Source organism: Telopea speciosissima, chromosome 9 (assembly GCF_018873765.1).
Source record: "Telopea speciosissima isolate NSW1024214 ecotype Mountain lineage chromosome 9, Tspe_v1, whole genome shotgun sequence".
NCBI classification, from domain to species: Eukaryota; Viridiplantae; Streptophyta; class Magnoliopsida; order Proteales; family Proteaceae; genus Telopea; species Telopea speciosissima.
Window position 1 is genome coordinate 30,678,633 of NC_057924.1, and position 288,358 is coordinate 30,966,990.

Here is a 288,358-nt window from a genome sequence, read left to right on the forward strand (position 1 = left end):
CTTCTTCAATGGAGACCCCCAAATTCTAGGATTCTTCACTTGAATTCACACTCAATACTTAGAATCTCTTCAATCTTTCATTGTTCTAAGACCAAAACAGTCTAAATAAGTCTTTCAAACATTTAATTAGCTAAACCCTCTCTTGAATGTAAAACCAAAACAAGAACAAGCTCTCTTACCATGGAAACCTTCCCATAAACCTTCCAACTCAAGCTAAACCTCTTCAAAATAGATCCTACCTATTATATATCATCAAAACCCATAATAAGAATTTATTCTAACCATCAATCCAAGAGTTGAGACATACTTCAAACACCTAGGGAGAAGACAAACGAAAATTCATGCTCTCTTACCTCCAAAACCCTTGTAGGAAAGCACTTCTTCAATCCATAGTTCTAAACCTTCACTCTATTGATTAAATCTTCAATCCCAAGCCTTTCATCCCTTTGTTTCAATTTGTTTCCTCCTCTTCAAGCCATTTTCCTCTCCTTTCACTCTCTTTCTCTATTTTGGTAAAATTGAGAAGAAACCTAGCTATGAGAAATAACCTCTCCATAAAGATAATTTATACCCAATGGCAAACTTATAAATACTAGGACTTTTCAAAAGAATACCTATAAAACCAAACTAGTAATCTTTACCCTAAACCCTCCAACCAATAGTGAAACACTATAGGATATCTAACTAGGGTCTTTCCTATTATGCCCCTAGTTCTTAAGTCTAATAAGAAACTAGACCAAGAATCACTTAAAACGAACCAAAGTATGAACTATTAATGAACCAACATTGAACCAATCTCATAAGTGAACCCAAAATGACTCATATACACCTAGGTCACATAAATACATAATACACCATAAACTATAGTTTATAAAAATAAGGTCATAGTGTATAATTTCACAACCATAGTTTATAAAATTACATAATAGTTTATAAAATAGAATCATGGGCCATAAAATAACATAAATATCCATTTAGGACCATCAATCACACATATGCCTAAAAATCATTACAAATCAAATAAAATCATAAATACAAGGGAAATCTTACATAAATAACATAACACCTATGGATCGGCCCCCACCCGTCTAGTCCAGCCATTCTGTGAAATCAACAATAATCAAAGATTAAATTGGCAGTTCTAGGATCGGGGTATTTCATTTGGGAACCTTAGCTATATAGACTCTAAGGCCCTTTTAATTATAAAAAGGGTGAGCTCTTTGGCTCCTATTCATTTCTCATCCAAACCAAATCGTGGAAAAGGAAAGAATAGAAAAGAAGAAGAAGGGAAGGAGAAGGGAAGAGGAGAGGCAGCATCAGCTCCATTCACTCTTACCTGGTGAGTATTCTTTTCCCACCTCTCTCTCTTTTTTCCATTTTTGTTTGAATTAGGAATGGATTGGTTGAGCATGTATTGATTGCTCCAGCTACCTATGTTGGGCCAATTAATGGTTGACCTTGATACCTCGCTAATGAGAATACATAGCCTCTCATCACACCTCATCTGTCCCTCTCCATTTTCTTACTTTGTTTTGTTTTTGAGGATTTCTACCTGCGATCATAATGTTCCCTCAACCTAGGTAAGAGACCATGGTTTAATGGCTTAAATGCTACCATTTAGAGGTAGTTGAAGCATGTGGTAACTCCATTTAATTCCTCATTCATGACCCAACCCAATTGATGAGACCTTGACTTTGGAACCTAGGAGTAATGTTACATCCACGCCTGAATTTACTATTAATTATAATTTCTCTCTCTTGTGACGTGTAGATTCTGCTGCCGTGTACGCTGGTAAGCTATTTTCACTTATGGTCAAACCTAGCCACAAGATAGTTGACCAGTTCACGGGCCTACTTGTGGAGGAGAGGTTCCTTAACCGGCAGTGGGGAAGATTTATCGATGGTGACTTCATCGACCATCCTCCTAGCTCAAGTCCACGAAGTAAAGAGTACCAGAAGGCATTCCCTGTGTCCCTACACCTCGATACCTCTTTTGGCGATGAGCTAGCATCACGATTGGGAAACTATTTGGGATCACAAAGGACACGTAGTGACGGTCGAGGGTAAGATACTGCCCTTATGAATGTTAGTATGCTTTCCCCTTATTGACCTTGATCTGTGGGTCGAAGCTTGACCGATTTCCTTAGGGTTCTGCCCTTTACAACAGCAACGGACGCATGAGCGGACTCACCAAGACTGCATCCACCCGTTAGTCCGCCTGTGCTATTTATGGCTTTTATGTGTTTTCTCGGATGGGACCCACACCCAGTGCCCCGGACATCCTATTTAGGCACCTAGACAAGGATTGGCTTCACCCTTAATCTCCTTGGCTTGTGGATTTGCCATTTGGGTGGACCCATCGGCCTAGTGGGCTATTAAATGAGTTTTAACTATTAAAGCCCAAACCAAACAGGCCCTAAGTGGGAGATTAGTCATAAGACCAAGACTTGGCTTTCAAGTCTCATTTACTCCTTTCACCTACCCAAAATGTTGAAGCTGTGGAAGCATTGAAGGCTTGGAGAAGAAGGGTTTTGGAGGGGCTGTAGAGGTGGAAAGCATCCACAAATCCATCCTTAAGGCAAATGTCCTCATCCTCCCCTCTCTCTTTTCCATTTTCGGGTTGGAGATCCCCTTGGGATTGATTCCAAGCTTGGGGTTTCTCTTGGGACCCCAATAAACCCTATTTAATGCTTCCTTTGAGACATATTCTCCCTTTCCCTTAATGCCTCCATGGATTTCATAACCTAGATGTTGTTCACAGCATTGAAAACCTAGTTTAGGTTTGGGAAGAACCTTGGCGATTGGTCCAATCTCTTGAATCCCCTAAATTATTAATGGACTATATGTATTGGACCTCCAACGAAGGTTTGGACTCACCTCCCCAACCTTAGGACCCCCATGGTTCCATGGATGAAGGGCTAGAGGTGAGGATCTTCACAAAACTCGAAAGATTGGCGACGGATCTACGAGCGGATCCACTATTGTGCATCCACCCGTTAGTCCGTCCAGTATATCCTGACTATCTAAGCTAGGGCGGAGCCACGGGCGGACCCACTTGGTAAATTCGCCCGTAGCTCAGGTCGCTCTCGGGAAAATCTCAGGGTTTGGATGGATGCACAAGCGGATTCATGTTCCATATTCCCCCATGAGTCCGTTCCGTATATTTTCTGGGTATGGCCTGGACGGATCCATGACTGGACTCACCTAGTTGCCTCCATTCCTGCACCCGCCCCTGCTGTCTTGGCCCAAACTTCTAATAAACTATTGGGACTCTTTGTGGGACCCACCTATACCCTTCTAACACTATTCTCACGCATCCTCAAACTTCAGAATCTGTATGGGAGTGCATGTACTAGGCAAACCTTACCAAACACACCGAACGGCAAGCAAACGAACGGTGAGTGGGCTTTGGGTGATGTTTGGGCTTGATATATATATATATATATATATATATATATATATATATATATATATATATATATATATATATATATATATATATATTTATAACTATATACATCACATGATGGTTGCTATGCTTGTATTCATTCTTACCATGATTGCATCCTTGCATATAAACCATATTGGATACGAATTGATGATATGTGGATATGTTGACTTTATTTCATTATAACTAAGGATTGAAGCCCCCCTTAGCTCTGCCAGGCACTGGATACGGGTTAGCTCTGTAAATGTGTAGAGCCAAGTGTAGTGTGGTGTAGTGGTAGGCACTTCTCATTTTAACTTTATTAAGAATCCCTGTTGGATCGGATTGTAACGAATCCTTCAGGAAGTCATAAGAAGCTCTTTCTTTATTCTTTATTAGAAGATAAGGATAAGAAAACAAGCTCATGGAGCATGTAATGAGAGTATATGCATTTGATGGGTTGTGTATCTTAGAAATCCCCTCCTCTCCTATGGGTTTTGGGAAAGACCTTACTCCGACCATCATCTTTCCCAAGATATGTGCCACCTCAGCGATGAGATAACAACAAGGGAACCTTAAGTTCGAGACCTAACTTGATAGAGTCAAGTTCTTTCAAGAGATCCCATCATCTTGAACAACTCCATCCAAAACCGCCCCATGAAGCGAGGATCCCGATCACTGATGATAGAACGTAGTACACCCCAATACTTGCCCATTAGCCATGAAGTTACCAGACCAAGCACGGAAAGAGAATTAGGCTCGGTCAACTGGAATGTGTATTCTCCATACAGGAGATGTTCCAATTGAGAAGATCCATCGACTTGAGATGTACGGTGCCTGGTATGCCGGTGCCAAAACCCCAGGAATTCTTATTATATCATTGCTTGCCATCCTGGTCTGTATGTGCCGTGCCATGCTGGTACCCAGGTACTAGATGGAATGGGACGTTGATGCACCCGAAATACCTCTCGGGATGATAGGAATTTCACGTAGTATATCTGTGGCTAGGATTTATGCTCCCTTATGCTACGACCCTTGCCAATAGGGGTTTATGTGTTGGATAGTCTGAGTACCTGTTTCCTGTGGAGGTGGGAGAGGCCAGGTTAGGGGTAGTGATGGCTATCGAGGTCTGCTAGTGGGTGGTCTATGGCTTCTATCGGCGTAGGCTCACACATGACAATTGAGGTTTCACTGGGGCGATAGGATAACTGATCCTCAGTGTCTCTTGAGTTATCACAGTAGTATATACCATGACTTAGACTGTTTGTTATGTGAAAAATATATTTGACATTACATGCATCAGGGACTATGTGAGATTGTGTGTTTGTGCACTCCCCTTTCCCCTCACTGGCTCAGTGGAGCTAACCCCTTGTGTACACATCTTTTTAGATTTTGATGCAGATGGTGGCTACTTGGCTGGCTTAGAAGTTCAGTCGGTAGAGTATGACAGTATTGGCGTAGAGGAGTCCTAGTTTGTGTCTGATGAACATGGCGACGGTTGCCCCTATGATGATTGTGCTTACAGGCATTGATGTTGATTGGGGATTGTCCCCACCTTTTGATTCTTTTGGGGCTTTGTGCCCATTTTAAACACTTTTTGTAATAACTTACTAATATTTTGAGTAGTTATGTCATGGTCAGTTGGTGGTTAACTCTAACTATTATTGTATCACTTAGCCAGCTGAACATATTGTAACTGATGTATTTAAATATTGCTTCCGCTCTTATTAACTCTGACATGTAATGGAATATTTATTTCCTTTTACGCAAATGTAATCATTTGGGTGGGTCCTTGGTTGTTGACTATGCTTTGGGACACTATGTCGTTGATCTTGGTAGGAATTGGGGTGACGTGTGTCATCCTAATCATCCTCTTGACTGTGCTTATGGCATAAGCTTGGGATAGGGGCGTGACAGTGTGGTATCAGAGCGTGATGCTCTGCACCAAACATGGTTCACCGAGGACTCTTGATTTATTCTACATAATAGGGTCTAAAATTAAAAGCTTTTAACTGGCATAATTTGAATGTGTGTAGAGTATAGGAAGAAGACTAGCTAGGGAGAAATTCGAGAACCATAATAAATAATAGGGACAATATGGTAATTAAAGAATAAATACATATATACCTATATAAGTTCCACCTACATCCAGCTGTTATACTACTCAACCTCCTGTGGAAGCAAGCAATCCCACACAAACCATAAAGAAAGTTCCCAAAATTCCAGCCAGAAGAACCATAGTTACATGTTCAAAAAAAAAGGGGGAGAAAAGAAAAGAATCAAAAAAAATATTGTTCACAAACTCCCAACCAAACCACAAAAAGAAACTAAAACTAGAGAAAGTCAAATAAAAACTCTAACAAACTTGGGGCCTAGTCCCCCATCTCCTCGTCACTGCCCTCGTCCTCATCATTGCCCTCATAGTACATGTATGCATTAATGTCATGAATGTCCTTCCCCATCCTTTCGAAATGATGTTTTTAGGAGACAAACTACCCATGGACACCTGCAAAACCCTCTAACATATCTAAGTTGAGCCTAGCCATGTTGATGTTCATTTGGCCTAGGGCATCTAAAACAGCACCCATCTCTGAAGTCCCAGAACTAGAGGCACCAGCAGCAGCCTGCATTGGAATCCCTCCCTCATCCTCATTACTGGCCTCTACACCCACATCTCCACCACCTGCTGGCACCACTAGCTCCCCATCACTATATGCGTTGGCTATGATCTGTATGCGGGCCAGGGAGTTTCTCCCAAATGGTTCTTTGTAGCTCTCACAGGGTGGCTCATCTTCCAAATTAACTTGGAAATGCTGGAAGATGCAGGTAAGAAGTCTTCCATAGGGTAGGGTCTTCTCTATTTTGGACTTGAATTGAACTTGTTCCATATGCTTGACTATGACAAAGGGCAAACTTACTTGGATACCTTAGTGCAGACATACCCCAAAGTAACAGACATGAGGGAAGGCTCAGTGTTGTGCCCCTTGACTGGCACCAGATTGGACTTGGCTATCATAGTCAAAATCCGCTGAGAATTGCCAAAAGCAATCATGTTAACCTGATATTCAAACTTGTCATTGGTCATGGTGTTGTACAAACACTGGTACTCTGCCTTGGACATGCAAGTCAAAGGGTCCCTCCCAAGTGGATGATACACCCGGTTCCCCACAGAGCTAATCCCTAGAATGACTCCTAACTCGATCTCATTAAATAAGATTCTGAATCCCTTCACAAAAGAATTGATTCGAAGTCTCCCTGCATCCTCTTGGATCACTGTCATGTTGGAGTAGAAATGCCCGATAAGCTTGGGATAGGGGCATGACAAGTAATGGGGAAAAACTCAAGTTTGGGTTGGGTGATCGAGTATGGACTATAGTTGCCTTAATTCATTTTGCCATTAGGGTTAATAGGACCCTAATGAATCTTAGAAACCCTCCCTACAAGCCCTTGGAGCCATTAATGGCCTTAGGGATCGATTTGGATGAATTCTAAGCTGGAAACCCCTGTTCAGTCAATGAACGGACCCACTTAAGTGGATCCGTTCGTAGATCCGTTTGTTACTGACTGCTTGACCTCTATTCACTATTTTGACCATTACTTGGTCTATACACATCGTATCGATGCGATTAAAGTTGCGTTGTAAACTAGACTTATAGGGCTACATTTCATATGCATAAAGCCCTGACCAACTTAGAGTGGAAGGTCTTCCAAAATGGGCCCAAACCTGGCTGATGTGCTTTGACAACAAAAATTAGAATTGAATCTATTTACTTTGGTGACTTCAAACCTAGGGTTCCACTTGAAACCTAAGGTATGACCTTAGTAGGATGTTTGTCATGCCCCTATCCCAAGCTTATGCCATAAGCACAGTCAAGAGGGTGATTAGGATGACACACGTCACCCCAATACCTACCAGGATCAACGACACAGTGGCCCAGTGCATAGTCACCACCCAAGGGCCCACCCAAATAAATACATTTGAGCAAAAAGGAATAAATATTTCAATCATTGTCAGAGTTATAAAGAGCGGAAGCAATATTTACATAAATAGTTACAGTATGTTCAGCTATCTGAGTGATAAAGTAATAGTTAGTATTGACATTAACTGACCATAACATAACTACTCAAAAGTATAATAAGTTATTACAGAAAATGTTTATAACGGGCACAACGCCCCAAAAGAATCAAAAGGTGGGGAAAGACCCCAAGTAACATCAGTGCCCATAAGCACAATCATCACAGGGGCAGCCATCACTGTGTTCCTCTGACACGTACCCAGGCTCCTCTGTGCCAATACAACCATACTTCGCCGACTGTACATCTAGGCCAGCCAAGTATCCATCACCTGCATCAAAATCTAAAAGTTGTGTACACAAGGGGTTAGCTCCACTGAGCCAGTGAGAGGAAAGGGGAGTGCACATACACACAATCACATATAGTCCATGATGCATGAAATATTAAATATATATTTTTTCACCTAACAAACAGTCTAAGTCATGGCATATGCTACTGTGATAACTCGGGAGACACTGAGGGTCACTTATCCTATCGTCCCAGTAAAACCTCAATTATCACAAGGGACCTACGCCGATAGAAGCCATAGACCACCCAGTGGCAGACCCCATATAGCCATTACTACCCCTGACCTAGCCTCTCCCACCTCCATAGACATTAGGTGCTCCGATTATCCAACACGTAAACCCCTGTTGGTAAGGGTCGTAGCATAAGGGAGTATAGCTTCTAACCACAGATATACTACATGCAATACTATCGTCCTGAGAGATATTCTGGGTGTATCAACGTTCCATTCCATCTAGCACTCGGGTACCAGCATGGCATGGCGCATACAGATTAGGATGGCAAGCAATGAATACAGTAATAAGAACTTCGGGGTTCTGACACCGGCATACTTGGCACCGTGATCCAATATAGCAATGTAAAGCATCCTATCAACATTCCATCAAATCATATCCGGCATGGTTTTATATGCAATTGCAATATGGCAAGAATTAATGCAAGCACATAAACCATTATGTATTCTATATGATTATATCTATTTATGTATATGTCAAACCCAAACATCACCCAAAACCCACTCACAATTTGTTTATTTGCCGTTTGGAGAGGTTTGCTCTAGTGCACGCACTCCCGTATAGATTCTGAAGTCTGAGGATGCATGAAAGTTGTGTTAGAAGTATATAGGTGGGTCCCATAAAGGGTCCCAACAGTTTAAATGAAGTTTGGGCCAAGACAGCAGAAGCGGATGAAGGAACGGAGTTAGCCAGGTGAGTCCGATCGTGGATCCATCTAGGCCATACCCCAAAAATATATGGAACAGACTCACAGGCGGACACGAAACATGGATCCGCTCGTGCATCCGTCCAAAACCTGAGACACACCCGAGAGCAACCTGAGCTATGGGTAGATTCACCTAGGTGGGTCCGCTCGTGGCTCCACCCAGATCAAACAGCCAGGTTAGGCTGAATGGACTAACGGGCGGATACACGACAGTGAGTCCTGTCGTTCATCCGCTGCCATTCCTTTGGAAGCTGCGAAGTTTATCTCCCCCAGCCCTTCATTCATGGATCCATAGAGGTCCTAGGGTTGGGGAGGTAAGCCTAGACCTTCGTTGGAGGTCCAATACACATGGTCCTTCAAGGAGGTAAGGGGATTCAAGATATTTGGGTCCATCCCCAAGGTGTTTCCCAAACCAAAGCTAGGTTTCAAATGCTTGAACAGCATTTGGGTCATCCAAACCATGAAGGCATTACGGAAAGGGAATGTGAGTCTTAAGGGAGCATTAACTAGGTATTATTGGGTTTCCAAGAGAAACCCCAAACTTGGAATCGATCCCAAGGGGATTCCCAAGTTTTAAAATGGAAAAGAGAGGGAGGAAGGTGAAGATGCCTACCTCAAAGATGGATTAATCAATTCTTCCCACCTCCACAGCCTCTCAAAACCCTTCTTCTCCAAGCCTTCAATGCTCCCACAGCTCCAACGTTTTAGAGTAGGTGAATGGAGTAATGAGACTTGAGGGCTAAGTCTTAGTTTTAAGACTAATCTCCCACTTAGGGTCTATTTGGATTGGGCTTTAAGAGCCAGAACTCATTTAAGAGGTCTACCAAACCATTGGGTCCACCAAATGGTAAACCCACAAGTCAAGGGGATCAAGGATGAGGCCAACCTCATCCAAAAGACTAAAATAGGGTGTCCAAGGCACGGGGTGTGGGTCCCACACAAGGAAAACACACAGGGTCCAAAAATAGCATGGGCGGACTAATGGGTGGATTCAGTCTTGGTGAGTCCGCTCGTGCCTCTGTTGCTGCTGTAAAGGCAGAAACTTAAGGAAATTGATCGGGCTTTGGTCCACACTTCAAGGTCAACTAGAGGAGGGTACAGTAACATTCACAAGGTCAGTGTCTTACCCCTCGACTGTCACGATGTGTCCTTCGTGATCCCAAATAGTTTCCCAATCACGATGCTAAGCTCATCACTAAAGGAGGCATCTAGCTATGGGGACACAGGGAACGCCTTTCGATACTCCTCGCTTTGTGGACTCGTGCTAGGAGGATGATCGACGAAGTCACCATCGATAAATCTTCCCCATTGCTGGTTAAGGAACCTCTCCTCCACAGGCAAGCCCATGAACTGGTCAATGATCTTGTGGCTAGGTTTGACCACAAGTGAAAACAACTCGCCAGCATACACGGTAGTAGAATCTACACGTCACACGAGAGAGAAATAATAATTAATAGTAAATCCGGGCGCGGATGTAACAATGTTGGACCCCATTTTATAGTTGTGCTTTCTAATTACAACCTCAAGAAACCCCCTTGCAATCTCATTGTTGTCCTAGGGTTCATTATCCAAAAAAACCTAGAGTTTTGATCATAGGAGATTCAATCCCTTAAGCCCCCTAAGACCAATGAGTTGATGTTAATAATGCGACGCCGCAGCCTACGCAGTCCTACAGGTGCCCAGATCCGATTTTCCCATTTTTTGCTCTACCGCGGCCTCGCCATGCGGTCCTACACATTTTCTACGGCGCCATCGAACCCAAAATTTGCCCACAAGAAGGGGGTCACCCCCCTCATTTGCATAATCCAAGTTTGTGGGCGAGGAGGCACACCTAGAGCTCCAATTTTGCAGTTTTTTTTTTTTTTTTTTGCTTGTTTCCTTGTTTCGGGACTCTTCCCCAATCCAATTTCAAGCTTTCGAGCCTCGTCCCTCCGTCTGAAGTTTGGGCTATCCGAGTCCGGCTTCCCCGACCCCTTTTTGCCCAAATCTGGGAAACCTCCCGTGGCATAGCCACTCTGTCCAGCCTTTGAGCCCCTAGTTTCCAAAGCCTTGGAACGCCGTTATTCTGCCCGAGATCTTGAGATTCGACACTAGCAAGCCGTTACTCTGTCCGACGAAGGGACAAAGCCAATCTTTTGCCTGCACCTGAGCTGGGGACGCTGTCTGTCTTGCATAATTGCATTTACTTAAAGCGTACAGGTATATGTTTCTTCAATTATCTTTTTAATTCTAGTATGATGTAGTCCTTTCAAGTATTCTCGTGTAGTATACAGTAGTTAGTGCAACATAGTTTAATTTAATTAATAATTTATGCATCATTATTTAGTCATATATGTGAGAATTAGACATTCATAAATGAGAGAGTATTTGAAAACAAGCATCTATTAAAAAGACCGGTTTATCCGGGCGAGGTGGGTGCCTAACATCTTCTCACTCTTGTAACCTAACCACTTACCCCAAATCTCTCACCAGACTAACCGAAGTCTCGTAGCCCTTCTAGGGGTACACCAATGGGTTCTAGACCCTAAACCTAGGTGGCGACTCCATTTCATTTTATTGTATGACTGCCATCCCCTGATAAATTGAACCATACCCCTGAGAAGACACATTCCTTCGCTCCCTCCAACTGAGGAGTAACATAAAACCCTCTGCTCGCCATTCAAGCACCCCAGGAAAATAATGGATCCTCACACCTATACACTTTTCTGTGCGTTGGGGGCACGCCTTGACACCTCTAACATACTACAACATTGACTTTGTATACCTATATGGTAGTAGTCTGAATACCTTGTTCTAGCCTTGCTACATGTCAACTTGCCATAAGTGGGCTGATTTTATGTATATCAGCCTCTTTTATGGAAGAGTGGAAGAAGATATCTAGCAGCTCCAAGTTCCAAGAACAATTGTCATGATCAATGATATCTGACACGAGCTGAAGAGGGCAATACAAGGGCTTCGGGTGCTGGAGATTGAAGACCTTCAATGTAGGAATCTGATTGTTTTCGCAGATTTGTACTTTATCCCCTGTTTCAATGTGCCACAGCAGCTTGGTGAGAAGAACTTTTCTTCCTTCCATGATACTATGCCATCCCCATGATGGAGCATTACCCAACTTGGCTTGAAGAAAAGTAGAGTGAGGGAAATAAATACTATTCAAAAACTTGGATCATACAGATTATGGTGTGACTTTGAAATTATTTTGAAAAAATCTTTTTTACTCTTAACTAATGAACTTAAAAAATAGGGTTAAATACGCGTATCTCCTTAAAATACATCCAATATTCCTCGTATCGCCCTAAGGTTTTGACAATTCCACATAGCACCCTTACTTTACCCCCTAAAGCCATTTAAGTCTACATCAGGCATTAAATGCTATAAAATGATCAAACTACCCTTTCTATTATCTTTTCTAAAATTTGAAAAGACCTAATTGTCCTGACCTATTTGCTAAAATTTGAAAAAACCAAAATGCCCTCATCTTCCTCAAATCATCATCTTCTTTTACAATGTGGATACCCAATACCACCACCAACACCACCACCACCACCATCACCACCACCACCCACCATTAACACCATCACCACCGTACCGAACTACAAGAGATACAGGGAGATTGTTCCCAAACTTCCCACAACAGAACGTGGGAAGAAAAGTGTATTCTTCACTTTTCTTCCTTTTGTTTGCTTCTTCTTTCGCATTAGCAGAACAAGATGTGTTCGTTTCTAGCAATGGCGGCCTTACGAATGCTGAAGCTATGTATATCAGGCAGAGGCAGCTTTTGTACTACAGGGACGAGTTCGGTGACAGAGGAGAGAATGTCACCGTCGATCCTTCTCTAGTCTTTGAGAATCCCAGACTCAAGAACGCTTACTATGCCTTGCAAGCTTGGAAGCAAGCTATACAGTGATGTATGGTTATTATATGCTACGTTCACTTGGGAGACGACCAAGATGGAAGAGATTGGTAACAGATTTTCAGATCTTTCAATTCGTGTTCAGTTTTGGGGTTTCAATGGTGATGCTTTGGTTCCATTTTAATGGGTTTGGGTGTTCTGGGATTTGGGGCTGGTATTTTCATGATGTGTTTAATGCTTCTTTGTTAGCTCTGTTTATTGATTTTCATTCTAGGAATTATGCCGGAAGAAGAAGAAAGGTTGAGAAGATGCACAAAACGCCCTGATTCTTTGAGATTTTTCTTTTTTTTGGGGGGGTGGGGTTTGAAATGGGTCAATAAATTCCGAAATATATATAAAAAAACTTTTGTTTGTTTTACATTCCCATTCTCAGATCTAGGAATAGATCCAAGAACGATTTCCATTCTAGGTTCTCGTTTTCTTGCGTCCTGCAGCCCTCACTTGTTTTCGATTTCGAAGAAGAATCACAGGTAGACGTCTTAAAGGAACACACAGAAAACCTAGCAGATGAGTGGAGATTTACCCTTATTGGCCAAGTTATTGCCCAGAACCCCTCATCCTGACGCCATCCTCTAGGTCACATTAGGTTGCGTGGTGCGCATTTGTGGCCATGGAAGTTCTTCCCACGTTCTGTTGTGGGAAGTTTGGAAACAATCTCCCTGTATTTCTTGATTCTCTTGTAGTTCGGCATGGTGGTGGTGGTATTGGGTATCTACATTGTAAAAGAAGATGATGATTTGGGGAAGATAAGGGCATTTTGATCTTTTTAAATTTTAGCAAATAGGTTAGGGAAATTAAGTCTTTTCAAATTAGTTTGGTCATTTTTTAGCATTTAATGTCTGATGTGGACTTAAATGGCTTTAGGGGGTAAAGTAGGGGTGGTATGTGGAATTTTCAGGGGTGGTACATGGACTTGTCAGAACCTTAGGGGGGTACGAGGAATATTGAGTGCATTTTAGGGGGGTACGTGTATTTAACCCTAAAAAATAAGTGATGATATTGCTATGGAACATTATTTTTGCATTTAGGGAAAAAGAATGCTACCTGGTTGTGTGGCCAAAATGGCTCCTGCAGTTAGACACAATACCGCCCTGCCCTCATTGGCCTTCACACACGTGTAGGTTCTAGAGGCCCATGTCGCTATCTCTTGTCCATGTATTTATTATATTTCAAATGCATTTAGTCACATATATTGACATTAATACCTACTGTTTTGCTCGTTAACATGCAAAGACATCATCAGACGGATGCGAGACCTGTAGAGTTGAAATCCATTATCTCAAATTAATGTGAATAAGGATCTTTGTGGTTTCATTTTTCATTTTGTTTTTGGCCTATTTTAAAAACAAAACTTAATTTAACGGCTCTTTCCTAAAGGTTTGAATGCAAATAAAAAACATCTCTTGGATAACCTCCGTGACCGGGCGGGCGGTCTTTGTAATAGAAGAGACATTTGGCGATAAACTTGTGGTTGTTTGGAGGGATCATCATAAATGATTGAAGCATGTTGTTCACGATACATAAAATATTCGGCCAGAGCGGCTTCTGTATAAGAAGCTAGGTATTGTATTGTAGCAGGTGAGTTTGCCGTTTCAGCTACCACAATAGTGTATTCCATCGCCCCCCTTTCCTAGAAAGTAGTCACTACCTGAGCCACAGAAGATGCTTTTTGACCAATAGCTACATAAACACATATCACATTTCACCTTTTTTGATTGAGAATAGTATCTGTCTCTACTGCCGTTTTACTCGTTCATTACTGAAAACCATTTTGATCAAAAAATAAAAATTGTTTGGTAACTACTAAACACAATGGATTGTAGAATGAAAAATATGTTTGGTAACTACCTGTGTAAATAATTTCTAGGAAAAGGTCCAAACCATGGAAAGTTACTCAGCCCAAAGACCATATATAGTCCAAAAAGTAGGTGTCCCCCTTCGCCCATCTTCCATCTCAATTCTTTCATGTAAGGTCAGTCTACAGGTAGCTAACCAGAATTCCATATTTTCAAAATTTTAATTCCCCAAATAACAAGTAACAACAGAAGCAAAATCAATCAACGAAGATCTAATAAATGAGAATGAGAATAAGAAAGAAAGAACAAACATCAAACATTGGATTGGAAGAAGGAATTAGGAATTAATATGTTACCAAGTTGTTGTTGTTCTTGCTAGATTTCCATTCTGAATTCTAATTCCCTCGATTAATCGATCTTTTCATCACATATTTTAATTTATATGTTGAGGATACGTGTTAAAAAGAAAAGACAACATGTGACGTTGTTTGTTGTTTCCTCTTCTGGTCTGCTTTAACTTCTTCGAATGATTCAAATACACAATTAAAATCAAATGGACCCCTATTTCCAAAACCCCTCCTGAAATCCCTATTGCCAAAGCCCCTCACACCCTCCGCTGCAAACCCTTGCGCTCCTAGAACGCGTCCCCTCCTCTATCGTTGATGGCAATAATGAGAGAGACTGACTTACCTGCATATCAAAGTGAGAGATAGAGAACCGCGATATGAGGGAACAAGAGAGGGAGAGAAATACGGGATGATGGAATAAGAGAGAAAACACCGCGATGAGGGTAGGTTTTATAAAAACAATAAATTTTACCATTTTAGCCTCAGAAAAGAGTTGTTAAGAGCACGTGCTAATTAAAGATGACTGAAAAACCCTAAACATGGGTAACATATCACTCATGATGGTTGATGACTTCCAGATGGTTCTCACTGTCTTTGGCTAGATAAGAAGTCAAAGACAAAAAATGTTAATCACTTCATCTTGGTGATTAATCTCTTTTAAGAAGACCTTTTGTTTACTTAGATTATTATCAGCTCCTAATACATCATTCATGTGCAAGTTTGAGCATCATATTCTACAATTGATCCATAAACGAAATTGCAAAGTGTTAGCTTTCCTGAATACATAAAATGATGCAAAAAGATGCATTTATAGATGGATTACATCAATTAGGATTTTAATTGTAGAGTGTGAAGTCAGATAACTTAGGTGAAGGGATAGCAACAAGGGGTGTTGCCTTCTTTAATTCCAAACCAAACTTATCAAGCTCCACTACCTTTGGCAATTCCCTCTGGAATGAGTGCAAAATTGATGCCAGAGAGGATTGTTGCGTCAGGAAATCATCCGGTGGTCCCTCGATTGCCGTAACCTGCAAAGGAACCAGAATGACAAAGGAGAACCGCTGTGGTTCCGGCCTAGGACTCTCCGATGCCTAAGTTAGATCTCTCTGAGCAAACAAATGAGTGAATAGAATTCAAGATGCCTGATGGAGTAACATACCTTCCTTTTTATAAAGGAGTAAGGCGGTGCGGAGAGTCCTAGTTGATGGCGAATAATCCCCGTAGCAGATAGAGTCCAGGAGTGTCAGGGGTCTTCCATGGTTGGTTGCTTCTCTACAGGGAGGTAGTGTCCTGATAGGAATGGTGTTTCCATTGGATAAATGTAAAGTGTTTGTATCCGTCTTGGATTGTGTGATTGATAGAGGATGGTGTAGAGTCCTGGTGGTGGTAGAAGTCTTGTTTATGACGGTGGTACAGAGTCCAGGTGGTGGTGTACCTCTTATTGGGGACGATGGTTGTATCCTAGTCCAAGTCCCTGGAGGGTTGTTGTTTGGTCTGGGCTCATAGCAGATCGTGTGGGGCGAACCTGCTGTTGGTTCGCCGTTGGCTCGGTTTTGGTCCACCTCCTTGGACCGGGGGCACGTGGAGACCACCGATTGGTGGGTATGAATTTGGGTTCATCATTTGCTCCCCACTCTCTTGGGCCAGGTTGTCCAAGAGAGTAAATTTTGTCTTTTTACCCTCTCAGGGGGTTTGTTGCAGATTCTTCCTGTTGGAGGATGTGTCTGCAGATTTCTTGGTGTAGGGAGAGGTTGTGGGTTCAAACCTCTCCTCTCACTTCTTTTTTCCTTCCTTTTTTTTTTTTTGTAAATATATCTCCTCTTCTTCTCCATTTCCTTTTTCACTTTTCCTTCTTAAGGTCTTCTTCCCTCCTTGCATTGGATAGTTGCTTTTTGGTGCCCCCCAAGTGTTTGATTTTGGGCCACATGGAACAGTAAGGCTTGGCTTGGCTTGGCCTTTGGTCTTGGGTTTGGCGGCCCATCTTTGTGCTTGCAGTTGTGCCTTTCACACGCGTTGCTTGTGCCTTGGTTCGGCTTCTGGACCCCTGTCGTGGCCACCCCCTTGCGTGGGTAGCGCTCGTGCATGCGATCTACGTTGGGGGTCACCGCTTGTTTGATCGACGCCTGCGGTGGTTCGTGCCTAGTGTCACGCATTCGGCGATGATGCCCTTTGATTGGCGGTCTTGGTCATTCCTTCGACGATCAATGCTCATTCGATTCGCACCCGTAGGCTACTTATTCGGCTCGATCCACGTCCGACGATGCTCATTCGATTTGATCTACGCCTATCTCCGTTGGTCCATGCCTGTCTTCTCTGGTATATAAAATATTTGCTCTCCCTTGGTCTTTGGCCATAGACACATCTTTCCTCGAACCTTGACCTCAACTTCTCACGAATTTCAACCTCGGACCTCGCCCTCGGACCTCGAACCTTGCCCATGTCCATGGCTTGTAGCCTACGGCCCTTGGCTGTGGCCTTTTTATTTTTTATTTTTATGGGTACCTTATTGGTTCACTTGGTGGTCGTTGCAGTTCGCTTTCCATTCTCCTGGGTTAGAGGCTTGACGTTGGGGAAGTACCGCCCAAGTAAGTAGTCTCCCTTCTGGGTGTTGTTGTTCCTCATCCCTCGTATGTGACAGATAGGCCTTGGTAGTCGTTCAACTTTGGTGGCCTTGAGCCTTGATAGTTCTCGAACTTTGTTACCCCGGGTGGTTTGCGGACCTTGGTGGTCGACGGACCTTGGTGGTCAACGAACCTTGGTGGTCAACGAACCTTGGTGGTCTACGGACCTTGGTGGTCGACGGACCTTGGTGGCATTGTGCCTTGGTGGTCTACGGACCTTGGTGGCCTTGCACCTTAGTGGTCTACGGACCTTGGTGGCATTGCGCCTTGGTGGTCTAGGGACCTTGGTGGTCTACTGACCTTGGTGGTCAGCGGACCTTGGTGGTCTACGGACCTTGGTGGCATTGAGCCTTGGTGGTCTATGGACCTTGGTGGCATTGTGCCTTGGTGGTCTACGAACCCTTGTGGCATTGCACCTTGGTGGTCAGCGGACCTTGGTGGCATTGAGCCTCAGGGGTCTACGAACCTTGGTGGATTTGAGCCTTGGTGGTGTACGGACCTTGGTGGCATTGTGCCTTGGTAGTCTGGGGACCTCGATGGCCATATGTCTTGGTGGTCTACGAACCTTGGTGTCTTGGAGGTGATCCGATCGGTGGGTAGAGTAGGCGAATGTATCCTAATATAAAATTTCAAATTATCCTTGAACATTGTAATTGTAATGTGACTTACTGTGTACCGTGGCTGACAGCCAACTACGCTATTGCTGCTGTGCTCCTCTTACTGGTAGTACTTCTTTAAGTGTTCTGAGTTCCAGGTACGGTCTACCTTCTTGTCCCCTGGAGTTTTCAAGCAATAGGTCCCTGGACGTATCTGCTTGAAAACTATGTATGGCCCTTCCCTATTGGCTGATAACTTTCCTTCTTTCCGTGGTTGTGATGCACTTGCTCTCCTCAGGACTAGGTCTCCCTGGTGGAACAACCTTTCTCTTACTTTGGCGTTATAGTACTCGACCATTCGCTGCTCATATGCCACATTCCTTAGGAGTGCCTTCTCACGGGCCTCATCTATGAAGTCCAGGTTTGCTCGCAGTCCGTCGTCGTAGGTGTGCTCGTTGAAGTGCAGTACTCTGTGGGACATGACGAGGACCTCTACTGGTGCCAGTGCCTCTGTGCCAAATGCCAAGCGGAATGGGCTTTCTCTTGTGGGTGTTGTTACTGTGGTTCGGTATGCCCACAGGATACTTAGTAATTCTTCGACCCACTTCCCTTTGGCTCCTTCTAGCCTTTTCTTTGTTCCATCTAGCAACGTTCTGTTCATCACCTCCACCTAACCATTGTCCTGTGGGTAGGCTACTGATACAGGCCGATAGTCAATGTTGTAATTCTGACAAAAGGCTCTGAACTTGGGGTTATTGAACTGCTTCCCGTTGTTGGACACTAGTACTCTTGGTACCCTGAACCTGTAGATGACATCATCTCGAACAAATTTCTCCATTTCATTCTCTATTATTTTGGCCAATGGCTTTGCCTCGACCCATTTGATGAAGTAGTCTATGGCGACCACCAAGTACTTGCGGTTCCCTGATACTGCTGTGAAATCGCCTAGGATGTCCACCCCCCACATAGCAAAGGGAATGGGATTGAGGATCGATGTCAATTTGGTGGCAGGTAGATGGGGTACTGGGGCGAACAATTGACATTGCTCGCAAGCCTTGACATACTGTATGGCCTCCTCTTGCATCTTCGGCCAATAGAATCTCTGACGGAGTATTTTGTAGGCTAAAGCTCGTCCTCCCATGTGGTTTCCGCATATCCCTTCATGGACCTCTGCCAGGGTATATTGGGCTCCTTTGGGTCCTAGGCACCGGAGTAGTGGTGTTGTGACCCCCCCCCTCTTGTATAGTACGCCGTCCAGGACGGTGTACTTTGCAGCTCTCATTCTTACCTTCCTCGCCTCGACCTTGTTGTCCAGTAGGACGTCGTTCTGTAGGTAGTTGAGTATAGGGTCCATCCAACTAGGCCCTTCCTCAATCTCATTGACCTGATTTTCCTGATATGTTGGCTCATGTAGTATTTCAACATAGATGGCACTGGCCAAGTTACGGAGCTCGTCGTTGGCTAACCTGGACAAGGCGTCGGCCGTGGCATTCTCGATCCTGGGAAGCCGAACCATCTCAAACTTCTTAAACTCCCCAATCAATGCTCGAGCGCGTGCTAGGTATGACGCCATTCGCTCGACCTTCGCCTCATACTCTCCATTCACCTGGTTCACTACAAGCTGGGAGTCACTCTAGGTAGATAGATGTGTGACTTAAATCGCTTTGGCTACCCAGCTAATCTCTTCCTCAGTCGCCTAATGTAGAGCATGTTGTTGGGGTCTCCAAACCCGAACAACACAGTCAGATCCTTCCATAGAGAAGTTCTAGGTATTAGGTTTCTATGGTCACTCATCTCATAACCATGCTTAACACTATAGGTAATTAAAACAACATAGTCAGGAAGTTAAATGGATCAGCTCGAGGTTGCACACAATGCCACAGTGTCCTATTGGGTCCATCACACCACTCAGGTAGGGACATATGCATTGAATAAATTTCTTATTTTGCCCTATAACCTATTGTGTTTAACCTTGATTCAGTTAGGCTATGGGTAAGGTATGACCTATATGCAAGCATAGTGTCATAGGAAATGTCTAAATTTTCTTTGAAATACTGCAATCTACACACTGCCATATACCCTATGTATCTATGTTTGGATTTCCACACATATCATCCACATAAGATTTGTACAACCAAGGTTATATGCATTACTTTATGCATAATATTTACGCCCGAAACAGGCTGTAAAATTTTTTTTCCATCTACCCTGCAATTCCTTATTTGTTTATCATACTTTGTATGCATTTTTACATATATTATTCATGGTTATTATTTATATTATATTATATATATATATATATATTTATTTATTTACTTTTTTTTTATATATATTTTTAAGTTTAACCTCATTATCCAATAAATGCTTCAATGGACTTAATTATACCATTACAATATAGGAAACATAAGCCCATTCATAAAAAATCCATTCCTGCTGTTCTTTTCCATTCTCTAGGCGTTTGGCTCAATCACCTAGTGCATCACCCACAGAATCGGGTCTCAGATATAAACAATCCGAGAGCTCTCATTTTCAATCCAAACTTCATTTTAAGAGCTCCAAACCACCAGGGTTGTGCTCCAAAGGGTTTCTAGGCTATTCCTCCACCAATGCCAAGCATTCAATTAAGTTCCCCGCGCATCTACGTGAGCCCAAAGTAAGTTTCTTTACATTTTTACTACTATTTGTACTGTTGTCCCCATTTTTCTTTCCCTGTTGCTAGATTTTTACTGTATATGCCCTAATTTCCTCTTCTCCTTCATCTTGCCTTGCTGCAGCCATGTCTACAAGTGGCAAACACAACATGACAAGGAAGGCAATGACCCGCAAGCACCTGCAGTCAGACCCACTACCATCTTCACCATCGGTAGTACCTTCTCCATCGCCCAAAGAGGATTCCTCATCCAAGGAACCAGAGTTTGACCGATTCTGGTTCTCCCGATACGAGCATACCCAAGATTGGGCGAAGTTCTCTTCCAAGAACATTTTGAATGGTGGGGTGGTGCAAGTCGATGACTTCCACCAGTACGAGCTCTATGTCAAGTTCAATGCCATAGGTTGGGCACTGATGCTATTTCCTGCGCTGCCGCGCTACCTGAACTTGGTTCGGTATTTCTACTGTAACCTTGTACTGGCCTCTGGGGTGCAAGGGTTTGGGTTAGAGACCAGGGTCAAAGGGGTAGACATGAGATTTACAATAGCCACTTTGGCAGAGATCTTGGGGTTACCAGATATAGGTGACATGTGCTATTATAAGCCTAGGGTGGATATTTGGGACATGTTTTCTTTGGAGACTAGGAGGATGGTCTTCAAAGCTTTGACTGTGGTTGAAAGAATTCCAAAATTTGAGGGAGATTACATGCCCACTGCTAGGATTCTGAGTAGGTGTATTTCCTATAACATTTACCCTAAGGGTGGGAACCGGGGCAACATTTCTATGCTTCGGGCATACATTACCTATTGTTTGCTGAGGGCCAGCAAGGGGGGTCCAGTGATCAACCTCCCATAATTACTGATGCAGGTCATGCTCTATCATGCCCAGAACCCATCTGATGGGAACCTGCCCTATGGGAGATTCTTGACCTAGGTGTTCCTAAATTTTGGGGTTCCTCTTGCTGAGTACGAGGGAGGTGATAGGTCAAAGCATATCAGCAAAACCTCCATCCAGAAGATGAAGATGTAGGGAGAGCCAGAGAGCGACTCAAAGTTTGAGGAGGAGGAGATGGAGGACGGACACGAGGTAGAAGAGGGAGTTGGGTTAGGTGAGCAGGAGGGTGACCCAGTGGATCTTGGTACACAGTTTGGGGATTTGCCTTCCTATGAGGCAATAGGAGCTTCTAGTTCACAGGTGCCACCTCAGGTGCTTGAGTCCTATGGTTGGGCTGACATGATGGCACAGTTTTGAGGTCTCCACACTCAGCTTGCCCAGATGTCATCACGAATGGACCAGGGGTTCACTTCCCTAGAGGGGAGAATAGGTTACGTTGAGCAGCACCTTAATTTCTTGGATTCCTACTACCAGGTTAACTCTCAACAGGCTCGGCCTCCACAGAGCGATGATCCTCTGCAGGAGTAGTCCCTCTGGCTTCAGTATCACACCTAGGATTTGGTCTTTTTTACTTCAGCCTTACTTTATTTAGTTTTTTTTTATTTTTTATCATGGCTTATGTAGTTCCTTGTTTTCAGTTTTTATCTTTTGTTTGTTTCCCTGCTGGCTGTATCTGGAAGTAGTACTTCCAATTTAAGCATCTATGTAATGGCTTCTGCCATGTTCTAAACTTTTATTAAAGCTTATTGTTAGTGTTCTGTCTTTCTTTATTGTCTATTATTTGCATTTGCCCCCTTGTTAATTTAATTGTTATATTTTAACTTCTTATAAGTTGTTAATCCCATTCCGTTGTCCGTGAATGTAGAAAGAGCTTCTCGCTCTGATACCAAGCTCTGTCACACCCCAAACCACCCCCTGGGAGGATTAGGTAGGTGACCCAAATTGCATTATAGCAATCTGCCAAACCCTAAGGATCTAGAAACTGTTAATCCATTCACAGACACACACAACCACAATATTACAAGATGCAAAACACAGAGTGTTGCGGAAAGCTATATTTACATTAAACTTGAAAGGAAAGACAAATATATACATCAGAATTGTTCTAGTTCACTCTCCCTCTCTCTCAGAACTTTTGTAGTCCCAACTCTATTCGACGCAGCTCTACAAAAGAATGTAAACAGGGCAAGGCATCCCGAGCCCCAAAACAAAGTTGTATAAAAGAGGAAAACTCCAACAAAAAAATAAAGGAGTCCCACAATCAAAACGAGTTAGCTGCACCCCTCATGGGTCTTCCTCAGCTACCACCAAAAATACTCATACCAGCCGTATGACCTCCGTCCGGGTCCATACCAATATCGTCATAACAACCATAGCTCGTCTCTGGGAGATAAGCCTCCCCGCCACAGTGACATCCACCTGCAAGATCATCTAACAAAAACATATACAACAGAGTGTGAGCTCCACCGAGCCCATGAATGAAATATCACCATGCATGCACATGCAAGCACAACCATATTAGTCCTACATGAGGTGCAATTCATTTTAGTTATTAGCCACCTAACATCACAACTAAGGCAGGTAAGTACTACTACAATCCTCAATACATGTATCCCTAGTGCGAGCTTTTAACCCCTTCCCGTGATACACCCATTGAGTTGTTGAAGAGGACCGATCAGCTCCCGCATCAGTCACCAAGGTTAGCCCGACCAGCCCTCTAGGATTAACTTGTGAGGCATCCATCCTCTTTTCACATATCATATTTCTTTTTCTGGCTTATAGCCCCATAACCACCTATTCGGTGCATCACAATTCCTTTTTTTTTTTTTTCTTTTTCTTTTTCTCTTTCACATGGTCACTCTCACAGGCATCCAACACCTTAACCCCTGTTAGCAAGGGTGCGTAGCATAGGTGATGATACTCTAGCCCAATACATCTATATGGCATAGTATGAGTCGGGTGGTGTCAATTGCATCCTATTCTATGGGCTACCACATGCCTCATTTCCAAGCCGACTACGACATCTAGTCTAGCAATTCACATATAGCATTCATTGTCCATTCACAGTATTCACCAATCAAGCATTCCTTTCTTAACAGAATTTATAGCATTTGAAATAAATAAACAAAGTAAGTAGTATCATTGTAATTTCCTTGACTTGTTAGCCGTTTCGCATTTACACACACGATGTAATTTCACTCACCTTGTTCCGGTCCTACTGATTCAGCTGTCGGTTTTGTCCCGGTGGGTGTCTGACTATGAACCTCGGGCACGAAATCAAAACCTAATTTATTGGATCATAAAAGTGTGTCAATTATGTTTAAAGTTACATTAATGTCCTAGAGTTGGTCTAGGCCTAATTGGACTGACTTTGTATTTACACTGGTGTTACTTGGAATTCTCTGGGTCTTGCACTGGGCTTTCAAGTCTATCTCCCGATGCATCAACTAGAGATGTGGGATTTACCTGACTTGGTATTTTATAGCATAGCCTGCCTATACATGGCCCAAACAACCACTTAACCCAATATCAAGGTCAGCAGCCCAGCTGAAAACCAATCCTGGGTATGGTTATCTGGCCCTATGGGGCCCACTTGAGCATTCAGGGTATGGATGATAGCAAGGCCAAGTGGAGAGGGGTATTTTGGTCATTTACCACCCCATCACACTGTCCTAGGTTCACTGATGAAGGTCCAAAAAGGCAGAACACAATCTGAGCCCAAATGATATCTCTGGGCGTTTCACTAGGCGATTGGGCAATTGCCCAGTGCATCGCCCAGAGCTTGTTTAACACAGGTTTGAGCTCATTCTCATGGATTTTGCAGTAGAGGCTACCATGATCTCAAGCAAGGATGCTAAGGGAATGATCATAGACCATAGTTAAGGTAGATTTCATTGGTCTAATTCGATTTGGGTTTGGTTTTCCCATTTGGAAGCAAGGGGTGCTTTGACAACACAGAGAACAACTGTCCAGGCTGAGCTCAGGCTCATGGATCCAACTTTGGCTGCATGCAGGGCTTGTTTTACATGTATTTACATGATATAACACTGATCCTGTGCTAAGGTATGCAAGGATCACATTGCATGCAAAGATCCATGCCCAGACTGCTTGTTCTGGGTGCAACTATGCAGTGAAGTCAAGCACAAAGATTGACTTCAGTCTTAGCTGCAAAAACAACAGAATATCTTGATATTTTATGACCAAATCATGCATGCAATGGTTATGCATGTTAGATCTGATGCTTCCCAAGACATCCCAGTGATGTTCTGGGCATTACAGGCCAAAGACACATCAATTAGAGTAGAGACCAGGGATCAAACATAGGGAACAACAGCATACAGTAGTTGAGCTTATTATCTGAAGCTTGTATGCAAATTGAATCGGTGCCCAAATGCAACATAGGTCTCCTTCCTTCTCTCTTCCCTTTCCTTCTCTTCTTCTTCCTTCTCCTTCTCTTTTTCTCTTCCTATTTCAGCTACAGCAGCAAGGACGAAAATAGGAGCTGGACCCCTCTATTTATAGTGCTAGGCTGACTAAGGCCTGTATGGCCTTAGGTTTCATTTCTCAAGAATGCATTTTTAACTGCATTCTGGGCCATTCTGGCTACACCGGTGGGGTCCACATAGTTTTAGGGGTGGGTAATGGTTTCTAAAATTCCCATATACCCCTAGAGGGTGTTCATGGTCTGTATGGGTGGTCAGTGTCTGGAGTCCAATGAACAATTTCAGCCACTCTGGGCCTTTGGGCAATTGCCTAGTGCATCACCCAGAGAACACAACCTTGTTGTTTTGGCCTTGGGCTTACACAGGTGCTTGGCGTATGGCTTGGGCATTGCACCAACACCTCTTCCAAGGTCTGATACACATCTGAATAGGTGTGGGCCCCACATATTTGGGTAGGAGAGAGAGTACTTGGAGTTTAAGCTGTATATCAGGCTGTGAGTAGTGCATCTACGTGGGTCTGCAACCCATCACCTAACAGGCATGTAGGATGACATCCTTAGGGGTTCTCCACTGAATTCAACCACTGAAGTGATGCTCCACAGGGTGCTTGGGTGAGTAGCCATAGGTTCCTATCCTTCACCCAAAATCCCAGTCAATCAGGGGCAGGTTTGACATACTTGTTCTTGGACTCCATTGCTTTAGGACTGGGAAGGCCGAGTAATAGGTGGACCTCGTTATAGTGCACGAAATCTGCGATGAGGACAATCTCTAGACATGTGATCGGGTGGTTTGCACGTATAGCAGTGGCTAGGTCCAACAGGCGGATAGGCAGGTGCAGGAAGATAGGTTGAGAAGAAACCTGGCTTACTTATCTCGATACCAGGCGAGGTGGTAGAGTAGACTGGCTCAAGGTATGGTGATAATACTGTGTAGGCTGGTCGAATGTTGGGCAAATGGATTGAGAAGTTTGGCCCATTTCTGGTCTATGGTACTGTGTCAGGTTGGGGCTGTATCTAGATCCCTCGAATGTCTTGTTGGGCCAATTGTAACTTTAGAAAGTATTAGGCATCTTGCCCGACCCTAGTGACACCGGAGTCTTCTCTTTCAACCGATCTTCCACGATTTTAGCCTTATCAACCATCTGGGCATAGGTCTGAATGTTCAAGAGTGATAGAATGGAACCAATCTCAGGCTTAAACCCCTTCTCAAACTTCTTCGTCTTACTAACCTCTCCCTTTAAATGTTCCGGTGTGAAATGAAACAGGTCCTCAAACTGCTGTTGATAGTTAAGCACTGACTTCGATCCTTCCACGAGGGCGGAGAACTCAGCTTCCTTTCTATCCCTGAAACTTTCTGGAAAGTAATTCTTAAAGAAGACTTCTTTGAATTGATCCCAAGTAGGGTTGGGATGAACCGCCTCTAGATTTGGTCGCGTTGCTTTCCACAATGCTTCAGCCTCGTTCTGTAACTGGTACCCGCTGCATATCAGCTTCTGGGTGTCGGTATAGTCCCATACGGCGAAGGCTTTTTCCAAAGCGCTAATCCATCTCTCCGGTTCCATTGCCTCTGAGCCGATTTTGGAAAAAGTGGGTGGCTGAAGTTTCTTGAACCTCTCCATTACCCTAGCGGTGGAGTTATCTGTTGCTTACTGAGGCACAGGTGGTGGAAATTGTGGGGGCCAATTTGGTGGTGGCACCGCTTGCTGTTGCATCATCATCGTGAAGTGAGTAGTCATATGAGCCAGTAATTCTTGCTATTTCTACATGGTCCTCATCATGTTTGCCATGATGGCGCTCATTCCGCCAGTGACCATAGCCTGAGGTGGTGTGGTTACGGGATCCGGTGGAGCCACAAGCATGGCATTTGGATGGTCCTCGGACATTCTTGCCTAAGTGGCTGAAACTTCAAAGTTTTGAGCTTCAGCCCCGTTAGGCAGTCCAACTTCTGGAACAAATCGAGGGCCTCCTCTACAGCAAGCACCTCGGTTTGATCTTGTGTTAACCATGGTTGATTTTTTGTAGCCAGAAGGCAAACTATTCGAGTCTTTTCCTGGTGATATACAAGTCCATGTCGAGGTGATATATGTCACTCCTAACCTTGACAGCTAGAGGGAGAAAGTAGATACGATCTTCAATCCTACAGGTGTCAGCATGGGCTAGGTATACTTTCAAATATTCCCTTGCTCTATTTTTTTTTTTTTCTGGATTCGATCTAATCTTCTCCTTAGTTGCTAAAGTAACGCATGTCGTTGGGGATTTTCATGTCGAACAGTACAACCATTTCCTATCATGTAAAGACTTGGTCATTAGTCTACTAAGGGTATTTTAAACCTAGGGCAGGTATACTTAAGGTTGCATGCAGACGGACAATATGTATAGAGAGAAGCATGGAATGAGATGGTTTGAGGATGCATGCATGCAACATTTCCATTCAAGATTCAAACTACCAACTAGGTATGTAGATGAAAACTTAAAGATAAGGTCAACTAATACCCATACCTGTACTCCCTATACTAGGCATTGTGTTAGGTTACTCTCAACACGAGTAGTGTGGTACTGGAGGTAACCAACTCTTCTTTCGATGACATAGAAATCCCTAGCCATTAGGTCTCTATTATGGTGCAGCTGGTCCTGTAGATTCCTACGGTCATCTATCAAAATTTAAAGTTTCTGGTTCAGCTTGTGTATGTTGCTATCATCATAGCGATATTCTGAAATTGGCCTTAGGAAGTACTCCATTATGATTTCAATTTCCCGGGTTTGTGTGTCGGTACATCACTCCCGACACCTAAGAAGCATTTTGGTTAGATTCATATGTGGTTTTCCTCATTCTTACATATCTATGTGTAGATTCTCATTCACTTTTCACACACACATGTTCATACACACATATTTATGTATATACACCTATTAGTATTCATATTGCACACACACCTATATCATACTATTATATAAGTGCATGAATGCATGTTTCGTGGCTACTTTTTCACTTGACTATTTTGTCCTTCTTTCTTCTTTAAATACCCTTTCTCTCCTATTATATTTTTCGTCATTTCTTTTTTTTTTTCACAAATTAATGGTACCCTTACCTTACCGTCAACTTTTTATAATAATTTTTTTTGGTAACTCTAAAGTGACTCATCCTAGTCCACAAGAGATATCTCCACTTACCATCTCTCTCTCTCTCTCTCTCTCTCTCTCTCTCTCTTCAACGTGTCTCACAAGTAAACCCTCAAAATCCAACTAAAGCTCCCTAATTTCTAACTTTTCCTTCTCAATTTCTCAACTCCCCAACCCGCAACCTTGACTCACTTATGGACTCGGCTATTCAAGCCATACTTGCAGCCTCTGCGAGCTTCTTCATTGTAACCCTAACTTTTGCCTTAATTTTTTTCCTTTGCAGATTAACCACAAAGCCAAAGACCCAAACTCGAAGCCGAACCATACCAAAACCCAGTAACCTTTCTTCTTCCATCAACATCGATGAGAACGCAACATTCGATCCTTCTGACAAACACTCTTCTTCTTTGCGTGATCTCTCTCTCTCTCAACTTTCTATCAAAAAAAAAGATCTTTCTCAACCAATGATTGAACATCATCAAAAGCAACGCCATAACCCTCTCCCTCTCTGGGCGATCTTTTTCTCCACCGACGACTACACATCATCAAAGAGTAATGCCATAACTCTGTCTCTCTCTCTCTCTCTCTCTCTCTCTCTCGTATATCATGGTATGATTTATGGTTCTGGCTAGGGAATCGGTCTTTTCTTAATGGTCTCTTGGTGAAACCCAAATTTGTTCAAAATCCCAGCACTCATTTGGAAGGTCAGAAGTCACAGCTGCTCACATCATCAATGACCTACAAATCCTTAGAGGAGTTAGAGCCCTAGCATTCATCCGCAAGGCCACGAGTGCTCCAACAACTTCCCTATTCACATCCTCAAAGACCTGCGATTCAGGGGTAAACTCAATACCTTTGTTCACTCCCATGATTTGTTATACGATTGGAAAATATTTTCTCTTTTTTTAGTTATCTGGATATCCTATATTAAATATCATTTGTTTGTTTTTCTATTTTACTGAAGAATTCCCTATGCTGATTTTCAGAACTTACGTTAAGAACAAAACATATTACTTCTTTGAAACCAATTCTCTCTCACCACAAGTCCACAAGTCACCACTGCTCAATTCATCGGCCTATAAATCCTCAAATGGCAATAGACACGCAATTTTATCTTTTATTTTTTTTAATACTAATCCATTTTTAATTAATTTCCATTCTAATGCATTTGTAGGTTTTAATTGCTTTCTTGGTGATCAATGAAATTGGTAGGTTTTAATTTCTTCTCCCTCTGTTTGAATTTCAATTTCTGTATTTGATGGAATTCTTCTTGATGCTTACCCCCTTAGATGTGATCATCTTTAATATTGATGAACCATAGTTGTTTTATTATTGATTTGCTGCTGTGGGTACTATTTTATGTGTTTAAGCTTCCATTGATCAGACATTCTTATTAACGAGGGAGTAGACTCAAAGGTACTGATTAAGAGAGTAACAATTCCATGAAATGATGATAGTAGAAGGGAAGTTCAAAGTAGCACTTATTTTTTCTTTGGCAGTTTAGGATATGATTGAAGAGGAGAGAGTTGATTGTAATGCAGGAGAGGAGGAGGAGTCAGATACTTGTTAAAAGTGTGGTCCGGAGTTTTAAGAAACTTGCATATTTGGTGCAACATATGCAGAGTCAATTCACTTGAGGTATTTGACCTTACAATTGCCTTGCTTTAATGTTCCCCCTCCCCCAACCACAAATTTTAATTTTTTTTTTGTAACAAGGCTGACAACTTTTTTCTTTCTAAAATTGCTTCAGGCTGATGCACTCAGTTTTAAAGGATTAAACCTTTCAAACTCCAAATGACTTATTACGGACTTTGTTATGATCGACCCTTTGCAGGTTTCAATTTCTGGCACTGGGTAGTGGCAGATCAATGCGAGGATGAGTTTACAATTTCTATGGTGTTAGATTTTTTGAAACTTGTAATATTCTTCTGATTGTTGAGGATCTATTGTCACGCCCCCATCCCGATGTAATATGTATACTGTCACATAGGGGGTGACTAGGACAACCCGTGTCATCCCAATACCTACAAGGATCACAGATACAGTGTCCCAAGCCACAGTCCACCCTGTTGTCATATTTTGATAACAAAAAAGGGACGTACCAAAATGGAATAAATCATCCCAATTACAGAGTTAGCGGAAGCAAAATTAAATTAAAATCATGTGAAATTATAGAGCATCGATTCTCTAATGATAACACATAGTACAATATCGATGTTTGTAACCATTCAATCTCTCCTATAATTAAACATACAATTTATACATGATTGAGGAGTGAATACAGAAATTTAATAATAAATAATTGCCCCAAGGGCACCATTCTTGGGTGTATATCTACATCCAAGTCCCAACCATTGGCTCCACTTGATTTGCATCCATCGTTGCTCATCAAAGTAGTACCTCTTGCATAACAACTAAAAAGGGGTTGCGCAACGGGGTTAGCTACACTAGCTAGTGAGGGAGCAAAGGAGAATGCACATACACCACACAAACAGTTTCATATCAGAATGATGCATGCTAATGTTAAATTCATTTTCCATCTAGCACACAAATTGTTACGGTTTGGAAAAAAAAATTGATCTGAATCCTAACCCGAATCCGAATGTAGATCCGGAACCCGAAGTCATGGCATCGTGTGCGTTATGAAGTATTGATTTATGTTCAAACAAGTAGAAGATGATGAAGGAATTCTGGTGGTAACTCGTCGCTCATCGGCAAAATGACAGATACCTCCCCCGTGCCGTTGTGGGATCCACACGCGGATGTACAACTTGTGGTAAGGGACCCTAACCTCGTATTAGGTGTTTTTTGTACTATAAATATGTCCATGTGGGTTCGTTTGAGGAACGCATCGACTTTTGGATGTTCCGACACGGAGAAAAACAAAAACTGAATTCTCAGGTTGATGTACTAGTTGATTGCTGCATCAACCAAAGAATCGTACCATCGCGGATTTTTGCTCTAGAGGTGCGAGGCCCAATGTTTTGGGTCAGGTATCTCGTCGCCGCATCCCAATTAATGGCTTGAAATGTTTTCCCCAACATTCTAGGATCCACGGGGCCCATAGAATCCAATTACCCTCGCAAGGGTCGGCTTTTTGTTTAAACAAACCAAATCTTACAAAAAAGACAAATTTGGAATTAGAATTAAAATTTTGGATTATGTGAGTACTAGGTTAATGACACCTATCAAAAACAAATTTGACACCTATCAATTTATAAACCAATTTAGGTTAGCTTAATAAAAAAAACACTTAAACTTATCCACTTCCACCATCTACACTAATCTAATTAATTAAGGAAGAACACTACGTTTCATTAAACCGACTAAAAGATGGATGAGAAGAAGAGAATTTAATAATAAAAAATCTCTTTTAAACTCTAAATGACACATGTTAGGATTGATAAAAAGAAAAACTTGAAACTTATCTAACACGCTCCTCCTTCTAATCTAACCGCCTCATGTTGTATCTAATAAAAAAAAGAGAGATTAATTAAAACCAATCTAATTCACTACTCCACTTTATTCAAACCATTTGAAAAACAAAGAGAACAGAGAAGTAGAGAAAAGAAGAAAAAGAAGAAGAAGAAGAAGAAAAGCTGTCGGATTAGATTTGCTAACTTAAGGTAAAATCCTCACTTCCTCATCTTTATCTAATTAAATCATTGTGGATCCTGCTAAATCCATGATGATTTGGAATAAACCATGTCCTTTCAATTCTTGTAGTTTATGAAATTGATTTTTGATTTATGGAATTAAAAGCTTAAACCCATGTATATATAAACCCTAACTCCATGCTAACCATAGCACTAACCAGTTCACAGCTCTAGGAACTGAATTAAAATAATCAATACATTTTCAGCCACATAAAACTGTTTTATCCAAAGACCGAATCATGAAATTATCTTCATGGTTGTACCCACCTTCAAACCCTGATTTTTCTATGCAAATAGACCATAACATGGTCCCGTTCATAGTAATGACCACGCAACAACATCCATGATCAATTGAATGTGGATTCAACCCAAAAGCCCCATTAGAAATTCTATTTTCTGCATTTTTGGGACTGTTGCGCATCTCTGGTCGGTGTCCCAGTTGACTGGGTCATCAACCAGAGAATGCAACTTCAGTTTTTAAAAATTCTGCCGTCTCAGGTTGGTGTCCCAGTTGACTGGTTCATCAATCAGAGAATAATTATTTCAATTTTTAGAACACTGCAATCTTAGGTTGATGTCCCGATTGACTGCCTCATCAACCTGAGATGCTGTTTCACTTATGAACACGCCCTAGACCTTGTCCAACTTTACCACAGGGTAACCCTAGGACTCCTTACCGGTTTTTGACCTTCTTTTTTTAACATCGGATATGGTTAAACATTCGTAGGACCTTACCATTCACTCGTCAAGTCGCGTCGACCACTGACACCAAACGAAACCCAACATCACTATCTCGATCATAACAAGGTCAGTAGGGATAGGCTTTGATTTATTTTGAGAATGTTTATTTCATTTAGAATGTTGTTAGAAATCATGCATATGAATGAATGTTGTCTTTATTCAGGAATTATCTTTTGGCTGGTGGTTATGATTTATGGATATGGAAATATGGAGTGATGTTGATATGATGGTTTGAAATATGAATCTTTGTGTTAGAATAGATGTCATAGTCGACTTAGAAACGAGAGGTATGGTGTGCTGTAGTATGGGATGCGGGAGCACTGTACACCTTGTCCTATGTCATTTAGATTGCACATGGCTAGGAATGTCACTCCTTAGTGCTACAACCCTTACCAACAGGGGTCTATGTGTTGGATAGTCCTCCCTAGAAAAATCAACCGTTACCAACGGAGGTACTGGGAATGGCGATTTCTGACTGAGGACCGGAACTATGGTAGATGACTAAATCTCGGGGGATTTGCTGAGTAAACCAGCCGTTACCAATGGAGGTACTGAAACCGACGATGTCCGATTGAGGACCGGGAAACCAGCCGTTACCAACAAAGGTATTAGGACCGGCGATGTCCGATTGAGGACCGGGACCGGTAGGCTTCCAACACAACTCGGGTTGGACATCGCCAACGTAGGGGATGCTACCTAAGGTATTGCTGTAGCACAATCTTAGAGACTTAGGCATTTGTTTGTTAGGTGGATTTAATATTAAAATTAAACCCATGCATTTAGGATGCATGCTTGTGTGTATGTGGTCTATCCTTTACTTGCTGGGCTCAGTGGAGCTTACCCTTGTGGAATTTTCTCTTTTTAGATGATCCTGTAGGTGAATGCGTTTGTGGCAGAAAGGATTACTTGGAGAACAGGAACTGATGACATGGCGTTACCTTTTTATTTTCTTTTGTTTAATACTATCCTTTTTTGTGGATGAATTTTCACTGTTTATATTTTAAAATAGTTGTGTGTTGGCTCGATGGTCGTAAACTTAGGAATATCTAGCTGTTGGAACTTTCAATGTAAATAATATGTATAAAACTTATAACACTTTACTTTTCCTGCACTCTGATCAATGTAACACCCGTGTTATCTTGAAATTGTGTTGTGCTTGTGACGTGTATTTACTGCATCTGGATCCGGGAGGTCTTCGAATACTTCTGGTATTCGGGTCAGCCATCGATTCCTCCCAAGGGGAGTTCGGGGTGTGACAAAGTGGTATCAGAGCGAGATGTTCTATTTATACTCACAAGCGGGAAATGAAAGTAATATGGTCTAGAGTTTTTAAAAAAAAAATTTACTAAATAACGTAAATATAAATGGGGGTAGAAGAACACCATAGGAGACTAGCTAGGTGCAAAAGCCAACAATATATTATAATCTAAGATCATAAACTTTTACATTTAGTTTTTCTTGTAAATAATAAAAGAAAAAGAAATTACAAATAAAAGGCAAAAGAGGATAAAACATTAAAAATAAAAAAATGAGAAGTCCAAAAAAAAAAACAGCAAGAGACTCAAGTGTTTGGCTTTCTGAGATTAGAAAGAACAGTCCTGAACCAGATAAATAGAATATTTCAGGCCAAATTCAGGTAAGTTTAAAGTGTACCAAGTAGTTAGCGGTAAATAACAAAATCTAGAAATTAAATAACGGATGTCAGGTATAGCCAAGAACAGCCGAGAGCGAAAAGAGACCAAAATCGAAGGACTTTTGAAGAGACCTTACTCAATAATAGGTATGAGTGGAGTAATGGGTCACCGAATGTCCCCTCCGTTATTTGGAGTGAACAGTAGTGACCCCATCAATACCCTATTCATTCTAAAGTTGAGTTAGGTATTGAAGAACTTGAAGTGAAAGTCTTCATTAGGAAAGAGCCAATAAGCAAGATAGTATAAACTAATACCATATAATCCAAACCCGTAAGAAACATAGATTAGTGGGTGGAATATACGGGAATAGTTTGATTAGTTGTTTCTTAAAATATACGGCTGGGATTTATTTTTCCTTTAGACCTTTATATTAAGCAGAGCTTTAGGTCAACCAAACTCGGATATGGTTTAGATCACTTGAGAATTGAACCTTGGCAACCCAATCAAAACAAAAGAGTCATACCAATATGAGATTATAGGGTACTATAAAGTAATCGCATCAAATCAAGGAAAGTTTGGGTGACAAAAAGATAAAAGGAGGTCAAGGTATCCTCACCTATACGGATTCCTGGATACGTCAAATTTTGAGGATGAAATTTTTGTAAGGTGGGGAGAATGCTTCGGCCTGGAAAAAAAAATTGACCCGAACCCTAACCCGAATCCGAATGTAGATCTGGAACCCGAAGTCATGGCATTGTGTGCATTATGGAGTATTGATTTATGTTCAAACAAGTAGAAGACGAAGAAGGAATTTCGATGGTAACCCGCCAGTCGTCGGCAAAATGACAGATACCTCCCCCGTGTGGTTGTGGGATCCACACGCGGATGTACAACTCATGGTAAGGGACCCTAACCTCATATTAGGTGTTTTTGGTACTATAAATATGTCCATGTGGGTTCGCTTGAGGAACGCATCGACTTTTGGATGTTCCGACACGGAGAAAAACAAAAATTGAATTCTCAGGTTGATGTACTAGTTGATTGCTGCATCAACCAAAGAATCGTACCATTGCGGATTTTTGCTCTAGAGGTGCGGAGCCCAATGTTTTGGGTCGGGGATCTCGTCGTCGCATCCCGATTAATGGCTTGAAATATTTTTCCCAACATTCTAGGATCCACGGGGCCCACAAAATCCAATTACCTACGCAAGGGTCGATTTTTTGTTTAAACAAACCAAATCTTACAAAAAAGACAAATTTGGAATTAGAATTAAAATTTTGGATTATGTGAGTACTAGGTTAAAGACACCTATCAAAAACAAATTTGACACCTATCAATTTATAAATCAATTTTGGTTAGCTTGATAAAGAAAACACTTAAACTTATCCACTACCACCATCTAAACTAATCTAATTAATTAAAGAAGAACACTACATTCCATTAAACCGACTAAAAGATGGATAAGAAGAAGAGAATTTAATAATAAAAAATCTCTTTTAAACTCTAAATGACACATGTTAGGATTGATAAAAAGAAAAACTTGAAACTTATCTAACACGTTCGTCCTTCTAATCTAACCGCTTTATGTTTTGTCTAATAAAAAAAAGAAAGATTAATTAAAACCAATCTAATTCACTACTCCACTTTATTCAAACCATTTGGAAAACAAAGAGAATAGAGAAGTAGAGAAAAGAAGAAAAAGAAGAAGAAAGGGTGCCGGATTAGATTTGCTAACTTAAGGTAAAATCCTCACTTCCTCATCTTTCTCTAATTAAACCATAAAGGATCCTGCTAAACCCATGATGATTTGGAATAAACCATGTCCTTTCAATTCTTGTAGTTTATGAAATTAATTTTTTATTTATAGAATTAGAAGCTTAAACCCATGTATGTATAAACCCTAACTTCATGCTAACCATAGCACTAACCTGTTCACAGCTCTAGGGACTGAATTAAAATAATCAATACATATTCGGCCACATAGAACTGTTTTATCCAAAGACCGAATCATAAAATTATCTTTATGGCTGTACCCACCTTCAAACCCCGTTCATAGTAATGATCATGCAACAACATCCATGATCAATTGAATGTGGATGCAGCCCAAAACCCCCATTAGAAATTCTATTTTCTGCATTTTTGGGACTGTTGTGCATCTCTGGTCGGTGTCCCAGTTGACTGCGTCATCAACCAGAGAATGCAACTTCAGTTTTTAAAAATACTGCCATCTCAAGTTGGTGTCCCAGTTGACTGGTTCATCAACCAGAGAATAATTATTTTAATTTTTAGAACACTGCCATCTCAGGTTGATGTCCCGATTGACTGCCTCATCAATCTGAGATGCTGTTTCACTTGTGAACACGCCCTACACCCTGTCCAACTTTACCACGGGATATCCTTAGGACTCTTCACGGGTTTTTAATGTTCTTTTTAACATTGGATATGGTTAAACATTCGTAGGACCTTACCATTCGCTCGTCAAGTCGCGTCGACCATCGACACTGAACGAAACCCAACATCACTATCTCGATCATAACAAGGTAAGTAGGGATAGGTTTTGATTTATTTTGGGAATGTTTATTTCATTTAGAATGTTGTTAGAAATCATGCATATGAATGAATATTGTCTTTATTCGGAAATTATCTTTTGGTTGATGGTTATGATTTATGGATATGGAAATATGGAGTGATGTTGATATGATGGTTTGAAATATGAATCTTTATGTTAGAATAGTTGTCGTAGTCGGTTTGGAAATGAGAGGTATGGTGTGTCGTAGTATGGGATGCGGGAGCACTGTACACCTTGTACTATGCCATTTAGATTGCACATGGCTAGGAATGTTACTCCCTGGTGCTACAACCCTTACCAACAAGGGTCTACGTGTTGGATAGTCCTCCCTGGGGAAACCAGCCGTTACCAATGGAGGTACTGGGAACGGCAATTTTCAATTGAGGACTGGAACTATGGTAGACGACTAAATCTCGGGGGCTTGCTGAGTAAACCAGCCGTTACCAATGGAGGTACTGGAACCGGCGATGTCTGATTGAGGACCAGGAAATCAACCATTACCAATGGAGGTATTAGGACCGACGATGTTCGATTGAGGACCGGGACCGGCACGCTTCCAGCGTAACTCGGGTTTGACATCGCCAACGTAGGGGATGCTACCGAAGGTGTTGTTGTAGCACAATCTTAGAGACTTATGCATTTGTTTGTTAGGTGGATTTAATATTAAAATTGAACCCATGCATTTAGGATGCATACTTGTGTGTGTGTGGTCTATCCTTTACTTGCTGGGCTCAGTGGAGCTCACCCTTGTGAAATTTTCTCTTTTTAGATGATTCTGTAGTTGAATGCGTTCGTGGCAGAAAGGATTAATTGGAGAACAAGAACTGATAACGTGGCGTTCCCTTTTTATTTTCTTTTGTTTAATACTATCATTTATTGTGGATGAATTTCCACTGTTTATATTTTAGAATAGTTGTGTGTTGCCTCGATGGTCGTGAACTTGGGAATATCTAGTTGTTGGAACTTTCAATGTAAATAATATGTATAAAACTTATAACACTTTACTTTCCCTGCGCTCTGATCAATGTAACACGTATTATCTTGAAATTGTGTTGTGCTTGTGACGTGTATTTACTGCATCTGGATCCTAGAGGTCTTCGAATACTTTGAGTATTCGGGTCAGCCATCGATTCCTCCCAGGGGGTTCGAGGTGTGACAACAAATTCTATCGATCAAGTGTATGCTACTGTGATAAATCGGGAGACACTAAGGGTCACTTATCCTATCGCCCCAGTGAAACCTCAATTATCATGAGGGGACCTACGCCGATAGAAGCCATCATGACCACCCAGTAGTAGACCCCGATAGCCATCACTACCCCTGACCTAGCCTCTCCCGCCTTTATAGCCATTAGGTGTTCAGACTATCTAACACATAAACCCCTATTGGCAAGGGTCATAGCATAAGGGAACGAGCATCTTAGCCACAAATATACTACATGCAGGTCCTATCGTCCCGAGAGGTATTCCGGATGCATCAATGTCCCATTCCATCTAGTACCCGGGTACCAGCACGGCACGACATATACAAATCAGGATGATATATAACAGTTTTCATAATTAAACAAATTGGGATTCCGATACCGGCGCACCCGGCACCGTAGCCCAATACAATGGTGAGAATACTATCACATTCATAACAGTTCACATTTGAATAATAATGCAATGCGCATAATGCTTATAACTATATAGCATGCTTAAGATTGTCAATATATATATATATTCAAACCCAACAAAGTCACCTAGAACCCACTCACTTAACACGGGTGTCTCCGTGTGTGGTTGACATGAATCTCACCTGAGCTTCCCGCTATCCATCGAGTTGGGTAGCCTGGGAATACAAAACAATCATTAAAGCATGCCTAGGGTGGTCCCATGCTAGGTCCCCCAAGGTTAAAATCAAGTTTTAACCAAGACAACACGAGCGGACTCACGGACGGAACTTCTTACTTGGATCCGACGGTGCATCCGTTCGACACCTGAGACACACCTAAAAGGGAGCGGATCAATGGGCGGATGTGCTTCTTGGGTCCGCCCCTGCATCCAATCGATCCCTGAGACATACCCGAGAGCAACTGGCCTCGGGCGGATTTAACAAACTTGAGTCCGTTCCTTCATCTGGTCAGTTCAATACGTAGGGGTTATACTGGGAGGATTGACGGACGGTACCACGATTCGTGAATCCGATCGTGCGTCCGTTCGCATTCTCTTCCGAGATTTCAAAGGGCTTTTTCTCCAGCTTGAAGCTTGGAGCATCCCAGCACTTCAGGGTCATGGAGGGGGTGTCTTAGCCTCCCTAGGGTCACTAGAACCTAGGTTCACCTCTTGGATCCAAGATCCTACAAGGATTTGATCTTAATTTGGTCCAAAGGTTGGGTTTCAAAGTTCCAACCCAAAGCTTCACCAACTATGGCTGCAATGCAGCACATTTAGGTCTCAAATAGGGTTTGGTCTGCATTATTAGGACTCCCAAATTAGGACCAAGCATCACCTTGAGTCCCAAATGGAACCCTAGGTTAGCCCTAGCTCAAGAAACCATCAAAATACAAAATGGAAATGGAGAGGGAGATACCATGCTTGGAGTCTTACCTTGGTGAGATTCTCCTTCCAACCATCCTCTCCATCTCTTCTCCTTCACCTTCTTCTTCCCCCTTAGTCCGATCATCAAGAGAAGGAGATGTGGGGCAGCCAGCCATTTTGGCATAGCTCCCATCCTCTTCCCTTCTCCTCCTATTCCTCTCCTACTTCCACTTCTTCTTCTTCCTTCCTCCTTCTCCTTCTTCTTTTGTCTCTTCTCCTCCAGGGTTTACTTGGGAGGGGGAGAGATAAGGGAATAAGGATTCTCTTATCCTTTTAAGGGTAGAAGGGGTCTTAGGTTGTGTTTGGTTAGGGGCCTTAGAATGTAGTTAAACCCTTAGGCTTAAATGGGTTTTGGGTTAGGTCTTAGGCCATGTTTGGTCCAAGTCATAGACCATTAGGTCCAATTTGTTAGTTAGGGTCTGTTTGGGTTGGGTCAAAGTCCATAGGACTTAATTGTCCTCTAAGGCTTGTTTGGTTTAGGTTAGGGTGTATAAAACCCATTAATTCTTTAAATTAGGTCTTGGGGGCCCACTTCCATGGTCCACTTAACCAATTAATGGTAAGGGTAGGGGTCCATATGATCCAAAGGTCAAATTACAGTGTCCGGGACACAAGGGTGTGAGTCCCACAGGAAGAATTACCAAAAGGGCAAATAACAGCACGGGCAGATCCTCGAGCGCATTCGGTACGGGTGAGTCCGTTCGTGGCTCCGGTGCTGCTGTCAAGGCCCAAACTTCAAGAAAAGTTACGGGGCTTTGACCCACACTTCCGGGGCTTCAAGGGGGTACTTAATATAATATTTTAAGTCTGAGGTTACAGGTGTTGGCCAGTGCCACCGTGGCATTGCCCCCTTAGGTAAAGGTCTAAACTATCCCGGGGTATTTGGGTATATTTTGGGTGCGGGTGTAACATCTATAGAAGAGTGATTTTAGTTCCTTTGAAATAAAAGGAAATAGGTTTTGTTTTTGTGGGAGATTGTTTAGTTCAAGTGATGCCTGAAAGCCATCCATATCTTTATTGTTGTGGAGCAATGTATTTGAACAAAGATTGATGGGGACACAGCCTTTTTGCATTCGTAATAATGCAAAATTACTTACTCATGCATTCTAGGTGATATACTCAAGCATCTTGCAGAGATAATTTAAAAAAGAATTTATATATGACCAATTCATTGAGAAAGTAACGTCACAATTGCTTAACAATATATTAGTTATTTGCATAATGGTTTAGGTCTGGCCACGAGGTTTGAACTTGTTCAGTTAAATTGATTACTGAGTTGATGAAGTTTGTATTTGTATTTCAGTATTTCAGTATTTCATGCTTCGAATAATAGCAAAACTGTTTTGAATAGGACTTTTGGCAACTGGATTTCTTATTTATTTATTTGTTTTGGTTTTTTGCTTTATCAAAATATTGAGCTGGTATTTTGGTGTGTTTTAGACATAGTTTACTAAAATTTCTAATGATTAGGATATGTGAAAAGCATTGAATGTTATAGCGTGAAGATTAGATCCCATTTGATGAACTCAAAAATGCGAGAGGCTTTGTAATCTTGAATGGACCAGTATCAGGTGGGGGACCTCTTGTGAAGCTCCATCAAGCAAGCCTCAGTCATGCACTTCTCTTGTAAGGATTTTACTTGTCCTAAAGAGAACTGTAATCATAGATTTGCATTTCAAAGTAATATGAAGTGGCATATGAAGGAGATACATGAAGAACAAGAATCTTCCTCTTGTGACATTGATGGTCAAAATCAGCATTTATGCAAGGAGGTGGAAAGGTGTTTGAATTTGCTTCACAGCTGAGGAAACATGAGGATTCCCATGTCAATAAGAGAAAGATAGTTTGCAATGACGCATTGCTTCTGGTGTTTAAAATAGATTTTACTGATATGTTGAAGATGAATAACTGCTAGCCAAGCATATTATCCCTCTTGTTTAATTATTCGACATATTTGGCATCTGTAAAAACATGGATGATAGTTTACATGGTTACCTACTTGCAGAAGAGTCAGGTCAAGATTTTAAGAGTAACTCATTCCAGTGACTTGTTTTCCATAATGGCTTCGAAACCCAACTTAATTCTGTTAGTCGTTCTTCAAACTGGAGTATGCATGAATGGTGACACTGCATCTGGGTGTAAACCACGAGAAAGGTGGAAGGGTAGGTAAATATGCCACCAATCATTGTCTTTGATCGGTGACTGTCACTATACCATTGAAGTCATTGAGCTGGTGTAGGATCCAGGATAAAGCTTCCAGTTTTTAAATCATGACCCTTGAAGAATTAATGAAAATTGCAAAGAGGAAGTTGCGAGTACACCAATTTCAGGTTTAACTTGAATCTTACTTCTACATTTTAGAAGTTGAATGGCTTGAAGAGGGGAATTTTTTTTGAATAAAGAATCATTTTTGCTTATACTTTTTATCTCTCTATATATTATACATCTGATGATTTATCCCCCTATATTTTTTTCATATAATAGCAATGTATTAAAATCTAGCAGCCCACCCTTTGGTTCCAAGACCTCCCATGAACTTGGAGGATATGGAAAGAAAATCTTGGGGTCAAGCTCTGAATATGTGCAAAGTAATATAGGTAGCGTCTTGAGGTATGGTTCCACAGTTACTTAATTTGAAGTTTAAAATAAAAACAAAATCTTAGACACTTATCATTCCCTGGATCTTTATACTCTGTTTATTAGAATGAAATTGCTTCATTTCTAACTCTATTAACACTTGTATACATGACCTGATGGTTAGTGATAGACTCATCTGCTGATGCAGGAACTTAAACAACTCGCTGATGAGCTACATCCTGATGTCATCTTTAACATCTCTACTACCGGAGTTCACCTGGGTTCAAGCCTTGGAGTAGTTGAGCTTACTATGTCTCTCCAGTACGTCTTCAATGCACCTCAGGATAAGATACTCTGGGATGTGGGTCACCAGGTACCTCTCAATGCGCTTCTCAACTCCACCCCAACTTATTGCTTTCTCTTCTTGTTTTCGATAATACATGTCTCTGCTAGAGTTCTGGAGTTACTACTGCCATTTTGATTCCACATTCTTTCTACACAAAATCCTGATGGGGTGAAGAGATGAAATGTATACTATGCGTTAGACGAATGGGTTGTCAGGATTCACTAAATGCTCTGAGAGCGAATATGATTGCTTTGGCACTAATCACCGTTCAACCATTGTCTCAGCCGCCTTGGGTATATCTCTCCATACCTTCCTCTGTCTATATACACAACTCCTAAAATATTGGAGATTTGATTAAGAAACATTTTCTCATTCCATTAGGGAGGAGAGGTTTGAGGAAAGGATGTGTTATGAATGTGGATTAAGAGATAGATTAGGATTATTAGTTAGTCTTGGTGGTTAGTTAGTTAGTTAGCTTAGTTGTTACTAAGGGTTGGGTTGGATTGTGTTATCCTATAAATAGGGATTGTACCATATGCATTGGATATGGAATATGAAATAAGAAATAAAATAGTTCAGTCTCTCCTCCTCTGTATTTTCCCAGGAGTTCCCTCACTTAGTCGAGATGGTGAGAAAATCCCCCTTTTATGGTTCTTGAATCTCATCTCAGATTCTGGAATCATAACATTGGTGTTTTCATTGAACCTTTCCCTTCAAATGGGTTTGTTCACCCAATACAATAGGCTGGTCTTCCTTTTCCAGTCACTGGAACGACAAGATTCAAACCATGCGTGCCTACCCTATCTTGAAGATGCAATCTGCAAAGAGCAAGAAAAGATTTATAGTATTGATCTTGCAACAGTTGAAGATTTTGGTTTAATGGCTGATCTTGAACCTTATTTTGCATTGAATGGAGTATCCATGGCGCAAGACTCAGGGAGTAATGAGAGGAGTGCCTCCAAGGGCAGCCCTGAAACCGTGCCGCTTCTTTCTTTGGTTCCATTTGACGAAATCTCCAGCGAGCAAGAAGGAGATTCCAGCACCGCCATGGTTGAATTTGACGGCTCCACGGCTTCGATCCTTGTTGTCATGGGAATTCAGTTGCTTCAGCAATCGTGGCAGCAAAGCTCATTCCTGCCTTCGACGATCAAAATCCAATTGCTTCAGAGATCGTTGCAGCCTTCATGGCCCGGATTGTGGTTGCATCAACGATCGCTGTAGGAGTTGAGAACATTGCAGTGACTGCTCGCCTCACCATTCCACCTCCAACGCCATTAGTTGCAGGTTTCTTGATTTTTTCTTCACTTCCGCCATGGCCTCTACCGACCAAACTGGGAATTCCGTGCTGTGCCTCCACACCGACGTTTCCACATTCAACATATGTTCATGGACCCTTCGGCCGCCGATTGTGCGCGACAAGGACAGCAAAGACTTGGACCTCTCGTCCACCACCGGAACCACCACCACCGATCTGCTGTGATTGTATCCACCGCCGCCATAGCCCTAACGACGTCCATAACCACAACCGAGCCACCGCTGCGATAACCACCACCGCCAAGCCGCCAACGACGCATCGGACATTAACATCTGCTGACGCCATTGTTGAAGAAGAGAACCAGAAACAACGACCAAGAAAAAAAAATAAAAAAAAAAATCCCAAATCCATCTTTGCGAATACCCAATCCGACCTGATCTCCGCTCTTCTGCAAGTTTCTCCACCACCGGCCTGTCCTCTGTTCCGGTTTACAGAAGCGGAGATTGCAACAATCCAAAAACAAAAAAAAAAAAATCCCTAAAGTTTGGTTCCATCCTTGCTTCTTGTCCTTACGATGGAAGAGTGATTTTGGTTCTTCTCAGGCGACGGTCTTGACCCAATCGAACTTTCATCCACTGAATTAGCAGTTGCGACAATCTCTTGAACGATTTAATTGTTTAAGCTGCAACTGAGAATGGAAAAGAAAGTGTTTTCACCACAACCGACGGAGGAATCTCTCAGGGTGAACATTGCCACCGGCGCATCCTAGTGCTGTACCATGTGTCTACCACTTCTCTCTCTTTTTTGTTTGAGGGCCGTTGGATAAGTTTTATGACAGGTGGCTCAATCGTCACGTTCTTTCTAACATCAATTTTTTGTACCTGGAGTTGGGAAAATTATTCATGGCATTATGGAGGGTAGTAGTAAGGGCATATTATGCATGGGCCCAAAGTAGAGCCCAAAGCACCCGCAAGCTCAGTGGGCTCACTTTCCATTGTATTGTTGGGTTCTTTCTCAGTTTAGTGATTTTTTGTTGGGCTGTTTCCTATGGGATGTATGGGTTTCTGTTGGCCTAATTTGTGGGCTAGATGGTTTGATGTAGTCTTCCATTAGCTCCAACCTTGAGAACAAGGTTGTTTTGATGGGCTGTGGAATGTTATGAATGTGGATTAAGAGATAGAGTAGGATTATTAGTTAGTCTTGGTGGTTAGTTAGTTAGTTAGCTTAGTTGTTACTAAGGGTTGGGTTGGATTGTATTACCCGATTGTACCATATGCATTGGTTATGGAATATGAAATAAGAAATAAAATAGTTCAGTCTCTCCTCCTCTGTATTTTCCCAGGAGTTCCCTCATTTACTCGAAATAGTGAGAAAATCCCCCTTTTATGGTTCTTGAATCTCATCTCAGATTCTGGAATCATAACAGGATGAGTCTCTCTTTGTCTTTATTTAATTTTTGTGTGTGTGTGTGGGGGGGGGGGGGGTCACCAAGCTATCAAGGAGAGGAAAAGAATGATTTAACAACTATTACTACATAAGAAGAGTATTAGCGGGGTTTTCTTAGTCCCTAACAAACATTTGGTGGTAGGGTGTTATTGTTCAAAGACTGCTTATGAAGGTTCTTTCACCAAATTGTTGCTCCTTTTTTCTCGATGCAATAATGTGGTCGTGAGTGTGAGAGACTACTTATGAAGGTTCTTTTCTTTGTTTCCCCCCTCAAATATTTTGACACGAAGGGGAGGGGGTTGTCGATCAGTCCTGAATTAAGACCTGAGTTATATCACTAAGTAAATCATTATTTTGCAAATTAATATTGTTATTTAATTTCTCAAACTCTTTCCTTTTGATCTCTTTCTCATATCACATTCCTCTATTTCTCAGTCTCTTTCGTTTTTCTCTCTGTCACATAACATTCCCCTCTCCCATTGTTGATTGTTTGAGCAGTTTTCTCCCCCCCCCCCCCCTTTTGGTTTTTTTAGAGTGACCCTAGGAAACCCAATTATTATGGATCGATTCTGTACTTATAAATGCTATTTAGAGTCTGGAGTCTGGACTTCTCATTTGTTCCATTTTTCTCATGTGAGATACATACATGTTCCGACTTGAGTTCTTCACATTTTCGCTTGCCATTTTGTTAAATGATTGTCAACATTATGACTATTTCACTCTTTTTCCCTTTTCTCAATCCATGATTGATGTTTACTGGATCATGGGATACAGTGTCTAACAGATTTTTTGAGCAAGACTTTGAAAACCTTATGTTTTTTCTTTTTAATTCCTTTGAACAAAACTCTATTATTGGATACTTTATATTCTTTTTCTTTTCTTCCCATTTTAGATTGAAATAAATTGAACATTTGAACCTTATAGAAGTTTTGGATTAATTTATTTTTTACCATAAAGGATAATTCTTATGATGCATTTAGATCGTTGTAGACATTTACTCTCTCCGCCACCTAACAAATGCTCAAATGCACGTGCACTTTTACACTAAAATATTAATTTCCTTATTCCTCTCAATCAATCATGTTTCCTTCGTCATCTCTCATTCTTTCTATACTCTCTCCCACTGTCCTTTCTACTTCCGAAGCCCTTACCCCACTCTCTTTCGCGCGAGATCCATCAGCGCCTTCACCTCTGTTCCATCTCCCACACCCTTCTCTCTGTCTCCCTCTCCACGTTACCTGATACTGGTTCCCCTCCCCATTCCCATTACCGTTTGGTGGGGGGAGTCACATGATTTCTAATGCCAGAAAGGTTTCTCCATTGGGCAACCATGTGGTTTAAAAAAAAATAACTAGAGAGGATAGGGGAAGTTATCTCTTTGATAGTGCTTGGTTAACTGTTAGGTATTTTTTTTGGATTTTAGGTAAACCTACAATTTGCTCCTCTATTCAGTCCTTTGTTGTTCTTGTTAATTTCCCCTTATTATTCTATATAATCTCATCGTTCTCACCCTCTTTTGCAAGTAACTTAACGAAGGGTAGGGGAAATTGCTTTAGTAACAACGAAATTAACTAATAGGAGAACTGGGACCCCATTCTTCCGATTTCTTATCCTTTTGGTGTTCTGGAGTTGCTATGGTCCTAATATAATGGTGAGTATTTGATGCTTTGTTTTGATTCTCCTCATTTTCTACCAAAGTTTATGTAAATTCTCTAATCCCTTGTTTTTCTGTCTCTTTTACTTGTTTTTGGTTTTGGGTATATATAGTTCAACTTCAACTAGATACCCAGTTTTTCGTTTTGATTCCTTCAGTTTATTCTAGAATATTGTTGGAAATTGACTTTGATTTTTCTTTATATGCTTTTATAATGTCAATAATTCTCTTTGGAGATTAAAAAATTTGATTATATAGAAGAAGAGCCTTCTCCTTCATCTAAAGGGACCTCTATGATTTGCATATATGAGTTTGTTAGAGGAAACGACATCACACCATTGCCTTGCTCACATTTTCCATAGTGAATGCATCGTCAAGTAGTTGGAACACAAGAATTTATGCCCCTTATGTTGCTTTGCAATGCCTACAGAGGAGCATTAATAGCTTAAATTAAAATTTATGTAGTGACGTGCACTTTGTGATTACTGTTGGAACTTTATAAATAATTCTTGGGCTATGTGAATAATTGAAATTCCTTAATTTTTCAACTCAGAATCAAATCTTCTTTATTACTTCCTACGGGAAAATTTGGGTTAACATGGATTGAGGCATCAGTATGGGCATCAGTATCGGATTGGTTGGCTTGTATCGGCATCGATTGAGGCCGATAGCGATACCTGGTAAATCCTGGATCGGGTATCGGTATCAGACCAAGTGTAAGATCGTAAAAAATCTTAATTTTAAATGAAATGAGGTATAAAATTGACCAATCCAGGCCGATACCGGCTGATCCAGATTTGTATCAGATCGATATTGGCAGAGACCGATGCGATATTGATACTAGGTCTAAATCCTTGATCGGATATATCACTATCCCTAATTGCATCAGATTAGCTTCTAAATGGATTCTGATAGTTTTTTGGATATCCATTTTTTGAATATTCAACAACAAAATCAACCTTATCCAAACTTAATAGGGTCGGCTACATGGATCCAATCAAACAGAAAAAGGTAAAACCTGAAAAGTGAAAGTGAGGAATGGGAAATGAGAGAGAAGAGAGAGAGAGAGAGAGAGAGAGAGAGAGAGGGGCATAACCCTGCAAAATCAGAAGAACCTCAGCTAAATCATTTTTTTGAATATTGCTTCCCCTTAATACTATGATATGTGAATAGGATTTATGTTGAAGGACTGCAGCCACCCACTAAGGTTCATGTTGAATGGGACCGTATTTGGCTTTTATCATTTATTTTTTGGGATTTTATCCCTTCTTAATTGGTCGCAGGGGTTAACTTCGGCCTAAAACCAAAGCCTTTGCTTGGTCCGTCCATATTTTCCAAGATTTTGTTGGAATATAAGTCCGGGATTTGAATACCACGTTTGAGTTGCTATTTCATACGTGGAAAGCTCTTACTATGCTTACATATTATTTCCTTAACTCCCTTTCTTCACAAGCGAACCTCCCCTCTCTAATATCTCTTCTCTACACCCACATATAGTCACACATGCATTTGCACGTGCATATTTACTAGTGTATATATATATATCATATCATACTATCATATTATTTTATTATATAAAAGCACATTGTGGCAAATTTTTCAGTTACCTATTCTACCATTCATTCTTATCTAAAATTTCATTTTTCAATTCTTAATCTTTATGTCATTCTTTCTTATAATTTTATAATTTTAAAATTTTAAGTACCCTTAGTATTAATTATTGTTTTTAAGTACTCTAGATTTGCTCCTCCCATTCGACGTCTCTCCTTAGTTAGTAAGTTTGGGAACGGCAATTGAACGGGAACGGATACGTACGGCAATTAAACGAACTAAACGGTAATAATATTTTTCAAAAATCCGACTTCATAAAACGCATACGGTAATAATACGGTACACGTTTAATACGGGTATAATACGGCAATAATATTTTTAAAAAAAGGGACATATATTCATTATATAATATGCATTCATCATCTAATAAACAAAATAATATCATGATTTTATGAACTAAAATAAACACAATAATATAATATGCTATATAACATCTCTAAGATTATCATTTAACATACCAAAATATCAATAGTCTACAAGAAATGAATGTAGATTGTCTGAAAATGAGATGAGCAAGTTGATTACCTTATCATTAAATCATTCTTCCAACATTACATTTCTTTCTATCTACAATGAGATAACCATATATTTTTAACCAGATGTGTTCTTGTGAAGGGGGATGAGTTCCCACTAATTAACCAACACAAGACAAGAGGGAGAGTTCCAGATATGAATCTCCATTGTACACATTAGCTACAAGAGACAGAAAAACAAGAATAAAATAGAATAGAGATTGAGCCGTTTTCGCCAATATCACACCAGATTCATTTGCTTCACTACCACCATCAAAGTTCAAAGACTAGAGAAACAAGAGGAGAGTACAAGACTTAAGTGCCGCTTTGTTGAACGGAGGTGGGGAGGATGATTGGAGGTGGGGAGGATGATTGGAGATGGAGGGCGGCTACTGTTGCGGCAACAGTGTTGCCTGCTACGGTTGAATGTTCAACGCAAATCGAAAGGGACGAAAGGGAAAGTGAAATCGTTTCCCTAAATTCTAATCTTTTGGGTATTTTTTAAAATAAAAAAACATATAATACACGTATTATATGAATATAATACTCAAGCGATAAAAATATGGGAAAATACAAAGATGGATATATTATATATTTAAAAATTCGGATACGTGTATAATACGCATATTATACGTGTATTTACTAACTAAGCGTCTCTCTCATAGAGATCACTCCTCTTCCTACATCTCTATCCTTTTTCCCAGTCTTCTTTACCTTAATTATAGTTAGAAATCTGCCAAATTTACGGTAAAAGGAAAAAAGAATCCCTTTGAGGAGTATATTTCTTCCCATTCTCATTCTCTCGAGAAAGCCAAAACAAATCTCTCTGTTTCCTCTCGTTTCGCCGCCGGAACATCATCGGAGACCAGTCGAAGAATCGGTAAATCGGTGGCGGCACTACAGAAGACAGCGAAACCACTGGGCGTGGCCAAACCGAAGAAGCAGAACGAAACGTTCGACGCTACGTGGAAGATCATCACCGATGGGAGAGGAAAGCCATTGACACGGCACCTGAAGAAGAGCGAGACATGGGACGTTCCATCTCGTTTGATTGTTCCTGACTCGAATCTGGAATCGGCACCGGCGGTGACCAATCGAAAGGAGCTGAGAAAGTCAGAGACCTTCAATGATGCTTCGTCTTCAGCTTAGTCTGCGTCATCGGCATCATCGAGAGGTGGTGATGGTGGACTGAAGAGAGAGAAATCGCTTAGCCATGATGAGTTGAATCGGCGAGTTGAAGCCTTCATTAAGATATTCAACGATGATATCAGGTTGCAGAGGCAAGATTCGTATAAGCGTTACATGGATATGGTCAATCGTGGAGTCCATTAATGAGAGATAAATGCTTCATTAAGTTGCTTCTGTTACATTTTCTATTTTTCTCTCTCCCTCAGAGGGAGATGCTGATCCACATTTGCAGGTAAGGTTGTCTGAACTCGATTAATGGTAGAAATCATGCTCTTCAATTTTGACAATCTGATTGGACTAATGGACTCATTGGATGATCTAAGTTCATGAGATTTGCTGTTATATTGTGCCGTTTGTCCTCATATCGTTAATTTTCTTACATTACAGGTCCTTCGATGTTGTTTAAGAGTGGGTGAAGATGGTGGAAACTACACTTGTGTTTCTGAATCAGAGAGGTAGGTTGTTCTAATGGAAATACACTCCGGTTTTAGTTACTGTGTTTAATAGAGAACTTGATTCTGTTTTGGGTTTTTGTAAAGAAAAATGGAAATCAGAAATGATAGGTTGTTCTAAAGCTACCACGTTTAAAAGTTTAAGTACAACCCCAAGGGGTTAGCGCAGCTGGCTTGGAGGGGACATGAGACTCCGCCTCAGGAAGCGAGGTCTCATGATCAAACCTTCGCCGAAGCATAATTTCTTGGGGCGACCCGCCTGAGGCTCACTAGGGCCCAGAAACTCCCGGTTCGTGCGTGGCACGGGGGTCATGTACAAGCCCAGGAGGGGATTTAGTCGGCCTAAAGTCGGATACCCCTCCTGTCTCCAAAAAAAAAAAAAGAAAAAAAGAAAAAAAGAAAAAAAGAAGGTTTTAAGTACCCTTTAAATTTAGCTTTTAGCTATTAGATGTAATGCTATAACGAATACTTTGTCATATTTGTAAGATCTAATGCTTCTGTCTGATGAAAATTATGCTTTCTTCTTCTTTGTGGATCGATCATCACATCACAAATTGTGGGTCACAAAACCAGCATAGCTATACCAATTGGAAAGGAAATTCTACTGGAATCTATTTCTGGCTGTATTATGTGACAAACCAAATGGATCATTTAGAAGTTCCAAATTCACCATTAAGTAGGACAGGCCTCTTACGCTCTTCACTATTTTCTCTTGCTCTGTTCACTGTTATATCTATATTAAAAGAAGGGATGTTGGAGAGCCATCCTTAAGATGCATTCCAGATATTATGATCTTGGGAGCAAAATGAAGAAAAATCTATATTTTGTACTCACTGATTCAGGGGGAATCTTGGCAAGAATATTCTGATTTGTAACTGCAGAAATCAGAATCGATCCCAGTCAATTCCGATCCGATTCACTGCTTTTTGAAACCTTGCTCCCTACACTTCAATATGTCTTTCTAATAGCTCTTTATTATTCACTTCTGGCACTTCAATACCTAATAAAATTCAGTTCAATTTTTTTCTAATAAAATTCAGAATCTGAGCCTTTGGATCAATTTTCTTTTACTCTTTATCATACACCGCTGTCATGCCTAATCTGCAACTCAATTGTACAATCTCATTTCTTCATTCTTGTGTACAGTTCAACGTGATACTTATATGTGCTAAAATTATACTTATAAAATAACAGAAAAAAGTAAATTCTATTTGAAGAACATAAAAGGTTGAGAAAACAAGGAGGAAAACTTGGACTGGCGGTCGATTTTCTTAGGATATGGAACTAAAATGATGTGTGACCTACCAATGGAATTGTGAATACAACTTGAGACATCCTACAAGGAAATCAGAAGTACAATGGGTTGGTCTTATTCCTAGCCTTCCGGTTACATTCTCAAAGCCCTACTCGATCCGGAATGCCACATGTAGGAGATAGAAGGATTTTGTTTTCTGTAAACCACGTTAACGTAATCGAAATTACACGCAGGGTTGACTTTGTGGAGAGACAGCAAGAGGGAGGACAAATATGTAGAGCTCCTAATATCGGTCAGGTAGTTCTCAAATCTCTTCTTGATTTAATTTTTGATGCTGTGTTTCATCTGGGCTTGATGCTATTATCCTCCCTTCTTCCCTGTTTTGGATTCTGAGGTATTAATTTTTTGATGCTCTGTTTCATTTGGGCTTGATGCTATTATCCTCCTTTCTTCCCTGTCATGGATTCTAATGTGTTGATGGTGTTATTCCCCTTATTTTTTTGGTTGAATTTTATTATTTATGTTGTTCTAGGTGATTCTACGATTGTTTCAACTGGGCTTGATGCTATGATCCTTCGTTCTTCCCCGTTATGGATTTTGATGTGTGAATGGTGGTATTCTTTTTTTTTTAGTTGTAATATAGACACTGGAGTTTGGGCTGCAACTGCGTTCTTTGATCTAGGTTCAGCCAATCAGTTAGTTGTGAGGTTTGCAGATGATTATGTATAAAACCCTTATCAAATTCAGGTTAGTTCAAGATCCGACTCTAGTTCTAGTATAATCTGCTTGGGTTGATTATTATCATATTGCAATTATGTTCTAATTGAATCCAGTTTTGATTTTATGATTTAGGTTGTTCTAGGCATAGACACCACTCACTGGACTTGTAGAACTATGTCTAGAATGACTCAAGAACCATTTTGTCACGGTAGATCCTTTTTGTTTCAATTCGGATCCAAAACCAATTGAATTTTATTGGGTCTTATGGAATTCTAAACATTTGTCCTTGCCCGGGATTCCCGATTTAATAACTGATCTTGAATTTGACTTTGTACAAGAGGCTATAATCCAAGCAAAGATTTGGACCTATTTGGATTTACCTATGTTTTTTTTAATCCAAATTAGTCTCAAATTCTGGTTTTAGATTTACCTTATTCCAATTTCCTTTTATCTTTAAACACCAGAGGTTAGGTGGGGGGTGGGGGTAGTAAGAGGATACTAACGGCAGTTTTTCTTTTGGAGAAGACCTTATATTAAGCATGTGCAGTTGCTTAATAATTTTTAGGACTTATATATTCATTGCTATCGATCTATCTTCAATAAATAATTTTTATTCTCATGCTTCTTTTAAACATTTCAGCAGCAGATGTTTTTTTAATTTATTATTCCAGCCCAACTAGAAAGAAGGGTGGTGGGGATACCGGCATGAAGCCAATCAGTTCTTTGATCTAGGTTGAGCCAATCAGTTAATTGTGAGGTTTGTAGATGATTATGTATAAAACCCTAGTCAAATTCAGGTTAGTTCAAGATACTACTCTGGTTCTGGTATAATCTGCTTGGGTTGATTATTATCATATGAAGCTACTGTACAAACTGGTGAACACTCTCTCTCTCTCTGTCTCTCTGCATTCATATTTGATATATAGATAGATAGATAGATATTGATAGAGGCTCCTTTTTTTTTCTCCTTTGAAAGTTGTTCTCTGATAATTGTGAATTTTTTTTTGTGCATTGTTTTTAGGTTCCGTCAATATACGAATTGCTATATTTCTTAAACTGAAGTTTACCATTAAGGCACAACATTCCAGCCCCCAAACTAAGGTTCTATGAGACTCCCTAAAACCTATGTGAGTGTATTCCTTGGTAATTTCTTGGCAAAACCTACTAGCTGGGATCGTCTCAAGTTTTTCAGTTGATGCCAGCAGGCTGCAGCCATAGTAACCAGAAAAACCATTTTCTACATAACAAACTTCTCCAAGGGGATATTTTTGGAAAAGGCTCATGGATAGGGTTTGGTAGGTAAATCAAATACCATATTCTGAACTGAATTATCTTGTAGGTTGGCTATCAAATATCTGCTGAACATTTCATGCATATTGCGTTGAATGAAACAGATGAAATATCATACCCTCAACTTATAACTACATAGAAAATGGATATGTTGATGCCATGCTCCACAGGTAATAATTAAAACAGAAATAAGAGATAACCAAAACAGAGGGGTTCAGTCACTGCAGTTTCTACGGTCTAGAGATTTGCCACTACAGCCGCAGCATTACAAACCCTTTTGGCTTGGAATTCAAAGCATTTTATGATTTCTCCATCAAGGACGACTACAAGGTGGACATTGCCCCAAGGCAGAAATTCTTTGAAGAATTCATAGATATGATAGGAAATGGCCCTCTACAAATTTGCTTGGTAACCTTCTCCAAACAACTCCTCACATGTACCAGAGGAATTCAAGAAGGTTCCCATAGAGCAGTTTGTCTTGTATTTTTAATATTTGATCTCTGAATACAGGAAGCTCTATTGTTCATAAAATTTGCCTCACATGTAATTTTTTTTAAACATCTTGTAAAGATTTTTTCCCTTCTGTTTCGAAAGTAGTAAGGATGCTTAATCCATATTGATTTCTCTTATATCCTCCTCTTTCACGATTTTTGGAGTTACTAAAAAAATAACTCAACTTCCTTTACAACCTTAATAAGTAAAGCACACTCATTAGGAAATGAATAAACCAAAAGCCGTGTAGAGAGAGAGAGAGAGTTTTAAGGAAATAATTCTAACTCTAATTTTTATATACCAATTATAAGAATTTTAAGGTAGGGGCTAGGCTACTTCGAGAGAGTGATATATCACAAATAATAATGGATTTTGGACCTTTGGTTTGTGCATTTACGGATCACCACAAGCTGATTCTCATCAGATTTACGCCAAAAAAAAAATAAAATTAACCTTGTTAGTATTATTAACCTTCATATCAGTTTCCCAAATGCTTATCAAACTGCATGAAAAGCGCTCTCTCTCTTTGTGCGCCACATAACAAAAGTCCACACATGCAAACCCACGTGCACGTTTACTAGTCTGTGTATCCTATAAAAGTACATACTCCACATTCTTTGTCAAATTTTTTAGATCTCCAAAATGCCCCTGAAATCTTCTCACAGACTCTTTTTCCCGCGCGAACAGACGCATGCACACCTCACTGCCTTTCTCCCACTTTTTCGACTTACCCACAACCTCTGCAAACAAATTACCCTTCCCTGACTGTCACAGTTTCTTCCTGACAAAAATACCGATCTCCTGAACCATCATGGTGTCTCCCCAATAGTCCCTCTGCAAACAAAAATACCCCTCCCCCTAACCGTCATGGCCTCTCCCCGATCGTCCCTCTGCAAAATGACACCCTCCCTCGCCGAATTTTTATGTCTCTCCCAAGTCTTACCATCTACCTTTCATTTAAAAGAAGGAACTCTTAACGTGACTCAAGCCACCATCAATTCCATCTCTGTCACCTAAGTCTCTTCCCTGATAGCAGGACAAACCGTCCTAAACGTTGTGACCCTGCTTCCCTCATACAATAAGATTTCAACCTCCGTCTGTTATCTGTTATGAACCATAAGCACATGCAAAAAAGCAGATTCGTCAAAGCCCTAGCTCTCCCTGATCACAAAAAGCGGATTGGTGAATTGGCATCGTCGATCACTGTCGTTTCCTGGCAAACAGATTGTAGGATCAATAGAGAGCCGGCTATTGACGGAACCAGTGGCGATGCCATCAACGTCAACCATAACCAGAACCGTGAATTTTCCCATTTCACAAGTGTGTAGGAGATGATAGCCTCATCGGTAGAAACATTATCAAACGGTTGCTCAAGATCTCCTCTTGAAAAGGTTGATTCCCAATTGCTGTTATGTAAGTAGACTCCTCTCTCTCTCTCTCTCTAGATATTTATCTGTCTACAACTTCTCAGTCATCTGAACCAATCAACCAACTATGTGGGGGTTTTCTTCAGTGACGACAATAGATAGTGGAAAGAGAGTTTTGCAATTTCTTGGATTTGATGGGGAGAAGAGGTCTGCAGGATTTAATGTAAGAGAAGAATATCCATCTCTCTCTCTCTCTTTCTCTCCCTGACGAAGAATATTAGTGCTTACAGCCATCTTCTGGTAAGCGTTCGCTCTCACAAAAGCCGTGAGAGGGCAGAAGGTTTGTTCCTTCTCTTTGTTTATTGGGTTTTTTTTTTGGACCTGATCTGATTTTCCTATTATTTGTGGCTTTTGTTTTTCCTTCCATTTTCTTTTTCATTCTATGGAATTTGTGTTTTGGATTGATTCACAATTTGCTTTTTGTACCACAAGATTGATGAAAATGTGCAAAGGTTGATCATGAATCACAGATCCTGAAGCTCCCCAATATAGTTGGATTCAAGGAGGTGACCATTTTAATTTACTTCCTTGACGGAATACACTATTTTCCTCTTCTAAAATGAAAGGGCAGAAGGTATGAATGAATTCCATTGTTACTCATCTATAGACCGGGTATTAAGGGATCGCAGGCTTGCAGCATCTACCCTGAATCCCTGATCTATCCCAGTCCAGATCTGTCTGGATTCCCAGATCCAGTAGGGGACAGATCAACTTGCAATAGACTATCTCCAATGCATTTATCCTGATGTGCAGGATCTTTTGATCATCCAACAGGGTTGACTTGGTTGGGCCTGCAAGGTGGGACCCACTGAATGTGTTTTCTGACTCTTAACTGCATTTATCCCTTGTTTGCTGTAATTTTGTTTGTGGAACCCTTTTTGACTGTTTGGAAGAAAGCGTTGTAGTTTCTCCTTGAAATATTACTATCTTAGTATAAAATCACTTCATAATTCTACAATTTCTTCCAAATTGGATGATGATATTTTCTGTTATTTGTATGCAGTTACTGGATGAAAGACAAAGTTCAAATGTCATGCGCTTTCTTCAAGCTATTAACAAGTAAATTCTTCCACCTTCCCTCTTATTTGCATTGTAGTTCTGCATTACGGCTTTAGCTGATCTCCTATAGAGCTGTCAAGTCCCATCCAATGAAGGCTCTCATTTATTACTGTCCTCAAGACTTGTTTAAATGTTAAAAGTATCTGAAATGTCAGGGTATAGGGAGTGTTTGATTCTCTGATGAACCTCTTATGCAGTTAAATAAAACTTTTCACCCTCCCTTGGTGTCAAAAGGCAAATTTGTATATAGAAGATTAAAATTTTGAGGGAAGCAGTGTTACTCCATTGTGATATAAAATTTCAAGTAAAGAACCTCCCTTCTACATGGAGGATCTCATTTTCGACCCGGACCAGCGAGACATCAACCATAATACTCAACATGCACTTCCCTTTTAGCAAGAGATGTTAGAACTTAATGCCCTGTAAAAGGTTGTGTTTTTCCTTGTGGAGGGAACTATCAAATGGATAAATCATCCAAATGGACAGAACTTACCTTTTTCTTGGAGAATTTGGATTTCAGAATATTGATATTGAATTTTGGATCAATAATCTGCACAGCTCTTCTAATTCGCGCATTGATAAATAAACATATTTGGAGATGGTGCAGATAAACATGATTTCCATTATCTAATTTTAAAAAACAAACTTTGTTTAGGTAGATTTTTGTGTTTAAAACAGACAAGAAACGAGAATACAGTCTAGATCTTTTTCTGTTTATAAACAGAAACAGGTGGAAATGTCTTGTACTCTTGAATTTTATCAATAAGTGGGGAGCTCTTAAATGTTTCTTAGATTCTATTCAATGGAAGATCTCCCTTTGTTATAGAGAAAGCAACCAAATTGCGGATGTATTGGCAAAGAAAGAAGCATCATTGAGATGGACCAACTGGTGGGATATATTTGCCCTCAGTTTGTTCATAGGGATGTTATGTGGGACATGCAGGCTCGAACCACATTCAGATCTGTCTGTCATTAAATTACCTCTCCTTGCTGATGGCCATTCCAAAGGTGAGGGGTTGAAAGGTAATGGGTGGAGTGGGGTTTTCTGCTGATGGCAACGCCGAAGGTGGAACCTCATTTCCGTGTTTTTTTTTTGTTCTGGGTCTTCCTAGATTCTTCCCTGTACATTCTTTTCTTTATTGGGTTTTTTTTTTGGACCTGATCTGATTTTCCTATTATTTGTGGCTTTTGTTTTTCCTTCCATTTACTTTTTCATTCTATGGAATTTGTGTTTTGGATTGATTAACAATTTGCTTTTTGTACCACAAGATTGATGAAAATGTGCAAAGGTTAGTCATGAATCACAGATCTTGAAGCACCCCAATATAGTTGGATTCAAGGAGGTGACCATTTTAATTTACTTCCTTTTATTATTCATTTTTAAGGTGTTCTTTTGTCACTCATGGGTGATTATTTGTTTGATTGAGACAAAATCGAGCAGAGGATTCATGCTTGTACTTCCATTTCATTTTCTGTTGCTTCTTCCTTTACTTCTCTTCCAGTTTGTACTGAACTTTGCTCACTCTGAAGATATATATCCACTTCAAACAATGCGAAAATGGATTCATCTAATAGTTTCATCTTGCCTTCAACAAGCCTTACTTGAATCATTTAAAGGCATGTGTATTGAATAGTCTTGATGAAAAAAAAAAACGAATTATAAATTATTCAAAACCCCTCTCTTTCTTTGTAATTTCTCTTTCTGCAGGGTAAATTGTGGAAGAATAATTTTAACCTTTTCATCGCACATGAGAGGATCTTTATTTTATTTCTTGGTTTTTTCTAATGAATTCTTTTTTGATGTCAAAGGTGATATGGATTAATTCGACATGGCAGCTTCATTCTTGCACATTCTGTAAAGTTCATTGAATTACAGGCGGAAGCCTAAATGGTTTGATTATTGTAATTGAGACTTCTGGTTCATGCTTTAGTGAATCATATCATATATTGACAAGATTATGTTCTTGTTTATCACGCTTTGCGCCTCCTCTCTCCCCTAACCTTGAAGTTTCCTATTTATTCAAAACATAGGAAAAGCTGTTGTCTTCATTAAAACTTAAGTTTCTTAACATTAGTGAACGACCAGCTATCATTCCTTAATACAAATGATACTTCAGTTTCATTTCTTTCCTCAGTTCCAATAGCAAAACTAAGAAGAAAACAGAGACTTTGAGAGGGAAGAAGGGTAAAAGGTGGAGAGCCAGATACAGAGAAGGGGAGCAAGTCTGTGAGAGGACAGGAAAGTGTGACCTTTTTTTTTCCCCCTATGGAAACATATTTAAAAAAAAAAAAAAGGAGAGACTGAAGCTGATCCATATCGAGATCAAAGGATTCTTTTGCTTATCAGATGTATGAATAAGAAGTCAGTGAGTTCTTTTCAATGTCTGGCAAGATGCGAGGAGCCTCAAGGGAAGACGTTTCGAGGGCTGTCTATGAATTCTTTGGCACTGTTTAAACCCCTCTCCTAAAAAATTGTTTATTGAATTTTATGGAGCAATGTTGGTTATGCTTTTAGAGGCTATAAAGCTCTGGTTCAGTCCAATATAATTGAAGATGGAGAAGCAAGTAGGGTTATTGGACAATATTCAAGAGGATTTGGAAGGTATTATATTGGTAATATGCATCAAAACCTTACAGAATATCAAGTTCATCAAGTTGCTCAAAAATGTTTGCTTTGAGGCTTTCAATAATCAAGTTTGAACCAATCAGGTTTTTTAAATTGAGTCGTGCATTTGTTCACTTCTTGCTTATATTCGACCCTCCTGCCTATTGATGTGGGTATAGGTTGAATGCAGCAATTATGAAATACCAATTTCTTCTGCAAGCTGCAAGACACAAACGCACGGGCAGATATTGCTGCTTCTTTCCAGGACTAATAGTAGTTTTAGTTTAATGAAATAACCTATATGTTTCTTATGAATTCTTGATGCACATTGATCCCTGTAGAATTATGTTGTGCAGCTAGTTGTAGTACTGCATCTAAAAGAACGGTGTGATCGAGGGAGCAATTGAATGGGCATTGAATCTCAAGCCTTCTATTAAATTTTTGGTGAAGTTTATTAAAATTTTTCATTACACTTTTCAGCCAATTTAAATGCTTCTCTTCGTTCTGTCCGCTTCAGTTTATGTGTCATACAACCTGCTATATTTCTATGTCCATTCTCAAGTTTAAATAGCGAGGTTGGAATTAAGACTGCATCGACTATTTAACATCTCGCATTGCACACCATCTCGGCCGGTGACGAGAGTGATTTGGTCTAGCTCTGAAGAGATCAAAAGATGTTCTATATATTTCTTTTAATGAGATGCTTGTCTATTTGAGCTTCAATCTGTGAGTTCTCTCTTTTCCTCTTTCATTTTTCCTTTTCCCTTTGTTTATTTCTCATGAACTAAGTGTTTTCAGTTACATGAAAACTTGGCGTCAATTTATCACTGTTTCCTTTTGAATGAACAAAATCAATATTTTAGGTCTCAGAGGAAAGGAAATCAGGAAATTCATAATTGAAGTAAATGAAGCCAAGGTTGCTTTGAGTCAATTTGTTCCTTTTCCCAATTCTGATCTGCCGTTTCTTTAACTAATTTAAGATGGGTCTCCAAAGCAATGATTTGTCCTAGGAAAAATAGCTACTAATACTCAAATTATTGTTCATTTTCCCTACTTATGGCCGGGGTCCAATTAAGGGTCCCTACATCTTTTAACTTTCAGGCTATCTTCATCTCTGTGTGAGCTGTTATTGGGTGTTCTGCAGATCCGAATAACCAAAAAATGCCTTGCTTTTCATGTAAGAACCGGAATCACAATGGTTCTTGCTATACCCACCTTCAAAGGTGATGGCAAGGCCACAATCAAGCTACCATCACCTTTGTTGTTTCTTAGGTTCCACGACATCAACGTCAAAATCTCAATCACTGATTCATCATCAACATCTGTCGCAGAGAACAATGCAACTAGCCATTTTGAGAGCAGCATTGCACCACCTTTCATAGACTTTATTGGAGTTGGAGCCATGGCAGGGGGAGCAGTTTCTAAAGCTAAAAGCAGAGATGGTTTCAAGCTGAAGATTGTCAAGTGAAACTCAATTTTCATTACTTGGAGAGGTAAAAATAGAAAGAAATATTCTAGCCAGTTTGCATTGGTCATTAGATACAAGTTTTGGCTTTTTAATATTTTTCCCTTTGCCATTACATTATAGTCTCTGATCCCATGCTATTTCTTAAGGTTTTATCGATCAGAGATTCAAAGGCTTGGAGAACTAGGTTTTTGGCCCTTTGCTCTTGTAAAGCTGTCTATTAGCATTTGAATCTATTATTAGTCGATTGATTTGAGTATTTGTGTTTTAGTTTTGGAGTAAAACTTTTTATTGGTTTCCTACTTTCATGCTCATCTTTTCAAGTACTCTTTATTTTCATGCACATCTTTTCAAGTACTCTTTATTTTCATGCACATCATTTCCATGGAATGTGGGAAGGGAAGTGAAGTTAGTTTTGAAAAGAAAATGAAAACTTTTGTAAATAGATGACACTATTATAGAACACAATTTTTTTAATGTTCACACGGTTAGATCATTGGGAAATATGATGAATTCATAAGTGTGAAGACCTTGACAAAATGACTCCGAGTGATGTATTGCTTTCCAACTCATGTAGGTAAGAACATTTATCTACAATAAGAAACACTATGATATCTAATGCCTCTCTTTTCCTTCCATTTAAACAATCTGTTCAATTTGTAAAGTAGTTATCTTTTATTTCCCATTTTATCTACAATAAGAAACACTATACGTTTTCATGACATGGATGTTGATTGCTACACATGTATCTATGTCATCTATTTAACAGCTTCTATGTCATCTATTTATCAGCTTTTGTTGGCTGGACAAATATGATATCAACTGCCTCTCTTTTCCTTCGATTTAAACAATCTGTTCAATCTATTCTTTGTGCCCCTTCAAACCCTTGAATATCTATGTATCCTATAAAAGTAAGTACTCTTTTTTTTTTTTTCGTCCAATTTTTCAACTACCCAAAATACCCCTGACACCCGTATTCATCCCCTATGTCCCTCTCTCACAAGCTCTCTTTCTCGCGCGGGTTAACAGACGCATCTCCTCACAAAATCAGACTTATTAGAAACTTCTTCCCACAAGTCTCAAGACTGAAACCTTATCAAACACGATACCCCTCCCGGACGTCTCCCTCCAGTCCCTCAAACACTCACGCCTCTCCCCCAAAAGACTCTTCCTCTCTTTCTTACTACCGATCGCAAGTCGACACGCTACCCTCTTCACCCCATCTCTGCCGAAGACACCGCGCCTGTGAAATCCAGAAACATACCCTTTTCAAAGCTCTGTTGCCAGAAGCCCGAGTCGCTGTCGGATCTGCAACCCACCACCCACCCCTTTTGAACTTGTAAACCCCACCCACTGTAATTGCCATCGTCGAGCCCAGCAACGACCATCTCCTTGCCCAGAGAATCAATTCTCTGAGCTCTGTTTTGTTGCTACTGCCGCTCTTGTTTTCCTGAAGGAACAGCCCCATGGCCTCTGTTTCTCTGCCGGCACAATCCAGTCTCAACTCTAGCATCAGCGCACCAGTGCACCAGCACCTGTGCCTCTACTCTAGGGTAATGAGTGTTTGATCTGAATATTTTAAACTATTTATTACTCCTTTCGTTCCATCTTGTGTACATTTTTAATATTATAACAGCTTCAATTTGAAGAGGAAATCACAGTTTTATGTGGTTTCTAGAGCAGGTCTTTATAGCAACATGCAACATTGCTGAATAGTGGAAATCATGTTTAGTTGTTTTTATTTTTTATGCTATTCCATATTCTCTCTCTCTCTCTCTCTTTCTTCATTTTTTATTTTATAGTCACTTAGGACACTTAGTACTAATATTCTTCACACACGACTTTCTACTTTCTTTCTCATCTCACTAATCTCTCTCAGTATCATTATCTCTCTCTTTCTCTCTCTCTCGCTCTCTCTCTCATTAATTGCTCCCATGTTTACGAATATTTCTCACACAAGTATCTCTCTCTCTCTCCAACGTAATGCTACACGTGCATTTGCACGTGTGAGTTTACTAGTATCCTATAAAAGTACGAACTCCATATTTTTTGTCAAATTTTTAAAATGACAAAAATGCCCTGACCGATCTCAAAAGTCTCTTGTCTAGACAATGGCATCCCGCTAAACAGACCCCAGCTCGCCAGAACGTTACAACCTTTCTCCGCTCCCTCTTTCTCTCATTTAAAACTCCCTTGCTTACATTCTCTCTCAAAGATAATTGTGGCGGGCGCCGTGAATGTTGTTCTACTGTTAGGAGCGATTTGTTACACTCTGTTGCAATCATCAAATGCAACATATGCAACATTCGACAGATTCGCCAACGGTTGTTTAACTGCTCGCTGGTCACTGCTAGCCTCCTGAGTCTTGCCTCAGTCAGGCCTCCTCTTGGAAGCCTCTGCGACAGCCATTTTTAAGGTTCTTGTTCTCACTGCTGCAACATCCAAAATGATTGGTCTCTTGAGAAATCTACAAGGCAGAAGGCAGGCTTGATTTGTTTTAGGCATTCGATTGAAACACAAAACCATCATCCAAACTCCTGAAGTGATGCTCACTCCCACAAGCTATTCCAAACGCCCACCTCTCTCTCTTTCAATTGTGATCCTATCTCTAACAGATTCAGAGAAATTGTGTTTTATGCAGGAGATAGAGAGAGGGTTCATTTTTTTACAAGGTCCGCTCCATTTCTCACTTCTTACTCATTTTCTACGGTTGTTTTACTGCTAGGAGTGATGTGAAACAGTGCTGCAACATTCGCTAAGATCAAGGATATAAATTTTTGGATGATGCAATTCGGTAAGATGTATCTCCATTGTTTTTCTTTTTTGGGGTACATGTACGAAAAATAGGGCTTTCTTTTAGCTTTCTCCTTCATTGCAATGATTTTTTGTTTACTTTTATTTTTAATAATGATTTATTTGATTTGATTTTAGTTTCAACAAAGATGATAGTTCATTTTATTAGGCTAATGTCTCAATTCTTAAGTAACAACAATTCCATTTTCTTTTTCTTTTAGGTAAGTAGAGAATTTGATGGATGGATGCAGAAAGTAGATGAAGAAAATGTCCATATTAGACCGAAAATGGAGGGCTTGTCAGTAATTACTGGAAGCAATTATTGTTGCCGGAAGTCCATGTGCAAGGCCCATATATCTGCATAAAAAGAACATATGTCAATGAAAAAATATGACCTTATTGTGTTTGGATTTTGCAAAAAAATTTCAAACCAGGGGATCATGTGAAAGTTGTTCAGGCCATCTATCAGAGATATAGGGGGTATGTTACTTTTAGAATATAATACTTTCCTTCATTTTAGAAATTTGTGGATCTTCATTCTATTAGTAATGTTGGTTGGTATTTAACTATATCTTTGTAACATTGAATGATTTCTTCAACTACACTGATGCATGATTACATGAGAACGCTTATAATAAATTGAGCTTTTAAATCTTATGCACCAATGAGTCCAACAAGCTCTATCTTTGAACCATTTCTATTGTTAGGCTTGCTAAGTTCTCCACCACTCTGTTTTGATGATCCAAAAACCATCTGAAAATGTTAACCCTCCAATTAAGAGTCATCATCGTTGATTCATTCCAAGTATATAAGCTATGGAAATGTGAATTTCACATGAGTAGTTCATTGGAACTGAATGTCTAATCATCTTGATTAGTTCGAAGGATTGAGCAATGAAAAATGAGTTTGACCTTCTTCAAAATTTTATTCTACTGGTGTTGATTTAGGAAGGGGTTGACCTTCTTTGCTGTTTTATTCAATTTTTGTTAATGGTTTCATGGATTTTCACAGATTATGCTTACAAGACATTAGAAATCAATTTAATGAAAGAAAGCACCAATGAGGATTAAATGGATGCTTACAATTACCAAAAATTTGTGGGTATCTTCTATTGGCATGTGTGTGTGTGTGTTATTTATTTGATGTCAGTTTTGTAAGGGATTGACAAAAATTGTGGTCATTAAAGCCTATAAATGGCAGTGTATGTCCAGAGTTCAAACCACCTCTTGTATCATTTCTCCTCCCATGATTTAGAGCTTCAGAATTGGGGATGTTGGACACCTTTCATTCATTCTTGAATTGAAATTATTATCTGGGAGAGGTTGTAACTGGATATATTATTTGAGAACAACAGAAGAATGATAAAAAGTTGGGCAATAATCTTGTGCAAAGTTTACAGTTGAAGAATCCATTATAGGACTCTTTGAATCTTGTCTCCCGGTCTCATGTCAACTGATGGTTGCATATGTGACCTGAATCATGGGTTCCCATAGTACAAAAGCCACCAGACTCAATTGGAGCAGCTGAAGTGAGCCAAGAATTAACATCCTTGTAGTATAGTTTCTTTGCATTCACTATATTATTTTTTTTTCCTACATATAATTGTCATTCTTAGTTTATCCTCCTTCAAGTTGACTCACAAGTATGCTACAGTTGATTCGAAGTACAGCATGGCTTGGTTGGTAAGTTGTTCTAATAAAAAAGTGAAGCAATGAAGAATGTTAAATAAATTATAGGTATGAAGCTTTAAACATAATAATCCAGCCTGGAAAATACAGGAGACCCAAGTCTTTCATTTCTTCATTTTGGGAGTTTGATTTGACTTTTTGAGTTTATGTTATAGAGATTAGAGAACATTATATTCAAACACAAAGATAACGAACTATACTTAAATTGTGGTTTAGATAATCGAGACAAAACTAAGAAAGTAATATTTCAGGAAATTCATTAAATGAGTCTGAAGAATTGTGTTTGAGATTCTGTTTGATCAAATGTTTCTCGAAAATAAAACCACCCCTGTACAGTGATTAATAAGTCTAAAACTACGCAAAAACATATAAAATAAGTCCCATATATAGGTGGTGCTTCATCCATAACCTAGTTATCTATTATCAAACCTTGCCCCTGACTGACTGGAATCTTGACTGAAGGATAGGAACCCTTGACATTGCATCCAAGCACATTGTGGAGTATCACTCCAGTGATTGAATTTGATGAGGAAACCCTGTGCATGTCTTCCTACATACCTGTCAGAAGATGGACAGTTGACCCTTGTAACTGCATAGCTCACAACATAATGTACTGCTTGGACTCCAGGTATTCGCTCTCCTCTCCATGACTGTGGGTCCCACCCCTGGAAATGTGTGCAAAAGACCCTAAGTGACATGTGGGTACAAGGCTTTGACCCTGGGTCAAACCCCAGTGCAAGCCCACTGAGTTTCAGCCTTGCTGGAATCTCTGGGCGATGCACTGGGCGATGCAGACATCATCCAGAGTGCAAAATAACATTATTTAAAGGAATTAATTTGTGGGGACCACCTATATTGGACATGGGCATCCTACATAGGTTGAGGGGAGTCTGAGGGACCACCTCATACCCTTGAATCACTGTGGACCCCACCTGAGTGCCCAGAATGGCTGAGAATGCAGTAAAAAATGCATTTTCAAAAGAGGCCTTATTAGCCAAACAAGCCCTAGTCAAGGTTGGGCTATGTATATCAGTGCCTTGGGTTCATTTTAGACCCTTGGCCACTGTTCAAATTGTGGGGGAAGTGAGAAGAAAGAAAGGAGAGAAAGGAGAGGAAGAAGAAGAAGAAAGAGAAGAAGGAAGAAGAGGAGAGGCAGCCCTACACCCTTGGCCTGAATTTCGTGCCTCCTCAGCTCAGCTTAAGTATAAACAACCCTGCACATACCTATTGCCTTCTTTGAATCTCTGTGTTTTGCTTGGTATCTCACCACTAGCAGCCCAGATCAGCTGGGGACTGCCAAGTACTATCTCAGATCTGCCATGCAAGCATGAGGCATGGAAGATCTGAGGTTCTTATAAGGATTTATACATCTGTTTTACAAATCTGGAACCGAAACCAGGCTGTGCATGGCTGCACTGCTTAGTTACACTGAAAACAGGCTGATTGGAGTCCTGATTTATTGTCCTGGCTGCATGGGACCTAGCCCTAGGTGGTAGCAGACTTGGATCATTGTAATAAACCTGAAATCAGCTTGCATGCAGTGAAAACAGTGATTTGTAACTAAAGAAATAGTGGGTTACTATTCACTAGGCTGTCTGGGCAGCCTCTGGCAGCCAAGTGGTGGGCCCAGGTAAAAATCCAAGGTGTCCGGTGTAAAGAACACCCCTGGGGGTACATGATGCCCTAACATCCATGGGGGAATGATGTGGCCACTACCCATGGCTAGCAACCTTGGAATCTCAGGCTGTTCACGTTTTTGCAATCTCTGGGTGATGCATTGGGCGATGCAGACATCACCCAGAGACATCGCCCGGTGAATGGAATTTGGTAGTTTTGCTGATCTGACTTGGGGATCCTCACCCTGGGGCCATGAATCAGGTTGGGAAGATGGAAAATGACCAGGAAGCCCCTTCCCATATCTGTCCATATGTGGGAATGCTTTGGGAACCCAAGTGGGCCCTGTAAGACTTAGAAACCCTTCCTGTGTTGGTCCTGCAGCACTGTCAAGTTGGGGACAACACTGTAAGTCTAATGTGACTTAGGATCATGTACTAAAGTAGCAAATGACCATTTTGCCCCTAGGCTACCATCTCTGGATGATGCACCAGGGCATAGGCCTAAGGCCCAGTGCAAGGCCCAGAGAATTCCAAGTGAAGACCAACTGTACATTGGGTCAATCCAGTGAGCTTAGATCAACCCTAGGACCTCCAAAAACAGTTTGGAATATTAAAATGATAATTTTTGATTTATATCTAGGATTTGATCCCACACTCGAGGCCTACAGTCAGACTGCACCCGGAACTGAATTTACAACTGAGTTCTTAGAACCAGACCCAGGTGAGTGAAATATTATCGTGTATGTATGTGTAACTGTATTAACATGCCGGCAATTAAATTCTTAAATTATAAATGCTGTGTTATTTAATTCTGTTCAATTACTCAAAATTATTACACATTGATTGTTTGTTGATCAACACTGTGATTCTTACCTGATGATTGTGAATGTTAGACTAGATATCGTAGTCGGCTTGGAAATGAGGCCGGTGGTAGGCCGTAGTATGGGATAGTGTTGACACTGTCTGACTCATACGATGCCATATAGACATGGGGCTAGAGTTTCATCACCCGTGCTACGCACCCTTGCCAACAGGGGTTAAGGTGTTGGATAACTGTGAGGACTACCGTAAATCCCTAGAGGCGTTTACGTCGGGAAGCCTCAGCACAGCTGGGATGCCCCAGGGTAAATTTGTCGGGAAGCCTCGGGCTATAAGCTTGGGAAGCACTGAAAGGTGAATTTTTGGCTACATGCCACATGTAAAGATTAAACACCGGTTTGGTGAATTTATATTGAGTCGGTTACCTCACAAGAGTTAATCCAGAGGGCCGGTCGGACTGACCTGGGTAGGGAGATGCTGGAGCTGGCTGGTCCTCTCCGACAACTCAATGGGTGTATCGCGGGAAAGGGTAACCAAGCCCACACCAGGGATACATGTATTGGGGGTTGTAGTAGCACTAACTTGACTTAGTTGTATTGTTAGGTGGCTAATGGATAATCTGGACTTGCATATCATGTAGGATCATGTGGATTGTGGTTGCATAAGCATGCATGATGATATGTTTTGCTCACGAGCTTGATGGGGCTCACACTCTGTTATATATGTTTTTCTTCTAGATGATTTTGCAAGTGGATGCCGCTGTGGCATGGAGGCTCATTACGAGGAGGAGAGCCCTGGTTATTATGATGATATTGGTGTGGACCCCGACAGAGGTCATGTCGATGATGCGTGCATTCTCTGTGGTCATTGATGAAGACCAGTGAGGAGTGTACTTGATGCTTTTTGTCTTGGGGACTCTTTTTTGTTTTTGTTAGGAGTGTATCCCCGTCTTGCTTGTGATGCAGTTTTAGATTTCTTTTCTTTTTGGGGTTGAGTTATCTCACCCTATATATATATTTCCTTTTAGCTTTTGTTCCTGTCAGTTTTACTTTCCAGTTTGTGGGTGTAATGGGGAATGTAATAGAACAAACTTATGTATGTATATATTATCATCATTCTCATATCGCTACGCTTTCTCTTTTGTTATTATAATTGTAGTTTATCTGCGACACTCTGATCTTGCTTATGGTAAAGTGATGAATGTAGGACCGTGAATATAATAACAACTTCTAGATCCATGGGGTTTGGCGGATTGTCGTTATGCAATTTGGGTCACCTACCTAATCCTCTCAGGGGGTGGTTTAGGGTGTGACAGAGCTTGGTATCAGAGCGTGAGGTTTTTCTTACAATCACGGGATGCAGATTAGGTCTGATAAGTTACTAATATTAAAACATGGAATAATTAAAAGCTACAGGGGAGGTAGATGTAAATAAACAAAAGATGCATAATTTCATTAACATAAAGGCAACTGTGGCTGAGCCACTACATAAGCTTTGATTGAAAGTGCTACTTTCAAATATTTACATAAGTTAAAAAAAAAAACTACATACATCTCGAACAAAAAAAAAATACATAAGCTAAAAAAAAAAAAGATGTGATAAGTCAGGACCACGTAACAGGAAAGCCAAGTGCTGGTTGGAAGAACTACTCCGGCGGAGGTAAGTCGCTCGGCGGAGGATGAGATTGGCGAGAGTTAACACGGTAGAACCTGTCCCAAAAGTCCAAGCGCTGCTCTACAGATACCACTCTGCTCTTCAAAGATGAGAAGCCCTGATCCATCCTGGTCAATATGTCTGTAAGCTGAGTACTGAGACCCTGGAACTATGACATCATCTGTGCCCACTCAGATGGCTCTGGCACATGTAAGCTAGTGGCCCCTGCCACCTCATAAGCAGGCAAATCCATGAACTGTGTGCCAATTCCCCCGATGTCGCCCTGCTCCTCACCCTGAATGTCTCCCTCAATGTCATCATGCTCCTCACCATGCTCATCATCACCCTGCATTTCTCCTAGCTCCTCATCTCCCTGCTGCTCATCTCCTGGCATCTCCATCTGCTCCTCCTCCTGTAGATCACCCCCTGGCACTTTCATCTTCAGAATTGATGTCTTGTGGATGGGCCTAGACCTATCTCTCTCCATATACTCGCCCTCCAAAGGAACCTCAAAGTGCTGGAAGACTAAAGTAAGGAACTTCCCATATAGAAGGTTCCCATCAGAGGGGTTTTGTGCGTGATATAGCATGACTTGAAGTAGTGAGTATGGGAGGTTTATCACTGAACTTCCTCTGCCCGCTCTCAATAGGTAGTAAGTAATATAGGCCCTTAGCATAGAAATGCTACCCCTGTTTTCGCCCTTGGGGTAGATGTTGTAGGTCACACTCCTATTGATAATGCGAACACTAGGCTTGTAGGAAGCCTCTGACTTGGGTGTGCTCTCAGACCCAGTCAATGCCTTGAAGATCCTCCTCCTGGTCTCCACAGAAAACATCTCAAAAATATCAATCCGGGGCTTGTAATAGCACCTCTCCTCAGTGTTGGGCAGTCCCAGAAACCCTGCTAGTGAGGCAGTGGTCAACCTAATATCCATTCCCTTCACTCTGCTCGCTAGTCCAAACTCTTGTGCTGGGATGGCACCAAATTACAATAGAAATATCGAACCAAGTTGGGATAACAAGGTTCTGTTGGTGTCAACATAGAGGCCCAACCCAAGGTGTTGAACCTAGTAAACAAACTATACTGATGGAAGCCATCCACCTGGACCACCCTGCCATTCACAATCTTTAGGGACCTAAACTTGTCCCAATCCTTGAAATGTTCATACCTAGAGAAGAGAAATCGGTCAAACTCGGGTTCCTCCGATGAAGAATCGTCCCTAGGTGAAGGAGGTGGCACCGTAGAGGAAGAAGAATGTTCTCTCTCGGATCGTAACCTCTTGCGGGCTATGGATTTCCTGGCCGTATGATGACTTGTAGACATTAGGCTACAAAGAGAGAAAAAAAATGGTTAGGGCTAAGGAAAAAATTGATAAAACCCTAGCTAAAACAAGGAGAAACCAAGAAAAGACCTAATGTAGAAAAAGGACCAAAGAACCTTACCAAAGCTTGCGTGGATTCGAGAAAGACCCGAAGAAATGCGAGGATTGAGTGTGGAAAAGGTCACACTACCCTCCAAAGGACTACCCTAGGTGTTTAGAGGAGTTTGGGAAAAGAATGGAATGAAATGGGCCCCTCTCGGACTAATATAACTGAGTCTTGATTCTAGCACTGGGCGATGCATCTAACGCCCAAAGACATCGCCCAGAGATTACAGTTTTGCTGTTTTTGTGTAACAGCTTATGGAAACCTCGAATTTGACTCAAATAACCTCAATAAACGTGAAAATATAAATTTTTATAAGATAATCATAATATGTATAAAAAAAATTTATTTTAATTGATAAATTAAAGAATTCACTTATTACCTAATAACCTATTTAGGGAAATATGGCTATTACTTGGGAGATTCTAATGTGCAACACATAGGAAGTTGGGAAAATTTTCTTTTGTGAATGAATACCTAAGAAAATAGATAAAGGTGTATATACTTATAAGAAACAGTGTGTGTGTAAATAATTAATATTATATGCCTAATATGGTGTATGTATGAACCGAGTGGTGTGATGCTATGCAAATCTAAACATAGATATGTAGGTATGTTGTAATATGTATTTACGACGTGCAGTGAGCGTAGATCTTACCATACCCATAGCCTAGGTCAACCAAGATTAGGACCTAATAAGTTGTCTAGTCAATCTGAGCTCTTTAAATGCTAAAGTATCTCGAGCCAACCCAATTATATTTTTATTGTTTATAGTCTCTTAAAATCCTGTAGACATGTAGTTAATTCTTTTAATTAAGTATAACCTGATGCTTAGAACCTCTTTATGACAGGACCTACTACCTTAGCTAAGACTGGAGACCCCAGCATCATGATCTATATTAGACAGCTACGAGAGAGACTGAGACGGATACGTCTAGTACTACCCCGAGCCGAGAACCGGTTGGACTTTTATCTAGCCCTTGCTGCTATTAGTGGACCAGGGGAACGAGATTTCTATCTGTCCTTAGCCGAGGAAGTTAGAGCCGACATAGAGTACCTGCTTGCGATGGAATTTGTGACCGGAAGGAAATTGGAATTACTTGCCTGTTAGATCAGGTAAGTAACTAAAAGACTTTTACTTAAAAATTTGAAGTCCCTCATATAGTGTCATGCATAGCTTATCATTATATAAAATGTTTAAGAACAGAACATAAAAATGAAAGAAACACCTCATAATAAACAAAGAAGACATATATAACAATATACCTTACTGGTGCGACTTATGAAATTCACTGAAACTATGGACTAGGTATGTTCATGCACTAACTAGGAATTAATTGTTGACCTCGATAAACAATATTGGAATATTGAACATGCTCCTCTTTTCAGACAAGCAACAATGGTCAACACAAGACGAAGTTCACGAGGTGGTCGTAAAGGAAAACAACCTCGTGTTATACCGGAGGTTGAATTGCCAAATGGGACTGAGGCCCAAAATTCTGAAGCATCGGCTGCTTCATTAGAGGCACCAGTGGCTGCGCAAGCCACTGCTGCGGCACCTCAGCCGAATTTGGCAGTTGGCGATGTAACTGCATTCATGACCACTATGATGCGAACCATGCAACAACAACAAGAATTGCTTGGTCAGATGTCTACGCAGTTTGCAACCTTAATGCATAAGCGTGCAGCACCACCTCCACCACCCAACCGGCCCGTACTATTTCCACCACCTGTGCCTCAACACTTAGCGGAAAACTCTATCGCCAAGGTTATGGAGAGATTCAAGAAACTCCAACCGCCTGTGTTTTCCAAGACAACTTCTGAGGCAATGCAGTCGGAATGGTGGATTAGTGCCCTAGAGAAGGCGTTTGAAATGCTTGAGTGCACGGATGCACATAAGTTGATATGTGCGGGTTATCAGTTACAGAATGAGGCTGAAGCTTGGTGGAAGGCTACTAAGCCCAATTTGGAAGCCGCTCACCCGAATCCCATGTGGGAGCAATTTAAAGAAGTTTTCTTTAAGAACTACTTCCCGAAGATTTTCAGAGACAGGAAAGAAGCTGAGTTCACCGCACTGGTGCAAGGGACCAAGTCAGTGTTGGATTTCCAACAGCGGTTTGAAGACCTATTCCATTTCGTTCCAGAGCACCTGAGAGGGGAAGTTAGTAAGGCAAAGAAGTTCGAGAAAGGACTCAAAACTGAGATTGGATCAGTATTGTCAATTATGGACATCCGGGACTACGCTCAGATGGTTGACAAGGCGAAGACAATAGAAGATAGGTTTAAAGAGAAAAAGAAAGAGAAGGCTACAACGTCGCCTGGGTTGAACAAAAGGCCAAATAATTTTCAAACTTTTAGGTGGCCGAATAAAGCTTATCGAGGAACAAGTTCAAGCCCTAATCCGACTCCGTATCGTAGGCCAAACGTGGGTCAGAACCCTTTTCGCCCCACTTTCAATCGACCTGCTCAACCGACTACGAGTCAAGCAACAACAGCAGCTTCGCTAGCCCGACCAACTACAAGTCAAGTGAGCCAAGCCTCGACACCTGATGTTCCACCCTATAAGTGCTATGTGTGCAATAAGGAAGGGCACATGGCTAAGGAATGTAGATATCGTGGGTATAGCAACAATTCGCCAAATCAGCCTTACGCTAGACCTTTTCAGCCACAGGATAATCGGACGCGAGGAAAGGTGTTCGCAATGACGAATGAAGAAGCTGAGGCAAACCCCGATGAATTGACAGGTAAGTTGCTGAACACTACTAAATTATAGGGAATAATTGGCTTACTTCAAGTAACCTAAATTATGCACAAACCCTAGGTACCCTGAGTGTCTCAACCATACCTACACGAGTATTATTCGACTCGGGCACATCCCACTCTTTCGTTTCCACCACTTTTGCGAGTAGGATGAAAGATTAATCGAGAGACAGCGGGCACAAGTTAGTAGTCAGCACACCGACGGGTAGTGTCATGAGTTTGAAAGAGGTATATGACCCCTGTCAGATTGAGATTTGTGGGAAGAATCTATCCGCACGGTTGATACAGTTTGTTATGAAGGACTTTGACGTGATACTAGGCATGGATTAGTTATCCGCCTACGGTGCAAACGTCAAGTGTGCGGAGAAGAAGATAGTGTTTAAGTTGGAAGATGTGTCAGTTCTCACCTATCAAAGTGAGCCAGTAAGGAAACCCAGAAGGATAACCTTATCTGCCCTCCAGGCGCGAAAGTTATTAGACGAAGGATGCTAAGGCCTTTTGGCCACTGTGATAGACACGAAGGCAAAGATAAAACCCTTGGAGGAACTCGACGTCGTCAGAGAATTTTTTGATGTTTTTCCAGAAAATCTGACCCAGCTACCGCCTGACCGCGACATAGAGTTCGCGATTGATCTAATCCCTGGTGCAGCACTGGTATCCAATGCACCATATCGAATGGCACCTATTGAATTAAAGGAATTGCAGGTCCAACTTCAAGACCTCCTGAAGAAGAGATTTATACGACCCAGCGTATCACCCTGGGGAGCACCCGTGCTGTTCGTTAAGAAGAAGGATGGTAGTATGCGGCTGTGTATTGACTATCGCGAGTTGAATAAACTAACTATTAAGAATTGATACCCGTTGCCGCGCATTGATGACCTATTTGACCAGCTACAAGGAGCAAGAGTTTTCTCCAAAATTGATCTTAGGTCGGGATACCATCAATTGAAGATCAAGAGCAGTGATATTCACAAAACGGCGTTCCGAACTCTATACGGACATTATGAATTCCTGGTCTTATCATTCGGGTTAACCAATGCCCCGTCAGCGTTCATGGATATGATGAATAGAGTATTCCATGACGTGTTGGATAAGTTTGTCATTGTGTTTATTGACGACATTTTGATGTACTCCAAGAATGAAGAAGAACACGCTCGACACCTTACCTTTGTGTTGCAGAGGTTGCGGGAACACCAACTTTACACCCAGTTCAGTAATGTGAATTTTGGCTTCACCAGATTGGATTCCTGGGACACATCGTCACCAAGGATGGCATTAAAGTGGACCCAGGTAAGGTGAAAGCGGTTCTCGAGTGGGAGACTCTGAAGAGTGCCACTGAGATCCGAAGTTTCTTAGGTTTGGCCAGGTATTACCGCCGATTTATTGAAAATTTCTCGTGCATCTCGGCACCCATGACAAAACTTACAAAGAAGGGCGTCAAATTTGAATGGAATGAAGCATGCGAGAAAAGTTTTCAAGAATTGAGAAATTGATTGGTAACAGCTCTAGTCGTGACCATTCCAGACGGCACCGGAGGAATGGTGGTATATACTGACGCATCTAGGATAGGATTGGGTGGCGTCCCAATGCAGAAAGGTAAAGTGGTCGTCTACGCCTCCAGATAATTGAAGGAACACGAAAAGAACTACCCCACTCATGACTTAGAGTTGGAAATGGTGGTCTTCGCATTAAAGATATGGTGGCATTACCTATACGGTGAGAAGAGTGAAATCTTCAGCGATCACAAGAGTCTGAAGTATTTCTTCACCAAGAATGAGATGAACATGAGACAGAGGTGGTGGTTAGAACTGGTGAAGGATTATCACTGTGAAATCCAGTACCACCCTGGTAAGGCCAACGTTGTTGCTGATGTGTTAAGTAGAAAATCTCAGACTGCATCTTTCGCTTCTTTGGTTGTAAGCGAGTAGTTGGTAGAAGGAGCTCGAAAGTTTGATCTGGAACTCGTGATCGAAGGAACGGCTATACAATTAGCAGCTATGGATCTACAGCCGTCGATACGGGAAGAGGTAATTGCGAAGCAACCATTGGACCCCGAGGTAGCCAAGATTATTTGGGTAGTACAACAAGGAGTCCATAAGGACCCATATTTTTCATTGGCTCAAGATGGCGCACTGAAGTTTCGAGACAGATTGTGCGTGCCTGATGATTATGATGTCCAAGATCGAATCCTTAATGAGGTGCACAACTCACCCTATACAATTCACCCCGGAAGCACGAAGATGTACACGGACTTGAAGAAGTATTACTGGCGGATGGGGATGAAAGAGACCATAGCAATATACGTGTCCAAGTGCCTCACTTGTCAACAAATAAAAGCAGAGAGACACCGACCGTATGGATTATTAAAGCCACTTCCTATACCTGAATGGAAGTGGGAAAGGATTACTATGGATTTCGTGACAAATCTGCCTAACACCAGGAAGGGCATAAACACGATTTGGGTGATTGTAGACGGACTGACAAAGGCAGCTCACTTGGTACCAATCAAGATAAGTTATTCAATGGAGAAGCTTGCCCAATTATATATAGAAAATATAGTCCGCTTACATGGCGTGCCTGTCAGTATTGTGTCTGACAAAGATCCTCGATTTACCTCAAGGTTTTGGAGGAGTTTACAAAAGGCTTTGGGATCTCAACTGAATCTTAGTACTGCTTTCCATTCGCACACGGATGGACAATCAGAAAGAACTATCCAGACTCTGGAGGATATGCTCCGAGCCTGTGTTTTGGAAATGAACAACAGTTGGGATGTTCACATACCCTTGGTGGAATTTGCATACAATAATAGTTATCACTCCACCATTGGCATGGCACCATTCGAAGCTCCCTATGGTCGGAAATGCCGAACTCCGCTATATTGGGATGAAGTTGGTGAACAAAATATCTCGGGCCAGAGATGATACAAGCAACCTGTGACAAGGTGGACATCATAAGAGAGAAAATCAAGGCAGCCCAATCAAGACAGAAAATTTATGCGGATAATCGAAGGAAAGACATTGAACTTAAAGTCGGGGAAAAAGTGTTCCTCCAAGTGTCTCCAACAGAGGGATTGCTACGTTTCCACAAGAGGGGCAAGTTGAGCCCAAGATTCATCGGTCCTTATGAAATTCTTAACAAGGTGGGACCCGTAGCATACCGACTGGCATTACCACCATCTTTGTTGGGCGTCCACGATGTTTTCCATATGTCGATGCTAAGAAAGTACATCAACAACCTGACACATGTATTATCAACTGAACCTGAACAGTTGGATGTGGATATGACTTACGAAGAACAGCCTACAGAAATATTGGACAGAAAGGAGCACAATCTTCATAACCGCACGGTTGCCTTCATAAAAGTTTGATGGGGAAACAATCCCATTGAAGAAGTTTCATGGGAACGTGAAGAAGAAATGAAGGAAAAGTATCCCCAACTCTTCGAACTACAAAGTAAGGAAATTTTGAGGACAAAATTTTTATAAGGTGGGGAGAAATTTCAAACCCTGCCCCTGACTGACTGGAATCTTGATTGAAGGACAGGAACCCCTGACATGGCATCCAAGCACACTGTGGAATATCACTCCAGTGATTGAATTTGATGAGGAAACCTTGTGCATGTCTTCCTACATACCTGTCAGAAGATGGACAGCTGACCCTTGCAACTGCATAGCTCACAACATAATGTACTGCTTGGACTCCAGGTATTCTCTCTCCTCTCCATAATTGTGGGTCCCACCCCTGAAAATATGTGTAAAAGACCCTAAGTGACATGTGGGTATAAGGCTTTGACCCTGGATCAAACCCCTGTGCAAGCCCACTGAGTTTCAGCCTTGCTGGAATCTCTGGGCGATGCACTGGGTGATGCAGACATCACCCAGAGTGCAAAACAACATTATTTAAAGGATTTAATTTGTGGGGACCACCCATATTGGACATGGGCACCCTACATAGGTTGAGGGGAGTCTGAGGGACCACCTCATACCCTTGAATCACTGTGGACCCCACCTGAGTGCCCAGAATGGCTGAGAATGCAGTAAAAAATGCATTTTCAAAAGAGGCCTTATTAGCCAAACAAGCCCTAGTCAAGGTTGGGCTATGTATATCAGTGCCTTGGGTACATTTTAGACCCTTGGCTACTGTTCAAATCGTGGGGGAAGGGAGAAGAAAGAAAGGAGAGAAAGGAGAGAAAGGAGAGGAAGAAGAAGAAGGAAGAAGAGGAGAGGCAGCCCTACACCCTTGGCCTGAATTTCGTGCCTCCTCAGCTCAGCTCAAGTATAAACAACCTTGCACATACCTACTACCTTCTTTGAATCTCTGTGTTTTGCTTGGTATCTGACCACTGGTAGCCCAGATCAGCTGGGGACTGCCAAGTACTATCTTTGATCTGCCATGCAAGCATGAAGAATGGAAGATCTGAGGTTCTTATAAGGATTTATACATCTGTTTTACAAATCTGGAACCGAAACTAGGCTGTGCATGGCTGCACTGCTCAGTTACACTGAAAATAGGCTGATTGGAGTCCTGATTTCTTGTCCTGGTTGCATGGGACCTAGCCCTAGGTGGTAGCAGACTTGGATCATTGTAATAAACCTGAAATCAGCTTTGCATGCAGTGAAAATAGTGATTTATAACTGAAGAAATCATGGGTTACTATTCACTAGGCTGTCTGGGCAGCCTCTGGCAGCCAAGTGGTGGGCCTAGGTGAAAATCCAAGGTATCCGATGTAAAGAACACCCCTGGGGGTACATGATGCCCTAACATGCATGGGGGAATGATGTGGCCACTACCCATGGCCAGCAACCTTGGAATCTTAGCCTGTTCACGTTTTTGCAATCTCTGGGCGATGCAGACATCACCCAAAGACATCGCCCAGTGAATGGAATTTGGCAGTTTTGCTGATCTGACTCGGGGATCCTCACCCTGGGGCCATGAATCAGGTTGGGAAGATGGAAAATGACCAGGAAGCTCCTTCCCATATCTGTCCATATGTGGGAATGTTGGGAACCCAAGTGGGCCCCGTAAGACTTGGAAACCCTTCCTATGTTGGTCCTGCAGCACTGTTAAGTTGGGGACAACACTGTAAGTCTAATGTGACTTAGGATCATGTACTAAAGTAGCAAATGACCATTTTGCCCCTAGGCCACCATCTCTGGATGATGCACCGGGACATAGGCCTAAGGCCTAGTGCAAGGCCCAGAGAATTCCAAGTGAAGACCAACTGTACATTGGGTCAATTCAGTGAGCTTAGATCAACCCTAGGACCTCCAAAAATAGTTTGGAATATTAAAATGATAATTTCTGATTTATATCTAGGATTTGATCCCCCGCTTGAGGCCTGCAGCCAGACGGCAGCCAGAACTGAGTTTACAACTGAGTTCTAAGAACCAGACCCAGGTGAGTGAAATATTATCGTGTATGTATGTGTAACTGTATTAACATGTCGGCAATTAAATTCTTAAATTATAAATGCTGTGCTATTTAATTCTGTTCAATTACTCAAAATTATTACACATTGTTTGTCTGTTGATCAACACCGTGATTCTTACCTGATGATTGTGAATGTTAGACTAGATGTCGTAGTCGGCTTAGAAATGAGGTCGGTGGTAGCTTGTAGTATGGGATACGATTGACACCGCCCGACTCATACGATGCCATATAGACATGGGGCTAGAGTTTCATCACCCATGCTACGCACCCTTGTCAACAGGGGTTAAGGTGTTGGATAACTGTGATGAGTACCATAAAACCCTAGAGGCGTTACACCGGGAAGCCTCAGCACAGCTGGGATGCCCCAGGGCAAATTTGCCGGGAAGCCTCGGGCTACAAGCTTGGGAAGCACCGAAAGGTGAATTTTTGGCTACATGCCACATGTAAAGATAGCACCAGTTTGGTGAATTTATATTGAGTCGGTTACCTCACAGGAGTTAATCCAGAGGGCCGGTCGGGCTGACCTGGGTAGGGAGATGCTGGAGCCGGCTGGTCCTCTCCGACAAATCAATGGGTGTATTGTGGGAAAGGGTAACCAAACCCACACCAGGGATACATGTATTGGGAATTGTAGTAGCACTAACCTGACTTAGTTGTATTGTTAGGTGGCTAATGAATAATGTGGACTTGCATATCATGTAGAATCATGTGGACTGTGGTTGCATATGCATGCATGATGATATGTTTTCCTCATGAGTTTGGTGGGGCTCACACTTTGTTATATATGTTTTTCTTCTAGATGATTCTGCAGGTGGATGCCACTGTGGCATGGAGGCTCATTACGAGGAGGAGAGCCCTGGTTATTATGATTGTATTAGTGTGGACCCCGACGGAGGTCGTGCTGATGATGCGTGCATTCTCGGTGGTCATTGATGAAGACCAGTGAGGAGTATACTTGATGCCTTTTGTGTTGGGGACTCCTTTTTGTTTTGGTAGGAGTTTATCTCCGTTCTTTTTGTGGTGCAGTTTTAGTTTTCTTTTCTTTTTGGGGTTGAGTTATCTCACCTGAAAGAATAGGCTCGTGATATTGTGACTTAACTCAACTTAAAATTGCAAGTTTCTCTTCTGAGTGCACTAAGTCTGATAGTACCTGAAAATGAACCGGTGAAAGCGGCAGAGGGACTGTAAGTCCGGGAGAAGCCGGTATAACACCAGGTAGTGCCTTCAACCATTTCAAAAGGGTTAAATGCACTTTTAAAGGGGGGAGAGTACCCATATCATGGACCATTTGGACAGATCAATGTCTTTAAGTACTTTTGGAGATTGGAATCAAGACTGTAGCGTAATAAGTAATGAAGAACAAAAAAGAGACAGAAGTCTCCAAAACTGGACTATCCCCAAGGTTCCAACCAAAGAAGTCTACAAACAAGACCTAACCAACTTCACTGAAGCCATAAGCACAGTGGAACAAACAATAGACTACAGCCCAAATATGCAGGAAATCTGCCTGCTTAACCCCAAAAGTCTCCAAGACCTAAAACAAAAGTACAACTACGTCCACATCGGACTTGTCCAAGTTGCTATCAAACCCCTTCACCGGGAAGGTCTCAATACCTCTGTCCTCTTAGCCCTAAGAGATACTAGGTTCCTCAAATTTGACGACTCCCTGATCGGAGCAATAGAGACCAGTATGTGCTACGGACCCGTACACTTCAACTGCTACCCAGACATAAGTTTAGGTCTCAAAGACGAGAACATCTTAGATGCTCTCAAAATCAATCTTAAGACCCATGGCTACAACATGAAGCCTGGATCCATCCCAATTGCTGTGGTTCATCGAATCCAGTACAAAGCCATGAAGAAGATCTCCAGCCCTAGGGCCCTTAGAAGATCTGAGAAAGGTCGAACAAGATACATCGAGACTGACTTTGCACATGCAAGGACCATTCTCCCAAGAACCTGTAAATGGGACAAGATCTCATTCCCTGAAGAATGGAAACTGCAGTGCCAGATTCCAATACCCCAAATAGACAACCGTGAGGTCGAGTACATAACTCAGACCATCAACGGAGAAGTTTCCATTAAGTTTAATAGGACCCAAGGTACCCCTAAAGGGAAAGAACACGTTGAGTCCTCCAAGATCAAAATCCAACCTGCCAGAGCATCATACTCTGGCACACCTTCCAACTTTAGTTATCAAACTACAAGTAGCCGCCTAACTGGCCTTAGGCCACATGGGAACATCCTACATGGGATGTATCAAGAGTACAAAACGGAAACTCAAACTGAGGCCCAGGAGTTCAACTCAACTCCGACCCCTCCCAAATCACCAACATACTCTCAAATGGAAACCCCAACACCTGATGCAAGAGTTGGAGTCATCTGTGCAGAAGAAGACTTCCAAATCAACAAACCATTGTTAAGGGAAGATTTTGAATCTCCCAAAACCAAAGAAAAGAAGGATTGGTTCTTTGCAACCGTCCCTGAAGAACTAAGAACAAAAATCAGAGTTCACTGGTACGACTTCATGACCAGTAAAAAATTTAACATCAAATTTTTTACTTACTTAGAAATCCATGCAAAACTACACCAAATTGACTATCCATTTGGAAGTCTAAACACAAACCAAAAAATAACAAAGTCATGGAAAACAGACACAAATGAAAACATAGAGTCTGTTCATCCTCCATTAGCAAATTTAAAATTAACAGTCAATGAAACAGAAGTTCCTGCAACACCATTTAGGTTAACTTATGGAGCCTCTGAGACTGAGAAAAAATTGATAGGACTATCAAATTATACAAACCAACATCTTCTAACCCTAGGAAAACAGTTAACTAGAGTAGAAGACTTTGTCCAAAGAAGGTCTGAACCTCCAGACCCAGACCCAGGAATTAAAACAAATTCCTTGAAACAAGACCTCCCAAGTTCTTCATCAAGACCCATGTTCAACCCCTACAACAAAAACCAAAAGAACTCCAAGGCCCTGAACAAAGCAGATGCCCTTAAGGAAATTGAACAAAGACTAAGATCACTAGTCATCCCTGAGACACCTCAGAAGGAGTCTCAAAACCAATCACAAGTTTCTGATAACACCAAATCTGTTGGAGTCATAAATAAAGACTCTGATGAAGAACTAAACACAATTAATGCTATCATCGAAGATAGTTTCCAAAGGTCTTACCCAAAACCTACCTTCCCTGACCTTCAAATGGAGAATAGAGGGATTTATCCTCAGGCCTCCTACCAAAGTGGCGTTATCTATGAGTGGAACATAGATGGCATGTCTGAGTACAACGTCATAAACAAGTTACAAGAAATGACCATGGTAGCCAATGCCTACAGCATCAAAGAAACCTCAGGCCAGGCCGTCGCTGATCTCCTAGCTTTAGGATTCACCGGCCAACTCAAAGGATGGTGGGACTACGTCCTAACCGCTAACCAAAAACATGACATCCTGACTGCCGTCCAAACAACGGAAGACGGGATCATAATAATTGAAAATGGAAAACCTGTTGAGGATGCTGTCAACACCTTAATTTTCAACATAACCAAATATTTTTTAGGAGACCCATCTAGGTTAAAAGATAGGTCCTCTGAACAATTAACAAATTTAAGATGCAGGAAACTGCATGACTTGAAATGGTACAAAGATATTTTCATAACAAAAGTATTGACCAGAGAGGATGCAAACTCCCCTTTCTGGAAAGAAAAGTTCATAACTGGTTTACCAAATGTCTTCTCTGAGAAGATCAAACAAAGACTTAGAAAAGAAAATAATGGTGAAATACCATATCCAAACTTAACCTATGGTGATCTAATAAGCACCATTCATGAAGAAGGCATTGCCCTTTGCACAGACCTCAAATTAGCAAAGCAAATGAAAAAAGAGACTACGTCTTACAAAGAACTGGGCGGTTTCTGCGAACAATACGGATTCCCGGTTCCCAAACCTCCTTCAAACAAGAAGGATAAAAAACATAAAAAACATTTTAGAAAAAAACACTTTAAGGAACCAGCAAAATAATTTTATACCAAACCCAGGTATTCAAAGAAGAAGAAGTTCCAATCCAAAAAACCCCAAGAAGAAACAAAAGGTAAACCCTCAACAAGTTTCGAGAAAAGAAAATGTTTCAACTGTGGCAAACTAGGCCATATTGCGAAGTACTGCAAGGCAGCCAAGAAGGTTAGCCTGCTAAACCTGGACCAAGAAACCCAAAACAAAATATTCAAAATATTTGCCGAGTCTGACTCAGACTCAGACGACTCAGAAGACGAAGTCTTCTATGACGTCAACCAAATCAATCAAGACACTGAGTCCAGCAGTGACTCTGAACCTGATGCAGTTCCATGCAACTGTATCACAAACGCCATTAATGAGTATTCTTCTTCTGAAGAATCCTTTGAACCCAAAAGCATCGGAATGATTAGACAATCATTCTTTGATGCAATTGAGCAAATTTCTGATGTTCAGATCAGAAAACAATGTCTAGAAGAAGCCAGACCGGCCCTAGAAGACAACAAAGAAAGGCAAAAGCCTTATGATATCAACCAAGTATTCAGGAGATTCGATAAACAAAAATCTGTTGAAAAATCAGACAAAACAAGAATAACAAACCTTGAATTGTCTACTCAAGAATTAAAAAGAGAGATCGAAGAAGTCAAAGAGGAACTAATTAAACTCAAAGGAAAAGCTAAACAAACCCCAGAGAACCTGGAAACAGAAACAAGTTATGTGGAGAGTATCTCTCCTCAAAAATGGTTTGTCAAAGTCAACATGACTATTGACTCATCATACAAATTGACTTCTGTGGCCCTGATTGATTCAGGAGCACAATTAAACTGTATTCAAGAGGGACTTGTCCCTACCCAATATTACCAAAGGACCAAATAGAAGTTAACCACGGCCAGTGGGGCCTACCTCGATGTCCAATACAAGTTACCAGAAGTCCACATATGTAACCAAGGGGTATGTTTTAAACAACCCTTCATTTTGGTCAAAGATCTTGATACTCAAGTAATCCTAGGACAGCCCTTCATAGAGCTGATCAAACCCTTCAAAGTTACAAATCTAGGATTGACCACCAAGATAGGAGGACAAAAGATCAGCTTCAAGTTCTTAGAACCCTCTGATATGGAACAAATTAAAAATCTAAAAACCTTAGCTATTTCAAAAGACCCCTCCATCAATAGAATCAAATCTAAAGAAAAGCATTTAAAACTCCTGAAACAGGAAATAATGCACATAAAAACTGTAGAAACCCGACAGAAAAAGGAAACTCAAAATCAAATAGACAAGTTAAGACTTCAGATTGAAAATAACCTATGTTCTGACTTCCCTGATGCCTTCTGGCACAGAAAGAGACACATAGTCAAACTACCCTATGAAAAGGAGTTCTCTGAGAAGAACATCCCAACCAAAGCAAGACCCATACAAATGAGCCAAGAGCTCCAGGAAACCTGTAAAAAAGAGATCCAAGAACTCTTAGATAAGAAACTAATCAGGAAGAGCCGATCACCTTGGAGCTGTGCGGCCTTCTACGTGAACAAAAACTCAGAAATAGAAAGAGAAACCCCTAGGCTAGTAATTAATTACAAGCCCCTGAATGAGGTCCTCCAATGGATCAGGTACCCAATACCAAACAAGAAAGACCTACTCCAAAGAATACACCAAGCAAAAGTGTTTTCAAAGTTTGATATGAAATCCGGATTTTGGCAAGTTCAGGTTCATGAACAAGACCGATACAAGACTGCCTTCACAACTCCCTTTGGCCATTACGAATGGAACGTAATGCCATTTGGATTAAAAAATACTCCTAGTGAGTTTCAAAACATCATGAACGATATCTTCAACCCCTATGGCCATTATGCCATAGTATACATTGATGACGTTCTGATTTTTTCAGAATCTATTGATCAACACTTCAAACACCTTAGGAGCTTTTATCAAGTTTTTAAAACAAGTGGGCTAGTCCTCTCAAAGAAGAAAATGGACTTATTCCAAACCAAAATTAGATTCCTAGGACACTATATTCACAAAGGAACAATCATCCCCATAGAAAGAACCATAGTGTTCACAGATAAATTCCCAGATCAAATTTTAGAAAAGAAACAACTACAAAGATTTCTAGGAAGCCTGAACTACGCTAGGGATTTCCTTCCATCGATAAGCAAGATCTGTGAACCTCTTTACCAAAGGCTCAAGAAGAAAGCCCCTGCTTGGGGAGAGCCACAAACAAAAGCCGTTCAAGAAATCAAAAGATTGGTTAAGGAAAATCCTTGCCTAACCCTAGCAAATCCTGACCTTCCCAAGGTCGTTGAAACTAATGCCTCAGACCTAGGTTATGGAGGTATTCTCAAACAAATCGACTAAGGAAAAGAACATTTAGTTCAGTTCACCTCTGGACTATGGAACAATGCTAAAAAAAACTATAGCACAATTAAAAAAGAAATTCTTTCCGTTGTGTTATGCATCCAAAAATTTCAAGGTGATTTATTAAACAAAAAATTTCTAGTAAGACTAGATTGCAGTGCAGCAAAACAAGTTTTAAAAAATGATGTTCAAAACATTGCATCAAAACAAATTTTTGCAAGATGGCAAGCTTTGCTTTCAAGTTTTGATTTTGACATTGAATACATCAAAGGAGAGTTAAATTCAATCCCTAACTTTCTCACCCGGGAATTCCTACAGGGCCCAAAAGTCATAAGCTGCATTTTCACCATGCCGCCCAAAGAAGACAACCCCCTCTCCAGAGTCAAATCAAAAGCCACCTATGCCAAGGCCTCCCCGCCTAAGCAAATAATAAGTTCCTCCCAAGATACCTCTCTTGTTCCTTTCTCCCATGTGGTTGTAGGGACATCCCAAACAATTTCTAAACCAAGTTCCTCCAAAATAGTGGCCGCCTTCCCCACTCAAAGGTCAGTCCACCAACCATCAAAGCCAACTCCAAAAGCCCAATATATTAACAAGGGCATCTTCCAAGACCTCTTCATCCTAGAAGACCACTATGTCCAAAAGTGCACCTCCGCTGCAGACATTACAAGGAGACTTTTCTACCAAGACTGGCATTTCTACTCTCCAAACCACACAAAAACCCAAGAATTCTACGAGTTTATTCTTATAGATACTGATTCGATACAAATCAAACAAAACTTTGACAAGACTGACAAAGCACTGGTCACCCATTCCTCAGTTACCATCCTCAAGATCATCAGTGCGGAAGAATGGGGTGCAGGCCCCCTTTCTCAAAGAAATTTCTCTCAAAATTTCACCCCCAAAAGTTTTCACTATTTTGACTACGTGGATGCCTGGCAACATGCATTCCTGTGGCAAAACCAGAAGGGAAGACATTCCTGGTTCTTTTGCTTCGACTACAAGTTCAACAGCCAAATCCCAAATTGGTTCTCAAGATGGTGGCATACCTATGGACCAATCGAAGAGATCCTACCTGCATCTCTCATGGAGGTATACAACAAGTTTTGTGAAATCACTCAAAAAGTCCCCAGGCAAGCAGACCTCCTAAGGTTCTCCCTACAGTGCCACCTTACGTGGATTATGTATTGGGAGTACTAGGTCCAAGAAATGGAGACCCAAGAAGCAACCCTGCCAACCTTGGCCAGGATTTTTTATGTCAAATGGTGGGACGGGTGCAATATCACCCACTGCACCACAGACAAAATCATCAAGGTAATTACTGGGCTCAAGCCCATTCCAAAAGTGACTCAGTCCCAAGTTTCCAATGAAGAGGTTCATCTCAGAAGGAAGCAGTTGGAGCAAGAACTGGCCCAACTCGGCCCAACAAGTGATGAAGAGGAAGAAGAAAGGTTCAGTATGGCCTCTTTCTCCTCTCAGCATCTTCATGAAGGGCAATTTGCCCAAGACCCAAATGAGCAAGACGACCTGCTCACTCAACAAGGAGAATCAGTCTCCTCTGCTCACTCCACGACAAGAGGACGTGGCAGCATTACCAGCCAGCCACGTAGATCAAATAGGACCCGATAAGGGCCCCAATTAAAAAAAAAAAAAAAAAAAGACTATTCAAAACCCGTGGACCCGGGTCATGGATCCACGACAACCCAAAAGGGAAAAGGATGACTACGTTAGTATGACGTAAGGCTGATGCGTATCATACTATTGCCATGACTCAGCAATTCAAACTATTGAGTCCAAACAGTGCATACACAAAGTGGAAAACAGTCTGTCCCTCAGACATAGAATGCCACGTGTCCCCACTATTCCTTTCACTCCAAGACAAGAGAACTTTCGGTGGCTTTGCCCCTGAAGTCAAACGATTCCTTCTGCTTTCTGTGGGTAGGCCCCAGTCGCCTCCGAAGTCCAAAAGCAGCTGACAGATCACAACAAATCCAGTCGACAAGCCCTCGTGCCTCCAGAAGATTCCTTCCGGATAAGGCTGAAGCAAAGGCACCCATTCTCCTTTAAGAAGACCATTCGTCTCAGAGAGAAGGAGGAGGAAGTTTAGGAGAAAGAAGCAGCTCTGCAACTCTTCTCCAACTTTCGATCAAACATCAAAAGTCCTAAGTAGGACTTCCAAAATTTTTAATTTTATTTCAAAATTGTAAGGGGTCTTCAACTAAGATCTCAACAGTCCAAGTCTGTATCAAGTTCAAAGTTCGTCAAGTCCTGTAACAGAAGATCTCCATTAAAGGATCTTCATCAAGAGTTCAAGTCTAAGCCTTTATCTCAGGCTTCAAGTTTTTTCTTCAACGTACACCAGTAAGTTACCCTGTAACCTTACCAGTACACCCAAGCTTCTCCTACCTCAAGCTCATCTGTAACTAAGATTCTCTCCAAGTAATAAATCAATTTTATTTTCAAATATTTCATATCTCAAATTGGCCGGCTCAGCCGCCTTCAAAGCACAGCAAAAGGCTACCTGCAAAATGGTAGACCAACTAGGGTTACCCCCTTCGAGTATAGTGACCGGTCCGTAAGGACTGCAGTACCTGCTAAGCACACACAAAATTTAATTTTTGCAAAATTTATTTTTGCAATTTTCCGCTTCGTTTCTCTACATGTTCATCATAAAAGTCACAATATAGTCAAGATCCTCTAATTTCTACTGGTATATATATATATATGTATGTATTTCCTTTTAGCTTTTGTTCCTATCAGTTTTACTTTCCAGTTTGTGGGTGTAATGGGGAATGTAATAGAACAAACTTATGTATGTATATATTATCATCATTCCCGTATCGTTACGCTTTCTCTTTTGTTATTATAATTGTAGTTTATCTGCGACACTCTGATTTTGCTTATGGTAAAGTGATGAATGTGGGACCGTGAATGTAATAACTGCTTCTAAATCCGTGGGGTTTGGTGGATTGCCGTTATGCAATTCGGGTCACCTATATAATCCTCCTAGGGGGTGGTTTAGGGTGTGACATCTATGATAGAGCGAGATAATGGGGGGCAGTTCTTCCGTTGTTTTTATGGGTTTTGAACCAATGTTGTGGCAGAAATAAGTATAATTATTGATGGTATCAGCTATGACAGAGGAAAATGATCCCTCTGGTGCAATCCTTTAGGGAGACTTTAGAAAATTCTTGTTGAATGAAGATTTCCATACCTATCTAGAGAGTAGTGTAGCCGCCAATTTCTTATGTTAAAATAAACTATACAGATCATTTGCCAGAATGGCCTCAAAGATTTGTTTCTCTTAATAAGATTAGTTTTTTAAATACTTGGTCTAGATAAGAGTGTTTACGTGCATACTACAAGTAAGATTTGTCTCCCCCATCCTTTTTTTGTAATTAGGGATAATTTTTTTATAGAGTGCATAGGGCAAGGTTTATGTACCCCATTTTGGATGTACCTTTTATTTTATATATGAGTAGAGATGAGAAGGAAACTTCCTTCATCCCTTGACTGCTCTTGAGCAGCTTGTACTCTGAATTAGAGTTGCCTTAGGGCTTTCTTAGGCATGGCTAACTAATTCTGAATGTAATATGGTCCATGTATAAGGGCAACCTCCTTTGCATTGCTAATTGAAAGAATAACCAGAAGGGATGACCAAGGCTCTAGAGAATATTCCAGGTTAAAAGTTGTCACCACTATATACAATTCACTACACTGCACTGCACCTTTTAACCCAATCAAATTGGTACCAGGATGGAGTGTTCGAAGCAAAAGCTGGAGCATTTTAATAGCCTCAACCATAAAAAAAAAGCTGTATGAAATAGATGAAAAATACCAATTAGTAGTTTTGGTAAACATACACAAATGGTAAATTCACCACAATTTGAGCCAAGAAGCTGCAATTGAACAAATGTATAATACAATGCTTTAGGTTAAGGCCTCAAAGATAGTCTCACAAACAACACTCAGGAAGGCGAGAGAGAAAATTAAGGGGAAGGAAGCTTAAAGTATTTAGTAGAGTGAAAATTAGAAACATGTGAGGGGGGAACAGGATCACAGAGGACAAATTCTATATATTGGGGAAGGTGTGTGGTACCTTGAAATTCTGTTTTGGTGCAAGGAGATCTCTGTAAATTTCTTCCAACTTTTGCTTCCGTAACATCTTGACTGTTTTCCAATTTCTAAAGTATTTTGAACTTCAACCTTCTTTAATTTCCCCCCCCCAATTCTCCATTCTTACAAGAAGAAAAGAAAAATAACTTTCATATTCTGTTACAAGTCATTCTTTGAATTAGACGAACTGCATTGTCTAATCCCTGCATCATCTTCTGATGCAGGAACTTAAACAACTCAACGATGAGCTATGTTACAATGTCATCTTCAACGTCTCTACTATCAAAGGTCATCTGAGTTCAAGCCTTGGAGTGGTTGTCCTTTCTGTGATTCTCCATTATGTCTTCAATGCACCATAGGATAAGATACTCTGGGATGTGGGTCATCAGGTACCTCTCAATGCTCTTCTCAACTCCACCCTCACATTGCTTTCTCCTCTTGTTTTCAATTTTGCTAGGAGCTCTGATCTTATAAACCTGTGACATTAGAGCTTGGAGGGAAGTCGACGTTGACCAGGCTGCTGAGCTTGCACACTTTGCTCTGTTCTTTAATCAGGTTTGTTCGATCGAGAGTTTTTGTAGAAAAAATTTAGATCCATATGATTATGGGATCGTAAATTGATGTTGTGTTGTCTTTAGGGTCATATGTTGTGCTGGGTTTGTGATTGGTTTCTTAAATTTGTACAGGAATGTGTATATGATTAGTTCATAGATAAAGCAAAGTCAAGTGCTATAAAATGTATTGTTGGTGATCCCTTTAAAACAAGTGTTGAACAAGGTCCTTAGGAAACTACTCTGTCTCTCTCTCTCTCTCTCTCTCTCTCTCTCTCACTCACACACACACACACACACACACACACACATATACACACACAAATAAACCTGTTGAAAAGCTTGTTCCTCTGTGATAACTTATTTCTTCATCCATCCAGGTCAATTCACAACAAAGCCCTGTTCTAACTATTACTGATCAGCATTCTGCATCTTTTTCTTATAATTACTGCATATAATTGTTAAGCCCATATATCTTTTAGTATTGCTACTTTGATCAACATTTTCAAATGGATTCAGAGCACTTTGAGAAGATCTACATAAGATCTGGCTTTGAAAGTAGGGCAAACACTTGAAGATGATGGTCAAAGACTAGGTAGCAAAGGCTACCTGATAGTTTAGACTGGGGAGACCACTGGGAACTACGGGTTGGTAAGACTGCTTATACACAAGGAAACACATTTCGTTTGAAAAACCAAGTTCTTCAGTTTGAGATCAATGTGGGGTGGAGAAATTTCAAGCACACATATGTAACGAACTCCAAGTAATTATTTTCAATGTTTCAGCAGACAATAACTGGCATTTGTTTCATTTAATTTCTTGTACTCCATTGAATTGGGCATGGAGCTTTCTAAATTCTTGGCATTTGTTTCATTTAATTTGTTCTAAACATTAAGTGTTAGAAGCGTGTTCAAATGATTCACAATAGATGAACCTAGAAAAGGGGGTTGAGGGTTGGAACATACATATGGCAAGAACTCTTGGAATTCTGACATTTTTCCTTGATTTAAGTAACTAATTTCCTATCTATTTCAATAAACATTCAGTTATCTGTGTACTTTTTTAAACAAGTTCTTATGAAGAAGAAAAGTAGAAAGAGTAGCATGGAGATTTTTAGGAGGAAAACCTCTATATTTTATTGATATATTTTGATTGTTTTTTCCAAAAAAAAAAAAAAAAAAAACACTTCACAATCTCATTTTTATACTCACATTGTTTCTTTTTTTAACTTTTATTTTGTCACTTGCAATTGCATACAAACACATGTGCATTTGCACGTGTGAGTTTACTAGTATATATATATAATATGTTATTTATTATATATATTTTTTTGGAACATGGACTAGTGTGTCATCATGCTCAATCTAGTGTTTTGGGGTGTAGATGTCATTCCATTATGTACGTTGGTCCAAGCTACAACAAAGATAAATTTATATTTTGATGTCCCGCCATTCTGGATGTCTCTAGTTTAGGAATCTTTTGTTTCTTCTTAAGTTATGCTTTATGTATCTTCCTTAGTATCAGTTGTACTTTCCTTTCTAAGTTGTGATCGGAAGTAGTACTTCTAGTCTCAAAGAAGATGTAATGGCTTATGCTATTTTTGGTTTATGAAATCTTATTATCTTTACCTTATGTTAGTTCCTACGGTGTTTTATCCACAAGTTTATCCCATGTTTGCTTTTTTATTTGTTCTCTTAGTTATATATTACAAGTTATCCTATCTCCGCTGTTTGTGAGTATAGAAAGAACTTCTTGCTCTGATACCACTTTGTTACACCCCGTACAACCTCCTAGAAGGATTTGGGCAAGTGACCCGGATATCCTACGATATCCGCCAAATCCCCAGAATCCAGAAGCAGTTAATATAACTCACAAACACACACACCCATAACAATGGGTAATAATTGAATACAGAGTGTTGTGGAAGCTAAAGCTTTACATTAAACATTTAAATATATATATGACATTGTTTTTGTTCCATAACACCACTTGTTAAAACAGTTAATACATTTCTAACCAATAGCTTTATGAAAATACAAAAGAGCGCTACAACATCAAGAACCCAAGTAAGTCATACCAAAGAAAGGCGTTAATAGATCCTATCTACCCAAAAAGAATCCCTAAAAGGTTACATTAGTATGCTGCCCATCCCTCAAGGATCATCCTCAAGGGTCACCCTGATCACCCGCACAAGAGGGATAACCTCCCTCGGGGTCCACACCCAGATAGTCATAATCACAATGATCCTCCGTTGCGAAAAGAGCCTCCCAACCATCGAGATGTCTACCTGCAGTATTATCTAAAAGAAAATATGTATGAGTGTGAGCTCCACCGAGCCCGTGAATGAAATATAAACCATGCATGCACATGCAAGCACAACCATGAGTCTATATGCATGAAATTCATTGATATTTATTAAGCCACCTAACAACACAACTAAGGTAGGCAGAAGTGCTACTACAATCCCCAATATATGTATCCCTGGTGCGGGCTTTTAACCTCTTCCCGCGATACACCCATTGAGTTATCAGAGAAAACTAGTCGGCTCCAGCATCCCTTCCCAAGGTCGGCCCAATCAGGCCTCTATGATTAGCTTGTGATACCATCTTTCTTGAAGATGGGTACCCAACCAAAAAATACCTTTGGTATTAGTTCTCTCACAGACATCCAACACCTTATCCCCTGTTGGCAAGGGTTCGTAGCACAGGTGACGATACCCTAATCATATGCATTCTATATGACATAGTACGAGCCAGGTGGTACCTCGCATCCCATTCTAAAGGCCACCACCAGTCTCGTATCCAAGCCGACTACGGCATCTAAACTAGTAATTTTATATACAGGCAATAGCATCAATTTCCAATATCCATCAAATAAGAATAAGAATAAGTAAAGACAGTGAAGTAAATTAAATAAGATAGTAAAGTAAATTATTGTTTTTTTTTATGAACAAAGTAAATACTTAATTAAACATAATAGCTATAGTAGTATCTATGTCATCTGAGGAGGTCTTATGCATCCTGGCATATCTAGCTAGTTTATCCACAGGGAGTATGTAAGTTCTAGTTTGCTTAGTGATTAATACAGACCAAAGGGAGGAAATGGATTGGGAAACATCAAACAAAATACAAAAAAGTTCCCAAGGCCAAGGAGACGCATTGGGGTCAGTAAGCCAATCCCATAGCTGGAGTGAGTCCGTCCAGACGATTACCTTTGGCAGTCCAGTGAAAGTGTTCTTTCGATCCTTGCTTGGAGTCCTCTGATTTCCACTTCTTGTGGTGACCCTACAAAGCCACAATCCATAGCCGAAGCAAACACTTTATGGTTATGTATTAGCAAATATCCCCATCCACCGAATGAGGAGGAAGTACAAAAGCTACCATCCGTTACCAGTACACATGTGTCAAAAGATCCCTGTTGCAAATAAAAAGACAAAGGTAGGTTTTGGGTTAGGGGGCTGATGATTGGATGACTTGGGAAGATGGTAGGGTGTCTAAAGCCGTGAGGTTCAGGTCGTGGATCCACCTATTGATGTTGAACATAATCGAATGAGGGTTAAGAGGCTGATTATGACAGGTAACCTGATTTCGGTGCCACCAAAGAAAATACAAGGTAATACATATAATGCTTAAAATGCGCTCCTGATCCCTTTTACCAATCCCATTGGCTAATGAGATCAATTTAGTAAACGCATCCAACAGAGAAGGTCCCTCCATATGTTCGGTATGAATACCAAGTGGACCCGCTGCCCAGATTCTTTTGGTGAAGTTGTAAGAAAGAAATAGATGCCATGGAGTCTCAGGTGCTTCAAGGCAGAAGGAATGGTATCTGGGGCCTAAATCCTTCCAAACCAATTTCGATTTAGTAGGCACCCCATCATTGAAACTTTTCCAAAGAAAGATCTGAAATTTTGGTGGGATTTTTAAGTGCCAAAGAAGCTTCCAAAAGGATGAATGGGATGGATTAGATGGGTTTGGTTGGGAGGAAAGAAGAGCAGTAAATTTTTGTGTGGAAAGTTGTCCTGTTTTCGATGTAGGGGAGAAGAGGTGGTCAATATGAGGGTGTGATGAAAGAGGAATAGAAAGGATAGCTTTACTTATATGAGATGGAAAAAGAGAGGTAATAAGGGACGTATTCCATGATCTGCCGGTGATGAGATCAGAAACAGAATTGTAGAGTTGAATAGGTTGTAAAACTTAATTGAGTGATATAAAGGAATCTATCAGAATCCAAGGTTCGTTCCAAAGGTGAATGCTTGAACCATTCCCAACATGCCAACGTACCAAAGGCCTAAATAGGGGGAGGACTGAACGAATATTGTTCCAGGTCCAAGATTATGTTCTCAGCCTAGTCTGTGGGTTAAGAAGTGATGCCTGAGGGAAATACTTGGCCTTTAGGACTTTTGCCCACAATGAATGGGGTTGAGTTACCAGCCGCCAGGTGAGCTTAAGAATGAGAGCCCGATTGTGGTCCCAAAATGTACGCAACCCAAGCCCTCCAAGTCTTATATGCTTACAAATGGCATGCCAAGAAATAAGAGTAGGGGCCTTATGTGTCTCAGAATTACCATTCCAAAAAGCCGAACATATATAGAGTCAAGCTTCGAACAAATGGATTTGGGAAAAAGGAAGCAAGACATTTGATACGTGGGAATGGAATGAAGAATTGATTTAATTAGCGTTAATCTGCCAGCCTGAGACAAAAGGTTACAATTCCACCCAGATAATTTAGCTTTGACATGATGGAGAATAGGTGTACGAGTTTTGACCTTGGAATGACAAGGAAACAAGGGGGTACCCAAATACTTTGAGTTCGGGTGCATATCACCAATTTCCAATAAATTGCAAATATCTTTCCGTAGTTGGGTAGGGGTATTGTGACTGAACCAGATGCCACTTTTAAGAGGATTAAGTTGCTGTCCAGATAGAGATTCAAATAGACTGAGGACAGCCTTAAGTGTGTGAACATCCTCCATGGTCGCCCGACAGAACAAGAGAGTATCATCAGCAAAAAACAGATGGGTGATTTCTGGTGCCATCCTAGAAATTTTAATGCCTTTAAAGAGATTGAGCTCCCTGAAGGTGTGAAGGAGATAGGAAAGACATTTCATGGTAAGTAGCAAGAGATAGGGACTAAGTGGACATCCTTGACGAAGACCACGAGAGGGTTGGAAGTAATCGAAAGAGCTACCTTGTAATTTGATCGAAAGGAGCAATGCAGTAACGTAGAAAGGAACTGAGTCCACACTGGGGGAAACCCGAGAAATCGAAAGAGGTTGAGCAGGAAACTCCACTCAACCCCATCATAAGCCTTTGACATATCCAGCTTAAGAGCTAAAAAACCAGTACTCCCCCTTTTTTTCCTTTTTAAGTAATGAAAGATCTCATGGGCAACTATAATATTGTTAGAAATTTGATGACCTTTAATAAAAGCAGATTGGGTAGTGGATATGAAGAGCGGGAGAAGGTGTTTGAGTCTGTTGGCCAATATTTTGGTTATGATTTTGTAGGAGACGTTGGAAAGGCTGATCGGTCGGTAATCCTCCACTCTATTTGCAGAGTTTGATTTGGGGATTAACGTAAGGAGGGTATGATTAACACCCACAGGGAGAAAAACATCTCTAAAGAAATTAAGGACAAAGCGATGGATATCATATTGAATAGTCTCCCAGTAACTATGATAAAAACCCGCAGACAAACCATCAAACCCTGGAGCTTTAAAAGCCCCAATGTGGAATGTCGCTCTTTTAACTTCTTCCAAATCAGGTGGGGATGTGAGATTTTGAAGTGCCCAAGAGTCTTGTAAAGCTGTGAAAAGACACTCGATAAATGAAGGGTCAAGGGGGTTGGTGGATGTCATGATAGTGTTGAAATGAGATGCAAACAGATGAGCTAATTCAGGAGGGTTAGAGATCACTCTACCCATGTGGTCCTTCAAGGAAACAATGCGGTGAGATTTAAGATGTTGGTTTGCCACGGTGTGGAAAAATTTGGTATTATGATCTCCCTCATGGTTATAGAGAAGTCTGGATTTTTTACGCCAAAAAATTTCTTCAGCATCCAAGAGTTTAGCCAGGGATGAGTAGGCATCCCTAAGGAGGTTGACTGTGTCCTCCGAGGGGTTACAGGCTTCCAAGGAGGTAATTTGTGAAAGTAAACCAGATTTTAGGTGATCTATGCGGCCAAAAGTACAGGTGTTCCATTTCTTGAGCTTGTGAGAAATGCTATTAAGCTTGATCATAATATTGGGTGAAACACAGGTGTCCCATTCACGAGTCACAAAGCTCAGAAAATCAGGGTGTGTTAGCCAAGCCTGTTGGAAGTGAAAAAGCTTCTTATATGACTTGAAAGGCGGGGTGGTGTTCAAAAGCAAAGGGTTGTGATCCGAACCTATAGCCGGCAGGAGTTGTAAAGTGGCTAGAGGCCAGAGTGTGGACCATGTAGTATTCATTAAGCATCTGTCCAAATGTTCAAAGGTAGCATGGGGAGGCTTTCGATTGTTCCACCAAGTATACCACCTAGATTTCATCAATACAGAGCTCAGTCAGCAGATCCTGTAGGGTGTTAGCTGAGTTGGAAGGATGTGTAAATCGTGTTCCCCCAAATTTGTCATATGGGGAGAGAATCTCATTAAAATCCCCCAACAACACAAAAGGACAGGTAAGGCTTCCCAAAAATCCTTTTAAACTCAGCCAGAAAGGGGAATGCAAAATTGAATGAGGGGGAGCATATAAAAAAATTAAGCACCACTGAGAAGGGCCATTGGGCTCATCGATGAAAACAGCCAGAAAACCCTCAAAGGTAAGAGTCTGGGTAACAGTAATAGTCGGTTGCCCCAAAACCCATAGACCCCCACTAAAACCCTTAGTGCCCGTACTCCCTTGAAAGTCCAAGGTAGAGAGGCCACGTAATACCCGGGGAAGGGCCCTTAGATCGGGGACCTGCACTTTAGTTTCACAAAGGAACAAGATATGAGGTTTATATTTAAGAAACAGAAGTTTTAAAGCAGAATTAGAAGATCAGGTCCGCAGACCTCTAATAATCCAACTACATATAATCATTATAGACCAGCACGAAGTACAGCTTTATCATGCAAGAAGGAAATGGAAAAGCAGCAGTAAAATAAAATTGCAGTAAAAACACACAGAAAAGAGAAACGGGCTTTATTAGGGTTAAAGATTAATACCGAAGTAGAAGGAAAATTGGGGTCTCCGCAAGAATGGCTTGTAGTTCTCTGATGCCCATCAACTATTGGCCAAACAATGGTCCAGGGATCAAACCATGGTTCCCTAGGGAGACCAAGATATTTATCCTTAGGGTTTTGCACGCCCTGGGTTAGCCCATGGTGTCACATGGGTGCCCCATTTTAATTTTTAGGGCTTCCCATGGTCGCCCATGGGAACCCTGGTGCATCCCTGTTAGGGTTTCTCCTTCCCTCATGTGTCCCATAAAATTTATTATCACAGTAGGGACGAAGAAACTCATCCCTAGTCCATCACATGGCAAGGGGGATCCATCCCTAACTCGAATGCTTAGCGGAAAAGGTCGATTCGAGTTTCTTTCGCATCCCATAAATATTAATAATCAATGAACAGAAGAAATTAATAAAGAACTGCTAACCTAGTGAGCCTTAAGTGTTGCTCCTCCAAAAGACAGTGGTTCTTCCTCCAGCGAGCGCTTCAAGCAAACAGATCTGAACCTCCAATGGTGCTACCAAGGTTCTACACGCCAGTCCTAGATGCCCTGAAACTCCTTAGCACAGATCTAGGGTTTGACAAACCCTAACTCTCAAGCACAGGTGAGAGAAGCAAGAAGAAGAAGAGAGATCACAAGAGGGAGAGAGAGAAACCAAAAACGTAGGAGAGAGAGTGTCTACTCAAAAATGTGGAGAGCTACCCTCTTCTGCATTTTATGGTCCCCTATTTATAATAATAGGGTTTAATTAAATCCTAGATAGATTTAATAGAGCCCTAGTGAGAGTCTGCCTCTACCAGTGCATTAGCAAGCTCGGTGAGTTCCATCTCCTTCTCGGACATCTTGTAGGACATCCTAAAAGGTGTGTAGGCAGAAGTAAGTGACGCTAAGATCACATCAGTCTTGTATCACAGGCTGAAATCAGTCCCCATGGATTCCAGTTTTTCAAACAGATTGATCATTTTCATTACATGATCCATCACTGGAGTCCCCTGGGACATCTTGGAGTTATGGATTTGACTCACTGCATCAGAATGTGCGTGTGTCAACTGCCTATTGAACAATTCAGCAAGCTTATCCATTTTACCCCCAGCAGTGCGTATATCCTTGACTGAGTCTACAACTGACTTTTCCAACGATCCTAGGATATAGAGTGATGCCTTAGAATCCCTCATGAGGAACTCTTGCATCTCTTCATTTGCCTCAAAATTGTTCGGGTCGGGTTGAGGAGGAACGTGTTCATCTAGAACTGTGTACAGTCCTTCATCAGTTAGGAGCAACTTAATGCTCCGGTACCAATCGACATAGTTTGTACCATTAAGTTTGTATTCGCTAATGAGTGTTAACAGGTTGGAATTAACGGCAGCCATTGTATATTAATCTACACATGCACAAGTAAATAACCACATGCTAACTAATGACCATTGAAAATAATAAATTGAACACACACACATTAATGGTCTTTCATGATTTGGGTTTTCCTCCTAACCCAAAAGATGAATTGGATACCTACAACCCTTGCATGCATAACTTACCCTGTTGGGAGTCATTATACACACCATGGTAGTTTTGACTAAGCTGTCCGCCTCATGGGCTTCCAATATTTTCGGTCACCTGGGTGTCATGTCTAGATCCTGTTGGCTGACATACACCCAAGTCATGTACTTACCTATTGCATTAGTTAGAATTATGGAATCATGAAAGATGGCCCACTGTCGCAGTGCCCTCTCACTATCCATACCTTAATGTATCTATATAGAGGTAAATATAGATAAATGTGTGACAGAGGTCCTGGCAATGTCTTGTCGGCTTATGCGGGTCGAGTCACACACTTTCTACATTTATCTTCAATAGGAGGCCATGGACATGTCTACCGATTAAGACTAGTCCATATCATACATGTATTGTGAATAAAGAGGGATTAATTAACTCTCACATACATGGATAGATTTAAACAACATAATTAATCAACATTAATTAAAAGTGATTATGGGATGACGGTATTTTTATCAGAAGCAATTAAAGAACCCTCCCAATAAAAATAAAACTAATAACTTTGGGTGCATTTATCATGCCATGGATGCCATACCTCGATCATCTCCTCCGCCCAATTACGTCTTCAAAGTAGGTGACTTGCATCTCCATAAGCTTTGAGCACCACATGTGGATCACCATCAACATGCCCTGGGAGTCCTAACTCCTCTAAAATTATAATGGAAACCTAGAAAAAATTCTATACATTCCTTTCCATAATAATAAAGAAACCCCGCATAGAGAATTCAACCCACCATTTGGGCTGCCCATGGGATGGAGTACATTTGTTTATAAAAAAGATAGGGAGAGAGAGAGAAAGAGAGAGAAGCATCACATCCACCCATAGCCCTATGTATCACATACATAAACAATCCATCCATTTATTAGAATGTCATTCCCATAATCACATCATAATATAATTCCATGCATGGGCATTAAAGCAAGTAAACCAAAAATTAAAACATGGATTCCTTCAATTATTGAACCACCACATCGCATGTGATAACATATATCCAAGCCCATAAAATTAAAATCGCATTTTAATTGCAAGTGGGTAAAGAGGGAATCTCTTCACCCATCATCATCCTCCAAAAAACAAAACAAAATAATAAAATTCTGTTTCGAAAAAAATGTTTTTTTTTTATTATTATTTTTTTTATTGTTAAACTGGAGGGAAAACAAGGGGGGTGCATGCAGCCCGCACATGCGCAGGCTGCAGGCACTCCCTGCGTAGCCCATAGGCACAAGGCCCACGGTCAGCAGCCTTGGACTGTAGGCCGTAGGCCTGCTGCCCGTAGGCTAAAGCCCACGGACAGCAGCCTGTAGGCCCGCAGGCCGCAAGGGGATGCGTACAAGGGTAGGTTCATGGGGGAGGACGTGCGCAGAGGCTTGGCAGCGTGCGCTCCCCCCCCACATATAGAATATGATTAAAAAATTTTAAAATTAAAAATTAGTAATCACAACCTAATTGGATACATGCTTCAATAATTGAAATAAATAAAACAAACAAAATCCATCATCACATGGGTAGGTTGTTACACTAACAACCTTGTAACTACCCATGTGCACATGGGAAGGTTGTTACAACAACCATATTCTAACCACCCATGTGCCAATTTGCATCCCACTCATGATTATTACATTAAACTATTAATTATCTAATATTCATGGGTGGGAAAGATGGCTTTGATATCATACTGTTGGCCAAACAACGATCCAGGGATCAAACCATGGTTCCCTAGGGAGACTAAGATATTTATCCTTAGGGTTTTGCATGTCCTGGGTTAGCCCCATGGTGTCACATGGGTGCCCCATTTTAATTTTTAGGGCTTCCCATGGTTTCCCATGGGAACCCTGGTGCATCCCTGTTAGGGTTTCTCCTTCCCTCATGTGTCCCATAAAATTTATTATCACAGTAGGAACGAAGAAACTCATCCCTAGTCCATCACATGACAAGGGGGATCCATCCCTAACTCGAATGCACAGCGAAAAAGGTCGATTCAAGTTTTTTTCGCATCCCATAAATATTAATAATCAATGAACAGAAGGAATTAATAAAGAATTGCTAACCTGGTGAGCCTCAAGTGTTGCCCCTCCAATAGACAGTGGTTCTTCCTCGAGTGAGCGCTCCAAGCAAACAGATCTGAACCTCCAATGGTGCTACCAAGGTTCTACACACTAGTCCCAGATGCCCTCAAACTCCTCAGCACAGATCTAGGGTTTCACAAACCCTAACTCTCAAGCACAGGTGAGAGAAGCAAGAAGAAGAAGAGAGATCACAAGAGGGAGAGAGAGAAATCAAAAACGTAGGAGAGAGAGTGTCTGCTTCAAAAACGTGGAGAGGTACCCTCTTCTGCATTTTATGGTCCCCTATTTATAATAATAGGGTTTAATTAAATCCTAGATAGATTTAATAGAGCCCTAGTGAGAGTCTGACTCTCTCTCTCTCAGTCTGGCAGTTCTGTTTAAACTCAAAGTGCTACACAGGTGAAGAAGCAGAATCTAATAGGGAAAGTATTAATTAGATTCTTTATTTAATTATTAATGGATAATTACAATTAGCACCAAATCCATTAATTAAATAAAGAGACAATTAAATTAGCAAATTTCAAATAACTCCATATATGATAATAATTTATTATATACAACCCCCCACTAATCAACACCATCATTATGGAATCTAGGGCATGTATACATGTATTGCCAAACCCCAATCCATAGTACATGTCCATATAAGAGCGTCTGTGCATCCGATCGGATCCCGCAAAACTCAATAAAACACTTTATTTGAAATAACTATAAATAATGTATCATTTTATGTAAAATAAATTTTGCAAAACCATTTCCAAAACGGTACTGGATCCAGATTCTGATCCGACCATGCACAGACAGTCTCTATCTTGGTGTTCCCCAATCGGGCAGTGGTGACCGTGTTGGATAACTCCTTCACTCACAAAGTGTTCATGCATTCCCGGAACACCGGCTTTGACTCGCTTGAGTCTCAGTCATTGATGAATCAAAGAATGCGATCACACTTTGCAGTGACAGGGTTCCCTTAGGTACAGGGTGTCGATGACACATGTCTATCCCTTCCTACATCTGGCAGTAATACATGAAGGAATCGACAAAGTAGATTCTTCGCCAATGCACACATCAAACATGTGAGCACTCGCATTCGTACCCTGACATCACATGTCTAGGCATACCCAATGCGACGACCATATGATAAGGGTGCTCAGCCCAAACCCTAGTCGTGACTACCATTTTAAGTATAACTTATGGACACATAATGCTCAAAAAGTTTATATCGCATGTGACAATATTAAACTAAAATGTATAAATGTTCAATTCAAAGGTGAACCGGGTTGAACCGGACCGAACCGGGTTTGATGGAGACACACTTGTCCAACATTAACATGCTCAGAGATTTGAATGGATCATTTCTTTTGGGTCGAAAAGTGACATTCCTTGTCCGAGTTCAGCTCACACAATCAGGAGCGCAACTTCTTGGAGAGTTCAAAAGGAGAATCGACCAGCTTAATAATGTCATCCTGGAAATTTTGAATGATATCTAACTCAGCCTGATCATCGGAACCAATAAAGTCATCAATACGATCCCCCTGGCGCTTGCATTTGCGTCGAGAACTCTTGACTGGAGCAGGCCGTTTACCCTTAGACTTGGATTTAGAAGGGCAGCGATGGCTGGAACCCGAACCACTAGAAGATGTGGAGGTTGACATACTGGACGCGGTGGAAGAAGTTGAAATCTCTCCTGGTTCCTTAACACTGGGGGGTGCTGCACCACAAGAGGTATTGTCCTTCAAGGGCGTATTGTCCACAGACACCTTGAAATGCTTGGAAACCTTGGAGACTTTGGAAGATCTATATCTCTTGCAACACCTTTTACAACACCGAAAGAGCTTAATCACAATAGGCCGGCCTACAGGGGCAGCAGGACCTGGTGAGGGAGGATGGGAAAGTGGGGGAGCAAAATCTGCCTCAGTAATCGGCTGGGTGGTGGGGAGGCTAGAGGTTGAGCGAAGGTGATCATGGCTGTGATAGAGAAGATTGGTGAATGAAAAAGGGCTGGAAATCAGATTAAGGTTGGATGGAGGAACAGGGGGAATGTTGGATAAGGGGGTGTGTAGAGTCGAGTAGGTTCTGGTGGTCCAATGGGTTGCAGGTTGGGTATAACTGGGGCAAATGGATCAGGGTGAAAAATCCTATCAGGGATATGTTGGTCAAACAATGGTCCAGGGATCAAACTATGGTTCCGTAGGGAAACCAATTATAAACCAATTAGGGTATTGCACGCCCTGGGTTATCCCATGGTGTCCCATGGGTACCCCATTTTAATTTTAGGGTGTCCCATGGTTTCCCATGGGAACCCTGGTGCATCCCTATTAGGGTTTCTCCTTCCCTATTGCGTCCCATAAAATTAATTATCACAATAGGGACGGAGAAATTCGTCTCTAGTCCATCACATTGCAAGAGGGATCCATCCCATACTCGAATGCGCAGCGGAAATTAATCGATTCGAGTTTCTTTCGCATCCCATAAATATTAATAATCAATGAACAGAAAGAATTAATAAAGAACTGTTAACCTGGTGAGCCTCAAGTGTTGCTCCTCCAATAGACAGTGGTTCTTCCTCCAGTGAGCGCTCCAAGCAAACAGATATGAACCTCCAATGGTGCTACCAAGGTTCTACACGCCAATCCCAGATGCCCTCAAACTCCTCAGCACATATCTAGGGTTTCATAAACCCCAACTCTCAAACACAGGTGAGAGAAGCAAGAAGAAGAAGAGAGATCACAAGAGGGAGAGAGAGAAACCAAAAATGCAGGAGAGAGAGTGTCTGCTCCAAAAATGTGGAGAGCTTCCTCTTCTGCGTTTTCTGGTCCCCTATTTATAATAATAGGGTTTAATTAAATCCTAGATAGATTTAATAGAGCCCTAGTGAGAGTCTGACTCTCTCTCTCTCAGTCTGGCAGTTCTGTTTAAACTCAAAGTGCTACACAGGTGAAGAAGTAGAATCTAATAGGGAAAGTATTAATTAGATTCTTTATTTAATTATTAATGGATAATTACAATTAGCACCAAATCCATTAATTAAATAAAGAGCCAATTAAATTAAAAAATTCCAAATAACTCCCTATATGATAAAAATTTATCATATACAACCCCCCCACTAATCAACACCATCATTATGGAATCTAGGGCATGTACACATGTACTGCCAAACCCCAATCCATAGTACATGTCCATATAAGAGCGTCTGTGCATCCGATCGGGTCCTGCAAAACTCGATAAAACACTTTATTTGAAATAACTATAAATAATGTATCATTTTATGTAAAATAAATTTTGCAAAACCATTTCCAAAATGGTACTGGATCCAGATTCTGATCCGACCATGCACATACAGTCTCTATCTTGGTGTTCCCCAATCGGGCAGTGGTGACCGTGTTGGATAACTCCTTCACTCACAAAGTGTTCACGCATTCCCAGAACACCGGCTTTGACTCGCTTGAGTCTCAGTCATTGATGAACCAAAGAATGCAATCACACTTTGCAGTGACAAGGTTCCCTCAGGTACAGGGTGTCGGTGACACATGTCTATCCCTTCCTACATATGGCAGTAATACTCAGGGAATCGACAAAGTAGATTCTTCGCCAATGCACACATCAAACATGTGAGCACTCGCATTCGTACCGTGACATCACATGTCTAGGCATACCCAATGCGACGACTATATGATAAGGGTGCCCAGCCCAAACCCTAGTCGTGACTACCATTTTAAGTATAACTTACGGACACATAATGCTCAAAAAGTTTATATCGCATGTGACAGTATTAAACTAAAATGTATAAATGTTCAATACAAAGGTGAACCGGGTTGAACCGGACCGAACCGGGTTTGATGGACACACACTTGTCCAACAATCTCCCACTTGTACATCAAAGCCAATTCCCCATACATTTTAAACCCATGCCCTCCATGTGTTTCTCAAACACTCCTGGTGACAAACCCTTTGTCATGGCATCAGACACATTTTTAGTTGTGTCCACTTTGGAGATACTCACGTCACCCTGCTGGATAATCTCTCTGATGAGGTGATACTTCCGCTGCACGTGCTTGTTCCTCTGATGAGCCCTCGACTCCTTAGCTTGTACAATGGCCCCTCTGTTGTCACATAACAGGGGAATGGGGCCTTTGACAAGATCAGGGACTACTCCAGAAATGTTAGGAACTTCCTAACCCAAACACCTTATTAGCCGCATCACATGATGCAAGGTGTTCATAAAAATAGGGATCGGCTGTAGATTTCTATTTTGTACTCCTTTATACAATGGCACCTCCACTCATTAGACTCGTAACGACTCACAATACCTACTGTATAGCAAACATTCGGCCTAGTACGCAACATAGTGTACATTAGACTTCCTACTGCTGAGGCATAGGAAATTCTCTTCTCTCTTCAATATCCGTCTGAGACTGAGGACATTGAGATCAGGAAAGACTAACTCCATGCCTGAAGGGAACGCTTCCCCTCTTGGAGTTCTCCATACTAAATCTGGCCAAGACTTTGTCTATATAGGTAGCCTGTGACAAGCCTAGCATCCTTTTCTGGCGATCTCTTACGAGTTTGATCCCAAGGATATAGCTAGCTTCACCAAGGTATTTCATCAAAAACGTTGTGGATAACCACTGTTTTACCAATGAAAGAAAACCTACATCGTTACCAATCAGCAATATGTCATCTACGTATAAAACAAGAAAACATACTACCCTCCCACTGATCTTCTTGTAAACGCATGGTTCATCCAAGTTTTTGATCAAAACCAAACGATTTGATTGATTGATCAAACCTGATGTTCCAGCTCCTGGAAGCCTGCTTCAGCCCAAAAATGGACCTCTGCAATTTGCACACCTTTCTTTCTTCCTCCAAGGAAGAGAACCCCTCTGGCTGTTCCATGTAGGTTTTCTCTTGAAGGAACCCATTTAGAAATGCAGTCTCTGCACATCCATCTGCCATATCTCATAATCAAAGTGTGCTGCGATAGCCAATAAAATCCTGATGGATTTCATCATCGCTACTGGTGAAAAGGTTTCCTCATAGTCTGTACCCTCTTTCTGGGTATAACCCTTTACCACCAGTCTCGCTTTGAATCTCTCGACCTTTCCATCTGTGCCCTTCTTCCTCTTGAAGATCCATTTACATCCAATCGGCTTGACGCCAAGTGGTGGATTGACTAGAGTCCAGACCTTGTTGGAATGCATCGAATCGATTTCAGAGTGCATTGCTTTCAGCCACCTAGTGGCATCAACATCCTTTAGAGCCTCAGAGTATGTCATCGGATCATCATTCGATTCAACTGATACCATGTGGAACTCTTCCACTGTTTCCTCTTCGGTTAGAAGAGTTAGCCTAGTGGGTGGTCTAATAGTCCTCCCACTGCTTCGGGGTTCCTTAGGTGTTGGTATTTCAGCGGGTATGTCAGTTGGTCTCACTTCTGGAAGTGATGTTTCTGAGCCATCTGATAGCTCTTTTATGACTACTGGTTCGGACCTCTGGGTCATCATTTCTTCCTCCAAAAATGTGACATGTTTACTTACAATGACCTTTTGGTCAACTGGGTCATAGAAATAATAGCCTATCGTGCCTTTGGGGTAGCCTAAGAAATAGCATCTCGAAGTCCTAGATTCTAACTTGTCTGTCTGTTGCTTTCGCACATGTGCTATGCAACCCCATACCCTAAGGTGTTGAATACTAAGCTTTCACCCTTTCCACAACTCAAAGGGTGTCTTGGCTACAGACTTAGATGGAACCCTATTCAAGATATATATCGCCGTCTCTAAAGCGTGCCCCCAGAAAGAAAGAGGCAGCTCACTACAAGTGAACATCGTCCTGACCATATCCAATAGGGTCCGATTACGTCGTTCGGATACACCATTTTATTGTGGTGTGCCTGGATTAGTTAGCTGACTAACTATCCCTTGGGATATGAGATGTTCTTTAAACTCATTCGATAGATACTCCCCTCCACGATCTGATCGTAAGGACTTAACACATTTATCGAGCTGTCTTTCAACCTCGGCTTAGAATTCTTTGAATTTATCAAAGGCTTCCGATTTTCTACGCATCAAGTATATGTAACCATATCTAGAGTGATCATCGATGAACGTGATAAAGTACTCATACCCATATCTTGCTTGTATGTTTATGGGTCCACACACGTCAGTGTGTATCAACTCCAACAGATCTGTGGCTCTAGCACCTTTATTGCTAAAGGGTTTCTTGGTCATTTTGCCCTAAAGGCATGACTCAAAGGTGGGGAATGGTTCCACCCTCAGACTCTCTAAGGGCCCATCCCTCACCAATCTACTGATTCGGTCCACATTAATGTGACCCAATCTTAGATGCCACAGATATGTTGAGTTCACTGAAGCTGCTTTCCGTTTCAAATCAACATTTGAAACAACATTCGTTCTAATCGGGCAATCTAGAAAATAAAAACCACTTTGCATATATCCGGATGCCACAAAGGAATTATTAAAACGAATAATCAATTTAGAATTAAAGGAAAAACTATATCCGTCGAAAAACAAGTTTTGAAACTGAAATTATCTTCCTCTTGAAAGATGGTACATAATAGCAATCCTTTAAAACTAAACTAGCAGAACTAAAATTTAAAATAAAAGTTCCCACAGCCAACGCCATGGTCTCAGCTCCAGTGCCCATCCGAAGACGCACTTCATTTCTTTCCAGGTTCCTTGTCTCCTTGAACCCCTACAAATTATTGCAAATGTGAATAGTGGATCCACTATCCACCAACCAAGAATTGATCGGTTCAAAAGACAAATTAGACTTATAAAGAATGTGAACATCACATGTACCTTCTTTAATAGTCTCTGTTTCATCCGGCTTCTTGTCTTTCAAAGTTGCCAGGTAAGCATGACAGTTTCCTTTCCAGTGACCCTCCTTCTTGCAATAGAAGCACTTGCCTTTGTCTTTATTGCCAGACTTCCCACCCTTGGCTTTCAGGGTCTTGCCCTTACTTCCCTTTTTCTTCTTCTTCCCATTTGAAAAAGGCTTTGCCTCAGTTGCATTGACCTTAGCCTTGTCCTTTTTCAAGGACGCTTCAGCCTCTACCAGCGCATTAGGAAGCTCGGTGAGCTCCATCTCCTTCTCGGACATCTTGTAGGACATCCTAAAAGGTGCGTAGGTAGAAGTGAGTGACGCTAAGATCACATCAGTCTTTTATCGCAGGCTGAAATCAGTCCCCATGGATTCTAGTTTTTCAAACAGATTGATCATTTTCATTACATGATCCATCACTGGAGTCCCCTGGGACATCTTGGAGTTATGGATTTGACTCACCGCATCAGAATGTGCATGTGTCAACTGCCTGTTGAACAATTCAGCAAGCTTATCCGTTTTACCCCCAGCAGTGCGTATATCCTTGACTGAGTCTACAACTGACTTTTCCAACGATCCTAGGATATAGAGTGATGCCTTGGAATCCCTCATGAGGAACTCTTGCATCTCTTCATTTGCCTCAAAATCGTTCGGGTCGGGTTGAGGAGGAATTTGTTCATCTAAAACTGTGTACAGTCCTTCAGCAGTCAGGAGCAACTTAATGCTCCGGTACCAATCGACATAGTTTGTACCATTAAGTTTGTATTCACTAATGAGTGTTAACAGGTTGGAATTAACGGCAACCATCGTATATTAATCTACACATGCACAAGTAAATAACCACATGCTAATTAATGACCATTGAAAATAATAAATTGAGCACACACACATCAATGGTCTTTCATGATTTGGGTTTCCCTCATAACCCAAAAGATGAATTGGATACCTACAACCCTTGCATGCATAACTTACCCTGTCGGGAGTCATTATACACACCATGGTAGTGTGGACTAAGTTGTCCGCCTCATGGGCTTCCAATATTTTCGGCCACCTGGGTGTCATGTCCAGATCCTGTCGGCTGACATACACCCAAGTCATGTACTTACCTATTGCATTAGTTAGAATCATGGAATCATGAAAGATGGCCCACTGTCGCAGTGCCCTCTCACTATCCATACCCTAACGTATCTAGATGGAGGTAAATATAGATAAATGCGTGACAGAGGTCCTGACAATATCCTGTCGGCTTATGCGGGGTCATGTCACACATTTTCTACATTTATCTTCAATAGGAGGCCATGAACATGTCTACCGATTAAGACTAGTCCATATCATACATGTATTGTGAATAAAGAGGGATTAATTAACTCTCACATACATGGATAGATTTAAACAACATAATTAATCAACATTAATTAAAAGTGATTATGGGATGGCGGCATTTTTATCAGAAGCAATTAAAGAACCCTCCCAATAAAAATAAAACTAATAACTTTGGGTGCATTTATCATACCATGGATGCCACGCCTCGATCATCTCCTCCGCCCGATCACGTCTTCAAAGTAGGTGACTTGCATCTCCATAAGCTTTGAGCGCCACATGTGGATCACCATCTACATGCCCTGGGAGTCCTAACTCCTCTAAAATTACAATGGAAACCTAGAAAAATTCTATACACTTTCCTTTCCATAATAATAAAGAAACTCCGCATGGAGAAACCAACCCACCATTTGGGCTGCCCATGGGGTGGAGTACATTTGTTTATAAAAAAGAAAGGGGGAGAGAGAGAAAGAGAGAGAAGCATCACATCCACCCATAACCCTATGTATCACATACATAAACAATCCATCCATTTATTAGAATGCCATTCCCATAATCACATCATAATATAATTTCATGCATGGGCATCAAAGCAAGTGAACCAAAAATTAAAACATGGATTCCTTCAATTATTGAACCACTACATCGCATGTGATATCATGTATCCAAGCCCATAAAATTAAAATCGCAATTTAATTGCAAGTGGGTAAAGAGGGAATTTCTTCACCCATCATCATCCTCCAAAAACAAAACAAAATAATAAAATTCTGTTTTGAAAAATCTGTTTTTTTTTTTTGTTAAACTGGAGGGAAAACAAGGGGGGTGCATGCAGCCCACTTGCGCAGGCTGCAGGCACTCCCTGCGCAGCCCATAGGCACAGGGTCCACGGCTGCCCGTAGGCTAAAGCCCATGGACAGCAGCCTGCAGGCCCGCAACCCGCAAGCTTACTGCCCGCAGGCAGCAGCCCACAAGGGGATGCGCACAAGGGTAAGTTCATGGGGAAGGGCGTGCGCAGAAGCTTGGCAGCGTGCGCTCTCCCCCCCCCCCCCCCCCATATAGAACATGATTAAAAATTTTAAATTAAAGATTAGTAATTACAACCTAATTGGATACATGCTTCAATAATTGGAATAAATAAAACAAACCAAATCCATCATCACATGGGTAGGTTGTTACACTAACAACCTTGTAACTACCCATGTGCACATGGGAAGGTTGTTACAACAACCATATCCTAACCACCCATATGCCAACTTGCATCCCACTCATGATAATCATATTAACCATTAATTATCTAATATTCATGGGTGGGAAAGGTGGCTCTGATACCACATTGTTGGTCAAACAACGGTCCAGGGATCAAACCATGGTTCCGTAGGAAAATCAATTATAAACCAATTAGGGTATTGCACGCCCTGGGTTATCCCATGGTGTCCCATGGGTGCCCCATTTTAATTTTAGGGTGTCCCATGGTTTCCCATGGGAACCCTGGTGCATCCCTATTAGGGTTTCTCCTTTCCTATTGCGTCCCATAAAATTAATTATCACAATAGGGACGGAGAAATTCGTCTCTAGTCCATCACATGGCAAGAGGGATCCATCCCATACTCGAATGTGCAGTGGAAATTAATCGATTCGAGTTTCTTTCGCATCCCATAAATATTAATAATCAATGAACAGAAGGAATTAATAAAGAACTGCTAACCTGGTGAGCCTCAAGTGTTGCTCCTCCAATAGACAATGGTTCTTCCTCTAGTAAGCGCTCCAAGCAAACAGATCTGAACCTCCAATGGTGCTACCAAGGTTCTACACGTCAATCCCAGATGCCCTCAAACTCCTCAGCACATATCTAGGGTTTCATAAACCCCAACTCTCAAACACAGGTGAGAGAAGCAAGAAGAAGAAGAGAGATCACAAGAGGGAGAGAGAGAAACCAAAAATGCAGGAGAGAGAGTGTCTGCTCCAAAAACATGGAGAGCTTCCTCTTCTGCATTTTCTGGTCCCCTATTTATAATAATAGGGTTTAATTAAATCCTAGATAGATTTAATAGAGCCCAGTGAGAGTCGACTCTCTCTCTCGTCTGCGATTCTGTTTAAACTCAAAGTGCTACACAGGTGAAGAAGTAGAATCTAATAGGGAAAGTATTAATTAGATTATTTATTTAATTATTAATGGATAATTACAATTAGCACCAAATCCATTAATTAAATAAAAAGCCAATTAAATTATCAAATTCCAAATAACTCCCTATATGATAACAATTTATCATATACAACCCCCCCACTAATCAACACCATCATTATGAAATCTAGGGCATGTACACATGTACTGCCAAACCCCAATCCATAGTACATGTCCATATAAGAGCGTCTGTGCATCCGATCGGGTCCCGCAAAACTCGATAAAACACTTTATTTGAAATAACTATAAATAATGTATCATTTTATGTAAAATAAATTTTGCAAAACCATTTCCAAAACGGTACTGGATCCAGATTTTGATTCGACCATGCACAGACAGTCTCTATCTTGGTGTTCCCCAATCGGGCAGTGGTGACCGTGTTGGATAACTCCTTCACTCACAAAGTGTTCACGCATTCCCAGAACACCGGCTTTGACTCGTTTGAGTCTCAGTCATTGATGAACCGAAGAATGCGATCACACTTTACAGTGACAAGGTTCCCTCAAGTACAGGGTGTCGGTGACACATGTCTATCCCTTCCTACATCTGGCAGTAATACATGAGGGAATCGACAAAGTAGATTCTTCACCAATGCACACATCAAACTTGTGAACACTCGCATTCGTACCCTGACATCACATGTCTAGGCATACCCAATGCGACGACCATATGATAAGGTTGCCCAGCCCAAACCCTAATCGTGACTACCATTTTAAGTATAACTTACGGACATATAATGCTCAAAAAGTTTATATCGCATGTGACAGTATTAAACTAAAATATATAAATGTTCAATACAAAGGTGAACCGGGTTGAACTGGACCGAACTGGATTTGATGGACACACACTTGTCCAACAGGATAGTGCTAAGAGGTTCATTAAAGATAGAAGAAAAAGAGGGGGGTGATGTATCCCCAATAAAGGATTCCAGCTAAGTCAGAACCGGATCCTCCAGGTGGCATTCAGCATGGCTCCAGGTGGACAGATGAGGTGGCACATTCAGTAAGTTTGCCGAGTCAGGGTTTGGTAAGGTCGGTGAGAGGTGGGCGATTAAAAAGTAAAGCACAATCTGCAGAGCAGGAAACAGAAGCCACAATAGGACTGAAGGTAGAAGGAGGCGTCTCTACCTTAACCGTGCTGGGACCAACAATAGAAGGAGGTGCCGAAGCAATAGTGACTGTAGAGCTCAGACAAGGGGAGGCTTTTAATGGCAGTGTTTCAAGGGACGGTTTCTTTTTCGCCCTAGCAGGTGTGCGAAGGGGGAGGAGATTGGGTTTGAGACGGGTGGCACAAATATTCCCTTTCTGGGCTATTGAATTCAGAGGAAACAACTCCAAAATTCTCAAATCTTCCTTAGAAGGAGGTGAGTGAAGCGATGCTTTCCATCCGTAGCAATCGCTCACCTGATGGGTAAGACGTCCACACCAAGAGCACAAGAGGAATACCTCGAATTTAAGAGAGACAGGGGACCCATTTCCAGCAGTATCGAAGATGGTAATCTCCGATTGTATAGGCCGTCTCTTAGGAAAGGAGAGCTTGACCACCCTAGCAGAGTAAGGGGGTAAATTATTTTCCAGCCAGGCGAGATCTACTTCCAAAGGTTTACCCAAGGTTGAGATGGCCCAAAAAATGAGCTCTTGTGAAAAGCAATCCACAGGTATTTGGAGGAGCTGAACCCAAATGGAGAGATGTTCAAATTGAGAGTGGAACAACGAGGAGGTGGGTTTAACAGAGGTAAGATGGAGTAGGTGCTCGTCAAACCACCAAGGAGAGGCGCTAATAACTTGATCCCGAGCTGATGGAGAAGAGAACTCTACAGTGAAATGGCCCAGGTCTTCCGTCCAAACAGCCTTCGCACCGTTCTTACCCCAATTGGAAACCAGGAACTTGCCAAGAAGATCTTCAGAAGGAGAAAAATTCCCAACCACACTGCCGAAGATCGGTGCCACCAAATCTGCGGGGGGCTTGAGTTTTGCCAGAGAAACACTATTAGACTTGGAACGGCGACTAGAGGATGACTCAGAGTGACGATGGTGTACTTGAACATCTTCAGCATCAACAACTTCAATCTTGGGCTTAATCTTCGGAGATGGAGAACCACGAGTCTTGGGACCCATCAAAATGACAGGTTTCTTGTCCTTTGACGACATGTAGTAACCCACCAACAGCAAACAGCCACGGACAGTCACTAAAAGTGTAAACAGAAATGAAACGAAAGCAAAAGTCGAGAAGGATGGGAATAAAAAGTGGGGTAAGGCGGCAGAATAAACAAAAAGGAGAGGGCCCAATAGGAATGTCACCAAAAGTTACCAAAAAGTAAACGGACAAGGAAGGAGAGTAGCGTCAGGGCATCAAACAACACAAGCCAAATCCTGCAGCTCAAAGAGAGAGGAAGTTGAGGGTATATTGTAAGCATCATTATGGATTGGATGATAAAGACTGTAATAGAGGTAAGTAAATTATTGTTGTTGTCATGATTCATTAGTCATGTTGCATCTATACGTAATGTGTAATTTCACTCATCTTGACAAGTTTCTGATTGTTTATCGATTTGTCGGATCCCGATTGGACTTTGACACTGCTCTTCATACTCTGGGCTATAACCTATGTTAACGGGATCATTAGAACATGTTAAATACTATTAAAGGAGGTTTAGGGTCCTAGGGTTACCTTAGGGTAGGTCGGTTTCAGATCTGGACACCAAGTAGGTATGACAGCATTTTCTGGGACTTGTACTAGGCCTTAGGGTGAAACGCCTAATGCATCATCCAGAGAATAAAATACAGCAACAGTGGGAGTTTCCTTCTGGGTTTCACCTGTTCTAAGTCTCATCAACCTTGTGGAGTGATGGAAAAGATCCTCCCCATGGTCCCTCTTTTGATCATGGCCATTGGGGCTCATTGGTGCACCCAAAGTGAGGACAGCAAGGTTGCATGGGGTAGGGGTTCATGATGATTTTTTTATGTTATAAATACTATTTTGGGGCTGTGGGTGAAGTCCCCAAAGGTTTGGATTAGTTTACACACAAAACAACATTTCTGGGAGTTGCACTGAGCCTTTGGGTGCAACTCCCAGTGCATCATCTAGAGAATCGCCTAATACGGGATTCTTGAACATTTATTGGAATTTCTCTGCAGATTTATTCCCAAAATGACTTGGGATGCTTCCCAGAGGTTAGTAATACATGTAATTAGGTCATTATGATAGGCTTACAAGGTTCTAATCATGGTTTGCCACTTTGGGTGATGGATTGGGTTCAAGCAAATATGGCTATGGTCAGCTATATAACAGCATCAATTGCTATAATAGCGCAAGTATTAGACTGATTTATGTATTATAGTAGTATTCCTAAGCTAATAAGTAGGTAGCACTTCATGCATGCAAGGATCCATGGTCCTACCTCAACTTTCATGTATGACATACATGGCTAAGCATGAAAATAACTATGTAACATCGTTGGGATAAGAAATCTATGTGTCTACAGCTTGAAACAGTACAAATGGAAGGTAAAACAGACAAAAAGGGGCTTGCATGTAAAGATCCATGGCTCAACTAAGCATCCTACAAGATATTACTCAAAAGAACATGGTTGCACATGGTAGGACATGGCTACAAGGCTAGACTTGGTGATCTCTATACAAGATACAGAAATGGACATAAATTTGGAGGAGTGGAATAGGCTCAAAGAGTGTTACCTTCAAGCCTTGGAAAATTTGGCTAAGGATCCAAGCTCCCTATCTTTCTTTCCTTCTTCTTCTCCTTCCCTTTCTCTCTCTTTTCTCTCCAACATTTTGATCAGTAGGAAATGAATTCTACGAATGAGCCACCTATTTATAGGCCTTGGGTAACTAAGGCCTATTTGGCTAAGGTTTATTCTACTAAAAACACATTCTTTTTCTAGTTTCTTCTAGCTTCTCTATGTGTAAGGCTAGGTACGTGGGGCCCACATGGATTCATGGCTAGGTGATAGTTCCAACATGTTATTAGGGAGGTATTGAGGGGGTTCTATTGCAATGTATAGGGTTCCCATAAGTTTGGAGTGAAGATTACATGAATCAGCAACTCTGGGACTTGCACTGGGTGTTTGGGTGCATCGCCCAGAGAATCCTGTTTTTGCTACTCTTGCAGTTTTTATTTGGATTGAAACAAAATTTTAGTTCACTTAAAGGCATAATTAGACTGTGGTTTCTTCTAACAAAATGAAGTTCTATGAGTCTAGTTTCTAAAAAAATTGGAATCAAAGAAAATGAGGTTCGGATGATGGAGTTATATCATTTTAACTAAGCGGGGGTCAATCTGCCAGAGTAGCAGAATTTGATATTTGTGTTGGGATTTAACATGTATGTATGGAATTGAGTTCTCATTATCAAATCAAACATGCAAGTTGATATTTGGTCTGAAAATGCTTTAACTCAAACATTCAAGGTGATGAGGGTCAACATTAGTTTAACCTAGAATTAGGATGAGGTCCTATAGTTGGGTTTAAGCATGTATGCAAAGGAATTTGGTTTATAACTAACCCAAAACAAGATAGAACATATGCAAGCATGATGGGTGTTAACTTCTTATCTTTAATTCCAGAATACCAACTAACCCTATGTTTAAGAATAGGTTGGGAGAAAGAATTTAACTAGGTTGGGGTCTCTACCTTAGAAATTGGGAGCAATTTGATAGGATTCCAAGCTTGGCTTCTCACACTCAAACTAAGTTTAGGAGCATAGGCCTCTCTTTTATTCTTCTTTCTTCCTTACTGAAACAGTGCCAAATCACCCCATTATTAATGTCTTTGCATATTAACCTTCCCTAAATGTTTCATAGGCCTAAGGTATCATGTACTCGGGTAGGGCCCTAGAAATCAAGGGATGGTACCTACCTTAGGCTGTACATTTGGTGGTGAACTGTATAGTTGCAAGGAGTTGGTGTTTGACTTCTTAACGGCATGTAGGTTCTCACCAACGGGGCTACCTCATTAAATTCAACCATGGGATCAATGTACCACAGTGTACTGGTAGTTTTGACTTCGGGTTCTGGACCTTCTACCAAAAATTCAAATTAATCCATATTTTTGGGCACGGGTTTAACATGAGAAGCTCGAAATGGCAGTGAAAGGAAAGGCTCTTGAGAAACCAGAAGAAGACATGGTCTACTTTGCTAGAGAAAGAATACCCAAAGATTTCAAATGGAAGCTCGACAAGTCGACGGGATAGGAGATCCCCGAGCTCACTTGATGATTTTTATTACAATGGTTAAGTCGTGGAATCTCACAAAAAATCAAATGGGACAAGCATTTGTTTACTCGTTAGTAGGATCAGCTCTGAGGTGGCTAACCCAATTGGACAAAACTCAGACTCAAACTTTGTCAAAAATTGTAAAGGCATTCACCAAATAGTACTCTTACAACACTGAAGTGGACATCACCCGGCGTGAGTTGGAAATCTTAAGGTAAAGAGCCGACGAGGGATTTTCTAACGTCATCATGAGGTTCTGTGAAAAGGCGTCCAAGATGTGGAACCGCCTGAATGAATCAGAACAGGTTGAAATCATATTGGAAAACCTATATGGAGAGTACCATGATCGCCTCTACTGTCAGCACATCAAGACCTTCATAGCACTCACAGCCATTGGGAAGCACATTGAGGACAAGCTCTTCAAAGGGAAACAAGCCCAGACTTCAACCAAAGAGGCTTCCAGATCTTATTCTGGCAAGAACAATAGAGGAGGAAGAGGGAAAGGCCTCGAAGTGAATGCAGTTACTACCGTTCAGTGCACCGAGAAGCAAATTTCTCCAACAGTTGCTCCTCCTTTGGTAATCCAGGCTGAGCAGTCAACCCATCCCAGACAGTTTACTTTTGGTAGTATGACACCCATTTGCCTTTTCTTTAAACTCAAGAAGGAAGGAATATTGGATGTTAAACCACCGTGGCTCATGAATACGGCCAATCCACCGCGGCTCATGATAATAAAATTTGATCGAGTCGTTGAACCAATAAAAAATAAACCTAACTAAACACTAATACAGTGGAAAGTACGGGTATCGAATCTACTGGGAACAGAGGCTAAGTTGCATGAAATTAAATCAAGTCTAAGATGAAACTAAAAATGCAAATTAATTAATTTAAAGCTAACACTAGCAACTGATTAAAGCGAATAGAAGATGGTGAGAAAATACTGCTTTTAGGTTGAATCAACTTTAATTCAGATTCATCATTCAATCTCTCTCATATTCGGTTCATGGCGACTACAAGTCCCATGACAACCACAGAAAATAGGGTCCCTTCTAGGTATAAAGTATCTTGGCGAAATTGTCGTCCGATCACTACAATGAATCGAAAGTTCAAAGAACTTAGGTACGCACAATCCACTCAGGTATACCGTATCATCGATACGACCACATGAATCAATTCAATACTATTGCTTGGTAAGTTAAATTGAATCACAGAAACAAATTACCCTAACTAGATGTAAACATGATTACACAAAAATCACAATGAGATGCCTAAGTCTTTTCCAAGCAATCAATAAGAAAAGAGAATGACTAATTAATTCATCATTAAAGTATCATCTTCCCAAAAACAACAGCAAGTTTAGTTACTCATTTAACATATATGAAATAAAGAGAAGTTAGGGATATAAGCCAAAGAATTAGAGGGAACAAGATAGTAGAAGCAATGGCAGCAATGGCGATGGTAGATGCTCTTCCTCTCCTCTTCTTCTTCCTCTTCCAGTCTTCTTCTCCCCAAAACCGTCAACCCCCTTTTGCTCTCGGTCGTTCAATCTCCCAATTCAATTCTCCTCCCCCCTTTTTAAACTCCATCCGTATCCTTATTTTAGGGGAGAGGTGATATATCTTGAATTAAAAATAAAACTAAAAATAACCCAAGGGAGTTGCATTCCACTAGGAGAGTAAGAGAGAGGGAAAGACAACGTGTGAGATGGGGATGGGAGAGAGAGGCATGTGAGATGGGATGACTTAGAAAAAGGGTAAAAAGATAGAAAGAGAGAGAGAGGTAAAAAGATATTTAATAGTTTGTTTTTGAATTAACAAACTTGAAAGAGAGAGAGAGAGGTTTACGTGAGAGAATATTTCTCTCTTTCTTTCTTTTATTTTGTTTTTCTTTACACTCTCCAACTTTGCCATAATCCATCTTTGGCCATAATCCCTCCTTCCTTGAACCGAATTGACTGGACCTAAGAATTAAATGTTAACCATTTAATTTTTCTGATGCAATGAGTCCAATATCAATTTTTCATGAGAAATTTCTCTTTGTCAAATTACGATAATGCCCTTGAGATGACTATTTGTACACATGCGAACCCTTGACCTAGCTGGTAAATATCCAAAATCGGCTAAAGGGACTGATTCTATCATTGATTCATGCTTTTCTCCTTCCAGGCCTGCATTCATAGAAATCATATAATAGTATCAAATCCTTCATAAATATTCAAATACAAACCGTAAATAAATAGTGATTTCTATCTAAGATTACAGCCCGATCACACTCCCCAACTTAGCCTTTTGCTCGTCCTCGAGTGAAAGAGAATAAAGAAAATAACTGACTCGACTCTCTGGTTCATAAACAATCTATCTATAGATGATACATTCAAAGAGAAAATGATAGTTTACGATTGCACATCAACTCATAGGATGCTTGGCTCATGAAAACACAAGAGCTAAGCAATGAACGAGGACTTCTCCTAAGCCATCAAGTGCTCACTTTCTGCTTTTTCAACCCACTGGTTCACCATGAATTGTGACATCTAAACCTTTTACAAATGCACATGCTAGCTCGTGTAACACCTCATAATCAATGTAGCTCACTTATTTTTCTCTCAAAACATTTTTCTTTTCTTTCTTTATTTCTTTATTTCTTTTTTTTTTTCTTTTTTTTCTTTTTTATTACCTTATTCTCAGATCTGTGCAATGTTCTGGCCTTTTAAGCTTTCTAGAAGGCTCATGTAACAAGCTTTAAGCCAACCACTCCCAAGCTAGATGACTTTAGGGGATTGAGTGTGAAACACTCCTCGGGCTTACTCACTCGAACCAAAAAGGCTACAAGCCCAAACTGGATTCAAGAATACTAGTAATAATAACCTAACTGGTCACTCCAACCGTTTTACGCGAGACTCCGGGCTTGTGGCCTAGATGCCCCGGTTACTAAGTTGAAGCAACAGAACTAAACTCTCATAATTTTTTTTTTTTTTTAAAAGAAAGAGGATGCAACATCATTAAGCAGTGGTCTGCCTAAACATTCAAAATGTCACAAACCGGGTAGACCTATGTGTTTAGAAGCATTAAGCAAGCTCACAAATGACCGTCGGAGAAATAAAGGTTCAATACTTAACATTGTGTTGAATTAATTTTCTCACAACCTAGAGTCAAATGCACTGCAAAGTAAAAGTATCATTATAAAAATGAATGCATGAAATTTTTTCAAGAATGTAGATGAATCAGAGAGTCATATGCAGAAAGATTTCCAAAATCCTCCCTCCCCAACTTAGATGGCATTGTCTCCAATGACAACTAGAAATAACAGATAAAGAAAAATATGAAAAACAAAGGATGAGGAACGAAACCACTTGGGGTGTGGGTGTACGACAACGAGTGAAATCACTGGAAATAACAGCACATTGAGAATTTAACTCTACTACGGGAGATGGCTCTACAAAATAAATAAAAAAAAAACACCAAGCAACGTAAAAAGGAAATCAACAAATGCTGTAAATAAAGAAAACGTGGGTTGCCTCCCAAGAGCGCTAAGTTTTATGTCTTCAGCCAGACGACAGTAAAGCTCAGGGTAGTCCATCAGAAGCATGATCTTAATCCACATCCACTAGGTCTAAAGACTCAATTAATTGGCCATCAGCAAGGCCATCAACATAGGGTTTCAGTCTTTGACCGTTAACCTTAAAAGTTTTCCCATTCTGTGGATTCCTGATTTCGATAGCACCATGCGGGGCAACAGATACAACCACAAAAGGCCCATCCCATCGAGATCTCAATTTCCTTGGGAATAAACGAAACTTAGAATTAAAGACCCAAGCATGCTGATTAGGCACAAAGGACTTCCGAACTATGTGTTTATCATGAAATGCCATAGTTCGGTCCTTATAGATGCGTGAGCTCTCATAGGCATCATTGTGCAACTCCTCCAATTCAGATAGTTGGAGACGACGAGTGGAACCAGCCTGAGTCATATCAAAATTAAATGTCTTTATGGCCCAATATGCTTGGTGTTCCAACTCAACAGGAAGATGACAGGCCTTACCGAAAACTTTTCGGTATGGAGACATACCTATAGGAGTTTTATATGCAGTTCGGTAGGCCCACAAAGCATCAGTCAGCCGAGTAGACCAGTCCTTACGGTCTGATCTAACTGTCTTCTCCAATATCCGTTTTATCTCTCGGTTCGATACCTCCACCTGACCAGATGTCTGGGGATGATAAGGGGTGGCCACTTTGTGGTTAATAGAGTACTTCTTCAGTAAAGCCCCTACCCTCCAATGTCGAAAATGAGAGCCACCATCATTGGGAAATCCAAAACGGCTAAAAATGTACTCTTGAATGAAAGAGATAACCACCTAATGGTCATTAGTCTTCATAGCCTTGGCTTCTACCCATTTCGAAACATAGTCAACTGCCACAAGAATATACTCATTACTGAATGAGGCAAGAAAAGGGCCCATAAAATCGATACCCCAAACGTCAAAAATCTCAACCACTATGATAGGACTTAGGGGCATCTCATCATGTCGGGATAGATTGCCAACTTGTTGGCATCTCACACACACCTTGCAGAAGGTGTGTGCATCCCAAAATAATGTGGGCCAGTAGAATCTAGACTGCAGTACCTTGGCTGCAGTTTTCTTGACACTATAGTGTCCCCCACAGGCGAGAGTATGGCAAAACAATAATATACTTTGAAACTCACTCTCAGGAACACAATGACGAATGACCTGGTCTGAACAGTATCGGAACAGCTCTGGATCCTCCCAGTAGTAGTATTGCATAGTAGAGAGAAACTTATCTCAAGCTGCTTTATCCCAATCAGGAGGTAATTGGCCAACAGCGAGATAGTTCACTATAGTTGCGTACCATGGAGTCGGTTTCGACGAAATGGAAAACAACTGCTCATCAGGGAAAGTTTCCCGAACCAACTCTGATGTGGGAGAGGAATCCATAAGAATCCGGGATAAAGGGTCTGCTACAATGTTTTCTGACCCCTTCTTATCCCTGATCTCCAAGTCGAACTCCTGAAGGAGAAGAATCCACCGGATCAACCTTGGCTTGGTGTCATGCTTTGAAAGAAGGTGCCTAAGGGCTGCATGATTCGAGAAGACTATCACCTTCGAGCCCAAAAGATAGGAGCAAAATTTATCCAGGGCAAAGACCACCGCTAGGAGCTCCTTCTCAGTAGTGGTGTAGTTCAACTGAGCATCAGACAAGGATCTACTAGCGTAGTAAATAACAGATGGCTTCCCATCCACCCTTTGACCACGTATAGCACCCATGGCATAGTCAAAGGTGTCACACATGATCTCAAATGGTAGAGACCAGTCTGGTGATCAGATAATAGGTGCTTCAGACAATGCAGTCCGAAGGGTGTGAAAAGCAGTCAGGCACTTTTCATCAAAGATAAATGGGGCATCCTTGGCGAGGAGATTGCACAAGGGCCTGGAGATGAGACTAAAGTCCTTGATGAAATGCCTGTAAAACCCGGCATGGCCCAAAAAGGAACGGACTTGCTTAATAGTCGTGGGGGGGGGGTAGTTTGGCAATCAGATCCACTTTGGCGTTGTCTACCTCAATGCCCTGAGAAGACACTACGTGACCAAATACATTACCCTTACGAACCATAAAGTGGCTCTTCTCCCAACTCAGAACAAGGTTATGCTCCACACATCGCTGAAGAACAAGAGACAGATGGTGGAGACATTCATCAAAAGATGACCTAAAGATGGAGAAGTCATCCATGAAAACCTCAAGCGAATGGCCGACCATGTCAGAAAATATGGCCATCATGCACCTTTGAAAGGTGGCCAGAGCATTACACAACTTGAACGGCATCCTCCTAAAGGCAAATGTACCAGGGGCAGGTGAAGGTGGTTTTCTCTTGGTCACTAGGAAAGATGGGGACTTGGTTGTATCCCGAATAACCGTCAAGAAAACAGTAGTAGCTCTGCCTAGCCAATTTTTCTAGAATCTGATCAATAAAGGGCAGTGGGAAGTGGTCTTTATGCGTGACCTTATTCAACTTTCTATAGTCGATACAAAAACGCCAATCCGTAGTGGTACGAGTTGGGACAAGGTCACCTTGGTCATTAGGGACGATCGTGATTTTGGATTTCTTGGGGACAACTTGAGTTGGACCGACCCACTGACTATCCGAAATAGGGTATATAATACCTGCATCAAGCCACTTTACTACTTCATTTTTCACCACTTCCCTCATACTAGGGTTAAGGCGCCTCTGTGGATCTCGCACGGATTTGGCTCTGTCTTCAAAATAGATACGGTGCATACAAACAGAAGGGTTAATACCCTTCAGATCAGCTAAAGACCAGCCAATTGCGGCTTTGTGAGCTGATAAAACCTCCAACAGGAGGGACTCTTGCCTTTCAGTAAGATCAGAGGATATGATAATCGACAGAGTCTCTTCCTTGCCCAAGAATGCATATTTTAAGGTATGGGGCAGAGGCTTGAGTTCCAGTTATGGAGGGGACTCCAGAGAAGAGGGCTTAGGGGATGTAGCCAAGGGTGGCAGAGGCTTATATCTATAAGCCCAGGGAGGCTGCCCAGAAGAGGCTTTAAGATCTAACATGGCGTTCACCTCTTCAGTATAGGCCTCTTCATCAAATCCTTCTGCTCCATAGGACATCATAAGCTGCAGAGGATCATTAGTAAGGATCTGGGAAGTGTACTGAGATACAGCTTCATCAATCATATCCAGAGCAAAGCACTCATCTTCTCTGTAGGGTCCTAGGGATGCATTGAAGATGTTTAGCTGAAGCTTCTTGTTCCCAAACGATATATCCATGGCGCCTGACCGATAGTTAATGCAAGCATTGGCGGTCGCCAAGAATGGACGCCCTAGTATGATAGGGGGAAGCTTGGCTGAGGTAGATTCCATGTCAAGGACTAGGAAGTCCATTGGGAAGTATAAATCATCTACCTTCATAAGAACATCCTCAAGAAGTCCACGAGGTCTTTTCACAGAACGATCAGCTAACTGAAGTATGACTTCAATGGACTTCAACTCTCCTAATCCAAACTTCTCAAAAACCGAACCAGGTAAGATATTCACACTAGCCCCCAGATCTAACAATGCTTTATCAATGGAGAGGTCTCCAATGACACAAGAGATGAGTGGTGCACCAGGATCCTTCAGCTTGGGGGGTAGGTCAGTGATAACTGCACTTACCTGTTCTGTGAGGTGTATGGTTTTGGGAGTTTGATTCCTCAGCTCACGCTTCTGAGTGCATAGGTCTTTCAGAAACTTAGGATAAGCTGGAACCTGCTTGATTGCATCCAATAATGGAAGTTTGATGTGGACTTGTTGAAACAAATCCAACATCTCCTTTAGCTTCTCTCCTTGCTTCCCAAATGGGGGAGAGGATGGAGTTTTGAGAGCATTAGGGAAAGGGACTCGGGGTGTATACTTATCCGGTTGAGGTCCCTCCCCAATTGTATGTGACTTTCTAGAAGGAAGAAGAATAGTTACAGAATTTCTTACTTGTTGCAGGTCTTCAATGGCAACAGCTTTGACGATGAACAATGGGGTCTCCCGATCTTCACGACGCAAGGAGTTGATTGGAGATCCACCAATCCCTTCCACCTTGAGATCCACAAGGATATATACTCACAAAGAGCAGCAGCAATGGCAGCAAGCATAAAGCTAATTTTTATTAATCAAATTCATCTTCAATACTTGGCCCTCTTAGAACCTTATATAAAAGACTCAAAATTAGACTTAGACATTAAAAAGGAATGGCCTAACCCAATCCTTAATGTATTAGCTAACTTAAACTGACTAGGAAACTGAAATAGACTCAACATAGAGTCCTAATGATTTAAAACAACTTAAATTACTTAAAATAAAGAAGATGCCCTACTAGCCAATAGGATATAAGAACCTCTTAGCTAATAGGATCACTTCACTTAAATTAGACCAATTGAACCAATTGGATGCAACCAATTTAAGCCGATTCAACTAAAAACACAAAATAAAAACTAAGTATTAGGCTAATCCCGTATACAATCTATACATAGAAAACCCTTGGGATCAAAGGCCCAACATATATATATCCCAACCCTAGACTTATTTCTAATAAAATAAGCCCATTTGGGTGATGAATCTGCATCAGGATATAAGCCAGAGTGGCACTGTTATTACCAAAATCAGAAGGGTCATCAGACAGACAGGTGCATACACCTCAAATATGCAATCCAATACTTAATAGATGAGGGGAAAATTGAATTGAATATAGGTCAACAACCTAATGTGACTACTAACCCTCTGCCAGATCATGGAGTGAACATGTTACAAAAGGATGTTCCCTTTAAGGACCCAACGGTCCTAATTCAACTTGTGAAGCAAGAGTGAAGCCTGATGGACCCTCAATCTATAGGGCTATCCTAGTAGCCCAAACTAAGGAGAGTAAGAAGAAAAGAAAAGAATTGGAGGCGCTAAGGCAAGAGCCGAATGAAAGGTTCTCCGACTTCGTCAGAAGGTTTCGTAAAGAAGCTGAAGGGATAAAACCTCATCTAGCGGAGGAAGAGAAAGTGGGGCTAATCCTAGAGAATCTACATGGAGTGTATCATGAATATGTTTACCCTCAGTGGCATAGGATACTGGAAACATTCACCACCCTGAATGGGTCACTTGATGAAGATGAACTCGACTCCCCAAGATTGTCCATGGGATCTGTGAATGCTTTGGAGGAAGGGACAACTAGTGTGGACCCCACGTCTTTGATCCAAACTCAAGAGCCTTTATCCATTTTGGAAGGGATAAAAAAGGTAGAGGAAATCTCGATGGAGTTACAACTGCGAATTGGCCAACTACCTACTCACCTCCAAGAGCAACTAATGCATGGGATTTTGCGAGCAAGAAGTAAAGATTGCCTCAAGGTGTTTTAGGAAATCACTATTTTCAATAATGGAGATGACGACCTCTAAGGGATACCCATTCATCTAGATTACCCATTTTTTAACATCTTTTGGATAAGGAACTTCTATCGATTGTCCACAGAAGCCCTCTGCTTCCTTTCATACCAATGCAAAAGATATGAGGTGGCATTCAGCTTCCAGGTCCAATATCTATTTGAACACAGATGAATTGTTTCTTGTGATTGAACACGATGAAGTTTCTTCTCAGATATCAAACCCGGACTCAATGGCTCGAGCAATTGTTTGAATGTGAAAAATGGAACGTCCTCTATATCTTTCATGACCCTATAGAATGTCATTCCTATTGGACGCCAGAAGGGTCAGTTTCAAGTATAGTAGGATGTCGGCCACATTGTGTCTTCCATTCAGAGACTGATTTGGATATGGAAGAAGTTTTCAGTATGAGAAATTGTGAAAACGGCTAGCTTAGGGTAAGGGATCATTTGTGTGAAGTCAATGGAATCCTTAAGGAACAAATTCCCCCAAAACTATGCGAAGATCCTTTTGATTCCATGAAAAATAGGGAAAGGGGTTACCTTCTCCAGATTGTCGAAATACGAAGAAGGAAGGCTGCCAAAAGGACGTTCCTATGGAAAAGAGATTGAGCACTACCGCCTGAAGGCATTAAACTACGATCATTCATTTGGTGAGAAATAACAAAAAAAGAGAGGCCGGAAGCATTAAAGAAGGTGGGGAAGCCCCCACAGATATCCAGTTGGAAGGATTTGAGATTGGGCAATTAGTGTAATGGCCTCAGAAATGAAGGAGATAATTCCATTCAGTTACCCATCTGCATGGAGTAGAACAATTCTGAAGATGATGAACACCATGGGATATATTTAGGACTTGGATTAGGAAGGAACCAACAAGGGATTCCACAATTCCCTGACTTTCCTACCTATGGTAACCATCGCGGGCTGGGTTACAGAGCACCAAAAAAGGGAAGTTATCCTGAGCGGATGAGCCAAGAATGCCAGAAGGCCAAGAAACCATATCCATACTTCGAGACTTTAAATGGATATTTTGTCAAAGAAGGTGTCAGCTTCCCTTATTGCGGAAATATTGAGCCTTGATTCGATTATGACAGTGGAAGTCTCCATCCAGGTTTGAAATCTTCTTTCAGGAGGACATCAACTGGATCACCCTCGAAGTAGAACAGATGAAACTGAAAGCTACTAAAGAAGAACTGAACATCAGAGGATTGTTTGAAGTAGCCACGATCTTTGCAAGAGAGGAAGAAGGGCCAAAACCTTATCTGTTAATTCACCCTGTCTAAGAGCCAATTGTGAACTGGATTAGTGTCTCTGAAAGGTTTAGTGAGATAGAGTCTCAGGGAGTGGTCAACTCCAAATTAGTCCTGTCTGTTGATGAGTTTGTTATAATCAAGGAGGGTAGTACCTTCCAGTCTGTCGAGTATGCTTGTATTCCTGCACTTATCATGAATGAAATCAACCATTCCAAGTATGTCTCCTCTCTATCTGATTCCCCTTTTGAGTCTTTTTCGATGATGAGGATATCCTCGAACATCATCATTTAATAAAGCAATTAAAACAAAGAAAATCCCAGCATGTCCAAGAGGACGTATGCCTTATAAATTTGGGAATTGAACAATGCCCAAGAATGGTTACGATTGGTGCCTCCCTCAGCAAGGAGGAAGTCGATAAATGATAACCCTATTGAAGGAATTTCAAGAAGTGTTCGCTTGGTCCTACGATGATATGCCCGACATCGATCCAAAGATAGTGCAACACCAACTACCTACTTATCCAGATGCACGGCCGGTCAAGCAAAAGCCCAAAAGGATGCGACCTGAATGGAGTGAGAAGATCAGGGAAGGAGTCATAAAGCAGTGGAATGTAGGATTTCAACAAGTGACACAGTACCCTCAGTGGTTGTCCAATATTGTCCCTATACCTAAGAAAGACGGTAAGGTGAGAATGTGCGTGGATTTCTAAGACCTCAACAAAGGTAGTCCCAAAGATGACTTTCCATTGCCGCATATTGACATATAGGTCGACAACACGACAAAACACGCCTTGTTATCATTCATGGATGGATTCTCCGGATACAATCAAATTAGCATGTGTCCAAAGGATAGAGAAAAGATAAAATTTACCATACCATGGGGAACTTATACAAGGTAATGCCCTTTGATTTGAAGAATGCTAGGGCAACATATCAAAGGATGGCAACGACCATTCTCCATGACAGGATACACAAAGAAGAGGAGGTGTATGTGGATGACATGATTGTCAAGTCAGTCACTCGACAGGGGCATTTTGCGGGATTGAGGAAGTTCTTTGAATGAATTAAGGAGTATAAGCTATGGTTGAACCCTCAGAAGTGTGTGTTCAGAGCAACAACAGGAAAACTCCTAGGATTTTTCGTCAGCGAGAGAGTGATAAAAGTGGATCTCGATAAGATAAAGGCCATAATAGAAATGTCAACACCAAAAATAGAAAAAGAAATCCAAGGTTTCTTAGGATGAATTTAGTACATAATTTGGTACATAGCTTGGCTAACCACCATAAATGATCCCATCTTCAAGCTCTTAAAGAAAGAAGAACTAAAGCAATGGAAGGATAAGTGTCAAGAGGCGTCCGTAAGGATAAAAGAATACCTGATGAATCCACCCGTCCTTGTTCCTCCAGTATTGGACGAACTACTGCTACTGTACTTATCTTTCAACGAAACATCAGTGGGATCCATGATAGGAAATTGGGACACATCAACCCTAAGATTATTAGATCCCTTTCCTCTAAGAACTTGGTGAGAAACCTACCTAAGTTGAACTTTGATAAGCAACACACTTGCGAAGCATGTCAAAGAAGTAAACTTACAAAGGTGTCTCATAAGACCGCGATGCTACCTCAAGACCTCTATAATTACTTCACCTTAACTTGTTTGGACCTATACAAACTACAAGCCTAGGAGGTAAGAAGTACACTTTTGTTATTGTAGATGATTACTCCCCATTCACTTGGACCCTCTTTCTCAAGCATAAAATGATGCATTTGAGAAGTTTGTATCTCTTTGTAGAGAGTACAAAATTAAAGGTTACTTGATCACTTTTATAAAAGTGACCATGGTGGTGAATTTGATAACATAGAAGAATTTGGAGATGCAAAAAGATCGAAGAGTGTGGAAGAACACGCAGTTTACTACTTTAGCAAGAAATTGTTCGAGTATGAAACTCGTTATACCCCATTGGAAAAGACATGCACTGCTTTGGTTTGGGCGACCAAGAGGCTGAGACATTACATGATCACACATCAAATCTGGCTCATCTCAAGGATGGATCCGATTAAATATCTCTTCAAGAAACCAGCGTTGATAGGAAGGATGGCCAGATGGTGTTGTTGTTGTCAGAATTAGACATAACATATGTCAACTAGAAATCCATAAAAGGACGAGCAATCTCGCACTATCTAGCTGCATACCTAACCGGGGTAGATTCACAACTGCTAGAAGACTCATTCCCAGATGAGGATTTGGTATATGTGGAGGAAGAAGAATTTGAAGACTAGTGGCAATTGTACTTTGATGGTGCAACCAATCAGAGAGGATATGGGGCAGGAATATTGTTGATAAGCCCGGATGATCTCTATCTGCCATCTACATTTCGGCTAAAATTCCCTTGCACCAACAACATTGCAGAATATAAAGTATGTGCAATCAGTCTCGAAACCGCCATAACATTAGAGATCAAGAAGCTGAGAGTCTATGGGGATTCATCGATCGTGATTTGTCAAACTCAAGGGAAGTGGAAGACAAAGGATGAGAATCTAAAACCATATCAAGAACATTTGGAGAACTTGATCAAGAGCTTCGATGCAATCACCTTCGAATATTTACCAAGGGACAATAACAGATTCACTGATGCCCTAGTTACTTTGGCTTTAATGGTTGAATGCACTCCAGATGCTCAAGTTTGCCCATTTTTGGTAGATAGAAGGCATGGACCAGCATATGAGGAGTCAATAAATGGTTTGAAAACTGATGGGATGTCATGGTCTACACCCATCATTGACTTCATCAGAGAAAGGAAATATCCTACGAATTCCATAGCCAGTGAACAAATGAGGCTACGAAAGCACGCCACGCAGTTTGTACTTCAAGGCAACCAACTATACAAGAGGTCCTATGATGGTATACAACTACTGAGAGTAGACGAGGAAAAGGCCCAAGTCATCATGGAAGAAATCCATCAGGGAATTTGCAGGCCACACATGAACACCAGGATGCTCGCCAAGAAAATTCTTATAATGGGATATAATTGGGCAACCATAGAAGTTGATTGCGCATCATTCGTGCAGAGATGTCATAAATGCCAGATATTTGCCAATATCATTCACATTCCTCTAACGGAGCTCCATTCGTTAAATGCTCCTTGGCCATTTTCAACATGGGGCATTGATATAATTGGGAAAGTCATGCCAAAGGCATCCAATGGACATGAATTGTTACACCCGCGCTTGAACTTATTATTTAATAATGATTTCTCTCTCGTGTGACGTGTAGATTTTGCTGCCTTGTATGCTAGCGAGTTATTTTCACTTATGATCAAACCTAGCCACAAGATCGTTGATCACATCACGGGCCTGCCTGTGGAAGAGAGGTTCCTTAATCAACAGTGGGGAAGATTTGTCGATGGTGATTTCGTCGATCATCCTCCCAGCACAAGTCCGTAAAGTGAGGAGTACCGAAAGGCTTACCCCGTGTCCCCACAGTTAGACCCCTCCTTTGGCGATGAACTTAGTATCGTGATCGAGAAGCTATTCGGGATCACGAAGGACACATCGTAACGGTCAAGGGGTAAGATTCTAATCTTATAAATGATACTATACCTTACTCTAGTCGACCTTGAAGTATGGGCTAAAGCCCAATCCTTTTCCCTTATATTTTTGCCCTTACAGCAGCAACAGACGCACGAGCGGACACATCAGCACTGCATTTGTCCGTTAGTCCGCCCATGCTGTCTTTGGGTTTTGTGTATTTTCCTTGTGTGGGACCTACACCTAGTACCTCGGGCACCCTAGTTCAGCCTCTTGGACGAGGTTCATCTCATCCTTGTCTTTCCTTGGGTTATAGGTTGCCTTTGGGTGGACCCATTGGCTAAATGAGCCTTTTAATGAGTTTTGACTCATTAAGCTCCAGACCAAATAGGCCTTACAAGGGAGATCAGTCTTAAAACCAAGACTTAACCCCAAGTCTTAAGACACTTCTCCTTTCACCTACCCAAATCGTTGGAGCAGTGGGAGCATTGAAGGATTGGAGAAGAAGGCCTTGAGAGGTTATGGAGGTGGAAGACTTCGATTGATTCAACCTTGAGGTAAATGACCTCACCTACCTCTTCCTCTCTTCCATTTCTGGGTTTGGGGACTCCTTGGGATCGGTTCTAAGCCCGGAGGTTCTCTTGGGAACACATCAAACTTCATTAATTAATCCCTTTGAGACCTATAATCCCTCCTCTTGGTGCATTCATAACCATGAATGATCTTATGATGTTAAATCATTGGAAACCTAGCTTAGGTTGGGAAGAATCTTGGGAATGGACCTAAAATCCCCAAATCCCCTTATTTTGTGTAGGGCTACATGTTTGGTACCTCCAACGAAGGTCTGAGCTCATCTCCCCAACCCCAAAACCCTAATGGATCCATGAGTGAAGGGCTAGAAGTGATGCTCTTCGCAGCTGGTCAAATGAGGGGCAGCAGACGAACGACCGGACTCATTGTCGTGTATCCGTTCGTTAGTCCGTTCAGCCTAATATGGCTCTCCTCTTGAGCGGAGTTACGAGCGGACCCACCTAAGTGAATCTGCCTGAAACCCAGAATCCTTAAGTTGCTCTCGGGCGTGTCTCAGGGTTGGAACGGATCTACGAGCGGACTCACATTCCGCATCCGCCTGTGAGTCCATTCCATATATTTTTGGGGCATGACCTGGGCGGATCCACGATCGGATTCACCCGTCTGGTTCCGTTCCTACTATCTTGGCCCAAATCGTATTCATTTGTGGGGATCTTTTGTGGGACCCACCTATACACTTCTAACACCGTTCCCATGCATTCTTAGACCTTGAAATCTGCATAGAAGTGCGCACCTTAGAGTAAACCTTTCCAAACACCCTGGTGGACAATCAAGTAATTGGTGAGTGGGCTTTGGGTGATGTTTGGGATTGATCTATATGATTATAGGGATGCATTATCTAGATTAATATATATATATATATATCCATTTCTGTGGTTACATTCATTTTCATTATGTTACACCTTGCATATGAAACCTGTGGGTATGAATTGATGAGATGTGAGCATGATGTTTTATATTGTGATATTGGGTTATGGTGTCGGTTACGCTGGTACCGGAACCCTGTGACTTTTATAATTATAATAATCACTTGTTGCCATCCTGGCCTGTCTGCGCCGTGCCATGCTGGTACCCGGGTACTAGATGGAATGGGACGTTGATGCACTCGAAATATCTCTCGGGACGATAGAAATGCATGTAGTATATTTGTGGTTAGGATCTACCGTACCCTATGCTACGACCCTTGCCATCAGGGGTTTAGGTGTTGGATAGTCTGAGCACCTGTGGCCTGTGGAGGTGGGAGAGTGCAATACAGGGGTAGTGATGGCTATCAGGGTCTGCCACTGGGTGGTCATGATGGCTTCTATCGGCGTAGGTCCCATGTGATAATTGAGGTTTCATTGGGGCGATAGGATAAGTGACCCTCAGTGTCTCCCGAGTTATCACAGTAGCATATGCCATGACTTAGATTCCTTGCTAGGTGAAAAAAAAATATAAATTCATCATTTCATGCATCATGGACTATGTGTGATTGTATGTATGTGCACTCCCCTTTCCCCTCACTGGCTCAGTGGAGCTAACCCCTGTGTACACAACTTTTTAGACTTTGATGCAGGTCATGGTTACTTGGCCGATCTGGATGTACAGTCAGCAGATTTGATGGTATTGGGACAGAGGAACCTGAGTACGTGTCGGAGGAACACGACGATGGTTGCCCCTGTGATGATTGTGCTTATGGGCACTGACACTTTCAGGGATATTTCCCTAACTTTTGATTCTTTTGGGGTATTGTTGTCACACCCCGAACCACCCCCTAGGCGGGTCGGGCGGGTGACCCGGATGTCGAACGACATCCGCCGAAACTCCAGTATCCGGAAGCAAACACCACTCGACAGACATACACCACATTTACAATATAAAATTGGAAATAGAGTGCAACGCAACCTAAGTGTTATATTTACATAGAAGAGCTACCAAAAGTACAGTGTTCAATAGTAGCTCGCAACCCATAGTACAACCATAATTACAATGTCTAACAGAGGCTCGCACCTACAGTACCACATAACAACTACAAACACGGCCTTTTCATAGCCCAACATCTTAAAACAAAATATATAAAAGCTGCATCAGTAAGCTATACAAAAGAAAAGCGTCCATCGGCTATCCACAAAAAGAATGTTCTATGAACATCAAAAAGAAAGGACAGCCGCCATCAGATAAGCTCCTCCAACCTAATCCTGTGCACCCGCATCAGAGGGATCACCTCCGTAGGGGTCCACACCAGAATGTTCACGATCACTATCACCATATTGTTCGTAAGGATCCTCCCACTCAAGGTAATGTCCACCTGCAAAATCATCTAAAAGAAACAATCCACGAGGGATGAGCTCCATCGAGCCCAGCGAATGAATATAAGATCATGCAAGCAGGTACAACCATTATAATCATCAATCTACATGCTGGGTTAAATTTTATTACTCTAGTCCACCTAACATCACAGCTAAGTCACTAGGTATATGCTACTTGTAATAACTCGAGCAACAACCTCAGTCGCTCCCTTATCGATCCTCGGTTGCTACCTCAATCATTGCGGGTGGAACCCGTGCTGGGATCAGGAGTCCAACTCCCTCCCTTGGCAGACCCCAAGTTAACCACGTCAACCTGACCCGGCATCTGCTACCCTCGGCTATTCAGGAGGCCATGATCACCCAACACCTGCACCCCTGTTGGGAAAGGCTGTAGCATAAGAGTATGTTCACCTAGCCCAATGATCTAGATGATAAGTATGAGTTGAGTGGTGTCAACCGTATCCCATTCTACTGGCTACCACAAACCTCATTTCCAGTATGAAATGCATGGTGCTCTTGCAACCCATACTACGGCTCACCTTGCATTTCCAAGCCGTCTATTACGGCATCTAAACTAACAGTTCACATAGCATGCATTTAATTCATCAATTATTAACTCAACATGTTCACAACCACATTCCATAGCTACATCAATAAATTCCAATATCCGAAAGCAATTTAAATAATAATATAGAATAGATAATAGTAATAAAGGTAACTTTGTTATCTTTGATATGTTCATAAGGCCACACCTACAAGAATGATCTGATATCCACTCACCTTGGCTGTAATCTGTCGGATCCGAAGACTGCTGATCTGTAAGAGTGCACGGATATGCGTCGCCGAACGGATAATCAAAGCCTAGGTAAATAAATAGAAAAATTACATCAATACACACTAAATTGTCCTACGTGACCAGGGGTGTCCTTGGTCCATCCTCCAGACCAAAGCTGGACCCAAAACTGCCATGACAGCAGTAGTGGTCGATTGGCACTGGTCTATCCAATGGACCAGTGGCAATGGACCAGTAGGCTGCTGTGGCCAAAACCACAAGGGGTTTGAGGAAACAGTCTCTAAAGGGTTCCTAGGTACTATTTTAGGTAATTGCAGGGGTTAGGGTCATGTTATTCATCAATGATTTACACCGGTGGATTGGACTGGTCTATCCAATCGACTAGTGCAATGGAGCGGTGCAAGTTCAGTTCAAGAATTTAAATGTCTAAGCTGTTTTGGCTTAGATCTATGGATGATCAGAGAACATCATTGGGTTCCATGCATGATATCTAACATGCACATGGTGGAAAATCCAACATGCATGGGGGTTTGGTGCTTTTGGTTCTCTATGCTAGCATGCTTGGTTGTTCATGTAAAGAACAGCAGAAATCACACATGAATAAGTGTATTTTTGTGTTACAGAAGTTCTGTTTAAGGAAATAAATGCGTAGCATCAACATATTATGAAGCTAATAAGTCCTATACCCATAAGGCTCTCTTCAAACCAACCATGGGCATGTGAATCAGTTACCTAAAGCTGGTTTTGACAGTTACAGCCTATGTTCATCATGACACAGGTGGATGGCAGGCCAAGCATAACAGATTTACATTTTCATGCAAGGTTTAAAGCAAGGAAAAGCTAGTAGAACATGCTAAACCTTGTAGACACATGAAGGCATGGCTGTACAGCCAACAACAGTGAAGATCTTATGATTGCAGCCATAGAAAATGGATGGTACAGCACAGAACAACTGGGTTTGGGGCTTACCTTGCTGGTTCCAAGCTCAAAGAGGGTTTCCAAGCCTTCATTTCCTCTCTTTCTCTTCTCTTTCTCCTTCTCCTTCTCTTCTTTCTCTCCAACGAATTTAGCAGGGAAGATGTTTAGGCTGGGAGCAGGTTTATATATATATCCATCTACTAAGGCCTGTTTGCCAAATGTGTTTTATGAAAACACATTTTTAAAACTAATTTCTCCTATGCAAATGGCTTCAAAGTGGGCCCCGTATGATCACATTGTTAGAGAAATATCTCTACGGGTCATTTTAAGCACGGGGAGGTGATCCGGGGTGCGAAACATTGGGCCCCACACATCTGTTATGGATTTTGAGCAATACTGCAGTACTGGTCGATCCAACTAGTTGATCCAATGGACCAGTAGGGATGGACCAATAGGTAAATCCCTGCTATTTTTGCACCTGGGCTCCACCAAGGTCTGTGCCATGCCAAGGGCATTGTCCTTGCACCATTTGTGGTCATTACTCCCAATTTAAAACATTTATAATGAATTTTAAATCCTCTTTTGATTAGGCAGTGGCTGTACCTTAGGTCGTCCATCAATTTGTGTATGAAACAGCAACACAAGTCTGGTAGCTGCCTTTGGATAGGTAGGTATGACATCATCGGGTATTCCCCATCAAAAATGATTACCGGGTCGGTGCACCATGGGTTGCTAGCGGGTAGGACCCAGGATCCATCAGGTTTCAGACCTACATTCGGAGTTCTGGTCAGGGTCCGGGCACAGATGTAACATCCTTCCCCCCCTTACAAGAATTTCGTCCTCAAAATTGACATACCTTGTAAGCTGAAAAGGTGAGGGTATTCTTTACGCATTTCTTCTTCATTTTCCCACGATGCCTCCTCGGGGGTGTGGTTTCTCCATCGAACCTTGACATGAGTAACTATGCGATTGCGGAGCTTATGTTCCTTCTGAGCCAGGATCTCTTCAGGTTTCTCCACATAGGTCAAGTCAGCGTCAAGATGTTCAGGTTTAGCCGAAAGTACATGTGTCGGATTGGTGATATACTTCTTTAGCATCGACACATGGAACACATTATGTACACCTTCGAAGGTCAGAGGTAGAGCTAGCCGGTATGCTACTGGTCCAACTCTTGTTAGGATTTCGTATGGACCAATATACCTCGGGCTCAATTTCCCCGTTTTGCTAAAGTGCGGGGATGCCTTTGGTTGGTGATACTCGAAGAAATACTTTTTCACTGACCGCGAACTCAATATCCTTTCTTCTATTATCAACGTAGCTCTTTTGCCTTGATTGAGCCGCTTTGATCTTTTCTCTAATCATGTCCACCTTCTCACATGTGATCTGTACTGACTCCGGGCCTATCATGCGTCATTCTCGAACTTCATCCCAGTAGAGAGGTATGTGGCATTTTCTCCCATATAGTGCTTCGTAGGGTGCCATTCCAATGGTGGAATGGTAACTGTTATTGTAAGCAATCTCTGCTCCTATGACTCGATTGACCCGGAAGGGAGTGAAATTCGAGTTGTTGGACGAATGTGAGAAGAATTTCCAGGACCTGAAGTAATGGTTGATTTCAGCCCTGGTGCATACCATACCAAATGGTACTGGGGGAATGGTAGTCTACTGTGATGCGTCAAAGATGGGACTTAGCTATGTGTTAATGCAAGGTGATAGAGTGGTGCCTAAGCTTCTCGCCAGTTAAAGGAATATGAGAGAAATTACCCAACTCACGATCTAGAGTTGGCAGTTGTGGTCCTTGCTCTGAAGATCTTGAGACACTATCTATATGGAGAGAAAAGTGAGATTTACAGCGACCATAAAAGCCTCAAATATTTCTTTACTCAGAAGGAACTCAATATGAGACAGAGACGCTGGTTAGAACTCATGAAGGATTATAACTGCACCATTCATTACCATCCAGGCAAACCAAATGTGGGCTCTCAGTCAAAAATCACAGACCTTATCTATCGCATCCCTAGCTGTCAGCAAGGAACTTATAGAAGAAGCTAGAAAGATGGATTTGGAATTATTAGTAGAGGGTGTTACCCTATCCTTAGCATCTTTAACGGTGCAATCAACTTTGGTTGAAAAGATTAAGGCTACTCAAGCTTCAGATGGACATTGTAAGGAAATCATTGAAGTTATCCAGGGTGACACGTAGCGTGATCTGGACTTCACACTGACAGATAGTGGCGTTCTTATGTTTAGAGATCGTCTATACGTTCCCAAGGACAATCAGCTAAGAAAGGAATAGTTGGTGGAGGCACATGAATCTCCCTACTCAATTCACCCAGGTAGTACTAAAATGTACAGGGACCTGAAGGGACATTACTGGTGGAGTGGAATGGAGAGGGATGTGGCTGAATATGTAACTCGGTGTCTCACTTGTCAGCAAGTGAAGGCGGATAGGCAACGCCCCCCCATGGCCTGTTACAGTCGTTGCCCGTGCCAGAATGGAAATGGGAACATGTTACTATGGACTTTGTCACAGGATTACCCAATACGCCTAGGGGCATTGATGCTATATGGATTGTTGTGGATAGGTTGACAAAGACGGCTCATTTCATCCCCATTAAAGTCACCTATTCTATGGATAGATTGGCCCGCTTATACATTGATACTGTGGTTCGCCTACATGGAGTTCCAGTTAGCATTATCTCAGATCGGGATCCCAGGTTCACTCCAAATTCTTGGGCGGATTTCAGAGATCTGTGGGTACCCTATTGAGCTTTAGCACTACCTTCCATCCACAGACCGACGGTCAGTTGGAAAGAACAATACAGACATTGGAAGACATGCTTCGAGCTTGTGCCATTGATATGCAGGGAAGCTTGGATGAGCACATTTCACTTATCGAGTTCGCCTATAACAACAGTTACCAAGCTACTATTGGGATGGCACCCTTTGAAGCACAGTCTGGGAAGAAGTGCCAACTCCCTTGTATTGGGATGAAGTAGGTGAGTGGCGCATTCTTGGGTTGGAGCTAATCCAAGCAACTTGTGGAAAAGTGGACTTGATTCGTGAAAGAATTAAAGCTGCCCAGTCTAGGTAGAAGGGCTATGCAGATCAGAGGTGAAAAGATCTGGAGTTCCTTGTTGGTGACAAGGTATTTCTCAAAGTGTCGCCTACAAAAGGTGTGATGCGGTTCAGCAAGAAGGGAAAATAAAGCTCGAGATATATTAGGGCTTATGAGATTCTTGCAAAGGTTGGACCGGTGGCATATCGGTTAGCACTTTCAACATCTCTCGACAACGTACACGATGTCTTTCACATATCTATGTTGCGGAAGTATGTACATGACCCCAGTCATATCCTATCTCAGGAGCCACCAGAGTTGGCGGCAGATATGTCATATAAGGAACATCCTGAGAAGATTCTAGACAGTAAGGTGATGAATCTTCCCAACCGACCTATTCATTATGTGAAAGTGAAGTGGTGCAACCACACGAAAGAAGAAGCCACTTGGGAAGCCGAGGTGGAGATGTGAGCGAAATACCCTTGCCTTGGATTCCTACAAGGTACGACAATTTTGAGGATAAAATTCTTGTAAGGTGGGGAGGATGTTACACCTGTGCCCGAACTTATTATTTAATAATGATTTCTCTCTCGTGTGACGTGTAGATTTTGCTGTCATGTATGTTGGCGAGTTATTTTCACTTGTGGTCAAACCTAGCCACAAGATCGTTGACCACATCATGGGCCTGCCTGTGGAAGAGAGGTTCTTTAACCGACAGTGGGAAAGATTTGTCGATGGTGATTTCGTCGATCATCCTCCCAGCACGAGTCCGCAAAGTGAGGAGTACCAAAAGGCCTACCCCGTGTCCCCACAGTTAGGCACCTCCTTTGGCGATGAGCTTAGTATCGCGACTGGGAAGCTATTCGGGATCACGAAGGATACGTTGTGACGGTCAAGGGGTAAGATTCTAATCTTGTAAATGATACTATACCTTACTCTAGTCGACCTTGAAGTGTGGGCAAAAACCCGACCCTTTTCCCTTATGTTTCTGCCCTTACAGTAGCAACGGACGCATGAGCGGACTCATCAGCACTGCATCCGTCCATTAGTCCGCCCGTGCTGTCTTTGGGTTTTGTGTATTTTCCTTGTGTGGGACCTACACCCAGTACCTCGGGCACCCTAGTTCAGCCTCTTGGACGAGGTTGGTCTCATCCTTGTCTTTCCTTGGGTTATAGGTTGTCGTTGGGTGGACCCATTGGCTAAATGAGCCTTTTAATGAGTTTTGACTCATTAAGCTCCAGACCAAATAGGCCTTAAAAGGGAGATCAGTCTTAAAACCAAGACTTAACCCCAAGTCTCAAGACACTTCTCCTTTCACCTACCCAAATCGTTGGAGCAGTGGGGGCATTGAAGGCTTGGAGAAGAAGGGCTTGAGAGGTTATAGAGGTGGAAGACTTCGATTGATTCAACCTTGAGGTAAATGACCTCACCTACCTCTTCCTTTCTTCCATTTCTGGGTTTGGGGACTCCTTGGGATCGGTTCTAAGCCCGGAGGTTCTCTTGGGAACACATCAAACTTCATTAATTAATCCCTTTGAGACCTATAATCCCTCCTCTTGGTGCATTCATAACCATGAATGACCTTATGATGTCAAATCATTGGAAACCTAGCTTAGGTTGGGAAGAATCTTGGGAATGGACCTAAAATCCCCAAATCCCTTTATTTTGTGTAGGGCTGCATGATTGGGACCTCCAACAAAGGTCTGAGCTCACCTCCCCAACCCCAAAACCCTAATGAATCCATGAGTGAAGGGCTAGAAGTGATCCATTCGTTAGTTCGTTTAGCCTAATATGGTTCTCCTCCTGAGTGGAATTACGAGAGGACCCACCTAAGTGAATCTGCCCGAAATCCAGAATCCTTAGTTTCTCTCGGACGTGTCTCAGGGTTAGAATCGATCTACAAGTGGACTCACGTTCTGCATCCGCCCGTGAGTCTGTTCCATATATTTTTGGGGCATGACCTGGCCGGATCCACGATCGGATTCACCCGTCTGGTTTCGTTCCTTAATCCGTTCCTACTGTCTTGGCCCAAATCGTATTCATTTGTGGGGATCTTTTGTAGGACCCACCTATACACTTCTAACCCCGTTCCCATGCATTCTCGGACCTTGGAATTTGCACGAAAGTGCATGTCTTAGAGCAAACCTTTCCAAACACCTTGGTGGACAGTCAAGCAATCGGTGAGTGGGCTTTGGGTGATGTTTGGGATTGATATATATGATTATAGGGATGCATTATCTAGATTAATATATATATCCATTTCTGTGGTTACATTCATTTTCATTATGTTGCACCTTGCAAATGAAACCTGTGGGTATGAATTGATGAGATGTGAGCATGATGTTTTATATTGTGATATTGGGTTACGGTGCCGGTTACGTTGGTACCGGAACCTTATGACTTTTATAATTATAATAATCACTTGTTGCCATCCTGGTCTGTATGCGCCGTGCCGTGATGGTACCCGGGTACTAGATGGAATGGGATGTTGATGCACCCGGAATACCTTTCGGGACGATAGAAATGCATGTAGTATATTTGTGGTTAGGATCTATCGTACCTTATGCTACAACCCTTGCCAATAGGGGTTTAGGTGTTGGATAGTCTGAGCACCTGTGATCTGTGGAGGTGGGAGAGGCCAGGACAGGTGTAGTGATGGCTATTGGGGTCTGCCACTGGGTGGTCATTATGGCTTCTACCGGTGTAGGTCCCATGTGATAATTGAGGTTTCACTGGGGCAATAGGATGAGTGACCCTCAGTGTCTCCCGAGTTATCACGGTAGCATATGCCATGACTTAGATTGCTTGCTAGGTGAAAAAAAATATAATTTCAACATTTCTTGCATCATAGACTATGTGTGATTGTATGTATGTGCACTCCCCTTTCCCCTCACTGGCTCAGTGGAGCTAACCCCCTGTGTACACAACTTTTTAGACTTTGATGTAGGTGATGGTTACTTGGCCGGTTTGGATGTACAGTCGACAGATTATGATGGTATTGGGATAGAGGAACCTGAGTACGTGTCAGAGGAACATGGCGATGGTTGCCCCTGTGATGATTGTGTTTAGGGGTACTGACACTTTCAGGGATACTTCCCTAACTTTTGATTCTTTTGGGGTATTGTACCCGTTCTAGACCTTTTCTGTAATAACTTATTATAGTTTTGAGTAGATATGTCATGGTCAGTTGACGTCAGTACTATTATTATGTTATCACTTAGATGGCTGAACATATTGTAACTACTTATGTAATTAATGCTTTCGCTCATTATGACTCTGACAAATATTGGAATTGTATTTCTTTTTACTCAATGTATTTATTGGGTGGGCCCTTGGGTGATAATCATGCGCTAGGACACTGTGTCATTGATCCTGGTAGGTATTGGGCTGACGTATGCATCCCAATCACCCTCTTGACTGTGCTTGTGGCATAAGCTCGGGATAGGGGCGTGACATGAATTCATCCTTGTGGCCATAGACTATTTCACCAAATGGGTGGAGGAGTAGTCTTATGCTGTCTTGACAGCTGCAAAGGTAGCAAAGTTCATCAAAGAGAACATTATATACAGATATGGAGTGCCGCATGCCCTCATATCCGATCAAGGAGCACATTTTTGGGGAAAAGCGGACAAGTTCTGCACCAAGTTTGGTATCCAAAGGCAGCGGTCTACGACTTATAGACCACAAACTAATGGGGCAACAGAAGTAGCAAACAAGAATGTCAAAGTCATATTACAAAACATGGCTGATACCCATAAGGATAGGGCATATAAGCTCCCGTACGCATTATGGGCCTATCAAACCTCAATTTGAACCTCTACTGAGGCAACCCCTTTTTCCTTGGTTTATGGGATGGAAGCAGTGTGAGGATCCGTTTCTTTTTGGGTACTGCACGCGTTTTAAATGGTGCTTGCTTGGTTTGGACAGGGGGTTGAGGCTATGCTCTTCGGTTGGAGAGAGAAAAGGAATGCGTCTTCTTTAAGTTCATGATTTATCAGGGGATGGGGGTCATACAATTAAAAGAAATGGAGTCGCCACCTAGGATTAGGGCCTAGGACCCATTGGTGTAGCCCTGTAAAGGGCTACACGACTTCATTTGGTCTAGTCAAAGATTCGGGGTAAGTGGACAGGTTACGAGAGTAGGAAGGTGTTAGGCACCCACCTCGCCTGATAAAATCGGTCTTTCTACTAGATGTTTGTTTTCGAATATTCTCCCTTCATAAATGTCCTATTTCCACATATATAGCTAAAATAATGCACAAACCGCTTAATTAAACTAACTACTGTACACTACATGGGCATAATTTAACAGTCTACATCGTTACAAAATTAAAGCTCGACAAAAGGTTTAAATACTTGTATGCTTTAAACCAATGCAATTATACGGGATGAATCACGTCCCCCAGCTCAGGTGGAGGCAAAAGACTGGCTTTGTCCTTTGTTGGACAGAGTAACGACGTCAGAAAGTAATTGCCTGAATATCAGGCAGAATAACGGTGTCAAAAAACCTTTGGAGATTAATAAACCCGGATGTCGGGTAACGTAACGGCGTACGGGTGTAGGGACTAAGACCTCAGACAGAATAACGGCATCGAAAAGCTTTGGAAACTAGGCTTCTCAGATATTAGACAAAGTAACGGCGTATGGGTGTTGGGTACTAGGAACTCAGACAAAATAACAGTGTCGGAAAGCTTCAGAAACTAGGGAGTAGGACATCGGGTAGGGTGACTAGGACGTGGGAGGCTTTAGGGTTTTGGGCCAAAACGGGTTAGGAAAGGCGGGTCCGGGGGACCCGGACTTAGGACAGAGGGACGAGGCTCAAAAACTCAAAATCGGACTGGGGCAGGGCCCCGAAATTGAAAAAAAGGAAAAAAAACTGATAACTGGAGCTCTGGGAGTCCCCCCTCTCCTCAACTTGGAACTTATTGAAATGAGGGGTGGGGGTATTTATAGGCAAAATTTTCGTCTGGCAGTGCCGCGGAGAAACCTACGGTGCCATCGGACCAAAACAAATTTCATTTTGGGTCTCGCGGCACCGTTCACTGGGTGCAGCGCTGTCGTTCGACGCTGTAGCCGGGTACGGTGCTACCACATGACACCACGGCCGGGCGCGGTGCTATCGCACGGCATCGCCTTTGGGCGAGTTACTAATGTCTGGCTCCGCCGCCGCCAGATGCGATGCCGCCACCACCTGGCATGGTGTTACCGTGTAGTGCCACAGTCGGGTGTGGTGTTGCCATGTAGTGTCGTGGCCGAGCATGGTGTCGTCGGGTCATGGCTTCAGGTGAGGGCATCGCTCTTGGGATGCGGGGGACAACGGGTGGAAACGAGGTGGATCAGGGGGTGTCCGAATCACTCCGAAGGAAAAAAGTTTTTTAAAGGGCATTTCCAGTCTTTTGCATCTGGTTGTCGTCATCGCTGGGGGGGGTGACAAAATCCAGCGTCTACAGTTTGCCCCTCTTTGACCGATACTTGTGCCAACACCTGAAGGGCAAAGATAAAAGACCGCTTGATTTTGTCACCAGGAGCATGCATCACCGCCACTTTTCTCATAGGTGGCGGAGTTGAATGATAAAATCGCGTCTCGGTAAATCATTTGACAAATCTTTTGAGTAACTACTACCGTCACTGTCACGCCCCTATCCCAAGCTAGGAATAAGCACAGTCAAAAGGGTGACTAGGATGACACGCATCATCCCATTTCCTACTAGGATCAATGACACAGTGTCCCAATCCATAGTCAACAACCAAGGATAAACATAAATAATACAATTTATAGAAAGGAAGAAATATTACATTCAAAATAAAGTAAATACAAGCGGAAGTGATATAAATAGCAGTTACTATATGTTCAGCTAGCTAGGTGATACAATAATAGTCTAACACTGTTGCCGACTGACCATGACGTAACTACTCAAAAGAATAAAAAGTCATTACAGATAATTGTTTATAACGGGCACATTACCCCAAAAGAATAAAAAAGGGGGTTTGTCCCCAACAATATCATGGCCCATAGGCACAATCATCACAGGCGCAGCCATCGCCGTGTTCTTCCGACACAGCCTCAGGTTCCTCTGTGCCAATACTATCATAGTCCACTGGCTGGGCCTCTAGACCAGCCAGATATCCGCCATCTGCATCAAAATCTAAAAGAGTGTTTACACGGGGGGTTAGCTCTGCTGAGCTAGTGAGGGGAAGGGGAATGCACAAACACACATTCACACATAGTCCATGATGAATGTAATATTAAATAGATTTTTCACCTAACAAACAATCTAAGTCAGGGTATATGCTACTATGATAACTCGGGAGACACTGTGGGTCACTTAACTTATCGTCATAATGAAACCTCAGTTATCACCAGGGAGCCTACGTCGATAGAAACCATCTGACCACCTAGTGGCAGACCCCAATGATCAGTGGTCATCCCTAACCTGGCCTCTCTCCCTCACAGGCACTAAGGAGCCCCAATCACCCAACACCTGTCGTAGCATGGGTAGGTAAATCCTAGCTGCAGATATACTACATGCAAGTCCTATCTTCCCGAGAGGTATTTCGGGTGCATCAACGCCCCATTCCATCTAGTACCTAGGTACCAACAAGGCACGGTGCATACAGATCAGGATGACAATCAATAAATCTCATAAGTATTTCTGGGGTTCTGGCACTGACATGCCCGGCACTGTAACCTGATATAATAATATAAATTAAACATATTCACATTGCATCAATTCGTAACCAACATAGTTTATATGTAAGGATACAACATGTTAAGAATGGATGCAAGCATAAGCACAATTATATGATCTATATAATTATATATATATATAACAAGCCCAAACATCACCCAAAACCCACTCATAGTTTGCTTGCTTGTTGCTCGGGGTGTTTGCTAAGATTTGCCTTGGTGCACCTACTCCTGTACAAGTTACAAAGTCTGAGGATGCGTGGGGATAAAGTTAGAAGTGTATAGGTGGGTCCCATGAGGGGTCCCAACGGTTAATTTAAAGTTTAAGTCCAGATAGTATGGACGGACGCAAGGACAGAGGCAACCAGGTGAGTCCGTTCTTGGCTCCATCCATGCATATGGTGAAAATAGATGGGACAGATTCACGGATTGAACTTCTAGGTTAATCCGATCGTGCATCCGTCCGGACCCTGAGACTTTTCCGAGAGCGAATGGAGCTACGGACGAAACCACTTGAGTGAATCCATTCCTGGCTCTGTCCCAACCAGTCAGCTAGGTTATACCAGACGAAATCAAGACAGTGGATCCGTTCATGGATCCGTCAAATCTCTCTTTGAGATTGGAGGAAATCCATCTCCAGCCTTTCATCCATGAGACCATAGGGGTCTTAGGGTTAGGGAGGTGAGTCCCAAGCTTTGTTAGGGTCCAACGCACCTAGCCCTATATAGGACTTAGAGGATTTTAAAGGATTGGAGACATCTCCAGGGTTTTCCAAACCTAGTTTTAGGTTTTAAGGCATTGAGCAGCAGCTCATGCCATTAAAGCCATGAAGGCATCAAGGGAGAGGAAAGGTAGGTCTCAATTTAGGAACTAAAGAGGGGTATTGGGTTTCCAAGAGGAAACCCTAAGATGGGAATCGATCCCAAGGGGATTTCCAAGTTTGGACAAGAAAGAGAAGGACAAGGGGAGAGTACTCACTTCAAGGATGAGCCAATGAATGGCTTCCACCTCCAGTAGCTCCCTCCAATCACCTTCTTCAATGCCTTCAATGCTCTCCAAGCTTCCACGGTTTTGGGTAGGTAGGAGAAGTGAAAAAGCCATAAATGGCTGGGCTGTGCTTTTATAGCTAAGCTCCCACTTAGGGCCTATTTGGTTTGGGGCTTTAAGAGTTAAACTCATTTAAATGCCATCATTGGTAAGTGGGTTCACCTATATAGCACACACTGAATTCAAGGATACCAAGGGTGGGGCCCACCTTGTCTGGGTGTTTAAGTAGGATGTCCAGGGCACGGGGTGTGGGTCCCATACTAGGAAAAACACCCAAAAGCCTCAAACAGTACGGACGAACTCACAGACGGACGCAGTCTTGTGAGTCCATTCGTGACTCCATCACTGCTATAAAGGACAGAACCCTAAGGAAATTTATTGGGCTTTGGCCCACACTTCAAGGCCAACAAGGGGAGGGTACACTAACATTCATAAGGGTAGTATCTTACACCTCAACCGTCATGGCATGTCCCTCGTGATCCCAAAGAGTTTCCCGATTGCAATGCTAAGCTCATCGCTGAGGGAGGTGTCTAAGTGTGGGGACACAGGAAACGCCTTCCAGTACTCTTCACTGCAGGGACTTGTGCTAGGAGGATGGTCGACGAAATCACCGTCAATAAATCTCCCCCACATCCCATTGAGGAACCTCTCTTCTACAGGTAGACCCGTGTATTGGTCAATGATCTTGTAGCTGGGTTTGACCACAAGTGAAAAAGCTCACCAGCGTACACAACAGCAATATCTACACATCACGAGAGAGAGAAACTATAATTAAATAGCAATTCCAGGTGCGGATGTAACATCCTCCCCACCTTAAAAAAATTTTGACCTCGAAATTTGGCATACTTTGTAAGAATCCAAAGGAAGGGTACTTCGCTTGCATCTCCACCTCGGCCTCCCATGATGCTTCTTCTTCTGGGCGGTTACACCATTTCACCTTCACGTAATGAATAGGTCTATTGCAGAGATTCACCACCTTGCTGTCCAGAATCTTCTCGGGCTGTTCCTTATAAGTCATATCCGCTGCTAGCTCTGGTGGTTCTTGAGACAGAACATGGCTTGGGTCATGCACGTACTTCTACAATATGGACATGTGGAAGACGTCATGCACGCCATCCAAAGATGGTGGGAGTGTTAACCGATAAGACATCTGTCCGACCTTCGCAAGAATTTCATAGGGCCCAATATATCTCGGGCTTAGTTTGCCCTTCTTGCTGAATCACATCATGCCCTTGGTGGGCGACACCTTAAGGAATACCTTATTACCGAGAGAGAACTCTAGATCCTTCCGTCTTTGGTCCGCATAGCCCTTCTGCCTAGACTGGGCAGCCTTGATTCGTTCACAGATCAAGTCCACCTTCTCAGAAGTTGCTTTGATCAATTCTGGCCCAAGGATACATCGCTCACCTACTTCATCCCAATACAATGGAGTTTGGCACTTCTTCCCATACTGAGCTGCAAATGGTGCCATCCCAATAGTAGCTTGATAACTATTATTGTAGGTGAATTCGATAGGCGAGATGTGCTCATCCCAGTTACCCTGCATATCAATGGTATAGGCTCGGAGCATGTCTTCCAATGTCTATATAGTCCTTTTTGACTGTCCGTCAATTTGCGGGCGGAAGGTAGTGCTAAAACTCAACAAGGTGCCCATAGCTCTCTGGAATCCACCCCAAAACTTGGATGTGAACTTGGGGTCCCGATCTGAGATAATGCTAACTGGAAGTCCATGCAGGCGTACCACATTATCAATGTATAAGTGGGCCAACTTATCCATAGAATAGGTGACCTTGATTGGGATGATGTGGGCTGTCTTCATCCACTTATCCATAATAACCCATAGAGCATCAACACCTCTAAGCGTACGAGGTAGTCTAGTGACGAAGTCCACTATAACATGTTCCCACTTCCATTCTGGCACGGGCAAGGACTGTAAAAGGCCATGGGGCTGCTGTCTATCTGCCTTCACTTGTTGACAAGTGAGGTACTTAGCCACAAATTCAGCTACATCCCTCTTCATTCCACTCCACCAGTAGTGTTCTTTCTGGTCCTTGTACATCTTAGTACTACTTGGGTGAATTGAATAGGGAGAGTCGTGTGCTTCTATCAACACTTCTCTCCTCAGTTGGTCATCCTTAGGAACACATAGCCGATCCCTAAACATGAGAATGCCGCTCTCTGTCAATGTGAAATCCAGATCTCGTTGTGTATCAACCTGAATAGCTTCAATGATCTCTTGAAAGCATTCATCTAAGGCCTGAGCAGAGTGAATCATTTCCACCAAAGTTGATTGTATAGATAGAGCTGCTAAAGATAAAGTAACACCCTCTGCCAGTAACTCCAAATCCATCCTTCTAGCTTCTTTAACAAGTTCCTTACTAACAGCCAAAGATGCGATGGATAAGGTCTGGGACTTTCGACTAAGGGCATCCGCCACAACGTTTGCCTTACTAGGATGATAATGGATGGTGCAATCATAGTCCTTCATGAGCTCCAGCCATCGCCTCTGTCTCATGTTAAGTTCTTTTTGGGTAAAGAAGTATTTGAAGCTTTTAGGGTCACTGTAGATCTCACTCTTTTTTCCATACAGGTAGTGTCTCCAGATCTTCAGAGCAAAGACCACAGCCGCCAACTCTAAGTAATGAGTTGGGTAATTCCTTTCATAATCCTTCAGTTGACGAGAAGCATAGGCTACCACTTTTTCATTCTGCATCAAATCACAGCCGAGACCCATCTTTGAGGCATCACAATAAACTATCATCCCTCCAATACCATTTGGAATGGTAAGTACCGAAGCCAAAATTAGTCACTGCTTCAATTCTGGAAGCTCCTCTCGCAGTCGTCTGACCACTCGAACTTCACTCCCTTCCGGGTCAGTCGAGTCATAGGAGTAGAGATCTTTGAAAAATTCTCAATAAATCTCCTATAATAGCCGGCTAGACCGAGGAAGCTGCGAATATCCGCTACATTCTTGGGTGTCTCCCAATCAGCTATAGACTTTACCTTGTTGAGGTTGACTTCAATACCCTTGGCAGAATCCAGGTGACCTAAGAAAGCCACTTGTTGTAACCAGAACTCGCACTTGCTAAACTTAGCATACAGTTGCTTTTCTCTCAAGCGCTGCAGCATGAAGCGAAGGTGGTCAGCGGGCTCTTCTTCGCTCTTGGAGTAGACTAGGATGTTGTTAATAGACACGATAATGTACTTATCTAGCACATTGTGAAACACCCTGTTCATTAATTCCATAAAAGCTACCAGGGCATGGGTCAGTCCGAAGGACATAACCAGAAATTCGTAGTATCCATATCGCAATCTGAACACCATCTTGTTGATATCACTACCTCTAATTTTCAGCTGATAGTACCCCAAGCGGAGGTCGATCTTTGAGAATACTCTTAAGCCTTGCAATTGATCAAACAAATCATCGATTCTAGACAGCGGGTATCAATTCTTGATCGTAAGTTTGTTGAGTTCATGGTAATCAATGCACATATGCATACTACCGTCCTTCTTCTTTACAAATAATACAAGTGAGCCCCATGGGGAAACACTTGGCCTGATGAAGCCCTTCTTCAATAGATCATTGAGTTGCTCTTGAAGTTCCTTCAATTCTGATGGGGCCATTCTATATGGGGCCTTAGACACTGGGGCAGCACCAAGCACCTGGTCAATCATAAACTCTGTTTCCTGGTCCGGTGGTAACCGTGTGAGGTCTTCTAGAAAGACGTCAGGGAAATCTCTTACCACACTTATCTCATCCATAGGTGTAATCTTGGCTTCAGTGTCCAACACGGAGGTTAAGTAACATTGACAACCTTCTGCTAACAACTTCTGAACTTGGAGAGCCAAAATGATTGTTTTCCTAGGCTTTTTACTTTTGTTGCCCTTAAACACAAATTCCTTGCCTTCCCCAAACTTGAAGAGTACTTTCCTCTCTGCGTAGATCAAGTTGGCTCCGTGCGTGGACAACCAATCCATTCCCAGAATTATATTGAAGTCTTGCATATCCAAGATTATCAAACTAGCCTCCAGCCCATGGTCGCTTACTCGAACAGGACAGGATTTGAAGGCTTGGTCAAGCTCGACCTTACTTCCCGTCGGTGTACAAACTATCAGCTTCTATTCCATACTTGCCGGTCTAATAGGTAGTTTCTCAACAAATGAAGGTGATATAAAGGAGTGCGACGCTCCCAAGTCAAGCAACATATAAGCAGGTAGGGCGCACACATAAATCATGCCTGACAAACATCGAACAGCCAAACATGATAAACTGAACATAAAGAATTTCATTCAAGTGGTTGAGTACAATACCTATGATGACACCAGGGTCAGAGTGGGCTTCTTCATGAGTGACAGAATACACTCGTCCCTGAGTTCTGCTTGCTGGAGGAGGAAGAAGTGGGCGAGCTGCGGTCTTTGCTTGGGGTGCCTTGGAAGTCACAGTTGGCCATGAACCTGCCTATCGCGGATGTGGGCAATCCTTGACCATATGATCGGACTCCTGGGTCCCATAATAAGGAGCCGATGTAGCTTTGGGTACCTGGGCCACATCAGGTCTATGGGACTGTATTGGAGTTGCAGTCGTGTAGGCCCCTCTCTTCTAGAACTTATTAGGTCCTCTAGAGTCATAAGATGACATTGGCCTCTTGCTAGCTTGTATGGCCTTGTAGTTCTCTCTTTGCTGATCTTCAATCATTTTAGCAGCCTGAACCACTTTCGCATAAGTAGGGTACTTATGCAGCACCACAGATGTACTCAAGTTGGCTCTCAGCCCTCTTTTAAACCTTCTTGCCTTAACTTCCTCAGCCTTCAAGTGTGCTGGAGCAAAATAGAAATACTCCTCAAAGGCCTGTTCGTATTCAAGGACCGACTTGGATCCCTAACTGAGGCTCATGAATTCAATTTCCTTCTTCTCTCAAAAGTTCCTTGGAAAGTAATTCTCGAGAAAAGCTTCTGTGAACCGAGCCAAGGTTGCATTTGGGTATTTGGCCCAGAAGTGCTCCCTTAAGGAATGCCACCACTCATTAGCATCACCTCAGAGTTGGTAAGTGGCACATCGAATCTTGTCAATGTCATTACACGGTAATACCTCAAAGATTCTCTCCAGATCTCTTATCCAGGTAGCTAGAAACATAGAGTCATGAATCAGCATATAGAAAGTAGGAGGATGATGCTTCTGGAACTTTTTCGAAAGCTTAGAGGCGTTAGCCCACTTTGGCGCCATATTTTGGACTGGTAGGGTAGCCGGAGAAGGGAGGAGGTGGATTTGGTATTACTTGCACCGCGGGGACTTCAACTGCAGGCGATGTCGGGGGAGGAATGATAAGCGTGGCAACATGTTACAGTTGTGCCCGGACCTTGACCCGAACTCCGAATGTAGGTCCGAAACCCAATGGATCTTGGGTCTTACCCGCTAGCAACCTGTGGTGCACTGACCCAGTAACCATTTTTGAAGGGGAATCTCTGGTGATGTCATACCTACCGATCCGGAGGCAACTACCAGACCTGTGTTGCTGTTTCATACATCAGTTGATGGACAACCTAAGGTACAGCCCCTACTTAACCAAAACAGGATTAAATTCATGTTTAAATGTTTAAACATGGTTTAATGGCCACAAATTATACAAGGACAATGCCCTAGGCATGGCACAGACCTCAGTGGGACCCAGGTGCAAAAACAGTAGGGTTTTACCTACTGGTCCATCCCTACTGGTCTATTGGACCAACCAGTTGATCGACCAGTGTTGCTGTATTGCATAGAATTCATCTCTGATGTGTGAGGCCCAGTGTCTCGCACCCCGGATCACCTCCCTATACCTAGAATGACTTGTGGGCATGTTACCCTAACAATGTGATCAGGTGGGGTCCACTTTGGAACCATTTGCATTGGAGAATGGGTTTCAAGAATGTGTTTTTCATAAAATAGCTTTAACCAAACAGCCCCTAATGGCTGGTACCTATATAAGCCAACCCTTAGCCCAAAAATCAGCCTGTTCATTTCGTTGGGAGAAAGGAGAAGAAATAAGAGAAGAGAAAGGAAGGAGGACGGGGTTGGAACCCCTTTTGGTGCTTGGATCCTTCAAGGTAAACCCTCCTCATCCATTATTCTCTAGCCTTCTAAGCTGTTCCTAGTATGAAACATGATCAACTACTAGTTCTGGTCATATATGTGTGAATCATTATGTAGAAAGGAGTTATATCATGATTTTCCTACGAGAGGAGGCTTAGTCTTTGCATGCATGTTAAGGACTATCATCTTTGACCCATCAACTACCTTTCACATAGAAAATACCTGCTGTAACTATAGTTTTCAGCCTTTAAAAGTTGATTCTCAAGTCATATCAAGTTGTGGTCAAGTACTATGGTATAGAAGCTTGCTTTTCCTTGAATGCATGATGAAACCCATGACTTTCTACTCATGACAGTACTGATTTCAAGTTGATTGAGCTATTCCTTGTTGTTTCTCATGTGAACAGCCAAGCATGCTAGCATAGGTACCCAACCTCCCAAGAACCCCATGCATGTTTGATTTTTCACCATGTACATGTTGGTTATCATGCATGGAACCCAATGATGCTTTCTGATTTCATCCATGCAGCCCATAGATCCAAAGATTCAGCCAAAACAGCTTTAACTTTTGAAAATCTCGAGTTGCTCATGCACTGGTCGATTGCAGTGGTTGATTGGATCAACCATTGTGAATCAAACAATGCAGGGAATTGAAACCTGTGTTACCCCTGGCTTATGTAAGCACCATGGATTCTGAAAAATCCACATCCCCCGACAAGGGTTGGTTCTCAATGCGATGCGAACCGGATCTCGCCGGGGAACCCTAAAAGCAAGGACCCTGATCCCTCCGAAGAGGGTAAATGGATAAATAGGAGCCGCCACCTAGATAAGGGTCTAGGACCCGCAAATTTCCCCACTGATGGGGAGAGACTAATGACTCAATGGATAAAGGCTGAGGTCCACCCAGATCATTGGGTAAGTGTCAAGTTATGGACTGGGAAGGTGTTAGGCACCCAGTCCGCCCGGCCCAGAGCCTGTCGTCCTTCTTTTGACCATTTGCTTGAATAAATCTTGCTTGCAACTCTAAAACTAATTATTCTGGATCTAAGTCATCTTAAAATTGAGCACCTAAGACTAGGCATCTATGTACAAACTGGGCAATCCTACGCCAAATTCCATATCATTCTACCTTAGGGTATTTAAAGTGATCAAATCGACATAACAAACAATTAAGCTAATTAAAAATGATGAATATGTATACAATCTAATCACATCAACATATGGTTAAATTATTCTAACTCGGCTAGACATTGCATGCATGGAATTCACACAATGAAAGCAAATCTACTTATCCTACTCATGTCAAGTAAGCAATAAAAGAATTGCTAAACAACTACGGGCTAGCTGACGGGCTAGCCCAAATCCCGTTCTACGCGCCTACGTCCCACGGGATCCCAACATTCAACATGTTTCAACTCGGGCCACTAGATGGGCATTCTCACTCCTTCTCACACGTTCTAATCCTACCCAAAATCGATTTTAGAAATTCATTTGAAATCTATTAAACCCAATCGAGTGAAATGGGGAGATGCGAACTTCGGATTAAAAAACACTCACAAGCCCAAAACAATGGGCCCAAACTCCCCGTACATGGCTTATCCTTGGTCGGTGGGCCTAAACCCAAGACTATGTCCAAATCCACTTATAGGCCCAAGGCATGGGCCCAATCTTGCCGTACATGACTCAACCTTGGTTTATCGGTCAATGTCCAAACCGAAACCGAAATCAAATGGGCCCAAACCATTATGGGCCATTCACCAAATAAAATCGATGTCCTATGGTCGGAACCCGGATAAAGCCAAACGAGCAAAGGAAGCTCAATCCTCACCCATGGTCCAAACATCTAAAGAGCCAAAATCCATCCAAATATTCTCCAATTCACAGGTCCAAGTCTTGCAATGACCCAAACTCAGCTCAAAAGGGAATCCAAATAGACATTGGATGGACAAAAATTTGAGGCATTGCAGCCCTTGAACTCATGGTTTGAATCGGTCCAAATACATATTCAAAACTTTGGTCATCCCCATTTTATTAAAACGAATGTAAGTAATCTAAATACAAGGCAGCCACGTATCGAAGTTACCTATCAAAAAAAAAATAGAAAGCATCCCTTTAAAATAATAAGAAATAATAAAAGAAATCAATTGGTAACCTTCTATGCATGACATAAGTGTCTTAATGGGCCCAGACTTGGCCCATCAATTGGACCTGGAACTTAAAGAAAAAGGACTTAAACTGCTGGGTTCGGTGGGCTTCATGGCTGGCCCCTTGGAGGGCCTAAAGATTTGCTTCCTTATAGGGTTTAAGGGTTGGACCTTTAAAAGAAGACCGAGAACACAAATGGGCAGAAACCGTCGTGCATGAACAGAGACTTGAAATAAAACCAGTAGAACAAAAGGAGAATATAAACCAAAAAAAAACGCAACAGATTGAAACAAAAACGTAGGAATCAAACTCAACATGAGAATATGGTAATCGCAGTAGCAAGTTTAAATCAAACATGATGGCACAGGGTTGCAGATTTATTCCACATAGCAAGAATCGGAATCAAGAACAAATAACAGTAACATGAAGTTACAGATCTATCCTATATGACAAGAATCATAAACAAAGACTAATAACGGCAGTCAAGCACATCTGAAAGTTTGATAAGCACTACTGAAATCAGAAAAATAAAAGGGAAGGATACTTACCTGAAGTCTTCGTGTGACTCCACGACACAATCGGCAGTTTGTGATGGTCACAAACCAGAGGGGGTGGGGATTTAATACAGACCGGGAGAAAATATGGGGGAAGGGATTTAATTACAAGAAAAATAAAGGGAACAAAGTGAAACAGTACTGTAATAAGAAATAAAATCTGGAACCCTGCAAGCTCGCTCCTCCTCGATCCATCACTCGTGACACCCGATCATTGGACTGAGATTTTAGAATCCAAAGAGAGAAATGGGTTCTGTTAAAGGGGTAGATAGGAGAAAGTGGGATAAAGAAGTACGAAAAATGGTTTAAATAGAGAAGAGATGGGACGGTGGGGCTTAAGTTAGTGGAAGGGAAAAGAAGAATGGAAGATGGGATTTGGAAATGGAAATGGAAGATGAAATAGAAATGGATGGGTTAGAGGAATGGAAGATGGGTTTCAATCGATGGGTTCAGAAAATGGAAATGGAATGAAGGTAGGTGAGGTCGATGGCCATGGCTAGGGTAAGAAAAGAAGAAAAAACAATAAAAGATAGAAAGTGGAATAAGAAAGAAAGCAGAGAAAGTGATGCAGCGGCTGGAACCCAGGCTCAGGGAGGCTCGGCCTCCTGTCTCAGTCTATTTCCCTCTCTTTCCGTGTTTCCTTCTCTCTCACTCTAATTCTCTCTTTTCCTCTCTCTTTCTGTTTTCTCTCCTTTCTCTGTCCGTTTTCATTCGGTCTCCTTTTCTCTCTGCATTTTTTCCTCTCTACGTTCCTTTTTCCTCTTTGCCTTCCCCCTATTCTCTCTACATTTTCCCCTTTTTTGGGTCTGTCTTCTTTTTTTGGGAATGATGACGACCCCCCCCCCCCACCCTTTTTCTTTCATTCTCCCTGATTCTTTTTTAATCCCCTCTTTACCCTTTTGGAATGACGGCTGTCCCCTGCATAATTCTCTCCTCGTTCTCTTTTAAAGCTAGGCTTTTTACTGTTTTACCTTCTCAAGAAAATATTTCATTCTTTTTAGGGTTTTAGATATTTTACCTTTTTACCCTTTTCCTCTTTTAGATTTAGATTTTCTTTCTTCTTTTCCATTTTAACCTTTCCCTCTCTTAGGTTTAGGTTTTCCTTTGTTGTTTCCTTTTTTACCCTCCTCCGTTTTAATTCCCTTTATGGACTTGGCACCAATGGGTTTTTCCAAGGGCCAAGTCCACACATTCTCTCCCTTTTTTTTTTTATTTTTGACGTGTCTAAGACAGAAGCCGTCGGTCCTCCGTGTATCGTCATTGTCAGGGGGGTGACAAAAACTAGGTGTCTATAGAATGCCCCCCTTTGACCGAGACCTGTGTACCAGTCGAGAGACAAAGACAAGAATCACCATATTTTGTCACCTAGAGCATGTACTGCCGACATCCTGCTTAGGAATGACGGAGGGGCAAATGTGAATGCAAATCAAGCGATAAAACCAAGATCGAAAAAAAATCGATTGACATTTCATGCAAAATCAAGTAGTACGTGTGCTACTGTGATCGACAATCTGCCATATCCAGCCAAGACATACTGGTATTGACCGAACCGAGGATGCTGATGCAGAATGAAATGCAAAAATGTGATGCTTCTGAAAATCGTGGAAGTACTCTAGCTTCAAGGGATTTCCCAGGGAAAAGGTTCTTTGCTGAGATTTTTTGAAAATCTGTGGAAGTTTTGCTGGCTTCCAAGAATTTTCAAGGGACAAAAAATAAATTCTTTTGCTGAGATTTTCTGAAAATCCATGGAAGTTTTACTGGCTTCCAAGAGTTTCCAAGGGACCAAAAAATAAATTCTTTTGCTCAGATTTTCTAAAAATCCGTGGAAGTTTACTAGCTTCCAAGAATTTCCAAGGGACAAAAAATAAATTCTTTTGCTGAGATTTTCTGAAAATCCGTGGAAGATTTGCTGGTTTCCAAGAATTTCCAAGGGAACAAAAAATAAATTCTTTTGCTTAGATTTTCTGAAAATCCATGGAAGTTTTACTGGCTTCCAAGGGACAAAAAACTAAATTCTTTTGCTCAGATTTTTTGAAAATCTGTGGAAGTTTTACTAGCTTCCAAGAGTTTCCAAGGGACAAAAAAATAAATTCTTTTGCTCAGATTTTTTGAAAATTCGTGGAAGTTTTATTGGCTTCCAAGAATTTCCAAGGGAAAAAAATAAATAACTAAATTCTTTTGCTGAGATTTTCTAAAAATCTGTGGAAGTGTGTTGGCTTCCAAGAATTTTCAAGGGAATGACTCTAAGTTCTGAAATTCTCTGAAAATCCATGGAAGTATGCTGGCTTCCAGAAATTTCCAAGAGACAAAAAATAAATAACTGAATTCTTTTGCTGAGATTTTTTGAAAATCAGTGGGAGTTTTACTAGCTTCCAAGAGTTTCCAAGGTTTTAATTCTAGGTGCTGATTTTGATTCTGGTGTTGATGCTGATTCTGGTGCTGATTCTGATTCTGGTGCTGATGCTGATTCTGATGCTGATTCTGATTCTGGTTCTGGTGCTGATTTTGATTCTGGTGCTGATGCTGATTCTGATGCTGATTCTGATTCTGGTGTTGGTTATGATTCTGGGGCTGATTCTCTTAGATCACTACATGTACTGAATCTAAGACACTGCATCTTGTGCCTAATTGAAACTCTTCTAGGATCACTACCTATTGTGAACCTAAGACACTATTTTTCATGCCTAACTAAAACTCTTCTCTAGGGATGTAATCCAAAGGATCATTGTAAAAGATATGAGGATACACCATCACTCGAAAAGGTTCCACGAGAGCTAACAGACTCACACTCGAGATGATTTCAATTTGGCATCATTCTGGTCAAAGATCAAAGAGGATTGGTTTATGGCTCTCTAGGAGAATTGGTGGTGGACAAAAGGTCCACAACAATAAACTTTGAAGATTTTGATGATTGGATACTATTAATGAATGGGTTTGATGGTGAGATGAGGCGAGTGTTGTTGGACAAGTGTGTCTCCATCAAACCCGGTTAGGTCCGGTTCAACCCGGTTCACCTTTGTATTGAACATTTATACATTTTAGTTTAATATTGTCACATGTGATATAAACTTTTTGAGCATTATGTGTCCGTAAGTTATACTTAAAATGGTAGTCACGACTAGGGTTTGGGCTGGGCACCCTTATCATATGGTCGTCGCATTGGGTATGCCTAGACATGTGATGTCAGGGTACGAATGCGAGTGCTCACATGTTTGATGTGTGCATTGGCGAAGAATCTACTTTGTCGATTCCCTCATGTATTTCCCGGATGTAGGAAGGGATAGACATGTGTCACCGATACCTTGTACCTGAGGGAACCCTGTCACTGCAAAGTGTGATCGTATTCTTTGGTTCATCAATGACTGAGACTCAAGCGAGTCAAAGTCGGTGTTCTGGGAATGCGTGAACACTTTTGTGAGTGAAGGAGTTATCCAACACGGTCACCACTGCCCGATTGGGGAACACCAAGATAGAGACTATCTGTGCATGGTCGAATCAAAATCTGGATCCAGTATCGTTTTGGAAATGATTTTACAAAATTTACTTTACATAAAATGATACATTATTTATAGTTATTTCAAATAAAGTATTTTATCGAGTTTTGCGGGACCCGATCGGATGCACAAACGCTCTTATATGGACATGTACTATGGATTGGGGTTTGGCAGTACATGTGTACATGCCCTAGATTCCATAATGATGGTGTTGATTAGTGGGGGATTGTATATGATAAATTGTTATCATATAGGGAGTTATTTGGAATTTGCTAATTTAATTGGCTCTTTATTTAATTAATGGATTTGGTGCTAATTATAATTATCCATTAATAATTAAATAAAGAATCTAATTAATACTTTCCCTATTAGATTCTGCTTCTTCACCTGTGTAGCACTTTGAGTTGAACAGAACTGCCAGACTGAGAGAGAAAGAGTCAAACTCTCACTAGGGCTCTATTAAATCTATCTAAGATTTAATTAAACCCTATTATTATAAATAGGGGACCATAAAACGCAAAAGAGAGCAGCTCTCCACGTTTTTGGAGTAGACACTCTCTCTCCTACGTTTTTGGTTTCTCTCTCTCCCTCTTGTGATCTCTCTTCTTCTTCTTGCTTCTCTCACCTGTGTTTGAGAGTTAGGGTTTGTGAAACCCTAGATCTGTGCTGAGGAGTTTGAGGGCATCTGGGATTGGCATGTAGAACTTTGGTAGCACCATTGGAGGTTCAGATCTGTTTGCTTGGAGCGCTCACTGGAGGAAGAACCACTGTCTATTGGAGGAGCAACACTTGAGGCTCACCAGGCTAGCAGTTATTTATTACTTCCTTTTGTTCATTGATTATTAATATTTATGGGATGCGAAAGAAACTTGAATCTATTAATTTCCGCTGCGCATTCGAGTATGGGATGGATCCCTCTTGCCATGTGATGGACTAGAGACGAATTTCTCCGTCCCTATTGTGATAATTAATTTTATGGGACGCAATAGGGAAGGAGAAACACTAATAGGGATGCACCAGGGTGCCCATGGGCGACCATGGAAAACCCTCAAATTTAATGGGGCACCCATGGGACACCATGGGATAACCCAGGATGTGCAAAACCCTAATTTTCTGTATATTGGTTTCCCTAGGGAACCATGGTTTGATCCGTGGACCGTTGTTTGACCAACAATGTGGTATCAGAGCCACCTTTCCCAACCATGAATATTGAATAATTAATGGTTAATATGATTATCAAGAGTGGGATGCAAGTTGCACATGGGTGGTTAAAATTATGGTTGTTGTAACAACCTTCCCATGTGCACATGGGTAGTTACAAGGTTGTTAGTATAACAACCTACCCATGTGATGATGGATTTAGTTTTAATTAGTTATTTGCAATTATTGAAACATGTATCCATGTATGTCATGATCATTAATTTTTATTTAAATATTTTTATCATGATTTTAAGTGGGGGGGGGGGCGCACGCTGCTAAGCCTCTGCGCACACCCTCCCCTTGTTCTTGCCTATGTGCGCAGCCTGCATATGGGCTGCTGCCTGCGGGCAGCAAGCTTGTGGGCTGCTGCCTGTAGGCTGCTGTCCGTGGGCTGCGGCCTTGGGCTGCTGCCCGTGGGCTTTGGGCCCATGGGATACGCAGGGAGTGCCTGCAGCATGTGCGTGTGAGCTGCATGCACCCCCCATGTTTTCCCTCTAGTTTAACAATAAAAAAATAAAAAAAAAAAGATTTTTCAAAACAAAATTTTATTATTTTGTTTTGTTTTTGGAGGATGATGATGGGTGAAAAGATTCCCTCTTTACCCACTTACAATTAAAATGCGATTTTAATTTTATGGGCTTGGATACATGTTATCACATGTGATGTGGTGGTTCAATAATTGAAGGAATTCATGTTTTAATTTTGGTTTACTTGCTTTAATCCCCATGCATGAAATTATATTATGATGTGATTATGGGAATGACATTCTAATAAATGGATGGATTGTTTATGTATGTGATACATGGGGTTATGGGTGGATGTGATGTTTCTCTCTCTTTCTCTCTCTCCCCCTATCTTTTTTATAAACAAATGTACTCCACCCCATAGGCAGCCCAAATGGTGGGTTAGTTTTTCTATGCGAGGTTTCTTTATTATTATGGAAAGGAAAGTGTATAGAATTTTTCCTAGGTTTCCATTGTAATTTTAGAGGAGTTAGGACTCCCAGGGCATGTAGATGGTGATCCACATGTGGCGCTCAAAGCTTATGGAGATGCAAGACACCTACTTTGAAGATGTGATCGGGCGGAGGAGATGATCGAGGCGTGGCATCCATGGCATGATAAATGCACCCAAAGTTATTAGTTTTATTTTTATTGGGAGGGTTCTTTAATTGCTTCTGATAAAAATGCCGTCATTCCATAATCACTTTTAATTAATGTTGATTAATTATGTTATTTTATTCCATCCATGATATGTATGTGAGAGTTGCTTAATCCATCTTTAATCATAATACATGTATGATATGGACTAGTCTTAATCGGTAGACATGTCCATGGCCTCCTATTGAAGATAAATGTAGAGATTGTGTGATATGCCCCGCATACGCCGACAGGACATTGTCAGGACCACTGTCACATTTATCTATATTTACCTCTATCGAGATATGTTAGGGTATGGATAGTGAGAGGGCACTACGACAGTAGGCCATCTTTCATGATTCCATGATTCTAACTAATGTGATACGTAAATACATGACTTGGGTGTGTGTCAGCTGACAGGATCAGGACATAGCACCAAGGTGGCTAAAAATATTGGAAGCCCATGAGGCGGACAGCTTAGTCCACACTACCACGGTGTGTATAATAACTCCCGACAGGGTAAGTTATCCGTGCAAGGGTTGTAGGTATCCAATTCATCTTTTGGGTTATGAGGGAAACCCAAATCATGAAAGACCATTGATGTGTGTGCTCAATTTATTATTTTCAATGGTCATAAATTAGCATGTGATTATTTACTTGTGCATGTGTAGATTAATATACGATGGTTGCCGTTAATTCCAACCTGTTAACACTCATTAGAGAATACAAACTTAATGATACAAATTATGTCGATTGGTACCGGAGCATTAAGTTGCTCCTGACTGCTGAAGGACTATACACAGTTCTAGATGAACAAGTTCCTCCTCAACACGACCCGAACGATTTTGAGGCAAATGAAGAGATGCAAGAGTTTCTCATGAGGGATTCCAAAGCATCACTCTATATCCTAGGATCGTTGGAAAAGTCAGTTATAGACTCAGTCAAGGATATACGCATTGCTTGGGGTAAAATGGATAAGCTTGCTGAATTGTTCAACAAATGTTGACACACGCACATTCGATGCGGTGAGCCAAATCCATAACTCCAAGATGTCCGGGGACTCGGTGATGGATCATGTAATGAAAATGATCAATCTATTTGAAAACTGGAATCCATGGAGCGATTTCAGCTTGTGATACAAGACTGATGTGATCTTAGCGTCACTCACTCGCCTACGCACCTTTTAGGATGTCCTACAAGATGTCCAAGAAGGAGATGGTGCTCACCGAGCTTGCTAATGCCCGGCAGGCTGAAGCATCGTTGAAAAAGGACAAGGCTGAGGTCAATGCAACGAGGCAAAGCCTTCTTCAAATGGGAAGAAGAAGAAAAGGGAAGTAAGGGCAAGACCCGAAAGCCAAGGGTGGGAAGTCCAATAAAGGCAAAGGCAAGTGCTTCTATTGCAAGAAGGAGGGTTGGAAAAGAAATTATCGTGCTTACTGGTAACTTTGAAAGAAAAGAAGCCGGATAAAACAAAGGCTGCTAAAGAAGGTACATATGATGTTCACGTTCTTTATGAGTCTAATTTGTCTTTTGAACTGACCAATTCTTGATTGGTGGATAGTGGATCCACTGTTCACATTTGCAATGATTTACAGGGGTTCAAGGAGACAAGGAACCTGAAAAGAAATGAAGTGCGTCTTCGGATGGGCACTGGAGCTGAGACCATGGCGTTGGCTGTGGAAACTTTTATTTTAAATTTTAGTTCTACTAGTTTAGTTTTAAAGGATTGCTATTATGTACCCTCTTTCAAGAGAAAGATAATTTCAGTTTCAAAACTTGTTTTGGGCGGATATAGTTTTTCTTTTAATTCTAAATTGATTATTCGTTTTATTAATTCCTTTGTGGCATCCGGATATATGCAAAGTGGTTTGCATTGTCTAGATTGCCCTATTAGAACGAATGTTGTTTCAAATGTTGATTTGAAACGGAAAGCAACTCCAGTGAACTCAACACATCTGTGGCATCTGAGATTGGGTCACATTAATGTGAACCGAATCAGTAGATTGGTGAGGGATGGGCCCTTAGAGAGTCTGAGGGTGGAACCATTCCCCACCTGTGAGTCATGCCTTCAGGGCAAAATAATCAAGAAACCCTTTAGCAATAAAGGTGCTAGAGCCACAGATCTGTTGGAGTTGATACACATTGACGTGTATGGACCCATAAACATACAAGCAAGATATGGGTATGAGTACTTTATCACGTTCACCGATGATTACTTTAGATATGGTTACATATACTTGATGCGTAGGAAATCAGAAGCCTTTGATAAATTCAAAGAATTCCAATCCGAGGTCGAAAGATAGCTCGATAAACGCGTCAAGTCCTTACGATCAGATCGTGGGGGGGAGTATCTATCGGATAAGTTTAAAGAACATCTCATATCCCAAGGGATAGTTAGTCAGCTAACTAATCCAGGCACACCACAACAAAATGGTGTATCCGAACGACGCAATCGGACCCTATTGGATATGGTCAAGACGATGCTCACTTATAGTGAGCTATCTCTTTCTTTCTGGGGGTACGCTTTAGAGACGGCGATATATATCTTGAATAGGGTTCCATCTAAGTCTGTAGCCAAGACACCCTTTGAGTTGTGGAAAGGGCGAAAGCCCAGTATTCAACACCTTAGGGTACGGGGTTGCATAGCACATGTGCAAAAGCAACAGACAGACAAGTTGGAATCCAGGACTTCGAGATGCTATTTCTTAGGCTACCCTAAAGGCACAATAGGCTATTATTTCTATGACCCAGTTGACCAAAAGGTCATTGTAAGTAAACATGTCACATTTTTGGAGGAAGAAATGATGACCCAGAGGTCTGAACCAGTAGTCATAAAAGAGCTATCAGATGGCTCAGAAACGTCACTTCCAGAAGTGAGACCAACTGACATACCCGCTAAAATACCAACACCTGAAAAACCTCGACGTAGTGGGAGAACTATTAGACCACCCACCAGGCTAACTCTTCTAACTGAAGAGGAAACTGTGGAAGACTTCCACATGGTATCGGTTGAATCGGATGATGATCCGATGACATACTTTGAGGCTCTAAAGGATGTTGATGCCACTAGGTGGCTGGAGGCAATGCGCTCTAAAATCGATTCGATGCATTCCAACAAGGTCTGGACTCTAGTCGATCCACCACTTGGCGTCAAGCCAATTGGATGCAAATGGATCTTCAAGAGGAAGAAGGGCGCAGATGGAAAGGTCAAAAGATTCAAAGCGAGACTGGTGGCAAAGGGCTATACCCAGAAAGAGGGTATAGACTATGAGGAAACCTTTTCACCAGTAGCGATGATGAAATCCATCAGGATTTTATTGGCTATCGCAGCACACTTTGATTATGAGATCTGGCAGATGGATGTGCAGACTGCATTTCTAAATGGGTTTCTTCAAGAGGAAATCTACATGGAACAGCCAGAGGGGTTCTCTTCCTTGGGGGAAGAAAGAAAGGTGTGCAAATTGCAGAGGTCCATTTATGGGCTAAAGCAGGCTTCCAGGAGCTAGAACATCAGGTTTGATCAATCAATCAAATCGTTTGGTTTTGATCAAAACTTAGATGAACCATGCATTTACAAGAAGATCAGTGGGAGGGCAGTATGTTTTCTTGTTTTATACATAGATGACATATTACTAATTGGTAAAGATGTAGGTTTTCTTTCATCAGTAAAATAGCGGTTATCCACAACGTTTTCGATGAAAGACCTTGGTGAAGCTAGCTATATCCTTGGGATCAAACTCGTAAGAGATCGCCAGAAAAGGATGCTAGGCTTGTCATAGGCTACCTATATAGACAAAGTCCTGGCCAGATTTAGTATGGAGAACTCCAAGAGGGGAAGTGTTCCCTTCAGACATGGAGTCAGTCTTTCCAAATCTCAATGTCAGTCTTAGACAGACATTGAAGAGATGAAGAGGATTCCCTATGCCTCTGCAGTAGGGAGTCTTATATACGCTATGTTATGTATGAGGCAGGACATTTGCTATGCAGTAGGTATGGTAAGTCGTTATCAATCTAACCCTGGACGCGAGCATTGGAGTGCTATCAAGAATATCCTTAAGTACCTAAGAAGGACTAAGGAATATTTCTTGGTTTTTGGATCTAATCAGTTGTCAGTATTGGGATACACAGATTCAGATCTCCAAACTGACAAGGATGATAGAAAAGCCACATTCGGGATGGTATATCTAATGGGTGGATGTGCCATTGTGTGGCGGAGTGCGAAACAAAAGTCTACAGCCGATTCTACTACCGAAGCAGAATACCTTGCAGCTTATGATGCAGCAAAAGAGGATGTTTGGCTGAGGAAATTCCTATCAGATTTGGAGGTAGTCCCTGATCTTGTCAAGGGCCCTATTCCCCTGTTATGTGACAACAGAGGGGCCATTGCACAAGCTAAGGAGCCTAGGGCTCATCAGAGGAACAAGAACGTGCAGCGGAAGTATCACCTCATCAGAGAGATTATCCAGCAGGGTGACGTGAGTATCTCCAAAGAGGACACAACTGAAAGTGTCAGATGCCATGACAAAGGGTTTGTCACCAGGTGTGTTTGAGAAACACATGGAGGGCATGGGTTTAAAATGTATAGGGAATTGGCTTTGATGTACAAGTGGGAGATTGTTGGACAAGTGTGTGTCCATCAAACCCGATTCGGTCCAGTTCAACCCGGTTCACCTTTGTATTGAACATTTATACATTTTAGTTTAATATTGTCACATGCGATATAAACTTTTTGAGCATTATGTGTCCATAAGTTATACTTAAAATGGTAGTCACGACTAGGGTTTGGGTTGGGCACCCTTATCATATGGTCGTCGCATTGGGTATGCTTAGACATGTGATGTTAGGGTACGAATGCGAGTGCTCACATGTTTGATGTGTGCATTGGCAAAGAATCTACTTTGTCGATTCCCTCATGTATTACTGCCAGATGTAGGAAGGGATAGACATGTGTCACCGATACCCTGTACCTGAGGGAACCCTATCACTGTAAAGTGTGATCGCATTCTTTGGTTCATCAATGACTAAGACTCAAGCGAGTCAAAGCCGGTGTTCTGGGAATGCATGAACACTTTTGTGAGTGAAGGAGTTATCCAACACGGCCACCACTGCCTGATTGGGGAACACCAAGATAGAGACTGCTCGTGCATGGTCGGATCGAACGGATCCGATGCCGTTTTGGATATGGTTTTGCAAAATTTATTTTACATAAAATGATACATTATTTATAGTTATTTCAAATAAAGTGTTTTATCGAGTTTTGCGGGACTCGATCGGATGCACAGACGCTCTTATATGGACATGTACTATGGATTGGGGTTTGGCAGTACATGTGTACATGCCCTAGATTCTATAATGATGGAGTTGATTAGTGGGGGGGTTGTATATGATAAATTGTAATCATATAGGGAGTTATTTGGAATTTGCTAATTTAATTGGCTCTTTATTTAATTAATGAATTTGGTGCTAATTATAATTATCCATTAATAATTAAATAAAGAATCTAATTAATATTTTCCCTATTAGATTCTGCTTCTTCACCTGTGTAGCACTTTGAGTTGAACAGAACTGCCAGACTGAGAGAGAGAGAGAGTCAGACTCTCACTAGGGCTCTATTAAATCTATCTAGGATTTAATTAAACCCTATTATTATAAATAGGGGGACCATAAAACACAGAAGAGAGCAGCTCTCCATGTTTTTGGAGCAGACACTCTCTCTCCTACATTTTTGGTTTGTCTCTCTCCCTCTTGTGATCTCTCTTCTTCTTCTTGCTTCTCTCACCTGTGTTTGAGAGTTAGGGTTTGTGAAACCCTAGATCTGTGCTGAGGAGTTTGAGGGCATCTAGGATTGGCGTGTAGAACCTTGGTGGCACCATTGGAGGTTCAGATCTGTTTGCTTGGAGCGCTCACTAGAGGAAGAACCACTGTCTATTGGAGGAGCAACACTTGAGGCTCACCAGGTTAGCAGTTCTTTATTAATTCCTTCTGTTCATTGATTATTAATATTTATGGGATGCGAAAGAAACTCGAATTGATTAATTTTCGCTGCGCATTCGAGTATGGGATGGATCCCTCTTACCATGTGATGGACTAGAGACGAATTTTTTCGTCCCTATTATGATAATTAATTTTATGGGACGCAATAGGAAAGGAGAAACACTACTAGGGATGCACCAGGGTTCCCGTGGGCGACCATGGGAAACCCTAAAATTTAATGGGGCACCCATGGGACACCATGGGATAACCCAGGGTGTGCAAAACCCTAATTTTTCTGTATATTGGTTTCCCTAGAGAACCTTGGTTTGATCCCTAGACCGTTGTTTGACCAATAAGTATTTCCTCTCTTCAACAGAATCATCTCAATCCGAACCATAAACATAAGCATGCTCCTACACTCTCCTGTTGTACCATCCCCGTCAACAAGCATGTCATTCTTCTGCTATCAATGAGTATCTGGATTCATACATGATATTGAACTTCTCATGAGAGCTCTGCCCCTAGTAACCTTGTTTCCTTTTCTTTCTACTTTCCTTTTTTTGTTTCTCATTTTTTTTTCTTTTTATTCTTTTTTTTTTTTTTTTTTGCTTTTGTTTTTTTTTTTTTTCTTTATTTTTTGCTCTCTTTCAACACAATAGATAGTATTGGAATCATGAGGGAAATGGCCAAAGGTTATGCCTGGACTTGAACTCTGGATGACATGAAAACAAATGACCTAGAAAGAAGACAACACTATTATTTGAGAATGGCAAGCTCACAAGAGAAATCATGCCAATGAAGGACTAGTATAGAAAAGAAAGACTAAGAGATAAAACTCTTGGGAATCCACCGAAATGATAGACGGTAGAAAGAGTTTTCAGTCTGTGCAGACCATCTTCTGATGATAAAAGTAGTGGCATTCTGATCCCTTTCATGAAGGACAGCTCAAACAATGGTTGATCGAGCCTGAAGTTGACTTCTCAGGCTGCCGACGTATCCCAAATAAATCAAGAATCAGGTCAGGCGTAGTTCCTGCCACGAATGATATGCTAGTGTCAAAATCTTGATAGTTAAGTTCCATCATAGCCGAATGAGCTCGAAGCTACCGAAGGAAATCTTATTGCATCTAGCCTAGGAGGACTTTCTTAGGTTGTAATGGGGCTTAGGACTTGGCTTTAAAGTAAGGTAAAAGGCTCAAAGTACGCTCCTAGGGTTTACTTGGAGTTTTGACATCTTCTGCCACCAAAGTTTCCCCCTCTCCTTTTCATTTTTTATGAGGACTTCCTCTTTCTTGCCCCTATTTGGGCTCATGAACTGGCATCGTCTTTTTCTCATTTTTTTTCTTTTTCTTTTTCTTTTGTCCCTGTTTGGGCTCAGATTGAAATTTTCCTTTTTCTTATTTTTTTTTGTTGTGGGCAATCAAATTCCGTTTCCTCTTTGAAATTCTTGTTCTTGCCCTTCTCTTCTTTTCTTTTTTGATTTTCAAATGCACTTTTCAATTTCCTTTTCTTTTTGAAATTCTTGTTCTTACCCTTCTTCTTTTCATTTCTTTTTTTATTTTCAAATACACTTTTCCTTTTCCTTACCAGGCAACTTTGGACTTGAGAAAGGGTATTCTAGTGGTGAGCTATGGGTGGGCCATGACAAGGCTTTCCAAAGAAAAGGCTAAGGCCCAAAGAGGGTGACTATTGGAATTCAAATGCTTCTGGGATTTATTCAAGATAAGGAGCGGCTAAGGATGGCCTCCCTTAATAGGCTCGATGAGGTAAGATTCTGTCACACCCCAAACCACCCCCTGGGAGGATTAGGTAGGTGACCCGAATTATGTAACGGCAATCCGCCAAATCCCACGGATCTAGAAGCAATGCTTACATTCATGGGTCCACATTCATCACATTACTACAGGTAAGATCAGAGTGCTGCAGAATAAACTACAATTATAAATAAAGAGAAAGCGTAGCAATACGGGAATGAGAGTGATAAATACATATATATTGTGTTCTAAAGCATTCCCACCCAGATACAACCCACAACAGAAACAAAGCTGACAAAAGCTAAAAGAAAGAAAGATATACATGCATATATGTACAGGGTGAGATAACTCAACCCCAAAAAGAAAAGTAAGAAAACCTACAACAGAACCACAGGCAGAATGAGGATAAACTCCTAATAAAAACAAAAAGGAGTCCCCAAGACAAAAAGCATCAGGTGCACTCCTCAACGGTCTTCATCAATGACCACTGAGAATGCACGCATCATCGGCACGACCTCCATCGGTGTCCACACCAATATCATCATAACAACCAGGGCTCTCCTCCTCGTAATGAGCCTCCATGCCACAACGGCATCCACCTGCAGAATCATTTAAGAAAAACATTATATAATAGAGTGTGAGCCCCACTGAGCCCGTGAGTAAAACATATCATCATGCATGCACGTGCAACCACAATTCATATGATCCTATATGATATGCAAGTCTAGATTATTTATTAGCCACCTAACAATACAACTAAGTTAGGTCTGTGCTACTACAATCCCCAATACATGTATCCCTGGTGCGGGCTTCCAACCCCTTCCTATGATACACCCATTGAGTTGTCGGAGAGGACCAGTCAGCTCCTGCATTCGTTCACCAAGGTCAGGCCGACCAGCCCTCTGTGATTAACCTGTAGGGCAATCGATCACATTTCTCATTTCCTTTCTTTTTTGGCTTATAGCGCATAATCACCATTCCGGTGCAAACACATTTCTTTTCTTTTCTCATATACACATATGGTCACCCTCACAGGCATCCAACACATTAACCCCTGTTGGCAAGGGTGCATAGCACGGGTGATGAAACTCTAACCCCATGTCTATATGGCATCGTATGAGTTGGGTGGTGTCGACCGCATCCCATTCTATAGGCTACCACAGGCCTCATTTTCAAGCCGACTACAACATTTAGTTTAACAATCATAGTCATCAGATAGAATTCATAGTGTTGATCAATAGATAATCAATGTGTAATATGTTGAATAATTGAACAGAATTTAAATAATACAGCAATTATGATTTAAATTATATAGCCGGCATAGCATCTCAGTTACATGTACATATATGATAATATTTCACTCACCTGGATTTGGTTCTAGGAACTCAGTCGCAAATTCAGTTCCAATAGCAGTCTGATTGTAGACCTCGTGCACGGGATCAAATCCTAGATATAAATCAGAAGATTTCATGTTTAGTTTCCAATCTATCTTTGGTAGTCCTAGGGTTAACCTAAGCTCACTGAGTTGACACGGTGTTCAGTTGGTTCTCACATGGAACTCTCTGGGCCTTGCACTGGGCCTTAGGTCCATGTCTCGGTGCATCATCCAGAGATAGTGGTCTAGGGGTAAAATGGTCATTCTTCATAGTTGTACTTGACCCTAGGTCAGATTAGGTTCACAGTACTGTCCATAGCTTGTCTGTGCTGTAGGACCATGCACAGGCAAGGTTTCCATCACTTGCGGGGCCCACTTAGGTTCCAAAGCCAATTCTTCATAAGGGCAGCTATGAAAAAGGGCATTTAGGTCATTTCCCATCTTTTCACATTGTCACATGGCCATTGGGTGCGATTCCCCAGGTCAGATTGTAAAAGCTGCAACAATCCCTCACTGGGTGATGGCTCTGGGCGTTGGGTGCATCGCCCAGAGTCTGCAAATCGACAAAGGGCTGAGATTCCAAGGTTGGGCTTCATAGGCAGTGCTCAAATCTGATCCCCATGCATGTTAGGGGGTCAGGTAACCCTAGGGATGATCTCCATTTTGGTCCAGATGGATTCTCCACTGGGCCCACCATTTGGCTGCAGAGGCTGGCCAGACAGCTTAGTAAATAGTATCATAGGGTTTTCTCCATACATGAATCTCAGTTTTAGCCACATGCAAGGCTGGAAACAGATGTAATATAGGGATTCATGGGTGAAATTACCCAGGGCTAGGTCTGTGTAGCCATGGTTTGCATCCAGGGTTTCCAAACAGCCAGTAAATAGTGAATCGGGCAGTGCAGCTGTGCATAGCTAGATTCGGCTTCCACAAATAGCATATCAGTCTTGTATTTTTGTTCAAAAATCACAGATCTTCCATGCTCCAAGCTTGCATGGCAGATCTGGAGCCATTCCTAGCATTTCCCAGCTATTCTGGGCTGCCAGAGAGCAGAAATACATCCAAAGCATAGGGATTCAAAGGGGCAGCAGGTGTAGGTATGCAGATATATACTTGAGCAGGGCTGGGAGCCACGAAAATCTGGACCCAAGTGTGTGTGAGCAGCGAAAGTCCTCTCTTTCTTCTTCTTCCCCTCTTCTTTCTCTCCTTTCTCTCTTCTTTCTCCCCTCACAGTTTTAGTAATGCTAAGGGTTCTAAATGAGCCCAAGGTATTCCTATTTATAGGCCCAGCCCACACTGAGGCCTGTTTGGCTATTAAGGCCCATTTTGAAAATGAGTTTTTAAACTGATTTTGAGTAACTTTGGGCACACTAGTGGGGTCCACAGTGAACAAAGGGTATAAGGTGGTCCCTCAGACTCCCCTCTATCTATGGAGGGTGCCCATGTCCATGTTGGGTGGTCCCCACAATTAAAATCCATTAAAATATGCTGTTTCTCTCACTGGGCGATGTCTCTAGGCCTTGTCTGCATTGCCAAGAGATTGTAGCAAAGCTGAATCTCAGTGGGGCTTGCACAGGGGTTTGACCCTTGGTTAGGGCATTGTCCCCACATGCCATTTGGAGATTTTTACACACTTTTCCAGAGGTGGGTCCCACATTTATTGAGAGGAGAGAGGTTACCTGGAGCCCAGGCCATACATCATACTGTGAGCTGTACAGCCACAAGGGTCAGTGATCCACCTACTGACAGGCATGTAGGATGATCTACACAGGGTTTCTTCATCAGCCCAAATCACTAGAGTGATACTCCACAGTGTTCTTGGTTTCCTGATTAGGGGTTCCTATCCTTCAATCAAAATCCCAGCCGGTCAGGGGTAGGGTTTGACATTTCTCCCCACCTTACAAAAATTTTGTCCTCAAAATTTTCTTACCTTGCATTTCAAAGAGTTGGGGATACTTCTCTTTCATTTCTTCTTCACATTCCCATGAAGCTTCTTCCACCGGGTTGTTTCCCCATTGAACCTTTACAAAGGCGACAGTGCCGTTATGGAGGTTATGCTCCTTTCTATCCAATATCTCTGTTGGTTGCTCTTCGTAAGTCATATCCACATCCAACTGTTCAGGTTCAGTTGATAGTACATGTGTCGGGTTATTAATGTACTTCCTCAGCATTGACACATGGAAAACATTGTGGATGCCTGACAAAGATGGTGGTAGTGCCAATTGATATGCTACGGGTCCCACTTTGTTGAGTATTTCATAAGGATCGATGAATCTTGGGCTCAACTTGCCTTTCTTGTTAAAACGTAGCAATCCTTTAGTTGGAGATACTCGAAGGAACACCTTTTCTCCGACATCAGATTCAATATCCTTCCTTCGACTATCCACATAACTTTTCTGTCTTAACTGGGTGGCCCTGATCTTCTCTCTTATGACATCCACCTTGTCACAGGTTGCCTGTATCATCTCAGGTCCGAGATACTTTCGTTCGCCAACTTCATCCCAATATAACGGAGTTTGACATTTTCGTCCATACAGAGCTTCGAATGGTGCCATGCCTATGGTGGAGTGATAGCTATTGTTGTAGGCAAATTCCACCAGAGGTATGTGAGCATCCCAATTGTCATTCATTTCCAAAACACAGGCTTGGAGCATATCTTCTAGTGTCTGGATAGTTCTTTTCGACTGTCCATCCGTCTACGGATGGAAAGGTGTACTAAGATTCAGTTGAGTTCCCAATGCCTTTTGTAAACTTCTCCAAAACCTTGAGGTAAATCGAGGATCTCTGTCAGACACAATACTGACAGGCACACCATGTAAGCGGACTATATTCTCTATGTATAATTGGGCAAGCTTCTCCATAGCGTAACGTATCTTGATTGGTATGAAGTGAGCTGCCTTTGTCAGTCCGTCTACTATCACCCAAATCGCATTCATGCCCTTCTTGGTATTGGGCAAATTTGTCACAAAATTCATAGTGATCCTTTCCCACTTCCATTCAGGTATAGGTAGTGGCTGCAACAATCCATACGGTCAGTGTCTCTCTGCTTTTATCTGTTGACAGGTGAGGCACTTGGACACGTATATTGCTATGGTCTCTTTCATTCCCATCCACCAGTAATACTTCTTCAAATCTTTGTACATCTTCGTACTTCCGGGGTAGATTGTATATGGTGAGTTGTGCGCTTCTTTAAGAATTCGGTCTTGGATGTCAAAATCATCAGGCATGCACAATCTGTCTCGAAACTTCAATGCACCATCATGGGCCAAAGAAAAATCTGGGTCCTTATGGACACCTTGTTTTACGTCCCATATGATCTTGGCCAGCTCGGGGTCTAATGGTTGCTTCGTAATTATCTCATCTTGTATCGACGGCTGTAGATCCATGGCTGCTAATTGCATAGCTATTCCTTCGATCACGAGTTCCAGATCAAGCTTCTGAGCTTTTTCATATAACTGTTCGCTTACAACCAAGGAAGCGAGAGATGTAGTTTGATATTTTCTGCTTAACGGATCAGCTACAACGTTGGCCTTACCAGGGTGGTACTAGATTTCACAGTCATATCTTTTACCAGTTCTAACCATCGCCTCTGTCTCATGTTCAGCTCCTTCTGGGTGAAGAAATACTTTAGACTTTTATGATCGCTGAAAATTTCACTCTTTTCACCATATAGGTAATGCTGCTATATCTTCAATGCAAAAACTACCGCCGCCATCTCTAAGTCATGAGTGGGGTAGTTCTTCTCGTGCTCTTTTAATTGTCTAGAGGCGTAGGCGACTACTTTACCTTTTTGCATCAGGATGCTACCCAATCCTGTTCTGGATGTGTCGGTGTATACCAGCATTCCTCCGGTGCCATCTGGAATGGTCAAGACTAGAGTTGTCACCAATCGGTTTCTCAATTCCTGAAAACTTTTCTCGCATGCTTCATTCCATTCAAATTTGGCTCCTTTCTTTGTAAGTTTTTTCATGGGTGCCGAAATCCATGAGAAATTTTCAATAAACCGTCGGTAGTAACCAACCAATCCTAAGAAACTTTGAATCTCAGTGGTACTCTTCGGAGTTTCCCACTCGAGAACCACTTTCACCTTTCCTGGATCCACTTTGATACCATCTTCAGTAACGATGTGTCCCAGGAATCCAATTTGGTGAAGCTAGAATTCACATTTACTGAACTTGGCAAAAAGTTGGTGCTCTCGCAATCGCTGCAACACGAAGGTAAGGTGTTGAGCGTGCTCTTCCTCATTCTTGGAGTACACCAGGATGTCGTCAATAATTACAATGATGAACTTATCTAGCACGTCATAGAACACTCTATTCATCATGTCCATGAATGCCGCCGGGGCGTTGGTTAATCTGAACGACAAAACCAAGAATTCGTAATGTCCGTATCGAGTTCGGAACGCCGTTTTGTGAATATCAGTGCTCTTAATCTTTAATTGATGGTATCCCGACCTAAGATCGATTTTGGAGAAAACTCTTGCTCCTTGTAACTAATCAAATAGGTCATCGATGCACGACAACGGATATCGATTCTTGATAGTCAACTTATTCAACTCGCGGTAGTCGATACACAGCCGCATACTGCCATCTTTCTTCTTAACAAACAGCACGGGTGCTCCCCAGGGTGATATGCTGGGTCGTATAAATTCCTTCTTCAACAGGTCTTGAAGTTGAACTTGTAACTCCTTTAGTTCGATTGGCGCCATTCGGTATGGTGACTTGGATACTGGTGCTGTGCTAGGAATTAGATCAATCGCGAACTCTATATCGCGGTCAGGCGGTAACTGCATCAGATCTTCGGAAATTCTCTGATGACTTCAAGTTCCTCCAAAGGTTTTACCTTTGCCTCCGTGTCTATCACAGTGGCCAAAAAGCCTTGACATCCTTCATCTAACAATCTTCGCGCTTGAAGGGCTGATAAGGTTATTCTCTTGGGTTTTCTTCTTGGTTCACTTTGATAAGTGAGGATTGTCCCATTACTCATCTTAAATACAATCTTCTTTTCCGTACACAAGACATTTGCACCATAGGCGGATAACCAATCCATGCCTAGTATCACGTCAAAATCCTTTATATCCATCTTTATCAATCGTGCGGTTAGATTCTTCCCACAAATCTCAATCTGGCAGGGGTCGTATACTTCTTTCAAACTCACGACACTGCCCATCACTCATGCCTGATGTCTCTCAGTTGATCTTTCATCCTACTCGCAAAAGTGGTAGAAATGAAAGCGTGGGTTGCTCCCGAGTCGAATAACACTCGTGCAGGTATGGTTGAGACATTCATGGTACCTAGGGTTTGTAGGTAATTTAGGTTACATGAAGTAAGCCAATCATTCCCTATAATTTAGTAGTGTTCAGCAAACTTACCTGTCAATACATCGGGGTTTGCCTCAGCTTCTTCATTTGTCATCGCAAACACCTTTCCTCGCGTCCGATTGTCTCGTGGCTGAAAAGGTCTGGCGTAGGACTGATTCGGCAAGTTGTTGCCGTACCCACGTGATCTGCAATCTCTAGCCATGTGTCCTTCTTTACTACACACATAGCATTTATAGGGTGGAACAGAAAGTGTTGAGGCTTAGCTCACTTGACTTGTGGCTGGTCTGGCTGGCGAAGCTGCTGTTGTCGCTTGACTCGTAGCCGATTGAGCAGGTTGATTGAATGTGGGGTGGAAAGGGTTCTGACCCACGTTCGGCCTACAATACGGAGTCGAGATAGAATTTGAATTGGTTCTGCGGTAAGCTTTATTTGGCCAAGCATAGGTCTGGAAATTATTTGGCCTCTTGCCTACAGACGACGTCACAACTTTCTCTTTCTCGTTCTCTTTAAATCTATCTTCTATGGTCTTCGCCTTGTCGACCATCTAAGCATAATCCCAGATGTCCATAATTGACAATACTGATCCGATCTCAGTCTTGAGTCCTTTCTCGAATTTCTTTGCCTTACTAACTTCCCCTTTCAGGTGCTCTAGAGAAAAATGAAACAAGTATTCAAATCGCTGTTGGTAATCCAGTACTGACTTGGTTTCTTGCACTAGTGCGATGAATTCAGCTTCTTTCCTATCCCTGAAACACTCTGGGAAGTACTTCTTAAAGAAAACTTCTTTAAATTGCTCCCACGTGGGGTTCAGGTGAGTAGCTTCCAAATTAGGTTTAGTAGCTTTCCACCAAGCTTCGGCTTCATTTTACAACTGATAACCCGCATATATCAGCTTTTGTGCGTCCGTGCACTCAAGTACTTCAAATGCCTTCTCTAGGGCACTAATCCACCGTTCCGGTTGCATTGCCTCAGAAGTTATTTTGGAAAACGCAGGCGGTTGGAGTTTCTTGAATCTCTCTATAACCTTGGCAGTAGAGTTTTCCGCTAAGTATTGAGGCACATGTGGTGGAAATAGTACGGACTGGTTGGGTGGTGGTGGTGCTGCTGCGCGTTCATGCATCATGGTTGCAAACTGTGTAGACATCTGACCAAGCAATTCTTATTGTTGTTGCATGGTCCGCATCATTGTGGTCATGAATGCAGTCATGTCGCCAATTGCCATATTTGGCTGAGGTGCTGCAGCAGTGGCTCATACAGTCGCTGGTACCTCTGACGAAGCTGCCAATGCTTCCAAATTTTGATCCTCAATCCCATTAGGTAGTTCAACCTCCGGTATAACACGAGGTTGCTTCCCTTTGCAACCACAACGGGAACTTCTTCTGGTGTTGACCATTGTGGGTTCTCTGAAAAGAGGAGCATGTTCAATATTCCAATTTCGCTCATCGAGGTCAACAATTATTGCCTAGCTAGTACAAGTACAAACCTAGTCCGTAGTTCTAGTGAATTTCATGAGCCGCACCAGTAAGGTGGATTGTTAGATATGTTATCTTTGTTCATTATGAAGTGTTTTCTTTCATTTCATCTTTGGTTTCTCTTCTTAAATGTTTTATGTAATGGTATGCTATACTTGACACTATATGAGAGATTTCAAATTTTTAAATAGAAGGCTTTTAATTTATTACCTGGTCTAACAGGCAAGTAATTCCAGTTTCCTCCCTGTCACAAACTTCATCGCAAGTAAGTACTCTATGTCGGCTCTTACTTCTTCAGCTAAGGACATAAAATAGTCTCGCTCTTCCGGTCCACTAATGGCAGCAATGGCTAGATAGAAGTCCAACCAGTTCTCGGCTTGGGGTAGTACTAATCGTATCCTTCTCAGTCTCTCTTGTAGCTGTCTAATATAGATCATGGTGCTAGGGTATCATGCCTTGGTTGAGGGAATAGGTCCTGCCATAGAAAATGGTTCTAAGCATCAGGTTATACTTAATTAAAAGAATTAAATACATATCTACTGGAACTTAAATGACTAAAATAAAAATATCAATAAAATATACTTGGGTTGGCTCGAGGTACCCTAGCGTCTAAGTGTTTTGATTGACTAGACAGCCTATAAGATCCTATTCTTGGCTGACTTGGATTTTGGATGGGGTAATATCTACGCTCTCTACACGTAGTTAATACGTATTACAACATACCTACGAATCTATGTCCGGTTTTGCATGGCAACACTGCAGTCAGTTCGTACATCACAATATCAAGCACATACTAATTAGGTACTACACACACCAATTCCCATAAATATGTATATATATATATATATATACATAATTTAGGTACTTATATTAAACACGTAACAAAGAATTTTCAATTTCCTATATGCCCTACCAAGACCCCCAAGTAAAAGTCGTATTCCCTTATTTTCATGAACTTTGTATTTGTTTAATTATTTAATTTAATTATTTATTTATTTACTTATTATTATTATTATTTTTTTTTTCAAAAACATTAGTAAAAGTCTTTGTTTTTATGTTTAACAAAGCTAATATATGTGAAATCCAAGTCCCCATGTGTTGAAACATAAAAACCAGCAAGATACATTCACTAGGCGATGTCTCTGGGCGTTGCCTGCATCGCCCAGTGCCATCGCCCAGAGAATCAGGGCACAGGTATATGAGTCCGAGAGGGGCCCATTTCACTCCTATCTTCTTCTAATTTCTTCTAAACACCTAGGAAAAGTCTTTGGAGGGTAGTATGACTATTCCAACACAAAATCCTCGCCTTTCCTCGAGTTCCTTGCGAATCTACACATGCCTAGGTAAGGATTTTTGGTTGCTTCCCTATTTTAACTCTTCCTTTTGCTTTCTTCTTACTTTGGCTAGGGTTTTGCTAAAATTTCTTGCCCTAACTATCTCTTTTCCTCTCTTTTTGTAGAAAAATGTCTACAAGTCACCGTACGGCTAGAAAATGCGTGGCACAGAAGAGACTCCGAGTTGAAAGTGATTGTTCATCATCATCTTCGTCTATGGTACCTACATCTTCACCTAGGGATGACTCCTCTTCGGAGGAACCCGAGTTTGATCAATTCCATTTTCTCGGCATGAGCATGCTAGGGTTTGGAAGAATTTTAAGTCGCTAAAAATTGTAAACGGCCGGGTGGTCCATGTGGAGGACTTTCTCCAATACAGTCTCCTTGCTAGGTTTAATGCCCTAGGTTGGGCTTCTATGTTGACACCTATCGAGCCTTGTTATCCCAACTTGGTTCGGTACTTTTACTGCAACTTGGTGCCATCTGGGGCACAAGAGTTTGGATTGTTGAGTAGGGTGAAGGGAGTGGATATCCGTTTGACCACTACTTTACTGGCAGAGATTTTGAGTTTATCCAATACTGGGGAGAGGGTTTACTACAAGCCCAGGATGGACATCTCAGAGATGTTCTCTTTGGCGACTAGGAGAGGGGTTTTCAGAGCACTAACAGGTTCACAGGACACTCCCAAATCTGAGGCTTCCTATAAGCCCAGTGCCCGAGTGATTAGTAGGTGTGTAACCTACAACATCTACCCCAAGGGCGGCAATATGGGTAGTATTTCTATGATGAGGGCGTACATCAGATACTATTTACTGGGAGCTGGTAGAGGGGGTCCGACCATAAACCTCTCATAGATTTTACTTCAGGTTATGTTGTACCATGCTTAGAACCTAGCTGATGGGAACCTTCCATATGGGAAGTTCCTCACCTTAGTCTTCCAGCATTTCGAGGTTCCTTTGGCGGGAGAGTACATGGAGAAGGACAGATCCAGGCCTATTGATAAGACCTTGATTCTGAAGATGAAGGTGCCAGGGGGTGATCCTCAGTAGGATGAGGAGATGGAGATGCATGGTGATGAGTAGCAGGGAGAGGAGAGGGGTGAGATGCATGGTGGAGATGAGCAGGATGAGGAGCTAGGAGACATTGAGGGAGACATCCAGGGTGTGCATGGAGAGGAGCAGGGTGTGGGTTAGGGCGACTTTGAGGGTGTTGGCACTCAGTTCACTGACTTACCTGCCTATGAGGCGACGGGTGCCACAAGTTCTCAGGTTCCAGGGCCTTTCGAGTGGGCATAGATGATGTCACATTTCCAGAGCCTCGGTACCCAGCTTTCAGATATGGCGACTAGGATGGATTGGGGCTTCACTTCCTTGGAGAGCAGGGTAGGGTCTGTTGAGCAGCACTTGGACTTCTAGGACAGATTCTATCGTGTTGACTCAAGCCAGACATAGCCTCCTTCGAGCGACTTACCCCCACCAGAGTAGTTCTCCAGACCAGCTCTGGTGCTTATGCTACATGGTTTCGGCTTATCTTTTTCTTTTATGCTTATGTATTTTTTTTTTGGCTTGTTTTGTGTTGGGTCTATATGTAGTTTTTTTTTTTTTTAACTTATGTAATTATCTGAGAGTAGTACTTTCAGTCAAAACTTTTGTAGTGGCTCAGCCACAGTTATCTTTTATTTAATGGAAATTATGCATTTTCTATTTAATTGCATCTACCTCCCCTGTAACTTTTAGTTATTACTTGTTTTAGTATTAGTAGCTTATTAACCCTAATCTGCACCTCGTGAATGTAAAAAGAGCCTCATGCTGTGATACCAAGCTCTGTCACACCCCAAATCATCCCTGGGAGGATTAGGTAGGTGACCCGAATTGCGTAACGGCAATCTGCCAAATCCCATGGATCTAGAAGTAGTGCTTACATTCATGGGTCCACATTCATCATATTACTACAGGTAAGATCAGAGTGCTACAGAATAAACTACAATTATAAATAAAGAGAAAGCGTAGCAATACGGGAATGAGAGTGATAAGTACATATATATTCTGTTCTGAAGCATTCCCACCCAGATACAACCCATAATAGAAACAAAGCTAACAAAAGCTAAAAGAAAGAAAGATATACGTACATATATGTACAGGGTGAGATAACTCAACCCCAAAAAGAAAAGTAAGAAAATCTACAACAGAACCACAGGCAAAACGGGGATAAACTCCTAACAAAAATAAAAAGGAGTCCCTAAGACAAAAAGCATCAGGTGCACTCCTCAACGATCTTCATCAATGACCACTGAGAATACACGCATCATCGGCACGACCTCCGTTGGGGTCCACACCAATATCATCATAATAACCAGGGCTCTCCTCCTCGTAATGAGCCTCCATACCACAATGGCATCCACCTGCAGAATCATCTAAGAAAAACATTGTATAACAGAGTGTGAGCCCCACTAACCCTATGAGAAAAACATATCATCATGCATGCACGTGCAACCACAATTCACATGTTGCTACATAATATGCAAGTCCAGATTATTTATTCACCACCTAACAATACAACTAAGTCAGGTCTGTGCTACTACAATCCCCAATACATGTATCCTTAATGCGGGCTTCCAGCCCCTTCCCATGATACACCCATTGAGTAATCGGAGAGGACCAGTCAGCTCCCGCATTCATTCACCAAGGTCAGCCCGACCAGCCCTCTGTGATTAACCTGTAGGGCAATCCATCACATTTCTCATTTTCTTTCTTTTCTGGCTTATAGCCCATTATCACCATTCCGGTGCAAACACATTTCTTTTCTTTTCTCATATACACATATGGTCACCCTCACAAGCATCCAACACCTTAACCCCTGTTGGCAAGGGTGCATAGCACCGGTGATGAAACTCTAACCCCATGTCTATATGGCATCATATGAGTCGGGTGGTGTCAACCGCATCCCATTCTATGGGCTGCCACATGCCTCATTTCCAATCCAACTACGGCATCTAGTCTAACAATCATAGTCATCAGATAGAATTCATAGTGTTGATCAACAGACAATCAATGTGTAATATGTTGAATAATTGAACAGAATTTAAATAATACAACAATTATGATTTAAATTATATAGCCGGCATAGCATCTCAGTTACATGTACATATATGGTAATATTTCACTCACCTGGATTTGGTTCTAGGAACTGAGTCACAAATTCAATTCCAATAGCAGTCTAATTGTAGACCTCGAGCACTGGATCAAATCCTGGATATAAATCAGAAGTTGTCATGTTAAGTTTCCAATCTATCTCTGGTAGTCCTAGGGTTAACCTAAGGTCACTGTGTTGACCCGGTGTTCAGTTGTTTCTCACTTGGAACTCTCTAGGCCTTGCACTGGGCCTTAGGTCCATGTCCCGGTGCATCATCCAGAGATAGTGGTCTAGGGGTGAAATGGGCATTCTTCATAGTTGTACTTGACCCTAGGTCAGATTAGGTTCACAGTGCTGTCCATAGCTTGTCTGTGCTGTAGGACCAAGCACAGACAGGGTTTCCATCACCTACGGGGCCCACTTAGGTTCCAAAGCCAATTCTTCATAAGGGCAGATGTGTAAAAGGTCATTTAGGTCATTTCCCATCTTTTTACACTGTCACATGGCCATTGGGTGAGATTCCCCAGGTCAGAGTGTAAAAACTACAACAAATCCCTCACTGGGCGATGGCTCTGGGCATTGGGTGCATCGCCTAGTGCATCGCCTAGAGTCTGCAAATTGACAAAGGGCTAAGATTCCAAGGTTGGGCTTCATAGGCAGTGCTCAAATCTGATCCCCATGCATGTTACGGGGTCAGGTAGCCCTAGGGATGATCTCCATTTTGGTCCAGATGTATTCTCCACTGGACCCACCATTTGGCTGCCAGAGGCTGCCCAGACATGAATCTCAGTTTCAGCCACATGCAAGGTTGGAAACAGATGTAATATAGGGATTAATGGCCGAAATTACCCAGGGCTAGGTCTGTGTAGCCATGGTTTGCATCCAGGGTTTCCAAACAGCCAGCAAATAGTGAATTTGGGAAGTGCAGCTGTGCACAGCCAGATTCGGCTTCCATAAACAGCATATCAGTCTTGTATTTTTGTTCAAAAATCACAGATCTTCCATGCTCCAAGCTTGCATGGCAGATCTGGAGCCATTCCTAGCATTTCCCAGATTCTGGGCTGCCAGAGATCAAAAATACATCCAAAGCATAGGGATTCAAAGGGGCAGCAGGTGTAGGTATGCAGATATATACCTGAGCAGGGCTGGGAGCCACGAAAATCTGGACCCAGGTGTGTGTGAGCAGCTTCCCCCTTCTTCCTTCCTCTCTTTCTTCTTCTTCCCCTCTTCTTTCTGTCCTTTCTCTCTTCTTTCTTCCCTCACGGTTTTAGTAATGCTAAGGGTTCTAAATGAGCCCAAGGCATTCCTATTTATAGGCCCAGTCCACACTGAGGCCTGTTTGGCTATTAAGGCCCATTTTGAAAATGAGTTTTTAAACTGATTCTGAGTGACTTTGGGCACACTGGTGGGGTCCACAGTGAACCATGGGTATGAGGTGGTCCCTTAGACTCCCCTCTATCTATGGAAGGTGTCCATGTCCATGTTGGGTGGTCCCCATAATTAAAATCCATTAAAATATGTTGTTTCACTCACTGGGCGATGTCTCTGGGCGTTGTCTGCATCACCCAATGCCATCGCCCAGAGATTGCAGCAAAGCTGAATCTCAGTGGGGCTTGCACAGGGGTTTGACCCTTGGTCAGGGCATTGTCCCCACATGCCATTTGGAGATTTCTACACACTTGTTCAGAGGTGGGTCCCACATTTATTGAGAGGAGAGAGATTACCTGGAGTCTAGGCCATACATCATGCTATGAGCTGTACAGCCGCAAGGGTTAGTGATCCACCTACTGACAGGCATGTAGGATGATCCACATAGGGTTTCTTCATCAATCCAAATCACCAGAGTGATACTCCATAGTGTTCTTGGTTACCTGATCAGGGGTTCCTGTCCTTCAATCAAAATCCCAGCCAGTCAGGAGCAGGGTTTGACAGATTCCCTTTTAAGCTCCTTGCTCATTTGAAGGGGATTAGATGTATGGAAAGCTCAAGATCTTTTACTATCAAGAGACTGACACCAAAAGTGAACAAACAATCACTGTTGACCTTTTCTTTCTTTTTTTGATATATTCATTTCTTTCTGTCTTTTCTCTTTTTTTTTTAAACAAGTTAGGCCACAAACCATCGTAAGATTCATCATCAGAAGATGAGAAAAAGGAAGAAGAATCAATATACTCAGAAACACTCATTTTATTGATAAAAGGAGTAATTACATCAGTCTTGGTCCAGACTGGGACCAACTCAACATGAAGCAAAACATCTCCAACAGGGGAGAAACTAAAGAAAGGTTGATAACTAGACTCACTCAAATCTGTAATCACATCAGACTTGGTCCAGACTGGGACTGACTCAACATGAAATGGGACATCTCCAACAGGAGGAGAAGCAGAAGGAAACTTGACAACTGGACTACCTATAACTCTAACAAACCCAAGTCCAAACATGACCATGAAAGCTCTGAATTACTAGCTCTAAACCCGCTTGCCTTATAATTCCTTCTACCTAAAGCTTCAGCTACCACTGCACTCCCTAACTCAATACCACTTTGCGCTATTACCAGATGCTTGCCCCTGACCAGGATTGAGGCCGGGAATACTAATCTCAAAGCCAAATTGACTTAACATATTGTGAATTTCATCTCCCTGAGTCCCTCTGATGACCATACAATGGATGCTTGAATTTTTGACATGATTTCTTTTTCAACTTCTTTCCCTTTGGCATCCTTAAGAGCATGTCCCGAGCTTTTCGGACCCAATGTTTTTCCCTTTCAATTTCAGGCGCTTCCGCAATATGATCAGAATTTGTCACCTTAACCTCTCCTTTCTTCAAAGCTAGGTTTGAGCAAACAATCTTAAGAGCATGAGGGTGACTTTGATCTGAAATCTGCACTGACTTGTATGAATCCATTAACTTTTGTACCATGACCGTTAGGTTAGACAACATCCACTCTACATTAGCCACCCGGGCTTCTAATGATTCCATACGAGTGAGAGGGATATCCTTGTTTGAACTCATGCTTAGGAACTATGTTGAGATGGTCCTGACGAAGAGAGGAATGAAAAGAAACTGGATGAGGGTTGGATGCTAGTGGAAGATCTGGTTCACAAATGGAAAAAATATTCAATGACTAAAATGATGCCAAACCAAAACTCAACCCATGCATTGCATCATCCTAAATGGATCTCCCTTGACCCTAATTCAAACTCAGATGGAGCTACTCTGGTGTTCAAGATTCTTGGAAATTGGGGACCAATCTCAAGTCCAGATGGTTTATCTCTCAACCAAAACAAGGCAAAAACCATACATGCAAAGCATACGAGAATAGGATTTTAAATGCTTACCCAAAACATATACATGTGACACGATTCGAAGAAGGTTAGTTTAACAAGTTAGTTCATATGGGAACAAAATTAACCCGGTTCTATGTCGGCCCATCTCATTGAGGACCAAGATGCTTAGCTTGGTTCATCCCAATTGGAAGCAGTGAACCATGCTACATGGGAAAGCTCCTAATAGCATGAGAAACAATGCTCTGACCAATATGGGTTCAAACTTCCTATCCAAAACAAAGCCATTGATCGAAAATCACTTGACGTGGAGGTACCAAGTATAATTAATTAGGAATCACACCGACAAAAGCAACTTCTGAAAAATTTGACTGGAATCATATCCAATAGAAATTTTGACACAAATTCATTTTGGTGGTCCACGATGAAGACATTGAGAAAACAACCCAAAGGATTTTCAAAGACAAAGGTAAAACCCATCTACTCTTTAAAAATTCAATGACTAGAATCTGGTTGAATAGAAATCAATGATAAAATCAATTGGCTCTTTGGTCTGAAAATGCTAAGGCCTGAACTAGCTACATTTTGAAAATCAATTTTGCAAATCAAAGATTTAGGTAGAATGATTCTATTTCAAGGACTCTAATTGGTTGCCTCTGGATCAAAGGGGTCTGCCAGAGATGCAAAGATCCAAATGTCTCAACCATCAATGTAAAACAATGCTATGAAAATCATGTGAATCAAAGGTCTAGTTTAAAAGAGTCCAATGAGGCAGCCTAGATTAGGCCGAGCTAAAACACCTTGGTTGACAACAAGTTGGATCGGATAGAATCGAACTAAAGTAATTCCCACATGATAAAGAAAGAACAAAGGGTGACTATACCGAACAAGTTAGCTCAATTGAGAGTACCATCAACTCAATGCCAAAGTTGAGGGAACTCTCAAATGATGGATCAAACAAGGTGGTTCAAACAAGAACACCCATATAGATGGCATTACATTGAATCAATCGTCAAGCACAGTGTGATGGAGGAAATCGAGTTCATCCTCAACATCAAAGTACAAATGCATGGTTCCCTATCAGTTGAGACACACACTATTTCTAGATTGCTTGTGTAGGCATTACCCCAATCACAACAATCTTGGAGTGGACATAGGAATCACCCTATGATACCAACCCTACAGTGGAATGAAACACTGATAGAGAAAACAAACACTTAAACCTTAATGGAAAGGGATAGAAACTCAAAACCCCCATCGGTGGGTGACGGAATGACATGTATAATGCTATCTACATCGGTGTTCAAATTTGAACCTCAAACAATACTTACATTAGTTGTAGCGAACCTAAGTATTGGATCTATGTTCCTACATGATGCATGCTGGGTAGGCATAGGATAGATAAGGTTCCCTTGATAGAGACTGCCGGTGTACCTATCACTTGTCTACACGAAGTGAGTCGAAGGTACGTGGCACATCTCCTTATATACTCATGAAGCCGAGCGGACGATAATGATATAACCATATCTTCTTGGGTGGACCTAATAAATACGTCAGTGACCATACTCGCTGCGGTCCATACTGTACAGATCAAGAGTTGTGGTTTCATAGTGGGCGATCCAAATCTACATAAGGGGCCCGCCTGCTACACCATGGGGCTAAGCGAATTCCGTGCTGTGCTCAATGCAATGATGTGAGTGTGAATGCATGAAAAGGAAAATTAACAATGAAAACTACATAAACTAAATTTACAAGCAAGCTAAGCAAACAATGGTCAATCAAGAGTCTGACATAAATCCCCAGTGGAGTCGCCACTGTAAGAACCATGGATTTCAAAAAATCCACATCCCCGACAAGGGTTGGTTCTCAATGCGATGCGAACCGGATCTCGCCAGTGAACCCTAACAGCAAGGACCTTGATCCCTCCGAAGAAGGTAAATGGGTAAATAGGAGCCACCACCTAGATAAGGGTCTGGAACCCACAAATTGCCCCACTGATGGGGAGAGACTAATGACTCAATGGACAAAGGCTGAGGTCCACCCAGATCATTGGGTAAGTGTCAAGTTACGGACTGGGAAGGTGTTAGGCACCCAGTCTGCTCGGCCCAGAGCCGGTCGTTCTTCTTTTGACCATTTGCTTGAATAAATCTTGCTTGCAACTCTAAAACTAATTATTCTAGATCTAAGTCATCCTAAAACTGAGCACCTAAGACTAGGCATCTATGTACAGACTGGGCAATTCTACGCCAAATTCCATATCATTCTACCCTAGGGTGTTTAAAGTGATCAAATTGACATAACAAACAATTACGCTAATTAAAAATGATGAATATGTATACAATCTAATCACATCAACATATGGATAAATTATTCTAATTCGGCTAGACATAGCATGCATGGAATTCACACAATGAAAGCAAATCTACTTATCATACTCATGTCAAGTAAGCAATAAAAGAATTGCTAAACAACTATGCGCTAGATGACGGGCTAGCCCAAATCCCGTCCTACGCGCCTACGTCCCACTGGATCCCAAAATTCGACATGTTTGAACTCGTGCCACAAGATGGGCATTCTCACTCCTTCTCACACATTCTAATCCTACCCAAAATCGATTTTAGAAATTCATTTGGAATCCCTTAAACCAATCGAGTGAAATGGGGAGATGTGAACTTCGGATTAAAAAACCACTCACAAGCCCAAAACGAAGGGCCCAAACTCCCCGTACATGGCTTATCCTTAGTTGGTAGGCCTAAACTCAAGACTATGTCCAAATCCACTTATAGGCCCAAGGCATGGGCCCAATCTTACCGTACATGACTTAACCTTGGTTTATCGGTCAATGTCCAAACCAAAACCAAAATCAAATGGGCCCAAACCATTATGGGCCATTCACCAAATAAAATCGGTGTCCAATGGTCGAAACCCAGATAAAGCCAAATGAGCAAAGGAAGCTCAATCCTCACCCATGTTCCAAACATCTAAAGAGCCGAAATCCATCCAAATATTCTCCAATTCACAGGTCCAAGTCTTGCAATGACCCAAACTCAGCTCAAAAGGGAATCCAAACAGACATTGGATGGACAAAAATTTGAGCCATTGCAGCCCTTGAACTCATGGTTTGAATCGGTCCAAATACATATTCAAAACTTTGGTCATCCCCATTTTATTAAAATGAATGTAAGTAATCTAAATACAAGGCAGCCACGTATCTAAGTTACCTATAAAAAAAAATAGAAAACATCCCTTTAAAATAATAAGTGATAAACCCAAAATCACACCAACCAATCAGAGGTCGCCATGTGTCCCCGGCCCAAGGAGGGGGCCCAAGGCCGGGCCAACGAAAGACCAATCGTGAACGTGAACCACACGGCCCTCTATGGGCACAGCCCAAACGACCACCCTCCACGGACTTGGGCAAGGATACTACCATTGTCCCCAGTAAGAGGTACACTGCAACCTGGACTCTGTACCACCGTCATAGACAAGACTTCTACCACCTTCAGGACTCTTTACTATCCTCTACCAACTACACACTCCAAGATGGACACAAACACTTCATCTAGCAACACAACACACCTACGTCTATCTATTAGAAACACCATTCCTATCAGGACACTATCTCTCCGTAGAGAAACAACCCACTATGAAGAACCCCAGACACTCTAGGACTCTATTTGCTACGGGGATTATTCGCCATCAAACAAGGACTCTTCGCACCGCCACACTCCATTATAAAAAGGAAGGTATGTTGCTCCATAAGGCAACTTGAATTCTATTCACTCATCTGTTTGCTTAGAGAGATCTAACTTAGGCATCAGAGGGTCCTAGGCCGGAACCACACTGGTTCTCCTTTGTCACCCAGGGTCTTTTGCAGGTTGCGATACTCGAAGGACCATCCGATGATTTCCTGATGCAACAGATTGGCACCATCTGTGGGAACGACGCTAGCCATCAACTCTACTAGCTTGTTTCCATACCTGTTCAACAATGGCACCACGAGGCAAGAAGACCATTCCCTCTACCAATAGTGCTGCCAGGGAGGGGAACGGATCACCTCCTCTGGAGAGTTCATGCCAGAGAGCGACTGATCGAGTCTCTTAAGAGAGGGGAGTTCCAGAGAACCAGCAGGTGGAGGTAGTCAACCTCAACCCCGAAAGCAGCCATTGGAGCCCCCGCAGAGCCAGTACCAAACCCTAATGCACCAGCGACTGTGGGTCAGGTCAATGACTTGCAACGACAGATCCTCGATGATTGATAACTCTTCTACGACTACCTGAGGCAGCGTGCAATGTCCCACCATCGTAGGGCTGACCCTCGACCCTAGCAGAGCCCTAGGAGGACACCCCCTAGGGGCGATAGGTCAGAGAGGCACACGAGGTAGTAGGGAGATCCTTATGGAAGAATGCCATCGCATCCATCCGTGGTGCCCAGTTTGGAAGGCTCAGTTAGAAGATCAGTGTTCCAAGGTCGACTAGGGGAGAGTTACACCCAAGGGCGGAGCCAGTCCCACAGAGAAGAAAGCCTATCACGCATAGACTAGGGCTGGTCACGACGTGATCATTCATCATCCCGCCAAAACACAAGGTGGGAGGAAGCTCCATGGTGAGGACGAGAACGGGGTTACAATGAATGGCCAGCCAGGTAAGAGGGACCATCGTGGGATGAGGAGCTAGATAAGAGACTCCAAGATTTGGATGAGAAGTTGGAAGGACTAAAGAAGCAGACCAAGGGCGAGACACACTCGATCCCCCAGACAACACCCATTCTTAGAAGAAATCATGTCGGCCTCACTCCCCTCTAGGTTCAGGTAACCCACCTTCGAACTATACAACTGTACCATAGACCCCACTGACCATATCACTTATTTTAACGGGATGATGACCCTATATGGGGGATCGGATGTGGTCTCCTATAGAGCATTCCCTGTGTCCCTCAAGGGTGCAGCTACTTCCTGGTTCTCTAGGCTACGACTGAGGTTGATTGGTTCATTCGTAAAACTATGCGAGCAGTTCATCACCTGCTTTCAGAGCAGTGTCAAATAGAAGAAGACCACGGTTAATCTACTGAACGTGGTATAGAACCCTAGGGAGTCCCTTAGGGAATATGTCAGCAGGTTCACCAAAGAATCCTTGGAGGTCTGAGACCTAGATGATCAAACCCAGCATGCAGCCCTGGCTGGGGGTATCAGGGACCTTGAACTCATCAAGGACCTAGTACGTCATGAAACCAAGACCATGAAGGAGCTCCTAGAATGGTGCAACGAGTTTGCCAGCATGGTTGAGATAGTGCAAGCCCGGCAAAAGGTGATCAAAGGCAAGCCACAAGATAATAAAAGGTCGACACCAGATGACCACAAAGAGAGCAAGAGGTCGAAGATCGAGCGACGACAGGATAAGGCTGACCGTCCCACAGGAAGGGGTGACCACTGTATAGAAAGGAGTGAATGAGCAAGTGGCCCAGAGTTCTTACCTTTGAACACCACCAGGTCCCAGATCCTCATACAGATCCAAGATCGTGACCTAATCCGATGGCCCCAACCCATGCTAGCAGGGCCAGAGAAGCGTAACTCCAATAAGTTCTGCCTCTTCCACAAGGATAATGGGCATGATACAAAAGACTGCTACCAGCTGAAGAGGGAGATAGAAAACCTTGTAAGGGCAGGGAGCCTGAGCAAGTACATCAAAGGAAGACATGATGGTCGTTCGGGCCAAGGAGACCGAGGTCGTGAGTGAGAAAGAGAAGAACCAAGAAGGGAAGAAAGGAGGGCGGATCGAGATAGGGAGAAAGACCACCCAGAAGAGAGGAGAGATGTACTAGAACCAAGTGGCACCAAGGGAGCCCCCATCCTCACCACACTTAGAGGACCAGGGCCAGAGTCTACTAGAATGGCCAAAGCCCATGCTAGGTTCGTGGGAGTAATAGAGAAGCCGAGCAAGGTAGCAAAGACTGAGACCATGATCTCCTTCTCGGATGTAGACCTGGAAGGCGTAAGCTTTCCACATGAGGATGCCTTGGTAGTGCAGATGGAGATTGTCAAACCTTGCTCCTGACTAGTTGGATTTTTTTTTATTGAAGGGCAAGAACCCCTGACCAAGCAACCAGGATCACTGTGGAGCATCACTCCACTCAAAGAGATCCATGAGAATACTTTGAACAGGTTTCCCTATATACCTGTCAGAAGAGGGATAGCAGACCCCAGCAACTATGCAGCTCACAGCTTGATATATGGTTTGGATCCCAGGTAATCTCTCTCCTCTTTATAATGGTGGGACCCACCTCTAAAAAAAAGTGTGTAAAAACCCCTATGAGGCATGTGGGGACAAAGCCCTGACCAAGGGTCAAACCCCTATGCAAGCCCCATTGAATTTTAGCTTGCTGGAATTCTCTAGGTGATGCAGCAAGGCCCAGTGACATCGCCCAGTGGTTGTTTCTATATATTTTATTGATTTTTAATTATGGGGACCACCCCATATGGACATGGGTACCCTCCACTATTAGAGGGAAGCCTGAGGGACCACCTCATACCCTCAGTTCACTGTAGACCCCACCAGTGTGCCCAGAATTAGTCAGAATCAATTTAAAAATTGATTTTTAAAAAGGGCCTTCACAGGAAAACATGCCTCAGTGAAGGGGGGGTCTGTAAATAGGAGGGGTCTGAGCTCATTTAGAGCTCTTTATCTGTTGGGAATCCGTGGGAGAGAAGAGAGGAAAGAAAGGAGAAAAGAAGGAGAGAAGGAAGAGAGAAGAAGAAGAAGGAAGGGGAAGAGGAGGGAAGCTTGGCTGCCACCCATCTCAGCTAGAACCGAGCTTCTTCAGACCATTTCTGGTATAAAAATACCTATTTACCTCTATTGTCCCCATCTCTGCTCTGCATTTGATATGATTCTGCTTCCTGGGCAGCCCAGAACAGCTGGGGTTAGCCTAGAACCACTCCAAATCTCCCATGCAGACCTTATGCATGGAAGATCTTTTATTTTTGTATAAATTTATAGGGTTGTTGTCCTATTCCTTGGGCCAAAATCTGGCTGTGCATAGCTGCACTGCTAGTTTGTCCTATTGCCCTATAATTTGGAACCCTGGAAGCAAGCCATGGTTGCACAGACCTAAGCCTAGGTAATCACAGCCATGAAACCCTGTTTTGCATCCATTTCCAGCCTTGCATGTGGCTGCAATTGAATTCCAAGTGTTGAGAAAACCCTGTGACACTATTCACTGGGCTGTCTGGGCAGCCTGATGGTGGACCTGATCGATGATCCATTTGGATCAAGAGGTAGGTCACCCCAGGGGCTACCTGATCCCCAAAACATGCAGAGGATCAGGATTGGGCATATCCTGAAAAGCCCAACCTTAGAATCTCAGCCCAGCATCGATTTGTAGCCTCTCGGCGATGCACTGGGCGATGCAGACATTGCCTAGAGCCAACGCCCAGTGAATGGAAAGTTACTGTTTTGCTGATCTGACTTTGGGGAAACTCACCCGATGGCCTTTGGACACTGTGGAAGGTTGGAAAATGACCAAAAAGCCCTTCCCCACATCTGTTTATGATCAAGAAATGCTTTGGAACCCAAGTGGGCCCCACAAGTGAAAGAAACCCTACTGTGCTTGGTCCTGCATCACAGGCAAGCTGTGGACAACACTGTGGACTTGATCTGACCTAGGGTCAGGAACAACCATTGAAATGATTCTTTTAGCCTTTGCGCCACTGACACTGGTTGAGGCACCGGGACATGAGCCTAAGGCCTAGTGCAAGGCCCAGTGATCCCAAATGAGTACCAACCAAGTACCAGGTCAACCCAGTAAGTTTAGGTTAACCCTAGGAGTACCAGTGATAGACTGAAACCCTAATATAACAACTTTGATTTATTTCTAGGAATTGATCCCGCGCTCGAGGTCAATAACCAGACTGCTGTCGGAACTGAATCTGTAATCGAATATCTAGAACCAAACCCAGGTGAGTGAATAATGATATCATGTGTGCATGAGTAATTATGATACTATGCTAGCTAATCAGAATTGAATCATATATGTTGTGTTATTTATTTCTGTTCAAACTACTCAAATCACTGCATAATAACTGTCTGTTGATCAACTCTGTGAATTCTTATATGATGATTGTGATTATTAGACTAGATGCTGTAATCGGCTTGGAAATGAGGCCTGTGGTAGCCCATAGTATGGGATGCGATTGACACCACCTGACTCATATGATGCCATATAGACATGGGGCTAGAGTTTCATCACCTGTGCTACGCACCCTTGCCAACAGGGGTTTAGGTGTTGAATGCCTGTGGGGGCGACCATCAAAAAATGAGAAAAGAGAAAAAGAATGAAAGAACACCAGAATGGTGATATTGAGCTATATGCCGGGCTATAATCCAGAAAAGAAAAGAAAAGAGAAAAGAAATGGATTACCCTGTAGGTTAATCACAGAGGGCTGGTCGGGCTGACCTTGGTGAACGAATGCCAGAGCTGACTGGTCCTCTCCGACAACTCAATGTGTGTATCACGGGAAGGGGTTAGAAGCCCGCACTAGGGATACATATATTGGGGATTTTAGTAGCACAGACCTGACTTAGTTGTATTGTTAGGTGGCTAATAAATAATCTGGACTTGCACATCATGTAGGATCATATGAACTATGAATTGTGATTGCATGTGCATGTATGATTGATGTTATTTGCTCATGTGCTCGGTGGGGCTCACACTCTGTTGTACAATGTTTTTCATAGATGATTTTGTAGATCGATGCCAGTGTGGCATGGAGGTTTATCTCGAGGAGGAGAATCCTGGTTTTACGATGATGTTGGCGTGGACCTCGATGGAGGTCATACCGATCCTCCATACTTTCTCGGTGGTCGTGGATGAAGACTGTTGAGGAGTGCTTTTGATGTTTTGTTGTGGGAACTCCTTTTTGTTTTGCTAGGAGTTTTCCCCGTTCTGACTGTGGATTAGTTGTAGTTTCTTTTTATTTCTTTTTGGGGTTGAGTACGCTCACCCTATATATGTCTATATATGTAGTTCTGTACTTATCAATTTGGTTTCTTTGTTTGTGGGTGGAGGGAAATGTACAAACTATCTTATGTATATATTATCACCATTTCCTCATATCGTTATACTTCCTTTTATTATTGAATTGTAGTTTATTCTACAACACTCTGATCTTAGTGATGCTAATGAGATGAATGTGGTTCCGTGAATGTAAGCACTGCTTCTAGATCCATGGGATTTGGTGGATTGCCGTTATGCAATTCGGGTCACCTACCCAATCCTCCTAGGGGGTGGTTTGGGGTGTGATAGGGCTTGGTATCAGAGCGTGAGGCTCTTCTTACATTCATGGAGTGCAGACTAGGACTAGTAAGTTTGAAATAATAAAATATGAATAATTAAAAGCTACAGGGGAGGTAGTTGTAATTAAAAAAAATGGTGCACAATTTCCATTAAATAAAAGATAACTGTGGCCAAGCCACTACATAAGTTTCACTGGTAAATTGAAAGTTTAACAAAGTACATAGCTGATAAAAAAAAAAAGAAACACTAAAATTTGAAACATCCTAAAGAAAGAAAAGTAGATAAGCATAATGGAAGGAAAATAGTCTGAAATATGTAGTATGGACTGGCAGGAGCTAATTAAGAACTACTTGGTGGGAGGTAAGTCATCTGGAGGAGGCTGTGTCTGGAGAGAGTTAACCCCGTAAAATCTATCCCAGAAATCTAGTCGCTGCTCAACAGATCCCACTCTGCTCCCCAAGGAAGCGAAGCCCTGGTCCATCCGAGTTGCCATATCAAAAAGCTGGGAACCGAGGCTCTGAAAGTGTGTCATCATTTGAGCCCACTCTAGAGGTCCTAGAACTTGAGAGCTAGTGGCATCAGTCATCTCATATGCAGGTAAGTCAGTAAACTGAGTGTCAAAACCCTCGAAGTCGCTTGGACCTATACCCTGCTCCTCTACATGTATGCCCTAAGTGTCTCCCTGCTCCATCCCCTACACCTCCTCATCGTGCACATCATCATCATGCTCCTCTCCCTGCTGCATCCCCATCTGTTCCTCACCCTCTGGTGGATCCTCCCCAGGCACCTTCATCTTTAGAATGGAAGTCTTATCTATGGGTCTGGATCTGGTCCTATCAACATACTCGCCCTCCAATGGAACCCTAAAGTAATGGAAGACCAGAGTAAGGAACTTCCCATAGGGAAGGTTCCCATCAGCTGGGTTTCGTGTATGGTAGAGCATCACCTGCAGAAGAAGATATGGGAGGTTTATGACTGGACCCCCCTTCCCAGCTCCTAGAAGACAGTAGGTAATGTATGCTCTCATCATAGATATACTGCCCTTGTTCCCACCTTTAGGGTAAATATTATAGGTTACACACCTACTAATCACCCTTGCACTAGGCCTGTAAGAGGTCTTAGACTTGGGCGTGGCCGGAGAACCTATCAAAGCTTTGAAGACTATCCTCCTAGTCTCCAAAGAAAACATCTCAGATATATCCATACGAGGTTGATAGTAAACCCTCTCTCCTGTGGCTGGTAAGCCAAAAATCTCTTCCAATAGGGTAGTGGTCAGCCTGATATCCACTCCCTTCACCCTACTCTCCACTCCGAACCCCAGTGCACTAGAAGGCCCCAGGTTATAGTAAAAGTACCAAACCAAGTTGGGATAACAAGGCTCGGTAGGAGACAACATCGATGCCCAACCTAGGGCATTGAACCGGGCATAAAGGTTGTATTGGTGGAAGTCCTCTACCCGTACCACCCGGCCATTCACTATCTTTATAGATTCAAAAATTTTCCACTCCTTGGCATATTCGTATCTAGAGAAGAAGAAGTGATCGAAGGTAGGCTCCTCCTCCGAAGAATCTTCCGTGGATGATGAAGGAGGTACCGAGGATGCCAAAGAATCCTCTGACTACACCTGTAGCCGCTTCTGGGATACCGATTTCCTAGCAGTGCGATGGCTTGTAGACATTTTCTACAAAATGGAAAGGAAATACCATAATTAGGGCAAGAAAGTTTGACAAAAACCCTAACCTAAGACAAAGAGAATAAAAAGAATTCAAGAAAAGACAAAGTAACTAAGAAACTTACCTAGGCACGTGTAGGATAGCAAATGACTAGAGGAAATGCCAAGATTTGGTGTTGAAGTGGTCCCCTCACCCTCCAAGGACTTCTCCTAAGTGTTTAGAGAGGTTTAGAACAAGATAGAAGTCAAATGGGGCCCTCTCGGATTTAAAACCCTACGCCCCAATTCTCTGGGCGATGGCACTGGGCGATGAGGCAACGCCCAGAGACATCGCCCAGTGTGTGCAATTTTGCTGTTTTGGGCTATTTATATACAAGGACTTGGGATTTGACCATATTACCCTTAATAAACATAAAAATATGAACTTTCTCAGATGGTTAAAAAAAATACTAATAATATAAATAAATAAATATAAAAAAAATTTTAAACTAAGTGAGTACTAAGCAAACACAACCTTCTTAAACCCAAAGGGGTGAAATTTCTATTTGAGGGTTGAATAGAGCACATAGGGCTTGAAAAACTTTTGTTGATATGCTTATGATAAATATTTAATATATATAAATAGATGTGTAGAATGATTGGTGTGTGCTACCTAATTACTACATGTTTGAGTATTGTATTGTACAAACCGATTGGAGTGTTGCTGTGCAAACCAAACATAGTTACATAGGTATGTTGTATTACATATGTATTACGTGTGGGAAGCATAGGTATTACCCTAGCCACAAAGTAGGTCAGCCGAGAATAGGAATCTATGAGGTGGTTTAGCTGTCGAGAACATCTAGACGTTAAGGTACCTTAAGCCAACCCAAAAGTTAGAAATTTTATCCGCATTTACTAAAATTTTGGTAGATATGTACTTAATTATTTTAATTAAGTATGCCCTAATGCCTAGAACCATTTTCTATGACAGGACCTATTGCCTTGACTGAGGCTGGAGACCCCAGCATCATGATCTATATTAGACATCTACGAGAGAGACTGAGATGGATATGGTTAGTGTAGCCCCGACCCAAGAACCGGTTGGATTTCTATTTAGCCATCACTGCCATTAGTGGACCCGAAGAACGAGAGTATTTTATGACTTTAGCTGCAGAGGTAAGAGCTGACATAGAATTTCTACTTGCAATGGAGTTTGTGAACGGGAAGAAGCTGGAGATGCTTGCCTACTAGATCAGGTAAATAATTAAAAGTCTTTATTTAAAAATTTGAAAATTTTCATTAGTGCCATGCATAGCATATTGACACATAAAATGCATAAGAAAGTGAAACATAAAGCATTCAATAAGACACATCACCTAATAAACCAAGACAATGAATCTAACAATCCACCTTACGGGGGTGACTCGGGAAACTCATTGGAACTGTGGACTAGATTTGAACCTGCTCTAGCTAGGGAATAATTATTGATCCGTGTAGAAGATATTGGAATATTGAACACGCTCCTCTTTTCAAAGAGGCAACAATGGTCAACACTAGAAGTTCTCATGGAAGTCGTAAAGGTGAACAACCTCGAGTGGTACCGGAGGTTGAGCTGCCTAACGGAACTGAGGCTCAAAACTCTGAGGCATCGGCTACTTCATCGAAAGCACCAGCGACTGCATAAGCTACTACGGCAGCACCTCAGCCAGGTGTGGCGGTTGGTGACGTGACTGCATTCATGACCACGATGATGCGGACCATGCAACAACAACAAGAATTGCTTGGTCAGATGTCTACACAGTTTGCAACCATGATGCACGAGCGCGCTACACCACCACCACTCAATCGGCATGTACTGTTTCCACCACCTATGCCTCAACATCTAGCGGAGAACTCTACTACTAAGGTTATAGAGAGATTCAAGAAACTCTAATCGCCTACATTTTCTAAAATAACTTCTGAAGCAATGCAGCCGGAATGGTGGATTAGTGCCCTAGAGAAGGCATTTGAAGTACTTGAGTGCACGGACGTACAAAAGATTATATGTGCGGGTTATCAATTGCAGAATGAAGCCGAAGCTTGGTGGAAGGCGACTAGGCCTAATTTGGAAGCTGCTCACCCAAACCCCACGTGGGAGCAATTCAAAGAGGTCTTCTTTAAGAACTACTTCCCTGAGAGTTTTAAGGACAAGAAAGAAGCAGAATTTATCGCACTGGTGCAAGGAACTAAGTCAATGCTGGACTGACTATCAACAGTGATTTGAGGATTTGTTCCATTTTTCTCCAGAGCATTTGAAAGGAGAAGTTAGTAAGGCGAAGAAATTTGAGAAAGGTCTCAAGACTGAGATCGGATCCGTGTTGTCAATCATGGACATTAGGGATTATGCTCAGATGGTCGACAAGGCAAAAACCATGGAAGATAGATTTAAGGAGAAGGAGAAAGAGAAAGCTGTGACGTTGTATGTGGGCAAAAGGTCAAACAATTTCCAAACCTATGCCTGGGCAAATAAAGTTTACCGCGGAACCCACTCAGGCTCTATCTCGACTCCGTATCGTAGGCTGAATGTGGGTCAAAATTCTTTTTGCCCCACATCTACCTGATTTGCTTAACCTGCTACGAGTTAAGCGACAACAGCAGCTATGCCAGCTCGACCGACAACCACTCAAGTGAGCCAAGCCTCAACACCTACTACTCCACCCTTTAAGTGTTACCTATGCAATAAGGAAGGGCACATGGCCAGAGATTGTAGAGCGCGTGGGTTCAGCAACAACTTGCAGAATCAGCCCTACACTAGGTCTTCCCAGCCACAGGATAATCGGATGCGAGGAAAGGTGTTTATGATGACGAATGAAGAAGCTAAGGCGAACCCCGACGTATTAATAGGTAAGTTGCTAAACACTACTAACTTATAGGGACTAATTGGCTTACTACATGTAACCTAAATTACCTACGAACCCTAGGTACCCTGAATGTCTCAACCATACCTGCACGAGTATTATTCGACTAGGGCGCGACCCACTCTTTCGTCTCCTCGATCTTTGCAAGTAAGATGAAAGATCAACCAAGGGACATCGGGCATGAGCTAGTAGTCTGCACACCGATAGGGAGTGTCGTGAGCTTGAAGGAGGTCTATGACCCTTGTCAAATTGAGATTTGTGGGAAGAAACTAACCGTGCGATTGATAAAGATGGATATAAATGATTTTGACGTAATCCTAGGCATGGACTGGTTGTCAGCCTATGGTGCAAACGTCTTATGTGCGGAGAGGAAGATAAGGTTCAACTTGGAAGATGGGTCAATTTTCACCTATCAAAGTGAACCCAAGAAGAAATCCAGGAGAATAACTCTGTCAGCCCTCCAGGCGCGAAAGTTGCTTGACGATGGATGCCAAGGCTTTTTGGCCACGATAATAGACATGGAGGCAAAGATAAAACCATTGGAGGAAATGGAAGTCATCAGAGAATTTCCTGATGTCTTTCCAAAAGATCTGACATAGCTACCACCCGTCCGCGATATAGAATTCACGATTGATCTGATTCCTGGAGCAGCACCGGTATCCAAGGCACCGTACAGAATGGCGCCGATCGAACTAAAAGAGTTATGGGTTCAACTTCAGGACCTGTTGAAGAAAGGATTTATATGACCCAGTGTATCACCCTGGGGAGCGCCTGTGCTGTTTGTTAAGAAGAAAGATGGTAGTATGCGGCTGTGTATCAACTACCGCGAGTTGAATAAGTTGACAATCAAGAATCAATATCCGTTGCCGCGTATCGACGACCTATTTGATCAGCTACAAGGAGCGAGAGTTTTCTCCAAAATTGATCTTAGGTCGGGATACCATCAGTTGAAGATTAGGAGTGGTGATATCCACAAGACAGCATTTTGAACTTGATTCGGGCATTACAAATTCCTAGTCTTATCATTCAGGTTAACCAACGCCCCGGCAGCATTCATGGATATGATGAGCAGAGTGTTCCATGATGTGCTGGACAAATTCGTCATAGTATTTATTGATGACATCCTAGTGTACTCTAAGAATGAGGAAGAGCACGCGCAACACCTTATTTTCATGTTGCAGCGGTGGTGGGAACACCAGCTCTTTGCCAAATTCAGTAAATGTGAATTTTGGCTTCACCAAATTGGTTTCCTGGGACACATCGTCACCAAAGACGGCATCAAAGTAGACCCAGGCAAGGTGAAAGCGGTTCTCGAGTGGGAGACTCTGAAGAGTACCATTGAGATCCGAAGTTTCTTAGGATTGGTAGGTTACTATTGAAGATTTATCGAGAATTTCTCGTGCATCTCGACGTTCATGACAAAATTTACAAGAAAGGGAGCCAAATTTGAATGGAATGAAGCATGTGGGAAAAGTTTTCAGGAATTGAAGAACCGATTGGTAACAGCTCCAGTTCTGGCACCGGAGGAATGGTGGTAAACACCGACGCATCTAGAAAAGGATTAGGTGGCATCCTAATGTAGAGAGGTAAAGTTATCGCCTACGCCTCCAGACAACTAAAGGAGCACGAGAAGAACTACCCCACTCATGACTTGGAGTTGGCGGCGGTAGTTTTCGCATTGAAATTTTGGCGACATTACCTATATCGTGAAAAGAGCGAGATCTTCAGCGATCACAAAAGTTTGAAGTATTTCTTCACCCAAAAGGAGCTGAATATGAAACAAAGACGATGGTTGGAATTGGTGAAAGATTATGACTGTGAAATCCAATACCACCATGGCAAAGCCAACGTTGTTGCGGATGCATTAAGTAGAAAATCTCAGATTACGTCCCTCGCATCTTTGGTCGTAAGTGAGAGCAATTAGTGGAAGAAGCTCAAAAATTTGATCTGGAACTCGTGATCGAAAGAACAGCTATGCAATTAGCAGATATGGATCTACAACCGTCGATACGAGAAGAAATAATTACGAAGCAAACATTGGATCCCGAGCTGGCCAGAATAATTTGGGAAGTACAACAAGGTGTCCATAGGGACCCAAATTTTTCATTGGCCCAAGATGGTGCATTGAAGTTTCGAGATAGATTGTGCGTGCCTGATGATTTTGATGTCTAAGATCGAATCCTTAAAGAGGCGCACAGCTCACCATATTCAATTAATCCAGGATGTACGAAGATGTACAAAGATTTGAAGAAGTATTACTGGTGGATGGGAATGAAGGGGACCATAGCAATATACGTGTCCAAGTGCCTCACCTGTCAACAGATAAAGGCGGAGAGACACCGACCATATGGAATTTTACAACCACTCCCTATACCTGAATGGAAATGGGAAAGAATAACTATGGATTTCGTGACGAGTCTACCCAACACCAGAAAAGGGATAAATGCCACATGGGTAATCGTAGACGGACTGACAAAGGCAGCTCACTTCATACCAATCAAAACAAGTTATCCAATGGAGAAGCTTGCCCAATTATACATTGAAAACATAGTCCGCTTACACGGCGTGCCTATCAGTATTGTGTCTGATAGAGATCCTCGATTCACTTTAAGGTTTTGGAAAAGTTTGCAACAGGCATTAGGATCTCAACTAAATCTTGGCACAGCTTTCCAACCGCAGATGGACAGACAATCAGAAAGGACTATTCAGACTCTGGAGGACATGCTCCGAGCCTGGGTTTTGGAAATGAATGACAGTTGGGATGCTCACATACCTCTGGTGGAATTTGCATACAATAAAAGCTATCACTCCACCATTGGCATGGCACCATTCGAAGCACTCTATGGCAGGAAGTACCGAACTCCATTATATTGGGATGAAATCCGTGAGCAGAAATATCTCAGACCCGAAATGATTCAAGCGACTTGCGACAAGGTGGATGTCATAAGAGAAAAGATCAAGACAGCGCAGTCAAGACAGAAAAATTATGCGGATAATCGAAGGAAAAATATTGAATTTGAGGTCAGAGAAAAAGTATTCCTTCAAGTATCTCCAACCAAAGGATTGCTACGTTTCAACAAGAAAGGCAAGTTGAGCCCAAGATTCATCGGTCCTTACAAAATTCTTAATAAGGTGGGACTCATAGCATACCGATTGGCTCTACCACCATCTTTGTCAGGCGTCCACGATGTTTTCCATGTGTCAATGCTGAGGAAGTATATTAACAACCCGACACATGTATTCTCAACAGAACTTGAACAGTTGGATGTGGATATGACCTATTAAGAGCAACCTGAGAAGATGTTGGACAGAAAGGAACATAACCTCCAAAACTGCACAGTCGCTTTTGTTAAAGTTCGATGGGGGAATAATCCAGTAGAAGACGCTTCATGGGAAGGTGAAGAAGAAATGAAGGAGAAGTATCCCCAGCTGTTTGGATTACAAGGTAAGCAAATTTCGAGGACGAAATTTTTATAAGGTGGGGAGAAATGTCAAACCCTGCTCCTGACTGGTTGGATTTTTTTTTGATTAAAGGGCAGGAACCCCTGACCAGGCAACCAGGATCACTGTGGAGCATCACTCCACTCAAAGAGATCCATGAGAATACTCTGAACAGGTTTCCCTATATACCTGTTAGAAGATGGATAGCAGACCCCTGCAAATGTGCAGCTCACAGCTTGATATATGGTTTGGATCGCAGGTAATCTCTCTCCTCTTTATAATGGTGGGACCCACCTCTAAAAAAAAGTGTGTAAAATTGCCTATGAGGCATGTGGGGACAAAGCCCTGACCAAGGGTCAAACCCTTATGCAAGCCCCATTGAATTTCAGCTTGCTGGATTTCTCTGGGCGATGGCACTGGGCGATGCAGCAAGGCCCAGTGACATTGCCCAGTGGCTATTTCTATATATTTTATTGATTTTTAATTGTGGGGACCACCCCATATGGACATGGGTACCCTCCACTGATAGAGGGAAGTCTTAGGGGCCACCTCATACCCTTAATTCATTGTGGACCCCACGAGTGTGCCCAGAATTAGTCAGAATCAGTTTAAAAATTGATTTTTAAAAAGGGCCTTCACAGGCAAACATGCCTCAGTGAAGGGGGGGTCTATAAATAGGAAGGAAGAGAGGAAGAAGAAGAAGGAAGGGGAAAGAAGGAGGGAAGCTTGGCTGCCACCCATCTCAGCTGGAACCGAGCTTCTTCAGACCATTTTAGGTATAAAAATACCTATTTACCTCTGCTGTCCCCATCTCTCCTCTGCATTTGATATGATTCTGCTTCCTGGGCAGCCAAGAACAGCTGGGGTTAGCCTAGAACCGCTCCAAATCTCCCATGCAGACCTTATGCATGGAAGATCTGTGATTTTTGTTTAAATTTATAGGGTTGTTGTGCTGTTCCTTGGGCTAAAATCTGGCTGTACACAGCTGCACTGCCAGTTTACCCTATTGCCCTATGATTTGGAACCTTGGAGGCAAGCCATGGTTGCACAGACCTAACCCTAGGTAATCACAGCCATGAAACCTTATTTTGCATCCATTTCCTGCCTTGCATGTGGCAGGAATTGAATTCCAAGTGTTGAGAAAACCCTATGACACTATTCACTGGGCTGTCTGGGCAGCCTCTAGCAGCCTGATGGTGCACCTAATGGATGATCCATTTGGATCAAGAGGTAGGTCACCCCAGGGGCTACCTGATCCCCCAGACATGCAGAGGATTAGGATTGGGCATAACCTGAAACGCCCAGCCTTGGAATCTCAGCCCAGCATCGATTTGCAGTCTCTGGGCGATGCAGACATCGCTTAGAGCCAACACCCAATGAATGGAGAGTCGCTGTTTTGCTGATCTAACTTTGGGGAAACTCACCCAATGGCCTTTGGACACTGTGGAAGGTTGGGAAATGACCAAAAAGCCCTTCCCCACATCTATTTATGATCAAGAAATGCTTTGGAACCCAAGTGGGCCCCGTAAGTGAAAGAAACCTTGCTGTGCTTGGTCCTATAGCACAGGCAAGCTGTGGACAGCACTGTGGACTTGATCTGACCTAGGGTCAGGTATAACCATTGAAATGACTCTCTTACCCTTTGTGCCATTGACACTAGTTGAGGCACCAGGACATGAGCCTAAGGCCCAGTGATCCCAAATGCGTACCAACCAAATACCGGGTCAACCCAATAAGTTTAGGTTAACCCTAGGAGTACCAGTGCTGACTAAAACCCTAATATAACAACTTTTGATTTTTATCTAGAAATTGATCCCACGCTCGAGGTCAACAACCAAACTACTGTCCAAATTGAGTTTGCAATCGAATATCTAGAACCAAACCCAGGTGAGTGAATAATGTTATCATGTGTGCATGAGTAATTATGATACTATGCCGGCTATTCAGAATTGAATCATATATGTTATGTTATTTATTTCTGTTCTAACTACTCAAATCACTGTATAATGACTGTCTGTTGATCAACTCTGTGAATTCTTATATGATGATTGTGATTGTTAGACTAGATGCCGTAGTCGGTTTGGAAATGAGGCCTATGGTAGCCCATAGTATGGGATGCAGTTGACACCACCTGACTCATACGATGCCATATAGATATGGGGCTAGAGTTTCATCATCCATGCTATGCACCCTTGCCAACAGGGGTTTAGGTGTTGGATGCTTGCGGGGGCGACCATCAGAAAATGAGAAAAGAGAAAAAGAATGAAAGAACACCGGAATGGTGATATTGAGCTATATGCTGTTCTATAAGCCAGAAAAGAAAAGAAAAGAGAAAAGAAAAGAGAAAAGAAATGGATTTCCTTGCAGGTTAATCATAGAGGGCTGGTCGGGCTGACCTTGGTGAATGAATGCGGGAGCTGACTGGTCATCTCCGACAACTCGATGGGTGTATCGCGGGAAGGGGTTAGAAGCTCGCACCAGGGATACATGTATTGGGGATTGTAGTAGCACAAACCTGACTTAGTTGTATTGTTAGGTGGCTAATAAATAATTTGGACTTGCACATCATGTAGGATCATATGAACTGTGAATTGTGATTGCATGTGCATGCCTGATTGATGTTTTTTGCTCACGAGCTCGGTGGGGCTCACACTCTGTTGTACAATGTTTTTCTTAGATGATTTTACAAATCGATGCTAGTGTGGCATGGAGATTTATCTCGAGGAGGAGAATCCTCGTTGTTACGATGATGTTGGTACGGACCCCGACAGAGGTCATACCGATCCTACATACTTTCTCGGTGGTCGTGGATGAAGACCGTTGAGGAGTGCTTCTGATGTTTTGTTGTGGGAACTCGTTTTTGTTTTGCTAGGAGTTTTTCCCGTTCTGACTGTGGATCATTTGTAGTTTCTTTTTATTTTTTTTTGGGGTTGAGTATGCTCACCCTGTATATGTCTATATATGTAGTTCTGTACTTATCAGTTTGGTTTCTTTGTTTGTGGGTGGAGGGAAATGTACAAACTATCTTATGTATATATTATGACCATTTCCCCATATTGCTATGCTTCCTTTTATTATTGAATTGTAGTTTATTCTGTAGCACTCTGATCTTACTGATGGTAATGAGATGAATATGGTTTGTGAATGTAAGCACTGCTTCTAGATCCATGGGATTTGGCAGATTGCCATTATGCAATTCGGGTCACCTACCCAATCCTCCTAGGGGGTGGTTTGGGGTGTGACAAAGATAGCCAATCGATCAGTGCATCGGGTATTGATAGATACAGGGGCGTCAGTGGATGTACTCTCACTGGAAGCCTATCGACAATTTGGGTTTGGAGACGACCAACTTAAGCCAGAGCCTACCTACCTCCACGGGTTCTCGGGCACCACAACCTCCATTAGAGGCACTATAGAGCTACACATCACCTTTGGAGAACACCCTCGATAGGTGACCATAATGGAAAACTTCATGGTCGTCAAATCCGTGGTCTCATTCAACGGCCTCTTAGGGCAACCCTCCCTGATAGCCCTTAGAGGGGTCATGTCACTACTCCACCTAAAGATGAAGTTCCCCACTGACAATGGGGTAGGAGAAGTCCAAGGCGATTAGAAGAGGGCCAAAGAATGCTATGCCACCTTCGTCAAGAAGAACAATGGTAACACCAGGGGAATGGCACTGTGCATGGAGAACCTGGTCAGTGACCAGAGAGATGAATAGATGGAGAAGAGGGGCAGACCAATGGAGGACCTCGTCCTATGGCCACTCAGCAAGGATGACCCCTCCAAGGTCGTACAAATTGGTTCATTGTTGAACGACGACCAAAAAGAAGAACTGGGGCACTTCCTCCAAACCAACATGGATGTCTTTGCATGGTTGATTGTGGACATGCCTAGTATACCCAGATCCATAGCAGAGCACAGGTTACACGTAGACCCGACTAGGAAGCCCGTCCAACAGAAATGGCAGAATTTCACCCTCAACCGACAAGCAGCTATCAAAGAAGAGGTCGAGAAGTTTAACCGAGCAGGGTTCATCCGAGAAGAGAAGTTCCCTACCTGGCTCGTAAATGTGGTCATGGTACCAAAGTCCAACGGGAAGTGGAGAATGTGCGTCGACTACACCGACTTGAACAAGATATGCCTGAAGAATGAGTACCCACTACCCAGGATCGACCTATTGATCGATGCGACTGCAAGCCATGAGATGCTTAGCTTTATGGATGCCTACTCTGGGTATAACCAGATCCTCATGCATGAGGATGATGAGTCATACACCGCACTCTGAACGGACAAGGAAAACTATTACTATCGTGTCATGCCGTTCGGATTGAAGAATGCAGGGGTCACCTACCAAAGGATGGTCAACAAGATGTTTGAGGAACAGATCAGACGCAACATGAAGGTTTACGTAGATGACATACTCGTGAAAAGCGTCCAAGCCCACTAACACCTGACCAAGCTGGAGGAGGTATTCACGGTGCTGAGAAGGAACCAGATGAAATTAAATCTTGCAAAGTGTGCCTTCGGAGTAACCTCAGGGAAGTTCCTAGGGTTCATGGTCTCGGCACACGGAATAGAAGCCAACCCATCCAAGACCAAGGCCACTCAAGAGATGGCACCACCACAGACGGTTAGGGAAGTACAAAGGTTGAATGGAAGGGTCACCGCCCTTTCAAGGTTTGTGTCACGGTCGGGAGACAAGTGCCTGTCGTTCTTCAAGATGTTAAAGAACCTCCGAAGTCCAAAAGACTTTTCCTGGACGGAGGAGTGCCAAAAGCCGTTCGAGGAGCTGAAGGAGTACCTCCAGAATCCACCACTGCTTGGGCGGCCAAAACCCAATGAAGAGCTGCAGATCTACCTAGTGACAACCCCCGTCGCCGTAAGTGCAGTGCTGTTGAAGGAAGAGGCAAGGGTACAAAGACCCATCTACTATGTCAGTCATGTCTTGATTGATGCCGAGACCAGGTACACTTGGATCGAAAAGGTAGCCTATGCAATGGTGATCACGGCTAGGAAGCTCTGACCCTACTTCCAAGCCCATATAATCACAGTACTCACTGACCTACCATTGAAGAAGGTGCTGTGCAAACCAGACGTCTTTGGACAGTTGATTTCTTGGGCGATCGAGTTAAGTGAACATGACATCGGATTCGAACCCTGAACAGCCATCAAAGGCCAGGCACTGGCAAACTTCATCATCGAGTGCACCCTGCCTGAAGATAAATCAGGAGCAGAAGAACCAGAGGAGTAGGATCAAGGATCGTGGGAGATGTACGTAGATGGTTCAAGCAATGTAGCAGGAAGTGGGGCTGGCTTCATACTGACCAGCCCTGAAGGATTTTGAATCCAATATGCTCTCTGATTCACCTTCTCGGCATCCAATAATGAAGCAGAGTACGAAGCACTACTAGCTAGACTCTGGTTAGCCAAGGCCATCCAGGTCGCACATCTATCTATCCGGAGAGACTCCCAGCTCGTGGTGAACCAGGTGAATGGAGAGTATGAGGCAAAGGTCGAGCGAATGGTAGCATACCTAGCACGTGCTCGAGCATTGACCAGGGGGTTTGAAAAGTTTGAGATGGTTCGGGTGCCCACAATCGAGAATGCCATGGCCGATGCCCTGTCAAGGCTAGCCAACGATGAGCTCCACAACCTAGCCAATGCAGTCTATGTTAAAATACTACATGAACCAACATATCAGGAAAAGCAAGTCAACAAGATGGAGGAAGGTCCCATTGGATGGACCCCATACTCAACTACCTACAGAATGATGTCCTGCCAGAAGATAAAGTTGAGGCGAGGAAGATAAGATGAGAGCTGCAAAGTACAATGTCTTGGACGGCATCCTATATAAAAGGGGGGGTCACTGCACCACTGCTCTGGTGCCTAGGACCAAATGGAGCCCAGTACGCCCTGGTAGAGATCCATGAAGGAATATGTGGAAGCCACATTGGAGGACGAGCCCTAGCCTACAAAATACTCCACCAGGGACTCTACTAGCCCAAGTTGCAAGAAGAGGCAATACAGTATGTCAAGGCTTGCAATAAATGTCAGTTGTTCACCCCAGTACCCCATCTACTCGCCACCAAACTGACGTCGATTATCAACCCCATTCCCTTTGCTATGTGGGGGGTGGACATCTTAGGCGATTTCACAGCAGCATCGGGGAACCGTAAGTACTTGGTGGTCGCCATAGACTACTTCACCAAATGGGTCGAGGCAAAGCCATTGGCCAAAATAACAGAGAATGAAATAGACAAGTTTGTTTGGGACGACGTCATCAATAAGTTCGGGGTACCAAGAATACTAGTGTCAGACAATGGGAAGCAGTTCAACAACCCCAAGTTCAGAGCCTTCTATCAGAGTTACAACATTGACTATCGACCTGTGTCAGTAGCCTACCCACTGGCCAATGGTCAGGTGGAGGTGACGAACAGAACGCTGCTAGATGGAATCATGAAAAGGCTAGAAGGAGCCAAAGGGAAATGGGTCGAGGAATTACTAAGTGTCCTGTGGCCATACCGAACCATTGTAAGAACACCCATAGGGGAAATCCCATTCCGCCTAGCTTACGGTATAGAGGCATTGGTACCAGTAGAAGTCCTCGCTATGTCCCATAGAGTACTGCACTTCAACGAACACACCTATGAAGATGGACTATGAGCAAACCTGGACTTCCTAGATGAGGTTCGTGAGAAAGCACTGCTGAAGAACGTGGCATACCAACAGTGCACAACCAAGTACTATAATGCCAGAGTAAGAGAAAGGCTATTCCACCAAGGAGACCTAGTCCTAAGAAGGGCAAGTGCATCACAACCGCAGAAGGAAGGGAAGTTGTTTGCCAACTGGGAAGGACCATACATAGTTTCCAAGCAGATACGTCCAGGGACCTACCGCTTGAAAACTCTGGGGGGCAAGAAGGTAGACTGTACCTAAAACTTAGAGCATCTGAGGAAGCACCACCAGTAAGAATGGCAGCAGCAGTACGGCCAGTAGTAGCAACAAAGTCATCAGTAGTAGCAATGGCAGTAGCGTAGTCAGATGTCGGCCATGGTACACAGTAGATCGCATTATAGTTTTCAAGGATAATTTGAAATTTTATTTGAAGTAAATAATTGATTTTGGATATACTTGTCTACTCCTACTACTCATCAATGCCACCAAGGCCCGTTGGCCACCAAGGTTTGTAGACCACCAAGGCGTAATGCCACCAAGGTCCGTAGACCAACACAGTTCGAGAACCATCAAAGTACTAGGTCACCGAGATCAATTACTGAGGTCAATAGACCATACGCATCAACAACAAGGAAAAGTACGTGAAGAAGATGAGAATTTAACCTTAAATAGCAAGGGAAAGAAGTCACAATATGTACAATCCAAAGTGCAGGGACAAGGGCTGTAGATGATAGGCCATGGACATGGGTGAGGCTCAGTTCAAGATCAAGGTCCGAGGATGAGGTTTGAGATCCGAGGTCGAGGTTCAAGGTTCGAGGTCTAAGGTTCGAGGTCGAAGTTCGTGAGGGATCGAGGTCAAGGTTCGAGTAAAGATGTGTCTATGGCCAAAGACATACCAGAGAAGATAGGCATGGACCAAAGGATCGAACGGGGATGCCGATCGAAGGAGGGTCCCTTGATGTGGATCGTCGAAGGAGGGTCCCTGGACGTAGATTGAAGGAGGTTCCCTGGATTTAGATTGAAGGAGGGTCCCTGGACGTGGATCGTCGAAGGAGGGTCCCTGGATTGCAATGAGCAACCACGGACGCCGATCAAAGGAGGGTCCCTGGACGTAGATCGAAAGGAGGGTCCCGGGACGTGGATCATCGAAGGAGGATCCCTGGATTGTCGAATCCCAGTCAATGGCGTCGATCGAATCAAGTAGGGGCACCTGATCATCGAATCAAGTAGGGGCACCCGATCATCGAACGAAGGAAGGGCATCGACTGAATCAAGCAGGGGCACCCGATCGTCAAATCAAGCAGGGGCACCCTTATCGTCAAACAAAGGAAGGGCATCAACTGAATCAAGCAGGGGCACCCAATTGTCGAATGATGGAAGGGCATCGACTGAATCAAGCAGGGGCACTCGATCGTCAAATCAAGCAGGGGCACCCTTATCGTCGAATGAAGGAAGGGCGTCGACTGAATCAAGCAGGGGCACCAGATCATCGAATCAAGCAAGGGCACCCGATCGTTGAATGAAGGAAGGGCATCGACTGAATCAAGCAGGGGCACCTGATCAGCAAATCAAGCAGGAGCACCCAATCGGCGAATCAAGAAAGGGGCGTTGAACTGAATGAAGCAGGGGCACCCGATCGTCGAACGAAAAAAGGGGAGTGATAAAAAAAAAAAAACAAAAAAAAAAAAAACAAAAAATTTGAAGTCCATCATTGATTGCTGCCCAAGACCAAAGGACAAGAGAGGGAAGAAAAGAGAAGAAGAACGAATCTATGTTAGGCATTGACCGCTGATCGTCGAATCAGAGGCCTCGGCCGCGGATCGAAGTAGAGACCCCGGGGCCCAGATCGCCAAACAAAGACCGAACAAGGGCACCGGATTGTGAAACAAAGAAACAGAGCAGGGGCACCTGGTCATCGAACAAAGCAAGGGCACCTAATCGTGGACGATCAAACAAGGGCACCTGATCGTGGACGATCGAACAAGGGCACCTGATCGTGGGCGATCGAACAAGAGCACCTAGTCGTGGAACGAAGAAATCGAGCAAGAGCACCTGGTCATGGAATGAAAAAATTGAGCAAGAGTACCTGGTCGTGGAACGAAGAAATCGAGCAGGGGCACCTAGTCAAGCAGGGGCACCCGGTCGAATCAAGCACTCGAACGAAGAAAGGGGCATCGATCAAAGGATGCCATCACCCAACATGCGACACTAGGCGCGAGTCATCACCAGCATCAGTTAAACAAGCATTGGCACCCAACGTGGACTGTGGGCGCGAGTGCTCCTCCTAAGGATGTGGACGCGAGACAAGAGAACCCCATAGGTACTGCATGAAGACATAACCAAGAGAGCACAAGGCTGGCTCACAAAGCAAGCCAACCCAAAGGCCAAAGCCAATAGTGGACCACACTAGTCTTTGCCACCTAAAGCCGAACACTTGGGGGGCACCAAAATGCTACTACCAAGTGCAAGGAAGGGAGAAGATTCCAAGAAAGAAAAGTGAAAAGCAAGAGAGAGAGGAGCAAAAAAAAATTTAAAAAAAATGAAAAAGGGGAAAAAGGGGCCACGGCCACCATGGGCATCGACGAGGTTCGAGCTCGAGGTCGAGGTCGCAAGGGTTCAAGGTTGAGGTTCAAGCAAAGATGTATCTGTGGCCAAAGACCAATTCATGTCAATAGCAAAACAAAAAAAAAGTGAAAAAGGGCCACGGCCGCCATGGGCATCAACGAGGTTTGAGTTGGAGGTCAAGGTCCGAGGTCGGAGTTCACAAGGGTTCGAGGTCGAGGTTCGAGTAAAGATGTATCTGTGGCCAAAGACCAATTCGAGTCAATATAAATAAAAAAAAAAAAAAGAAAAAAAAAGAGGGGAAGTACGAGACATCGCGAGTTCAAGGTTTCGAGGCATAGTTTGAGAAGTTCGTGGAGTCCGAGAAGGTCCGTAGACCACCAAGGTGCAATGCCACCAAGGTCCGTAGACCACCGAGGCGCAATGCCACCAAGGTCTGTAGACCACCAAGGCACAATGCCACTAAGGTTCATAGACCACCAAGGCACAATGTCACCAAGGTCCGTAGACCATCAAGGCGCAATGCCACCAAGGTCTCCATTGACCACCAAGGCACAATGCCATCAAGGTTCGTAGACCACCAAGGCACAATGCCACCAAGGCTCAAAGCCACCAAGGTCCATTGACCACCAAGGCGCAAGGCCATCAAGGTCTGTAGACTATCAATGCACAATGCCACCAAGGTCCGTAGACCACCAAGGTGCAATGACACCAAGGCTCGAGGCCACCAAGGTTCGACAACCACTAACGCTCAAGGCCACCAAGGCTGAACGACTACCAAGGCTTATCTGCCACATACGAAGGATGAGGAACAACAACACCCAAAAGGGAGACAAAGCTTCAAAACAACAAATGCAAAGTCTACTCTCTTGGACATTCTAATCCAAGAGAGTGGGGGCAAATGATAAATCCAAAATCACACCAACCAATCAGAGGTCGCCATGTGTCCCCGGTCCAAGTAGGGGGACAAAGGTCGGGCCAGCGAAAGACCAACCGTGGATGCAAACCACACGGCCCTCTATGGGCACAGCCCAAACGACCACCCTCCATGGACCTGGACAAGGATACTACCATCGTCCCCAGTAAGAGGTACACTGCCACCTGGATTCTGTACCACCATCATAGACACGACTTCTACCACTTTCAGGACTCTATACTATCCTCTACCAACTACACACTCCAAGATGGACACAAACACTTCATCTAGCAACACAACACACCTACGTCTATCTATTAGAAACACCATTCCTATCAGGACACTATCTCTCCGTAGAGAAACAACCCACTATGAAGAACCCCAGACACTCTGGGACTCTATTTGCTACGGGGATTATTCGCCATCAAACAAGGACTCTTCGCACTGCCATACTCCATTATAAAAAGGAAGGTATGTTGCTCCATAAGGCAACTTCAATTCTATTCACTCATCTGTTTGCTTAGAGAGATCTAACTTAAGCATCGGAGAGTCCTAGGCCGGAACCACACTTGTTCTCCCTTGTCACCCAGGGTCTTTTGCACGTTACGGCACTCAAAGGACCATCAGACAATTTCCTGATGCAACAATAAGAAATAATAAAAGAAATCAATTGGTAACCTTCTATGCAAGACATAAGTGTCATAATGGGCCTAGACTTGGCCCATCAATTGGACCTGGATCTTAAAGAAAAAGGGACTTAAACTGCTGGGCTCGGTGGGCTTCATGGTTAGCCCCTTTGAGGGCCTAAAGATTTGCTTCCTTATAGGGTTTAAGGGCAGGACCTTTAAAAGAAGACTGAGAACACAAATGGGCAGAAACCATCATGCATGAATAGAGACTTAGAAATAAAACCAGTAGAACAAAAGGAGAATATAAACAAAAAAAAAAAATGCAAGAGATTGAAACAAAAACATAGGAATCCAACTCAACATGAGAATATGGTAATCGCAGTAGCAAGTTTAAATCAAACATGATGGCACAGGTATGTAGATTTATCCCACATAGCAAGAATCGAAATCAAGAACAAATAACAGTAACATGAAGTTACAGATCTATCCTATATGGCAAGAATCATAAACAAAGACTAATAACGACAGTCAAGCACATCTGAAAGTTTGATAAGCACTACTGAAATCATAAAAATAAAAGGGAAGGATATTTACCTGAAGTCTTCGTGTGACTCCACGACACAATCGGTAGTTTGTGATGGTCACGAACCAGAGGGGGTGGGGATTTAATATAGACCGGGAGATAATATGGGGGAAAGGATTTAATTACAAGAAAAATAAAGGGAACAAAGTGAAATAGGACTGTAATAAGAAATAAAATCTGGAACCCTGCAAGCTCGCTCCTCCTCGATCCATCACTCATGACACCCGATCATTGGACTGAGATTTTAGAATCCAGAGAGAGAAATGGGTTCTGTTAAAGGGGTAGTTAGGAGAAAGTGGGATAACGAAGTAAGAAAAATGGTTTAAATATAGAAGAGATGGGACGGTGGGCCTTAAGTTAGTGGAAGAAAAAAGAAGAATGGAAGATGGGATTTGGAAATGGAAATGGAAGATGAAATAGAAATGGATGGGTTAGAGGAATGGAAGATGGGTTTCAATCGATGGGTTCAGAAAATGGAAATGGAATGAAGGTAGGTGAGGTCGATGGCCATGGCTAGGGTAAGAAAAGAAGAAAAAACAATAAAAGATAGTGTTGGACAAGTGTGTGTCCATCAAACCCGGTTCGGTCCGGTTCAACCCGATTCACCTTTGTATTGAACATTTATACATTTTAGTTTAATATTGTCACATGCGATATAAACTTTTTGAGCATTATGTGTCCGTAAGTTATACTTAAAATGGTAGTCACGACTAGGGTTTGGGCTGGGCACCCTTATCATATGGTCGTCGCATTGGGTATGCCTAGACATGTGATGTCAGGGTACGAATGCGAGTCCTCACATGTTTGATGTGTGCATTGGCGAAAAATCTACTTTGTCGATTCCCTCATGTATTACTGCCAGATGTAGGAAGGGATAGACATGTGTCACCAACACCCTGTACCTGAGGGAACCCTTCACTGCAAAGTGTGATCGCATTCTTTGGTTCATCAATGACTGAGACTCAAGCGAGTCAAAGCAGGTGTTCTGGGAATGCGTGAACACTTTGTGAGTGAAGGAGTTATCCAACACGGTCACCACTGCCCGATTGGGGAACACCAAGATAGAGACTATCTGTGCATGGTCGGATCAGAATCTGGATCCAGTACTATTTTGGAAATGGTTTTGCAAAATTTATTTTACATAAAATGATACATTATTTATAGTTATTTCAAATAAAGTGTTTTATCGAGTTTTACGGGACCCGATCGGATGCACAGACGCTCTTATATGGACATGTACTATGGATTGGGGTTTGACAGTACATGTGTACATGCCCTAGATTCCATAATGATGGTGTTGATTAGTGGGGGGGTTGTATATGATAAATTGTTATCATATAGGGAGTTATTTGGAATTTGCTAATTTAATTGGCTCTTTATTTAATTAATGGATTTGGTGCTAATTGTAATTATCCATTAATAATTAAATAAAGAATCTAATTAATACTTTCCCTATTAGATTCTGCTTCTTCACCTATGTAGCACTTAGAGTTTAAACAGAACTGTCAGACTGAGAGAGAGAGAGTCAGACTCTCACTAGGGCTCTATTAAACCTATCTAGGATTTAATTAAACCCTATTATTATAAATAGGGGACCAAAAATACGCAGAAGAGAAGCTCTCCACGTTTTTGGAGCAGATACTCTCTCTCCTACGTTTTTGGTTTCTCTCTCTCCCTCTTGTGATCTCTCTTCTTCTTCTTCTTGCTTCTCTCATCTGTGTTTGAGAGTTAGGGTTTTTGAAACCCTAGATCTGTGCTGAGGAGTTTGAGGGCATCTGGGATTGGCGTGTAGAACCTTGGTAGCACCATTGGAGGTTCAGATCTGTTTGCTTGGAGCGCTCATTGGAGGAAGAACCACTGTCTATTGGAGGAGCAACACTTGAGGCTCACCAGGTTAGCAGTTCTTTATTAATTCCTTCTGTTCATTGATTATTAATATTTATGGGATGCGAAAGAAACTCGAATCGATTATTTTTCGCTGCGCATTCGAGTATGGGATGGATCCCTCTTGCCATGTGATGGACTAGAGATGAGTTTCTCCGTCCCTATTGTGATAATTAATTTTATGGAATGCAATAGGGAAGGAGAAACCCTAATAGGGATGCACCAGGGTTCCCATGGGCGACCATGGGAAACCCTAAAATCAATATGGGGCACCCATGGGACACCATGGGTTAACCCAGGGCGTGCAGAACCCTAAAGATAAATATCTTGGTCTCCCTAGGGAACCATGGTTTGATCCCTGGACCGTTGTTTGACGAACAGATAGAAAGTGGAATAACAAAGAAGGCAGAGAAAGTGATGCAGCGACTGGAACCCTTCAGGCTCAGGGAGGCTCGGCCTCCTGTCTCAGTCTATTTCCCTCTCTTTCCGTGTCTCCTTCTTCTCTCTCACTCTAATTCTCTCTTTTCCTCTCTCCGTTTTCACTCTGTCTCCTTTTCTCTCTGCATTTTTTCCTCTCTACGTTCCTTTTTCCTCTCTGCCTTCCCCCTATTCTCTTTGCATTTTCCCATTTTTTGGGTCTCTGTGTTTTTTTTTTTAGAATGATGATGACCCCTCCCTTTTCTTTTGTTCCCTGTGATTCTTTTTTAATCCCCTCTTTCCCCTTTTGGATTGATGGTTGTCCCTTGCATAATTCTCTCCCTTTTCTCTTTTAAAGCTAGGCTTTTTGCTGTTTTACCCTCTCAAGCAAATATCCCATTCTTTTTAGGTATTTTACCCTTTTACCCCTTCCCTCTTTTAGGTTTAGATTTTCTTTCTCTTTTCCATTTTAACACTTCCCTCTTTTAGGTTTAGATTTTTCTTTATTGTTTCCTTTTTTACCCTCCTCCTTTTTAATTCCCTTTAAGGGATGGACTTGGCACCAATGGGCTTTTCCAAGGGCCAAGTCCACACATTCTCTCCCCTTTTTTATTTTTAACGTGTTTGAGACAGAAGCCGTCGATCCTCCGTGTATCATCATCGCCAGGGGGGTAACAAAAATCAGGTGTCTACAGCTTACCTTTAGGTCTGTGATGCCCTACATGAAGTCCTGCATGTAATCCTAGCTGGAATCCATGCTTTGTACCTCTGTTTGGAACCAATCTGACATTCCATGACATGTTTTGGGCAACCAACTCATGTTTGGGATGGAACCATGACCCAACCCATTGATAGGACTACTGTAGTATCCTCTAAAAACCCTTGGTGTGAACCCATGACCTTTCCCCTAGAACCCTTTCCAATTCTGTGGCTGTGACCCCACTGGTTCATTGCCACTGGTCCATTGGATAGACCAGTCCAATCAACCAGTACAGTTCATGGTTGAGTAGCATGATCCTCACCCCTGCAATTACTTAAAATAGTACCTAGGCACCTTTTTGGTCTAAATCCTCAAACCCCTTTTGATTTTGGGCCACAACAGCCTACTAGTCCCTTGCCACTGGTCCATTGGATAGACCAGTGCCAATAGACCACTTGTCATGGCAATTTTGTGTCCTGCTTTGGTCTAGAGGCTAGACCAAGGTCACCCTTAGTCTCCTAGGGTAATTTGGTGTGTATTAATATAATTTTTCTAATTTATTTACCTAGGCTTTGACTATAGTCTGGTGACGCATGTCTGAGCACTTTTGCGGACCGACAGTCTTCGGAACCACCAGAGTATAGTCAAGGTGAGTGGATATTGGATCATCCTTGTAGGTGTAACCTTGTGAACATATCAAAGATAACAAAATTACTTTCATTATTGATATCTGTGTTATAATATTATTTATTTGCTTTTGGATATTGGAATTACAGCTGTAACTGTGGACTGTGGTTATGAACATGTTGATAAGTAATTGATGAATCAAATGCATGCTATGTGAACTGTTAGATTAGATGCCATAATAGATGGCTAGGAAATGAAAGGTATGGTGAGGCATAGTATGGGCTGCGGGAGCATCGTACATTTCATACTCGGAAATGAGGTTTGTGGTAGCCCGTAGAACGGGATACGGTTGACACCACTCAACTCATACTGATCATGTAGATCATTGGGCTAGGTGAACATACCCTTATTCTACAGCCCTTCCCAACAGGGGTGCATGTGTTGGGTGAACATGGCCTCCTGAAAGGCGAGGAGTTGTATAATCCGGGATAGGTTGCCATGGTTATCTTGGGGTTTGCCAAGGGAGGGAGTTGGTGCTCCTGATCCCAGCACGGGTTCCACCTGCAGTGATTGAGATGGCAACTAAAGAATAGAGGAGAAGCGACTGAGGTTTTCGCCCGAGTCATTGCAAGTAGCATATACTTAGTGACTTAGTTGTGATGTTAAGTGGACTAGAATAATAAAATTGAACCCAGCACGTAGATTGATGATGATGATGATGGTTGTACCTACTTGTATGATTTATTATTCATTTACTGGGCTCGGTGGAGCTCATCCCTCGTGGATTGTTTCTTTTAGATGATTTTGCAGGTGGATATCTCCCTGAGTGGGAGGATCATTACAGATAGTTTAGTGATGGTGATTGTGGTCATTCTGGTGTGGACCCCAACGGAGGTGATCCCTCTAGTGCGGGTGCACAAAGTTAGGCTGGAGGAGCTGACATGATGGCAGCTGTCTTCTCTTTTTGACGTTCATAGAACATTCTTTTTGTAGATAGCCGTATGACACTTTTCTTTTGTATAGCTTACAGATGCAGCTTATGTTTCTATTGTATCTTGATACTGGGCTATGAAAAGGCCATGTATTAGTTTGTACTGTGGGTTGTGAGCTACTGTTAAACAATGTAATTATGGTGGCTCATTATGTAAATATATAACACTTTAGCTTTCGTCGCACTCTATTTTTAATATTATATTGCAAATATTGTGTGCGTCTATTGAGTGGTGTTTGCTTTTGGATCCTGGAGATTTGCCGGATGTGGTTCGACATCCGGGTCACCCGCCCGACCCGCCTAGGGGGTGGTTTGGGGTGTGACAGTGCTTGGTATCAGAGCGAGAAGCTCTCTAAACTCACTGACAGTGGAAATAAGATTAATGCAAACTAGATATGAGAAAAACAAGAACATTAGAATATATAGACAACGAGAAAATAGAATGACATAATAGGAAATTGATTCAAACCCATAGTTTTGAATTACATAATATTTAGACGGGCATAAAGCCATTACACCAAAATTAGAAGTACTACTTCCCAAGATACATACTAGAAAGGTTCAAACAAGTGCAACTAGCAAGCTAGAAAAGCAGAAACAAACATAAAGTAAAGTCCTAGAGTTACTAGTAGGATCAAGGTAAAACTACTGCTGAGCTGGATCAGATGGTGGCTAAGGTGGATGCGAATCAACCTGAAAGCATGCATCCCAAAAGTCTAACCTCTGCTCTATGGTGTCCACCCTACCACCAAGTGATGAGAAACCCTGCTGCATCGTGGTAGAAAGCTCTCTAAGCTGACCACCCATAGTACGAAGGTCCATCATCATGTCCCTCATGCTATAGGACTCTGGGGATGGAGGCACTGCCTGAGAGGTCGAGCCAGTAAACTGCTCCGAACCTAGAAGGTCTCCTTCCTGACCCGCATTTCCACCCTCATCATCACTCCCTTGGGAACCCAACGAACCCATCTTCTTGATTATAATCCTGCAAATTGGAGTCTTGCCCTTCCCTCCTACAACCTCACCAGCAACATCAACCCCAAAGTGCCTGAACTCCTAGGATAGAAGCCTACCATATGGTAGGTTGCCATCTGATGGATGCTTGGCATGATACATCATCACCTCCATGATCAAATGTGGCAAGCAAATCTCTGGACCCCCTGTGCCTGCCCTATACAAGCAATAGGTGATAAAGGCCTGTAGTATAGAAACCCCTCGCCTGTTCCCACCTTTGGGGCAAATGTTGTACTGAACACACCTGCTCAACAATTGGGTTGATGGCTTGAAGTCAACCTCTGAACCCGAGAAATCCTCCTTGCCCGTTAATGCCTTAAACAGCTGATTGCGGGACTCCATAGAGAAATTCTCTATGGTGTCAGCCCTTGGCCTGCAGTAGAACCTGGTGCCTCTGTTGGCTACATGAAATAAGGCAGCTAACTCGACATAGTTAAATACTATCTTGACCCCCTTCACCCAACTTGCACGGCCATAGCCTTGGCACTCATCATTACCAGCTGGCCTGAGGTTGCAGTAGAAATGCCTAACCAGATTTGGGTAATAGGGAAGCTTGGGGTTAAGCATTGGAGCCCAACCCATTGCATTAAACCTCTCATAAACCTTGAATTTTGGGAAGTCCCCTACTTTCACTATCTTCCCATTCTCTACTTTCTTATCTTGGAAACCTCTCCAATCTCGAGCATGCTGGTAGCTGGAAAACCAAAACTCATCATACTCACCTTCTTCTGAAGATGAGTCATGCTCTGAAGAATGCTCCTCGGACTTCGAAGATGGAGGTTCTGACGCAGAAGATTCAGATTCAACTCTTAGGCGTTTGCTGGTTGCAACTTCCTTACCCTTGCCACGAGTTTGGTGTGTTGACATCTAAGAAAAGACCAAGAATGCAATAAGAAGAAAGCAAAAGAACCCTTGGTTCACAAAAGCAAGCATTTGAATGTTGGAAACAAGTAGGGATGCAAAAAAAAAAAAAAAAAGTTATTTGGAAGAGGACAAGAAGAAAAAAAAAAACAGCAAGGGAGCATGAATATCATTATGAGTAAGCCAAAGAACCCTAGGTTTTACAAAGATATGCATTTGAAATGAAGAAAACAAAGTAGAGATGCAAAACCCTAGGTTATTTGGAAGAAAACAAGAAACGAAAAGACTAGCCAGAATTCGGGCAATCAAGACTGCAGCCAAGAGAGCACTAAGAGAACACCTAGATTGGGCTGAAGACTGTAGGATGAAGGAACGAGAGTTTTTCCTCGGGTTAGCAAAACTAGCTAGAGCCAATATCTTCTACCTAGACCTGCATGCATATATGACCGGATAGCGACTTGAGAGCCTAGCTTGCTGAGTCCAGGTACCTGAAAAAGCGTACACCTATACACCAATGCATAACTAAGGATATTCAAGCATGGGCATGCATTTAGTAAAGTGCAAGATGTGTGCTAAATTGGATTGGTAATATAGAAATGTGTATATTTGCATGTGCAATGATGATTCTGATATTTAAGATTTCTTGGATGTATGATTGCTTTAAGAAATATACAGAAAATTTAGATATACTATGGTACACCAAAAATATATATATATATATATATATATATATAATTCAAATATGTAATAAGCGCATTGCCCTCCACCCTCCTTTCAGAGAGTAATCATGGTTAGGACAAGGGCAAACAAGAGAGCTTGTAGCACGATGCAATCTCATTTCGTGCGAGAAGTGGGACCATCCAGTGATCCGGGCCCGACCATTGAAACATCGGTTACCTCTAAGAGCGTGCCTAAGGTCCCTCCTACTCGAACTCATGAGGTTCCTCCAGCACCTGAGATTCCTCAGGCTCAAGCACCCCCACCTCCACCAATTATGACCGCCGGAGAGATCTCTGCAATTGTGGCTACTATGATGCAGTCCATGCAACACCAATAGCAAATTCAACTGCAGATTCAGTAATAACAATAAGAGCTGATGACCAGCATGAATGTACAACTCATGGTTGCCACGCAGTAGAGAGCAGTGTCGCAACCTAACCATCCCCCAAACTTTCCTCCTCCTGTGCCTCAGGGTACACTAGAAAACCCCACTGCTAAAGTGATGGAGAAGTTCAAGAAATTCCACCCTCCATCTTTCTCTAAGGTTGAATCAAATTCACTATAGCCTGAGAGGTGGATTAGTGCCCTGGAGAAGGCTTTTGAAGTACTAGAATGTACCAATGCCCAGAAACTGATATGCGCTGGGTACCAGTTGCAAAATGAAGCCGCGGCTCGATGGAAATCAGCTCCGCTAAATCTTGAGGCAACTCATCCCGACCCAATATGGGATCAGTTCAAAGAAGTATTCTTCAAGAATTACTTCCTAGAGAGCCTCAGAGATAGAAAGGAAGCAGAGTTCTCAGTCCCTACACAAGGATCAAAGACAGTACTGGAACACCAACAGCAGTTGGAGGACCTACTCCATTTTGCACCAGAACACCTGAGGAATGAGGCAAGCAAGACCAAGAAGTTTGAGAAAGGACTTAAACCTAAATTTGGGGCTATGTTGTCAATCATGGAGATTAAAACCTATACTCGGATGGTTGATAAGGCTAAGACCGTTGAAGACAGACTGAAGGAAAAGTTGACTGCATTGCAAGGATCAGCTAAGAGGCCTAGCAATTTCTAGAATTACAACTGGCCTAATAAGACTTTCAAGAGTCTTGGCAGCCCCAGTCCACTGCAATACCGTCGGTCGGAACCAGGTCAAAACTTGTAACTATACCTCTCGGCCTATAATTAGTCAAATCAGTATGCTCGTTAGGGTTCTAGTCAAGCTACAACTTTTGTTCAGACTCCGCGGTCGACAATAAGCCAAGCAAGTCAAGCTTCTTCTCAACCTGCCCACTCTGTGCCTCCTTCCCGATCTACCGATTCCATCCGATGTTTCGACTATGGTTAGCCTAGTCATTGGGAAAAAGATTGTACGCATTGGAGAAACAATGTATCCTCAAGATTCCAATCATCTGACCGGCCCTACCAGCACCAAGATGGTCAGACTCAAGGAAAAGTGTATGCGCTGACCAATGAGGAAGCAGAAGCGGATCCGGAAGTAATGATAGGTATTTTCCAAAAGGAGCCACAGAATCAAGTTTAGATAAGCTATATATTATAGGGTAGACTTTTGATTGCATCATTATCTTAATCCAAACTTAGGTACTCTAAACCTAGCATCCATCCCTACGTATATGCTATTTGATTCTGGCGCATCGCACTCCTTTCTCTAATATCCTTGCAAGTAGGATGAACATAAGTCCAAGAAATATAGGGCATAAGTTTGCAGTGAGCACCCCATTCGGAAGTGTGATAAGTCTAAAGGAGATATTCGATGATTGCCTGATAGAAATTTATGGGCGGAACTTGATAGCACATTTGATCAAGTTTGATTTGAAGGATTTGACGTAATCCTAAGAATGGATTGGTTGTTTGCTTATGGAGCAAATGTCATGTGTGCGGAAAGAAAGATCGTGCTTAAGCCTAACAATGGAGATGAATTTACCTACAAAAGTGAACCGATGAGGAAGCCTAAGAAGGTGACGATATCTGCACTTCAAGCGAAGAAGTTACTGGATGACGGGTGCCAGGGATATCTGGCTATAGTTATAGATATGGAAGCTAAGGTAAATCCATTAGAGGAGTTAGATGTAGTTCGGGAATTTCCTAATGTGTTTCCCGATGACTTAACACAACTGCCACCAAAGCGAGAAACAGAATTTGCAATAGATCTGATCCCTGGAGCAGCCCCGGTGACTAAAGCACCGTATCGTATGGCGCCTGTAGAGCTGAAAGAACTACAAATCCAACTGCAGGACCTATTGAAGAAGGGGTTTATCCGGACCAGTGCGTCGCCTTGGGGAGCGTTGGTCCTATTTGTAAAGAAAAAGGATGAAAGCATGCATATGTGCATCGATTATCGGGAATTGAATAAACTCACAATCAAGAATCGATACCCATCGCCATGCATCGATGACCTATTCGATCAGTTACAAGGTGCAAGTGTTTTCTCAAAGATTGACCTCAGATCTGGGTATCACCAGCTAAGAATCAAGGGTAGTGACATCCATAAGACTGTATTCAGAATGAGGTAGGACACTATGAATTTTTGGTATTGTCCTTCGGACTGATGAATGACCCCACAGCATTTATGGATATGATGAATAGAGTATTTCATGACATTTTGGACAAGTATGTCATAGTCTTCATAGATGACATTTTAATCTACTCAAAGAATGTAGAGGAACATGCACATCACTTAAGGTTTGTACTTCAACGGCTAAGGGAACATCAATTGTTCGTAAAATTCAGCAAGTGCAAATTTTGGCTCCACCAGATAGGATTCCTGAGACATATAGTCTCGAGTAAGGGCATTGAAGTTGACCCCGGGAAGGTCAAGGCGGTCCTCGAGTGGGAGACACCGAAGAATGCCATGGAAATCCATAGTTTCCTAGGACTGGCGGATTATTACCGTCAATTCATTGAAAACTTCTCCCAAATATCGGCACCCATAACTCATCTAACCAGGAAAGGAGCAAAGTTTGAATGGTCGAATGCATGTGAGAAGAGTTTTCACGAGCTTAGAAGATTATTGGTGTCAGCTCCGATTTTGACCATCCCAGATGGCACAGGTGGCATGACTGTGTACACAGATGCGTCGAGAACTGGCTTGGGCTGTGTATTGATGCAAAAAGGGAAAGTGGTCGCCTACGCATCAAGGTAACTAAAGGAACATGAGAAGAACTACCCCACTCATGACCTAGAGTTAGCGGCGGTGGTTTTTGCCTTAAAAATTTGGCGGCATTACTTATATGGTGAGAGAAGCGAAATCTTCAGCGACCACAAGAGCCTGAAGTACTTCTTCAAGCAAAAGGACCAGAATATGAGGCAGAGAAGGTGGTTGGAACTAGTAAAGGATTACGACTGAGGCATATAATACCACCCCGAAAAGGCCAACGTAGTTGTAGACGCATTAGTAGGAAGGCCCAAACACAATCCCTTGCCTCCCTAGCTGTTAGTGAGCAGTTGATTGAAGAAGCTAGGAAATTTGATTTGGAACTCATGCTTGATGGGACAACAGTATTATTGGCACCTCTGGATGTCCAACCATCAATCAGAGAAGATCTGGAGTTGTGGAAAATTATTAGAGGCATCCAACAAGGAACTTGGGAAGATCCAGACTTCTAGATTGCTAGTGATGGAGTGCTAAAATTTAGAGATAGACTGTGCGTTCCAGCCGATTATGATGTGTAGGATCGAATTCTCAAGGAAACCGTAGCGCTGGTGGATCAGAATGAAAGAAACCGTAGCACTGTACGTTTTGGAATGTCTCTCCTTCCAACAAATAAAGGCAGAAAGGCACAGGCTACATGGGCTATTGCAGCCATTACTGGTCCCTGAATGGAAATGGGATCATATTACCATGGATTTTGTGACTAGTCTACCATTGACAAAGAATGGCATGAATGCAATTTGGGTGATCGTTGATAGATTGAAGAAATCGGCCCACTTCATTCCTATAAAGGTTACATATCCGTTGGACAAGTTTGCCCAGTTATACATCGATGGTGTGGTTCACCTTCACGGTGTGCCGGTCAGCATCATATCTGATCGAGACCCTACGTTTATCTCAAGATTTTGGAGATGCCTTCAACAAGCTATGGGCACTCGATTAAACCTCAGTACTGCCTTCCACCCTCAAACCGATAGGCAATCCTAATGGACCATACAGACATTGGAAGATATGCTTAGGGCATGTACCTTGGAGATGAAGGATAGTTGGGACTCACATGTTCCCCTGATAGAGTTTGCTTACAATAATAGCAACCATTCCACCATTGGAATGGTACCTGATAAAGCACTATATGGGAGGAAATGCTACATGCCTCTCTACTGGGATGAAGTTGGAGAATGGTGCATGATAGTCCCGGAGTTAGTATAGGTCACTTGTGAGAAGGTGGATATGATTAGAGAAAAGACCAAAGCGGCTCAATCAAGGCAGAAGAGCTATGCAGACAATAGAAGGAAGGATATTTCTTCGAGTATCACCAACCAAAGGCATCACACACTTCAGCAAGAAAGGGAAGTTGAGCCCAAGGTATATTGGTCCATATGAACTCCTAACAAGAGTTGGACCAGTAGCATACTGGCTAGCTCTACCTCCAGCTTTTGAAGGCGTTCATAATGTGTTTCACGTGTCAATGTTAAAGAAGTACATCACCAATCAGACACATGTACTTTCAGTCAAACCAAAACATCTTGACTCTGACTTGACCTATGTGGAGCAACCCAAAGAAATTCTGGCTCAGAAGGAACATAAGCTCTGCAACCGTACCGTTACTTATGTCAAGGTTCGATGGAGAACCACACCCCCGGGGAAGCATTGTGGGAAAATGAAGAAATGCGTAAAGAATACCCTCACCTTTTCAACTTACAAGATACGTCAATTTCGAGAACGAAATTCTTATAAAGGGGGGAGGATATTACAGTTGTGCCCGGACCCTGACCCGAACTTTGAATGTAGGTCCGAAACCTGATGGATCCTGGGTCTTACCTGCTAGCAACCTGTGGTGCGCTAACCCAGTAACCATTTTTTAAGGGGAATCTCCAGTAATGTCATACCTACCGATCTGGAGACAACTGTTTGAGTTAAAATAATACCGCAAGCGTACGGGTCAATCGTAGCTACGGGTCGAACACGAGGAGATATACGCCACTCTATTTAATTAACTTAAAAGTAATGCAAAGTGGACCAAATTAAAGTGTTAAATTAAACTAATTAAACTAATGAAAATTAATGCATCCTAACTCATAAGCATCTAACAAAATTAAGGGATTAAATTGGCATCCTAACGCATGAGCATCTAACCTATCAAACTAAAGCGAATTGAAAGGAATAATAAAAACGCAGCCACACTTCATAATCACATAAAAAGAAATAAGAGAATAAAAGTGCATCCACATACCACAACCATATAAAAAAAATAAAAGAAATAGAGGGAGAAGAAGAAGAAGATAGAGAGAGATATAGGAAAGGGAGAATGAGATTAAGGGTTTAGAGAATGAGATACCTTGATGTGCTTGAATACTTGAATAAACTCACCATGACTTCCTCTTCTAAATCTCCATGTCTTGTCATCAACATAGGAACTTAGACTAGGAAGCTTTAAACTAAAACTATTACAACCATTAAACTAGGCTTATGAAATCAAAACTAAGAACTTGAAATCAAAACTAAGAACTTAAGCCAAAAATAGGAAAAGAAGAGAAAATTTCACTAAGTGAATGAAATAAAAATTACACTAAAAAATTGAATTAAAATTGAACTAGAAACAAACTAAAAACTGAACTAAAAAACTACTAACTCCTTACAACCCAGAGGGTAAGGGGTATTTATAAGAGGAAGAGAGGAGAAGAGAGAAGAGGGAAGTGTAGGAGAAATATTCCCTAAGAAAAGAGAATATTCTCTTCGCCTTCCTCTTTTACAATGCCTTGAATCCTAAGAAAAAAGAAAAAAATAGAAAGAAGAAGAAGAGAAGATTGTTTACATAGACCTTCTATTTCTAGAAAAGTAAACTTCCAATTCTAACAAGTGCTTCATTTTCTTTGTAGATATCTTCTCCAAGCAATAAAATCAAAGCATCTTTGATTTTTCAACTTTCCATAGGTGAGAGAATATCTTTCAAAATAAATCTATCCCAAGTAGAATTTCAGAAGTGCCCTTGAGAAGTTGGAGGAGAGAGAGAGTAAGGGTGATGACTAGGATTCCTTCAAGAATAAATAAAATACCCATTCTGTCCTTCAGAAAACGTGGAGCATGGGGTGCTTATATAGGCCTCACCATTGTGTTTCTTACGAAAAATCACCCAAAATAGACCCAAATTTCGTCCAATTTGGAGTTCGGGAGCCCAAGATATCTCAAGTTGAAGTTGGACTGTCCAGAGCCCTCCAAATGGAATCTTTCGGGTACAGGAAATATAACTTCTGGTTATTGTGTTAAGGCCCCTAGAATCCGAACTTTCGCTTCACTTTGTCTCCGGCCGACTATCAATAATTGCAAATAAACCCCTACAGACCATTTTCGCGCTTCGTTACAGAAACGGCCGTAACTTCTTCGTTTCAACTCGGAATCAAGTGCCGTTTGAACCGTTACGAAGCTGACTCGATGGGCTACACATCCAAGCCATTAACACCTTTAAACAGCTTAAAAACATTTCTTTAGCATCATCTCTTCCATTTTCTCAAGAATTCACCTGAAACCTGAAAAGCACAAGAAAGCACCGAGTAACTCTGTCCAATGTGGTAAAATGTATGCTTTATGTCCTAAGATTTCACACATAAATGTGCTCATCAGATTCCCCCACACTTGAACGTTACTTGTCCTCAAGTAAAGCAAAAAACAAAAACTAACATAGAATGTAGAAAATCCTAACTCACTTTCGTAGGAATCACGGTTGCACTTAGCATGTGCAACAAGCCTTTAAACCCCTAGGTTACCCCTAGTGGACGAGTTGTGTCTCGTGGGTGTTTGCAGTGAATATACTCCCAAAATTCAATTGTAAATGAATGCTGTAAATTTTAATCATGGCATAAGTAGGACAGTGCACATAATCCCAAAAAGTGTTCAACTAAAGATCAAGGAGCCAAAGGTTCCCCCACACTTGAATTTTATCACCCCACATCAATTCAAGTAACAAGCATGCATCAAGTTCAAGAGATCTCCTCATATTTTCTGAACACTACTCACCTTCCATTAAACCCCCCATAGCATCGATGGAACCAAAGACTTAGGCATTGAGTAATGTTGACCATACTTTTTCTTTTTCCAGGCATTAAGGCAAAAGTTTTTTTCTTTCTCAACCACAAACTCTATTTCTACTCCACTACTGTTCTCTGAATGACATGGTGGAGCATACACCAGACACCCAAATACTTGGTAGCTTCGCTTTTTGCATATATCCATAAGACATTGAGACATTGATGCAAGAGTTTTTTTTTTTGAGTTTCCTTCCAAGGAATTTCGATCAAGTCACCCTGCTTCATGAGGCACAGTGCCCTGTCTAGTCCCAAGGAATTCCACTTTCTTTTCTATTCCTTGTTTTTTTTCTTTTTCTTTTTTTCATTCACTTCCACTTTCATGCCTTGCCTTGCCACAAACAAATTGGTCTCAACTACTAGCCAAAAGATCAAAGGGTCCATAAAACACATAGAGGAATTTAGCCATCAAATGAAATAACGCTCATATTTTTCAATTCAATCCCTCTCACCGGATACAAATCAATTACTGTCCTTGAAAGGGGATTTTTTATTATTTCGCATGCTAGGATACCTAATTCCCTCTTTCTCTCGCTTTGCAATCAAAGAGACATATGCACAAAACCAAACTATTGTCACAATCAAAATTCACCAATTAAGCCCAACATCCCCCCCACACTTAATTCATGCAGTGTCCTCAATGCATGCATAAAAGAAAGAATAAGGACAAGGGAGGAGATGAAGGGGCTTACCGGATATAATCAACAAAGAGAATCATGAAGAGTCATGAGCTCTACAAAAAGTGCTAGGAGCAACAACAGAAATCTCAATCCATGGCCAGTAAATGGAGAAATAGCTTCAGACCCAGAAAACACTTGACCATGAATTTTAGTAAAGCGAGAAATAATATAGAAGTTAAGAACAACTGAGAAATATTCAATAGAAAAATCTATCCTCATGGGACAGTGAAAAATGAAGGCATTAAAACTTAGGCCATAAATCCGTCTCTCCTCTCCCGTTTGCAATGTAGAATACCTATCATTCTTTGAAAAACCAATCAAAAACGGATCACAATAAGCATAAAAAGGATTATGAATAACCTCATCTAAATAATCATAAAAAATTGGAGGTTTACTCAAATCAATCCTGGCAATACAACTATCCGCTCTTTGCATAACTTGGTTTGCCAAATAAGGATCATGAAAATATGCTTGACAGGCATTATGACTAACATTGTCCTCCTCAATAAAATCGTCAAACTTAGGAGGTTTGGACAAATCAACATGTGAGACAATGAAATCCTCAAAATGACAATTATCTAAGTTTTCCAAAGAGAGAGGGGGAGATCGAATTTCCTGGCTTTCTATGTTATCATGAAAATCTGATTCTAAATCAATAAATTCACTAGGCTCACTAAAATCAGAAATTTCAGGCAAAAGGTGGACTTCCCCAGGTAGCTCATCAAACCTCGCTTCACTAATATCTTTAGGAGACTCAATCTCAACAAATAAATTGTCATGAAAAGCATCTTGTTGGGACTGACTCTCATTAACCTCAAATTGGGGTGGTGGACTTTCAATATCATTAAACTGGGGATGGGGCGGTTCAGGCTGACTAGGTAATGTACCCGTTTCCTCCTCTTGCACCATGGTGATCAGTTGAGAGAGTTACTTCTCCATAGTATTTTGGCTTGCTGTGAGAAGATCTATGTATTTCTCAAGTTCATTCAGTCTGACCTCCTCACCCATGTTCTGAAATTCAGGGGGTTGGTGGTATGGTTCAAGGAGAGGTGGCCCATTTAGATTCAATGGAGGGTTGGGCATTGGAGGACCATACTGACCATGATATTGGAAATTGGGTGGTCCAGCTTGGTTATTCCATTGATCCCACGAGAAATAGGGATGATCACTCCACCCGTGATTGTAAGTACCAAAAGAATTATATTGAAATTGAGGACTCACATTCTCATCACCATTGCTACCCCCCCATAAAGATTAGGGCATCCTTCCATAACATGAATAGTCTGGGGATGTGACCAATCAAAATTTCTCGAAAGCCCATAGTTGGGTTGGGGAGCAAAATTGTACTGGGGTGGTGCAAAATTGTTCTCTATCTCACTACTTTTGGCTTCCCTAACCTGTTTAAACATTTTCTCCAAAATCATGGTTGCCTTAGCATAGGTCCATCTTTCCCCCAAAGTCTTATATGGAAGTGTATCTCCCATTATTCTAAATTTACCACCTATCTCAAATTGAGGTCTCCCATAAAAAAAAAGTTTAAAGAAAAATAAAAGACTAGAAAAAAAAATACTAAAAATAAGAGGGAGCCCAAGGTAGATAGTGCATCTATCCCTCAGAGATCGAAACAATGGTTCCAAAGCTATAAGGTTGCCATATAGGTTGACAGCAAGGGAACCCGTATAGTCTTCACGAGCCACCTACGTGCGACTCCAAACAGATTATGATGTAGAGTGGAGGACTACTATACGTTTATGTTTCCAAAACTCTCACTATGTTGCTTTCCTGTTAACAAGAGTGGTCACCTCCAAAGATAAGTCACATGCCAATCCAAACCACCCAATGAATCAAGGGGCACCAAGATTGGCTGGGTTTGGGCATATGAAGGACTTTAGATTGGGCGCACACTATTTGAAATAGAAGAGAAATAAGAAGAGGTTTTCAAAAACTTTTTTTTTTTAAAAGAAAGAGGAGAAAGAGAAGAAACTAAAGCACTTCGAATTACTTAAAAATCAAAAAAATAAAGTGGTCAATAATCTCCCCGGCAACGGCGCCAAAAACTTGTTTGAGTTAAAATAATACCGCAAGCGTATGGGTCAATCGTAGCTACGGGTCGAATACGAGGAGATATACGCCACTCTATTTAATTAACTTAAAAGTAATGCAAAGTGGACCAAATTAAAGTGTTAAATTAAACTAATTAAACTAATGAAAATTAATGCATCCTAACTCATAAGCATCTAACAAAATTAAGGGATTAAATTGACATCCTAACGCATGAGCATCTAACCTATCAAACTAAAGCGAATTGAAAGGAATAATAAAAAAACAGCCACACTTCATAATCACATAAAAAGAAATAAGAGAATAAAAGTGCATCCACATACCACAACCATATAAAAAAAATAAAAGAAATAGAGGGAGAAGAAGAAGAAGATAGAGAGAGATATAGGAAAGGGAGAATGAGATTAAGGGTTTAGAGAATGAAATACCTTGATGTGCTTGAATACTTGAATAAACTCACCATGGCTTCCTCTTCTAAATCTCCATGTCTTGTCATCAACATAGGAACTTAGACTAGAAAGCTTTAAACTAAAACTATTACAACCATTAAACTAGACTTATGAAATCAAAACTAAGAACTTAAGCCAAAAATAGGAAAAGAAGAGAAAATTTCACTAAGTGAATGAAATAAAAATTACACTAAAAAACTGCATTAAAATTGAACTAGAAACTAACTAAAAACTGAACTAAAAAACTACTAACTCCTTACAACCCAGAGGGTAAGGGGTATTTATAAGAGGAAGAGAGGAGAAGAGAGAAGAGGGAAGTGTAGGAGAAATATTCCCTAAGAAAAGAGAATATTCTCTTCTCCTTCCTCTTTTACAATGCCTTGAATCCTAAGAAAAAAGAAAAAAATAGAAAGAAGAAGAAGAGAAGATTGTTTACATAGACCTTCTATTTTTAGAAAAGTAAACTTCCAATTCTAACAAGTGCTTCATTTTCTTTGTAGATATCTTCTCCAAGCAATAAAATCAAAGCATCTTTGATTTTTCAACTTTCCATAGGTGAGTGAATATCTTTCAAAATAAATCTATCCCAAGTAGAATTTCAGAAGTGCCCTTGAGAAGTTGGAGGAGAGAGAGAGTAAGGGTGATGACTAGGATTCCTTCAAGAATAAATAAAATACCCATTCTGTCCTTCAGAAAACGTGGAGCATGGGGTGCTTATATAGGCCTCACCATTGTGTTCCTTACGAAAAATCACCCAAAATAGACCCAAATTTCGTCCAATTTGGAGTTCGGGAGCCCAAGATATCTCAAGTTGAAGTTGGACTGTCCAGAGCCCTCCAAATGGAATCTTTCGGGTACAGGAAATATAACTTCTGGTTATTGTGTTAAGGCCCCTAGAATCCGAACTTTCGTTTCACTTTGTCTCCGGCCGACTGTCAATAATTGCAAATAAACCCCTACAGACCATTTTCGCGCTTCGTTACGGAAACTGCCGTAACTTCTTCGTTTCAATTCGGAATCAAGTGCTGTTTGAACCGTTACGAAGCTGACTCGATGGGCTACACATCCAAGCCATTAACACTTTTAAACAGCTTAAAAACATTTCTTTAGCATCATCTCTTCCATTTTTTCAAGAATTCACCTAAAACCTGAAAAGCACAAGAAAACACCGAGTAACTTTGTCCAATGTGGTAAAATGTATGCTTTATGTCCTAAGATTTCACACATAAATGTGCTCATCAACAACTACCAGACGTGTGTTGCAGTTCCATACACCAGTTGATGGACAACCTAAGGTACTGCCAAAACAGGATTAAATTCATTTTTCAATGTTTAAACATGGTTTAATGGCCACAAATTATACAAGGACAATGGCCTAGGCATGGCACAGACCTCAGTGGGACCTAGGTGCAAAAATAGTAGGGTTTTACCTACTGATCCATCCCTATTGGTCTATTGGACCAACCAGTTGGATCGACCAGTGCTGCTATATTATATAGAATTCATCTCTGATGTGTGGGGGGGCCCAGTGTCTCGCACCCCGGATCACCTCCCCATACCTAGAATGACTTGTGGGGATGTTACCCTAACAATGTGATTAGGTGGGGCCCACTTTGGAGCCATTTACATTGGAGAATGGGTTTCAAGAATGTGTTTTTCATAAAACAACTTTAACCAAACAGCCCCTAATGGCTAGTACCTATATAAGCCAACCCTTAGCCCAAAAATCAGCCTGTTCATTTCATTGGGAGAAAGGAGAAGAAATAAGAGAAGAGAAAGGAAGGAGGAAGGGCTTGGAACCCCTTTTGGTGCTTGGATCCTTCAAGGTAAACCCTCCTCATCCATTATTCTCTAGCCTTCTAAGCTATTCGTAGTATGAAGCATGATAGACTACTAGTTTTGGTCATATATGTTACACCCGCACCTAGATTTACTATTTAATAATGTTTTCTCTCTTGTGTGACGTGTAGATTCTACTGCCAAGTATACTGGCGAGTTATTTTCACTTGTGGCCAAACCTAGCCACAAGATCATTGACCATTCCATAGGCTTGCCTGTGGAGGAGAGGTTCCTTAACCGGCAGTGGGGAAGATTTATCGATGGTGATTTCATCGATCATCCTCCGAGCACGAGTCCACAAGTGAGGAGTACCAGAAGGCGTTCCCTGTGTCCCCATAGTTAGATACCTCCTTCGGTGATGTGCTTAGTATCACGATCGAGAAACTATTCACGATCACGAAGGACACAATGTGACGGCTAAAGGGTAAGATATTAACCTTGTGAATGATGCTGTACCTTACTCTAGTTGACCTTGAAGTTTGGGCCAAAGCCCGATTGAATTCCTTGTGTTTTTGCCCTTGCAGCAGCAACGGACGTATGAGCGGACTCACCAAGACTGAATCCACCTGTTAGTCCGCCCATGTTGTCTTTGGACTTTGTGTGTTTTCCTTGCGTGGGACCTACACCCCGTGCCTCAGACACCTTATTTTAGCCTTTGGGACAAGGTTGGTCTCATCCTTAGTTCACACGGGTTATGGGTTTGCCATTTGGGTGGACCCATCGACTAAATAAACCTTTTAATGGGTTTAACCTTAAAGGCCCAAATCCAAACAGACCTTAGTGGGGGAGATTAGTCTTTAAACCAAGCTTAATGCTCTCAAGTCTCATTTACTTCTCTACCTACCTGAAACGTTGGAGACTTGGAGCATTGAAGGCATTGGAGGAGGGAGAACTTGGAGGAAGCTGAGGAGGTGGAGAATCATCCACATATCTGACTTTGAGGTAAATGACCTTACCTACCTCTCTCTCTCTTCCATTTCTGGGTTCGGAGATCCTCTTGGGATAGAAACCTAGCTTGGGGGTTTCTCAAGGACGCCCAATAAACCCAAGATAATGCCCCTTTGAGACTCACATTCCCTATGTTGGATGCATTCATGGCCTAGGATGATTTCTTTTACTGTTCAAACATCTAAACCTAGCTTGGGTTTGGGAATGACTTTGGAAATGGACCTACATCCCTCAAATCCCCTTATCCCCTTGGAGAACCATATGTATTGGACCTCTAATGAAGGTCTGAGCTCACCTCCCCAACCCCAAGACCCTTAAGGATCCATGAATGGAGGGCTGGGGGTGATGCTCTTCACAGCTGTTCAAAGGAAGGGCAGCGAACGAACGACTGAACTCACTGTCGTGTATCCGTCCGTCAGTCCGTTCAGCCTAACCTGGTTGTTCCTCTGGGCGGAGTTACAAGAGGACCCACCCAAGGTGAATCCGCCTGAAACCTAGAATGCTTAGGTTGCTCTCGGGTGTGTCCCAGGGTTGGGACGGATGCACGAGCAGATCAATGTTCCCCATCCGCCTGTGAGTCCGTTCCATATATTTTCTGAGCATGACCTGGACGGATCAACGACCAGACTCACCTGTCTGACTCCGTTCCTTCATCCGCTCCTGCTATCTTGACCCAAACTTCATTTATTTTGTTGGGACCCTTTGTGGGAGCCACCTATATACTTCTAACATTTCTTTCATGCATTCTCAGACCTTGGAATCTATTGGGAGTGCGTGCACTTGACCAAACTTCACCAAACAACAATCAAGCAAACGGTGAGTGGGTTTTGGGTGATGATTGGGTTTGACATATACATATATAGGTGTAATCATATGAAATATATAATGATTTATGTGCTTGCATTCATTCTTGCCATGTTGCATTGCATATAAAACCTTGTCGGACATGATTGATGTAATGTTGATGCGATGCTTTGCCTGGTTATATCGGGTTACGATGCCGGGTATTGTCGGTGTCGGGGCCCCAAGAATTCTTATTATCATTGATTGCCATCCTGGTCTGTATGCGCCATGCTGTGCTGGTATCCTAGTGCTAGATGGAATGGGACGTTGATGCACCCAGAATACCTCTCGAGACGATAGAAATGCATGTAGTATATCTGTGGTTAGGGTTTATACTCCCTTATGCTACGACCCTTGCCAATAGGAGTTCATGTGTTAGATAGTCAGAGCACTTGAGGTTTGTGGAGGTGGGAGAGGCCAGGTCAGGGGTAGTAACGGCTATCGGGGTCTGCCACTAGGTGGTCATGATGGCTTCTAGCAGCATAGGTCCCTTATGATAATTGAGGCTTCACTGGGATGATAGGATAAGTGACCCTTAGTGTCTCCCAAGTTATCACAGTAGCATATGCCATGACTTAGACTGCTTGTTAGGTGGAAAAATATGAAATTAACATTTCATGCATCATGGACTATGTGTGATTGTATGTTTGTGCACTCCCCTTTCCCCTCAGTGGCTCAGTGGAGCTAACCCCTTGTGTACACAACTTTTAGATTCTGATGCAAGTGATGATTACTTGGCCGGCCTAGATGTACAGTCGACGGAGTATGATGGTATTGGGATAGAGGAACCTAAGTACGTGTCAGAGGAACATGGTCATGGTTGCCCCTGTGATGATTGTGCTTACGGGCATTGAGGTTGTTGGAGTGCTGACCCCTACTTTTGATTCTTTTGGGCCATTGTGCCTATTATGAACACTTTCTGTAATAACTTATTATAGTTTTGAGTAGTTATGTCATGGTCAGCTGACGTCATACTACTATTATATTATCACTTAGATGGCTGAACATACTGTAACTGCTTATGTAATTACTGCTTCCGCTCTTTATAACTCTGACGATGATTTAGAATATATTTAAATTCTTTTTTCTCAAATGTATTTATTTGGGTGGGCCCTTGGTGGTGACTATGCACTGAGACACTGTCGTTGATCTTGGTAGGTATTGGGGTGACGTATGTCATCCTAATCATCCACTTAACTATGTTTATGGCGTAAGCTTGGGATAGGGGCGTGACAGCGTGGTATCAGAGTGTGATGCTCTGCACTAGCCATGGTTCACCAAAAGGCTCTTGATTTACTCTACACAATAGAGTCTAAATTAAAAGCTTTAACAGGCATAATTGGAATGTATGTGAAACTTAGGGAGAGGACTAGCTAGGGAGCAATCCAAAAACATTGTAAATAATAGGGTTAACATGAGAGTTAAGATATATATATATATATTCAGTTAAGTCCTATACACTGCCAGTTGTCTGTTGCTCAACCTTCTGAGAAGGCGAGCACAACCACATAATGATCAAAAAGATAAAGTTCTAAAACTCCAACTGGAAGAACTATAATTACATGATAAAAAAAAAAAAAAAAAAGATAAAAGAGAAGAGCAAGTAAATAACAAAACAATGTATTGTTCCCAAATTGTCCACAAGACCACAAAAGAACTGAACTTAAGAAAAGCCAAGAGAATTTCATTAGACCCGCGGTCTAATCCCCCATTCCACCATCATTATCCTCGCCATCATCATCCTTGCCTTCATAGTAGAGATATGCATTGATGTCATGGATGTCCTTCTCCATTCTCTCTAAGCGATGATTATATGAAGTGAATTGCCCATGGACAACTGCAAAACCATCCAGCATATCTGAATTTAGCCTGGCAAGGTTGAGGCTCATCTAATCTAGTGCACTCAGAACTGCACCCATCTCTGAAGTTCCAGAACTGGAGGCACCAGTAGCATACTGCACTGCCACCTCACCCTCGTCCTCCTCACTTGCCTCTGCACCTGCATCTCCACCACCTATTGGAACCATTGGCTCCCCATCGCTATAAGTATTAACTACAATTTTCATGTGAACCAGGGAATTCTTTCCAAAAGGTTCCTTAAAGCTTTCGCATGGTGTCTCATCATTTAGGTTAACCTGAAAATGTTGGAAGATGCGAGTTAGAAGCCTCCCATAAGGAAGGGTTTTCTCAATCCTGGATTTAAACTAGACTTGCTCCATATGCCTGATGATGGCATAATGCAGACTTATTTGGTTTCCCTGATGCAGACAGTACCCCAGGGTAGCAGACATGAGAGAAGGCTCTGTGTTGTGCCCTTTGATAGGCACCAAATTGGACTTGACTATCATGGTCAAGATCCTCTGAGAGTAACCAAACTTGGTCATATTCACCCGACTTTTATGCCTGTTATGGGTCAAGGCCTCATATAGGTGTTCATACTCTGCCAAAGACATGCAGGACAAAGGATCTCTTGCAGGCGGGTGATACACTTGAGCACCCACGGAGCTGATCCCTAGAATTACCCCTAGCTCTACCACATTGAAGGTAATGTGGACTCCCTTCACGAAGGAGTTGATTCGAAGCATCTCCAGGTTTTCTTGCACCATGGTCATGTTGGCGTAAAAGTGCCCAATCAGTTTGGGGTAGTAATACCTCAGCAGGACCAGTATGTTGGACCACCCCAAGTATTGGAATCTTGGCCCCACCTTGAGGGCCCTGAGCTCTTCTACGATAACATCTCTTCCTGTCTCAATTTTTTGCTCTTGCAGTGTCTGGGTGTACAAGTTCTCAGCCTCTGCGGATATGAAGAAGTTGGCATCATATGGGACTAGGACTGGGGCTGGAGTTGCTACAGCCACAGGAGCCCTGTTTCCTCAGGTTCTGGGAGCCATTTTCCTTAAACTTAACCTACACACATTCAAATATCATAACAGAGAGTGATTAATCACTCCAAATGTAATAAGAACATGAATTTTGAGCATAAGAAAGCTTGAAGAGCAATGGACTTTTGAAATAAGATATGTATATATATATATACATATAATGAACTTGGAGGAGTGGCATTGTGATAAGAAACCAATCAACAAACTATGCAAGAATTAAGTTTGTATAAGAAATTAAAGGGAAGTAATTTACACACATTCAAGGTTTAGGATGACCCCATCACAAATGACAAGCTAGGGATTTCCTCAAATTTCCATGGAGACATTGATAATGTTTCTCAACAAGAGATTGTACAATGAATATAATAACATTAAACCCATGTAAGGTGTGGAGAATGAGGAATAGACTTCATGATTCTAGAACTAAACCACCAAAACTAGGGGGAAAATTTCAGTTTTGGCAAGGGTTTAGCTAACCCTAGCCCAAATCAATGGGGGTGTACATGGTTAAACATGTTCGCAAATAGATCAAGAGTGAAAGAAAACTAGAAAATGATCTCTCCACATAGTCTCAAACAATCAATCACAATGTGAAGAGAAAAGGAAAGGAAACATGAACAAAACCCTAAGAGAAAGACTAAAACAAGTCCAAGAAACCAGGGGAGGGAGATAATCGCTTACCTTGTAGTAGGGAAGACGGAAATTGGGGTTGAAGAAGCCAAATCCACAGCCTTTGGGGCAACAAAACTCAAGCGGATGAAGCTTGGGCACCCTTGCTTTGTTCTCCCGCTCCTAACCAACCACCCCAAAATATGAAACTGAACTGAGCAGTTTCTGTTTTGTTAAAACTTGTTGAGCGGATGCATGAACGTACTAATCGTGAATTTGCTCGTGAATCCTCTAAGGCTGGAAACTTTGACCTTTCATCTTCTGGGCTGAGCGGACGAACTAACGAAACCATGATACGAGCATCCACCCATTAATCCGTTTGACTCAGTTCCTCTTGGCCAATGGGCACCCTGAGAATGGATGAAGGAGCGGACTCACGTTCCGCATCCGCCCGATAGTCCGCCCAAGCCAACTTTGCGAACGGAGCCACGATCGGACTCATAGAAGTTGATCCATCTATGGATCCGCTCATGTTCTAAAGGGCTATTGGCCTATATTTTTTGCTCAGCCTCCTTAGGATTCTTGTTGCTTTTGTGTGTTGGAACACACATTTTCTTGTGCATTTATATGCTCTTTCTCTATATTGGGCTTATTCCTCTCTTCCTTGTGCTACCATGTGAGGCATCTTAATTTATCAAGTGCTAAAGCATGGTCAATACTCACAATCGAAATTGTTCCCATCCTAGGGATGCCGCTGGTGATGTTTCTGAGGAAGGTTTGCTTGCACCTCCTCCGATGAACACTAATGCCGATGTCGCAGTGCTCTTGGGAAATAGTCTTCGTGATATGCGGAGAGAACAACGGGATTCCCAAAACAAGCAATGCGCTTTTATACGTAATGTGACTGCCCAGCTTCAAAATGCTAGTAGGGAAGGACTAAGAGTACCTGTCACACCCCAAACCACCCCCTGGGAGGATTAGGTAGGTGACCCGAATTGCATAACGGCAATCCGCCAAACTCCACGGATCTATCATACATTTACGGTACCACATTCGTAACATTACCATAGGTAAGATCAGAGTGCTACAGATAATCTACAATTGTAACAAAGAAAGAGAAAGCGTAGCGATACGGGAATGTTGATGATATATATGCATATGTAAGTTCTGATACATTCACTACACAACCCACACACTGAAAAGAGAAGCTGACATATACATAAGCAAAAGAAAAGTACATATATATATATATATATATATATATATATATATATATATACAGGGCGAGATAACTCAACCCCAAAAAGGAAAGAAAAGACTAAGACAGAACCAAGGACGGGGATAACCTCCTATCAAAAGAAAAAAGGAGTCCCCAAGATAAAAAGCATCAGAAGCGCCCCTCACTAGTCTTCATCAATAACCACCGAGAACGCTCGCATCATCAGTACGACCTCCGTCGGGGTCCACACCAATATCATCATAATAACTAGGGCTCTCCTCCTCGTAATGAGCCTCCATGCCATAGTGGCATCCACCTGCAAAATCATCTAAAAGAAAAATATGTATAATAGAGTATGAGCCCCACCGAGCTTGTGAGCAAAATATATCATCATGCATGCACATGCAACCACATTCCACATGATCCTACATGATATGCAAGTCCAGATTATTTATTAGCCAGCTAACAATACAACTAAGTCAGGTTAGTGCTACTACAATCCCCAATACATGTATCCTTGGTGTGGGCTTGGTTACCCTTTCCCGCTACACACCCATTGAGTTGTCGGAGAGGACCAGCCGGCTCCAACATCTCCCTACCCAGGTCAGCCCGACCGGCCCTTTGGATTGAACTAGTGAGGTAACCGACTCAATATCATTTCACCTTACCGGTGCATAAACTTTGCTTGGCATATAACCATAATTCACCTTTTGGTGCTTCCCAAGCTTGTAGCCCGAGGCTTCTCGGCATATTTGCTCTAGGGCATCCCAGCTGTGCTGAGGCTTCCCGACGTAAACGCCCGAGGTTTTACGGTAGTCCTCACAGTCATCCAACACCTTAATCCCTGTTGACAAGGGTGTATAGCACGGGTGATGAAACTCTAGTCCCATGTCTATATGGCATCATATGAGTCGGGCGGTGTCAATCGTATCCCATACTACGGGCTACCACTGGCCTCATTTCCAAGCCGACTACGACATCTAGTCTAGCATTCATAATCATCATGATATAATCACAGAGTTGATCAACAGACATACGATGTGTAATAGTTTTGAATAATTGAATTGAATTAAAAACACAGCATTTATAATTAAAGAATTTAATTGCCAGCATAATTAATGCTGATATATGTACATACACAATAACATTTCACTCACCTGGGTCTAGTTCTAGGTATTCAGTTATAGTTTCAGTTCTGGCTGCAATCTGGTTGTAGGCCTCGAGCGCGGGATCAAACCCTAGATATAAATAAAAAATTTTTCATTGAATATTTCAAACTGTTTCTGGATGTCCTAGGGTTGATCTAAGCTCACTGGGTTGACTCGATGTACATTTGAACATCACTTGGAAATCTCTGGGCCTTGCACTGGGCCTTAGGCCTATGTCCCGGTGCATCATCTAGAGTATGTGGCCTAGGGGTAGATTGGTCATTTACCATAGTGGTACATGTTCCTAGGTTATAGTAGTCTCACAGTACAATTCCCAACTTGGCAGTGCAGCAGGACCATCATAGACAGGGTTTCCAAGTCCTGCGGGCCCACTTGGGTACCCGAGGCATTCATGCATGTGGACAGATGTGGGGAGGAGCCTTTTGGTCATTTTCTACCTCCCTACACTGTATTATGGCCCATAAGTAAAGTCCCCCAAGTCAAATCAACAACGCAGTGCAATTTCATTCACTGGGCGATGTCTCTGGGTGATGTTTGCATCGCCCAGTGCATCGCCCAGAGATTGCAAAATCGGAATCAGGCTGAGATTCCATGGTTTTGAGCTATGGGCAGTGCATGGATCCTCTCCCCATGCATGTTAGGTCATCTTGGACCCCCAGGGGTTTACTTTGCACTGGTCCTTGTGGATTTTCACTTGGGCCCACCACTTGGCTGCCAAGAGCTGCCCAGATAGCCCAGTAAATAGTAACCCAGATAGCCTTGGTTGCAAATCAGAGTTTTGGCTACATGCAAGGCTGGATTTATGTGTAAAATAGTAATCTAAGGCTGCTACCATGTAGGGTTAGGTCTCATGCAGCCATGGCATACAATCTGGCCCCAAACTGCTTGTTCTTAGTGTAACAGGGCAGTGCAGCCAGGTATAGCCTTGGTTTCGGTTTCAGGCCTGCAAACAGATATGAAAAGCATCATAAAAACCTTAGATCCTTCATGCATCAGGTTTGCATGATGGATCTAAGATGACACATGGCAGCCCCCAGCTGTTCTGGGCTGCCAATGGCCAGAATTCCATAAAAAAAACAGAGAAGTATGATGATGAACAGTAGCAACAATGGAGCAGCATATCAGGGGTATGATTTTATACCTGAATGCTCAGAGGGCTATTCGATCCAGGCCTTGAAGGCAGGGCTGCTCCTCCTCCTCCTTTCTTCTTCCTCCCCTCCTTTCTTCTTCCTCCCTTCCTTTCTCTTCTTCTCCTTCTCCTTTCTCTCTTTTCTTTCTTCTCCTTCCCTCTACGGTTTCAGTAGTGCTAAGAGCTCTAAATGAGCCTAAGGCACACCTATTTATAGCCCAGCCCATGACTAGGGTCTGTTTGGCTGTTAAGGTCCTTTTTGAAAATGTATTTTTGACTGCATTCTCAGTCATTCTAGGCACTCAGGTGGGGTCCACAGTGATCCAAGGGTATGAGGTGGTCCCTCAGACTTCCCTCAACCTATGGGGGGTGCCCATGTCCAATATGGGTGGTCCCCACAGATCAAATCATGGAAAAACTGCAATTTCCCACTCTGGGCGATGTCTTTGGGTGATGTCTGCATCGCCCAATGCATCGCCTAGAGATTTCAGGAAGGCTGATTCTTTGTCGGCTTGCACAGGGGTTTGACCTAGGGTCAGGGCGTTGCACCCATATGTTACTCAGGGTCTTTTGCACTCATTGTAAGGTGTGGAACCCACATGTATGGAGAGGAGAGAGAACACCTGGAGTTCAAGCAATACATTATGTTGTGAGCTGTGCAATTGTAGGGATCAACTATCCATCTTCTGACAGGTACGTAGGAAGACATCCTTAGGGTTTCTTCATCAAATTCAATCACTGGAGAGATACTCCACAGTGTGCTTGGATACCATGTTAGGGGTTCCTATCCTTCAGTCAAGATCCCAGTCAGTCAGGGGCAGGGTTTGACAATACCACCTCAGGTGCACCAAGTCCCGAATCCCCCGGCTAATGTCACTCTCATCATTCCTCCTCTTAGGCCAGCTGCAAATGAAATTCCTGTAGCGCAATTGAACCAAGATCCACCTCCCCCTCCTCTGGCTGCCCTACCGGTTAGAAATGTAATACCAGAATGGTTTGATGCCTCCAAACTCTTTGAGAGGTTTCAAAAGCATCATCCTCCCACTTTTTACAAGCTGATCCATGACTCGATGTTCCCAGCTACTTGGATACGGGATCTTGAGAGATTCTTTGAAGTGCTACCGTGCAATGATCTCGAGAAGATCCGATGTGCTACTTTTCAACTTCGAGGTGACGCTGATGTATGGTGGTGTTCCTCAAAGGATCACTTCTGGGCTAAATATCCCAATGCTACTTGGGCTCAATTTAAGGAAGCTTTCCTCGAGAACTACTTTCCAAGAAATTTCTAGGAAAAGAAAGAAATTGAATTCATGAACCTCAGTCAAGGATCCAAATCGGTCCTTGAATACCAAGTAACTCTTTGAGGAGTATTTCTATTTTGCTCTGACTCACCTGAAGACTGAGGACGTGAAGGTAAGAAGGTTCAAAAGAGGACTTAGAGCCAGTCTGAGTATTGCAGTGGTGTTACACAAGTACCCCACCTATGCGGAGGTGGTTGAAGCTGCTAAGCTGATAGAAGATCAGCAAAGGGAGAATTATTAGGCTATCTAGGCAAGCAAAAGGCTAATGCCATCTCATGACTCCAGGGGACCTAGTAAGTTCCAAAGTAGAGGGCCTTATACTAATGCAGCCCCAATTTAGTTCTGTAGACCTGATTCGACTCAAGTGTCTAAATCTGTACCTGCTTCTCATTATGGGGCTCAGACTCTTATTTTTTACAATTGCAAGGAGTCTGGTCATATGGCTAAGGATTGTCCACAACCATGACAATCGGGTTCATGGCCGGTTGTGACTTCTAAACCACCTCTGGTAAGGACTACTGTTTGCCCACTTGTTCCTTCTCCAGTTAGCAAGACTCAGGGGCGAGTCTATTCTGTTACACATGAGGAAGCCTAATCTGACCCTGGTGTTATCACAGGTACTACACTCAACCACCTTAGTCAAATTGATTAAATTTAGTTTACCATATTCGGCTGTTCGGTGTTTGTCAGGCATGATTTATGTGTGCTCCTTACTTACTTATGTGTTATTTGATTCGGGGGTGTCACATTCCTTGTATCCCCCTCCTTTGTCGAGAAGTTACCTATTGAACCGGTCATACTGTAAAAGTTGACGGTTAGTACACCGACTGGAAGCAAAGTTGAGCTTAACCGATCCTTTCACTGTTGCCCTGTTCGAGTAAGCGACCACGGGCTTGAGGCCAGTTTAATCATTTTAGACATGAAAGATTTTAATGTAATTCTGGGAATGGATTGGTTATCCACACACGGAGCTAGTCTGATCTGTGTAGAGAGGAAGATACTCCTCCGGACGGGAGAGGATAATGAGTTCGTATTCAAGGGCAACAAAAATAAGAAGCCCAAGAACCCAATTATATCGGCTCTCCAAGTACAGAAACTCTTAGCACAAGGTTTTCAATGTTACTTAGCCTCTGTAATGGATACTGAAGCCAAGATTTCAACTATGGATGAGATAAGTGTGGTGAGATATTTTCTTGATGTCTTTTCGGAAGTCCTTACACGGTTACCACAGGATCGAGAAACGGAATTAATGATTGATCTGATACCCGGTGCTGCTCCAGTGTCCAAGGCACAGTATAGAATGGCCTCATCAGAACTAAAAGAACTTTAGGGACAGCTTAATGACCTACTGAAGAAAGGTTTTATCAGGCCAACCGTTTCCCCATGGGGCGCACCTATTTTGTTTGTGAAGAAAAAAGACGGTAGTATGCGGTTATGCATTGATTACCGTGAACTCAATAAGCTGACGATCAATAATCGTTACTCGTTGCCTAGGATCGATGATTTATTTGACCAATTGCAAGGTGCTAGGGTATTCTCCAAAATTGATCTCCGCTCGGGGTACCACCAACCGAAGATCAGAGATAGTGACATTAACAAGACCGCGTTCAGATCGCGATATGGTCATTATAAATTCTTGGTTATGTCTTTTGGGCTAACCAATGCCCCTACAACTTTCATGGAATTGATGAATAGGGTGTTTCATGATGTGTTGGATAAATACATTATTGTGTTTATCGATGACATCTTGGTCTAGTCCAAGAGTGAAGAAGAACATGCTGACCATCTTCGATTTGTGCTTCAACGCTTGAGAGAAAAGTAGTTATATGCTAAGTTCAGCAAGTGCGAGTTCTGGTTACAACAAGTGGCTTTTCTAGGCCATTTGGTCTCTACAAAGGGTATCGAAGTTGACCCAGGCAAGGTACAGCCAGTAGTTAATTGGGAGACGCCTAGGAATGTAGCAGACATTCATAGTTTTCTCAACTTAACTGGTTACTATAGGAGATTTATCAAGAAATTTGTAAAAATCTCTGCTCCTATGACTCCATTGACCCGAAAGGGAGTGAAATTCGAGTCGTTGGACAAATGTGAAAAGAATTTCCAAGATCTAAAGCAACGACTGGTTTCAGCTCCGGTACTTACTATTCCAAATGGTACCAGAGGAATGGTGGTCTACTGTGATACGTCAAAGATGGGCCTTGGTTGTGTGTTGATGGAAGGTGATAAAGTGGTAGCCTACGCTTCTTGTCAGTTGAAGGAATATGAGAGAAATTACCCAACTCATGATTTAGAGTTGGTGGCTGTGGTCTTTGCTCTGAAGATCTGGAGACACTACCTGTATGGAGAGAAAAGTGAGATCTACAGCGACCATAAGAGCCTCAAATATTTTTTCACTCAGAAGGAACTTAATATGAGACAGAGGCGTTGGTTGGAGCTCATGAAGAACTATGATTGCACCATTCATTACCACCCAGGTAAAGCAAATGTTGTAGCAGATGCCCTCAGTCAAAAATCCCAGACCTTATCTATCGCATCCTTAGCTGTCAGTAAGGAACTTGTAGAAGAAGCTAGAAGGATGGATTTGGAGTTATTGGTAGAGGGTGGTACCCTATCTCTAGCAGCCTTGTTGGTGTAATCAACCTTAGTTGAAAAGATTCAGTCAGCTCAAGCTTCAGATGAACACTTTCAGGAGATTATTGAAGCTATCCAGGGTGACACGCAGTGAGAACTAGATTTTACATTGATAGATAGCGGCGTTCTCATGTTTAGAGATCGTCTATGTGTTCCCAAGGACGATCAGCTAAGGAAAGAAGTGTTGGTAGAGGCACATGAATCTCCCTACTCGATTCACCCAGGAAGTACTAAAATGTACAAGGACCTAAAAGGACACTACTGGTGGAGTGGAATGAAGGGGGATGTAGCTGAATTTGTAGCCCAGTGTCTCACTTGTCAGCAAGTGAAAGCAGATAGGCAACGACCTCATGGCCTGTTATAGTCATTGGCCGTGCCGGAATGGAAATGGAAGCATGTTACTATAGACTTCGTCATAGGATTACCCCGTACACCTAGGGGCGTTGATGCTATATGGGTTATTATGGATAGGTTGACGAAGATGGCTCATTTCATCCCAATCAAAGTCACCTATTCTATGGATAAATTGGCCCACATGTATATTTATAATGTGGTTCGCCTACACGGAGTTCCAGTTAGCATTATCTCAGATCGGGATCGCAGGTTTACATCCAAGTTCTAGGGTGGATTCCAGAGAGCTATGGGTACCCTATTGAGTTTTAACACTGCCTTCCATCCATAGACCGACAGTCAGTTGAAAAGAACAATACAGACTTTGGAAGACATGTTTCGAGCTTGTGCAATTGATATGCAGGGCAACTAGGATGAGCATAGTTTGCTTATCGAGTTTACCTATAACAATAGTTACCAAGCTACTATTGGGATGGCACCCTTTGAAGCACAGTATGGAAAGAAGTGTCGTACTCCATTGTATTGGGACGAAGTAGGTGAGCGGCGCATTCTTGGGCCGGAACTGATCCAAGCAACCTGTGAGAAGGTAGATTTGATCTGAGAGCGAATTAAAGCTGCCCAGTCTAGGCAAAAGGACTATGCAGATCAAAGGAGAAAAGATCTAGAATTCCTCATCGGTGATAAGGTATTTCTCAAGGTGTGGCCTACAAAAGGCGTGATGCGGTTCAGCAAGAAGGGCCAGCTAAGCCCGAGATATATTGGACCTTACGAGATTCTTATGAAGGTTGGACTGGTAGCTTATCGGTTGGCACTTTCACCATCCTTGGATGGTGTGCACGATGTCTTCCACGTATTTATGTTGTAGAAGTATGTGCATGACCCCAGTCATATTCTATCTCAGGAACCACTAGAGCTGGCAGCAGATATGTCTTATAAAAAATAGTCTAAGAAGATCTTGGATAGTAAAGTGGTAAATCTCTTCAACAGACCTATTCATTATGTGAAGGTGAAGTGGTGCAACCACATAGAAGAAGAAGCCTCCTGGGAAGCCAAGGTGGAAATGCGAGCCAAGTACCCTTCCCTTGGATTCCTACAAGGTACGACAATTTTGAGGATGAAATTTTTGTAAGGTGGGGAGGATGTTACACCCGCGCCTAGATTTACTATTTAATAATGTTTTCTCTCTCGTGTGACGTGTATATTCTACTACCGAGTATGTTGGCGAGTTGTTTTCACTTGTGGTCAAACCTAGCCACAAGATCATTGACCATTCCACGGGCCTGCCTGTGGAGGAGAGGTTCCTTAACCAGCAGTGGGGAAGATTTATCGATGGTGATTCTGTCAATTATCCTCCTAGCACGAGTCCACAAGTGAGGAGTACCAGAAGGCATTCCCCATGTCCCCACAGTTAGATACCTCCTTCGACGATGAGCTTAGTATCGCGATCGGGAAACTATTTGGGATCACAAAGGACACATTGTGACGGACGAAGGGTAAGATATTAACCTTGTGAATGATGTTATACCTTACTCTAGTTGACCTTGAAGTGTGGGCCACAGCCCAATCGAATTCCTTGTGTTTCTGCCTTTGTAGCAGCAACGGACGCATAAGCGGACTCACCAAGATTGAATCCACCCGTTAGTTCGCCCGTGCTGTCTTTGGAGTTTGTGTGCTTTCCTTGCATGGGACCCATACCCCGTGCCTCGGACACCTTATTTTAGCCTTTGGGACAAGGTTGGTCTCATCCTTGGTTCACTTGGGTTATGGGTTTGCCATTTGGGTGGACCCATTGACTAAATAAACCTTTTAAAGGGTTTAACATTAAAGGCCCAAATCCAAATAGACCTTAGTGGGGGAGATTAGTCTTTAAACTAAGCCTAATGCTCTCAAGTCTCATTTACTTCTCTACCTACCTGAAACGTTGGAGACTTGGAGCATTAAAGGCATTGGAGGAGGGAGAACTTGGACGAAGCTGAGGAGGTGGAGAATCATCCACATATCTGACTTTGAGGTAAATGACCTTACCTACCTCTCTCTCTCTTCCATTTATGAGTTCAGAGATCCTCTTGGGATCGAAACCTAGCTTGGGGGTTTCTTAAGGATGCCCAATAAACCCTATATAATGCCCCTTTGAGACTCACATTCCCTTTGCTGGATGCATTTATGGCCTTGGATGATTTCTTTTGCTGTTCAAACATCTAAACCTAGCTTGGGTTTGGGAATGACTTTGGAAATGGACCTAAATCCCTCAAATCCCCTTATCCCCTTGGAGAACCATGTGTATTGGACCTCCAACGAAGGTCTGAGCTCACCTCCCCAACCCCAAGACCCTTAAGGATCCATGAATGAAGGGCTGGGGGTGATGCTCTTCGCAGCTATTCAAAGGAAGGGCAGTGGACGAACGATCGAACTCACTGTCGTGGATCCGTCCGTTAGTCCGTTCAGCCTAACCTGGCTATTCCTCTGGGCGGAGTTACGAGCAGACCCACCCAAGCTGAATCCGCCCGAAACCCAGAATGCTTAGGTTGCTCTCGGGTGTGTCTCAGGGTTGGGATGGATACAAGAGCGGATCCATGTTCCGCATCCGCCCGTGAGTCCGTTCCATATATTTTCTGAGCATGACCTGGACGGATCAACAACCAGACTCACCTGTCTAACTCCGTTCCTTCATTCGCTCCTGCTATCTTGACCCAAACTTCATTTATTTTGTTGGGACCCTTTGTGGGACCCACCTATATACTTCTAACATTTCTTTCACACATTCTTAGACCTTGAAATCTATACAGGAGTGCGTGCACTTGACCAAACTTCACAAAACAACAATCAAGCATATGGTGAGTGGGTTTTAGGTGATGATTGGGTTTGACATATACATACATAGGTGTAATCGTAGGGAATATATAGTGATTTATGTGCCTGCATTCATTCTTGCCATGTTGCATTGCATATAAAACCCTGTCGGATATGATTGATGTAATGTTGATGTGATGCTTTACTTGGTTATATCAGGTTACGGTGTCGAGTATTGTCGGTGCCGGGGCCCCAAGAATTCTTATTATTATTGATTGCCATCCTGGTCTGTATGCACCGTGCCATGCTGGTACCCGGGTGCTAGATGGAATGGGACGTTGATGCACCCAGAATACCTCTCGGGACGATAGAAATGTATGTAGTATATCTGTGGTTAGGGTTTATACTCCCTTATACTACGACCCTTGCCAACAGGGGTTCATGTGTTGGATAGTCGGAGCACCTGAGGTCTGTGGAGGTGGGAGAGGCCAGGTCAGGGGTAGTAACGGCTATCGGGGTTTGCCACTGGTTGGTCATGATGGCTTCTATTGGCGCAGGTCCCTTATGATAATTAAGGCTTTACTGGGGCGATAGGATAAGTGACCTTTAGTGTCTCCCGAGTTATCACAATAGCATATGCCATGACTTAGACTACTTATTAGGTGGAAAAATATGAAATTAACATTTCATGCATCATGGACTATGTGTGATTGTATGTTTGTGCACTCCCCTTCCCTCACTGGCTCAGTGGAGTTAACCCCTTGTGTACACAACTTTTAGATTCTGATGCAGGTGATGGTTACTTGGCCGGCTAGATGTACAGTCGGCGAAGTATGATGGTATTGGGACAGAGGAACCTGAGTACATGTCAGAGGAACATGGTCATGGTTGCCCCTGTGATGATTGTGCTTACGGGCATTGAGGTTGTTGGGGGTGCTGACCCCTACTTGAGATTCTTTTAGGGCATTGTGTCCATTATGAACACTTTCTATAATAACTTATTATAGTCTTGAGTAGTTATGTCATGGTCAGCTGACGCCAATACTACTATTATATTATCACTTAGATGGTTGAACATACTGTAACTGCTTATGTAATTACTGCTTCTGCTCTTTATAACTCTGACGATGATTTGGAATATATTTAAATTCCTTTTACTCAAATGTATTTATTTGGGTGGGCCCTTGGTGGTGACTATGCGCTAGGACACTGTGTCATTGATCTTGGTAGGTATTGGGGTGATGTGTGTCATCCAAATCACCCTCTTGATTATGCTTATAGCGTAAGGTTCAGATAGGGGCGTGACAATATATCTGTGAATCATTATGTAGAAAGGAGTTATATCATGATTTTCCTATGATAGGAGGCTTAGTCTTTGCATGCATGTTAAGGACTATCATCTTTGACCCATCAACTACCTTTCACATAGAAAATACCTGCTGTAACTATAGTTTTCAGCCTTTAAAAGTTGATTCTCAAGTCATATCAAGTTGTGGCCAAGTACTATGGTATAGAAGTTTGCTTTTTCTTGAATGCATGATGAAACCTATGACTTTCTGCTCATGATAGTATTGATTTCGAGTTGATTAAGCTATTCCTTGCTATTTCTCATGTGAACAACCAAGCATGCTAGCATAGGTACCCAACCTCCCAAGAACCCCATGCATATTTGATTTTCCACCATGTACGTGTTGGTTATCATGCATGGAACCCAATGATGCTTTATGATCATCCTTGCAGCCCATAGATCCAAAGATTCAGCCAAAACAGCTTTAACTTTTGAAAATCTCAAGCTGCTCATGCACTGGTCGATTGGATCAACCACTGTGAATCGACCATTGCAGGAAATTGAAACTTGTGTTACCCCTAGCTTACCGTTAGGTTTGTGATGCCCTGCATGTAATCCCAACTGGAATCCATGCTCAGTACCTCTGTTTGGAGCCAATCTGACATTCCGGGACATGTTTTTGGCAACCAACTCATGTTTGGGATGGAACCATGACCCAAACCACTAATAGGACTACTGCAGTATCATCTAAAAACCTTTGGTATGAACCCATGACCTTTCCCCTAGAACCCTTTCCAATTTTGTGACTGTGACCCCACTGGTCCATTACCACTGGTCCATTGGATAGACCAGTCCAATCAACCAGTACAGTTCATGGTTGAGTAACATGATCCTAACCCTTGCAATTACTTAAAATAGTACCTAGACACCTTTTTGGTCTAAATCCTCAAACCCCTTTTGATTTTGGGCCACAGTAGTCTACTAGTCCATTGGATAGACTAGTGCCAATCGACCACTGCTACTGTCATGGTAGTTTGGTGTCCTGCTTTGGTCTAGAGGCTAGACCAAGGTCACCCCTAGTCTCCTAGGGTAATTTAGCGTGTATTAATATAATTTTTCTAATTTATTTACCTAGGCTTTGACTATTTGCCTGGTGACAAGTGTCTGAGCACTTTTGCGGACTGACAGTCTTCGAAACCAGCGAAGTATAGTCAAGGTGAGTGGATATTGGATCATCCTTGTAGGTGTAACCTTGTGAACATATCATAGATAACAAAATTACTTTCATTATTGATATTTGTGTTATACTATTATTTATTTGCTTTTGGATATTGGAATTATAGCTGTAACTGTGGATTGTAGTTATGAACATGTTGATAAGTAATTGATGAATCAAATGCACGCTATGTGAACTGTTAGATTAGATGCTGTAATAGACGGCTTGGAAATGAAAGGTATGGTGAGTTGTAGTATGGGCTGCAGGAGCACTGTACATTTTATACTCGAAAATGAGGTTTGTGGTAGCCCGTAGAATGGGATACGGTTGACACCATTCAACTCATACTTATCAAGTAGATCATTGGGCTAGGTGAACATATCCTTATGCTACAACCCTTCCCAACAGCTGTGCATGTGTTGGGTGAACATGGCCTTTTGAAAGATGATGAGTTGTAGAATCCGGGATAGGTTTCCATGGTTATCTTGGGGTCTGCCAAGGGAGGGAGTCGATGCTCCTGATCCCAGCACGGGTTCCACCCATAGTGATTGAGGTGGCAACTGAAGAATGGAGGAGAAGTGACTGAGGTTGTCGCCCAAGTCATTGCAAGTAGCATATACTTAGTTACTTAGTTGTGATGTTAGGTGGACTAGAGTAATAAAATTGAACCCAACGTGTAGATTGATGATGATGATGATGGTTGTGCCTGCTTGTATGATTTATTATTCATTTGATGCGCTTGGTGGAGCTCATCCCTCATGGATTGTTTCTTTTAGATGATTTTGCAGGTGGATATCTCCCTGAGTGGGAGGATCATTACAGATAGTTTGGTGATGGTGACTGTGGTCATTCTGGTTTGGACCTCGACGGAGGTGATCCCTTTGATGCGGGTGCACAGAGTTAGGCTGGAGGAGCCGATCTAATGGCGGTTGTCTTCTATTTTTGATGTTCATAGAATATTCTTTTTGTGGATAGTTGTATGGCACTTTTCTTTTGTATAGCTACAGATGCAGCTTATGTTTATATTGTATCTTGATACTGGGCTATGAAAAGGCCATGTATGTAAGTTTGGTTTGTACTGTGGGTTGTGAGCTATTGTTGAATAATGTAATTATAGTGGCTCATAATGTAAATATATAACACTTTAGCTTCCGTCGCACTCTATTTTCAATATTATATTGCAAATGCTGTGTGCGTCTGTTGAGTGGTGTTTGCTTTTGGATCCTGGAGATTTGGCGGATGTGGTTCGACATCCGGGTCACTCGCCCAACCCACCTAGGGGGTGGTTTGGGGTGTGACACAGCAGCTACGGGAATAGGGACTACGCGCATCGAGGGTGGTACTTGTTGTCCTTCCTGATCAACATTCTGGAGCTAAGTGGTCACAGTCAGCATAAAAGTCCGCAGCTCATTTTGTGACTCCTGATGTTCCCTTTGCATATCTCGTAAAATATTCCCCAAGAGTGCGGCAACCTCCACATTAGTGATAACTGGAGGCGGTACAGGCAAACCTTCTTTAGAGATGTCGCCGGCGTCATCCCTAGGAGGGGAACTATTCCAGTTGCAGGTGTTGACCATGATTCAATACCTAACATAAATAAGATGCTTCATAGGTTAGCACAAGGACATGTGGTAGCAACACAAGGTGCCTCAAGGGGACAAGTAATAATTTTCACATAAGAAGGTGTGTAGCAACACACAAGGGAAACTAAGGTCCTAGAGATAAAGCTAGGCCAAAAATGTAGGCTAAAAGCCCTTTAAAATGCGGACGGAACTAGTTCTCTGACTCCGTTTGTGACTCCGTCACCGAAATAGGCTAGTCGGACTAACGGACGGACTTGGAATGTGAATCGGTTCGTTGATCCATTCTCAGGGTGTCCATTTTGGCAAAAAGACTAAACCGTACGGAACTACGAATGGATCCTTGGTCGTGGTTCCGTTCAATGTTCCGTGCAGTTCAAAGGATGAAAATTCAAGTTTTTTTTTTTAAGCTTGATGGATTCATGGATGGAATCATGATAGTGGATCCGTTTGTGCGTCCGTTCGAAAAATTTTCATAAGAATACCAACCGCGAGTTTTCAAAACTCATTTGGCTTTCGAAGAGAGCGGAGGCACAGAGTAGGGGAGCCCTAGCCTTCGTCCATTCGAAGTTTCTACATCTTTCCTTGGTGGATTCAAGCCCTTCTCCTTCTAGATTCAAGCTTCTCATCCCCAGGTAGGTGAGTTTTCTCTCCATTTGGACTTCTTAGGGTTTGTTCTAGGCTTCTTTAGGGGTTTTTTGTTGGATTTTTCTTCTCTTTTCCATTATGTTGGGTTAAGTTGCATGAAAGACATTGTAACATTGTTTTTCTCTTTGATTCTAATGCTTTGAATTCATTTATGAACACTCCTATCCATCCCTAGATCCATCGATTAGGGCAAGGGTTGGTTAGGTCCCTTCCAAAACCAAAAACTCCAATTGTTTTTGGGGAAAATAAAATTCATATTAGGAATAGGTTCTAATTCTTCATACAATTCATAGATATGTTGTAATTTAGATGTATTATTACTTGTTTGACGGCGTTAACAATTTCCAAATGGGGGTTGGAGGGAAAATTCCCAAATTTCTTGCTGTTTTGGGGAAGGATTTGTGCCATGGTTTGGATGTGCTTACTCCCTTTTCTAATTACTCCCATGAGTATGTTATTCATATGATTTATGCTTGATTTCTATTGTTGAATCGATTTCATGGAAAGGTTTATTGGGGTTCTCTCCTTAAACCCAAGTTCAAGGGAGTTACATTCCCTATCACTTTTATAATTTCACAGATTCACTTGAATTGTTAAATTTACTTGAACTTCTTTATATTCTTGTTGAAGTTAGAGTGACCATACACATGTATTGTCTTATTATTGTTTGTGCACAGGTGAATAGAGTGGAATGGCTCCCAAGACAAGGGGAAGCAGGGCTCCTACAGCAGCACCAGCGTGTTCTGATGCTAGTCTATTTGTGTTTGCTGAGGCAGAGAGGTTATACACTGAGAAGTTTTATGATAGAAAGATTTTAGTGGGGAGGGAAGCTATCCCCGATGAGTTGATTGCCTTCAAGGTGGGGCAGAGGTTCGATAGGTTGGGGTGGTTTAACATGTTGTCTCCACCCAGGTTCTATTACTACAGGTTGCTCAGACACTTTTACTCCAACCTGTCAGTCATCCAGGAGGACGCAGTAAGGCTTCGGGTCAACTCTTTTGTGAAGGGAGTAAAGATCTCCTTCAATGAAGTAGAGTTGGGGGACATACTTGGAGTGAGCTCTGTTGGGGATTGAGTCTACCATCCACCAGGGAGAGACCCACTCTCCTGTGTGTCCAAGACAGAGTACAAGCACCTGTATTCCATATTGACTAAGGACAAGTATCAGTACTGAGTGAACTTGATCGAGTTTGGTAGGTGACAGAGGGTCTTGACTATGCTGTCCAAGACCAACCTTGTTTCTGTTAGGGGCCACAACACCAAGCCCTCACTTATGGCTGCTGCCATAGGCTATTCCCTATACATGGGAGTTTAGGTGTGTCTGCCCTATGCTATCATCATGCACATGGATCAAGTTCTGTTCAAGTCCAAGAAGAAGAAGACTCTGCCCTACGGGAGATTTCTCACCCGCATCTTTCAGCATTTTCAGGTTAACCTGGAGGATGAGCCAGCATCAGAGAGCTTTGAGGAGCCACTTGGGCGCAATTCCCTAGCCCGGATGCGCATCAAGTGTGACATATTCCGTGTCGGAGAGCCTATTGACCCTGAGGTAGAGCAGGGTGAGCAAGAGAGTGATGATGATGATGAGGGAGCACCAATACAGTTTTCTACTGGAGCCTCAAGTTCTGGGACCTCTGACATGAGTGCTATTCTAGGTGCTCTTGGTCAACTGAACACCAACATGACCAAGCTCAACTCAGACATGGTGCAAGGGTTCGCAGGCATATAGGGACAATTTGTTTCATATGACCACCGCTTTGAGAGAGTAGAGAAGGTCATCCACGACATCAATGCCTACCTGTACTATGAAGGCAATGATGAAGAGGATGAGGACAGCAATGAGGAGATGGGGGACTAGGCCCCAGGACTGCTGGAGTTATGATAGATTTTCTTTCTTTGTTGTTAAATGGGATGGTTGTTTCAGAAACAATATTTTAAGTTTAACTTTTCCTTTGTCTTTTCTCTTTTTTTTTTTGTTTTGGTTCAAGTATGAAATTATGGTGCCCAATTGTGTTTTTAGAGTTCTCTTTTGAGATTGTAAGTAGTTTGCTCACCTCCAAGGGAGGTTGAGTAAACAAGAACAACTGGATGTATGATGGACATATATATAGAGGGCGGGCAGCAAAAAATGTGGAGCACTGCTGCCCCCTGCATTTTTTTTTGGTTATTATATAATACTAGGGTTTCCAAAACCCTAGATGGGAAAACGTCCCCGTGAGAGTCAGACTCTCTTTCTTTCCTTGTTGGCTTTCCTATTTATACTCAAAGTGCTTCTAATTGGTGAAGAAGGGGAATCTAATAGGGAATGATATAATTAATTAATTATTTTAATTTATGGATAATCCCAATTAGCACCATATCCATTAATTAAATAAAGAACCAATTATTTTAGCAAATCCCAAATAACTCCCTACATGATAATTTATTATCATGTACAACCCCCCACTAATCAACACCATCATTATGGAATCTAGGGCATGTACAATTGTACTGCCAAACCCCATTCCATAGTACATGTCAATATAAGAGTGTCTGTGTATCTGATCGGGTCCCACAAAACTCGACAAAATACGTTAATCAAATAACTGTTTGTAATCTATTATTTTATGTAAAACAGGTTTTGCAAAAACCATTTCCAAAATGGCACTAGATCTAGATTCCGATCCGACCATGCACAGACAACTTCAATCTTGATGTTCCCCAATCGGGCAGTGGTGACCATGTTGAGTAACTCCTTCACTCACAAAGTGTTCACTCATTCCCAGAACACCGGCTTTGACTCACTAGAGACTCATTCATTGATGAACCAAAGAATGCGGTCACACTTCGTAGTAACAGGGTTCCCTTAGGTAAAGGGTCTCGGTGACACATGTCTATCCCTTCCTATATCTAGCAGTAATACATGAGGGAATCAACAAAATAGATTCTTTGCCAATACACACATCGACCATGTAAGTACTCGCATTCGTACCCTAACATCACATGTCTAGGCATACCCAATGCGACGACCATATGATAAGGGTGCCCAGCCTAAACCCTAGTCGTGACTACCATTTTAAGTAATACTTATAGACACATAATGCTCAAAAAGTTTATATTGCATGTGATAATATTAAACCAAAATGTATAAAGGTTCAATACAAAGTAAAACCGGATTGAACCGGACCAAATAGGGTTTGATGGACACATAAATGCAACAATTTCTTGGTGTTGAGAAAGTTTCTCGAGCGAATAAAAGAATACAAGCTCAGATTGAACCCTAAAAAATGTGTATTCAGAGCAATGGCAGGGAAGCTTTTAGGATTTCTCATCAGTGAAAGAGAAATAGAAGTGGATCCTGAAAAAATAAAGGCTATAACAGAAATGCCATAGCCAAAAATATAAAAAGAAATCCGAGGTTTCTTGGGTCGCATCCAATATATAAGCCGGTTCATAGCACGCCTAACCACGACATGTGAACCCATTTTCAAGCTCCTGAGAAAAGACGAACCAAAAGAATGGAACGATAAGTGCCAAGAGGCATTCGAAAAAATAAAAGAGTACTTGACTCATCCACCAGTACTTGTCCCGACAATGTTGGGTGAACCACTGCTGTTATATTTATCTGTTGAAAAAATGGCAATGGGATCAATGGTAGCATAGTTTGATCAGAAGAATGGGGAAGAGCACGCAATCTACTACTTGAGTAAGAAATTGCTAGAGTATGAAACTCGCTATACCCCTTTGGAAAAGACATGTACCGCCTTGGTTTGGGTAACTAAAAGATTGAGACATTACATGATTTCGCATCCAATTCGACTCATCTCAAGGATGGACCCGATAGCTTTGAAAAGCCAGCGCTAATCGAAAGAATGGCAAGATGGCTGTTGTTATTGTAAGAATTTGACATAACATACGTCAACCAAAAGTCTATGAAGGCATGAGCAGTCTCAGAACATCTAACTGCACATCCGGTGGAATCGGATTCACGACCAATGGAAGATCTTTTCCCGGATGAGGACTTGGCATGCATGGAAGAAGAAGAATGCAAAGACTAGTGCCAGTTGTACTTTGATCCACAACCAATCAAAGAAGGTACGAGGCCAGAATATTATTGATAATCCCAGAAGATCTTTTTCTCCTTTCTGCTTTTCATTTAGAATTCTCATGTACCAACAACATCGCAGAGTATGAAGCATGTGTGATTGGCCTCGAGGCCGCCATGGCATTGGGAATCAAGAAATTGAAAAGTTTATGGGGATTCATCAATCATAATCTGTCAAACTCAAGGGAAATGGAAAACGAAGGATGAAAAGTTGAAACCATATCAAGAACACTTGGAGGGGATAATCAAGAATTTTGAAGAAGTTACATTCGAATATTTGCTAAGAGTCAACAACTGATTTGCAGAGGCTTTGGCCACCTCGCCTTAATGGTTGAATGCAGCTCAGATACCCAGATCCGACCATTTCTGGTAGACAAGAGATGTTAGCTGGTATATGAAGAATCAATGAATGTCTTGACAGCTGATGGAATAATATGGTTCACACCCAAAATTGACTTCATTAGAGAAAGGAGGTACCCTGAACATTTCACAATGGGTGAAAAGAAGCGGTACGAAAGTACGCCATGCAATTTATGCTTCAAGGAGACTTGTTGTACAAAAGGTCTTATGATGGCATACAACTGCTCTATATAGATGAGGAACAAGCTCAAATAATCATGAAAGAAATCCATTAGGGAATCTGTGGACCGCATATGAATGCCAGAATGCTCATCAAGAAGATCCTAAGATTGGGATAATATTGGACAACCATGGAAGAAGATTGTGCCACGTTCGTGAAAAGATGTCACAAGTACCAGATATTTGCCAACATTATTCACATTCCTCCCACGAAACACCATTCATTGAATGCTCCCTGGCCATTCTCCACATGGGGCATCGGCACCATAGGGAAGGTGATGCCGAAAGCATCCAATGTACATGAATTCTGTCACACCCCAAACCACCCCTGGGAGGATTAGGTAGGTGACCCAAATTGCGTAATGACAATCCGCCAAATCCCACGGATCTAGAAGCAGCGCTTACATTCACGGAACCACATTCATCACTTTACCATAAGTAAGATCAGAGTACTGCAGATAAACTACACTTGCAATAACAAATAGAAAGCATAGCGATACAGTAAATGATGATAATATATATATAGATAAGGTTTGATACATTTCCCAAATAACCCACAAAGTAGGAAACAAAGCTGACAAGAAACAAACCAAAGTAAATACATACATAAATATATACAGGGTGAACTAACTCAACCCCAAAATGAAAAAGAAAGAAAACTACAATAGAACCACAGTCAGAATGGGGATAAACTCCTAACAAAACAAAAAGGAGTCCCCAAGTCAAAACATCAAGTGCACTCTTCAATGGTCTTCATCAATGACCACCGAGAATGCACGCATCATCGGCACGACCTCCGTCGGGGTCCATACCAAGATCATCATAACAACCAAGGCTCTCCTCCTCATAATGAGCCTCCATGCCACAGCGGCATCGATCTACAAAATCATCTAACAAAAACAATGTTTAACAGAGTGTGAGCCCCACTGAGCTCGTGAGCAAAATATATCATCATGCATGCACGTGCAACCATAATTCACATGATCCTACATGATATGTGTAACGCCCCCAAACCGGCCTAGGGGTAAGGGTCGTCACACAAATCCACAAGATCGAAATGGTTTTAGATAGATGAACCAAAATTGAAACATTAGTCATAATCTCCAAATAAATCCTCAATAATACCATCATATAACACAGCGGAAGACTTAAACAGTTAAATTCAGCATTTGATTAATATGAATTCGAATATTTAAAACTAAGGTGTTGGTGGCACCACAACTAAAAGTAAGAATAATATCCTTATTACGTCCATTCATCCAAATATTAAAACAAATCATGTATCAAGGTCAAATCATTACAACCGTCCCAAATAAAAGAAGGATAAATGATTTCATATATTTTCTAATCATCCCCAATCTGAGTATCATCTCCTCCAATAACTCCAGTGCACTCATCACATGAGCATGGCTCCTGACTCTCATCCTCTGTGTGGTTAAATAAAGGGGTAAGCTTGGGGAAAGCTTAATCAGTGAGGGGAAACAGAACATAAATATTGATAAACAAATGCATATCCCAAAATGTAATAGAATCTCAAAACATATGTTATATAAATCTAAAAATATCACAAATTTCAGTAAAACATGCCATGAGTTCAAAAGTTCATAAATCTAGTTCCAATTAATAGCCTCAGTAGGTTCATAAAATGGCACTGCTAAAATTAACATATCACCAATATAATCAATAGGATGGGACTCAGGCTCTTGGCTCATAGAACCGGTAACGGGCTCCTATGGAGGGGAAACCACGTTCCTTAAACGTCACGCTCTTCCCTCACCCCCCGGTCCACATACCTAAACATAATGGAATTGTGAGCTTCGAGCTCTTGGCTCACAGAACCGGACCATGTCCTTAAACATCACGCTCTTGCCTCACTCCTGTTCTCAACAATCCACCCCAACACATAACTCCCTATTGGAAGGGTTGCAGTCCAACAATATTACATTCAAATCATATCTTATAAAATGACAAGTCTCATCATACTTTTAATAAAGTAAAAATCATGCATTCTTTCCATAAAAATCAAATTATATTTCAAAACATGCATAATACTTCAAAATAAACTTCAAGACAATTATGCACAAATAGTCATGCTGCTTCAAATCATAAAATTTCACAAAATGGCAAATCAAAGAAAAGAGATTTGTATATGAAAATAATACATAGGTTCTGCGGGGTCTCACTCACCGTGTAAGTTTTAACTCAATTCTCACTGCACTTCAAATCACAAAAATAACGATCCAATATCCCGTACATAGATTATAAATAGCAAAATCAATAGGTTTATGTACCCTTACAAAGCTGTACCCAACTTATAAACATGGGCAGCCCTCAAATTGCAATATTTCCCCCCTTGTACATATCTGGAGACTCTCAAAATTTACAGGGGACTAATTTACCCTAATACCAAGATCTCCACCAAAAATCATCTCCAAATCCCAAACATGATTAAATCAAAATTTTTTTGGTATTAAACTAGACTAAATAATAATGATCCAAACCAAATTTCAAACCTAAATTCCAAGTATTAGTTGGGCTTTCATTATTCCCAAGTTCAGGTTCAAATTCTGCCAAGATAACAGATTAGTCCCAAGTTCTCATTCAGATGGGATACCAAACGAAATTGGATGGGCCTCAAATTTGAAAAAATATTTCATCTACATGCCATCTATAATCCCACCAAAATTGGGGTCCAAAATCCTCACCGATTAAGAGATACAATTTTTTTTTTTAACAGCGGACAGAATCTGTCCAAAACTGTACACTGTAACAATACAACCTCAAGAATCAATCTCCTATATTCAAATGATCATGAAATAGAATATGAGAACATTAAAATGTATACCTTTTCAAAAAAGACAAGTCCAATGAATCCTCTTCTCTCTTGCTCTTACGTGAAATTCTTTTCTCCCTCTCTTTTTTTTGTTTTTCCTCCTCCTTCTTCTTCTTTATTTCTTCATCTTTATTTCTTCTTCTTCAATCCTTCTTTATTTCCTCTTCTTTACTTCTTCTTCTTTATTTGTTAGAATAGGTTTCAACCCCCTTTTAATTAAATTTTAAGTTTTAATCTCTTAATTTATTTTATAATTTATTAATTCATTAAACTTTAAGTTTCTTTATTCTCTCCCTTCCCTTAATTTATCTCAACTTCTCAAGTACACTTGACAAAGAGAATCTTTCTTCTCTTTTCAATATCGATTATAGTCCCCAAGTCAAAATTCAATATTGTGTCCACCAAGCTATCCCACGTAAAACAAATAAAATTCCTTTCAATTGCTTCCCTCAAGAATTGGTCCTTAGACTTGTTTAAATCCATATGGGGTCCTAACCACTAGGCTAACCTCTCTTAGATGTTAATAAATTTATAAATAAATTATATTTGGATACTACCAACGTATAACCATGCACAAAGAAGGAAAAATAAATAAATAAATAAGCATACCCTGCACTAATACTAATAAAATACTAGCAAGGTTTTACCTCTAGTGTGCATGCTAACAACCACAATTCCACCCTTCATTGGTCCATTGGTACAGATTCTGCACACAAAGTGAAAAGTCCAAATTACCCTTATATTTTGGGCATGGGTATTACAATATGCAAGTCCAGATTATTTATTAGCCACCTAGCTTTAAAACTAAGTCAGGTCTGTGCTACTACAATCCCTAATACATGTATCCCTGGTGTGGGCTTCTAACCCCTTCCCGCGATACACCCATTGAGTTGTCGGAGTGGACCAGTCAACTCCCACATTGGTTCACCAAGGTCAGCCCGACCAGCCCTCTGGATTAACTCCTGTGAGGTAACCGACTCAATATCAATTCACCCAAACCGGTGCATAATCATCATATGTGGCATTTCACCAAAAATTCACCTTTCGGTGCTTCCCAAGCTTTTAGCCCGAGGCTTCCCGATAAATCTGCCCTGGGGCGTCCCAACTGTGCTGAGGCTTCCCGGCGTAAACGCCCGAGGTTTTACAGTAGTCCTTATAGTTATCCAACACCTTAACCCCTATTGGCAAGGGTGCGTAGCACGGGTGATGAAACTCTAACCCCATGTCTATATGGCATTGTATGAGTCGGGTGGTGTCAACCGCATCCCATTCTATGGGCTACCATAAGCCTCATTTTCAAGCCGACTACGGCATCTAGTCTAACAATCACAAACATCATGTATAATTCACAATGTTGATCAACAGCCAATCAATGTGTAGAATTTTGAATAATTGAACAGAATTTAAATAACACAACATTTATGATTTAAATTTAATAGCCGGCATAGCATCACAGTTACATGTACACATATGATAATATTTCACTCACCTGAGTTTGGTTCTAGGAACTCAGTCGCAAAATCAGTTCCAACAGCAGTCTGATTGTTGTCCTCGAGCTCGGGATCAAATCCTAGATGTAAAGCAGAAATTGTCATATTAAGTTTCCAATCTATCCCCAGTAGTCCTAGGGTTAACCTAAGCTTACTGGGTTGACCCGGTGTTTAATTGGTACTCACTTGGAATCATTGGGCCTTGCACTGGGCCTTAGGCTCATGTCCCAGTGCATCATCCAGAGTTAGTGGCCTAGGGGTAAAATAGTCATTCTTTATAGTTGTACCTGACCCCAGGTCAGATTAGATTCACAGTGCTGTCCATAGCTTGTCTGTGCTGTAGGACCAAGCACAGCAGGGTTTCCTTCACCTGCGGGGCCTACTTGGGTTTCAAAGCATTTCTCCTTAAGAACAGATGTGGAAAAGGGTATTTAGGTCATTTCCCATCCTCCCACAGTGTCTCCTGGCCAATGGGTGAGGTTCCCAAAGCCAGATCAGCATTTCTGTAGAAAAACCCTTCACTGAGCGATGGCTCTGGGCCTTGTCTGCATCGCCCAGTGCCATCGTCCAGAGAATTCCAGCAAGCTGAAATTTAGTGGGGCTTGCATAGGGGTTTGACCCTTGGTCAGGGCATTGTCCCCACATGCTATCTAGGGGTTTTTACACACTTTTCCAGAAGTGGGTCCCATAATTATGGGGAGGAGAGAGATTACCTGGAGTCCATGCCATACATCATGCTATGAGCTATGCATTTGTAGGGGTCTGCTATCCACCTACTGACAGGCATGTAGGATGATCCACACAGGGTTTCTTCATCAATCCAAATCACTGGAGTGATACTCCACACTGTTCTTGGTTTCCTGATCAGGGGTTCCTGTCCTTTAATCAAAATTCCAGTCACTCAGGAGTAAGGTTTGACATTTCTCCCCATCTTACAAAAATTTTATCCTCGAAATTTGCTTACCTTGAAATTCGAAGAGTTGAGGATATTTCTCTTTCATTTCTTCTTCTCGTTCCCATGATGCTTCTTCCACTAGGTTATTTCCCCAATGAATCTTTACAAAAGCGATAGTGCGGTTACGGAGGTTATGCTCCTTTCTATCCAATATCTTCGTAGGTCATGTCCACATCCAACTGTTCAGGTTCAGTTCATAGTACATGTCTCGGGTTGTTAATGTATTTCCTTAGCATCAACACATGAAAAATATTGTGGACACTTGACAAAAATGGTGGTAGTGCCAGTCGGTATGCTATGGGTCCCATTTTGTTGAGTATTTCATAAGGACCAATGAATTTTGGGCTCAACTTGCCTTTCTTGTTATATCGTAGCAATCCTTTAGTTGGAGATACTCGAAGGAATACTTTTTCTCCGACTTCAAATTCAATGTCCTTCCTTCTATTATCCGCATAACTTTTTTGTCTTGACTAGGCTATCTTGATCTTTTCTCTTATAATATCCACCTTGTCGCAGGTCGCTTGTATCATCTCAGGTCTGAGATATTTTCGTTCACCAACTTCATCCCAATATAATGGAGTTCTACACTTTTGTCCATACAACGCTTCAAATGGTGCCATGCCAATGGTGGAGTGATAGCTATTATTGTAAGCAAATTCCACCAAAGGTATATGGACAGCCCAACTGTCATTCATTTCCAAAACACAGGCTCAGAGCATGTCTTATAGAGTCTGAATAGTTCTTTCCGACTGTCTGTCCTTCTGCAGATGGAAAGCTGTACTAAGATTTAGTTGAGTTCCCAATGCCTTCTGTAAACTTCTCTAAAACCTTGAGGTAAACCGAGGATCTCTGTCAGACACAATACTGACAGGCATGCCGTGTAAGCGGACTATATTCTCTATATATAATTGGGCAAGCTTATCCATGGAGAAGTTTATCTTGATTGGTATGAAGTGAGCTACCTTAGTCAGTCCTTCTACAATCACCCATATCGCATTAATGCCCTTCCTGGTGTTGGGTAGATTTGTCACGAAATCCATAGTAATTCTTTCCCACTTCCATCCAGGTATAGGAAGTGGCTGCAACAATCCATATGGTCGATGTCTCTCTGCTTTTATCTGTTGACAGGTGAGGCACTTGGACACGTATATTGCTATGGTCTCCTTCATTCCCATCCACCAGTAATATTTCTTCAAATCCTTGTACATCTTTGTACTTCAGGGGTGGATTGTATAGGGTGAATTGTGAGCCTCATTAAGAATTCGGTCTTGGACGTCAAAATCATCAAGCACGCACAGTCTATCTCGAAACTTTAATGCACCATCATGGGCCAAAGAAAAATCTGGGTCCTTGTGGACACCTTGTTATACTTCCCACATAATCTTGGCGGGCTCGGGGTCCAATGGTTGCTTCACAATTATATCCTCTCGTATCGATGGCTGCAGATCCATGGCTGCTAATTGCATAGTCGTTCCTTCGATCATGAGTTCTAGATCAAGCTTTCGAGCTTCTTCATACAACTGTTCGCTTACAACCAAAGAAGCTAGAGATGCTGTCTGAGATTTTCTGCTTAACGCATTAGCTACAACGTTGGCCTTGCTGGGGTGGTACTGGATTTCACAATCATAGTCTTTCACCAATTCTAACCACCGTCTCTGTCTCATATTCAGCTCCTTCTGGGTGAAGAAATACTTCTGACTTTTATGATCGCTGAAGATTTCACTCTTTTCACCATATAGGTAATGCCGCCATATTTTCAACGCAAAAACTACCGCCGCCAATTCTAGGTCATGTGTGGGGTAGTTCTTTTCATGTTCCTTTAATTGTCTGGAGGCGTAGGTGACTACTTTACCTCTCTCCATCAGGACACCACCCAATCCTGTTCTAGATGCGTCGGTGTATACCACCATTCCTCCAGTGCCGTCTGGAATGGTCAAAACTGGAGCTGTTACCAAACGGTTTCACAATTCCTAAAAACTCTTCTCGCATGCTTCATTTCTATTCAAACTTGGCTCCCTTCTTTGTGAGTTTTGTCATAAGTGCCAAAATTTGGGAGAAATTTTCAATAAACCGTTGGTAGTAACCGGCCAAACTTAAGAAACTTTGAATCTCAGTGGCACTCTTCAGAGTTTTCCATTCAAGAACTGCCTTCACCTTACCTGGGTCTACTTTAATGCCGTCCTCAGTGACGATGTGTCCCACGAATCCAATTTGGTGAAGCCAAAAGTCACATTTACTGAACTTGGCGAAAAGTTGGTGCTCTTACAGCCGCTGCAACACGAAGGTGAGGTTTCAAGCGTGTTCTTCTTCATTCTTGGAGTACACCAGGATGTCATCAATAAACACGATGACAAACTTATCTAACACGTCATGGAATACTCTGTTCATCATGTCCATGAAAGCTGTCGGGGTGTTGGTTAATCCGAATGACAAAACCAAAAATTCATAATGTCCGTATTGAGTTTGGAACACCATTTTATGAATATCGCTACTCTTGATCTTCAATTGATGGTATCCCGACCTGAGATCAATCTTAGAGAAAACTCTTGCTCCTTGTAGCTGATCGAATAGGTCATCGATACGTGGCAATGGATATCGATTCTTGAAAGTCAGCTTATTCAACTCGCGGTAGTCGATACACAGCCGCATACTACCATCCTTCTTCTTAATAAACAACACGAGTGTTCCCCAGAGTGATACACTGGGTCGTATAAATCCCTTGTTCAGTAGGTCTTAAAGTTGCACCTACAACTCTTTTAGTTTGATTGGCCCCATCCGATATGGTGCCTTGGATATCGGTGCTGCACCAAGAATTAGATCAATTGCGAACTCTATATTGCGGTCAGGTGGTAGCTGCGTCAGATCTTCTGGAAAGACATTAGGAAATTCTCTGACGACTTCTAGTTCCTACAAGGGTTTTATCTTCGCCTCCGTGTCTATCATAGTGGCCAAAAAGCCTTGGCATCCATCATCAAGCAACTTTCGCGCCTGGAGGGCTGATAAGGTTACTCCCCTGGGTTTCTTCCTTAGTTCACTTTGATAGGTGAGGATTGATCCATCATTCATCTTAAATACTATCTTCTTCTCCGCACACAAGACGTTTGCACCATAGGCGGATAGCCAATCCATGCCTAGTATCACGTCAAAATCATTTATATCCATCTTTATCAATCGTGCGGTTAGTTTCTTCCCATAAATTTCAATCTAACAAGGGTCGTAGACCTTCTTCAAGCTCACGACACTTCCTGTCGGTGTGCTGACTACTAGCTCATGCCCGATGTCTCTCGGTTGATCTTTCATCTTACTTGCAAAGGTCGAGGAGATGAAAGAGTGGGTCGCGCCTAAGTCGAATAATACTCGTGCGGGTATGGTTGAGACATTCAGAGTACCTAGGGTTTGTAGGTAATTTAGGTTACATAAAGTAAGTCAATTAGTCCCTATAAGTTAGTAGTGTTCAACAAACTTACCTGTCAATACATTGGGGTTCGCCTCAGCTTCTTCATTCGTCATCGCAAACACCTTTCCTCGCGTTCGATTGTCCCGTGGCTGAAAAGGTCTAGCGTCGGGCTGATTCAGTGAGTTGTTACTATATCCACGTGATCTGCAATCTTTAGCCATGTGTCCCTCCTTGTTACACGCATAGCACTTATAGGGTGGAATAGCAGGTGTTGAGGCTTGGCTCACTTGACCTGTTGCTGGTCAGGTTGGCAAAGCTGCTGTTGTCGCGTGACTCATCGCCGGTTGAGCAAGTCAATTGAATGTGGAATGGAAAGGGTTCTGACCCACGTTCGGCCTACGATATGGAGTTGAGACAGAATTTGAGTTGGTTCCACGATAAACTTTATTTGGCCAGGCATAGGTCTGAAAATTGTTTGGCCTTTTGCCCATGGACGACGTCTCAGCTTTTTCTTTCTCTTTCTCTTTAAACCTATCTTCCATGGTCTTCGCCTTATCGACCATCTGAGGATAATCCCGGATGTTCATGATTGACAATACTGATCCGATCTCAGTCTTGAGTCCTTTCTCAAATTTCTTCGCCTTACTAACTTCCCCTTTCAGGTACTCGGGAACAAAATGGAACAGGTCTTTAAATCACTGCTGATAATCCAGCACTGACTTGGTTCCTTGCACTAGTGCGATAAATTCAGCTTCTTTCCTATCCCTGAAACTCTCTGGGAAGTAGTTCTTAAAGAAAACTTCTTTAAATTGCTCCCACGTGGGATTCCGATGAGTAGCTTCCAAATTAGGCTTAGTAGCTTTCCACCAAGCTTCGGCTTCATTCTGCAACTGATAACCCGCAAATATCAACTTCTGTGCATCCGTGCACTCAAGTACTTCAAATGCCTTCTCTAGTACACTAATCCACCATTCCGGCTGCATTGCCTCAGAGGTTATTTTGGAAAATGCAGGCGGTTGAAGTTTCTTGAATCTTTCCATAACCTTGGCGGTAGAGTTCTCCGCTAAGTGTTGAGGCACAGGTGGTGGAAATAGTACAGGCAGGTTGGGAGGTGGTGGTGGTGCAGCGCGTACGTGCATCATGGTTGCAAACTGAGTAGACATCTGACCAAGCAATTCTTGCTGTTGTTGCATAGTCCGCATCATAGTGGTCATGAATGCAGTCACGTCACCAGCTGTCATATTTGGCTGAGGTGCTGCAGCAGTGGTTCGTGCAGCCACTAGGGCCTTTAATGAAGCAGCTGATGCCTTAGAATTTTGAACCTCAGTCCCGTTAGGCAGTTCAACCTCCGGTACAACTCGAGGTTGTTTTCCTTTACGATCACCAAGTGAACTTCTCCTGGTGTTGACCATTGTGGTTTGTTTGAAAAGAGGAGCATGTTCAATATTCCAATATCGCTTGTCAGGGTCAACAATTATTTTCCTAGCTAGAGCAGGTACAAATCTAGTCCACAGTTCCAATGAGTTTCATGAATCGCACCAGTAAGGTGGATTTGTTAGATACATTGTCTTGGTTTTATTATGTGATATGTCTTATTGAGTGCATTGTGTTTCACTTTCTTAGACATTTTATGTCACAATATGCTATGCATGACACTATATGTGAGGCTTCAAATTTTTAATTAGAAGGCTTTTATTTATTTACCTATCTAATAGGCAAGCAGGTCTAGCTTCTTCCCGGTCACAAACTCCATCACAAGCAGGTACTCTATGTCAGCTCTTACTTCTTCGGCTAAGGTCATAAAATAGTCTTGCTCTTCCGGTCCACTAATGGCAGCAACGGCTAAATAAAAGTCTAATATGTTCCCAGCTCGGGGTAGTACTAGTCGTATCCGTCTCAGTCTCTCTCGCAGCTGTCTGATATAGATCATAATGCCAGGGTTTCTAGCCTTGGCTGAGGTAATACGTCCTGTCATAGAAAATGGTTCTAAGCATCAGGTTATACTTAATTATAAGAATTAAGTATACGTCTACTGGAACTTAAATAGCTAAACAAATCAATAAGAATGTACTTGGGTTGGCTCGAGGTACCTTAGCGTCTAAAAGTGTTTAATTGACTAGACAGCCTATCAGATCCTATTCTTGGCTGACTTAAATTTTGGAGGGGGGAATATCTATGCTCCCCACACGTCGTAAATACATATTACAACATACCTACATAACTAAGTTCTGTTTCACACAACAACATTCCACACAGTTCATACATCGCAATATCCAAATACATAACAGTTTACTATTACACACACCAATTTCCACAAGTACGTATGCACATATATTTATAGTTACTAGGTACTTATGTTAAGCACATTAACAAAGATTTTCCCCAAGGTCCTATATGTCTTACCCGAATTTCCAAGTGGAAATTTCCATTCCTTCAAATTTTTTTTTTCCAAAGGGGTGCTTGTCTAATTTTCTTGTTTAATTAATTATTTTATTATTATTATTTTTTCGTATATTGTATTTTTTTTTGTGACCAATTAAGGAAAATTCATATTTTATGTCCATTAAGATTATTATGGTTAAATCTGAAGTCCTTATATGCAAATAGCCCAAAATCAGCAAAGTTACATTCACTGGGCGATGTCTCTGGGCATTGCCTACATCGCCCAGAGAATCGGGGCGCAGGTTTATTAGTCCGAGAGGGGCCCATTTGCTTTCTAACTTCTTCTAAACTCTTCCAAACACCTAGGAAAAGTCTTTGGAGGGTAGTGTGACCAATTCCACACCAAATCCTAGTGTTTCCTCAAGTTCTTTGCGAATCTTCATGTGCCTAGGTAAGATTTCTTGGTTGCTTTCCCTATTTTAGCACTTCTTTTTGTTTTCCTTATACTTTGGCTAGGGTTTTGCCAGAATCTCTTGCCCTAACTATCTTTTTCCTTCTTTTTTGTAGAAAATGTCTACAAGCCATCGTACAGCTAGGAAGTCAGTAGCTCAGAAGAGGTTACGAGTTGAGTCTGATCATTCTTCACCTTCCTCAGTGCCTCCATCATCTCCTAGAGACGATTCTTCTTCTTCGGAGGAGCCCGAGTTCGATCAGTTCCACTTTTCTAGGTACGAGCATGCTAAGGTTGGGAATGATTTTAGGTCGCTAAAAATTGTGAATGGCCGAGTGGTTCGGGTGGAGGACTTTCACCAATACAGCCTATTTGCTAGGTTCAATGCCCTAGGTTGGGCATCTATGTTGTCTCCTACTGAGCCTTGTTATCCCAACTTGGTTTGGTACTTTTACTATAACCTGGTGCCTTCTAGTGCACAGGAGTTTAGAGTGGAGAGTAGGGTGAAGGGAGTGGATATTAGGTTGACCACTGCTTCACTAGCAGAGATTCTGAGTTTACCCAACACTTGGGAGAGGTGTTATTATCAGCCACGGATGGACGTTTCGGAGATGTTTTCTTTGGAGACTAGGAGGAGGGTCTTCAAATCTTTGGATCACAGGACACGCCTAGGTCTGAGACTTCTTACAAGCCTAGTGCTCGTGTCATTAGTAGGTGTGTGACCTACAACATCTATCCCAAGGGCAGTAACAGGGGTAGTATATCTATGATGAGAGCCTACATCACTTATTGTCTTTTGGAAGCTGGTAAGGGGGGTCCAGTCATAAGCCTCCCATATCTTTTACTTCAGGTAATCCTTTACCATGCTCGGAACCCAGCTGATGGGAACCTTCCTTATGGGAAGTTCCTCACTTTAGTCTTCCAGTACTTCGGGGTTCCTTTAGAGGGTGAGTATGCTAAGAAAGACAGGTTCAGGCCCATTGATAAGACCTCAATTCTGAAGATGAAAGTGCCTGGGGTGATCCACCAAAGGATGAGGAGCTGGTGATGCCTGGAGATGAGCAGCAGGGAGAGGAGTAGGGAGTGAAGCATGGTGGTGATGTGCACGATGAGGGGGTGCAGGGGATGGAGCAAGGAGACATTGAGGGAGACACCCAGGGCATGCATGTAGAGGAGCAGGGCATGGGTCAGGGCGACTTCGAGGGCTTTGGCACGTAGTACACCGACTTACCTGCCTATGAGGCTACAGGTGCCACTAGTTCTCAGGTTCCAGGGCCATCAGAGTGGACATAGATGATGACACATTTTTAGAGTCTTGGTACCCAGCTTTCAGATATGGCGACTAGGATGGATCAGGGCTTTACTTCATTGGAGAGTAGAGTGGGTTCTGTAGAGCAGCGTCTGGACTTCTGGGACAGGTTCTATAAGGTTAACTCCCACCAGACACAGCCTCCACCCAGCGACTTGCCTCCGACTAAGTAGCTCCTGATCAGCTTCAGATGCTCTTGCTACGTGATTCAGACATATTTTTCTTTTATTCAACTTATGCATTTTTTTTATTAGCTTATGTAACCTTTTAGATGTAGTTCTTTATCTTATCAAATCTTGTGTCGTGGCTTGGCCACATTTGTTTTTTTTTTCATATTAGTGGATTTATGCATCTTTTGTTTATTTATATCTAGCTCTCCTATAGCTTTTAATTATTACATGTTTTATTATTTATAGCTTATTAGTCTTAGTCTGCACTCTATGAATGTAAGAAGAGCCTCACGCTCTAATACCAAACTCTGTCACACCCCAAACCACTCCTGGGAGGATTAAGTAGGTGACTCGAATTGCGTAACGGTAATCCACCAAATCCCACAGATCTAGAAGTAGTGCTTACATTCATTGAACCACATTCATCACTTTACCATAAGTAAGATCAGAGTGCTACAGATTAGGGCTGCAATAGGGTCGGGTTGGGCCGGGCTTTTTAAAACCCTAGCCCAACCCTGAGTCCCCTCAGCTGGCCCAGGCCCGCCCTGACCCTGACTCAGGGCCTAAATACCTTGACCCTAACCTTAACCCTGTCAGGCCAAGCCCAGCCCAAGCCCGCCCTGATTGGCCCTGGCCCTGCAATAATTAAATTAAAATAACAAGACTATGTAAGATGTGAGAGAGGAGGCTTGAACCCAAGACCTTTTGGTAGCAAATGGTTTCTACACAACACAAACTACCAAGTGCACTAAACACTTGTTTATATGAATAATAGCTTCTAGTTTTTAATAGATAAAGAAATTTCTTCAGGGCCAAAATCAGGGTCGGGCTGACCCGAGGTCTCAACCCTGACCCGACCCGACCTGACCCTGACTCAAGGCCAGGAATTTCTGACCCTAACCCGCCCTCAGGGCCAGAAATCTTAGCCCAAGCCCTGTTCGGGCTCAGGGGGGGCCAGGGCGGGTTCGGGCCGACAGGGCCAAACTTGCAGCCCTACTGCAGATAAACTACAATTGCAATAACAAATAGAAAGTGTAGTGATACAGGAAATGATAAAAATATATACATAGATAAGGTTTGATACATTTCCCAAACAACCCACAAAGTAGGAAACAAAGCTGACAAGAAACAAACCAAAATATATACATACATAAATATATACTGGGTGAGCTAACTCAACCCCAAAATGAAAAAGAAAGAAAACTACAATAGAACCACAGTCAGAACGGGGATAAACTCCTAACAAAACAAAAAGGAGTCCCCAAGTCAAAACATCAAGTGCACTCTTCAACGGTCTTCATCAATGACCACCGAGAACGCATGCATCATCGGCACGACCTCCGTCGGGGTCCATACCAAGATCATCATAACAACCAAGGCTCTCCTCCTCGTAATGAGCTTCCATGCCACAGTGGCATCGATCTGCAAAATCATCTAAGAAAAACAATGTATAACAGAGTGTGAGCCCCACTGAGCTCGTGACCAAAATATATCATCATGCATGCACATGCAACCACAATCCACATGATCCTACATGATATGCAAGTCCAGATTATTTATTAGCCACCTAGCATTACAACTAAGTCAAGTCTATGCTACTACAATCCTCGATACATGTATCCCTGGTGCGAACTTCTAACCCCTTCCCGTGATACACCCATTGAGTTGTTGGAGAGGACCAGTCAGCTCCCACATTCGTTCATTAAGGTCAGCCCAACCAGCCCTCTGGATTAACTCCTGTGAGCTTACTGACTCAATAGCAATTCACCCAAACCGGTGCATAATCATCATATGTGGCATTCTGCCAAAAATTCACCTTTCGGTGCTTCCCAAGCTTTTAGCCTGAGGATTCCCAGCAAATCTACCCTGGGGCATCCCAATTGTGTTGAGGCTTCCCGGCGTAAACGCCCGAGGTTTTATGGTAGTCCTCACAGTTATCCAACACCTTAACCCCTGTTGCCAAGGGTGCGTAGCACGAGTGATGAAACTCTAACCCCATGTCTATATGGCATCGTATGAGTCGGGTGGTGTCAACCGCATCCTATTCTACGGGCTACCACAGGCCTCATTTCCAAGCCGACTACAACATCTAGTCTAACAATCACAAACATCATGTATAATTCATAGTGTTGATCAACAGACAATCAATGTGTAGAATTTTGAATAATTGAACAGAATTTAAATAACACAACATTTATGATTTAAATTTAATAGCCGGCATAGCATCACAGTTACATGTACACATATGATAATATTTCACTCACCTGAGTTTGGTTCTAGGAACTCAGTCGCAAAATCAGTTCCAACAGCAGTCTGATTGTTGTCCTCGAGCACGAGATCAAATCCTAGATGTAAATCAGAAATTGTCATATTAAGTTTCCAATCTGTCCCTAGTAGTCCTAGGGTTAACTTAAGCTTACTGGGTTGACCCGGTGTTTAATTGGTACTCACTTGGAATCACTGGACCTGAGGCTCATGTCCCAGTGCATCATCCAAAGTTAGTGGTCTAGGGGTAAAATAGTCATTTTTCATAGTTGTACCTGACCCTAGGTCAGATTAGGTTCACAGTGCTGTCCGTAGCTTGTCTGTGCTGTAGGACCAAGCACAACAGGGTTTCCTTCACCTGTGGGGCCCACTTGGGTTCCAAAGCATTTCTTCTTAAGGACAGATGTGGAAAAGGGTATTTTGGTCATTTCCCATCCTTCCATAGTATCTCATGGCCAATGGGTGAGGTTCCCAAAGCTAGATCAGCATTTCTGTAGAAAAACCCTTCATTGGGCGATGGCTTTGGGCCTTGTCTGCATCGCCCAGTGCCATCGTCTAAAGAATTCCAGCAAGCTGAAATTCAGTGGAGCTTATACAGGGGCTTGACCCTTGGTCAGGGCATTGTCTCCACATGCCATCTAGGGGTTGTTACACACTTTTCCAGAAGTGGATCCCATAGTTATGGGGAGGAGAGAGATTACCTGGAGTCCATGTCATACATCATGCTATGAGCTATGCATTTGCAGGGGTCTGCCATCCACCAACTGACAGGCATGTAGGATGATCCACACAGGGATTCTTCATCAATTCAAATCACTGGAGTGATACTCCACAGTGTTCTTGGTTGCCTAATCAGGGGTTCCTGTCCTTCAATCAAAATTCCAGTTAGTCAGGAGTAGGGTTTGACAAATTCATTCTCGTCGCCATAGGTTTTTTCACCAAATGGGTGGAAGCACAGCCTTACGCCATCTTGACGGTTGCAAAGGTAGAAAAATTCATCAAAGAAAATATCATATGCAGATACGGAGTGCCACATGCCCTCATATCTGATCAGGGAGCACATTTATGGGGAAAAACGGATAACTTTTGTGCCAAGTTTGGTATCAAGAGACACCGGTCTATGACTTATAGACCACAGATTAACGGAGCAGTGGAAGCAGTCAACAAAAATGTCAAAGTCATATTGCAAAAAATGGCTGATACTCATAGAGTTTGGCAAGACAAGCTCCCATATGCGGTATGGGCTTATCAAACGTCCATTCGAACTTCTACTGGGACAACTCCTTTTTCATTGGTCTATGGAATGGAGGCAATATTACCTGTAGAAATCCAATTACCATCCTTCAGAGTATTGATGGACTGCAAATTACCCGAAGGAGAATGGATGCAGGAAATGCATGATGAGCTCAACCTACTAGATGAGAAAAGGTTAAAAGCCATGGATCACCTTAAAAAGTACCAACTTAGAATGGCAAGGGCCTTCAATAAAGGAGTTCGCCCGCGGAACATCGAAGAATGAGATTTGGTTCTTTATGAGCATAGGGCACCAGTCCACGACCTAAGGGGAAAGTTCAGGCCGAATTGGAGCGGACCTTATCAAGTAAGGAAAATCCTAACCGGGCAAGCTGTTCGACTCGTGGATCTTGATGGAGAAGACGTCAAGGGCCTTATCAACATGGATCAACTCAAAAAATATTTTGTGTAACCGTCAGGTCTACGTGAACTACATTTGACCTGATTCCTTTTCAATGGATACATAGGCAAGTTGGCATGCTCAAGTGCAGTCACAACAACCCTTCATCAAGGGCATATTCCTAAATCCGCCACCTAACAATCTCCATCACCCATCAAAAAAAAAATCCCTCCGTCCAACAAAAATCTACCATCCGGCATCACCTCATGTGTTACTAATAGGAGCTAACTATTCCTTCAGTCCGAAAATATAAAAAAAAAAGGGAGAGATCTTTTCCAATTTACTAAAAAGTTCTTTGGTTGGGTACAGGCAATATGCATCCCCAAAGAGGGCAACTCATGGACCGTAGACATGAGTTCAGAAGATCTATCCGCTTTAGAAGATGTACATCTACCGATCCTTGGAAGGATTATGTATGTGGAGATCCATCATGACATGCTTCGGCAAGTATACCAATGTTAGGATCCAAAACTCCACGTTTTCAGATTCGGAGGTGTGAAGACAACCCCCAAAATTGAAGAATTTTAAGCTTGCATGCTCTCACCACCATCAGGAAGACTTTTTTTGTCCCCCTCTACACAACAGCTATGAAGAAGTTCTGCAAGATTTCTTCGGATGACCCAAGGAGGAATTCAAGAAGGTCATGGAATATGGCAAAATTGACATTATGAAAGTAGCAGGAATCTTTTCCAAGCAGGAAAGCATCAGAAAAACTCGATAAGAGAACAGAAGGAAAACATATTTATTTTGCTTGATTGGGAGATACTTGCTGCACACCCTGAGAAAAGGTGTTTACCCTGTAATGCCCAACGTTGTTCAGCAGCTTCTAGAAGGATGTGATATCACCCGTACAGTGCTAGCTGAGACTTTCAAGGGTCTGGATGACATGAGTGCTTCCCAAAAAATGGCACAGATTATTGTGCAGGATCGCCTATAATTTTGCAATTGTGGTTGCTGGAAAGGCTACGATTGGTCCAACCAATACCCGACACCACGCTGTACCTAGAGCATTTTTAAATCCGAAGAGAAATGATAGAGTTTCTTGAAATCAAGGATTGGGGGAAATATTTGGAAGAAAGAAGGGATGAGAAGATTCAATGGAACTGGCACTGGTGGAATACAGAAGCCCCGAGCTTCAAAATCCAGGATTGCGATTATGTGTAGTTAGTAGGTTTAACCCACACCACTTTCTATCTACCTCATCTTGTTCCCATGTAGCATCATTTGGCTCTAAAAGCATCAACGGTGAAGGTTTGGCTACCAGAAGAGCTAACACTGAAGATCGTGAATCTACTAGTTGAATTATGAATGAAACATGTAATTGTGGTGTGACCTTATTGGACTATGTCTCATTTCCATCACTCTCTTTTCTATTGCCTTACCATTCCTATGCATGTAACAATCAGGAATCAAATGAAAAATGTTTGGGATTATGCCTTGCAAAAGAAAAAGTAAAAATTTCAAAATAATTAACCTGTTTTGTTCATAACACAGAAGGAAGAAAATAAACTACAACATCTAACATCCATACAACACCTAAAACACAACATCTAAAAATCCCTATAACTTCAAAAAATCCATGCAACATTCTAAAATCCATACAAAAAGGGTATGTTTAATAACCGGGGAGGGGGAGAAGGCTAATTCTCGCCACCAAAGGATGAAGCCTCGTTGTTAGCCTCCAGGATGAACTCATAACCACCATCGTCATCATCATCATCGTTGTCGTCATCATCATCAACCTATGCCACAGATGGCGATGGAAAGAGTCCTGCACACGCTAGCTGTCTCTAAAGGCGCCTGTTCTCCTCAGAATACCACTGGCAGCGATTCCTGGAGTGGTCCCAGGATTCCCTCATATCATTGAGTTGATCGCTCTAAAAGAGAAAAGGATTGAGAATACCTCAAAAAAAAAGGGAAAAGATTCCAAAGAAAGGAAAGAAAATGTTGAAAGACATAGAAGAGGAAGTACTCACTAACCGATGGATATCACGTATCCGCTCCTGGAACTCGGGATCCATGCTCGTCTGCATCCGACGCATGTCAGCGTATCTTTCAGCACTAATATGTTATAATGATACCAAGTAGAGGTCAGTGCCAAGACCAAGGGATTAATCATAAAGTGAAAGAGAAAGAGAAGAGGTAACATGCCCCAGCAAAAGGAATCGGGAGTCCCAAATCGTGATCAAAAACCCGATAGGCAGGAAGGACAATCTGGAGACTGATACCAAATCTGGAAGGAATGGTCCATCCCCTATACCCTGGGATGAGGTCACCCATTTGCGTGATAGGCAAGTTAGCATCGGTAGCATGGGAAGGGTGAGAGCTCACACTGCAGCCATGTGAAGGAGGCAATCCATACTCGCCAGGAATTAGGTGGTGGCCTGGGTACTGCAAAGAGGAAGAAAGAAAAGAAGAGACAAGATTATCAATTTCAAAAGAAGAACAGAAAAAGTCACAAAGGGAGATAAGATTCAAGGAAATACCATAGGACCCTCCCAGGTCAAGCGAACGTAGACTGTCTCCCAATAGAGGAAATCTTGGTAATTCTGATCTACCACAATCAACTTTGAAGCTGAGACCCTGACCCTTAAGACCTCGATGTCAGGAGATAATAGAGGGACATGCATATGAGTAGGGGGTGGTCGAGGGACCATCTGAGCAGAATGCCATTGGAGGCTCACCCTCTCCCCAAGATAGAGCTCAACTCCGGATGGACCCTCAAAGACTATCCGCTTCTCGATAAGCCCAGAGACATACCGATACTCCTCCTGGTCATCAGAATCATCAGTCTGCTCCTTGTCATAGGGTTGCCAGCGGATCTGCAAACAAAATCGATTCAGTTAACCAAGCAAAGGTGAATCAATTTAAAAAGAAAAAAAAGGCTTAAAGAAGTTTCTTTGATGATTACCCGGTTGACTACCAAATCATTGAGCTAAAGGAATACTTGCAGCTCATCGATAAGAGAACCCCCGGCCTTCCCCCAATGAGTCACTCAGGGGATGTAAGGAGCCACTTCAGCGGGGAGACAAGGGGCATGAACCCCCAGAACCTCATAACACCATACCTGTCAAGAAGATAAGAGAGCAATATCAAGAACCAAACAAAGATTAAAGGCTAAAAAAAATAGGGGGCCAGGGGAGCAAAGCATACCCAAAGAACATAGGCACAACCAATCAAGCCAGGTGCGCCAAAAGCAAGATGATCTAATATCTTTAAGAAATGGGCGTAAGCAGACCCACCCCAGTCAAAGAACTCTGTCTCCTCAAAATCTTCAAAGAAATAAGCAAGAAGAGTATCTGTGCGGCCTCGTCCGTCACAGAAGAGGACATTGGAGACAAGATAGAGGAGAAAATTCCTAGCAGCTTGATCAAATAACCCCCCTTAAGGGAGCTATCATCCATCACCCGATTGTCCCACTCTTTCTTCAAGGTGGACAAGATAATGACATGGGAAGTCACTTTGAAACCTAGGAGATCACTAATCTCCCAAAGGGATTTCGTTTGAATGGAAGGAGTCAAAGAAATAGGTCTCCTAGAGAAGGGGATCCCTATAATCATAAAAAAATCTAAAGGGGTGATGGTTACCTCCCCAGCAGGCAGATGGAATGTGTGGGTTGACGACCACCAACGGTTTGCAAGAGCATGAACCTATAGGAGTAACAATCTTGGGTGAAACTACCTAAGAAGTATGACCTAGGCCTGTTGGGTCCACCCTCTCCCTCATAGTAGGATGGAGTCACTGGTACCATGACAAGACGTCATTGGTATGACAATACTTCTTATAACTGGGCGAGTAAAGCTCCTACAGGATAATGGGCAGGAATCAAATATTGATCAAAACATGCATTGCATGAAAAAGAAGAGAAGGCGAGCACCACTTACCTTCTTGAGAGCCTGACCTTAGATGGTGCAACATTTTGTGGAGCATAGTGTCCACCAGAATAATGCCAGGGTACCACTCTGCCTTTAGGTCGCCGATCACCTCAGAAGAAGAAGACGATGGCCTACCCCGCTTTGATGAAGACAGGGCAGAAGGCCAAACTAAGAAGAAAGCAGGAAAAACACAAAGAAGAGAGAGAAAGAGGAGAGAGGGCAGACCTCTAGTGGAAAAACCAAGCCAAGAAGAAGGAAAGGTGGGAAATGAGGACCACCCCTATTTATAGAAAAAGGATGCCGGCGGAGCCGCGGGACCGTGGGCGCGATCCTGGTGGCGCCATGCAGTAGCACTATGGCCTCGACTGCAGCCCCACATGGTAGCATCGGGGTTGCAGCCCCGCACGGCACTACCGCGTAGGCCTGCGGCCCAGCACGACAGTGCCACGTAGAACCGGTGGCCCCATGTGGCAGCGCCGCCAAAAAAAAAAAATATAACAAAAAAAAAGAAATTTTTTTGGGGTTGCGATGCCACCTCATCATACACTTTTCAAAACCGATCATGATGCCATCTCATCACATGTTTTTCCAAACTGGTCACGATGCCATCCCATCGTGCATTTTTCAAAAAATTGGTCACGATGCCATCTCATTACACATTTTTCCAAACTGGTAGTGATGCCATCTCATCAAACATTTTTAAAACTGGTCGCGATGCCATCTCATCGTACATTTTTTTCCAAAAATTGGTCGCGATGCCATCTCATCGCACGTTTTTCAAAAAATCTGTCACGGTGCCACCTCATCATACATTTTTCAAACTTAGTCATGATGCCGTCTCATCATACATTTCCTAGAGAAATTCAGCCACAATGCCTTCCCAGTCGAGTGTTGCTCAAAATAAAAAATTTGCTGGGCATCGCTTAAAATCTAAATCCTTGTTGAGCGTTGCTCAAAATCAGATTTTTGATTAAGCAAACTCAAAACTTTGCTAAGCGTTGCTCAAATCCAAAAATCCCAATCGAGCATTGTTCAAAATCATATTTTTGATCGAGCGATGCTCAAACTCAAAACTTTGCTGAGCGTTGCTCAAATCCAAAATCCCTGCCGAGCGTTGCTCAAAGTCAAATTTCCTATCGAGCGTCGCTTGTAAATCAGAATCCAACAGAGCTTTGCTCAAAACCTTTTCCCTTTTTGATCTATTGATCATCTACTTTCACCTGATCCTTGGATTGCCCATTGCCATTTGATCTGTTGATCACCCATCATCATTCAATCCCTGGATCGCTCGTTGCCATTTGAGTTTTTGATCATCCGTTGCCATTTGATCTTTGAATCGTCTGTTGCCATTTGATCTATTGATCACCCATTGTCATCCGATCCTTGGATCGCTCGTTGCCGTTTGATCTATTGATCACCTATTGTCATCCGATCCTTGAATCACCCGTTGTCATCCGATCCCTGGATCGCCCATTACCTTTTGACTCTATAATTATCTACTGTCATCCGATCTGTTGATCGCCCACTGCCATCAGATCTTCGATCTCCAGTTGACACCCAATCCTCTAGATTAACTGATTGAGCACTAGTTGCTATCGAACGGTTTGCCGAGATAACTTTTATCGTTTAAAATAAAAGATTTCATTAGACTATTTACTGAGATAGGTTTTATCGTTCAAAATAAAAGATTTCACCGAGTGATTTGCCAAATTAGGTTTTATCGTTCAAAACGTCGTCACCTATGAGCGAAGTGGCGATAGTATTTGCTCAACCCAAAGAATTATGAAAGGTTTACTAAGAGACCTCCATTACCTTTGAGCAAAGTAATGGAGTAGTTGCTTGACCCAAGGAGGCTCATTGAAAGTTGGCCGAGGGACCACCTTCGCCTATGAGCAAAGTGACTATTACATTCGCACCCAAAATTGCTATTTAATTATAGTTTCTCTCTCTCGTGATGTGTGGATACTGTTGCCATGTACGCTCATGAGTTGTTTTCACTTTTGGTCAAACCTAGCTACAAGATCATTGACCAATACACGGGTCTACCTGTAGAAGAGAGGTTCCTCAACCGGATGTGGGGGAGATTTATTGACGGTGATTTCGTCGACCATCCTCCTAGCACAAGCCCCCAAAGTGAAGTGTATTGGAAGGCATTTCCTATGTCCCCACACTTAGACACCTCCCTCAACGATGAGCTTAGCATTGCAGTCGGGAAACTCTTTAGGATCATGAGGGACACGCCGTGATGGTCGAGGGTTAAGATACTGCCCATATGAATGTTAGTGTACCCTCCCCTTGTTGGTCTTGAAGTGTGGGCCAAAGCCCAATAAATTTCCTTAGGGTTCTATCCTTTATAACAGCTATGGAGTCACTAACAGACTCACAAGACTGCTTCCGTCCGTGAGTTCGTCCTTACTGTTTGAGGCTTTTGAGTGTTTTTCCTAGTGGGGGACCCACACCCTATACCTCGGGCATCCTACCTAAACACCCAGACAAGGTGGACCCCACCCTTAGTATCCTTGAATTGTGTGTGCTATATAGGTGGACCCACTTGCCAATGATGGCATTTAAATGAGTTTAACTCTTAGAGCCCCAAGCCAAACAGGCCCTAAGTGGGAGCTTAGCTATAAAAACATAGCCCCATCATTTATGGCTTTTTCACTTCTCCTACCTACCCAAAACCATGGAAGGTTGGAGAGCATTGAAGGCATTTAAGAAGATGATTGGAGGGAGCTGCTGGAGGTGGAAGCCATTCATTGGCTCATCCTTGAAGTGAGTACTCTCCCCTTCTCCCTCTCTTTCCTTTCCAAACTTGGAAATCACCTTAGATTGATTCCCAAGTTAGGGTTTCCTCTTGGAAACCCAATACCCCTCTTTAGTTCCTAAATTGAGACCTACCTTTCCTCTCCCTTGATGCCTTCATGGCTTTAATGGCATGAGCTGCTGCTCAATGCCTTAAGACCTAAAACTAGGTTTGGGAAACCCTAAAGATGGCTCCAATCCTTTAAAATCCTATAAGTCCTATGTAGGGCTAGGTGCTTTGGACCCTAACGAAGCTTGGGACTCACCTCCCTAACCCTAAGACCTATGGTCTCATGGATGAAAGGCTGGAGATGGATTTCCTCCCAAATCTCAAAGAGAGATTCGACAGATCCACTATCGTGATTCTGTACGTATATCCGTTCGGTATAACCTAGCTGACTAGTTGGGATGGAGCTAGGAATGGATTCACTCAAGTGGTTTTGTCCATAGCTCCGTTCTCTCTCGGGAAAGTCTTAGGGTCCGGGCGGATGCACGAACGGATTTACCTAGAAGTTCCGTCTATGAATCTGCCCCATCTATTTTCACCATATGCTTGGACGGAGCTAGGAACGGACTCACCTGATTGCCTCTGTCCTTGCGTCCATCCGTGCTGTCTGGACATAAACTTCAAACTAACTATTGGGACCCCTTATGGGACCCACCTATACACTTCTAACTTTATACTCACACATCTTCAGACTTTGTAACTTATACGGGAGTATGTGCACTGAGGTAAATCTTAGCAAACACCCCAAGCAACAAGCAAGAAAACTATGAGTGGATTTTGGGTGATGTTTGGGCTTGTTATATATATATATATATAATTATATAGGTCATATAATTGTGCTTATGCTTGCATCCATTTTTAACATGTTGCATCCTTGCATATAAACTATGTTAGTTACGAATTGATGCAATGTGAATATGTTTACTTTACATTATTGTATCGGGTTACGGTGTCGAGCATGCCAGTGCCGGAACCCCTAAAATGCTTATGAGATTTATTGATTGCCATCCTGATCTGTATGCGTCTTGCCATAGTGGTACTCAGGTACTAGATGGAATGAGTCATTGATGCACCCGAAATATCTCTCGGGACGATAGGACTTGCATATAGTATATCTGTGGCTAGGATTTACCTTCCCATACTATGACCCTTACCAATAGGGGTTTAGGTGTTGGATGACTGGGCTCCTTGTTGCCTGTGGGGGAGAGAGGCCAGGTCAGGGATGACCACTGATCATCGGGGTCTGCCACTGGGTGGTCAGATGGCTTCTACCAGTGTAGGCTCCCTGGTGATAACTGAGGTTTCATTGTAGCGACAAGTTAAGTGACCCACAGTGTCTCCCGAGTTATCATAGTAGCATATACCCTGACTTAGATTGTTTGTTAGGTGAAAAATCTATTTAACATTGCATTCATCATGGACTATGTGTGATTGTGTGTTTGTGCATTCCCCTTCCCCTCACTGGCTCAGTGGAGCTATGTACACACTCTTTTAGATTTTGATGCAGATGGCGGATATCTGGCTGGTCTAGAGGCCCAGCCAGTGGACTACGATAGTATTGGCATGGAGGAACCTGAGGCTGTGTCGAAAGAACACGACAACGGTTGCTCCTGTGATGATTGTGCCTACGGGCCGTGATATTGTTGGGGACAAACCCCCTTTTTTATTCTTTTGGGGCAATGTGCCCATTATGAACAATTATCTGTAATAACTTATTATTCTTTTGAGTAGTTATGTCATGGTCAGTCGACAATAGTATTAGACTATTATTGTATCACCTAGCCAGCTGAGCATATAGTAACTGCTATTTATATCACTTCCGCTTGTATTTACTCTATTTTGAATGGAATATTTCTTCCTTTCTATAAATTGTAATTATTTATGTTTGTCATTGGTTGTTGACTATGGATTGGGACACTGTGTCATTGATCCTTGTAGGAAATGGGATGATGCATGTCATCCTAGTCACCCTCTTGACTGTGCTTATTCCTAGCTTGGGATGGGGTGTGACAGTGTGGTATCAGAGCACGTGATGCTCTGCACCAAACATAGTCCACCAAGGACTCTTAATTTACTCTACACAATACAATAGGGTCTAAGTTAAAAGCTTTCAACAGACATAATTAGAATGTGTGTAAAACATAGGGAGAAGACTAGCTAGGGTGGAATCCGAGAACCATAGCAAGATAATAGGGACAACATTAAAATTTAAGAGCTAATATATTGGATGATTTTTGGTTTCCCTCTCTCTTGTGATCTCTTCTTCTCCTTCTTCTTGTTCTCTGCGTTGTTTGAGAGTTAGGGTTTTGGAAACCCAGATTTAAGCTTAAAGAACTGAAGAGCATCTAGAATTGGCTTGAAGAACCTTGGCTGCACCATTGGAGGTTCAAATCTGTTTGCTTGGAGTGCTCATCAGAGGAAGAACCATTGTCTATTGGAGGAGTAACACTTGAGGCTCATTAGGTTAGCAATTCTATGTTAATTCCCGTTGATTTAATTGTATTGATTATTCATGGGATGTGAAAGTGACCCAAATTGGTTGTTTTGCACTGCGCATTCGGGTGTGAGATGGATCCCTCTCCCCATGAGATGGAATAGGGATGATTTTTCTCTATGACATGGATCCCAATAATTTTATGGGACATCAAAGAGACGGACTGGGCATTGGTTTGTCATATCAAACCGTAATAGGGTTCCAGTAGGACACTATGGGCGACTATGGAAAACCCTAAAATTAAAAATAGGATGCCCAAGCCAGATTAGGGTGCCCTAGGACAACCTTAGGGTTCCCTAAAATAGGAATCTCAAAAACTATAATTTATTAGTTTCCCAAGGTGAACCACCATGATCCCATAAACCGTAGCATCGACCTATAGTGTGGTATTTGAGCCACCTTTCTCACCCATGGATATCATATAATTAATGTTTTAATATAATTATCATGTATGGGATGCAAGTTGTTAGATTCTTGATTGAGTTTGTTGAAGATGCACATGGGTGGTTATATAGTTGTTGTAACAACATTCCCATATGCACATGGGTAGTTACAAGGTTGTTAGAATCTAGCAACTTGCCCATGTGGTTGGTTATATTGACCATGGATTTGATTGATTGTATTATTCCAATTATTGAAAAATTGTATCCATGAAAAAGGGAAGGAAAATTTTATTTATTTAATTTTTTTTTTAATGATGGATGTGGGGATGGAGCGCACGCTGGCAACCAGCCCCACACTAATGCCCCTGCCCATGCCACCTGCCCGCGGCCAGCAAGGCGCGCGGACAGCAACCAGCGCACAAGCTACGTGCACGTGGCCTGTGCGTTGGCTGCTACCTGCGGCCTGTGCATTGGGCACCTGTGGCAGCCGTCTACAGCAAGCCACAGGCAGCACCACGTGCGTGCGCACGGTCTACCTAGTGCAGGCTGTGCACAACCCATGGGTGCTGCCCGTGCCTTGTGCCCTTATGCGCATGTGCTTTTGAGCAGATTTTTTCTGTAGTGTTTTTCCCTCCTAGTTTTAATAAAAAAAAAAGGATTTTACAAAACAAAATTTTTATTTGTTTTGCTTTGGAGGAAGAAGATGGGTGAAGAGATTTGTCTCTCCACCCACTTGGAATTAAAATGAGATTTTAATTGGCAATGGACTTGGATACATATTATCACATGTGATGTGGTGGTTCAATAATTGAAGAAATCCAGTGTTATGCTTGCTTACTTTAATGATGCCCATGCATGATGTTATATTATGATGTGACTATGGGATTGGCTATCTAATTAAATGGATGGTAATTTGATATATGTGATGCATTGAGATTATGGGTAGATGTGATGTTTCTCTCTCTTTCTCTCTCTCCCCCTTTCTTTGTTATAAACAAATGTACTCCACCCCATGGGCAACGTAAAATGGTGGGTTGGTTTCTCCATGCAGGGTTTCTTTATTATGGAAAGGAAAATGTTAGGTATATTTTATACCTCATTTTAATGTATTAATTACTATCATTTTATTCCAAGAACAATGTTACTCGGGTACTTTTTGTCATTTTTTAGGTTTAAGGGTATTTTGGTCAAAGTGGAGAATACATATCTAATTGGACCGCCAAACGCCAGGTTACAAGGTTGAAGAATTCAATCGGATTAGCTTTCCAATGCACAACATCAGAAGTCACTTGATTAGAGCCGATTCGAGTTTAGAAGAAGAAGAAAAGAGAAAAATCAAGCATAGGGGCATAACAATAATTTTGGAGAATCAAGAATCTTTCAGAAGATATCGGATATTGAGCTCATATCGTCTGGAATTTAAAATGATGCAACTTTAATTCTCGGGTTAGTTCCATATGGACCCAGGATAAAAAGATATAGCCCAAGAATGATTCTTAGTAAAGTTAGAATTTAGGATGAAAAAAATTTAATAAAAAAAAAAAAAGAATCTCTTTTCTCTCCAATCTCTCTCCCCTAAACCCTCTCGGCTTCTATCTCTTCTCTCTCCCACTTCCTCTTAAATTTTCTCATCTCTCCTATCTCCTTCCCATCTCCCTTTCACGAGCTCTCTCGCCCCCCATATAAAATCCAATCTCTTGACCGCACTCACGATAGCCCTCTGTTTTGGATTCCTTAGTTTTTTTTTTTCTCTTTTAGATTTATTTTTCTGTTACAGTAGCGGAATTTCTTCTTCCTTTTTGAATACAGCAGTAGCAGAATTTCTTTCTTAGTTTCGTTTAGTTCCCTTCTAGATTTTAGTTTCCCTTTTTAGTTGACAATAGCCCTTTTCCTTATATCTGATTTCTCATCCCCTTCTTTTTAGTTTTTTTTTTTTTTTTAGATCTTATGTATTTAGGTTATCATATGTACTTTTATTTTTTAGAATCATTACTAGGATAATTTTTATCTCCCCATCCCTTTGATCATATGTGTAATTTTTATTATACACTTTGGTAATTTGTTTTTCAATATTGGATGCGGCTTCAAGTGATGGGATTCAACTGACGGAATCATCTTCATTGGAGTTATTCGAATCAGTTAAGTTCTTCTTCTTATAAATTTTTGTTTTGGTAATTTCTATGTCTTTTTCTCCATCAACCCTTCTTTCCCTCTTCATTGCTTTCATGGCTAGTTAAACCTCTCCTCTTGGGAGTGGGTGAAAACATGAGAGAAGGAAGAATTGATGGCTAGCATTGTCTATGTGATTAATGAACATGATCAATAGTGGACTTACAATGGATGACCGCCCACAACTTATATGTCATTCCAAGGGAAACTATATACATGTTCGTTAGCCGTATCCATTGTGACACCATTATGTTCATGTATTTTTTGTTTACATTGTATGTTGTATGAGCACTATTTTCATAGGATATGTTAGCCGTATATAAACCGTGCCGCATATCTTATAGGCCTAGGCTGTATGCATGCTTTGCCCTAATATGCTAGTCATTGATCTACCCTAATTCTCATGGTGGAACCCATTCCCAAGTGACTTTCTTATTTTTAATTCATCCATTCCCTTAGCGGTTGCCCTAGTTTCTATTTTTAATTTGTTATCTTTGGTAATTTAATTGCTTTTATATCTGTTAGTTTCCATAATTGGTAGTTTTCATATATAGGGTGTTTCCATATTTGGTAAGTTGTACACTTCGCCTTAATTAAAAGTGAAAATTTATTCAAGGTTGACCTCCTCGTGTTCGACTCGTAGCTACGATTGACCCATACGCTTGCGGGATTATTTTAAACTCAAACAGAAAGTATATAGAATATTTTTCCTAGGTTTCCATTATAATTTTAGAGGAGTTAGGACTCCCAAGGCATGTTGATGATGATCCACATGTGGCGCTCAAAGCTTATGGAGATGCAAGTCACCAACTTTGAAGACATGATCGGGCGGAGTAGATGATCGAGGCGTGGCATCCATGGTAAGATTGATGCACCCATAATTAAAAGAAAATTATTAGTTTTATTTTTATTGGGAGGGTTCTTTAATTGCTTCTGATAAAAATGTCGCCATCCCGTAATCACTATTAATTAATGTTGATTAATTATGTTATTTGATTCCATCCATGATATGTATGTGAGAGTTATTTTATCCCTCTTTGATTATAATATATGTATGATATGGACCAGTCTAAGTTAGTAGACATGTCCATGGCCTCCTATTAAAAGTAAATGTAAAGACTGTGTGATATGCCCCTGCATACGCCGACAGGACATTGCCAGGCTCATTATTACATGGTTATCTATATTTACCTCTATCTAGATATGGATAGTGAGAGGGCACTGCGATAGTGGGTCATCTTTCATGATTTCATGACTCTAACTAATGCAATAGGTAAATGCATGACTTGGATGTATGTCAGCCGACAGGATCTGGGCATGATACCCAGGTGGCCAAAAATATTGGTAGCCCATGAGATGGATAGATTAGTCGACACTACCACGGTGTGTATAATGACTCCCGACAGGGTAAGTTATGCATGCAAGGGTTGTAGGTATCTAATTCATTTTTTGGGTCATGAGGGAGACCTAAATCATAAAAAACCATTAATGTGTATGCTCAATTTTTATCAATAGTTATTAATATGCATGTGATTTTTACTTGTACATGTGTAGATTATTATTCAATGGCTACGGTTAATTATAACCTATTAACACTCATTAGTGAATACAAATTAAATGGTACAAATTATGTCGATTGGTATCGGAGCATTAAATTGCTCCTGACTACAGAAAGACTTAATACAATTTTTTATGAACAAGTTCCTCCTCAACCCGACTCGGATGATCTTGAGGCATATGAGGAGATGCAGGATTTCCTTAAGAGGGACTCCAAGGCATTGCTTTATATCCTAAGATCATTGGAGAAGTCAGTACTGGACTCAGTCAAGGATATACGTACCTCAGGTGATAAAATAGATAAGCTTGCTGAATTGTTCAACAGGCAGCTGACACATGCACACTCTGATGTAGTGAGTCAGATCCATAGCTACAAGATGTCCCAAAGGACTCCAGTGATGGACCATGTCATGAAAATGATTAATCTATTTGAGAAACTTGAATCTATGGGGACCAAGTTTGAGCTGCGGTACAAAACTGATTTGATCTTAGCATCATTACCTCCGCCTATGCATCCTTTAAGATGTCTTACAAGATGTCAGATAAGGAACTGGAGCTCACCCAGCTTGCTAATGCACTGGTAGAAGCGGAGGCCACCTTGAAAAAGGATAAGACTGTGAGGTCCATACTACTGATGTGAAGCCTTCTTCAAATGGGAAGAAGAAGAAAAAGGGAAATAAGGCTAAGGCCCTGAAACCCAAGGGTGGGAAGGCTGGCAATAAGAAAGCTAAAGGCAAGTGCTTCTTTTGTAAGAAGGAGGGTCACTGGAAACAGAATTGTCGTGCATTCCTGGCTACTATGAAAGACAAAAAGCCAAATGATACTGAGGTTGCTAAAGAAGGTATATGTGATATTTACATTCTTTATGAGTCTAATTTGTCCTTTGAACCAACCAATTCTTGGTTGGTGGATAGTGGTTCCTTTATTCACATTTGCAATGATTTACAGGGGTTTAAGGAGACAAGGAATCTGGAAAGAAATGATGTGCATCTTCAAATGGGCACTGGAGCTGAAGCCATGGCGATGGTTGTGAAAACTTTTATTTTGAATTTTAGTTCTATTAATTTAGTTTTAAAGGATTGTTATTATGTACCCTCTTTTAAGAGGAAGATTATTTCAGTTTCAAAACTCATTTTG

At 42.2% G+C, this 288,358-nt stretch overlaps 1 protein-coding gene and 1 long non-coding RNA gene across 2 annotated transcripts; one reads left to right on the forward strand and one right to left on the reverse strand.

The window, feature by feature from the left end:
- The first annotated feature begins 50,071 nt into the window (after positions 1-50,071).
- Positions 50,072-50,409, forward strand: LOC122639607. The gene is made up of 2 exons (XR_006329542.1): positions 50,072-50,103; positions 50,259-50,409. It is a non-coding gene; the product is annotated as an uncharacterized LOC122639607 (long non-coding RNA).
- Positions 50,410-122,719: 72,310 nt separating this feature from the next.
- LOC122638821 lies at positions 122,720-123,583 on the reverse strand. Its single transcript, XM_043831668.1, has one exon. It carries the CDS (start codon positions 123,581-123,583, stop codon positions 122,720-122,722), a length of 864 nt encoding a protein of 287 aa, XP_043687603.1.
- Between the last annotated feature and the right edge of the window lie 164,775 nt (positions 123,584-288,358).

What these genes read in the sequence shown, in the direction of transcription:
- LOC122638821 (XM_043831668.1), bottom strand. Translation starts at nt 123,583, where the DNA reads ATGTTGGATTTGTTTCAACAAGTCCACATCAAACTTCCATTATTGGAT.